This window comes from Tenrec ecaudatus, chromosome 7 (assembly GCF_050624435.1).
Source record: "Tenrec ecaudatus isolate mTenEca1 chromosome 7, mTenEca1.hap1, whole genome shotgun sequence".
Taxonomy (NCBI): Eukaryota; Metazoa; Chordata; class Mammalia; order Afrosoricida; family Tenrecidae; genus Tenrec; species Tenrec ecaudatus.
The window spans coordinates 164,858,952-165,144,895 of NC_134536.1; the positions used below are offsets into that span (position 1 = coordinate 164,858,952).

A 285,944-nucleotide genomic window follows, 5' to 3' on the forward strand; every position below is an offset into this window, starting at 1 on the left:
CCTTCCTTCCTTCCTTCCTGCTGAGGAGCACTGGTGGTGCTGTGGGTTAGGAACTGGGCTGCTCACCAAAACGTCAGCAGTTCAAATCCACCGGACAGACAATCTCTGGAGAAAGAGGAGGCCATCTGCTTCCATGGAAACACAGAAAGGCTGTGGAGCATCTCCACCCTGCCCTGCCGGGTCCCCAGGAGTCCGCAGCAGGGTGTGCCCTTCTCTTCCTGCTGCATCTGGGGGTGAGATGGCTGGCGCGGTGGCAGCCCTCTTGCATCCCGAGGTCTTGCATCGCGCGGTCTCGCATCGCGCGGTGCCCTGGGATGGAGGCAATAGGAGGAAGAGCCTGGATCCCTGAGGGCCGAATTGCTGCTTCAACCTGCAGGACTATCTTATTCGAAACTTCCCCCTGAGGTGGAAACGCACTTTGGTCTCACTTAACACACAAACACTTTGTGTCTCTATGTGCACCTGTGGGGGAGTGGGTTTTGCGCATTGTGCTGCTAACTGCAAGATCAGCAGTTCAAAGCCACCAGGTGCTCCATGGGAGAGAGACAAGGCTTACAGGGGCAGTTCTACCCTGTCCATACAGGGGGTCACTGTGAGTCAGAATCGACTCAGTGACAGTGAGTTTCCTGCTCCCGAATCTAGCCTTAGCGAATTCACCTCCACATATGACTCTCATCATTCACTTGATAGGAGAGTCCAAGGGTCAATGGGGCACTGGAGGGGTTTGGAGAAGCAGGTACTGGAGATCTGGGGGTAGGTCTTGGGGACACAGATAAGATGTGGCCTTCTCTGAGCAGCAGGGTGAGTGCCACAGCCGAGGTGCGCACCAGGTGTAAAGGGAGAGTCCAGGAATTGACCTTGAGCTGAGTTTTAGAGGATGCGCAGGGTGGTGCCGGACAGAAAGGAGCGCTCCAGGAGGAGGCAGGGCAGCAGGTTCAGGGAGCAGCAAGATGCTCTGCAGCTGGAAGGGGCAGGGTAGGAGCCGGGAGCGGGAGCGGGGCTGCGTGCAGCAAGATGAGAAATGGGGCGGGAGTGGGGAAGGGAGTAAGACCGGGACCTCCTAGGACCTTGCTCCCAGAAGACACGGGGCTTCCATCCCACCACAACAGGAGCTACCAGGGGGGCCTCAGGGGCAAAATTACAGGGGCACACTTCAGATGATGTCCCTAGTGTGCTAGACAAGGTCGTTGGAAGGCGGGAAGAGGATGTCATCCTGGGTGCAGGTGGTCACCTGAGAGGTTGAGGGCAGTGCTATTGAGGGGGAATGGGCCTGGCAGTCCTTAAGGTCTGGGGCCAGCACTGGTGCTGGTGCCACTCTGCTGGGGCATCAGGGAAACTGGGCTGGCTGTAGCTGCATCTCTGCCTGCCCCTTCTCTGTGTCAGGCTCTGGGCAGGGATATGGAGACAGACAGCGGCCAGTCCCTGCCTCAGGACACTCTGCCCAGAGAACAGGACAGGTGAAGGAGCCAGGGGCCAATAACAGTGTACCTTGGCCCAAATGTGGTCACATTATTCGTTTAGACGTTTGGACTTTTGTTTGAAAGCCCCATCCATACCTGCCGTCCCTGAGCCCCTTACAGAAAGCCCCCTCACCAAAGTGACCCCAAAAGGATACCCCATCTGAGATGCACCCACCACCCACCCCCCAGTCTGTCCATTACCTGTCCCCGCCTGCCGCTCAGGACAGTATCCTCCGCTTGGGCCATGGAAGCAGCCACAGAGATGGGAGTGGGTCCTCCTGGCTTTTCTCATGTCCAGCTGCCCTAGTCCCCCCACAGTGCAGGTGGTTCAGCATCCAGCCTCCACCATCCTCTCCCACCCACAAGGCTCGACCCCAGTCTGGGCAGAAGGGAGAGGTGGGGCAGGAGCAGTGGCTGAGGAGTGGCCCCAAGACAAGGGTGCCGGTGGGGAGCTGTGCTGCTGGAGTTCAGGAGGTGCCGGGAAGGGGGGAGAGGTAGCCCCAGGCATTGTGGGTTTGCAGTGGGGAGCCACTGAGAGTTCTTCAGGCCCACCCCCCTCCCCAGGGCCCCACCCCAGAACTTCCCACTGCAGCCCCTCCCACCTGAGGCAGCAGCCCCATCCAGTTCTAGAACCTCCCACTAGCCTCTCTGTTCCCACAGCCAATGAGAGCTCACCCAGTAACCCCAGGACCATGGCTATGTTAGTTTCCTCGGGTGGGAAATGCCTCGGTCCTTGGCTTTGCATGAGAGAGAATTCACACCGAAGCCTAGGTTGTGATCCAAGTGGGTTTTCATAAAGGATAGAAGAAGCTTATTATAGTAACTGAACACCAGCACCCTCAAGGCACCGCACACCCATGTGGTGGCCTGAGGCCAGAGAGAGAGAGAGAGAGAGAGAGAGAGATCTCAGCCAGCTTCAAGGGACAGCTGGAAAAGAGCGAGGTGGTCTCCAAGTTCCAGCCTTTGGGGGCCTTCTGCTGGGAGGTATGGTTGACAGTACTGGTGGCCCCATTGGTTGAATTAAGCCCACCTGGCCTAGATTGGGGCCCACCCAGGAGTACTGGCTTCCTGGCTCAGGGCCTGAATTGGCGCATTCCCTTTAGCCTGTATCAACTTCCAACTTCCTGTAGGGGGCCCCTAAGCATGGAGAGGAACAACCCCCTATCCAGCTACCTTGCAGGTATGCCCCGTCCTCTGAGGGCAGACGGGGAGTACTCAGCATCTTAGCGGGCTGAGCCGGGCATAGGAGGGAGTGTATGTGCACATGTGACTCTCCCAGACCAGCTTGCCGACATCGAGTCCATGCCGGCGCAGAGCAACCCTGTAAGACGGGGAGACATGCCCCTGTGGGTGGGGAGACATGCCCCTGTGGGTAGGGAGACATGCCCCTGTGGGTTTCCGAGACGGGAACTTTTGATGGGAGCAGAAAGCCCTGTCTTTCTCCCATTGAGCGACTGGGGGTTTCAATCCAGTGGCCTTGCTGTTAGCAGCCCAGCAGGCACTACGCCACAGGCTCCTTAGACAGATGGTTCTCAGGGGTGGGGGTGGGGGGCTGCAATATGCAGGGATATTGAGTCTTCCCCACCATCTCGCTGCCTCTTGAATCCCAAGAAGAGAGTCCTTGTCCCTCGGGGCTCCCACTGCCGCCCCCTCCCACCACCACTGCCCAGTCCTTGGCTGCAACCCTAATGTCACTTTTGCAGATCTGCCCACTGGACTGCCCTGTACCCGAGGGTGGTCACAAATCTGACCTCTCAATTGGCCCCGGGGAGCGCAGCACCTGGTGCACAGTAGGTGCTCAAGAAAAGCCTGCTGGACGCGGCACATGCTTTGCAGCCACACCAGTGAGTGTGTGGGTCTGGATGCCTCTGGTGTGCACACGCAAGCATGCGTGATGCCCAGGGTGGGCTGGGCTGGGTCCCACCACGCTCCCGGGTGTTCCAGGCAGGGCCAGGAGGAGGGGCAGGGTCGTCCGACGGGCCACTTCTATGTGGTCTTTCTAGCCATGGTCTAGTAACGCCCACGAAAAATTGGGGTGAGGCTATGCAAAGAAGGTGCTGGTGGCCCACCAAAGGGATTGGCCAGCTTGCTGCTGATGCAAATAAGGTAAATGCTATCTTTGTGGGCGTGGAACCCTCCTGAGAGGAATTGTCAGTTTCTGCCATTCTGCTTGATTTTAAACGAGGCATCGTTTTAAATTTCCAAAAGGTGGACACTGAGTGGGGGAGTGGCTACCACCAAGGAGAGACAGGAGCAGAATGAGTGCTTCAGGCCTGAGGCCCCTGTGCTGGGAACCTCCTAGACCCATGAGCTCGGGAGCTGCGACACTAGAGACAGCAAGGAGGCCAGTCAGGGACAGAACAAGAGAGCCCGGTGGGGGGGGGGGCTTTGAGCAGGTGGCTTTGGGCACAGTGATATTTACTGGCAGTGCTAAAGAGCTTCATAGTACTTACTTGTCAGAGCAGGGAAGAAGCTGGGCCAACACAAGAGGCCCAAGGGGCTGGGGACCATGGCTGAGAAAAAGCCGTCCCAAGAGAACTGCACCCGGAGTCCCGTCTGATCCTGAATTGTAATCTGTAAGCCCCGCACCTGCGAGTGCTTTCTGAGAGTTCTGTGTGGCCACTGCAAAGAATCATCAAACCCAGCCACAGAAGTCCAGAGTCCTGCGGGAGGGGCGGCATGTCCGAACTGGTACAAGGGTTGGCGCGGGGAGCTCCGTGGTCTGGTGTCCACTTCAGGGCCTCAGCCTAAGGTGGGGGCGGGAGGCAGGTGGTGGCCCCCTCGCCTCTGGTGAAACCACAGGAGGGAGAGGCTTCCGCTGCATTTTCCATTGGCTCGGCCTGGGCGCTCCTTCCAGATCTGTTTGCATGACAGGTGTTGGCAGTTTATCTAAGTGCGATAATGAACAGAATGGGGGGTGCTAATTCCCTCTCCCTTTATTGAATCCGCCCATCCTTCACAGCCTCAGGGGGGCCCTGAGAGGGGGTGATTAAAAGACACTTCTGCTCACTAGTTATTGCCAATTAACAGACTCCAATATAAACAATTAATAAAGCCTCCATGGGAGGTGGGAAGAAAGGATTCCATCCCCTTGCTTGGACAAGCTCGGGGCGCTGGGCCTCGGGGCCCAGCCACACAAATGGGCCTGCCTTGGGGGCAGATGCCTGTCTTGGCAGACCAATGGCAGGGAAGAGAGCAGGCTGTGGGCTTCAAACTGAGGTCCTCCAAGTCCACCCCACTGACGCCAGTGGGGACATGGACCCTGGGAAGAGTGGGCCCCCTGCATAAGTGTCTGTGAACCCCATGGTCTGTGCTCTTCTTCCCCCGTCTGTCTGTCTCCTTGGGCCGCCACTGACTCAGCCTATTTACACCTGAGCAGCCATCACCAGTGTCCGTGTCCCTAAGGACAAACAGAGGGACTCCGTCTCTTGCTGGGCAGCCCTACCCTCTCCCTGTGGCCCCTGTAACCAGCTTGTCCTGGGTGAAAGATGCCCTCCCCCCTGCTTGGGGAGGGTACGGCCTCTTAAGGTAAGGTGACCAGACGTCCCGCTTTTGGGGGGCTGCTAACAGGTCCCAGATGCCCGGCAAGCTGATGGCAGGAAGCTCTGAAACCAAACTGAACGAGAAGTGGAGACACTCACGGGCCGGGGGGCGGGGGAGGCTGGGGGGGGGGGTCAAGGAACTTGCGCGTGTTCCCTCCACCACCGCCCTCAGCCAAGGAGCAGCGGGCTCCGTCCATCCATCCGTCTGTCTGTCCGTCCCAGGTCGGCCACTTACACTCCACAAAGGTCTCGGAAGGACTGGCGAGTGGGTTTTCCAGTGACAGATGCCATGACAGAATGCCACCCAGAGGGTGCCGTGGGAGACCGGAAGCGCACCATCTCAATCCGAGAGGCTAGAAGTGCTGATTCCGTCCGAGGGCCCCGAGGGAGCGCCTTGGGCAGGCCTCCTGCCCAGCTTCTAGCAGCTCCAGGCTGGCCATGGTTAGCAGCATGACCCTGACCCCCTCTCCTCACCACCATGCACCTCAGTCAGTCCGTCCACGAGCATTTAGGGAGCATCTTTTTCTTGTTTTTTCCCTCTGACTAATTTGGCGACTTTAATTGTTAGGAAAATCAGAGTTCTCTCCACGCCTAATTTGGATGTTCCCTTTCTAAAAGCAAAGACCAGAACTGTGCGGCAGGACCCTGCAGGAAGCCCAGGAGTCTCCGTAGGGCTCTTCCACCCATGTTCCTTTGAAGAATGGAGGCCTCCCGTGCCTCAAATGTTTTAGGGTATTCTGGTACCACGACATGGCTCCTCATGAAGCTTGAAGCGTACCTGAAAGTTCGGACACCCGACAACATGGGGTGTCTAAACAGCAAACTGAAGCAATTACCTTGTGAGAAGTGCGGGTGATACGTGATGCCGGGCCCTGGCTCCTCACCAGATGGTACAGCCCGTCTGAGCCCCCGTGAAGGAGTTCCCCTTCCGCAGAGTTCGAGGACGTTGGCTCCCTGCATGACTGCTAGCTGAGCAGCAGGGGGCTGGGGGGACATCCAGGGGGCACAGGAGGGATGCTGCCAGCAGTGGCCTGGCTCTGATCTGGCACCTGCGTCATCCCCTCCTTCCACCAGCACTGTCGAACCAGGTGGGGAGACGGGTCCAACTGGGTAGTATGCCGGGGGGGCGGGGGTCAGTGGAACCTAAGGCTCCCCCTGCCACGGCCTGGGCCAGGGGTAGATACAGGTTGGCGCCAGGAACTGCCGCTGACATGTGGGGACTGGAGAGCCCCTGGGTGCACAGAGCTCAGGCAGGCGGAGCTTCAATAGAGGTGCCAGGCCGGGTCCACTGGAGCCCCGGAGGCTGCCCTGGCTGGGTGGGCTGCGTTGGATACTGGCCTTGGCTGTTCGTGGTGGCTGCAGGTCCCCGTTCGGCTCGGCAGCTCGGAGGGTTATTTTTTTCAACCTCTTCCTGTTGGAGCCGCGTCCATGTCACCAGGAGCATCTTCTATGGGCCAGTGCTTCCTGGTTTGCTATCATAAGCCGCCTAGTCTGGCCGCTGCCTTTGGACATGTCCCCAGGGAGACGATGTGTGGTGCTTTGAGTTGCCAAGGATGCTCCCAAGCCCCCTGGGAAAGGGGAGTCCATAGCGGCCTTCCTGTGTCAATCGAGCAGGTACAAAACCTCCTGAGGGATCCCCAGCGCTGGCAGAGCAGTGTCAGTGGAGGCAGGGAGGGGCTGTGAAAGGCAACCATGACTGATGTGACAGAGAGATCATGCGCCTACAGCCAAGAGGCGGCGCTCCCAGGTGGGGGGAGGAGATGGAACTATTGCTCCCCGTTCCCTGGGGGCCCCCAGCTCTGCCTCGCGCTCCTTGCCTTCCCTCGCGCTCAGCGCTCAGGACGAACTGCCCAGAGCCATCTGCTCCTTGGCGAGACCCCGGGTGACGCAGACAGCTTTAACGGGCTCAGTCACCATCCAGAAGGTCGGAGGTCAGAGTTCAGCCAGAGCGCCTGGGAAGCAAGACCTGGGAGTCAACTTCAAAGAAAAGAAAATCTTGTGGAAACGGCAAGCCCATCCTCGGGGACACAGTTTTACTTTGACGCGCCCCCGTGCTGTCTGTCGACATGGATCAGCATGCCCTCAGCAGCAAGTGGTAAAATGTGCGTGAGAGGTGTGTGTGTGTGTGTGTGTGTGTGTGTGTGTGCATGTGTGTGCATGCGTGTCTGGTCAGCCCACTCGGCAGGACATGAGCATACATTCATGCATGCCTCTGTGCCTTACTGAATACTTTCAACCCATCAGAAATCCTGCTGCCTCTCACCCACATGCGAGCAGTCCCCCACTCACCGGTGCTGCCTCCACTGGCCCCTGCCCCCCATCCCTGGTCTGTTCTCCACATGCAGCCAGAGAGCCCTCAGAACATCAGGCAACCCCCCTCCTCTGGCCTCCAAGGTCCTGCGGCTCCTTGTTACTCCACAACAAGCATGAACTCTTGGGCCCAGGTGCCCACGGGTGCCCTCCCTCTGCCCCTGCCCCCTCTTCCTCTGTTCTCACTGCATCTTACCGCCCCCCCACACACACACACACAGGCACACATAGTTCAGGGTTATTTCCTGCTTGCTCCTGCTGCCAGGGAAGACCCGGGGTCTACGGGTCCGCTGAGGATCCCCAGACAGAATCCAGGGGTCCACGAGTGTGGGTGGGGAAGCTCACTCGTCTCTGCTTCAGCTTCTCCTTGAAACCTGGCGCTGCCTCTCACTGCGCGTGTGGCCAGCAAACCAGATGACACCGACCGCCGTCGATCGCCTCGCACTCTCGGCGTGCCGGGGTGAGGTCCCATCCCAGGGACGAGCTGCAGCACCCATAGTGTCAGTGACTGGTTGGGGAGGTGTCGGTGGCCAGGCCTTTCTTCCAAGGTGCCTCCGGGTAGGTTTGAACCTCCAGCCCTGGGGGAAGCCGTCAGACGCTTTCACAGCGCTTGTGACTTCGTCACCGAGAGAAAGAACGGAGAGCTGCCTGTTCCATTAGTCATTAATTGCAGCAGGGACCTGGAGATATCATCTGTACTCGACACTACTTCAAGATTATGGCTGTTTTATTAGACCCTCTGCCCGATCTTATTATTTAGTGCGTTAATAAAGAAGCACGTCTATTACTGCACCGCGATTTCTTCTTAATATTTTGATCGCTACATTTGGGTGTAATTGGTTTCCTTTGAACCTTATGAATTTCCACGTTGTGGAGTGGAGTCCCAGCTGAGAAGGGGCCCGTGGCGTGGCCACAGTGCAGAGCCCTCACTCCTGATTGCAGACTCCACGTGCAGAGGCGCTCCTTAGGGTGCCTGAAGGCGCCCAGAGCGTCTCCACGCATAGTGGGAAATCAGAGGGGCCTGTGGAGGAAGGCCCAGGAAAGGGAGGGAGGCGGACGAGGCAGACGGGAAACTGGATGGAAGAAGCTTGCAGAGAGGAGTCCAGCTCCGTCGAGAGCAGGGAGCCCCCAAACCCGGTTAGAAACAGGCTCTGTCGCCTCTCGGTGAGGAGCCGTGTGCGTGGTGAAGCCTGCCGGACACCAGACCTGCTTTGTGTAGTTGTTGGGAGACGTGATAGGTAAGGTTCACTGTGCCAACCTGGCCGATACACACATGTGGGGTTAATTGAAAGGCGGAGCGCTAAATGGCTTGGTGAGCTCGCCTTTTTAGTTCTGGGGTCTCTTGCTTTCTGATGGTCAGACCAGCTGCAGCTGCCTTAGCTAGTTCTCTGTCTCAGCTGGCAAGGCTCACTTCCTGTGAGACATCCCTGAGGAGAAGCTGCATGGACCTGCCTTGATGCAGCCCTGGGTGCTAAAGAAGCCACGTGGAGACCCCTGCCAGCGCTGAGATGCTTACGCGCTCACTGATTCGGCTTTCCTCCTGCAGTAGGCGTCATTGCACGTGTTTTGTGAGTTTGAGGAGGACTTTGTAGATCAGTGTCGGACATATGGGCTTGGACAGGACTGGGATGCGATGCTTTCTTGAGGTACACTGCCTTTTATATAAAACTCTCTCTTATATTCATACGAGTTTCTGTGGATTTGTTTCCCCGGTCTACCCAGACTGACACAGAGGGCAATAATGCACTTTGTGCCCAGACGGTGCCCATAAACTGGAGCACCTTTTGGTTAATGCCACGGCGTAGCGGGTTATGAAGAATTGGGCCACTGTGGTAGTTACATCACCTGGTGCCAACTCAAGACTATTAAGAGTGGAGGTGGAGTTTAGCCTGTCGATCAGGTGGCCGCAGCTTGATGACCTCAATTGGAAGCGCTAAGGAGATAAATAGCTCGCTGGACACGGGACACGGACACACTCCCTGCCAGACATTTCTGACGAGAAGCTACATGAAGCTACCCTTGTTGCGGCCAGAGCCCTGGAGCTGGAGAAGCCACGTGAGGACCCACGCCAGCTTCCACCACCACTGGAGCCACAAGACTTCCCACGCACTGGCCTGTGGTCTTCCTGCATTTGGTGTCATTGCATGTGTTACGTGAGTCTGAAGAGGAATTTAGACATATGGGCTAATATTGGACTCATGGACTTGATCTGGACTGGCCTGGGATGTTTTTTTAATGTACCACTTATAGTTGCGTATAAGTCAACCCCAATATAAGCCGAGGCACTTCGTCTTACCACAAAAAAAAACTGGGAAACTTATTGACTCGAGTATCAGCCTAGGGTGGGAAATGCAGCAGTGACTGGTAAATTTAAAAATAGATACCAATGAAACTACATTAATTGAGGCATCAGTAGGTTAAATGTTTTTGAGTATTTATATCACAGAAAAACAGTAAATTAGCTCTGTAAGTGGAAAAGAGGGTCAACAAAAACAAAATGGTATCAGCAATAACTTTAAGAGTACACAAACCTTAGCTCAGCCAGCAACCAAGCTAAAAAAACACAAGCGTTGGCATCCTTCAGACCTGGATGCCTCCTCACCTGTGTGTCCAAACAGAGCTGCAGCTGCAGCTGGTGTGAGGTGGTCAGCAAAGACATTGTCATCCTCACTGAGTTGATGATACATGTCTTGAAGGCGCGTTGCACCATGTCCTCTGGAATCTCTTCCCACGCATCATGAGCCCACTTTGCTATCAATTCTATGTCGGGCTTTATCAGATTTCCAACATTTGTCAGTCAGGCTTGACCAGATGACATCCGTTCATGCCACATCTTTCACACAGAGTCTTTGAAAGTTTATTTAAACACACATCTAGGGGCTGCAATACAGATGTAAGCCCACCTGGAATAACGGCCAAAGTCATAAGCATAGTCAACACTGGGTCCAGATAGGGGTTAATAAGAAAATAAAAAATAAAATCTAGCAGACTAAGTACTGTGAATAAACGTACTGTATATCCAAGCCCAGAGATATACTGGTACATGTGTTTGACCATGCTTGGGTGGAGCAAGGGGTGTGACCAAGCACGGGTAAGACTGTAAAGCAGGGGTCCTCAAACTACGGCTCTCGGGTCACTTGCAGCCCACCAAGGACCTTTATCCTGCCCGCCGGGTGTTTTTGTCCTGTTTTGTTTTTATTTCAAAATAAGATATGTGCAGCGTGCATAGGAATTTGTTCATAGTTTTTTTTAACTTTAGTCTGACCCTCCAACGGGTCTGAGGGACAGTGAATGGGCCCCCTGTTTTTGAAGTTTGAGGACCCCTGTTGTAAAGGCTCTGACAAGGACGGGGTGCGCCCCAGGGACCAGCACATGGAAGCATCAGGTTCTCGCCCAGTACAGCAAGGACAACACAGAGGCTGCCGGTGATACCTGATACCTGCAGTCATCAGACCACCCACAGAGGCTGCAGGCGTCTGCAGATGAGTGGGAGAGACCAGAGAACACCACACTGCACTGGAGAACAGGTGAGTGGGGACCTCACTCAAGTATAAGCCGAGGGGGGGGCTTTTATAGCATTAAAGATGTGCTGGAAAATTCGACTTATACACAAGTATATACAGTATGATTACTCTTTTATATAAGACTCTTTTTTTGTAATAGAGATGAAAGAGATTTTTATTTGGTTTGTTTTTAATGTATTCTAGGTAGTATATCCTTATCAGATATATGGTTTGCAAATATTTTTATTTTCTGTAGGGTATCTTTTCATTTTCTTGATAGGACTCTCTTGAAAGATAGGCACAACTGTTTTACATTTTGATGAAGTCTAATTCATCTATTTCTTTTCTGTTGTTGCTTGTACTACTTGGTATATAGGTAGTTCCTATGTTGTTTTTTTTAAACATTTTATTAGGGGCTCATACAACTCTTATCACAATCCATACATATACATACATCAATTGTATAAAGCACATATGTACATTCTTTGCCCTAATCATTTTCTTTTTTTTTTTTTTAACATTTTTTAGGGGCTCATACAACTCTTATCACACTCCATACATATACATACATCAATTGTATAAAGCACATCCGTACATTCTTTGCCCTAATCATTTTCAAAGCATTTGCTCTCCACTTAAGCCCTTTGCATCAGGTCCTCTTTTTTTTTTCCCTCCCTCCCCGCTCCTCCCTCCCTCATGAACCCTTGATAATTTATAGATTGTTATTTTGTTATATCTTGCCCTATCCGGAGTCTCCCTTCCTGCCCCCTTCTCTGCCGTCCCTCTCCCAGGGAGGAGGTCACATGTAGATCCTTGTAATCAGTTCCCTCTTTCCAACCCACTAACCCTCCACTCTCCCAACATCGCCCCTCACACCCCTGGTCCTGAAGGTATCATCTACTCTGGATTCCCTGTGCCTCCAGCTCCCATATGCACCAGTGTACAATCTCTGCCCCATCCTGTCTTGCAAGGTAGAATTCGGATCATGGTAGTTGGGGGGAGGAAGCATCCAGGATCTGGGGTTAAGCTGTGTTCTTCATCGGTACTACATCGCACCCTGACTGACCCATCTCCTCTCCTAAACCCCTCTATGAGGGGATTAGACTCTTTCTTATACACATATGAGTGTCTCTGAATTTGTTTCTCCAGTCCACCCAGACTAACAGCCATTAACTGCAAGGTCAGTAGTTCAAGCCCACCAGCTGCTCTGAGGGAGGCAAAGCAGGGTTGTAGCTCCCTGCAATGGTCTTCAGCCTGGGAAACCCACAGGGGCAGTCCCACCCTGTCAGGCTGCCCTAAGGGGTGGAGGCGCTACATGGTCATGAATCAGATGGTGGCTTCTGTAGCTCTGGGCTTTTGTGCCTGGGTCTGTCTGCCCCTCAGCCAGGAAGGTGAGGAATCCACAGAGCTCACAGATGCCCGGGTGCCTCCCTTTCCTATTGCATGTATACCCCTAGCTCACCCTACTTCCTGTCACCCAAGATTGTATGAGCCGGAGTCAATAAATCCGGTCTTGTTCCAGTCATCATGGAAGGAGGAGAGTCTCTCCTGCTTCGTCTTGTCTGATGTCTCGTGAATTTACCCCTCAGTAACACAACCACCACTTGGGCCCCTTCGGTGTGAGGAGGCCACCCCCCACACACACACACAAACATAAAACCTTTAGGACGGGCTGAGTAAGACGACGTGGTGTCTGCTCCAACAGAGTAAGATTGATGCTGAAGCTATCAGAGGGGACACGTCTCTGTCCCCCAAGAGGGGACAGAATGGATCTGGGGGCTCTGCAGTGATGCTGGAAATAGCAAAAAAAAAAACCCCAAGCTTCCATCGAGTCAATTCCACCCGGGAGCACCCCATGTAGCAGTGTGCAGAGCCATCAATGGCTGGTTCTCTGAAGCAGACCGTCAGGTCTTGCCTCAGGGAACTGAGCTGGTAGCACGGGGCGGGAGGCAAGCCTGGGTGGTAGGGTGCTTATGGGGCAGGGGAATGGGGGGGAGACTGGAGCCAGGAAAAGCCAGCGGGTGGCCTGTGGGGACCACAGTGGTGGGCCAAGGGCTTAGCAGAGAGACATTGGAAGAGGAAGCTGTCCGAATGGGGCCCAGCTAGCCACAGAGCACGTTTGCCCACTTGGAAGCTGAAGGTCTCGGGGCAGTCAGGATCAGAGGGGCACCGGAAGATGCTGGGGGGAGGCAGGGCTGTGCCCCCCACCCCACTCACCTGCCTGCCCAGCCAGGCCCACCCTCTTCCTCCAGGCCACCTAGTGCAACTGACATTCGGATTGGACCTGCACAGTCCTTCTCCCGGGCCAGAGCAAGGGCGCGGGCAAGCGGGTGCAGAGCGTGTGGACAGTAGAAGGGTCTGAGAACTGGATTTACCTGGAGGTGTGTAGCAGAGAGAGGAGCGGGCGAGGGTGGCATCTTGCCCCTTTCTGTGGCTCTGTGTATGTGTACAGGAACCCTGGTGATGCAGCCGTTACGCGCTGGGCTGCGATCCACATGGTCGGCAGTTCGAAACCACCAGCAGCTCCTCAGGAGACAGACTGGGCTTTCTACTCCCACCAACTGTTACAGCCTGGGAAACTCACAGGGGGTCACTCAGTCAGCACTGACCCGACAGCAGCAGGTTTGGTTTTAGTTGTTGGTGCTTGTGCATACATGTATGTACACATGAGTGCTGTTTGTGCATGAACCTGCATGTGTGTGTACTTGAGGTATGGGTTCAGATGGTTCGAGCACATGGGGGTGCCTGCATGCATGCAGAAGCACGGACAGTGTGTGTGTTTGCATGTGCACGTGGTCTGTGTGGGTGCACATGTGTGCAGCGCATGCCCCTGTGTGTACACACGTGTGTTCAGGAGAGCTCTGCAGTGGGCGAGCACCAGGGGGTGGGAGGATCCTCCCTGCTCCCTCCCGGCACCCCCACTGAAGCTGGCAGGGGGGTGAGGAGGAGGTGCAGGGAGGAGAGGCCACCAGGGAGCCTTCATCTCCCAAAGGTGCCACCAGCAGCAGGGGAGGAAGGAAGGAGCACCTTATTTAAATGCAAATGACTGAAATACAACGTTCTTTATTAAAATGCAAATAGCACTTCAGTCTCTGACACCTCCCAAGTGCAAAGCCTTGGAATACAGGGAGGAATCAAAGCCTAAGGACCTCCCCCCTCTCCCCACCACCCCCATCCTACCCCTACCCCACCCCTGCCCAGAACGGTGGGAGGTCCCAAGGAAAGGGGGGAGCTCAAGCGGAGGTGGGCCCCAGGCGGGCTTTGAATAAGGAGCCCGGTGCCCATGCTGCCTCCAGGGATTCTGGGAAAAAGAAGTGGGAGCCAGGGCCCTAAGGGACTCAGCCTGAAGCTCCCACAGGTCATCTGGGGCCTGCTTTGGGCTCCGCTGGGTCACCAGGCTAGGTGGGTTCCCAAGAAGGTGGGGCTCCGGCTCAGTGGGGGGCCCTCCAGTGCAGGATCCTCAGCCATTGCCTGCTTGCCTGGATTGTTAAACTGGTTGTCTCTTCGGAGGTCAGGCTTCGCTGCTGGTGGCCACAGCGCTGGGGTTGGCCTCCAACAGCCTCCAACCCAAGCTCAGACCCCAGCAAGGCCCCTCTTCATCCCAATGGCCCGGGCTGCCAGGCACCCTGATCCCCAAGCTGCTCCCCGGTCCTCTGGGGGAAAGGGGTACCTCTTTCTTCACCCATAGCCACACATGCTCAGCCAAGCAGCCTCAGACCCGGGACTGCTTTTTCTCATTTGCCCATAGAGGGCGCCTTGTCCATGCTTGCACTGAGATGCTGTAGGGTGGGGAGACCCCTGAGGCCCCCCAGCTCCTTTCTTCCGCCCCTCAGGTGCATCTTGATCCCTGCGCCCTCCTCCCTGCTTCCGGGGTCTCCAGTTCTCTATACTGTGCTGCTTCCTCCTCTTCCTGCCTCCGTTTCCCACTCTCATCCCACCCCTGTGCACCCCAAGCCCCTGACCTGACCCCAAACCCAGTAGCCCTGACCACAGACTGGCTTCCTGCCCTTGCCCCGTAGGATCCATGGCAGGTTCAGGCAGCCCAGGAAGGGTGAAGCCAGGCACGTGCAGATAGCCCGGGGTGGGGTGGAGGGCCCCCTGCTCCTTCCATCTGCCAAGCTCCTAATATAGGCAGCGGCAGCCACGAGCGGGGGAAGCAGGGGAAGCAGAAGGCGACTGGAGCTGGAGGGTGACAGGGCTGTGCTTCCTCCATAGAAATAGTTGCCGTCTGTCACTCGGGCGGGGCGGGCGGTTTCCTGGGGCGCTTGGGAAGTCACGGGCTCCGCAGGAGGGCCCTGCCAGTGCCCAGGAGACCTCGGTCCAGCCTGAGATGAAGGGCCAGGACTCAGGCTGAGGAGGCTGCGGTGGTTCACTTCTGGCCCCTCGCAGCCCGCATCTCAGCTAACCGCAGACACTCACGCCCCCAGCCAAGTAGAGCAGAACCTAAGCCCAGTGGAGGCCCCTGGGCAGGGACGCTTTCTCCACGCCACGGAGCCCTGGTGCTGGACTCAGCTCTGGGAGAGGGGTCCTGACACCAAGCCTGTAGTTCGCATCCTCACAGACCCTGGTGAGACACGAGGGGGTCTGGCCACGGTGAGACATGGGTGGGCTTGGCCACCGTGAGACATGGGCAAGTCTGGCCACATGAGAGACATGGGTGGGTCTGGCCACACTGGCCATCACATCTCCATGGAGCTCAGCCAGCTGTCCACTTCCCTGAGCTTCCCCTTTGTACCCACCACCCCAAACACCCCTTGCCCTGCCCCAAGTTCCAAGCCACTGGCTAGTGTTTCTGAATGCTGGCTGGGCTTGCTCAGACCCTGCCCGCTGAGATGCCCCTGGGCTGGCTGGAGCTGTAATTCCAACATCACACTGGGAGCTCTGGGAGGACCCGCTCGTCAGATCTCAGGCTGGACACTCTAGATATCAGCCTCCCTCACTAGACCGCTGGTTTCCTGGCATGAAGGGGGCCCTGTTGCTCTCCCTCCCGGGACGCCTCAAAGATTTCTGGCTCCAGAGACCGCGGGCTCTCTGGTGAGCAGCCCAGGGTGCTGCTGGGGAGGTCCTGAGGGGTGCGGGGAACCTCCCGTCCCTGATGAGTCCGATGACTAGTATGTGCAGCAGGCAAGGAGATGCAGGAGGCCCGGGCAGCTGCCTAAGGCCAGGGCTGCCCTCCTTCAGCCGCGGGAGACGAAGGGAGTCCACCTCACCTGGGTTCAAGTCACAGAAGGGGGTCTGGGAGGTCACCGGGCAGGTGAGGGAGAGACGGTCCCTTAGGCCCACCTTTCACGCCTGGTAGGGGCTGAACGAGGGGATGTCACAGGGCTGTGGTCCCCGGTTGGTGCAGAGCTGCCTCGCGGAGCGACAGAGAGGGCAGCCCGTGTTCCGTTCTCCCACCCACCCATCCGGGCGCCAGTGCCTCAGTGGGAGCAGAGAGGGACCCCCTTCACTGGGCCAGCCCCAGCCCTGCTGTGCATACTCCTAATACAATCTCCGTGTTGGAAAGTGTGGAAGCTGAGCCTTCAGAGCCCAAATCCCTAACCACACTGCCTCCGGGCCCAGGTACCCAGGGGCCAAACCCAACCTAATCCTACTGCCGGCAAGTCGGAGGGACCCTGTGGGACAGAGTCAAACTGCCCCGGCAGGGTTGCTGAGACTGTAGCTCTCCATTTGAGCAGATGGCCTCATCTTCCTCCTGTGAAGCAGCGAGTGGATTTGAACCACGGACTCTGCGGTTTGCAGCCTAAGGCTTACCTCAACCACCAAGTCAGCAGTTCAAAACCACCAGCTGCTCCCAGGGAGAAAAATGAGGCTTTTTCCTCCTGTAAAGAGTGCCAATCCTGGAAACCCACAGAGGCAGTTCTACCCTGTCCTACGGGGTGGCCATGAGTCAGCACTGACTCCCTGGCAGTGAGGTTGGGTTTTACTTTTTAAGTCATTCCTAAAATACAAAGAGAACCAGGTGGAGATGGTCATCTCCCTGCAGCTAGTCAGGAGTCCGAGGACCTGCGAGGGCAGGTGGGAGGTAAGGGGAGCGGGGGGACTGTGTGATCCTGGGGGCATCACTCACCTGGTGGAGCCTCCGTTTCCCCACCTGCTCCCCTCACCAGCCATGATGGAACCAGATGTTCGAGAGGTGAGAGGCGTTCTCCAGTGGCCAGGGTGACTCCCAATTTAGTCAAGCTAAATGCATCGTTTGCATCTGCTGAACAGGACTATTCTTTGCCCCGGCCGTCTGTGCAGCTGCACCCACCCCCCACAACACACACACACTTCCTGCAGAGCCTGTGTGCCCCTGGGCAGCCTGCCCTCCTCCGCAGCCTTGGCAAGGGGAGCCAAGTGGCGGCGGGTGCGCCTGCCAATGACTCAGCCTGCAGAACAAGCCCCAACATCTGGCTGCAGAGGGTACGGCTGACTCCTGAAGCGGTTCCTCCCGCACAAATATGTCCTTAATATTCAATTAGGATTTACCCACCACGAACAACAATTACACCATTGACTCTCAATGAAGTGCCTGCTTAATTAATTAACGCAGTATTGAACACGCTGGCGGCATTTCTCTGTGCACGCGAGAGTTAAAATAGCATAGCAGTGACACCCAGGCAGGCGGGAGGGCCCAGAGACCGAGTTTCCAGGCCGCAGACGTGAACCTGGGGCAGAGCATGCCCCACCCACAGAAGCATCTTCTGGGCGTTGGGAACCAGCCCCTGTACCCTCCCAGGCTGCTCCCTCCTCTGCAGAGGCTGAACCAAGTTTCCTTCCGGTCCTAAATGCGTGGATTCCGAGCCTCCATGTGTATTGACCCCTGCTCAGTAGCCAAAGCCTGAGCACTCCCTCCTTTCTCCACATGTCCCACCCTTGTGGAGCAGCTGCCTCAGCCAGCCACCCATCCTACCCCTCCACGGACCTCCATACCCTGATCTGGCGCCTGCAGCTCTCTCCTAGGGGTTCCTGTCCATCCCCCCAGTCCTCCATCGGCCCTCTGGGATCTGAATGCCCCCCTCTCTTTGCTCCCCGGTCCTCGGGGTCCGGTGAGGCCTGGCATAGAGCGCAGAGAGCCACGCTGCCCCTGGGCAATCTACTCAACCACTCCATGCCTCCGTTTCCCCACTCCTAGCATGAGGCTCCACCTCTTGTCTGTCCGTTTGTCTTGCCATGATGGCTTATGTGTGGCTGTGCTGCTGGGAGCTCTGTCTGTGGTATTTTGACATGAACAGGTTTCTGCAGAGCTCACAGACTGAGAAAGAGGAAGAGGTGGACCACCCCACCCAACCCCCCAACCTCATGAACAGCAGCAGGACATTACCAGGTACAGTGCCAGAAGAAGAGTCTGCTAGGCCAGAAGACACCCCAGCTATGACCGAGGAGGAGCTGACCCTCATGACACAGACAGAGTAAAGCTTCAGGATCTTCATTTGCTCATGGGCGTGACTCAAAATGAGAAGAGACAGCTGCAAACATCTACTGGTCATCGGAACTTGGACTGTACAGAGTAGGAACCGAGGCAGACTGGAAGCCATGAAAATCAAGTGGAACCCATTAAAGGTCGGTATGCTGGGCCTCAGTGAGCTGACACAGACTGGTGTTGGCCATGTGGCATCAGACGATCGTACGGTTTACTATGGCGGGAGGAACAGAGTCTAGAGGAACAGTGTCACGCTCAAGGTCAAAAAGGGCATCCCACGATCCATCTTGAAGCACAATGCTGCCTGGGATAGGATACCGATGTGAACGTTGGAGACAGAGAGGAAGGAACAAAGCCATGGCTCTGGCCACAGAGACCAAGCTGGAGATCACACGGCAGTATTTTGCAATGCCAACGACTTCTTCCAAACCCCCGTTTTCCAAAGTGCTAAGCGGGGACTCTACACGTGGTCTTCTTTGGATGGAACGCACAGAATTCACGTTGACTACATCTGTGGGAAGAGGCAAAGGAGCCGATCAAGATCCGCAGCCAGAAGTCAAGGATTGCAGCCTTCCATGCGACTCAATGTCGAGGCAACCAAACTTGTCACAACGGGAGCAGTAGATAGCACCGTGCTAAAAAGAGACAAGGTTGGCGTTGTTAAGGGCTTCCCAGCGCGCTGCCCCGGGTAAATCTGCTGCACAAGATCGTTCCCAAGCCTTGAAGAGCAAGGACGTCACTTTGAAGACTAAAGTGTGTCTGACTCGAGCCACGGCATGTTCCGTGGCCTCGTGGGCATGTGATAGCTGGACACGGACGAAGGACCACGGAAGAATGCCTGCATTTGAATCAGGATGCGGGCAGAGGCTCTAGAAAGGATCGTGGACGGCCACAAGAACAAGCCAATCTGTCTTGGAAGGAGTACAACCACAGCAAAGAAGAACAGCCAGAATGCTCCTGGGAAGCAAGGAGGGTGAGTCTTTGTCTCGCCTGCTGTGGACATGTTATCAGGCGAAGCCTGTCCCTGGAGGGGGCACCGTGCTTGGTAAAGTACAGGGAAGACCCTGGACAAGATAGGTGGTCACAGTGGCTGCAGCAATGGGCTCAGGCATAGCAAAGGTGGGGATGAGGAGCAGCAGTGTTTCATTCTCTCTCTCTCTCTCTCTCACACACACACACACACACACACACACACACCATGCACTCAGAACCGACCTGAAGGCACCTAACAATAACCACAATGGGAAGATACGAATCATAGCATCCGCGTAGATGAGTGACAAGCAGGTCCCATATTTCAGGTCCCAAACTGAGTAGCAGCTTTATTCTTCCCCCTCCACCCTCCGTTTGGGTCCAGGGGGGGGTGAGTGTCCCTGCTAAAGGACCCAGACTCTTTCCATCTTGTGACTCTGCCTTCCCCGGGGGTGGAGAGAGGCGGGGAGCTCTCCTTGTCTTCGTGGCCCCAGCTGGGTCTCCGTGGCTAGGGTCTCCTTAGGAGGGGAGAGAGCCCGGGGGGTGTGCAGCTGCCTCCCTGAAGACCCCCGACTGAAAGGGACAGGCATCATTTACCCAAATTCGATCAGTGAGAATGGACCATGGCCATACCTAGCTGCAAGGGAGTCTGGAGGAACGGGGTCAAGTCATGTGACCAGGAATAAGGATGCAGGGCTGTGGATGGAGGGGTGCAGCCCCTCCCACGGGCCCTCAGACGGTTGGAGGCTCAAGTGAGTTCAACATTATAAGGCCCGTTGTGACCGGGCCCGTGGCGAATACCCTAAACATAGCATGGATCATCGGCGTGTGTGTCCACACCGGGCCCTGTGGTTGCCAAGACTGACATAATACATTCCCTGTGCGAGGAAGGTGATATAGGTCAGAAATACCTGCAATGTACAGCCTAGGTGTGTGCAAGGAGAGAGAGAGTGAGGGGCAGGGAGGGCAACGGTGACCTAGACCTGGAACAAAGAGAACCCGGGGCTCGACTTTGCAGGGCCTGAGTACACAGGAAGGGCAGAACACCTGTGGAGACTGGGGAGCCGGCCTTCCTCCCAAGGGCGTTGGGAAGCTCTGGAGAGGTGGCACGGTGAAATGCCATGATCTGACTCACATGCAGAGTATGCTTCAGGTGCAAGAGGAGCAAACTGGCTCACACACCCTTTCCCACTCTGGCACGCGGCCTGCGCTGCAGGGCCTGGCTGGCTTAACATTACAGAAGCAGCTAAGTTCTGGGGTGGAAATGAGGCTCTCCCACAGGATGGTCGTTGCTCATGACCTGGGATGCACTGTGAGCCGGAGACCGTCTCGGTTTTCTGCTGGCCCGTGGGGAAGACGCTGAGATGTCCGACTCGGTGGTTCAGTGTCCGGCCCCCAGCTTCCTGGGAGCTTTGAGACAGTGGCACCCTCACCCCAGCTTCCAAAGCCTGGGTCTCACCTAAAGGGGTGTGTTCAGAAACTTATCGGCGCAATGGTAGCCTTTGGGTGCCCCACCTTAGTGCTCTGGCCAGAGGCAACAGCTCCCCTGGTGGGCCATTTCAGCAGTGCCCTTCACGCAGAGGCTCCTGCGTGGACTTGCTGCCAGGGAAGTGGTTTGTTATTATTTCCCGGGTTCGGACATTGCAGTGGACACAGAGAGTCAGCTGCTCTTTAGAGATATGTAGGAGAGTGGGGACTCTGAGGGAGGTTAGAGGGGTGCCCTCTGCTCCCTCCCCTTCCTCATTTCTACCGCCACCAACCTTTGCTCAAGCCACACCCACCCCCCTCCTCCCCGCTACCCAGAGGAGTTGGAAGCTACCCAGTTGAATGACCACTCTATCCCCCCAAAGCTCCAATTTAGAGTCTTTCTTAGCTGGCACCGTGACTGTGTGCAAGGGGACCAAACATCTCTCACACCCCACCAACCCCTCACTGTGGCAAGGGGTCGGCTGACAAAGTGAAACGCCACAGGCTGGATGACTAAGTGGTAGGTCAGGGGCGAGTTACAGAAGCTCAACCCAGCAGGTGTTAGCTTACAGACCCTGAGTGGGAGCTCATCCGTGAACAGTGGAAATTGTGAAGGGCTTTCTGATCCCACGCTACATTCCGACAACACGGGCAGGGAAAGGGTCGGGGAGGAGCTTCTTACTGTCTTAAAATAACACTCCTACATCAAGCCAGCTTCAACACCTCCACTATCATCACCCTGTTTACCTCTCCCAAGACTTCCTTCAGGTACGTCACAGTGAGCGCCACACACCTGCCACACCACGTGCCTCCTGTGATAGTTAGGTTTATTGTACCAACCTGGCCAGTAGAAACTACTGGGATAATGTGGTATTAATCAGGTAACGGTTTGATTACAGGGCAAAGAGATAAATGGCTCTGCAGGGCCCATCCCCATCCATCTCTCTTGCTCTCTGGTGATCTGATCAGTGTGCTGCTGCATTAGCTAGTTCTCTGCCTCCACCTGTGTGCTACACTACCTGTGGGACAAGTCACCCCACGGATCGTGTTGCTAGAGCTTGAGACTCCTTTGAGACCTGCTTCACCATGCTGCTGCTTTGGAAGTCTCTTGAGCCCAAGGCTGGTGGATCCTGTCACCTTGCATTGCTTGAGGTCTGCTTTGCTAAGCTCTTGAGCTACTGACTGTTGCTGACCCACCCTGATGTTTGCTGCCTGTGAGCAGACTCTGCCTGCCTTGCCTGAGGGAGGACTCTGCTGTCTGCTTCCTTGACCTTGGACCCAGCAGCCCATCTGAGTTGAAGGACTTCCAGTATATTAACTATTCCACAAAAGTGAGTTGAACTGAGCCCTCTGTACTCCTGTGTGGACTAATTAGCTGTTATGTTTCTTCTCAATGTATAAACCTATATATATTTATACAGAAATTATATATATATATACATATATATATATATAATATCATCGTGTCCTGGTTTTGTTTCTCTAGAGAACCTTGTCTAACACATCCCCCTTACCCAGAATCCTCCAATGGCTCCCTCTTGCCTGCACAAAGCCCTTCCCTATCCCCCTTGATCGCCTTGACAACCATTTAGCCTGCTCCTTCCTGATGGAACCTTGCTGCTCTAGCTAAATTGCTTTACAGCAACATGTCCCAAATACGCCCGTGGCAGTCATGCCTGGGAAGAAATCCTTTTGCCTCTCTATCCAGCACTTGCCTGAGTTCTGATGGTGTCCAAAGGCTGGGAAGCTTTGCAAAGCTGCCCTGCGGCCACTCTCGGCTGCCTACCCAGCAGACTTGCCCCTTTCTTTCAGAGTGGGAGCGTAGGAGAGGCCCCTCCCCCAGGCCGGCAGGTGATTGTCAAAGCTACTCATGAGAAGACCATTGTCGCCTTTGCACGGGATTGGGTTACAGGGGGCCACGTGACCCTGCTTGGGTCAGTGAGTCCTAAAGAGAAGCCCCCTGGGAGGATTCTGGGAAAGATTTGTGTCCCTAGTAAAGTGAGAGTCGGGTGCTAGAAGACCCTCCCTTCTCATTTGGATATTGTGGTGTGAGGATGTCATGTAGCAGCTCGCGTGTGACCTGAGAGGAAATGTAGCAGGCGCGCCGAGAACAGCAGAGTGAAAGAAGAGCCGACGTGATGTCCTCAGCCCTCGGAGCTGCTCTGGATATGGCTAGCCCTGACATCGGTTACGTGAGCTTGTGACCATCGGCAAGCTGCTCCAGCTTCCTTGCGTATAAAGCCGCCAGTCATAGTCCCTCTCCCATAGGGTTATGAGGATAAATGAGTGACTATTGGCGAAACCCTTAGAAATTGGCCTGGCCAGATTGGTGTTCAATAAATACAAACGCTTACTTATTGGTTAAGCCATTTTGAGTTAGCCTGTGTGTGTTACTTTTAGGGGGGAAAAAAAGCATCCTGATTGATACTCACGTGGTGTGCCCAAAAGTCTGCAGTTCTAAACCCTAACTGCTTAGCCTGCAGTACTAAATCCACTCAGGAATGGGCTGTCTTTGTTATGTTAATGGCGGGATGAGCCTGGGGTGTCCTGAGCCCTTCTCTTGTGAGATAAAAAGAGACTTAAAAAGTGGAAAGCCATCCACCATGGAAGGAGATGGGTACCAGGCCACATGAAGACCAAGACCGCCAAGTTCAGCACCATCCCCCAGAGCCAAGCCGGAGAAAGCCCAGCCCTGGACCCAGCACTCTGAATACATTCACATTTCTAACCCCTTAAAGGGCGAGAATGTGCCTTTTTGCAAGGTAAGGCCACCCATTGGTGGTATTCCTTCGTAGCATGCTCACTGCCATCCATGGAGTCGGTGCCGATTCACAGCACCCTTACAGTCCAGGGTAGGACTGCCTCTGTAAGTTTCTGAAGCCACAACCCTCTTTGGGTGTAGCAAGCCTCCTACTGCTCCCTCAGAGCGGGCTGCTGGTTTCAAACTAGGGGTCTTGTGGTTAGCAGCCCAACACGTAACCACTACGATACCAGGACTCCCTATAACACACTAAGCAACTAAAACCAAGTTTGCTACCAAACAGTGGGATACTGCGCTTAAAAAAAAACTAAACTAAAATGTGGACGTGGTCTGGGACGGGTAATGGGTGGAAACTGGAAGAGTGTTAGAGTGCTTCATAGTCAAGCCCTAGCTTGCCTTGCAGAGACTGTTGGTACAATTGCCGTGCCAGAGGCAACTCTGCTGAGGGTTTCGGAAGGAAGTGAGGAGAGCTGTGGAAAGAGTCCCCACTGCCTCAGAGACCACATAGGAGCCAGCCATAGAAATGTGGGCATGAGGTGGGAGGTGGGGGACAGGAAAGAGGGGTGTCAACCAGCCCAGGGACAAGAGAACAATGATCCAAAATCGATGGCGAGGAGGGCATAGGATGCCTGGTAGATCTTAATCAAGGGTAATGTAGCCAAGAGGAATGACTGAAACCTGAATGAAGGCCGACCATGATAGTGGGACAAGAGGAAAGTAAAAGGAAATAGAGGAAAGAACTAGGAGTCAAAGGAAATTTATATATTTATATATAATGATAGGGGAATAGATCTGTGTTCATATAGTTATATGTTAAGTATCAAGGTAGCAGACCGACACTAGGTCTCTACTCAAGTCCTCCCTCAATGCAAGAACACTTTGTTCTAATAACCCAGCATTCTGTGATGCTCACCTTCCCGACACAGTTGCTGAAGACAAAATGGGTACGTAAGCAAATGTGGTGAAGAAAGCTGATGGTGCCCCGCTATCAAAAGATATAGTGTTTGGGGTCTTAAAGCCTTAAAGATAAACAAGCAGCCATCTAGCTGAGAAGCAACAAAGCCCACATGGAAGAACACACCAGCCTGTGCGCTCATGAGGTACTAATGGGATCAGGTATCAGGCTTCAAAGACCCAGAACAAGATATCATGTCATTGTGAATCATATCATATCATTGTGGGAAATCATATCATTGTGGGAAATCATATCATTGTGGGAGTGCCGAGTAGAGACCCAAAGCCCATCTGTAGACAATTGGACGTCCCCTTACAGAAGGGTCACAAGGAAGAGATGAGCCAGTCAGGGTGCAATGTAGCCCCAATGAAACATACAAGCTTCCTCTAGTCCTGTAATGCTTCCTCCTCCCCACTATCATGATCCCAATCCTACCTTACAAATCAGGCTAGACCAGAGCATGTACATTGGTACCGATAAGAGCTTGAAACACAGGGAATCCAGGACAGATAAACCCCTCAGGACCAATCATGAAAGTAGTGATACCAGAAGGGGAAGGGGAAGGTGGAGGGCAAAAGGGAGAACTAATAACAATGATCTATATATAACCCCTCCCAGGGAACTGGACAACAGAAAAGTGGGTGAAGGGAGAGGTCGGACAGTGTAAGATATGACAAAATAATAATAATTTATAAATTATCAAGGGTTCATGAGGGAGGGAGGGTGGGAAGGATGGAAAATGAGCTGATACCAAGGGCTGAAGTAGAAAGCAAATGATTTGAGAAGGATGATGGCAAGAAATGTACAAATGTTCCTGACACAATGGATGGATGGATGGATTGTGTGTGATAAGAGCAGTTAGAGTTCCCAATAAAATGATTTAGAAAAAGAAAGAAATGAGGATATTAAATGTGCTTCTGGCGAGGCCTTGGAAGCAGGGTTGACCCTGTGATTGGCCGTGGAGGAAGCGCGGTGGATTTCACGCAGTGACAAAGAACTCGTCTGAAGTATGTCGTTCGGTGGAAGGTGAACTTGAACGTGATGGGCTGGGCTGTGGAGGCTCCAGGGTGAGATCTTAGCGCGGCCGTGTGGGTTCTCTTTGCTGCATGGGGCAACATGTGAGAGGAAAGAGACCAGTCAAAATAAAAACAGAACTCAAAGATTTGTGCAATCAGCCAGCACGTGTTTATCATTTTCACCGGGGATGTAGCGGCACAAATTTTTGGTAGAGAGCTTGAGCCTATGACTGGTGACTTGATGGTGTGGATGGTTGGGGACACCCACCCTTGGCTCTGCCAGCTGTCGCCCAGCAGAATCTTGGCTCAGATGGGCCAAACGGACACCTGCCTCACAGGGGAGCTGAGCTCTGGGGGAGGAGCTAAGCCAGATGGCCCCTCAGGTCCCCAGGAGTGGCAGGGACTGGTGTCCGTAGGTGGCTCGTGTGGTCAAGCCCTTGGCTACTAAGTAAAAGGCTGGTGCTTACAGACACACACACACACACACACACACACACACACACACACCTTCAGAAGGTCTCAGAAGAAAGGCATGGGCTTCTACTTCAAAGCAATCAGCCATTGCAATCCCCGCGGAGCCCTGTTCTGCTCTGATGCACATGGGTCAAGGTGAGCCTGAAATGTAGTCAATGGCAACTGCTTTGACTTTGTTTGTGGCGGGTGGGGAGTGGAGGACGGGTGGCAGGGAGAAGAGGCTCAGTGTGCCTCACTCTTAACCTCAAAACCATTTAAAAGCCATTTCCTTTAACTAGCCGTTGCCCTGCTGCCGTGACCCGGGTTAGTGATTAGTTACCCGTCCTCACCCTGGAGTGTGGGAATCATTCGTAGTCTCCCAGGGACACTGCCCCCCTCGTAAAGAACACAGCTCTGCTCCGACACCCCTAGGGTCACCAGGAGTCACAACCAGCTGGTGGTATTGGTCTGATGTGGTGTAGTGGGCGCTGGGCCTCTATACCCAGCTTCTCCGTGGGGGCCCAGGGGCTCCTTCCTCAGGCTCCAGGCTGGTGGTGACAGAGCACTCTGGGAAGTGCCTCCCAGGCAAAGGGAGCTGCCTCATCCTGACACTCCCCTTGGGGTCCATCGGTCCTCCCTGGGTGGGAGTGGGCTGAGACTCTGCAGCTTCAGACATGGCAAGCCACAGTGGGGGCCAGTACCCCCCGGGCAGCCCTTAACCAATGGCATCAGGAGTAGGTGGCTGATACTGCAGCCTTCCCTCCTTCTGAGGAGCCACTCACAGGTAGGTGCCTGCAACAGATTCCTCCCTGGCTCCCAGGGGGATTGAGCCCCAGTTGCCCATGGGGACAACCAGTCTAATCATTAATCAAACCCAAGCCTGCTGCCAGTGAGTCCATTCCAACACCCAGCGACCCTGTAGGGCAGAACTGCCCCATACAATGTCTTTAGGGAAGGAGCCCTGTTGGTGCCGCGGGTCAAGCACTGGACTGCAAACCACAGGGTCAGAGGTTCAAACCTACCAGTCACTCCTCGGGAGAAAGATGAGGCAGCCTGCTCCCACAAAGAGTTCCAGTCTCGGAAACCCTGTGGGCAGCTTCTCCCGGTCCTGTGAGGTCGCTATGAGTCAGAAGAGACTGCATGATTTGGGTCAAGTTGGGTTTCCTTTTGGCAGGACCCGAAAGCCGCATGGGGCGGTCAGCGGACACGTGACCATGGCCGCACCCATTAACTGGCATTTCCTCTTTTTTAGTCTAGCTCCTTCCAGTGCCTCATTTGTGTTTCCTGGGGCTACCCTCCCCGCACCAAGTCGTGTCACAGGCCCTGCTTTGGGATAGCCTGCAGAGTTCCTCTAGTTCCATAATGGGGGAGTTCCCCTCGGGGCCAAGGTCCCCTGCCCTAGCCTGCCTGTATTCCCGAAAATCTGCTCTCCAGCACCACCTCCTCCCGCACATTCACTCACGTGTACTCACTTCTGGGTCATTTCCACTTGAACAGGTCCTCCATGGGGAGGGAAAAGGGGCACCCCTCAACCCCACCCCCCCACCAGCTTCTGGAACATCTTCCTCACCTCTCAGGGGGGTTGGGAAAGGAAGACCACTCCCCACACCTCGAAACGGGCACTCTGCCGGTCTCCCTCTTGGGACATGGCTCAGCCTCCTCTGCCCAATCCTCCTCCTCCAGGTCAGAACTCCTCAGAGCTGGGTCCCCGCTGCCCCTCACCATGTACTCCCTCCCTGGGCTCGCCTCCTGCTGGCAGTGGCCAAGCAAGCCACACACCAGGGCTCCAACCACCTGCTTTAAATCTCCTCTGGGGCCTCTCACACTCACCGCCACGGAGCCACTGCTGACTCTGACCCCCGTGGGGTTCTGAGCCCCGAGTAGAAAGCCCAGCCTTTCTTCCTTGGAGCTGCCGGGGGTTTCAAGCTGCCCCCATGCAGATCACAGTCCAACCCGTAAGCACTGCACCCCCAGACCCCCATTGGATATCTCAGGCACATTCAACAAGCTACTAAGAGGCACTCAGAGGAGAGGCCTGTGGGGGGGTGGAGGGGAGAGTGTGAAGGTCATAGCATCGGAAAACTCTGTGACGTGCAGTTCTCCTCTGGACCACGTGGAGTCGCCACGAGTCAGCATCCAGCCCAGGACAACGGGTTTGGTTTTGCACTGGGAAGTCTCGCCAAAGCAAACGCACTGCCATCGCGAGAGTTCCCACGCAGGGATCCCACACGGCCATGCAGAGCCACCCTGTGAGTTCCCGAGACGTCACTCCGCGCGGCTAAAAAGCCGGTTTGAACTCTGCTCACCTCACAGTTAGCAGCCCAGAGTAGGACCACGACACCGCCACTTCAAGACCTCCAGGTTTCACGTGGTAAGTCTTGGTTGGATCTATCCGTTTGCCCCCTAACCCATCCCCACCAGGCCTAGTGCAAGGCACCTTCAATCAGCATAGCACCCTCGCCAGTGTCATTCAGGCTAACACTGATGCCCAGTTAAGTGTGAATTTCAGATAAACAGTGAATATTTTTTGGTATACGTGGGCCTCTAATATGGCATGGGACATAATTATTTATACTGAAAAGGAGACACTGATTGTTCATCTGAAATCTAAGTGTAACTGGGCAATCCATAGACTCTTATCTGGCAACCCAAATCCTAACGGATCCCCACCCTGAAGCCTCATGATCTTGTACAAATAAAATGTGCTAGTGAGTCTATGAAAAACATTAGCTATGCATATTATAATCCTTAGATCAACCACCAAAAGAGGGGGGGGAAAGACTTAAAAGGATGTACAGTAAAAACAAAACATGTTTCCGTTGCCCGGCGTTGCTGTAATACCGCAAGTGCCTGTCTGTAACACAGAGAAATTAATTGTTTCGCAGCGGAGGAGGCTGGAAGTGCAAACACGGGCTTACTGGCTCTCGGGGAAGGCTCTTTTTCTCAGCATCCATTCTCAGGGAAGAGCCTGTCATTTTTTTCCCCCATCATTTTACTGGGGGCTCTTACAGATATTATAACAATCCACAAGACAATTATATCAACTTGTACATGTGTTGCCATCATTATATTCAAAACATTGTCTCTCTGCTGGAGCCCTTTGATATCAGCTCCTCTTTTTTCTCCTCCCTCCCCTCCCCGTGTCTTTTCTACGTGTCTCTGTCTAGGTTCCTGGATGATCGTGTTATACCCACCATTTGTGCTTGTTTGCCGCGACGTCTCTCATATCCCCAACGAGATTAATGTGAGACAAACCCCACACTAACACTGCCTCGTTAATATGGCAAAAACCCCTCCCCCAATGGGCTTGGAACACAGGTATGGGTGGGTGTTTGGAGTTGGACAGCAGGGAGTGGGAGGCCTGGGATTTTCAGCATATTGGAGGAAGGTCCCGATTCAATGCATTCTAAACTCACTCCAAGCTACGGGATGTTACAAAATGGCCCCACCACAAGCAAGCAGGAAGAAGGAAACGGGAGCAGGGATCGTAGAGAGCATCACCACCACCAGCGACAAGCCAGAGATGGAATAACACGCTGGAGGCGCTAAACCCAAACACGGTCATAATACTCAGATCAGTCAAAGGGTCCTTTCTCGATTCAAGACACTGGATCTGTACATCTCAGCCTTCCACAAGAAACCTCTCAGCCACGCGGCGTCCCAGGCAAATGTTACCCAACATTTAAGGAGATAATGCCCTTCTCTTCCATGATGTAAAAAAGGAAGGGATGCCTTCCTAACTGATTGTATGAAGGTGCCATCACTGGATTCGGAAACACGACAAAGATAGTCCCAAACACTAACGATGAATGAACATGCATAAAAACACTCTGCTTACATGAGCCACTAAAATCTAGCAGTATGTAAAGTTGACAATATACCATGACACGTGGGGCTTGTTCAAGGAAGATCTAAGCATAGCGTGGTGGCAGTGTCTGCCTCTTCTGGCTTCCCAAGGGAGAAGGAGAGTCGGGCTCGGCGTCAACTCAAGGCCAATTCCTATGAGGCAGGTGTCGGACAAGCTCCACTCTGTCCATCACGGCAATGGCCACGCGGAGCACACAGACAAAAGTCATGATGTGGGGGATTACTGGGGAAGTTACCAGGTTACAATTCAGGATCAGAAATGCTCAGGACACAGTTCTTTAGTGAACAATGCCTTTCCTCGGCCATCCCGGCAGCCATGCCCCTCTCTGGCCCTTAGCCTCGAAGCCATGGCCTCAGTTAGGCCTCTTCCTTGCTCAGGCAAGTTCCGTGAGTACTGTTAAGAATGTTCAAATGGGCGCTCCAGCCTCAGCCCTAGCTCCATGTGGATCAAGCCCATCTGCCAACCGAGTAAGTGCCTGGAGGCAACCCACTCCTCAACAAGCACACCTTCTGCCTGAAGCTGTGGTGGGAATGGGGGGGTGCCAGCGCCTGACCACTAATCACAGGTTCAGTAAGCACAATTGTACGGTATATAGATAGATAGATAGATAGATAGATAGATAGATAGATAGATAGATAGATAGATAGATAGTCAAATAATGGAGTCAGACACATCTCATGGTAGCACGCTCACCTCTGGGATGGCTATGATCTTACCGGCCAGGTCCACGGCACAGTGTGGGCAGAGGCAAGGTGGGGCATAGACCCGGCAGGCAGGAGAGGAGAGGGGGAGCCAACGAGAGGTCAAGGAAGGGGCCGAGAGTGAGAGAGAAAGAGAGAGAGCCTCTCTATTGCTAACCCGGTCTATATACCTTTGGGGGAGTGCAAGCCCACTAATTACAGGTAAAGACACACGTCACAGGAAGGAATTGCACTATAGGTTATACAGCAATGAGAGGGGACGATCTAGGGATACATGTGACAAGATGGGCGGATCCTAGATTCACTGAGTGGGTTTGATCTGTTCTCTGGATCTCCACAGGAACCATTATCAGTAGGGTGTAACCCCCACCTATGGGAACCGAGCTAATGGTCCCAAGCCTTAGCCCATTGTCCCCAGCAGCAGGAAGCAGGCCCTACCATAGTAGTCTGGTGACTAACTGTCTTCAGGGAGGATGTCTGGAAGCATCTGACCTCTCCCCACATGAAACCCCTCTCAACTTTGTTCACGCCAAGGCCTGGGAGGCCCTCTGTCCTGCTTGGTGCTCTTGGTTCTGCTACCCGCACTCCTCTGCCAGTTCTGGTGCCACAGCCCCTCTTGGAACAAGGAGCTCACACACACGGGGACCTTGAGGTCCAAAGCACGGGTTCCACTCCTGCTCTTCTTTCTTGGTGGGAGTGAGAGGCTTGCTTCTCACTTACAAAGACTTCTGTGTTTGCAACACTTGTTGCAATGCTTCTGCGTTGCTCTGTGTTACTCTGTTACAAAGACTATGACTAAGAGAGACATATCAAGCAATTCACTGCATCCCAGAGGGCAAGACAGGTTCAGCTTTTCGAAATCAATGTAATCCATTCTATGAACAGACCAGAAGTAGAAACCCCACGCCATCTTATTCATTGATGCATCTGACCAAAAAAAAAATTCATCTGACAGACTTCGACATCCATTTATTATAACAACCGTCAGCAAACTAGAACTGGAAGGAGATGCCCTTCATCTTCAAAAGGGATGCACAAAACACCTACAGCTAACGGCGTCCTTGGTAATGGAGGACTGAATGTCTTCCTAGGGTCAGGAAGGCAAGATGGTCGGCTCTCCATACTCCTACCCAACACTGTACAGGAAGTCCGAGCCCAGGCAACGAGACGAGACGGGGAGAGGGAAGAGGGAAGGCACACAGATTCAAAAGGAAGAAATACACCGGCCCTTCCTTGCACATCGTGATCGCCTGTGTAGAAAATTAGGAAGACCACCGCTGGATCGATGCATTTGAATTATTGTGTTGGAAAAGAAGTCTGAAAGTGGTGTGGGCTACAAGGGAAATAAACAAATCTGTCTGGGAAGGAGTCCAGTCAGAATGCTCCTTAGAAGTGAGGGTGGGGGCACTGTCACACATACTTTGGAAAGAAAAGAAAAAAACAACAACCAAGCTCACTGCCCTTGAGTCAATTCCTACTGGTAGATGCCCTCTAGACCAGGTAGGACTGCCCTCGGTGGGTTCCCCAACAGTGGCTCTCCATGGGGGATGTTGCTGTGCCTGCTGACCCCGTGCGCAACAGAACGAAACGCGGCACGGTCCTGCGGCAGCCTCACACTCGGTCCTGTGCCTGAGCCCGCTGCTGCAGCCACTGTGTCGATCCATCTTGCCGAAGCCCTTCCCCTTTCCCATCATCCTTCCACGTTACCAAGCATGGTATCCTTATGGGAGGAGAAAGCCTCATCTTTCTCCTGCAGAGCGGCTGGCGGTTTCAAACTGCTAGCCTTGCAATTAGCAGCCCAACCCATCACCCAGTGTGTCACCAAGGCTCTAAGGTTTGACAGGCTCTGGAAAAGGGACATCATGCTTGTTAAAGGAGGTCAGTGGAAAAAGAGAAAGACCTTCCGACTGACGGACGGACGGACGGACACAGTGTGCAACAATGGGCTCAAACAATTGTGAGGATGGGACAGGGACAAGCAGGGCTTCATTCTGTTGGGCGCAGGGTCGCTACGAGTCCAAACTGACTGGATGGCACCTAACAATGAGGGGAGCGGGGGAGTTCTGAAATAAATGATTTCACAAGGCCTTCAGAATATCAGGTCAACATACAGAAATCAGCCCTATTTCTGCACAGAGACCTGGCTGGCGCAGGTCAGTGCTCCCCTGCAAACACACAGTCTGAGAGTCAAGTGCACCCAGGGGCTCTGCAGAAGAAAGGTCTGGCGATCAGATTAGCCACGGCAAGCCTCCCTGAGCACAGCTCCACTCCACGCACTGAGGCTGCGTGCAGGGGAATCGATTCAACAGCAACTTGGGCCGGCCGTGGTTAGTAATGCACACTGAGCAACTCAGGAATGTAAAATCCAGCACCCGTCCCAATCAGCCAACCACCCAACTTGCGTACACTTGGGGCTGGCAAGCTGGGCATGTCCTGACAACGTTAACGGTGGAGACGCTCATCCAGCGCTCCCACTCGTGGCTGATTACCCTAGAACATCAGAAACGTATCCACGCCAAGACCTCTACACGAAGGTTTACAGCTCGGCTCGTCACCACCCCACACTGGAGGTGACCCAACGTCCTTCGCTGGCTGAACGAAGAGAGCGACCACATACTGCCGTCGTGCAATGAGATGGTATGCAGGACCAAGCAGTTGGCCAAGGTAACCTTCGATGGGTCTCTAAATGTGTTACATGATCCCGAGTGAAGGCAGCCAGTCTCCGGTGGTGGTGCACTGTCGGATTGCATTTACAGGACATTCGAGGAAGGCAAGTCTCTGGCAGTGGAGAACAGGCCAGCAGTAGGCAGGAGTTCATGACATTGTAGACCAAACTCACTGCCATCGAGTTGATGCTGACTCACAGCGACCCTATAGAACAGGGCGGAACTGCCCCTGTGGGGTTCCAATCCTGTAACTCTTTTTTGTTGTTGTTGTTCAACTTTTAGCAGGTTTATTGACATATGGTTCACATACCATACAACTCAATGGTTTAAGCATCTGAAAAAAGAGTGTGCAGCCATCACCACAGTCCATTTTAGAACAACAACACAGAGACTTTAGTTTTGTGGGTGCCATGGGGAGAAATGACTTTGAGGGCAGGGCTAATGGGAAATTTTAAACAAAACTCAAGCACACATCTTCCCAAATCGCTGAAGCTTTTCAACAAGTGTATGAGACTGCTGCCCCACGTTAAACAAACAAGCCAGTTTTTAGATGCATCGGGCCTTTTGAGAAAGGCCGAGAAGCCCCCAACAATGAGTCACGAGAAGAAAGACGGTCAACCATGGCCAATAAAGAACCTGTGGCTGAAGTCCAGAAACTGGTGGACTATAACTCTGCGTGGGAGGAGAAAGCCTCATCTTTCCCCCGGGAAGCCACGGGTGGGTTCAAACAGCTGACCTTGTGGCTCACAGCTCATGTGAACCACTTCCCCGCCAGAGCTCCATGAAGGCACTGGGCAGGGCCGAGCCGGCGCATGTGGGCCTGGGAGTTGTTCGGCGTCTTGATGTTGGGGTGGTTGTACAAGCCTGCACTCTGCTCACGGAGCTGTGTGTGCCCCCTCTCCAGGGGACTTACTCCATGTTCATGGGTACATCTGGCTCTCTGTGTGTTATCTTTTGACTATGCCAATCCCCTGCTGAAACCTTTTCATGGCTTCCCAGTGGTCTTGAGCAAAAGGCAAACTCCTTCCAGGTTCTTTGAGAGGCACAGACAGGGGATATGCTCAGCTGCTCACCCTGAGGTTCTAGATCACCCAGAGGTTCTAGCTAACTCCAAAGTGCTAGCTCACTCAGTGGTTCTGACTCACCCAGAGGTAGGTACTAGCTGACTCAGAGGTTCTAGGTCATCCAGAGGTTCTAGATCACCCAGAGGTCTGACTCCGAGGTTTTAACTCACCCAGAGGTAGATTCTAGCTGACTCAAAGGTTCTAGCTCAGTTGGATGTGCTAGCTCATTCAGAGGTTCTAGCTCACTCAGAGGTTCTAGCTCGCCCAGAGGTGCCTTGAGAGAAGAGGAGCAGTCGCTGAAAATCCATGGAGCACAATTCTACCCGACACACGAGGGCACCATGCCCTGGAATCAGCTCAGGGGTACCAGCCTTGCTTGGGATTTCCCCTGGTTTCCTTTAAGATGCATGCAAAGGGTGGCGGCATGGTGGGTTACTCGTTGGGCTGCTAAGCACAAGGTCAGCAGTTCAAAACCACCAGTCACTCCTCAGGAGAAAGATAAAGCTTTCTACCCCCATAAAGAGTGACTGTCTCGGGAGCGAGCAACAGAACTGCATGTGCATGTACACATTGGATGGTGTAAGATATGACCGTAAATATAATCAATCAAAAAATAAATAAATAGTGGTTCCTGGGGGTAGGGTGGGAGAAGGAGGGGATAAAGGGGTGCTGGTGTCAGGGAGTTCTAGAAGAAAGAGAATGTTTTGAAATTGATCCTGGCAGCAGTTGTACAATAATGCTTGATGTGATTGAACGGGAATGTTAGGCCATCTGTAAGAGCTCTCAATAACATGATTTTAAGAAGGAGTGGCCATCCGAGACACCACAGGGCAGTTCTACACGGCTGGCCCGTGGGTCTGCCATGGGTCAGACCTGACTCGGAGGCCATGAGACTGGAGTCTCTCTCTGCAGCCTCAGGACCTCTGCACACTCCGCGTCCTTCCAGGTAGGCTTTCCTTCTGACTGGTGTTTCAGGGGTCATTGCCCCGTGCCCCAATCCCACTCGCCCCTCCGGTCCTCTGCCCCCACTGTCCGTGAACTCTCAGGGACCGTGAACTCTCAGAATCCGGATTCTGCAGCAACTGGCAGGGCAGGTGCAGGTCCCATCGCAGAGTGCAGAGGGCGGAGAACCTGCAGGTCCACATGAGCACCAGTCACACTCCTGCCACCTCAGTTGGGGGACACCGCCCTACCGCCCACCCCTCACAGCGGCCCCACCCTGGTCCCGGGCCAGAAGGCGCTGCCATTCATGTCCCCGCCCAGAGCGGGCTCCGGGGTCTGCTACGGAGGCGGGAAGCCGAGCCTGCTCTTTAGAAGCAATCTGGAAACCTTTTGATTTACTCCTTTGTGAGGAAAAGGGAAAACAGGGCTGCTTTCTCTTCCAATAATGCGCCGGGGCACCCGAGCACCCGGGAAATGGCAGGCTTGGGCGCAACAGGCAATTTGCTGGATTTCGGTGCGTGCTGTGCTGAGGCTGTTCCCCGCCAGCCAGCGGGGCCGGGAGCCAGAGTGGAGCTGCACTGGGGGACCTGGGGGCTGCAGGGGGGCCGCCCAAGTGAGCGGTATTGCGGGAGGGGGGGGAGGGGGGTGCTGTCAGCCGGTGGGGACCCTTCTTCATTCTGGTTCTATCATCCTCTCCTTCCCCTTCTAGAGGACCACACACATGCACCCCCTCCAGCCCGCCCCTTCCCACAGAGCAACCCTTCTGAGCCCCCGTCCACCCCCCTCCCCCCACCCCCCACCCCCGCCTAAGGCACAGGCCACTACAATGGTGCCAGAGGGGCTGCCCTCCTGTGGGAGGGGTGGGGAATGCCACCGTGGAAATCACATACACACACACACACACACACACACACACACACACACTCTCTCTCTCTCTCTCTCTCTCTCTCTCTCTCTCTCTCTCTCTCTCTCTCTCTCTCTCTCTCTGCAGACCCTGGGGGCTCCTTCCAAAGGTTTCTTCCATTTCCCGGGAGGGTTCGGGGTTCCTTCCCCTACAGAGCAGGGCTCTGGAAGAGGGGAGGGTAGGCTGCAAAGACTCGGGGGGGGGGCAGGCCTGAGTCCGGCAGGCTGGCAAGCCGAGTTCGGTGGAGAGTGGTGGAAAGGCTTTTGTCCATCCCTTGGGATCCCTCTCCTGCCAGGCTTCCTTCCTTGGGGAGCCTTCCGGGAGAATTTCGATTCCCCACTCCCTCTACCTACGAACACATCTCACGTCTTGTCCCCGCAGCTGCCCCCAGAGCCGTCTGCCCCTCTCTGGAAGAAAGGTGTCAGGTATGTGCCACCTCAGAGCCCTGGGGCGTTGTGTGTCCGATGGCATTCCCTGTGCCCACTGGGTCAGAAAAGAGGCTCTGAAAGGAGAGGTTCTCTCATTCTGAGTGGTCCGGCTGCAGCGTGCAAAGGTGACAAGTGACTTGTCAGGCCAGGTATTGAGCGGAGGCCGGAGGAGCAGCTGCTGGGGGCTCTGGGGGAATTCGGTCTGACGCAGAATTTGAACTACACTGAGCCTGTTTGACGCTGTGGGACGCAGCATGAGCCAGATGTCAGGGGCCAGGCCCTGGCCCCAAGGGAAAAGATGAGATGTGACTTCTTGGCCGTAGCCTCCCCCAAATCGTTTCCAGATCCATGGGCACTAAGGAGGTTCTCCAGAACACACACACACACACACACACATCTGGCTGAAAATCCATTTTCCATATAATCCTGACGATTTTTCAAAGAAGTATTAAAAGCCAATACATGCTAGCAATTACAGTGAACAACTTTTAACCCATTAGAAATCACCGAAACGGTTGTTTCCAATGGACCTAATCATTCCCTCGCAGCTGAATTAAATTGAAGAGTCTGGCAGGAGGGCTCATGGGTGGGGGGTGGGGGGGCATTCTTTCACTTGCAGTTACTTATCTGTATGAAGAAGCGACACCATGCGCCACAAACAACATGCAGACAAGCTGGGGAGTGAGCCTGCGGGTGGATGGAGCCCGGCTCCGCAGCCTTGCTCTCCTCCTACCTCACCTTAGCGTAATTGTTCTTTCTTATTCTAGTAGGAGGGTGGGCACGTGTGACCACACCAAGGACCTCACTACCAACACACAGGCCTCTTAGCAGTTGTACCCAGCATGATTCTACGGAGATGGCATCTGAGAAAAGAGCTTGGCTGTAGAAAAAGGCTGGGAGCCATGTGGCAGAAGGACGGAGGAAGCCACCCGGGCTCCTTCTAAGTGGGATGGGCAGGGGATTCAGGTGTCCAGCCCCCTGCTCGCCTTGAACACAGACCACAGCCTAGGTGAGCCTGCTCCTTGGCCCAAGGGGTCAGCTGACCACGGTGGACCCTTGACCCTGAGCCCCAGCAGCCGGGAGGGGTCTGGCCCCAACATTGAGAGTGTGGGGCTGAGCAGTGGGTGCCTGGAGCTTCCCTAGGAGGGAAGTCTGGGGCTGATGGGGAAGGTTATTCAATGGGGGCAGTTGCCTATAAGCCAGTGATTCTCAACCTTCCTCCTGCCGCGACCCTTTCATGCAGTTCCTCATGTGGAGGTGACCCCCCAACCATAACAGTATTTTCATTATTTCATTGCTGTCACTGTGCTACTGTTATGAATCAGGCAACCCCTGTGAAAGAGTCATTCAACCCCCAAAGGGGTCACGACCCACAGGTCGAGAACCACTACATATCAGCCAGCTTGGGACAGGCCAGAGACAAGTCCCTGGGCATGGCGAGCGGCTCTGCTGGGCTCCGGGGCAGGCAGCCAGGAGCGGCGGCAGCTTTGCTCCAGGGTCCTGATAAGGAGCCCCGGAGGCTACCATTGGCCTGAGAACCAACTTTGCTTGCCCAATCTCCCCCTGGGGTCTGCCAGGCCCAGCTGAAAGGGTGTCCAGAGACCACGAAGGCACCTATTCATCACCCTTCCAGCACATGTGACTGTGCTGCCTTCTGCCCAATCTCAACACCAAGAGCCCTCCTGGACCGACCGGCATGGGCCCCAAGTCCCCTGCTCCCAACAGCCCCAGGCACAGACCCCACAGAGCAAAGATCTGAGCGTCAAAATGCCAAGCTCCTCTCTGACCATGGGTTCCTCCTCTCTACCCTCGGCAACCCTGGGCTCCGGTCTGCCTCTGCTGTCGACCACGCGTGCCCTTGCCACAGAGCCTCTGCCCTCTGCCCAGAATTGCCTGCCTTCGAAGCTATGCGCACGGGCTCCTTCAGGTCTCCGCTCACGTGTCACCTCCCCAGACCGTCTCCTCTGACCACCCTGTGGGACGGGGTCACCTCTTCCCACCCCGCCACAGTCCACTCAGTCACACAGCGCCACGTCTGCCACGGGCAGCTTGTCCTTGTCTTCCCAAGGGCTTTGTTTCTCGACACGAGCGTGTCGGCTCCACACGGCAGCGGGATGCCCTCTCTGCCTGGTCTGCCCTGTTTACCGTGCCCCAGCCCCTAGCATCCAGTCAAATCAGTGCCGACCACTAGCCACCCAATAGGACAAAGCAGAGCTGCCCCATCGGTTCCTGAGGCTGTGGACCTTGATGGCAGCAGACAGCCTCAGCGGTCTCCGGAGCTGTGGCAGGTGGATTTGATCAGCCAGCCTTTCCACCCAGCGCTTAGACCCCTGCGACTCTGGGATTCCTCAGGCAGCTGCTTCAACAGGTGCTTCTGCGTTCTGGGGGGCGGGGTGACTTAGCAGCTGAAAGAAAGGGGGCGAGAGAGATGCAGTCAGAGCTCAGTACTATCCAAACTCACTGCCATTGCGTCCCGTCTTTAGGGAAGAGTAGAACCCCCCCCACACACACACACGCAGTGCATTCCCCAGACCCTCACTCTTTACGGGAGTAGAAAGCCCCATTTGTCTCCCTCGGAGAAGCTGGCGGTTTTGAACTGTTGACCTTGCAGTTAGCAGCCCAAAGAGTAACCACTACGCCACCCCACATCATTATCCAGTGGTCAGGGCTGCCTCTGGGCCCTGTGTGCTCAGAGCCCCGATGGGAAGCTCACCCCTCCCTGTTCCTTTATCGGCTTTGCTCACAAGGGCCCCTCTATAGCAGGGACCTGGGCCCAGCCTTCTCTGGACGTGATGGGACCTCCCAGCCCCCCACTGCCCCCACAACCACCTCTCCCCTAGGGAAGAACCAGATTGACCAGGCCACTCTCCACAGAAGAGGAGCCTGGTCCTGTCCAGGGCTCTGCGAGGGCTTCCTGGGGGAGGTGACCTCTTGGGCGGTGTGGAACAATGAGGAGGATTGGGCTGGGGACAAGTGTAACACGGGTGACCCCACAGGAGGGTGAGGCCAGAGCACAGGAGGCCATGGGGAGCTAACCCTTGGCCGGGTGAAGGGGAGCTTAGGGGGCTCAGCCTGGGTGCCCCACGTGTCCCAGGGCGATGGGCAGCGTGGGAGGCCAGGGCTGCTTCTAGGGGCTGACAAAATTTCGTTTTCTCCGCCCCCTCACCTCCTCTAGCTCAGCCATCCTTTCATGTGGGCTCCCCCTGCCGCAGCTCCCACGGCTAATCTCGTTTAGCACGGCAATTAAATTTTAAAGGCCCATCAGCAAGGTCTCTCACATGCCCGGTTCTTCCCAGATAGAATTATTTAATAGACCGGGTGGCAACTCTGTGGGCTCCGGCTGGGGCTGCAGACCCACCGAGGCAGAAAATTAATAAACACGGCAGCCGCCCCCGCTGCCCTCTGGAGGCTGAGCCCCGCCTGCCTCCACTCCCCATGTCCTGCCCACCGAGGGGCTGGCAGGGGCACTGGGGGCTGCTGGGAAGGGGCAGGAAGGCCGCAGGGGCCTGACAGGCCATGCTCAGGGTAGTGGGACCATCTGGAAACCCCGATCTGCCGCCATTCGCTGTGCAGGGTGAGACTTGTTACTTACCCTCTCTGGGCCTCGGGCCACTCATCCCTGTAACGGGGTCACGGTGAGACCCCCGGGAGGTGACGTATGTGAAGTGCTTGCGTGATAACCAGCCCATGGCAGGAGCTCGATAAACAAGCGCTCTTCCCGTCGTTCACAAATAACCAGAGTGTGTGTGGATGTCTCCACTGCTTGGCCGGCGGGCGCTGGGTGAGGGGAGGAGGGATCCACCAAGGCAGTCCCTGGCTCACAGGCCTGTGGGCTGGCTGCCTGAAACTTGCATTGGGAAGAGCAGCCCCGGCGCTTGGCATTCTGTGTAGGACTCTCACGCTCTGTGTGTTCTTGGGCAAGTCAGCCCCGTGGCCTCGGTTTCTTCATCTATAGAATGGGGCTTCGGGTCACCAACCTCACAGGGCGATCGTGAGGCTCAGGGAGGTGACACTGATGCAGGACTGTCACCAGGGTGTCACACGGAGGTGACAAGCCCGCCTCACCCACAGAGTGCCAGGGGGTCCCCGTGTGGGGTGAGCCCAAGAGAGAGGACCAGCTTGAGGACATAGAGGAGCACCAGGTAAGGATGAGGTCATACACTGGAGACGGGATAAGGAGCAGGTGAGGTCTGGGTCCCAGGCTTGTGTTTCTGAGCTGTGACCCTCTCTCAGCCTCCCTCCCCCCCACTTGGCTGGGATCCAGGCTCTCTCCCTCCTTGTGCAGGGCCTGTGCGGCTGCACCTGGGGACAAGGGGCCTTGAGGGCCATTCACCAGCGGCTCTGTGGAGCAGGGGTCTCCCATGATGTGCCCACTGCTGCTCCAGGTGCGAGGGACAAGCAGTCACCACACAAAGACCCTTGTCCCCCTGGCACCCAACCCCAAACCCAAACTCATTGCCTTCAAGTGACCCTAAAGGGCAGGGTAGAACAGCCCGAGTGAGCTTCCGAGACTGGAACTTTCTACAGGAGTAGAAAGGCCCGTCTTTCTCCCTCGGAGTGGTTGGTGGTTTCGAACTGCTGACCTTGCTGGCTTCTGAGGGGTAACGAGTGTAAGTGCACAGGCAGAAGCTGGTGATGGGGTGTGCTGGACCAGTGGGGCAAGGGAGTGTGGGAAGGGGTGAGAGTGTGGGTGTATTCTGAGGGTAGAACTGACCAGAGGCCAAGACCTCACCCCACGCTGTGCTCTGATGGGTGCCTAGAGCACTGCCCACCAGCCCCAACCTTTCTCCAGAGCCTGCCGCTTTCTGGAAACTACCCCATGGTCTTGCGGTGAATTTTCCACTGGGCATTTCTCATTCCCAGCCTGCCCACCCTGACCCAGGGCCCCCACCGCCCCCAGCTGTCTTGAAACTCATTTGTCTTCCCCCCTGTCTCCCAAGTCTGAGCCCTGTCGGAGGCGAGGGGATTAAATCCCAAGGCCAGCCCCCACCCCCGCCAGGAGCTGGCACTTCATTACCCGCCTGCCCAGCTGTCTGCGGCCATCGATCAGCCTGGCCCGGGTGACCCCGATCGATGGGCAGCATGTTATTTACTGGATTCTGTCCGGCGCCGGCCGGAGAGAGGAGAAAGAGGCCCGGTCAGAATGGCTGAGGCCCAGAGTCATTTTCTGCAGGGCTCCTTCTGAGGCCAGGACGACCAGGGAGCCACAGCAGCAGAGGGAGAAGGGGGTGGTGACAGGAGCCCTCCCTCTGGAAGCCAGGGGCTGGGCCCAGCCCTACACCCTGCTGCATGGCCTTCTCTGAGGTCTCTGCATGCAGCGGTCTGGAGTGGGATACGAGAGGGCAGCCAGGTGGACCCAACTCAGCCACCTACCTGCAGGGGCTGCCAGATAATGCAGATGGTGGGGGGGGGGGCTGGGCCTGTGCTGTGCGCTCCCCAGGTGGGCTGCCAGCCAGAGTGGCCTGCCCCGACTGAGCTCCACCACCCCCACTCCCGTCTGGCTGCAGCCATGGGCCCAGGGCTCCTCTCCAGCCCCTGTGCCAGGATTCGTCCCCAGCCCTGGGAAAGGTGGGGAGAGCTCCTGGGAAGTCCAGGACCCAGCCTCCCTCCAGTCCTCCTGAAAGACAATATTGCCGAGCTCCTCTGCAGCCCCCACCCCGCTCCTACCCCCAGCAGTGGCCAGCTCAGTCCTCCACGGTCCTCAGCTCTTACTTCCCCTCCCAGGATCACCCTTCCTGAAGAAACAAGTCCATCCTCCCCCTCGACCTGCTCCGGGGAAACTCAAACAGTACACGGAAGAGATGCTGCAGAACCGCATTTGTATGGGGAACCTGCCCGCGCTTGGAGGGCGGGTCGGGGCAATGGGACCACTCTGGGGGTGGTTGCAGCACATACACACACACACCCAGTTTTACACCCTGTGTACTACATGATGTCAAGTCCCTACCAGATCAGCCTGTGTTCCTGTCACCTTCTCCACGTTTCCTGAGCACCTACTGTGTTCACCGCGCCAGCAGGCCATGTGCACAGCGTCCTGGAAACAAACGGGGTTGGCAGCTAGGCCAGAGGGTTTTCTGACTGGTGGTGAATGGCGCGTCGTGCGGAGGCTGCTTGGAAGAGGTTGTGTTTGGGATGGAGTTCTTGAAAGAAGCAAAAGATGTTGAAAGGGGGCTTCAAGATTGTGTGGCGTCTCTGTCGCCCTGACCCCCACGACTCTGCCATAGCGCCTTTTGGGTTGGGGGGGGGGCAAGTCGATGAGCATCACACGAGAAAATAGGGTGCCTAAACAAAAGGGAATGAGGAGGTAGCAACGTAGAAGCAGTCATGAGAAGACAGATTTTTCAAAACAAACAAAAACAGTAAGGTGCTTGTGCCCAGAGTGGCTCTCTGTCCACGTGCCCACCCACACACGTGCCTTCTGGCCTCCCGTGCAGCTGGGGGCGTCCTTGGGCAGAGGGGCCAAGCCCGGATGTCCAGCTCAGGACTGACTGCTTCAGAGGCGAGAAAGAAACAAGCCACTGCAGTGCGGTCGGTCGGTCAAGAAGGCGCTCTGGTGGCACGGTGATTAAAGCGCTCCGCTACAAACCCAAAGGCCAGTGGTCCCAGCCTACCGGCTGCTCCGTGGGCCAGAGATGGCACAGTCTGCTTCCATGAGGACTGGGGCTTCCGAAATTCCTACAGTCACCAGGAGTCAGAGGCAACTTGACAGCAGTGGGGTGGGGTGGGGTGGGGTGGGGTGGGGTGGGTCCCTATCTGAAGCCACCCACCTTCCCAGCAGATTCCCGGTCAAGAGCCGCCCAGGGCATTGGAGAGCAGGAGGGTGGAGTATTTTCTAAGGTCCCTCAGGAGGAGAAGTGGAGGGGGGCAAGTGCAGAACACTGCACAGTGGCCAAGAGGGGGACGAGCTTTCCAAGGTCAGGGGCCACTGGTCACTCGAGGGGCGCGGTGAAGGCTGAAGGCAGAGTGCAGAGGAAGTGGAGAACAGGACCGTGGGGTCCTCACTGAGGACGGGGTCAGAGGGAGGAGAGAACGCGACTCGCTGGTCTCCGCATTGCATGGAATGTCTTCCTGTGGCTGCCCCCACCACAGAAGGCCTGCGTGCTCTGCCTGACTTGGTGTGGCTGGGCCAGCTCCACCTGAGGAGGTGATGGGCCTCCCACTGTGCCAAGGTCACGTGAAAGCTTTGAGTGACCTGGAGGCCATGACGTCTGCCAGCCTCGTGCCCAGGCTGGCGAGAGGCTCCTATGACTCAGTGATAAAGAGGCATTGGCTCCTCTCCCAAGGCGAAGAGGTTCTCCTCTCCCTCTTCCCACCACCCACTCGCTGTTTCCCTGTGCTCGGGCTGACTTCTTACCAGCATGTGGAATAGGCTCAGGGGAGGGAGTGCTGGGAGGGGGAGGAGGTCTCTGATTAAGGCCCTGTGTCAACTTGACTGGGCCAAGATCCACCGTGGTTTGGCACTGAAGACCCACTCATCCCCATGATGGGATCTCCTCAAGGATTTGGCCTGCTTGCAACATTAGCAGACACTGTGGAAAAGCTTGCTGTGGATCCTGGATCTCACTTGCCCACCTCTGGTTCTTCGAACTTCAGTCAGCAGCCTGCCATAGTGCCTGCTGGCCCTGGGAGTCACGGGCAGCCTGCCACCTGACCTGCCAGCCTTGGCTTTACCTGGCTGGTCTCACCTGCTAATCTTGGGTTCGTCAGCCCCTGCAGCCACTGGAATCATCCGACCCACAGACTTGGAACGTGCCTGCCTCTAGAGCAGCGGTTCTCAACCTGTGGGTCGCGACCCCTTTGGAGGGTGAATGACCCTTTCATAGGGGTCGCCCAACCCATACTGGTAGCAAAATGACAGTGATGTCATAGCAATGAAAATAATGTTATGGTTGGGGGGTCACCACCACATGAGGGACTGTATTAAAGGGTCTCAGCATGAGGAAAGTTGAGAACCACTGCCCTACAGCCATATGAGCCCTTTCTATTCTATAACCACCACCCCCCCCACACACACACACACCGTTAGAGAACCTAGCCCAAGACGAGGCCATGGGGTCTGGGGACAGAGGGGGCGGTAAGGACATAATCTCAGTAAATGACTCCTTTCCCAGTTCCAGCTGAGGACATCCCAAGGCTCTCTCTGCTGGGGTCAGAGGGAGAGGGTGACTAGGTATGATCCCAGGGGACCCATGTGGACAGAGGCCCTAAAGAGTTGAGAGGGTTGGGGGTCAGCAGGGTGGGGGGTGGTAGCGGTGCATATAAGTGCCAACCTTCCCCGTCCTCAGGGAAACAGCTCAAAGTATGGGTCTGCTGTGTGGTCTCCATCATCGTCTCATTTGGGTCTCCAAGAGGCCCTCAGGCACTTAGGGGATTTCTCATCCGGCTTCCTGAAACTGTGCCCACTTCCTCCTGGGACACCCCCACCCCACCCCCCTCGCCTGGCCAGGTGCAGCAGTCGCTCCACAGCCCACCTGGGTCGGCACCCACCTGGGTCAGCACCCAACACTCCGCTTGCTCCCATCCCCCATGGACTAAACTACCAGCTCTCAAATCTTCTCAAAAAGTTCCTTGTGTTGTCAGGCCCCTTTTACACGATTTTATGCGTTCTCTCATATTTATTGTTTCAGCCATTACTTTTGTGGCAAAATAAGCATACTATAAATTTTAAGGTGATTTTAAGTGTTCCCATAAATGCAGGAAGGACATCCCCAGTGGTGTGTGACCATCGTCACGATTTCCAGACTATTTCCATCATCCCAAAGAGACACTCTGTTCCCACTAAGCAATATGTCCCCAGTCCCCCCACTCCCACAGCCCTTGGAAACCTTTATTTCTACTTCCTGTCTCTATGGCCCAGTCTAGCCTAGACACCTCATCTAAGTGGGACCACATGTCATGTGTCCTTTGGGGTCTGCCTTGTTTCCCTTTGCAGAGTGTTTGTAACGTCCACCCATGTCCTAGAACCGTGCTCCTCTTTGTGACCGAGGGTCACTCCGTTGCGTGTCTAAGCCACACGGTCCCACAGATAAGGCATTTTATGAGCAATAACTCCTTCCTGAATATCAGTATTTCACGAGGAGAGGAGCGTGCTCTCAAGTGCTGGACTTAACAGTAGACAGTTGGAGTCCCGTATCTGTTTCTACCTTCATGAGACCGCCACACGCTATTTGGGTTAGAAGTGTTAGAGGACCTGCCCCCTCCCCCCAGACACATGGTGGAAAAAAGATGATGTTTGTAATAGCTTTTTCAGTTCCTGTGGGCAGTCATCTATGATACCACACCCAAACTCGACCAGGGGTAGCTGGTTTCCCATGATTCTGCAGTCTAGAATCTGAAACACTCTCAGCAAACGTTTCCCACTGTTACATCATGTGAAAGCCCAGTGGTCATGCCCATATATATCTGGGTCCTTTATCTGGGCACGACTCGACTCCATCAGCCATGGCCCGCGTGGAAACCAAAGTTTGGACGTATTGGGAAGCTGTCAGACTCAGAACAGCACATAAAAGTTTTCCCAAATCCAAAGTTATGCTTGAAAGTTCAGATTGCGTCATTACTAATAAATACATCCCCTCCTCACCGGGCAACACAATGAAGTTCCAAAGACCAGGTGATTGTGTGACCTCAGCCTTCTGATGAGCCGAGTTCCCATGCCCACCCCTCACTCACCACTCGCAGGCACCCCTGGCAAGAATCAGGGTGCATGTGGCAAGGTTGACCAGCCTTTCCCACGGCAGTGGCAGTGGCGGGGGTCGAGGTCAGGTGCTGTCCACTGCCTGTCTGGGGCTGGGACATCCACCATCCTCTACCTACTGTGTAACCCCCTTCTCTCTCCCTTCCTTTGAACCTCCCCCCAGTCAACCTCTCTGGCACCTCCAGACGATCACCAGGACTCCCCTGCCTACCTGCAACCTCAAATTCCCCCAGCCACCACAGTCCTGTGCCCTACACGGCTCCAACCAACCCCCCCCCCGGGTGTGGCGGGCATCCACCTGGGCCTCCAGTGGATTGTCCAGGGGGCCAGTGGAGGGCGCCCCACACCTAGCCGTGTGTGGGGAAGTATGGGTGTGGGTGGGTGGCCGGGGGACCCTGGGAGCCCTTCTGAGGGTCTCTCCAAAGTTGTCCTATGTGGGAACTCACGGATGATGAGACAGTGGAGGAGTGGGGGGGGGGGCTCTCAGTTGTTTTCTTTGAAGTGACAGGATAAATCCGCTCATTCTCAAGAAAAGATACATCAAATACACAAGCCTGAGAAGCCCTCATTTGTCTGCAGTTGGTGGTTTGGCTGTTTGTCAAGTCAGGATGGTATTCCAGGGAAGGGATGCTATTCCAGCTCACAACCCAATAGTGCAGGCGCTTCTGGGACAAGGGACGGGACACTGGAGAGATGAGCTCATCAAAGACGGGCGTCGGGAAGCCCGCGCTTTCTCTCTCTCGGCACATGCGTGCGGGGGAATGCAAAGGCTGCTGGGAGTACCACCTGATGCCACAGGCCAAGTGCTCAGCTGCCCATCGCCGAGGTTGCTAGTTCGAATCCATCCAGGACCTCCACGGGAGAAAAGCCGGCCCACCTGCTTCTGTGACGATTCCAAGAGGCAGACCACGCTCAACTCACCGCCATGGTGTCAATGCCGGCCGGGAGCAACCCTCTGGGACGGAGTAGAACTGCCCCTGCGCGTTTCTGAGACTGTGACTACTGATGGGCATAAAAAGATTCCCCACCACCACCACCACCCCCGTCTTTCTCCTGAGGAGCGGCTCGTCGTTTCGAATGGTAGACTTTGGGATGGCACCCCAACACATGACCACTGCCTCGTGGGGACAGCCCGACTCTGTCAGATGGGGCACTATGAGTGGAAACCCAGCGGTCAGCAGACCACAGCCTGAGAAGGCTACTCTGAACTGGGAGCCTCTAGGCAGCGGTTCTCAACCTGGGGGCGGGGGTCTCGACGCCCGCCCAATGCATAACAGTAGCAAAATGACAGTGATGAAGCAGCAACAAAAATAATTTTTTGGTTGGGGGGGTCACCACCACATGAGAAACTGTGAAAGGGTCGCAGCCTGAGGAAGGTTGAGGACCACTGCTCTGAAGGCAGCGATCTATATCACCCCATCCCTGTGTCCGTAGCCCGGAGGTGTGCCCAGAATAAGCCAGCTGGGCATGGCTCTGTACGTGCACTAGCCTAGCTCGGTTAACCCTCACCTCCCCAGAGGGGATGCTGTTCTCCCAGGCCCCATGTAACACCTGAGCAGACTGGGGGGCAGTCAGGTGCCTGCCCCCTGTTAAAACCACGTCCTCCTCCAGGGACAAAGCCGGGAAGTAATGACACTGCATTTCCCGTCATGCCTTCAGCTTCTACAAAGCCCCACCACGTGCGGTGGAACAACCCCAGGTGCCCTGTGAGACCCCAGCAGGCCTCCCGATCCCTACTTCACAGGAAAAGAAACAGAAGCTCTGAGAGGTGAAGAGCCTTCCCGGGACTTGAACCCGCATCTCCCAGGGTCCTAGCTATGAGGACCGCTGGATCAGCTGGGGAAAGGTCAGCAGGCTGTGCCCCCGCCCCCCCCCCCCCCCGTTATCACCTGGCCCCCAGTCCATCCCCTCCCTGGAAGTGTCTCCCCCCATGCTATCTCTCCCGCTCCTGGTCCATGCAGGGTGACAGCCCTGGGTTGGAATCATGCCTGACAGTGGCACTGGAGCAGGGACCCAGTCCTACAGCCTCAGCATTTCCCCCTGCAGGACCATGCTGGGCCTCACGTGGACGCTGCGGCTCCCCCAGACCCGCCGTGCATGCCAATCACCACCGGCAGTGGCGGCAGCTGACAGAATCGGTTAATACACGGATGCCCAGCCTCTGTTTGCCGAGGCCCCTCAAGGCCCCGCGCTCACTCTTTCCCTCCCAGAATCTCGGGAAAGTAAATAACCACCCTGAGCCGCTCCGGTGGGTAAACAGCCCAAGTTTGCTCTCCAAATTGCCACCCACCCCCACCACGGAAGGCTGCACCAGAGGAGGACTGACAGGTTTATCTGTAATTCATTTCCTTCCCCTCCATCCACTGCCGCCCCAGCCCACGGGCATGGCTGGGCCAGAGCAGGGCTCCTGGGGACTGGGGAAGGCTCCTCAGGGAGGGGTCCCTGCTCCAGCTAGCCCTAAGGCTGCAGGCCCAGAGGGTCAGGACCAGGGGTCCAGAAGGAGGAGCAGGCAGGCTTAGGAGCACAGACTAGAGCCAAGGGCTCGTCTGAAGACCAGCTCACGCAGAGGCTGGACCCCAGCACAGTTGCTGTGAGCTCAGGGCCAGGTCCCCAGGGCTGGCCCGCTCTCTGCAGTGCTCCTTCCTCGGTTCCAATGGCTTGTCACCTCAGCTTCTTCCTCCTTCTGTCCCATGCCACCAGCCAGGGTCTACACCTCCCCCTCTTCTCATCTTCAGGTTCCCTGTCCTCACCCCCGCCTGAAGGAGCCCCATTGACACCCCCTTTTCCCACCCCTGCATCCCTCGGGGTGTGTCCATCATCAGAGGCACCAACGGTTCCAATCAATTCTGCTTGAGCTGCCCCACGCCTGGGGAGGGTGGGGGGATCCAGTATAGACCACGGGGCCCACCCAGAGGAGCCCTGGAAACAGAGGCACGGAGGTAGAGAGGCGGAAGTCACCCGGTGACTGATGGAGAAAGGGCTTTGTCATGTCTCTACATCTCATGCACAGGGACATCCTCTCTCCTACTTGGCAGGTGTGGGAGGGGATGCCACGCAGCTGGGCGGGACCCCGGGCCTCCCCACAGCTCTGGGAAGGCCACAGAACCAGGACGACAGCAAGCTTGGAAGTAACCGGACCTGGAGATCGTTGGTCGTCCAAACTGTATGGCTTGGCAAGTGTCTGTCTGGCACCTCCACTCGCTTCACCTGTAGGGTGGGAACCCCGATCATCAGGAGGTTACCCCTTGAGGATCTGGGTTTTCTTTACATGGAGACACCATCTGGCTTGGAAAAGACACCAAACGTCAAGGATCACACCTTGCTCGGATCCGCCGAGAGACGAGCGGAGGCCTTGCACGGGGGAATCTGCCGTACCACACCTATTAGAGAGGTCGAGGAACAAGGTGTCACTTGCTGGTCCAGGCCGGGCTGTTTCCAGTCGCCTCACAGGCACGTGGACATGGGACACGGAGTAAGGGAGACCGAGGAATGTCGATACTTGAATTACAGCACTGGTCACGAGTACTGACAGGACCAAGGACTGCTAAAGGGACAAGCCTTGGACGAAGGACCGCCAGCCAGAATGCTCCTTGCAGGCCAGGATGGTGAGACCTCATCCCACTTACTTTTGACGTGTTGCCAGGAGAGACCAAAAGGTAAAGGGAGAAAGTAAACCAGATCCACGTCTGCCATCGAGTCGATGCCGCCTCATAGCCAGCCTGTGGCACAGGGTGGAACCGCCCTGTGATTTTCCGAGTTCCCCCCACCCCACCCCACCCCACCCCGGCGTGGAAAACCGTGTCTTTCTCTCAAGGGGCAGCTGAGGGCTTCCAACTGCAGGCCTTGCCGCTATCGGCCCAACTCGCATCCGCTCTGCCGCCTGAGCTCCGACCCTGGAAAGAGCAGCACCCTCGATGGAACAGGCGGGCGGGGGGTGGGGTGGGGGGGAAGATGAAGCCTTTTGACGAGATGGACAGGCACAACGCCTGCCCCCACGGGCTCAGACAGGACTATGGAGAGGAGGGGACAGTGTTTCGTTCCGTTGTGCAGAGGGTCCCTGTGGATGGCATGCACCAATTGTGTGGAAGCAAACATCCCCGCTCTGGAGAGACATGGGGAGAACATCTGTTACACAGCCCCAAAACCCCTGTGGTGAGTCGGTTCCCTCTCCGAGGGACCCTGCCGGGTCTCTGAAGGAGCTGCTCCACCGTTCCCAAGGCTGTAGCTCTTTACAGACGCAGACTGCCTAGGCTTTCTCCCGAGAAGTGGCCGGTCGAGTTCAAACCATCGACCTTTCGGGTAACTGTCACAGAGTGGGAAGCTCTAATTATTCTTCGTACCGTAACTGGGAATATTGCCAGTCTCCTGACAGCCCAGATTCAGGGGTCGTTTCTAAGAGATGCTTTTAGCAAACAGCCCGGGGGGCAGGGCTGGGGTTGGCGTGGGTTGGTGACAGCCAGGATCAGAGGCGTCGGTCTGATCCGGCGGCGAGAGAAGGAGCTGACGGCTGTAAGTGCTGGCAGCCTGAGCAGACTGAGTCCGAGCTTGAGTGGCATCAGACGCCCGCGAGGGGGCAGAGGGCCCGTCGATAGCCTGCTGCAGAGCCAGATAAAGAGGCGGCGCCTCCAAATCACCTGGACCCCGAGGGGGGCCCTGGAAGCCTGAGGAGGCTGTCTGGGGACAGACGTGTTGTGAGCTGATGCCCATGCACAAACGCAGGTCAGGGCCACCAGCCACCAGCTGAAATGCTGATGTCCACGTGGAAGGCTCTGCCCATTGGTATGGCCCAGTGCAGGTTGGAGGCAGATTTACCTCGGCCTGTGCCAAGGGGGTACCTGAGTCTCTAGTGCCCTGTGATCACATCATGTATGAGGCCCAGTATCTGGGCTTTGTGTCCCCTAAGTGTCGGGATCATACCATGATAGATACCAGGGTACGAGGGGCCAAGCCACCAGCCTGTGATGTTGACTGGTTTGGGCTTTCATGTGCAGAGACCCTCTAGTCCAGGGGTCCTCACACTTTTTAAACAGGGGGCCAGTTCACTGTCCCTCAGACCCATTGAAGGGCTGGACTATAGTTTAAAAAAAAACCTATGAACAAATTCCTATGCACACTGCACATATCTTATTTTGAAGTAAAAAAACAAACGGGGCAAAAACATCCAGCAGGCCAGATAAATGTCCTCGGAGGGCCGCATGTGGCCCGCGGGCCATAGTTTGAGGACACCTGGTCTAGCCTGCTTCAGCCACTAGCTGACCTGGGTCTCTGCCACAGGACACAAAGAGCCATGGTGGTATGGTGGTTATGTGTTGGGCTGCTAAGCACAAGGTCTGCAGTTTGAAACCAACAGCCTCTCCATGGGAGAAAGGCGAGGCTTTCTACTCCTATAAAGAGTTAGCCTAGGAAAACCTGTCTGAAAGGGTCGCCATGAGTCAGCATCCTCGACAGGAGTTCTTTTGAGCCGTGGGACACTAGCCAACTGCGGCAGCTCCACACGACAAGGCTGGGGCCAAGGCCGAGAAGGGCAGTGTGTTAGTCTGGGTACATTAGAGAAACAAATCCACAGAAATGCATATGTATGAGAGAGAGTTTTATATTAAGGGTAAGTGCACATCAAGAAAGCATCCCAACCTCGTGCTCCCCAAGCCCATTAGTCCATATGTTCAACACCAATCCACAAAGTCTTCCTCCATCTCACAAAATACATGCAATGATGCCAACCGCAGAAGGAAAGCTGATTCAGTGAACGTGTAAGCATCTCAGCACTGGCAGTGTTCTCCACACGGCTGCTCCAGCACCCAGGGCTGCATCAGGGTAAGTCCATGTGGCTTCTCCTTGGGGATGTCTCGCAGGAAGTGGGGCTTGCCAGCTGAAGCAAGGAACTGGCTAAGGCAGCTGCCCCCTGGTCCAACCATCAGAAAGCAAGAGAACCGAGAACTAGAAAGGCAAGGCTCACCGAGCCATTCAATCTCTCCACCCTTCAATTAGCCCCACATGTGTTTAATCAGCCAGGTTGGTACAATAAACTTGAACTATCTCAGGCAGGTAGAAACCACCTCGGCTGCTTCTTTTTATCGCTGATTCCATATTTTATCTTGGATTATGAAGTGACTTCTAGTGTAAAACACCTGCACCAAGGACAACATGAAAGGGTACAAAAATGTATTGTTGAGTAGAAATTCCACTTAATTAACAGATGTACCATGGAGTCGAAGTTCCACTTGATTAACAGAGACTGGTGGGTCCAACGAGGGCCCTGGTGATGTAGTGGTGACACGTTGCGCTGCTCACTGAAACCACCAGCCGCTCCGGGAAGGAGGACTGGGCTTCCGACTCCCATGAAGAGTTACAGTCCAGGAAGCTCCCAGGGGCGGTTCTACCCACTCCTGTAGGGCCACTGTGAGTCAGCATCAACTCAGCGGCGGTGAGTTGGGTTGGGATGGTACAAAGGCTACCGCAACTCGGGTGCTAACCAAAAGGCTCGAGGTTCAAGTCCACACAAGGCACTTTGGAAGAAAGCCATGGCCATCTACTTCTCCCACCCTCCACCCCATGAGTCCATAAACACTGCGTTTCTGGGAGAGAGCTCTACTTGGGACTCCACAAGCCACACAAGGGCAATCGATCCCTTGGACCGGTCACTGGGCTGTGGTTCAAACACGGCAGAGACGTAACTTTCTCATGTGAACATGTGGAGCAGGCGGCCCAGCCTGGAAGGGCGTTTCACCCCATGGAGTGGTCAGTGGCCCAGGCTCCGCCCAGCTCACTGGCCCTCAATCCCTGGCTGTGCCTCCAGGGAGAGATGGGGCAGCAGGAAGGAAGAAAGTAAGGCAATAAAGGGGGCAAAGGGCAAATCCGTTGTCATTTAAGGAGGATTTTAGAAGCTGCCACGTGATGCTTTGACTTGATACTGCATAGGCTGAGACGCAGTCACATAGCCGCACCAAGCCACAGGGGAGGCTGGGCAATGTGCTCTCCCTCTGGGCACCCGTGTGCCCCACGAAGCATCGCACCCCGGTGGACAAGGAGGAGCCTGGGAATTGGGGAGAGCAGTCTCTCCCAGACAGAAGATGTGCAGGGCTGGAGAGTGAAGGCTCTCAGGGGAACTCTCCGGCGTGATGGCAACGTCTGTATCTTGAGAGAGGTTGGATGACACAGGTATGCACACATTTTTCAAAGCTCATGGACTGATCTACTTAATATGGATGCATCTTACTTTGGGTAAATATTATCTCTAAACATCTCATGTCAAAGACCAGGAGGGAAGAAAAAAAAACCCTGTAAGCAAACACTGGACTCTAGTTAGTGGTGCACAGGCTGAAGTGTTGCAGGGTGAAGTATGCTTTCTTTGAAATTTTCTCCCCCCCAATGAGATGGACAGAGGGGTGCAGAAATGTGGGACAAGGTACATAGAGTGCATGGCAGAATCTTGTGGAATCTTAGGGATGCGTAAAGAAATATTCTCGGTGTAACCCTTCCAACTTCTCTGCAGGCTTGGAAACGTTGTCTAATAAAATGTTTGGGGAAGAAAGGTACCCTCTCCCCTCCCCCATCCTCTGACCTGGAAAATCCCGCTGGCAATTCCTGTGCCTTTCCCTAGCAACCGTCTGCTGCAGGAAGGAGCCGGAAGACCAGCGGCCCCTGTGTGCAGGGCAGAACTGCTCCATGGAGTTCAAGGCTGCGGCCATGCAGAAGTAGATGGGCAGGCTACGTTCTGAGGCACTGCTGGGTGGATTCGAACTGCCACCCTTTGGGTGAGCACCGACCATCTGCACCACCCAGGCGCTGCTGCACTAGGCTGGGCATGTGTAAACACACTCCTATCCAACTACCCACGTCTCTCCCAAACCTCAGCCTCCTCCCCGTACTGTTCAGGGCTAGACTAAGACAAACCCACCCCCAACCTCCCCACCCAGCACCACCACCCTCCTGGGACTGCTGCCTGCAACACAGTGAGGCAGAGCCAAGCAGGCTCAGTCAGGGACAGGGGCCGCAGGTCACCAGGATGGCGTGGCCATGCCGCCAGCATCCTGGGGAAGAAGCAGGGGGCAGGAGGCCCCTCAGGTGGGCCTTGTGGGGGAGGGACCAATCCCAGGAGCCCCGGCTTGAAGAAAGGGGTGCCTCTGGTGGCTAACAGAATGGTCAGTGGCTCAAACCCACACATGGGCTCCCAGGGAGAAAGGCTGCGGATCCGCTCCCATGAGCATTCCGGCTCAGAACGCCGGTGGCAGCCCGACTCTGCCCCAGTGGACTGCCCACGCCTAGCACCAAGGGGCGCTGGAGGGGGTGTGGGACGCTGGGGCTGGAGACACAGGCATCTTCTGCTGAGGAGGACGTGCCCGACTGCCTGATTCTCCCAGTGCCCTCCGTGGGGGTCCACGCAGCCTCCAGCACGGGTGCAGAGCCCTGCTGTGTTCCCATTGCTGAACGTGGTAGGCCAGTGAGGTGCCTGGCAACCCGGGCCAGGATTGATTCTTCACAGCGGGAGTGCCCAATGCGGCAGGCCAGCCCAGTCCAAGCCCAGCCCCTGCCTCCAGCCCGCCTGCTGCAGCCTCTGCAGTCTCCCCGGGCGCCCAAGCCACCCTGCAAGACTCAGCTCAACCCCGCCTCTGCCTGGAAGCCCTTCCTGAACCCCCTCCCTGTACTCCCATCCAATGGAGACCTGATTCTGTCCCCACCACATTTATCTCAGTGGGCTGCAAGTCCCCACTAAGGAGTCCCCAATACTGTAACCTCCACACGTGTAGAGAGAGGCCAGCCCAAGGAAGGCCGAAGCTCATTCTTCCTGCTGTTGAATGACCCCCACCAGCTAACCCATCTGCTCCACGTCCTGCCCACAGGTGCATCTAGTCTGAGAAGAGGGTTTTCCAGAGGCAAAGGTGGCCAGAGCGTTTTCCAAGGCTGGTTTTCTTCAGCGGTGCCCTTGGGCAGACTCGAACCTCCAACCTTTGGGTTAGCCAAGGATCACGCGACTCATTCCCATGGATCAGAAGCTCGCCCCGGTGAGCCCTCTTTGCTGGTGAGGCACTAAGTTCACAGAGAGCAATTCAGCCAGCCCATCACACAGGATGCCCCTGCTAAGGCAACATCCGGCCCCTCTGCTTCTTTAAAGCGAGGACGCTACTGCGGGGAGCAAGTACAGAAAGCCCTGGGGTGGGACACGTGGGTGAAACCCTGTTTCTAGACTGCAGAATGTGGAGGAGCAGACGTACAGACAGGACGTATCTAGAAGGATCGATGGCATCCTACTGCCCCATACCGTGCCTCTCAGCTTTTCCTTTACGTGACCAGAGGAAAGGGGCAGGGGTGTCTGAACTCTGCACGGAGGTTCTGGGGTTGCTTGTTACCGTGGCAGAGCCCAGCCTATCCCAACAACTACAGGCAGGAGCACAGCCACTGTCCCCATGATGCACAGAGACACAGGGCAGCATGCCCCACCTCACAGAGCCCACGAGTCAGTCATTACCAAGCACCTGGTGGAGGGGCAGATCAGCAGTTCAAACCACTAGCCACTCTGGGAGAAAGGTGGCCTTGGAGACCCCTGGGGCAGTTCTGCTCTGTCCTGTAGGGTCGCTATGAGTCAGCATCGACTGGGTGGCAGTGGGCGTGAGTCCAAGCAGCTACTGTCTGCACACGCATTCTAGGTTCGGAGAATCCAGTGGCCGACCAACGTGGACAAGCCCTGGCCACACAGAGGGCATCGCCTCCTGGGGGACAGCCAGACAGTAAGCCAAAGAATGGCCGAGAGATAGTCAAGTGTTTCCGGAGCACTTAGAGAGGAGAAGTGGGGGCAGAGGCACAGAGACTGTGTGTGTTCAAGATGAGGGGGTCAGAGGAGGTTCCCTCTGAGCAGCGAGGAGGAGAAGGGGGAGGAGAGCTGAATGTGCATCCGGGGGAAAAAGTGTTCCAGGCAGAAGGCCCTGAGGTCAGACTCTCAGTAGATCTCTCTGCCTCCAGTGGGAAGAACTAAGTTGGGTGTGGGGGGTGGAGGGGCCGGGCAGGGAGCAGGCGAATGGGACTGGGACCTCCTCTCTTTGAGCTCCCCTCCACCTGCAGCCTCAAGTCCCCCTCTGCCTGCCTAGCCCCATCCCCATTTAAAAGGTCACCCATGAAGCTGATGCATGCCCCCAAAACCAAACTCACTGCCATCGAGCAATGCTGACTCATAGCGGCCCTATAGGACAGGGTAGAACCGCCCCTGTGAGTTTCTGAGACTCTAACTATTGACGGGGGTAGAAAACCCTATCTTTCTCCTGAGGGGCAGCTGGTGGCTTCAGAATGCTGACATTACAGATCACAGGCCAGCTCTTAATTACCACACCACCAGGACTACCCTCTGGCTGCCAAGTGCTCTCTCCCAGTCGTGAGGGTGGGGGAGATGCACGGTGGGATGGGGGTGATGACCTGACAAGTTACTGCACTACGAGATGGGTGATGTCAATCTAGTGGTGACATGATCTAGGTGGCCCCTCCCCTCAACACTGTCCTGCCTGTCACCACTGGCACCCCCACTTCAGACCCTAGCTGTCATTCCCCCCACCCCAGAAAGAGATCCACCCCCACCCCAATGAAGACACTCCCTTCTACCCCTTCACTCCACCTTCTATCACCAACTGCCTTCCCCCAATCCCGGGGAGTCTCTGATACTGAGGGCTCTGCAGAGGGCTTGGAGGGTGAGGCCAAAATCCCAGTGAAGGATTGTAGGAGAGAAACCCAGAGGGACCCCTAACACTATGCCCACAGGAAGAGCAGGCCTCCAGGGCTGGAGGTTAACCCCGAGTCTGGGCGGCCAGACCACCACTTGGCTCTGAATCCCACTGTCCCACTAACCACCAACTGCCGGGCCTTGAGCAAGTTACTTCCTCAAGAGGAACTCTGGTGATGCAGTGGTCACACACTGGGCTGCTAACCTCAAGGTCAGCAGTTTGAAACCAGCCGCTTGGTGGGTGAAAGATGAGACTTTCTTCTCCCATAGAGTTACAGTCTCAGAAACCCACAGGGGCAGTTCTACTCTGTCCTATAGGGCTCATATGAGTTGTCATGGACTCAATGCCAGTGTGTTGAATTGAGTTGAGATTAGTTGAGGGGAGGGGAGAAGAGGTGAGTTGTTGAGTTGAGATGAGTTGAGTTAGAGGAGAAGAGTTGTTAGATAAGATGAGTTGAGATGAGTTGAGTTAAGCTGAGTTAGAAAAGATGAGATGAGTTGAGTTGAGTTAGATGAGTTGAGTTGTTGAGTTCAGGTGAGGTGAGGTGAGATGAGTTGAGTTGAGTTAGATGAGTTGAGTTGACTTGAGTTGACTTGAGTTGAGTTGTTGAGTTCAGGTGAGGTGAGGTGAGGTGAGGTGAGCTGAGTTGAGTTAGAGGAGAGGAGTTGAGTTAGATAAGATGAGTTGAGATGAGATGAGTTGAGTTGAGTTAGATGAGTTGACTTGAGTTGACTTGAGTTGAGTTGTTGAGTTCAGGTGAGGTGAGGTGAGGTGAGTTGAGTTGAGTTAGAGGAGAAGAGTTGAGTTAAATAAGATGAGTTGAGATGAGATGAGTTCAGTTGAGTTAGATGAGTTGAGTTGAGTTAGATGAGATGAGATGAGTTAGATGAGTCGAGTTGACATGAGATGAGATGAGTTGAATTAAGCTGAGTTAGATAAGATGAGATGAGTTGAATTGACTTGAATTGAGTTAGGTAAGATGAGTTGAATTGAGTTGAGATGAGTTGAGTTGAATTGCTGAATTCAGGTGAGGTGAGTTGAGTTGTTGAGTTCAGGTGACTAGACTTGAAGTACCTCTCAGAGTCTCTGGTGGTGCAGAAAGTTAGCACACTCAAGACTTCCAAGTCCTTGGAATAAAGGCCTGACCATCATCTCCAACCAAGGACTATGGGAACTTTCTGGAGCACAATTGTACTCTGACACTCTCAGGGACACCAGGGGTCAAGGGCAACTCCATGGCAACTGGTTTTGTAGTGGTGACTCTCGCCTGTCCCTGGGGATAATAAATATGGGGTAAACATGAAGATTGCATGGGGGACCACCTGTCATTTTCCTGTTACCTGGCGAATGCTATCAACGTGTTTTTTAAATAAAAGGGAAAGTGCTTAGTAAAGTGTATTTTAAAACCATCGTCTTCTGTGTAATTGTATTTAAAATGTTTAGTAGGAAAAGGGGCTGCCCCCTTTAAGAAGAATCTAGGGAGAAACTGCTTCTGTCAGCAGAAAGCGGTGATTAGGAAACAAAGCAGGAGTTGCCAGTGGTTTAATTAGTTCCTTTTAGCACTTAATGCGGAGCCCTGAAGCCTGCCAGTGTGGGAAGCCTGGCCAGCCTGGAAAGGGCCCCCACAGTCTGAGTTTGGGGGCACAGTTGGCAGTGGTCGCTGACAGCGTGGGCGTGGCAGTGGGCAACTCAGTACTCTTCCCAGGCAAGCAGGCTGACTGCAACAGGCAAAGTCCAGACCCTGTGGACCTGAATCTCAGCCTGCGGGTCTCTGAGCCCCAACAAGCCAGAGGCCTAGGAAGCCTCCCGTAGGCAGCCTGTGGGTGCCAGAGCCTGTAAGCTGTGTCCAAACACCAAGCTCACTGTCATCGATTCATGCTGACTCACGGCAACCCTACAGGGCAAAGTAGAACTCCTGTAAGCTGCTGAGACTATAACTCGTTATAGGAGTAGAAAGCCTCATCTTTCTCCCACCAAGTGGCCAGTGCTTTCGAACTGCTGACCTTGTGGTTAGCAGCCAAACTTGCATAGCCAACATATTGAGGGAATGAAACCCCACTTAAAATAAGAGGGAGCCCTGGTGGCATAGTGGCTTCTCAGAAATTCACGGGGGCAGTTCTACCTGATCGATGGGGTTACTGTGAGTCTGGATTTTTGCTTGCACATCAGCAAGTCGCATGGGCCAGCCCACTCTTGTCTATCCCAGTTTCTTAGGATGAGGTCACAATCCCATATAAGGTACTGTAACTGAATGCAGTTTCTGTTCTCCGGGGCCGTGGAGTCGGTTGCGACCCATAGCGACCACCCTGTACACAATAGAATGAACCACTGCCCGGTCCTGCACCATGCTCACAATTGTTCCCACGCCTGAGCCCATTGCTGCAGCCCTTGTGTCGATCCATCTCACGGAGGGCCTTCCTCTTTTTCACCATCCCCGACTTAACCAAACACGGTGTCCTGCTCCAGGGACTGGTCTCTCCGGACAACATGTCCCAAGTATAGAAGACAAAGTCTTGCCATCTTGGCCAGAACGTGGGAAAATTCGGCAACTGTAAAAGTTTTCTGAATGTGCAGTGACCAAAACTCAGTTCAAAAGCAAACGCACGGTGAATCCTAGGAGTTTCTGACAACTCTTGTCCAAGTGGCAAATTTCTCGGGCGCAAAGGGGGTCTCAGGTGGGAAGCGTGTAAGAAGGCCCGGCCCTACTTAAATGGTTGTGGTCACTGAGCTCTGCTGTCGTCAGGAGCTGTGGAGTCCATTGGACTCATTGTGCCCCGTGTGACGCAGTACCGCTGTAGCCTCCCCCGACCCCCAGCTCCCTCCAGGCAGTCAGCTTCATGGGGCAGGTCGCCAGCCTTTGGGTGACAGTGGAGCGCTTAACCATTTGTGCCACCAGGACGCCTTCTACCTCGGAGGACGCAGACTTCAGAAGTGGACTCCGGAAACCCCATGGAGGCCCAAGGGGGCCTTGGGAAATCGACTCCATAGCAACGGGCTTGGTTTGATTACTCAGAGGAAATGCTTCCTGGGCAGGAAGTTGGACCTGAGCCTGACCCTGTTCCATTCTATGTCTGCAATGAGGGGGTTCTGTCTCCCCGCAAGGACCAAACCAAACCCTGGGTACTATTTCACAACCGCAGACCAAGTGTCCTGTCGTGTGCATTCCACCTTCCCCGCAAACGGTATATCACGCTCACACCACACTCCCCGTTTCACAGATACCAAACCTGACACTGCCTGATGGTGCCTTCTTGTGGGTGTGGCCTTCTTATGAGGATTCTGGGAACCTCCTCTCTCTGCTTCACCTTCCTGGTGAAGAGCCACACTCAGAGCTAGAGGAGCCACGTAGCAACCTGAGCCTGCCCTGTGATGCTTCCACGGCCATTGGATCCATAAGACTTTTCACGCACCAGCCTGTGACCTTCCTGCATTCTGCATCATTGCACGTGGCTGCGTGAGTCTGAAGAGAGATTTATGGCTTTGTTTCGGACCTATGGGCTAATATCATTCTTATGGACTTGATCTGGACTGGGCTGGGCTGTTTTCTTGATATATAATTACTCTGATATAAAGCTCTTTCTTATACATATATACATGTCCTTGGATTTGTTCCTCTCGTCAATGCAGCCAACACACTGACAACCTATTCTATAATTTCTATGAAAATGCACATGCAAGGGACCTAAAATAGTGCAATCATGAACTCACTCCCTGCCAGGTGAGTCAACGCTGATCCCTAGCGACCCCTGTGGGTTCCTGAGAAGAGTATGGGTGTAGAAAGGCCAGTCTTTCTCCCTCAGAGCTGCCGCTGGTTTCAAACTGCCGACCATGTGAATCCCGGCCCAACGCGTACTCACTATACCACCGAGGTTTGAAAACTTCCCCAAAAGCTTTGGTAAGGACGATGTTGTCACTTAGTGCACAAACAGTCAAAGAGACTAGAGCAGCGGTTCTCAACCGGTGGGTCGTGACCCCTTTCACAGGGGTCGAACGACCCTTTCACAGGGGTCGTCCAATTCGTGACAGTAGCAAAATGACAGTGATGAAGTAGCAACGAAAATAATTTTTATGGTTGGAAGGGTCACCACAACAGGAGGGACTGTATTAAGGGGTCGCGGCGTTAGGAAGGCTGAGAACCACTGGACTAGAGAGACTCCACACATAAACTCGCACACATCTGGTCAGTGACAGACACCGCTGCAGTTCAATGGGAAAGGGATCCTGTTTTCAACAGATGGTGCAGGATCCATTGGGTCAATTAGATCACACGGGGTTGGGGCGGGGGCAGGAAGGAAGCTTGACTAGCACACCACCATCAACACAAGTCAATTCTAAGAGGATCACAGATCCCACCATAAAGGCAAAAAAATAAAGCTTCCCCCCCTCCCCACGCCTCCAGTGATTCTCAACCTCTCTTTAATACAGTTCCTCACATTGTGGTGAGAAATACCTCTGGCTGGGTATTAAGTTTGCCACAAAGATTAACCAAAGCCAGGCCAGAGAGAAGAAAAAGGGGGGGGGGGGTTATTCTGCGCTTCCCAGGAGCGATTCACAGACTCCAGCAGGGAGTCAGAGAACTGGTGCTTCTCAGGAGGGAGAGATGGGAAAGGGAGAGAAAGAGCCTGGAGCCCTGAACTCCTGGGCTAACGCCAGGGCCCCATTGGGGGACCAGAGAAGCCACTCTTATCTGTGGAGTTTTAAGCTGGTCAGGAGGGAGAGTGAAGCAATAAAGGGAGTGGGCAGAAACCGCAGGTGGGCACATAAAGAGGAAGGGGGAGGGTACTCAGCTTCAGGGGCTCTAAATGGGTCCCATTCTGAGGCAGGGTGGTCCTTTGACAGTTCAGTTTGGTGCCCAGGCAGATGGCTCATTGGTTTGGGGGCCCCTGGTCCCATGGGGCAGGCAGGCTCTTCCCCCTCTGTCTGGTGCCTGACCCAACATTACACTCGGTTCTTGGCTTCACACGAGAAAGAATTCACGCCGAAGCCTGGTTTGTGATCCTGGTGAGTTTTTATAAAGGACAGAAGAAGTTTCAGGTTTTACCGTCTCTGAACATAGGCAACTCACAGGACTGAGCACCCACACGTGGTAGCCTGAGGCCAGAGAGAGAGAGACCTTAACATGACAGAACGGAAGACCGAGAAGCAGTGGAGAAGGGGCGGTGGTCTCGAAGGCCTGGTCTTTAGGGCCTTAGGTTGGGAGGCAGCCGACGGTACTGGTTGACCCCATTGGCTGAATTAAGCCCACCTGGCCTAGTTTGGGCCAACCCAGGTGTACCGCCCATCTGGTGCAGGGGCCTGAATTTGGAGCATGCCCCTTAGCCATCCCTGCTTCTCACTACCTGCCAATAACATGGCCCTGCTGGATACTCACCTTCATGAAAGGATCATTGAAGATAAGGGTGCTCTGACAAAGTGTGGTGAAGAAAGCAGATGGTGCCCAGCTATCAATCGGAATAGTGTCTGGGTTCTTAAAGGCTTATATTAAAACAAGCAGCCGCCTAAGTGAGGCGTCCACTAAGTCCACACGGAAGAAGCACACCAATTTGTGTGTCATCCAAAGATGACGATTGAAAAGATCGAATATGGTGAAGGGAAATGTGTCAGAGCTAAAATTCTGAACACCCAATTTGTAGAAGGCAGTGGGAGCCCAACACCCATCTGCAGAGTATCTGCTCAGACTGAGCTGGTGGCAAATCCGCTCCAGCCTCAGGCAAGAGTCCGGAACAGCCTTGCTGTCGGGCCAAGGTCATTGTCATCTTGAATATGTCTAATCGAGCTCCATACTTGGCCAGAGGGCCTCCCTATCGAGCAGGCCTGAGTTAGTTCTGTGTGCAAGTCTTCCCTGGCTTTTGTAGTGCTCATGGGGGTCTTTTCTTTCTTGCTCATTATTTGTAGTGGGGTCTTTATATTATTATTTTCATGTTATCGTTACCCCCTTACTTTGAATTTGGTTTCCATTGTTCCCATTGGGTTTCCCGGTTTGTGACTCACGGGAGGAGTGAGACTATCAGGCGCAGTGTGAGAGTGGGTGATAGGGAGGGAAGGGGACTGTCAGAACTGGGACATGGAGATGGGATTGGGAAAGGAAGGCAGGAGGAGGCTAAACCTGGCTGCAATTGCACAACTCGCTCTAAAAGCGATTCAGCCACGAGGGGGCAAGTTCTAAACTGGATATGGGAATGATTGTGCCACTCTCCTTGATAGGGCCGAACGGTTAAATCATTGAAGTGTATGTGACGTAAATGACGTGCCCATAAAACTGTTTAGAAAAAATAAAAAGAGTTACAGTCTTGGAAACTCACAGGGGCAGGTCTGCCCTGTCGCACGGGGTCACTATGAATCAGCGTCAACTCAGTAGCAGTGAGGTTGGTCTGGGTTTGGGTTTGTACCGTGAAACCGTTTTCTAAGACTGAGGAGGGAACCTTTCCCTCCTTCTGAGGAGTGGCCGCTGACGGACCTCGTGGTTTTGAACCGCTGAACTCATGGTGAACCACCCACAGCACAGCCCACCAGGGCTCTTGGTGTGTGAGTACCAACATGGGAGGTATGTCTCCCCAGAGCTGCACAGAATCGAAAACCTAGGTCTCCGACGCTCCATGCAAGAGCCCTGGCTTCACCATGACTTTGCCCAGGAGGCACCAGTCTACCTACTGAAATCAAACACCCAAACTCAGTCGCCTTCAGTGGCTCCCAGCTGGAGGCCACCTTGTTTGTCAGCGGCTAGAAGCGCCCTGCGTCCTTTTATGGGCTGCAGTCTTTCGCGGTGGATCCCCGGCCAAGCTTCCGTTTCAGAGAGGACTGGAAAGCATTTGCGGTAGGCAGACACTTAGCACGGCCAGTGCGGGGAGGGCCATGAAGCCCACAAAGGGCTTGCCCAGACCGCGCAGATTGGCAAGGCAAAATTTGAACCAGGAGCGCCATGGGTGCCTTGGTCCTGTGGGCCAATCAATTCCTACAGCCAGCTTGCCACACGGGCATGGGTTGACCTTTATTAATAAGCCCACATGTCTCAGGAGCGTGTGCGGGAGGGAAGGGCTAGGGAGCTAACCTGGGCCTCTGTGCTGGAGGGCCAGGGCAGTGGGGTTGGGGGCGCACCGCTGGAGGTTTGTGGGAGCCAAAGGGAGACAGAGTGGAGCACACCACCCCCACAGGGCCCACCGGAGCCGAGTTGGGAGGGGCGGCTTTCTCGGTCTCCATGGCAACGCGGGGAGGGTGCAGCCACGGGAAAGGAGTGGAGGCCTCATCGCATTGATCGGGCTCCAGTCAGATTCAATCCCGAGTGAAAATGGATTTTTTAATGCGTCTGTTAGCTCCTTTGAAAACGCAAATTGGGTTCAGAAGAGGATGGAGGCCGCCATCAGAAAACAGAGGTGGGTCCCAGCATGGGGTGCCACCCCCCCACCCCACTCCCTCCCTGCCTGAGCTCAGCCTTAGGAAGGAAGAGGGCGGGGAGGGATTCCCAGCGCCATGGAGAGGAGGCTCCAACAGATGCTGACCTGGGCACCTGCAGGACAGCCAGTGTCTGTCAGGAGATAGTCCTGGAAGGCTTCCTGGAGGCGGCCAGATCCGGGATGGTCTGGGAAAGGGTCTATTTGGCAAATCCAGAATGTGCTGGTTAAAAGGTACTGCCCCGCAATCCTTTACCAGGATTGGGTTTGGAGCTGCTAACCACGAAGCCAGCAGTTCAAAGCCCCCCACCCCACCACCACCACCACGTGAGAAAGATAAAAGGCTTTCTACATCTGTAAAGAAACCGAGAGGCTCTCTGAGTGAGACTTGACTCAACGGCAGTAAGTTTGGTTTTACAATACACAGGATTCCTCACTGGGTCCCAACGATGTTCCCTGAGTAACTCTCCAGGCGGGCGTAACTGTGAACCCATTTTCTGGCTAAGGAAACTGAGGCTAAGGGGGTCATAGAAGGGAAGCTGGTCAGCAAGGTGGCTCAGGCAGGGCCTGGCTGACATTTCCAAGCCCTGCTCTATGAACCCCACCTTTCTGGGAAGGGAAGGGAGGCTGGAGTAGCCAGCCTGCATCCGAGTACTTGGGAGTCTGAAGTGCCAGGGGCCTGGGGTTGGGTGGTTAGAGGTGGGGTAAGATTGGCTGACCTCCAGACAGACTCAAGTAAGACTGGGAAGAGGGTGGAGAAGGGGGGGGGGTGGAAGAGAAAAGCAGAAGGGTGGGGGTCAAATTCACACTTGCTCCCCTTCTTTGTCATTCTGTCTGGATCCTCCTTTGCATATGTAAATGAGTCCATCCTCCCGCAATTACACAGTAATCAGGAGCAAATTACCTTCTTGCTGTTTACTTTCAGTGTCCTTAATTAATCCGGTTATTAGACGATTAATGAAGCTTGTTTGGTGAGAAATTCATAGCAAGACTGGAGAGAGAGGGTGTGTACAGGACCGACCAGGGGAGGGGTGCATGTATGGGGCAGGGTGGGGTGGGGTTGGGTTGGGGGTGGAAGGATGCTGTCCTTGTCTAGAATTAGAGGCAGCCCTTGGGTTGGTTGCCCCTCAACCCCTTCCCTTGTCAGCCCTTCTGCCATCCACATTTGGCTACACTCGCCCTAGCCCCTATGTACCTTCTGCCACCCCACAAGCTTTCTCTTATAGCTCACTACCGTCTCCAGGAAGCCTCTGTGGGTGGAGTCTCCTCCAGAGGCCTCTGAGGGCAGCAGCCTCAAGCAGAGCTATAAAGGTCAAGGAGCCAGGCCTTCTCAACACCCTCAGGGTCACTCAAGGTGCCCCAACTCCTGCATTCTCTGTGGGATTATGAAGAGACTCCCCTCCCCCTTTGTCTCCCCCAAAGACATGCCAAACATTAGAGGCTGTTTGCCAGCATATGGTGGGAGGTCAGATGCTTAGAAACATCCTCCCTGAAGGGAGTCAGTTGCCAGGGTTTACGCCCTACTGATAATGGTTTCTATGGAGATCCAGAGAACAGGTCAAACCTGCTCAGTGACATCCAAAGTTAGGCTGCCATCCTCAATCTCGGATCCGCCCATCTTGTCACATGGATACCCCCAATCCCTGCTCTTCCTATTGCATGTATGTCCCTAGATTGTCCCCCTCTCATTGCTGTATAAACTATAGTGCAACCCCTTCCTGTGACATATGTATTTACCTGTAATTAGTGGGCTTGCACTCCCCCCGAAGGTATATAGGCCTGGGTTAGCAATAAAGAACTTTCTTGGCCTCTCGTTGGCTCCGTCTCTTCTCCGGTCCTCTCTCCCGCTCCCTTTCCCCTGTCCTCCTTCCCCTCCCCCTCTCTCCTGCCCTCCAGTCTCCCATCTCCATGTGGACCATCAAGCGGGGCTGAGGTGAGCATGCTACCATGACATGTGGCTGACTCCATTATTTCAATCTCTCTTCTATCTCTCATGATCTCTAGGACTTTACTATAATATTTATATATTTCCACCTTACAATTGCGCCTATCGAACCCATGATTAGTTGGGGGGCTGGCCTTTCCCCCCACAATTCTCCATGTTAGCTGCCCTTCTAGACCAAGGCAGAAGTTACCTCCAACTGGCTGTAGTTCAGGTCTTTGTCCCAGCTTATCCTGTGTACACGCACACGTGCACACACGCACACACAGCTGTGAAGCTTGAGGCTTATTGTTGTGTTTATTTTACTGTTTTAACAATACATCTGCTCCCCCACTGGCTCATTTCTTCCAAAGGCTCCTTCCTCAAGCTAATTTCCGCGGATCCCAAGGATGATGTGTATGTCCCATGGATCCATTAATCTGACTTCTCTCTGAGTTCTTCTAAGAGTTTCTCTTTGGGTTCCTGCTGTCTCACTACAGGATGTCTCACTTCTAGATGTAGATTTCTTCTTGTTTACCCTGCTTAAAAATTTTTATGCTTCTTTCTAAATTGTCTTTTTGCCATTTTTTAGAAATACCTAACATATTTTCAAATACTGTTTTTTCCTATTTTTTTTTTAGTTCTCTCCTCTGAAATTCCAAGAAGATATCGATTAAATCTCTCATTCTATAGACCGTGTCCTTTGCTGTCTTAGTCATATCTGTCTCTCTGAGCTGCATGACAGATAATGATTTCTTCACATCTATTTTCTAGTTCAGTAACTTTCTCTTCAACTGTATCTAATCCGCTGTTTAATTTGTCCATTGAGTTTTAAATTTCAATATAATCATTTTAATTTCTGAGTCTCTTTGTTCATTTTCACATTTGCCTAGTTTGATAGCAGCTTTATTCCTTTAATTATCAAACACATTTTTTATTTGTTTGCTTGTTTGAAACTAGCTTATATATGTCAAAAGAATTTAAGCCCCCCAGAAGAATTTATTTCATAAGATGGCATTGAATCTGTAGCTCCGGGAGAGGGACATATCTGATCAGAGCACACGGGAGCAGATGAAGAGGGAGGAGGAGAGAGTGGAGCACAACCTGACCCACCAGGCCTTGAGGACCATGACCTCAATTAGAGCAGCCAGTCCACAGAGACGACCACATAGCCAGCCTCACTATGAGACATGATGCCCTCACTGACCCATGGCCCTACGGGGGACAACACCAGAGACATAGTGTGGGAAATACACCCATCTGATGCCGCCACACCAAGGGGTGCAACAGAACAGCAAGGGAATGGAGCGGCGAGGTCCCCAGGGAATGTCGAAGGTGGACTTGGGGCCAGGGCACAGTGTCCCAACAGACTGGACTGGAAAATACTCCTAAAGGCCAACAAACGATCCTTAAACTAACTACAAGCTTTTCTTTCTTGTTGTGTTGTGTTTTGTTTTGTTTTTGTCATTGGTTTGTTGTATATTGTTACTTAGTTTTGCTCTGTCTTGTTTTTGTGCATGTTATTATCCCCGCAGGTCTGTCTAAATAAGGTAGGCTGGATGAACAATCTGGAGGAGAAAACAATGGGACTGACAGTTCCAGGGGGACATGGGAGAGGGGGAGGGGGAGGGGAAGGAAAGGTAGTGGTGTTAACAACCCCAGGGACAAGGGAACAAGTGATCCAAATCAGTGGTGAGGAGGGTGTGGGAGGCCTGGTAGAGCATGATCAAGGGTAATGTAACCAAGATGAATTGCTGAAACTGGTGGGGACTGAGCATGATGGTGGGACAGGAGGAAGGTCAAGGGAAATAGAGGAAAGAGCTGGGAGGCAAAGGGCATTTATCTTGGTCTAGATAAAGACATGTACATATGCAAATATATGTATGTATGAGGATGGGGAAATAGATCTATGTGCATATATTTATAGGTTTAGTATTAAGGTAGCAGATGGACATTGGGCCTCCACTCAAGTACTCCCTCAATGCAAGAATAATTTCTTCTATTAAATTGGCATTCCATGATGCTCACCTTCTTGACACAACCGCTGAAGACAAAGAGGATGAATAAGCATATGTGGTGAAGAAAGCTGATGGTGCCCGGCTATCAAAAGGTATAGCGTCTGGGGTCTTAAAAGCTTGAAGGTAAACAAGCGGCCATCTAGCTCAGAAGCAACAAAGCCCACATGGAAGTAGCTCACTAGCCTGTGTGATCACGAGATGCGGAAGAGATCAGTTATCAGGCATCAAAGAAATAAAAATCACATCATTGTGTGCTCACCTCCATAATACGATCGCTGAAGACACATAGGTGCAATAAGCAAATGTGGCAAAGAAAGCGGATAGTGCCCGGCTATCAAAAGATACTGCGTCTGGAGTCTTAAAGGCTTGAAGGTAAACAAGTGGCCATCTAGCTCAGAAGCAACAAAGCCCACATGGAAGAAGCACACCAGCCTGTGCAATTACGGGGTGTCAAAGGGATCAGGTATCAGGCATCATCAGAACAAAAAATTTTACCATAGGGAATAAGGGGAGGAGTGTGGGGTGGAGACCCAAAGCCCATTTTTAGAACACTGGACATCCCCTGGCAGAAGGGTCACGGAGAGGAGAGGAGCCAGTCAGGGTGCAGTGTAGCAAGGATGAAAAATACAACTTTCCTCTAGTTCCTAAATGATTCCCCTCTCCCCCATCCCCACCTACTATCATGATCTGACTTCTCCCTTGCAAGTCTGGCTAGACGAGAGGATGTACACTGGTACAGATAGGAGCTGGAGGCACAGGGAATCCAGGGCGGATGATCCCTTCAGGACCAGTGGTATGAGTGGCGGGATACTGGGAGGGTGGAGGGAGGTGGGTTGGAAAGGAGGAACTGATAACAAGGATGTATATATAACCTCCTCCCTGGGGAATGGACAACAGAAAAGGGGGTGAAGGGAGACGTCGGACAGGGTAAGATATAACAAAATAATAATTTATAAATTATCAAGGGTTCATGAGGGAGGGGGAAGCGGGGAGGGAGGGGACAAAATGAGGAGCTGATGTCAGGGGCTTAAGTGGAGAGCAAATGTTTTGAGAATGAGGGCAATGAATGCACAAATGTGCTTTACACAATTGATGTATGTATGGATTGTGATAAGAGCTGTATGAGCCCCTAATAAAACAGTTTTTTTAAAGAATTTAAGTCTGTTTCAATTTACATCCCCCCCTTTCATAACCACTCAGACCAGTGTTTATCTCTGATGCGTAAGGAATTTGGAAGGCTTTTAAGGCTTGTGACCCTTCTCTTTTCTCTCCCTCTCTTTTAAATTTAATTTTATTCACCTTTTAGCATGCTCTTAAAATATGTATTACAGAGCCGATCATTTCAATGTCTGAAGTCATGAAGGTCCAATTCTGCCATCGATTGTGTCTGCTGATTCAGTCATAGCCTATCTATCGTTTTCTCCTGGGCTTTGGCTTAGCCGGGCTCCAGCCATGCAAATCCTATGTGGCTTGTTGAGAACTGGCTTTTCCTCCTGCTGGATGCCTAGGTGCCACCAGCAGGGGCCCACTGCGCACAGGTGGGCCCACTGCGCCAGGGCTATGGTTACAAGTTTGAGGACATGTTAGTCTACCTGGAAACCTAGAACACAGGTTGAAATAAACAAATGACAGATTATGGTTTCCCTTTACTGCTGAATGGGTTTGGTTTGGTTGCCCCCTCTATCTTTTCACACAAATGATGTCGCCCTGAAAGCATTTTTATCTCCATTAAAACACCTGCCAGTGTGGGCTCACATCCTGTCTCCTTCCTGCAGGCTCCTTAACCCCCAAGACACTACACCAGTGCTTCTCAACAGAGAACTTTATTGAGAGCATGCGCCTGGAGAACATCTGGTGGGGACAGGGGACACTTTTGGTTGTCACGGAAGGGAGTGTGGGGCTGTAGTTGGCATCTGGTGGGACCGAGACCAGGGACGCTCTTTGCCAGTGGACAGTCCACGAGAGAGCCCCATCCATAAGGAATTACCCGGCCCAAAGGTCAATAATGTTGCTACTGAGAAATCCTGCTCTGATCAGAGATGTATACATGGCCTGAGGTCTCCCCAAAAAACTTCACAGCCCCCTTCCATACAGGCTTCTAGCCCCCTTTTTATTTTTGACACCCTAAATCTTCCAGGAGTCCTGGTGGTACCGTGCAGTGGTTCTCAACCTTCCTCATGCCTTTCATACAGTTCCTCATGTGGTGGTGACCCCCTAACCATCAAATGATTTTTGCTGCTACATCATCACTGTCATTTTGCTACTGTTATGAATCGGGCGGCCCCTGTGAAAGGGTCCTTCGATCCCCAAAGGGGTCGCGACCCACAGGTTGAGAACCGCTGGAATAGTGGCTGCTCTTTGGGCTGTTAACCACAAGGTCAGCAGTTTGAAACCACCAGCTTCGAGGGAGAAAGATGGGCTTTCTACTCCCATAAAGGGTTACCCTTACAGACACTCACAGGGACAGTTGCGCCCTGCCCTGTGGGGTTGCTCTGAGTTGGAATTGACTTGATGGCGGTGAATTGTCTACTCCCGTAAAGAGTAACCGTCTCGGACACTCACAGGGGCCAGTTCGACCTTGTCCTGTAGGGTCGCTGTAAGGCAGCATCAACTCCATGGCAGTGAGGATGCCTTCCACCCTGGAAGAAATACTGCTCCTTAGAAGGGAGGATGGTGAGACTTTGTCCCACTTACTCTGGGCACGGCTGGGGCTGGTGTCACACCAGACTGTGTTTTATTCTGCTGTAGATAAGGTCACCATCAGTTGGGCCCCGGTCAACAGCACCCAGCTTAAATCAGAGCTTCAATTCTGAGCACCCCGGTTGGCATAGGGATGTGGGTGGCAGGGATAGCCCAGGGCCCCTGTGTAGATCGAACCTCCGTCGAATGCTTTCTGGTCATTAATGAAGGCTGTTGATAGCCTTGCCCGCGGGCCGAGTAAGAGACCACCTTCACCCCTCTCCAGGCAGCCAGGGAAGGGCAGCCTCTTAGGGGCCAGCCTGAGTGTGTCCTCGGTGGAGGCCACTGTCCTGGAGGTCACACAGTCATGTGTCATGCCCAGTCAGTCTCAGAAGGCCCTGGACCAATCTTGCAAGCCCTTCCATCTAACATAATGACCCTGTTCCCGCTCCTGTAGTCCCACCTAGAACTGTGATGTATTAATCTGCCACCAGTCATGAACCTGTGACAATTTCCCTTGGTCGGTGCCTCATTTTATTAGCATCCCGACTGGGAATCCTAGGGCACCAGTGGACCTTGAGCACCTGGCCTCCTTCAGCCAATCGCATGTCTGTGTCTTTGTGTTGACTTTGACCCTTTTAAGACTTAATACATGTTTTCCTTAAATTACACTTGAGATTAGAGTCTCTTCTCGCCCCTGTAGCGTGCTCGATACTTTCTCAGATTCATTCACTCGTTTGTTTTGGAAACACAGCTATGCCTTTGAACGAAATGCAGGTTCTATTTTATGGGGTGTGATGGGTGTCTTGCTGTAGGGACACGAGTTCACAAAGCTGGCTGTATTAGCTGGGTAGGTGCTCCTCCTGTGGCCTTGGGCCCACCCTCCCCACAGATAGCCAGGGCACCCCAGCACAGCCACGAGGATCGGGCAGGCTTTCTGTTTGCCCCCGTGACCTGAGTTTTCAATATGTTAGTGTCATATACAAATGGTTTCAACCGTTCCATAGCTCGCCTCACTGTCCACATCGAAGAGTGAGCCCCCAGAAGGAGCCCACTTCATTTGTGCCCGCTGGCCACCACTGGAAGCAGCAATGCTAGCGCCCCTGCCTGCGTCTGCCCCCCTCACCTCTGCTGGTTGCCTCTCCTCTCACAGTCGGAGCGGCCGTCTCTGCTTCGTCCCCTCTCCCCCTACCAGTGTGCACTCGAACCCCAAATTCCACGACTGAGCGTGGCCAAGCCGAGAGTGTGGTGACAGCTACACCTATCGTTCACAAACCCCCCAATCCCACCCTCTTTGGGATCCCTGCCCAATTCCCCCTGAGGCCCTGGAGGTGTGGTGGGTTACACGTTGGGGTGCCAACCACAGGGCCCACAGTTCAAAAGCACCAGCTGTTCTGAGGAAGAAAGGTCTGAAGGTGTCTGCTCCCAGCTGTGACCATGCACCTGGGACACCCGTGTGGCCTCTAACTGATGGGCTCTCTCATCTGAATGATGTGGCTCTGTCCTGCTGGAGACTGAATAAACGAGTCTCGGTACAGAAAGAATGAGCCATTGTCTCTGAAACCCACAGGGAAGCCCTACCCTGTCCTATTGGGCTGTTAGGTAACCACATAGGGAGCTGTCCCTCTCCATGCCACGGCGCCCCTACAGGACGCCCTCTCTCATTGCAGAGAATCAGGTGAGCCCAGGCAGCCATAAAGGCTAGAGGACCTGCTCCCAATTCAGGTTCCGAGGCAGGAAGGGGCGGTACACCTGGATTGTCCCCATCTAGGCCAGGTGGGCTTAATTCAGCCAATGGGGTCGACTGGTACCATGGATCACTCCTCCCAAAGGGCAGGGGTGCGGGGGGAGGGGGCATTGCAAACTGCAGCACCTGCATTGTGACTTGTGGTGACTTTACAGATTCCTCTGAGAACAAATGGGGGGGGGTCCCCACCTCCTCATGTGTAACTAAAAAGCCCGGGGGAAATAAAACCCTCCACCAAGAACCGAGTTCTCCACCTGGAGAAGCTCAAACTGCCAGCATCTCCCTGTTGGCTTTTCCCAGGGCAAGACAGGCACAAGACCAGTCTCCTCTCAGCAGTCACCAGAATGCCGAATTCATCCATCCATTCAATAGACTTCTTTAAGCCCCTCGGTGGTTGGCAGAGTGGTTACACATTGTGCTAATCACAAGGTCAGCAGTTTGAAACCCCCAGCCGCTCTCAAGGTCAAAGATGAGGCTCCCTGCCCCCCTAATGAGTTACAACCCCAGAGACCCACAGGGGCAGTTCTACCCTGTCCCATAGGTCACTGTGAGTTGGCCTAGACTCCGTGTCAAAGAGTTTGGATTGTGGTTTGGGGAAGTTCAAACAACTTGAAAGGTTGGCAGTTGAACCCACCAGCAGTGCCGTGGAAGAAAGGCCTAGAGATGTGTTTCCATGGAGATTTCAGCCAAGAAAGCCCTTATGGGGCCGTACCGCTCTGTAACACTCGGAGTCACCCTGAGTCAGAACTGACCCCAGGGCAGCGTGTGTGAGCCTCACGCATCCTCCATGGGTTTCCCAGAAACCCGTGGGCGGTGCCAGCCGTGTCCTTGGCTGTGTGTGAGCGTAACTTCTAAAGCGCTTGGTTTGTGGAGGCGTTCCGTCCACGGTGGGGGGCACTGGCTCCATTTTGCATTCAGACTCCCCATCTGAGTTCCTTCTGATCACTCAACCAGCAATGTGCCCAGGATGACTGTGGGGAATCGGGGAGTAGGCGTGACCTCAGGAAGAGTGTGCTGGAAAGCAGACTGCGACCCCCGGGCGAGCCCCACACCAAACTCCCTGCAACCGAGTCAGTTCCAGTCACGGTGGCCCTGTGGGGTTCCGAGACTGTAACTCTTTCTGGGAGTGTTAGGGTGTCTGGCTTGCTCCGTGACGCGAAAGAATTCACGGGCAGAAGCGCATGTGTAATGCAAGTGACTTTTACGAGGAAAAGGGAAGTTTCAGGATCACAATCCCAAAAGTACATGCCGTTGCAGGAAAGCGGACGAGGAGGCGCAGAGAACAGCTCAGGAGTTCACGGCGGAACGTGAAAAGCCACGCGGAAAGAACACAGGAACCGGAGCACAAAGCAAGGAAATCCCAGGGGCCACGAGGGAGCTCGGGGTCTCGGGGCCTGAATGGCACACTGGGGAGATGCCACCCTCGCCCTGCCAGGCATACCTGAGAGATAAGAGAGGGCAAAGCGGGCATTGGCCAGCCCACTTTGTGTTTTCATCTCCTCCAGCTGGTGAAGCGTCATTGAGGGTATTGGCTGATCTTATTGGCTGAGTTTAATCCCACCTGTGTGATGTCATCATGTGTCTAGGTGTGGCCAAGCTTAGCTGCACCTGTGCTTGGGGGTGGGGTCCTAGTCTGCCCAGGCTCGGTTTGGATTTTTACATACGTGTCTAATTAGTGTGCCTGATTTCTTCCCAACCCCTTTGCTGTGACCCTATGTAGGCCTTGGGGAGACGCCACTTAACCCCTATTTTGGTTAGCAGGCGTAGAAAGCTTCACCTGTCCCCTGCAGAGCGGCTGGTGGTCTCAAACTGCTGATCTCGTGGTTAGCAGCCCAACGACTCATCACTCTGTGACTAAGGAACCTGGGAAAGCCCAGGGAGAGGCCACTTTGCATTCAGTCTTACACAAAGAACCCGGGAGCTGGTCCTGGTCTTGTCTTCAATGATTTGCTGAGAAGTGCTGTGTTGATCTTGCTGGAGCTCAAATGTGGGATCCTGGTGACTATGAATCAGGGCCACCTGGTCACAAGTCATACCCTAACCACCAGGTCACCAGGGGGGTCAAAGCCCCAAAACAAATCGCGTAAGCTTTTGAAATGTCTAATTGTGTACCTAGCCCAACCGTGGTCCTCACCCAGCTCCCGTAGTTCCACCGGCAACAGTGATGGAGTGACTTGCCACCAATCGTGATTTTGAGATACTTCCCTGAGTTTTGCAGCATCTATAATTAGCCCCACTGAGCCCACTGGGGACTTTATTGGTGGTGCTGTGGGTCAGGTATTGGACTGCTAACCACAGCGTCAGCAGCTCAAACCCACCCCACCAGTTTCCCCACGGGAGTAAGATGAGACCACCTGTTCCTCTCGGAGCCCTGGCGGGGTAGAGGTTACGAGTTGGGCTTCGATCCCCATGGTCGGCAGTTCAAAACCACCAGTAGCTCCTCGGGAGAAAGATGAGGCTGTCTACACCTGTAAGCGGTGATCGTCTCGGAAACCACAGGGAGTGGGTACGAGTCAGCGTGGACTTGCTGGCCGTGAGTCGGGATTGACTCCAGGGCAACGACTGTGATTTGGGCGGAGGTTTTGGTAATGTTGTCATGCTGGTGGGCTTCCTTGTTCTGAGCTGATTCTGTGTTGTGTCTGTGTCCTACTTAAGACTTAATAACATGGTCTTGAACCCAAGTTCTTTTACTTAATGTAGTTAGAATAACTCTCCTTACAAAATGCAGTTAGCCTAAGGTACTTTATCGAGTGTAGTCTCGGGCATTTTTATAACTCACAACATTGCTCAAAAGCAGACAAGTTAGAGGTAGCTGCCTGCTGCCTAAAGGGGCCGGATGATGCCAAGAGTCTTCTCTTATTTACCTGATTGTTAGTGATTAAAAGCCCATATGTTAAGTATTAAGATAGCAGACGGACTTTGGGCCTCTACTCAAGGCCTCCCTAAACACAAGAACACTTTCTTCTAATAACCTGACACTCTTTGGTACCTTCCCGACACGATCACTGAAGACAAAATGGGCACATAATTAAATGTGGTGAAGAAAGTAGATGGTGCTTGGCTATCAAATGATATAGCATCTGGAGTCTTAAAGGCTTGAAGATAGACAAGCAGCCATCTAGCAGGGAAGCAAAGAAGCCCGCATGGAAGAAGCACACCAGCCTGTGTGATCATGAGGTGTCGATGGAATCAGGTATCAAAAGATCCAAAACAATTATATCAATATGAAGGATGGGGGTAGGAGTGGAGACCCAAAACCCATCTGTAGATGATTGGACGTCCCCCCACAGAGGGGTCACAAGGAAGGGACAATTCAACCAGGGTGCAGGGTCGCACCTACAAAACACACATCATTCCTCTAGTTTCTGAATGCTTCCTCCCCCCACTACCCTGACCCAGTTCTACCTTACAAATCCGGCTAGACCGGAGGACACACAGTGATACAGATAAGAGCTCTCGGCACATGGCATTCAGGACAGATAAACCCTCAGGAACAGTAGTGGGAGTAGTGGTAGCATGAGGGGAGGGCGATGGAGGGAACTGGGGCGTGGGGGAGTGGGAGAAAGGGGGAACCCACCACAAGGTTGGCTATATAGCCCCCTCCCCCCATGGGGATGAATAACAGAAATGTGGGTGAGGGGAGACATCAGACAGTGTAAGACAGGAAATAGCAACAATAATATATAATTGATCAAGGACTCACGAGGCTGGGAGGGAGGGGGAAACAGAGGAGCTGATACCAAGGGCTAAAGGAGAAAGAAAATGTTTTGGAAATGTTGATGGCAACATAGGAACAAGTGTACTTCCTCCCACTGAATGATGGATTGTCATAAGATTCGTAAGAGCCTCCCAGTAAAATGATTCATAAGAAAATAAAAGCTAGGCCCTCCTACCTGGGTCGTCAGCAGAGACCTCCTAAGACCCAGCTGTTTCCCACGGTTACCAGGAAACCCAAGTTGATGCAAGCATCTACCTGTGATTCCCCAGGGTGCGCATTCCAAGACCAAAGGTGTATATTCTCTGTGGATTCTGATTTCCAGAGAGGGACTAACGCCACCGTGTACTCTGCTCTGCGGTCATTTGCTCACTGGTATCAAACCCTCACTGCCGCCCGGTCGCTCTCTACTCACAGCGCACAGGGGAGAACCGCCCCTGTGTGTTCAGAGCCCATGAGTCACTACGGGAGCAGAGAACCTTATCTTTCTCCCCTGGAGCCACTGGTGGTTTCAAACTGCTGACCTCATGGTTAGCAGCCCAACCTGTAGCCCGTCATGTCTCCAGGGCTCCTCCGCGCTGGTGTACTGGATAAGTCAAAACTTCTCCTCCTTCCATGACTGGGTGTGAGTCAACTGGCTGCACCAATCCAGGGTAACAGACCTGCATTTCGGGGGGCAGTCTCTACTGGGCTATGCTGGGATTTGAGGTCTCCCCCCATAGCTGCTGACTGCAAGGTGGAGAGTTGATAGCACCCAGAGATGGAGATCCGAGAGCCAAGCCCCTGGCCGCGCAGCGGGACGTTCCCCTGAGACATCGGTTACATGGTTACATGGTGTCAGGCTGGAGTGAGGAGGTCTATGGGGGAGATGAAACAGGTCTGTGGCTAGAGTGACAGTGGGGGGCTGTTGGGGGGCTGGCCAGAGAAGTTAGGGGGAATTGAGAGAACCACATCAGACTAAGGGGAAGAACAAGCCACCTGTGGAAGGAACATTGACTCCAGGGTCCCACAGAGCGTGGGGGGGCACAGGCAGCTGCAGGGAGAAAGGGGGGGGAGGAAGTGACACCGGCCCTGAGCAGAAGCCTGAGGCTTGGCACAAGGGTGACGGAACCTGGCGAGTGTTGAGCGGGAATATGGAGGACTCGAGTTTCTGTGTCCACGGGACCCTCTGGCCACCACTCAAGAGAACTGGCCGGCCGAGCAGGAACTGGCTAAGATGGTGGTGGTTCGTACCAGGTAGGGACAGCAAGGGGACCAGCTGTGACCTGCGACCAAGAGGCGGAACCTGCACACACCTGACTCACAGGAACCTGAGCGCTTCTGAGGCTGCAACTCAGTGGGAGCAGACAGCCTCATCTTTTTCCCTCGCGGCACCGGGTGGTTTTGACCAGAGCCCATCCCAGGACACTGCCAGGTCCCCCAGCACTGAGGTAGAGGCCCCTGGCATTTCTGGGGAGTGGGAGGGTCAGTGGGGAAGACAGATGCATTCGGGAGTCTAATGGAGAGACCCTAGGGTAAGCATAGTCGGAGAAGAAAATGAATCCATGCTCTGAGCCCCGCCCGCCCCCCTCACACCCCATTATTTGGTTTTCCATCCTTCTTACAAACGAGTTACCTATTGGAAACATGTCTGTCCCCTCTGCTCCCTCTTGACCACAGGCTCCTTGGGACAAGGAGTACCGGCCATCTTTCCCGCACATATCCCATGAAATAGCTTGTCCCAGCCTGAAGCAGAGCCTTGGCTCAACCTCACCGACGTCTCATCCTGCAGGGATCAGGGATCGGCTCCTGCAAGAGGGGTTCAGGGCCTTCCCTGAGCTCCTGGTACAGGTCCCTGCTCTCCACTTCCCTACCAGCTCATAATTACTTGTTCCAGTCAGCTGCTCCGTGTTTTCAGTAGCTAGCCGTGAACTTGGCACTCAGCTGTGCTGGGAAAACACGTGAATGGAGAAATGAAGGCGACCCAGAAGCTCATGGCTGGGATCTTGGGCAGTGTGGAGTGGAAGCTCAGGGCACAGACGGAAACCAGACTGCCGGGGTTCAAACCCCAACCCCGCCTGTTGCTGGCGGCATGCCCTTGAGCAAGTTATTGAACCTCTCTGAGCCTCGGTGTCTCCATCTCGAAAATGGGGACAATAATAGTACTTTTCTCACAGGGTTGTTGAAATGATGAAATGCTTCCTTACAGAACAGTGCCTGCCACAGCGGGCCCTTTGTGAGCCCTCGCTACTATGTGTGTTAGTCTGGCAGACTAGAGAAACAAATCCAGGGAGAGTCACATATGTAGAGGAAAGCACTTTGTATCAAGGATTAATTGTATATTAAAAAAAATTCCAACCTGGCTCAGATCAAGTCCAATGTTAGCCCATATGTCTGATACTAATCCATAAATTCTTCTTTAGACTCACGCAGCACATGCAATGATGCCGAACGCAGGAAGATCACAGGCCAGTGGGTAGAAGGTCTTGTGGATCCAGTGGCAGTGGAAGCATCTCAACACTGGCGTGGGTCTCCACATGTCTCCTCCAGCTCTCTGGGTGTCTCAGCACCAGGAAAGGGAAGGCAGAGAGAATGGGTCTGGCCTCCTGTGAGCTACTTATCTCCATTGGGCCTCCAAACGAGGTCATCAAGCTGCAACCTGATTGACAAGCTAGACTCCACCCCTTCGCTCAGGTTGGCAGGAGATGATGTAACTGCCACACCATGTTTTTAAAAAGTCCTCACTGCTGTGGAATCAGTTGATTCCTAGTGACCCCATAGGATTGAGTAGAACTGCCCCCCACTGGGTTTCTGAGACTGTACAGCCTCACCTTTCTCCCTCAGAGCAGCTGGTGGACTCGAACTGCTGACCTTGAGGTTAGCAGCCCAACTCGTAACCCACTACGCCACCAGGTGGCTAGACTTCACAGAGCAGAGAGGAGAAGGGAGCACAGAGCTCTGCAGAGGCCCCGCCCAGGTACTCAGCTGGACACCAGTGCTCCGCCAGCCCCAGGCAGGGGGCGACCTATGGGTGGGGAGAATGCACTACTGGACAGTCAGCGCTGACTCGGGGCGACTCCGTGTGTTACAGACTAGACCTGCTCCGCGGCCTTGTCGGGGCTGTGACCTTTACAGAAGCAGCATCCGCCCTGTCTTCCTCAGCAACCCTGGGTGGGTTCAAACCAGCAACCTTTGGTTAGTAGCCAACCGCACACTGCTCGTGCCCCCACCCCCGGGGACTTTTCCTGCGTGCGGTTGTGGTTAGGCTCCGACACCCGAAGGTCCAGCAGAATGTGTCACCCTCACAATTGTCATGTTTGAGCCTACTGTAGCCACCGTGTCCATCTCGCTCGGCAGAGTCGTCCTCTGCTCTTCTGTTTCACTGAGGGTGATGTGCGGTCCCTGCTGGGGGCGGATGACACAACCCGGCTCGCGGCGAGTGAGGAGGACGTGAAGCACTTGCTGATAAAGATCAAGGACTGCAGCCTTCGGGACACATTTCGATTCCGTGTAAAAAAGCCTAACTCCTCACTATAGGTAAGATCGTGATAAACAGAGAAAAGGTTGACGGGGTTGGGGATTTCGCTGGGCTTGGATCCACAGTCAGTACTCTTGGAAGCCGCCGTCAAGAGATCAAAAGACACATCACATTAGGTCAATCTGTGCACAAGACTTCTTTAGCGTGCTGAAAAGCAAGCATGTGGTATCAGGCATCATCAGAACAAAACATCTTATCATAGTGAATGAGAGGGGGTAGTGCAAAGTGCAGACCCAAAGCCCATTTAGCCAGTCAGGGTATGATGTAGCAACGATGAAAAATATAACTTTCCTCTAGTTCCTAAATGCTTCCTCTCCCCCTCCCCCCACCCCACTATCATGATCCCAATTCTACCTTGCAAATCTGGCTAGACCAGAGGATGTACACTGGTGCAGATAGGAACTGGAATCACAGGGAATCCAGGAAGGATGGTACCTTCAGGACCAGTGGTGTGAGTGGTGATACTGGGAGGGTCGAGGGAGGGTGGGGTGGAAAGGGGAAATCAACTACAAGGATCTACATGTGACCTCCTCCCTGGGGGACGGACAACAGAAAAGTGAGTGAAGGGAGATGTTGGACAGGGAAAGATATGACAAAATAGTAATTTATAAATTATCAAGGGCTCATGAGGGAAGGGACAGTGGGGAGGGAGGGGACATAATGAGGAACTGATGCCAGGGGCTTAGGTGGAGAGCAAATGTTTTGAGAATGATGAGGGCAATGAATGCACAAATGTGCTTTCCACAATTGATGTATGCATGGATTGTGATAAGAGTTCTGAGCCCCCAATAAAATGATTTAAAAAAAAAGAAAAGAAAATGTCCTAAAACCGATTGTATTGCTCATTGTAAAACTCTTCTTAATATGATTGAACTTTTGAGTTGTATGATATGTGAATTACATGCCAATTAAACTGTTAAAGAAAAGCAAGGATGTCACTTGGAGGACAAAGGTGTGTCGCACCCGAACCCTGGTCTTCTCCATGACCTTAGCATGTCCGCCTTCCACCGAGCATGGAATGCGGAAGACGGAAGAAGCATCGCTGCGTTTGAATGCAGGTGCTAGAGGGGAAGATTGAACGTACCCCGGACCGCTAAGAGGACAAACCCATCTGTCTTGGAAGAAGTACGGCCAGCGTGCTCCTTAGAGGCCAGGTGAGCGACACTTCGTCTTGTAACCTTTGGACATGTCGTCAGGAGAGACCAGTCCCTGGAGAAGGATGCCAGGTTTGCCAAAGTGGAGGGACAGTGGAAAAGAGGAAGGCCCGCCGTGAGGTGGACAGACACAGGGACCATTGCGAGGCTGGTGCAGGAGCCAGCCGTGTTCCAATGTCTCCGCATAGTGACCGTGAAGGACTGGGTACAATTTGTCCTTGGGGGTTTCCAAGAATGTTACTCTTCAGGAGAGTAGAAAGCCTCCGCGTTCCCCCACAGAGCCACCGGTGGGTTCAAACTGCCGACTCTGCACTTAGCGGTCCAGGGCGTACACCAGAGCCTCACCAGGGCGCCTTCAAGGACATTGATGGGGATCTGGAAAGATGGAGCGCCCAACGAAGTCCGACGTACAAATGTCTTACTTACAAAACCACTCCCAAGCACAGCGAGACGCAGGAAAACACGAACCGTACTTAAGGAGAAGCAAACCATCAGCTGAAACCAACCAGAAATGACACAGATGACAGAATGAGGTGACAAGGACATCCAAGCAGCTATTACAGCCAGGCTCCATATGTTCAAGAAGCTGGGGGGGGGGGGGGACGCGTTGCCTAGACACCCAGGAGGTAGAAAACAGACCCCATCAGACTTCTGGCGACGAAACCTGCAACATGCAGATGTAAAAACATAAATAAGTAAGCGTCCACGGATGGCAGCCGGGACACTGCGGAAGGAACGCTGGTGAACTTGAAGCCATGCCGGGTGCAAGTCCTGGGGGAGAGGGGCGGGGCCGGAAGAGCAGGAGCACAGCGCCCGTGCATTCCTGGGCAAAAGCAGGACGTGGCGTGGAAGTTCCCAGAGGAGAAAGGGCAGAAGGGAAGATAGACTCCTGGCAGGAAGCATCATGGGTCAAGGAAAGACTCCAGCTCCAGGGCAGAAGCTGAACATGTCCTCAGAGATCCGGGATGTTGAGCCCACCCAGGACAAAAAACACACAGCGACAACCACACCAACCAGCTTGGCACCAAATTGCTCAAAAAGAGTGATGTAGAAAAAACCTTCAACGCAGCCGGGCGGGGGTGGGAGGGGGACACACGTTAAATTCAAAGAAGACACGGATGCTGGCAGCGGTCCCCTCCGGAGCATCCCTGATTAAAAGGCAGGGGAGTGGCATCTTGGAATCAAGACGAGTGGGAGAGGAGTGGGGACGCCGTGACAGGGACCCAGAGGAGAGAGGTGGCTGAAGGCATGAAGCCGGGGGTGGCCGTGGGGTTGGAGGAGAGAAAATCGATGGAGCTTAGCCACTGAGGAGAGGTGGGAGGAGGCGCCGGTTCCGATGGCTGCCGACCACCAAAGTGAGGAACACGGAGTCCCAGAGGAGGACCAGATTTAGGGGGAGCGCCGGGCTTCCTCGTGGACACCCTGCACTGCACATGGAGGGACCATGCAGAGGTTTGCAGGCTGGGCGGGATGGATAAGCTGGGCACTCACCCGACGGCATCTTAAGACAGGAAAAGCTGTAACGTTGTCACAAGTAAGCCCTGGAGTCTCCGCAGGGGAGGATGACAGACGTCGGTGTCTAATTCACACGGAGTTTGTCACTGCTGGCCCGGCTTCTCGTCCATCCAATGATTTGGGAGCCCAGGCGCCCTCCCTCTCTTGTGACCCCATCATGGGGCTCCCAAGGTCAGCCCAGCAGGAGAAGAGGGGCAAGGAGGGGGTCCACCAGCGGCCTCCGTCCAGGGTGACTTGCATCAGCTCTTGACCGCCCAGAAGTAGTCACAAGACCCACCGCCAAGCTCAACTGCAAGGGAGTCTGGGTAGTGGACGGGAGGGCATGAGCTCTTTGGAAAGCACTGAGGAGGCGAGCTTACCTGAATGAGCCCTGGAAGGGCTGAAGGGGGAGCCAAAGTGAGCTCCCCGGGCACAGGGCTAGAGCCCCCAGAGGAGGCGCAGCAGCTGGGGAGGGCGCTGGAGAAAAGCCACAAAACGCAGAGGAAGGAAAGGCGGGGTGAAGGAGACTCAGGGGAAGGGAGTGGGGCTCGTGTTGTCTCCCGGTCGCCCACGTGCTTACAGTGATTGTGTTGTTAGTCGTTTTTACCTCCGGGCCTGGAAGGATGTCTGCTTCCGAGTGAAGCCAAGAGGTGCGGCAGATCCTGCTGCAGGACCAAAGCCAGGGCTCTAACAGGGCCCTCAGCCGGTCTCCTGCACGTGCCGGTGCCCAGGACGGCACCTGGCCCAGCTGCTCCCACATGGGTGGGGTGAGCTGGCCAGTTCCTTCCCTCCAAGCTCCGATGCCCGTGGGCTTCAGGCAGGTTCTGCAGGTTATGGGTCCTTGCCAAACTTGACTTTGGAAGGGCAACCCAGTAGAGGGGTGGTGGAGCAGGTCTTTCCAGGGCCTGCCAGCTCAGGACAAGCCTCGGCCTCTCTGGGGCCATGTCCTCTCAAGAAAGTGTGTGTGTGTGTGTGTGTGTGTGTGTGTGTGTGTGTGTGTTTTGAGGGGGTGGCAGTGGATGGCCCCTGTGTGTGTGTGTGTGTGTGTTTTGAGGGGGTGGCAGTGGATGGCCCCTGTGTGTGTGTGTGTGTGTGTTGAGGGGTGGCAGTGGATGGCCCCTGTGTGTGTGTGTGTGTGTGTGTGTGTGTTTTGAGGGGGTGGCAGTGGATGGCCCGTGTGTGTGTGTGTTTTGAGGGGGTGGCAGTGGATGGCCCCTGTGTGTGTGTGTGTGTGTGTGTGTGTGTGTGTGGAGGGGTGGCAGTGGATGGCCCCTGTGTGTGTGTGTGTGTGTGTGTTTTGAGGGGGTGGCAGTGGATGGCCCCTGTGTGTGTGTGTGTTTTGAGGGGTGGCAGTGGATGGCCCCTGGAGGCCTTTGTCCCATTAGGATGGAATGCAGGGTACAGGCCTGGCCATCCTTTCCCCGACTTTCCCCTCTGCTCAGTCCAAACAGCTCCACCATCCCCACCACCTTTCCCTGCTCCAGGACATTAACAAAGTCACAACCAGGAAGCCAGGGCCGGGAAGCTGAAGGAAGGGCCTTGCTTTGCATATTTAAGCTCCTCCCCCTGGGCTTATTGTGTGCCGTTGCCATAGCGATCGGCCCCCAAAGACTCATCTCTGCTGTCCTCTCCTCTTTCTGTACTGCTGGAATGCGGGCAGGCGGCTTACCCGTCTCTGTGGGCTCACAGCCCCCACCCCTGTTTTAAGGAGGAAGAAACGGAGGCCCAGAGAGGGAAAGCAACCTGCCCAAAGGCACACAGCAAGATGGTGACAGAGCCCGTGATAGCTACATAATGGGTTGTCAATTTGAGACTTATGAGTGAAGGGGTGGGGGTTACCTGTCAATCAGGTTGCACTTGATGACCTCATTTGGAAGCGCTAAGGAGATTAACAGCTCTCTGGAGGTGGGACGCTCGCTCACTCCCAGCGAGACATTTCGGACAAGAAGCCACATGAAGCTTTCCTGATGCAGCCAGAGCCCTGGGAGCTGGAGAAGCCATGTGGAGACCCACACCAGCGCTGAGATGCTTACAACACCACTGGATCTACAAGACTTCCCACCCACTGGCCTGTGATCTTCCTGTATTCAACATCCTTGCATGTGTTTCATGAGTCTGCAGAGGACTTTATAGATTGCTATCAGATGTGCGGGCTAATATCGGACTGATGGACTTGATCTGGACTGGGCTGGGATGTTTTCTCAATATCCACTCGCTCTTGCATATAAAGCTTTTTCTTATACACATATGAGTGTCTATGGATTGGTTTCTCTAGTCTACCCGGACTAACACAGAGCCTTACTCAGAATCCGGGTATCTGGATTCCCGTTCCAGTGTCCCTATTATGGGAAGGGTCAAGGGGGTCCATTCCCTACTTAATGACCAGCCATATCTGTGCCCTTCTCGGGCCTCTAGGAAGAACCTTGGGACACTGCCCATAAAACATAGGCCACTGGGCAATGAGGGGGTGTTACTGCTAAATCCATGGTCACTCACTCACTCATTCTGACTCATAGTGACCCTATAGGACAGGGCTGAGAGCCCCTGTGAGGTTCGGAGACTATGACTCGCTAAGAGAGTAGAAAGCTTCCTCTTTTCCCCCTTGGAGCAGCGGGTAGTTTCAAACAGCGGGCCTTGTGGTTAGCGGCGCATGCGCAGCCGCTCTGTCACCGATCTCCAAGACCTGGAGATCCCCAGCAGAAATCCCAGCCATTAAAAAAACCCTCTGGAGGGAGCGCAGTTCTACTCTGACCCGCAGGGGTCGCCTCAAGTCAGCATCGCCGCCACGGCCACTGGTGTGGTCTGGGGCCGATGTCTCCACTCCAGCCTCCACCCCTGGTTCGTTCCATCAGCGGTATTTCTCACAGGCCTGTTTTTACAGCGGCTGTGGCAGGCTCCGAGGATGGAGCTGTGATCAAACTGGAAAACCCTGCCGTGGTGGGACTGGCAGCATCGTAGACAAGTGGCCATGAACGTGAGCTGTCCGGCTGAGAATAGCCGCAGTCTCCCGGTGATTGAGGCTGCTAACCAAAGGGTTAGCCGTTCAAACCCACCAGTCTCTCCATGGGAGAGAGCTGCGGCGGCGGCTTCTGTAAGCCCCCTGGGCAGTTCTCCTATGCCCGGTCAGGTCATCGTGAGTGCCAGGGGAAGGATGGCAAGGACCTGGCTGCTTTGGGGCTGAGAGGCAATATATAGCATGAGGTCAGCTTGCTGCCTGAATTTCTGGCGGAAAGAGCCACATCTGGATGAGGATGAGGACCGAGGGCTATTGCTGCAGATGTCAAATGGCTCCTGGCTAAATGCAGAGAACACCAGAAAGGTGTTTGCATTGGGAAGAATGGGAATTCCAGAACGCTTCCTTGTGCTCAGGCACAGCCTGGACACAGACTAAGAGCAGAACAAAGCCTGCTGTGTAGTTTAAAATCAGGAAATGGAAAGGGAGGAGGAGCCAACAAACCCAGGGACAAGGGAACAACAAGAGATCTAAAATTGATGGTGAAGAGGGCATAGAATGCCTGATGGGGTTTGATCAAGTGCAGCGTAGCGTAGAGAAAGTACTGAGAGCCAAATGAAGGTCAAACATGATCATGGGACAGGAAGAAAGTAAAAAGAAATAGAGGAAAGAACTAGGAGGCAAAAGACATTTATAGAAGTATAAATATAGGCATGCATATATGTAAATATATTAATATATAATGATAGGGATATAGGTCTATGTACATACATTTATATGTTAAGTAGTAAGGTAGCAGAAGGACATTGGGTCTCTACTCAAGTACTCCCTCAACGCAAGAACACTTTGTTCTAATAACCTGGCATTTTGTGATGCTCACCTTCCTGACACAATCACTGAAGACACAATGGGTGCATTAGCAAATGTGGTGAAGAAAGCTGATGATGCCTGGCTATTAAAAGATCTTGGGTCTTTAAGGCTTGAAATTAAACAAGCGGCCATCTAGCAGGGAAGCAAATAAGCCTGTGTGATCACGAGGTGTTGACGGGATCAGGTATCAGGCATCAGAAGATCCAAAACAAACAAAATTACCGATGCAAGTGGTGGATTCCAGAGTGGAGACCCAACACCCATCTATAGACGATTGGACATGTCCTCACAGAGGGGTCACAGGGAGGAACGTGCCATCCAGGGTGCAGCGGACAACATTCCTCTAGTTCTTTAATGCTTCCCCCCACACACACTATCAAGACCCCAATTCTACCTTACAAATCCGGCTAGACCAGAGCATGTACACCGGTACAGATCAGAGCTCTAGACACACGGAATCCAGGACAGATGAACCCCTCAGGAACAATCATGGGCGTACTGGTATCATGAGGGTAGGGGGGAGGTGAGGGGAGAAGGAGGAGAAATGGGGAACCGACTGTAATGATCAACATCTTAATCTCCCCCCACCCAGGGGGGATGAACAAAAGAAACATGGGTGAAAGGAGACAGCAGACAGTGTAATATATGAAAATAATAATAATTTATCATTTGTGGGGTAGAGAGGGAGAACCAACTATAAGGATCTACATGTGACCTCCTCCCTGGGGGACTGACAACAGAAAAGTGGGTGAAGGGAGACGTCGGACAGTGTAAGATATGACAAAATAATCATTTATAAATTATCAAGGGTTCATGAGGGAGGGGGAAGAGAGGGAAAAATGAGGAGCTGATGCCAGGGGCTTCAGTGGAGAGCAAATGTTTTCAGAATCATGAGCAAATGTTTCAGAATGTACAAATGTGCTTTACACAACTGGTGTATGTATGGATTGTGACAAGAGTTGTATAAGCCCCTAATAAAATGATTTAAAAATAGAACTAGAAAAAAAATCATAATTTGTCACAAGTCCATGAGGGTGGGAGATGGGGGAGGGGGAAGAAGAGCTGATACCAAGGGCTCAAGCAAAAAGGAAATGTTTTGAAAATGATGATGGCAACCTATGTACAAATGTGTTTATACAATGGTACAATGGATGTACAGATTGTTATAAGAGCTGTAAAAGCCCCCAATAAAGTGATTTATTAATAACAAAAAATAAAACCAGAAAAGGGTGTATCCTTCAGGCATTAGCTACGCAGGCAGCCTGCTGAGCAGACAGGCTGGGGAGCCGGACTCGAGAAGAAGAATTCAGCATCAGCACTGGAGAAAGGCTGATCAGCAACTTGCGCCACGCAGACACCACAGCCTGGCTTGCGGAAAGCCAAGAGCATCTGAAGTCCTTACTGATGAAGATCAAGGACAACGACGGCGTGGATCGCACCTCGACAGGGAGAAGACAGACCCTCGCGCTGGCCCACACAGCGACATCACGGTGAAGTGGAGGAAGCTCTGAGATTGTCAGGGTCTCATTTTACTGGGATCCAGGACAAACCCCCATGAAAGCTGTAGGCCACAAAATGAAAGGACACGTCGCGCGGGGCCAACCTAGCTCCAACGCCCTGTTGAAAATGCCAACGAGCCACGGGGTCCCTCCGAGGACTGAGGCGGGCCTGACGCAAGCGGGGTCTTTTTGTTCGCCTCCTTTGCGTGCGGAAGCCCAACGAGGCAGAGCAGGGAGTCGCCGGCATGGTGTGTGTGAGGATACAGACTAGTCCGCCAAGTTCAAGACGAACACGGCAATCTGCCTCGGGGTGGGGGTGGGGGGAACGACAGCTTAGAAGACAACTTAGAAGCAAGGATAGAAAAACATCCTCTCTCACACACCTTGGGCATCTTATCTTACCAGGAGGGCCGGCCCTGGAGAAGGACATCGGTGCTCAAGAGGAGGACCCTCCAGGGGCTGGACAGGCGCCGTGGCTACAGCGGGCTCACACGTGGCTGTGACGGTGAGGTTGGCACAGGACCAGGTCGCGTTTCACGATCCCCACGAGCCATACCAACTCGGCAGCACCTACCCCTGGATTATTCTGAGACAAACTGAGGCTGGTTTTGTGAAGAAAGTGGTCAGAAGAGGAAGCCCCGGCCGCCCACCCCCAATCTGAAAGGGGTCTCCCATGGTGTTCAAACGCAGGCCGACACATAGTGACCCTGTAGGGTGGAGTGGGGGAAGTCTCCCTGAGCGTTCCAACACTGTAACTCCTGGCAGGAGTGGAAAGCCTCCTCTTTATCCTGCCGGCCAGCTGGTGGTTTCAAACCACTGACCTAACAGCAGCCCAGCGAGGAACCACGACACCATCAGCGCTCCAAAGGAGGGAAATGCCTACAGGGCAGGCCCTGGACTTTAAGTCGGACCAGAGGGGTGACTGCATGTGGAAGTAGTTCAGCAGATGAAGTGGGCAAAGCCGGGCCTGACTGGCCAACCCCCACGTCCTGCCCCCACCCCCACCCCCACCCCACCTCTCTGTTTTCTTTCCCTCGCTTTTCTCCCCTCACTAGCAATAAAAACATAATTGTGGGGCTTTATAAAATAAAAAAAGTAAAATAAAAAGGCAAATTATGGTGACACGCTTTAATTATCTGCCGAGCAATGGCGGGCTGAGTTACACAGACAGGGCCTTGGAGGGGACCTAAAAATAAAGTAAGAAGCCTCATTAGATGCTAATTGCCGCTTTTGCCAACTGAAGTGTGATTTGGGAGCCTTGTACCACTTCTTGGTGCTAGGTTGTCTTTTTTTTGGAGGGGGGTAGTGGAGACGATGGAGGCCTGGCCCCAGGATGCTCCGCCAGCCAGGGCTTTGCTCTCTGGAACCCCCCCAGGATAGCCCAGTGCAGGCAGGAGGGCAGAGGGAATCCAAAGGGGCCAGGGCGAGTGACCCGGTGTCCCCACTCCCTGTTCAACAGCAGGTGGAGCCCAGGCTGGGAAAAGGGGGCAGGAGGACCTCGGAGAGTATCACCGAAAGGTGGTCTGTGGCCCGTTCCTGGGGGCAGCGGGCAACCATGGCACCTTCTAGAAGCTCCACATCTTCCACGCTGGGCTCCTCCCTGTGCCTCTCGCCCCAGGTCCTGAGGAACACAGCCCTGGCATTAGAACTCAGAACAGGGCCAGATTAGCTGGACCGGACCCAGACCTGAGGCCACAAAGGAGCCCCTGTGCCCTGCTGACCTGGCAGCTCAGTGACTTCCTGTTCCGGACAGGTAGCAGCAACCTGACCAGGTGGGACCCAGTTCTGGGTTGAACTCTGAGTTTAAGACTGGCCCAGCTCTTGGCCAGTATTAGCTTGGCGTGGAGAATCTCAGGGTCTGGGGCCACTCCTGTCTTGCTGGGCTGGGGCTTGACCTAGGGGGCCTTCTAGATGAATGAACAGGCACGGGGGCTGCTAGAGAGACTGGTGCGCCTTGGTTGTCCAGGGCCGTCCTTGCATGAGCTCTGAGAGTCCTGAGTATGCGTCCCCAAGACCAAGCCCGCTGCTAACGGTTCCATTCCAGCTCACAGAACCCCACAGAGCAGAGGGGAGCCGCTCCTTCGGTTTCCGAGACTGTAAATCTTTACGGCCTCATCTCTCTCCCAAGGAGCAGCAGGTGGGTTTGAACAGTTAGCAGCCTGGTGCTTAACTCACTGTGCCATCAGGGCCCTTTCCGGAGTCGCAGGACTCCCCTAAATCCCTGGCAAGCCAAGGCCTGGCCTCCTACCCCCCCCCAAGCGCCCCCTCCTCAACCCAGTCAAGCACAGTGGCCTTTCAACGTGTTGTGGATTCCCGGTATGCAGCAGCTCTCACCCCCACAGCTTCTGCGGCAGGACCCCAGGTGAGCAGCAGGACCCCAGGTGAGCGTTGATGACACGTTCCCAAGGAGCCCTGGTGGCACTGTGGGTTACACACCGCATGGCTGAACACAATGTCGATGATTCAAACCCACCAGCCAGTTCTCAGGAGAAAGACGAGGCTGTGTGTGCTCCCCGGCAGAATTACAGTCTCAGACCCCAGATGAGCCATTGTGAGCCGGAATCAGGGCAGTGGCAGTGGGTTTGGGAACTCAGGTACCCAGGTTTGCTGCTTGGTCTGGGTCATGGCCAGGCTTGGAGAACGACTGCGTTAGAGACAGGGCTATGAGGCCAGAGACGTTTGATTACCACTAATTCATCGGGCCGGTGGGACTCTCGGTGGGACCCGGTGGGGAGCTTTTAAACACGCCTTTCTACCCACCCACTTTGAATGGGGTCCAGTGGGTCTGGGAAGGGACCCAGGCAGCTGTGTGCTCTCAAAGGCCTGGAGTTAGTTTGGAAGTGATTACTTTGCACCGTGTGTGAGGGGCTGAGACCCTGGGGAGCTGCTCAGAATCCCCTCTGGGCTTCCTGCTGTGAGGCCAGGTGGCGGGGGGGGGGGGGGGGGCAGCCAGCCCAGAGCCTGGCAGCTCCTAGGGCTCTTCCACAGATGCCAGGTCTCTGGGAGTCCCTAGAACAAAACCCTCATCTTGCTGAACCTGCAGACCTGGAGTGCCTACCCTCTGCCCGCGTGCTCGCCATGGAACCCCAGAAGGACCCCTGCCTTTCCGACCCACTTGTCCAGGGAGCAGGTCCTGCCTGGGCTGCTGTGGGGCCCTCCGCCCTGTCAGGGCCTTGTAGATGGAAAGGGGGAGCCAGTCGGCCTCCCAAATGTCTCAGGAGCCTACACACCTCCCTCAGGGCATCACCTGCATCCTCAGCCGCCCACTGCCCACCCAAGGCTTCCTTCTCAGAGTCCCCTGCAGGGTGGACTCTGCACCTCTCACTCTCATCCCAGTTTGCTGAGTTCTGATATGCTCCTTCAGCCTCTCCAATCCTGACCTCAACCCCTACCCCCCAGAGTAGGGATAGCCGCCCCCTTACCCTCTCCCGAGTGTTGAAGGGAGCAGAAGGGGCAGCACCCCTGATAAGGTTCATTCACTTGCCCCAATGCAGGTACAGTGGTGCCTGGGAAAGTCCTGGGCTCAGCATCAAATCTTAGGGGGCCAGGCCAGGGCTTCTAGCCTCAGACTACAGAGAAATCCTCAATATCCCCAAGACAGGGCCAGGCCGGAGAAGGGGCCACGTAGGCAGGTGGGGACAACCCAGGGGGTGTCACCCATGGGGAGAGCTGGCCACACGCCCCTCCCACATTAACCTACACACACATACATGTCCCCTTCCACATTAACTTACACACGGCCCTCCCACGTTAACCTACAAGCACACACCCTGTCCAAGCAGTATAAGTGAGGGACCCCCCTGCCCCTCATTTCCTACTGGAGTATTTATTGACCAGATACTAGGTGCCATGCGTTTCCCACAGTCTCTCCCAGACCCCCCGGGACACGAGTGTGTCTGAGACCTTGGCCTCACAAGTCGGGGTGGGCTTTCCAGGGACACCCACCTCCGGCAGAGTTCAAAGCTCCCCAATCCAGGCCCAGCATGGCAGTGGGTGGTACCAGGCCTAGGGCGGGCCATAAGAGGGGGGCCCCCCCACATGCAGCCTGGGCTCCGGCTGCTGTGGCCTCATTGTGTCTCGGGTGCTATAATCTCCCCTTGGCAGAGAGCAGCCCCTCTGTGGCTCCCCACCTCCCTGTCTGCCGAGAGGTCCGCCACCAGCACCGCTCCCACACTGGCCACCAGCTGGCTTGCAAGGAGGTGTGACGTGGACTCAAGCTAAAGGGACTGGCAACCTGACAGGCATCTACCACCCCCCCAACCCCCACCCAAACACACACACCCGGGCTGACCCATGCAGCTCCAGAATAGACACACGCCTCTGACACCTGGGACTAAGAGACAAGAGAAGCAGGCAGGAGGCTGTGGGTACTGGTGCCCCAGAAAGCCACATTCTCATGAGAAGGGGCTGGAAGGAGCTGAGAGGGTACAAGTGGGAACGTTCTGGTTTCTGAAAGGGGCCATGCCCCTGTGCCTGCCCCACCCCCCACAGGACCCACAGCACCTCCTCTCATCCCCAGCCCTGTGCCCCCACCCCCCAGCTCCTCCTCCCCTCCTGCCTCACCCGAGCCTGGGACCCTCAGTTGGCGAGGAGCCAGGGTGCAAAACCAGGTGTTTATTTTTATTAGAAATGTCCTTGGTATAAAAACAATCATGCATGACACATCGTCATCAATAACCATCACCAGACACCCAGGCACTGAACTCCGTGTCGCCGGCGGGAGGGGCAGGCGGGCAGGCGGGCAGCACAGACAGGGACAGGGGGCAGGCGGGCAGGCTGTGGGCCCCAGGGACACACATTGAGGCCATCGGGAGGACGCGGCACTTGGCAACACACTCGAGACTCGTTTTTGTTTTGGCGTGTGTGCGTGTGTGTATGTGTGTGTGTGCGTGCGTGCGTGCTTGTGTGTGTGTGTTTGCTGTGTTTTGCTCTTTGCTCTTTTGCGGCATGGACGGTTTGGTGACTTACGACGGGGAGAGTCAAAGAAGGCAGGGCGGGGGCAGAGGAGGACAAGAAAGAAAAACACAAGACCAGGAGAGACACGGGGGGGAGGGGGGGGCACGCCAGAAAGCACAGAGCCCCGGGGACGGAGAGCGGGGGAGGAGGGGGCAAGAGTCAGAAAGAAAGGCGGCTGAGCAAAGGGACGGAGAGACAGCGGGGGGGGGGGGGGCGGGGGGGGGCGAAGGTGACTCACAGAGATGAGAGGAAGTAGAAGCAGGGGGAGTGACAGTCACCATGGAACAGATGAGAACAGGGGGTAGGGACACCAGCACTAGGCCCACACACCTGAGCCCCTGGGGTTTGGGGTGGGGCAGGCAATGGCCCCAGACCAGGCTCTAGGTGGGGAGGGGCCCGAGTCACCCAGCCCCTCATTCTCTTTCTGCCTCCCCCTTCCAGTTTTCCCAGGCTGCCCAGCAGTGACTGCTGGGGGCTCTGCTGTCCTCAGCACCAAGCCACGTCCGTGGGCACCCACGGGCAGGCAGGATGGCGGCGGCGGCAGCGGCGGCGGCGGCGGGGCCCTTGGGCTTGGCCTTGGCCCAATGCACCATCCACAAGGGTCTCGGGTCCTTCCGCTGCTCAGGCCGGCGGCCTCGCTAGATTGCATGGTTGGTGTAGGAGACATAGGTCTGTTTGGTGGCCAGAGCTGGAAGGAAAGAGACAAGGGGTACCCTGAATCAGAGGTGGCTTTTCAGGAACCCCTTCTACACAGGCACTGCTCTGCACCAGTGCCTCCCTTAGCTGCCCCCCACCCCCGCCTGCCCATCCTCCCCCTCCCCGTGGTACCTACCCAACCTCCCTGGCAGGCACACCTCCTGCTGGCAGCTCAGGCCGCAGGCACACCATTCCCACGTCCGCATCTTAGCTTGTGTGGCACTGCCTGCCTGGAGCCCCCAGCCCCTCCCGTGGTTTCCCAGCTGTGAGACACTGAGCCCGCCTACAGGCAGTTCCACAGCTGGTGATGACGTCCACACCCGTGGGCAGCATGAGTGTCCACCCCTTGACTCCCCTACCCCCACCCTGCTGGGCTCCGACTTCACGCCAGCTGGGGGCGGAGGCCACATCTTATCTGACAAGTCCATGCAACTCAGACTGACTGTGCACCCAGTGGTGGAGGCTACAATCAAAGAAAACACGGATTCCACCCACGGTGCCTTGCAAGAAGGTCCTGGGGGCTACTTCCCCAAACTGGCCACCGAAACCCCACTGCAGCTAGTGTGTGCTGACACAGCGGGGCACCACGAAGGGGTCAACTCCACAGCACTGGTGACGAGATGAGGAACTGAGGGCAGATGGGGCGGAATCCAACCAGGCCTCCATTCTGTCCCCTGACCCCATGCCGTGTCCTGCCTCGCCAGGGTTTAGGGCCTTCTGGCTGGGTCTCTCTCGGTGGCAATAATGCTGCCCAGTGTGGGGGCTGCCTGGCCAGTGCTGGGGGAGGCGGCGGCGGGGCGGGGAAGCACAATGCCCATTGGTGCAATCACACTGCTGGGACCCACTGTTCACCCACGGGCCAGCCGGGGCGCTTGTCCAGAGAAGAGTGCACCGGGGCAGCGGTGTGGTGGGCCTCAAGCAGTCCCCGGCAAGGCTCTCTCAGGATTGCTGGACATGTCCCCTACCGCATGAGATTGCTATCATAAAGGAGAAAGTAGAAAGAAAAACATGGATTTCGTGCCTAAAGCCCCAGGCTTTGAAGGACATGTGGAAGCCAGGGAGAGCAGGGAAGTGGGAGGGGCAAACAGTGTCATCTCAAAATATGATCAAAGGTTTAAAAAGGAGACACAATAATAATAATTTATAAATCCTCAAGGGTTCGTGGGGGAGGGGGAGCCAGGAGGGAGGGGAAGAAATGAGGAGCTGATACCAAGGGCTCAAGTAAAAAGCAAATGTTTTGAGAATGATGAGGGAAACAAATGTACAAAAGTGCTTGACACCATGGATGGATGTGAGGGTCGTGATAAGAGTTGTACAAGCCCCCAATAAAATGACTTAATAATTTTTTAATTTTTTTAAAAGGATTACATTTCCCAGCTTCCCTTGCAGCTGAGTGTAGACAGGCCATGTGGTTCTGTCCTCACTCATAAGTGTGAGTGGAAGGTGGTGGGCAGCTTCCTGGCCACTGGCCTGTTCCCCCTCCCGTTCCCACCCACAGGCAGAGCAGACCTGGGCTCAATCTGTCCCAACCATCAGCACCAGGACAACTGTCTGGGAGTTGGTAGAGCAACAAGATGGGGGGAAACAGGGTCTCCAGCTGCTGCCCAGTCTCCGTGTACTATTAAGTCAGAGAGACTCGGTCTTATTTAAGCCACTCTATCCTGGGGCCTCTCTGTCATAACATCACCCGCAGCCCGTGAATGCAGGCAGGATTTCAGTGCCCGGCTATCAGAGGGACCTTTGTGAGCAGAGGATACAGAGGTGGCACAGGCTCAGAATTCACCAGAGCTTAAGGAAGACCTAAGTGTGGCGTGGGCAGCCTTGCGTGTGCCAGAGAGCTCTCTGGCAGCAAAAATATTCCACCAGAGCCTGGGCATGGGCAGGGGAAGCGGCAGAGAAGCTTTAAGCTGGCCACATGTCCATGGAAAGAAATGGTGCTTGGACATCCCAGGCAAGTCTAGAAACACGGTTCATGAAGAATCCCCAGGGTGACCCTAATGTGACCAGTTCCTCTCCGGGGTGACCGAGAGATGCGTGGGATGGGTCAGTAGGCATGGGGTAGCATCCACGATGTTGTCTGGGGTGCACTCAGAAAAAGGAGCTGGGCAGCTGGAGGCTGAAGGCTGGGTTCCTCCCCCCCTCCCCCCACCCTCCGGGATGGCAGAAGGTTCTAGAAGGGAGGTGGGAGGACAAGCAGAGAATACGCTGGAGGCAGGAGCCTGGGTTCTAGTTGCAATGAGGTCTCCAGATCCACCTGTGACCTCAGCCAGGTGCCCCTTTCCTCTCCAGAGCCTCCGTTTCCCTGCCTGGAATGCAAGGGGGACGTCCTTTCTGCCCTCCCCTCCTTCTCCTGACAGGCTGGCCACCCACTGTCGGACAAAGAGCAGAGCAGCAGCGGCTGGCTCTGCAAATCTCTCCCCCGCAGGTGAGGCTGGTGAGAATCAAATCCCCAGAGCTCCATCGCCCGCTGGGTGAACTGATAAAACTGTGTTTCCAAACCCGAGATGCCTGCCAGAGGCTCCTGGCTCAGAGGTGAGGGAGAACAGTAAATCCCTACTGAGTGCCAAGACAGAGCAGAGCGGGAGCCTGAGGCAGGGCCCCGGGGCCAGCAGCCGGGCTGGGGAAGCCCGCAGGGAGGGGCCTTTCCCGGAAAAGTCAAGTCCAGAACTGAGCTTTCAACCACCAGCACGGGACCCCGGAGCCCTTCGACCAACACCACAGTCTCACTCTCTGGATGGTGGAACTATGAAGCGCCCACAGCCTCAGTTTCTTCATCTGTAAAACAGGGTTGCCAACAAGCCCTGATTGCCTCTTGGGCAAAGGACAGATGAGAAGGCACTTTAACCCCTGCCAAACACTGGGCAACGTAACAAGGACAGTGAGGAGCCACACTCCAGGGGATCCCCAGTACTCCTGAGAGGAGGAGTGCAGCGTGGAGGGCCCTGAACTCCCCCTGCCTCCCCCCCCCCCACACACACACGCCTGTTGCTGACACAGGCCCCACAGGCCCTGGCTGCTGGCTGTCAGTCTCGCCGCCTCAGATAACAATTAGCAGGGCAGCAGCAGGCGCAAGCTGACAGCCCCCATTTGTCGCCCCACTGTCTCCGAGCCCAATCTGCCTGCAATCGAGCCCCTGAATTATTTATTCTGTTGTTTATTTAAAGATACGTGGCCTTCCCGTGACAGAGTGAAAAATGTCCCTGCTCCACCAGTGACACCTCCCCACCCCTCCCGCTCACACGCCTCAGCCCGCTTGTCCCCAGAATTAATCACCCACAGCCCGCCCGGCGTCTCCGTGCCCTTGCTGTCACCGCACTGAGAGACAGTGGGACAGGGGGCGCTGGCCTTTGACCTTCGCTGGGGCAGGGGACTGGCTCTCCATTCTCCCTGCAGGGCACCAGGGTCTCCCCTCACCATGGCTCCTTGTCTGACCGGGAGGGGAACTGGCCCCTCTCCCAGGTGACTGGTCAAGCAGAAGCAGAGGGGATGGGTGTCAGCACCGAATTCTCGATGGAGGTCACTGCTCCTATAGGCCACTCTGGCCTGTTCCAGAACGGAGCAGGTCCCCTCTGGGGTCAGAGTGAGTCCCAGCTAGATGCTGTGCTCCAGAGGAAGGGAGGGCCCAGCTCTGAGGTGGGCGCTGTGGCCTGCTTTGAAGGCCTGGGACACAGGAAGGGCCAGTCTCAGGAGCAGGAAACAGGGGCCAGGGCAGGAGTTCCTGCAGGGGGGTAGTGGGGGGGGAGGCCTGGGGCTTCCTTGGGGTTCAGGGACACCTGTGTGGACACAGAAGGTCTGCAGTGGAGAGTCCTGTGGGGACACTCAGCGTAGACAGCCTGGGACACTTGAGGTAGGTGTGACACTATCTATGGGGAGAGGGGAAGCTAGGAAATCAGGGGTCAGGGGTGGGGGGCATACACAGGGTCTCCAGGGGTTCCAGGCAGAGGAAGGAGTGTGAGAAGATGGGTATAATGCTCACCACACAGGAGGGGCCCCTCAGAGACCAGGGTCACAGGAACAACAGTGTGCAGGGTACAGACGCCGGCCGGCCACCCCACTGCTGTGTGACTCAGGAGGCCTGGTTCCCCTGGCCCTTCCCAGAGTTGCCCGGCATGTTGGGGGCGCTCTGGGAGGTGCAAAGCCTTATTTGGATCTGCTCTGGGCCTTCCTGCAGTCTAGCTTTGATCCTTCCTGCTGCTGTTGCAACTGTTTGCACCTGGCTTTCCTCCCTGGCATTCCTCAGAGAGAGAATGAATGCCCACTGACCGCCCACTCCACACTCCAGCCAAGTCTAAAACCCTGGGAGGGGAAGAATCTCCTCCAATGGAGGGCTCCCAGACTGTCGGGGTGCGGGAGGCCATAAGGAGCTGCTGTTTAAGCCATGTGGGCCATTGACTGAGCACCCAGGGGAGAATCCACAGCCTGCAGTGGAGTCAGGTGGCCAGGGACCCCTGGGGTCAATGCAGGCCCAGAGGTCCCCCTCTCTCCCCTCCCAAGCAGCTGGAAGAGAGGCCCAAGGATGCCCCCTCCTTCCACCCTCCCCGCCCCCACCCGAGGCAGAGGCAGCCAGAGCAGAGGAACACAGCAGAGGTCAGCCCTTCATCGGCCACCTGCTGGCCGTGTGACTGCTGCAGCCTCCATGCCCTCGCTGCCTCACTCAGATGCCACCCACGCTGCCCTTCCACAGTGGCTGTGAGGGTGACAAAGGCAGGCGCAGAGTAGGTCTGGCACACAGGAAAGGACCACCACCATTCAAGGACACATCCCTCACATTCTCTGCCTGTCCCTCCGGACCTTGCCAACCACCCCGCCCTCATCCTGCACCCTCTCAACCGCAGGCTCACCTCTGAAAGCCCCTCTGGACAGCCGTCCCACTTGCCCTCTCACTTCTCATTCTGGCCTGGCCTCCCCCACGGTTCCCGGCTCTCAGGGCCCTGCTAGGGGCAGCTAGACCAACAGCCAAGCCGGACTGGCAGGGCTGGGCTGGCACTGGGGCCCCTCCTCCCAGTGAACAGGGCCACTCTCTGAATACCCCCTCTTTCCACAGGGACTTAAAGAGACAGGCAGAGACCTGGACCCCAAGGTCATTGATTCCAGCTGATGGCCAGAGACCTTACTGAGCAGCGTAGACCTGCCCCATGGATTCCCCAGTTAGGATGTTACGGAAGCAGACTGCCCCTCTTTCTCCCATGGAGCAGATAGTGGGTTTGAACCTGTGGTTTTCTGGTCAGTCACTGAGTGCTTCACCACTGTCCACACCTTGTTGACCCCTGCGTGGAGTCACGATCCGAGGCGGTCACTCCTTGTAGGAGTAGGAAGAAGCCCCATCTTTCTCCTGAGGAGCCGCTGGTGGACTCAGACGGTCAACCTTGGGGTTAGCGCCCAGCACGTGACCAACTGCACCGCCAGACCTCCAGTGGGCCACGAGGGCTGGCCAATCCCAGAGTCTCACCCACCAGGGATAGGGATGTCTGGAAGCGCATGGCAAGGCAGGGTGGGGACAGGGACTAGAAGCGGGACACAAGGCAGGGTGCTATCTGGTACCTCCGGGTTAAATCTGACCTCCCATCTGGCCATCGCCACTGGCCTCAGGGTTCCGTCAATGGTCCCTTTTCCTCCTCCAGGAGGCTAGAGTGGTATGTTAGCACCTGGAAGGACGGCAGGGTCCGTGCCCCATCAGCCTCCATGGGGGACGGGGCTGGCGGGAGGGGTGGGGCTGGCTGGCGGGAGGGGCGGGCCAGGAGCTCACCTGGAGGCTCGAGGTTCTCGCAGAGCTCCGACTTGGCCTCCCCGTTGGGCCGGAAGCTGCCCTTCTGCGTGAACTTGTTGGACATGGTGGCGGCGGTGACGACGGCTTTGAGACTTCGCTTGCGCTTGGGCACGTTCTGCTCCGGGTGGAAGAGGATGATGTAGACCTTGGGCAGGTACAGCATCCCCAGGGACACCGAGGCGCTCAGACTCACCGAGACCGTCAGCGTGGTCGTCTGGATGTACAGCTGGGGGCAGGCGGGGGTGGGTGGGGGTGGCGTCAGAGCGGGCTATGCCCGCGCCTCCGGGGCCCTGACCCCATCCAGCTAGCTCCCACCTGGAGGGAGGCAGACACTGCAGGGACAGACCCGGGGACACCGCCCTGTGCCCCGCTGGCTTCAACTATGAAGGAAAGGGGTCAAATCCTGGCTCTGCCCCCTCTGGCCGTGTGGGCTCGGACGAGTCACATCCTGGTGCCGCAGTTTCCTCCTGGATCACACCGACATAACCATTCTGGTACTTTCCTCCCGGGGCAGGTGTGATGATTCAAAGACTGAGCTGACAGGTCACACCAAAAAAAAACAAACTTGCGGCTATTGGGTCCTCTCTGTCTCATGGAACACTCTAGGGTCGAGTAGAACTGCCCTGGGGTTTTGAGACTCACTCTTTGTGGGAGTAGAAAGCCCCGTCTTTCTCCTGGGCAGCGGCTGGTGGTTTCAAACTGCAGACCTTGAGGTTAGCAGGCCAATGTGTAACTACTAGGCCACCAGCGTCTAAAACCCTGCCTGGTGCACACTAAGTGCACGTGTCTGTGGTTACGATATACTACTACTTGGAGGAGGCAACCCTCGGGGCCACCACTGTCCGGTTCCAAGACTCTGCACTGGACTGGGAAGGCCTGAGTCTCCCCCAATGGCAATGGCATCTGGCCCCCTGGGCCTGGCCCCTGCTCTGTGGCTGCCACCCCTACGTGTCCCCTGTGCTGAACAGATCAGTGACACTTATGCCATGGCCACGCCCAGCAAGGTCCACAGCGGCGGCAGAGTCAAAGCTCATTTCACACCCACCTGCCAGGACTAACAGTGACGGATGTTTAATAAAACGGACGCCCATTAATCCGGATGTCAGCTAATACATTCTTCAATAGTGGGCCTTCCAGGCAGGGCCCCTTGGGGACTCCCTCTGGACTCCTCCCTCTCTCCAGCTCCTCCCGGGGCTCAGCTGCCTCTCTGGTATCCCTGGACCAGGCTGGAACCAGGGGAGACCAAGTCTGTGCCCCTTATTCAGGGTCCTTGGAGACAGGAATTTTCTCCCTCATCCCCACCCCATCTCTGTTTCTGGGCTTGCCTCCCAACATGCACCCCGAGGGCCTGGTTTAGGCGCCACCTCCTCCAGGAAGCCCCCTCTGACCCCTAGCTCTCTCCAGTCCTCCATCGCCCCTTCGTTGCTTTCACCCAGCCCAGCCGTGGCGCGTGGCCTGCACTTGCTCCCTGAAGTCACAAGGGCCAGATTTCTCGCTCTACTGCCCCTGCTGTCACCTGTCCCCTCCATAAAGGCCCCATGGCCCTGGGTCTCCTACCTGTGGGAGAGGAGCCGGAGAAGCTCCATGGTCTGGGAGGAGAAGGGCAGAGAGTGATCGGAAACTGTGTGACCCTGCAGGGGGAGTCCTGCAGGGGGAGTCTTGCAGGGTCCTCTGTGGGCCTCGGTTTCCTCTTCAGCGCAATGGGACAGCAGCACCTACCTCACCAAAACCATGATATCTCTCCTAGCCCAAACTGGGGGTCCAAGTGGAACTTGCAGGCGGGAGAGGTGGGGGAGAGCGGCATGGGGACGCACAGAGACAGCCATGCTGTTCACAAGCCAACATGCTGGCAGCCCTCGGAGCGCCCCCTCCAGCCTGGGGAGACCCAGATCAAGCAGGGCTCCGCGGGGAGGGAGGCTGGGGGCATGGGAAGTTGTTTCATTTGCCACCATCCAGGGACACAGCACAAACTCAGGGGACACTGGAGCCTGTTGCCCAGGTTTCTCAGAGAGGCAGTCCCCAGAACTCACACATAGCCACCCTCATGCCAGGGGTGCAGAGCAGCCCCCAGACGTCAGGACGGCCAGGCCAGGCCCAGGATGTGAGCCGTGGCAGGGCGGAGGTGGGAAGACAAGCCCCAGATATCCTCGTAGCACACTGGACGGTGCAAAAGTGACCTGGGCTTGTTATCTGCACCCCCCCCCCCAGATTCAGAGCCCCTGGGGTCAGGGCTGTGTCTCCCTCATTCAATTGAAATTCCCTGAGGACGGGGGTGCCCGTCTCCTCACACTGGGGGTTCCTGGGTAGAGAGGTGGTATTTCCAGGGCAGAGACCTATCATTCCCATCTTGATGCAAGTGGGACAGGAGTGGGGGGGGCAGAGATAGGGACCCCTCTCTCTGGGAAGCGCTAGTCCTGCTGCAGACCCAGCCCTGTGGTCGGGGCTGGGTGCCCAGATGGGAGGTTCCACTCTGGACAATACTCCCCTCAGCAAGCTATAGGGCCCGGGCATTTGCACATTTGCACCACGGTCATGAAAGTCTTGGGATGGCTGAGCAAGAGGCCTGGCTTGTTCCCTTTGCACTGGGCCCTGCCAGTTATATAGCCAGCCCGAGCCCAGCGCACCATGGTGCTCTGCTCAGTCTCCCTGGGCAGCCCAATGGGCCCTTTCTGCAAACAGACATTGACAGAGCAAGGCACGGAGATCAAATGTGCACAAAGCTGTTGGGGTTCCCCTTCCCAGCCCACCCAGGATGTTGGGGGAACATAGCTGCTGGGTTTGGAAGGCTAGGGAATCGAGGCTGGTGTGCAATGCTTATCTGCTCCTTGGTCCACCAGAGCTAATGAACGACCTGGGAGGTGCAGGCCAGCCCTGTGGGCAGCAGACGCCAGCCTGATGGTCCGTGTGCCCACCCCATCTCGGAGGCCTACTCTTGGCTAGGGGACTGCTTCTGGGGCGCTCATGCACAGCAGCGCCTGTTAGCGCTGATCACAGAAGCACTGGCCTTCCAGAAATGTGAACCCAGATCTAAACGGGGGGCTTAATGGCCAGCGGAGTCAGGCTGGGATTCCAGCTGCCCTCCCCTTCCCCCACTTTCCAGCTTGGGGGGGGGGGTACCCGAGAGTCACCCATTCCTGCTCCCTTCCTGGCTCGGGCCCTGCTCCACCACCCGCAGCTGTGAAGAAGCCTCCTTTAAGGGTTCCTACTAGTCATGAGCCCTCAGAGGGGAAGGCGTGGTCAGAACTGGGTATGGGGCCAAACCCGAGCTGGCCAAAAGGTGCAGAAAGGAGCCGCTGTCCACATCAAGGTGAGTCTCCCCATGGGGCCAGGATGAAAGAGGCCTGGGAGGGGTCACTGTGTGCTCTGCCCACGCCAACCTGACACAGGGATGCTGGGGTCCCTAGAATCCAAATGGGCCAGCCCGGGACCGCCTCCCACAGCTGGCCAGCCTCCCACCACAGCCTGCCCTGCCTGGCTGAGCAGTAACCCCACACCGTGGAGAAGCCCTGCTCTAGGCAGCTCAAGGCAATGCCACAGGGCTGCGGTGTTAAGCCCTGGGAATACGGGCTAATGCCAGTAAATCCAGCTGCCTGCTCACCGGAGCGGCACAGACAGCTTCACTGTGCGGCAGCACCTGCCCCTGGGGATGCACTTAGCAAGCACACACACGTGCATGCGCGCACACATCTGCACGCCTATCTGCCTCATTTACACATCCGCCTGAACTCACAGCTGCACACCCACCGCTGGTCCACACACACACATACACACACACACACACCTGCACATACCAGCACCTAAACTCACACATCGTACACATATGCGCACTTGGGCCTGCACACTTGCACATACACCAGCAGCCCTGAGCCCTGGCACACTGGCCAGCCCATCCCTGCTCCAACTGCAGCATGCACACACACGGTGCAGGGGGAGGAGGGCTTCCACGAGTTCCTGGAAAATGGAATTGAAAGGCAGCGGGGTTTCCCCAAGAACCTTTTGAAGCCTCCTTGTACACACACGGTCTTCCCACCCACCACAGCCTGCAGGACATGTAGGCTTCCATACACACACCACAATCCTCACAGCCCTTCCCACTCCATCTGCACCCCGCCCCGCCCCCAGCAAGCAGCTTGCACCTGCAGTGTGACCTGGCAAGGGAACCTTCACACCGCCCTGGGCTGCCCCAGCCTGGAAGGAGCCTGCTGGTATGGGCCTGCAGGGACTTCCAGGCTCATTGGTCCCCTCCTTCCTCATGCAGAGAAGGACAAGGGGATGACTCAGGTCACGTGGCCATCTTATGCCCCCCCACAGGGAGGAGTACTGTGCTCTGTGGCCCAGAGAAAGCCCCCACCCCTCTCAGAAGAGATCTCCCCAGAGGTTCTTTTCAGGGCTGAGGGAGGCCTCCCAGAGACAGGGAGCTCAGGATGGTTGGTCCCCTTGAAGATTGAGTTGGGGGAAGGGGTAGGGGTTGGGCTCAGCATCCAGAGTTGTAAGGATATGATACCTGAGTCTGGCAGGGGCCCTATGGGGAATGACATGCTGACAAGCAACAGGGGATTGTGGGAAGGGGAATCCAGGAGACCTAACATCCATGCTGCCCTCCTTCCAGTCTTGTACCTCGCTTCTCCCTGAGGAGGGGCCTGCTGGAACGATGGAGGGTCACCTCTCAGGTTTCCTGGAGTGTGGCTGGCTCCCCCACTGGCTCTGTGGGCCCCCTGGGCAATAAGGGGCATGGAAGCCCTGCCCGTAGCTGCCCTCAGCAAGCTGGGGGCCTTGTGGAGACAGGAGACATGGCTCCCAAGGGTGGTGGCTTAGGCCCAAGTGTGTAGGGTGGCAGTACCCTCGGATCTCACGCTCTTTCTTCACTGCCAGCCCCCAGCTCTGCATATTGGAGCCCCTTGGCCCTCAGGGTCACTGATGCAGGCATGCCACGGGCCTCCCCCGGCCACACCTGAGAGCTCCAGTGAGCAGGACAGAGGTTCTGCCCTGGAGGAAGGCTGGGGAAGAAAGGGCCGGACAATTGCGGTATCAGAGCTGCAAGGGGGCAGGGTTGCAGAGGGGCAGCCTGGGGAGCACAGCGGGATGCTCTTAAGGGCCAGGGTCAAGTTCAGTTGTGCCACCTCCTGGCTGTGCAAACTGGGGCAAGTTCCTCCAGCTCTCTGTGCCTGCCTGACCTCCTTTATGAATGGGGGTAGTAATTCTCACGGGGCCACTGGGGGGACTGGTGGTCACTGGGTAAAATGTCTGGCACATTCAGGTACCCCACCAGTGACCCCCTCGCAGAAAACCTAGCCTCCCTCAGGGCAGGCGCCCAGTCTCAAGGATTCCAATGCCACCCAGCACTGACCACTCCCACCATCCATCTCTAGCACGGCCTCCCCTCTGAGTCCCAGTCCCAACCCAAGTCCCACCGCTGACTCAGCCTCGCCCCGTGGATGGGCGATAGGTCCCCACGCTTAGCGTGCCCAGAGGCCCTCCTGCCCTCTCCGCTGGGCCCTCCCACTGAGCTCCCCCGTCTCAGGGCACAAAATGCCTGCCTGCTATGCTCAGGCCACAAACCATGGTGTCACCCTCAGCATCAGAGACCCAGCCTGCTCCACCTCCACCTCCAAACCCAGCAGGGACCATCTGGCCTCACCCCTGCTGCCCAGGTGACTGTCCCTGGCCCTGCCCTCCTCGGAGTTCCACCCAGGATCTCTTCCCACCTAGAGCAGACCATCCTGTCTGCTCAGAACCCCACAGTCAGCCCCTACCACCCAATCCTACACCATCTCCTGGTCACCTCTCTGACTCCACCTCCCCAGCCTCCACGGGGCGTTGTTCGACTGCGGAATCGCAGGGAGCACTGCAGGGCACAGATCATCGCCTCCATGGCTAAGGAGGAAACGGAGGCTGGGGCGGCCAGTGGGCTTGAACCAGGTCCCAGGGGAGATGTGGGGCCGGGACCAGGAGCCGCTGTCATCAGTGACTCCCGAGTTCAAGATCAAGGCCCCCAGGTGGCCCAGGCAGTGCTGGTGAAGGGGTGTGGGGAGAGTCTACGAGACCCCGGGAGACAGACCCTCTGAATCATCTAGTGATGGGTGGGGGAGGGAGGCCCTCCAGTGGCACAGCCAGAGCCCAGACTCCCTGGCTTTGGGGGGCAGGCTGAGGCTGGAGAGAGGGGGGCCCTGAGTGTGAACCGGATGGAAGATGGGGCTCGAGACGGAGGAAGGAGAATGAAGGAGGGCCCAACAGCCAGGGAACAGAGGAGAGGAGGAGTCAGGAAGGGGGACAAACGGGACAGGGCAGGCCAGAGGGAAGGAATGAGGGAGGGAGGGGAGGGGAGGATGAGACAGAGAAGACAGGAAGGGGAGGGGGGAGGTGCAATTAAGAGACAGTGGGAAGAGGCGGAGAGGGCATTTCTGGAGCAGGGTGAGAGCCGGCCTGTTCCGCCCCCCCCCCCCCGCCCCCCGGATGGACCTGCCCATTCCCTCTCGGCCACGCCCCAGCCCCCACCCCTCACCTTGTCGGCCGACTGTGAGGTGCCGAAGAAGATGGGGATGAAGGCCAGCCAGACGATGCAGGTGGTGTACATAGTGAAGCCGATGGGCTTGGCCTCGTTGAAGGTCTCGGGCACGCCGCGCGTCTTGATGGCGTAGACGGTGCACGTGACCATGAGCAGCATGCTGTAGCCCAGCAGGCAGATGAGCGACAGGTCCGAGATGTCGCACTTGAGCACGCCCCTGGCGAAGCGGGGGTCGAGCGTCCGCTGGTCCTGGAAGTCCACCACCGAGTGGGAGGGGTCCACCACGAACCACACGCAGATGCCCAGCAGCTGCAGGGAGATGAGGCTGAAGGTGATGGCCAGCTGCGAGGCCGGGCTGATGAAGCGCGGGGCGCTGACCGACCGCTTGCCCTGCTCGAAGATGCGGTAGATGCGGTTGGTCTTGGTGAGCAGGGCGGCGTAGCTGACGCTCATGCCCAGCCCCAGGAAGATGCGACGCAGCGAGCAGGTGCCCAGGTCGGGCTCGGCGATCATCAGGAAGGTGGTGGCGTAGCATAGGAAGATGCCGGCCAGCAGCACATAGCTCAGCTCCCGGCCCGAGGCCTTGACAATGGGCGTGTCATTGTAGCGCACGAAGGTGGCCACCACGAAGAGCGTGGCGGCGATGCCCATCACGGCCAGGAAGAGGGGCAGCACGGCCCAGGGCGAGTCCCACTCGAGCTTGATGATAGGGATGGGCCGGCAGCCCGTGCGGTTCTCTGTGGGCCGCATGTCGTAAGGGCACGTCTTGCAGGTGTACCGGTCTGCCTGGTACTGGTAGCCGGTGCAGGGCTCGCAGTGCCAGCAGCAGGGCATGCCCTTCACTGTCTTCTTCCGCTCGCCTGGCTGGCAGGGCAGGCTGCAGATGGAGCGAGGCAGCTGCTGCCCATTCCCCGGCCAGTGCATCCGCTCTATCTGGCAACGACAGCACCAGCCTCAGGACACACCCCCCAGCACCAGCGCCCGCACCCCCAGCACCGGGTGAGGGAGCTGGGCCTCACCAGAACTTGCCAAATTGGACAGCCAGATCGAAATAAGCTTCCCTGCCCAAATCAGGCCTATGGGGAGTCCCCACCCAATGGGACACTCTCCAACCCGGCCCCACAGAGCCAGCGGGCAGCTCCAGCTGTGCTCCACCCAGGGGTCTCCAGGGGCTTGGTGGAAATGCAAACTGTTGGCAGCACTCCAGACCTGCAGCTCCGGCATCTGCATCCTTAACAAGGCCTTCCCCTCCCCTCCCCCTGCCCCTCAGGGGATCTGCGTGCACCCTGGAGAAGTGCCATGTGTCACGCGTTGTATGGGCTGGCTCAGCCTCCCCCATGCAGCATGGGGAGTTGGGTCCAGCCTAGAGCCACAAGCAAAGCTCCCGTCCAAGGACACTTAGTATGTTCCTCTTGTTCCCTAGAGGTTCGTCCAGTTGATGTCTGACTCCTCGAAGCCTCAGGTGTTACCGGGTGCCACCACCGACAGGGTTTCCTCCCCGGTATGTCATCCCTATAGGCACGGATCACCATCTTTCACCCACTGAGACACCCATGGGTTTGAATCACCAGCCTTACAGTCAGCAGCTAAGCACTGAACCACTGGGGTGCTTTAATGAGGGCCGGGGGGTTAGCCTTTCCTTACACCTTGCTTCAAATGCGTGCTAGTCACAGCTGCATGTCTCTGACGACACCACGACTGTGAGCAAAGCAGCCAGGGGGTCGCTGTCAGGCCCTGCCGTACACGGACCACAACATCTGCAGGCAGTGGGCAAACGGAGTCTGGCTGCACTCGGGAGCCTTATCCAAAGAGTCTTCTCTGAACAGGGGAGCTCTTGGGGAGCGAGCTGAGTCAAGAGCAGCAGGACGGGTTGGGCTGGGGCCATGTGTGGGCTGCGTGTGGCAGCCTCACTCCCGGAGAAAACATAACCAGTTGGTTCAGGGCGACCATCTATAAGGAGTGACCACACTCAAACGGGAACTGACCGCCATCGAGTCAATTCTGACTCATAGCGACCTAGAGGACCCCAGCCTAGTGGTTATGGAGACTGTCGCTCTTTCTGGGAGTAGAATCTTGCCTTATACCGGAGAAGCAGCTGGTGGTTTGGAACTGCCAACCTCGGCAGCTCAGCATGTAACCCACCACCACCAGGACTAGAAAAATCTCTGATCCCAGTGGAAAAAGGACCCGTGGGGATAGAATTAATGCACCGGGCTGCTGGCCAAAATGTTGCAGGTTCAAGTCCACCCAGAGGCACCTCAAGAAAGGCCTGGCTGTCTACTTTCAAAAAAAAACAGCCAATGAAAATCCTGGAGAGCCGGGAGTAGAACTGGGCACGCAGTCACCGGGAGCTAGAATCCACTGGACAGCTTCCGGGAGAAGAGCAGTAAATGTAGTTCTGCCGATCACAGTGGGTCCCCGGTGAACTGACTGTGTGCCTTTGAACTAGAGACCAGATGCCTTGGAGTCTTTGTTCCCCACCCCCACCCCCACCCCACGAGAGTGGGCATGGAAGCCATGGGGTCCCTTAGGGAGTGACTTCCATCTGGAAGTGGCATGGCATTCATCCTTTGCAGTCCGTCCTCCATTGATGGTGTGAAGCCCAGATTCACGCACCTGCCTGCTCACTGAGAATACCTGCAGCACTTTCGCACACGCACAGGACGGGGTGATGAAAATATCCCAGCAGGGAGCAGGCAAGGGGGGCTCCACGCCCACTGCTTGCATGTACACGGGGCACCCCTATCACCGACAGCAAGATGCGACTGGATTTCCTGCTAGAACCACAGGCCCGTGCAGACGAGGGCTTTGACGTGTTTTGTTTTGTTTTCCTGTGTCACCAGCGAGTTTGCACCCCTAGGCATGTCAGACACATACTCAGGAACCTATAAAGAAATGCCTGTGCCCAAGCAGTGAGGGCCAGGGCACTGGCGATGAGAGGGCCCCTCTCAGTCCAGCTGGTGAGGCCTTTCCCTCAGACCCCAGGGCCTGGCCGGCTCTGTGCCTCCCACTTCCCAGCCCAGAATGAGCTGCTCACGAAACAGGTGTGAACAGGTAAGGCGCCTCACCTTCTCCCATCAACTCAACACGCCTGGGCTTTCTAGGGGAGGGGGCAATGGAGGACCAGGAGAGCACGGGGGGTGGGGGGGCTCGGTCAGGATGGGACAAAGGGTCACTGAGAAGGTTTGCTGGGTTATTGAAGGTTATTGGAGAGGAGACGCTCGAGGGAGGGGTCCGAGACTCCCTAACAATGCCTCAACAGTGGCTGGTACCCAGCAGGTGCGTCACAGGTGCTACAGGCGGCTGCTGACCTGCCCCACGGCCTGGCCCAGGCTGGCAGGTCCTTGGCATCCACACACTTTGCCAGGTGCTCGGCCTTGCCGGCCTCCTCTCAGTAGTCCCAGGGCATCAATGCAGGAGCCAGCACCTCTGACCCTGTCCCACTCGGTGGCTTTAAGGGCACTCTCTGCCTCCCTGGGGCTGGTTTCCTCAAACAGTTCTCTTGACATTAAAGACTGCTGCTCTAAAGGAGTTCTTGGGCTTCAGGGACTCCTCGCTGGGAGAGACAATCACCCCAGAAGCCTGCCCCGTGACATACCCTCCTAGGCCAGGCCCCCAGAAGCCTGCCCCTTGACATACCCTCCTCCCAGGCCAGGCCCCTGAGTCTTTCAATCCATTTAAGAAATCATTCGGGGCCCACTCTGATCACTCCCTCGGCCCTGCAAGGTAGGGGCCAAGGCCACAGGGTAGCTCCCTGGGGAGTGAGCCACTGACCCCTCCCCTCCCCAAACACGGCTGAGTGGGAAGTCAGCCCCTACACCCCTGGGACAGTATGTGAACAGGAGAGAGTGGCTAGAGGGGCCCAGAAGCCTTATACCATCGTGGGGGGGGAAACGGGGGGGAGTGTCCCTGTCACCTGTAAGGTTTGAGGGATGAAGGAATTACTCTGAAAGCATCTCCTGCCCTCGAGCCAAGGTCGGAACTTCCATTTGGCCTGTGGCCTTTCCCTGTAAGATTCTGTCCAGGGCCAAATGCAGCCTTTCCCTCCCCCCTCCACCCCTACCAAGCCTTGTGGCCACTTTCCTGCTACCTGAGAGTGTGGGCAGCAGGCAGGCTAGAAGTCCAGCCTGAGGGGAGGGGACCGCAGAGGCCCAGCCTGCCCTGTTCTCCCCGACCTTTTGGGGGGAGTGATTCTGGCACCTTTTTTGGGGGTGATTCTGCCACCTAGGCCCCGTGAGGGGCCCAGGGAAGGAAGCCGCACTTGATGAGCTGGAGGCCAGGGCTTGGAGCTAACAGAGGGTGCCTCCTCCGGTGCCCCTCCCCGAACTGGGGTGTCCTGAGTGATCCCCATTCCCTGCGGCCGCCAACCCTGCCGACAGACACTTACTCTGAGGTGCAGGTGGTCAGTCCACGTACCGATGACCTTGTACTCGGCGGAGCCATTGCGCAGCTGGTACTGGTAGATGTCGTAGCGCCCGGGGGCATCTCCGTTCTCATTGAAGGTCACGGGGTTCCCTGCGATGCCTGTGGGAGCCGTCACACTCAGTGCCCCGGCTGAGCCTCCGCCTCGGTGGCAGGGAGGATCCAGGGGGTCCTCCAGTCTCGCTCCAGCTGCACTATCTCCTCGGAGGCCCCCACCCCTTGGGACCCTTGGGGAGACTCACCAGCCCTGCCCCGCCCCCCCAGGGGATCAGGGCAGTGGCTGCCGAGGCCCGCACCTGAGAAGTTGACATTGCGGATGTATCTGAGCAGCTGTGTGCCGTCCACGGGATCCATCCGCGGGCAGAGTCCCACGCGGCCCGGGCACAGGTCGCGATGCATGGCGTGCAGCGCATGGCCCATGGCGTACACGGCGTCAATCACAAACTGCACCTTCCCCTCTTGCTCGTACGCCGAGTCCTGCCCAATGCGTTCTCGGTCTGCAGCGGAACACCCAGGGTGGGCGCGCCCGTGAGACCAACTGCTTGGGGGTGCACCAACTTCACAGAGGATGCATGGAGGGGGCAATGGACCCAGAGTGACCCCCTGGCGCCCAGCCGTGAACCCCCGTGTCTCTTGACGCCTGTCCAGTGCTTTCTCCATCCCCCAGGTGTCAGCTCTGTGGAGGCTGCAGGAATGATGGGAGCGTCCCTGGGGCCCGCCTGCAAAAAGCCCAGACACCAATCTCCCTGGGAAGGTTGCTGGCCGGACCTCGCCCCAGCCTGGCCTGGGCCATCACAAGTCAGAAGGCCCCTCCCACAAGCCAGGAAAGGGCCTGGAAGGGGGCCCTGTAGGCAAGGAAGGGGGTGGGGCACCAAACAACTCACCTGCAGACAGCCTGCCCCACCCTAGAGAGCCACTGAGACCCAGAGGTGGTGAAAGGCCAGGGTTTCAGGGCTGTGATTTTTACACACAGGCTGCCAGGCCTTTCTGCCTGGTGCCTCTGCGGGACTTTGAGCCACCAAACTTTGGATGAGGGATCAGGGCTTCAACTGTTTGGGCCACCCAGGGACTCTACCTCCCTGCTAGAGGGCAAGTTCTACACCTTGCCAAGGTAATTTCCCAGAGGGCAGCAGGGTGCCCAGCCAAAGAGGGCCAGGAACCTGCAGCATCTGGTGTTATGTCACTGTGCCCACCTCCTGCCTTGGACCCCTTAAAAGCAGGCACAGTACAGGGACCACACTGCTTCTCACTGTGGTCTGCACACCACCCCCCAAAAAAAAAAACACCCTGGTCCCCTCACAGCAGGAAGTACAGGGCATAGGGAAGCCAGACTGTGGCACCTGTCACCCTTAGGCTGGGCAGGACCCTCCTCATCTTTAGCATGGCTCAGGTAGGTCCCACAGAGTGGGGTGCGGGTCTTAGAAGTCAGCATCACAGTGCTGGGGTGGTGGGACAAGAGGGGTCCTCTGCTCTGATCCTGTCATTTTACAGGTGAGAGTATAGCAGCCCAGAGGGGGACACTGGCCTGCCCAGAGGACTCAGCATCAGGCCAGATGTCTTTTGAGACATGAGAACCCACCCCTGCCTGTTTCAGACTGCACCTGACCTTGTCCCGGTACTTTTAGCCAAGGAGTGGAAGCTGTCCCCTGCCCATCCCAGAGCCCCAATGGAGCTGGTGGCAAGCCCTCCTTCCCTGCTTGGGCCACAGAGATTCTTTCACCAAAGGCAGAACCTGGTCCCAGGAACCCTTGAGTGAGAGATCAAGAGACACTGACTGGACACTCTAATTGGGCAGTTTGGGGTAGGTAGCCAGTTGAGTGGGCTCTGGGCACCATCGGGCCCAGGAAGGTAGAGTCCACTGTGCAGCCGAGGGGCTGGAGATGGGCAAGGAGGGTCAGCCAAGGGTTCTGCTGCCAACTCCCACCGCAAGGTGTTGGTCTGGATTGGAATTCCAGCTCCACCAGCCATCTAACCATGTGACCTTGACCCTGTCACCGGTCTCTCAGTCTCCAGCTTTCTTGTCTAGAATGAAAATAGTGAGGATAGGCATCTTTCAGGTGTTTATGAGGGTTACTGGGTGAATATTCACAACAAGAGGAACCATGGTGGCCTGGTGGTTACACGTTGGGCAACTAACCACAAGGTCAGCAGTTCAAAACCACCAGCTGCTCCTCAGGAGAAAGACGAGGCTTTCTGCTTCCATGAAGAGTGACAGTCTTAGAAACCCACAGGGACAGTTTTACCCACCCTGTAGGAACACTATGAGTCGGAATCGACTCAATGGCAGTTTGTTTATTTGTTTGATTGTTTTTGGTATTCGCAGGGTTAATAGGTTGATATGGGAGTCCTGGGAGAGGGGAGCAGCAAATGACTAAAGCATGTGCTCAGGGGTGAACCAAAAGTTTGGGAGTTCAATCCACTGAAGAGTCAGACCTGGTGGTTTATTTCCTCCCCAAAACTCAGCCACTGAAAACCTCATGGTCCTCAGACACACGTGGGTCACCATGGGCCTGAGTGGACTGGTTGACACCTGGTTTGAGTTTTCACAGCAAGACCGGCACTTGCTGAGTGCTACATTCCTATCAAATGGCTGCTAACACCCGGGGTGCGTGGTGATTACCAGTTGGACTGCCAACCCTAAGGTCAGCAGTTTGAAACCACCAACCAGCTCCGAGGGAGAAAGACATGGCTTTCTACCCCCGTAAAGAACTACAGTTTCGGAAACCCACTGGGGCAGTTCTACCCCGTCCTACGGGTCGCTATCAGTCAGAATGGACTGGATGGTCATGAGTTTGGAGGTTAAAGGCCCAGGCACAAAGAGGTGGGAACCCAGAAGCTTCCAGCAGAGCTTTCTAAGCCATGGCGCAGAGACTAGATGCGCAGAACAGGCAAAGGCTCCATCTTCGCCACCCTGCCGACCAGTCTTTGGCCACTGATCACAAGCACAGAGCCCAGGAGAAGGGATCTCTCTCCGAGGGAGGCTCTGGCTCAGGACCACGTGTCCTCACTGGAGCCACGGAGCCGCCTGTGCGTGTGCTCTGGAGTGCGGGCAGGGCTGCCGCAGCCAGTGCACAGGGACGTCTGTGGGAAAGGCGGGCAAGCGACCCCCCAGCACCTCCACTCCGGGCTGTTAGAGTGCCATTGGATCACTACCATAGACGTCTCAACACGACTTCCTCTTCCTGACCTCTGTCTCCAGACGAGTCCCACTGACACACGGGAAACCCGGCGCTCAGAGGGTGGCTCACAAAGGACCCCAGTTACCCAGGAAGCTGTGAGGCCTGAAGCGAGCCTTACACACACACACACACACACACACACACTCAAAGCCACGCCCTCAGGCCTGGCCCAGGGACTTTCCACCACCCCACATAGGTAGCAATAGTGACAGGGCCATAGCACCCTCAGGTGGGGCTGGGGGTCCCGAGGACACGACTCTGCCCTGGGCGTCTGATGGAGGAGCAGCTGTGCCCGTAACCGAGCCCCTTGGGTGCTCGGTGAAGTCCCAGAGCCGGGTCTGGTATCCCCGAGCCTCGGCAGTCAGGCGTTTCTCGCCCCCACAGCACTGGGAGACGGGCATGGCTGTCCTCGTGCACAGAGGGCAGCGGGGGTTGCCAGGGCATTAGTGACCCAGCCAGAGCCTTACAGGGGTGCTGGCACCTAGCAGGTAGTCACACCTGTGGGTTGACCACGTGCTGGTGAGCAGCACGGGTGGTACTGGTGCCCAACTCGCCAGGGGCTTCCCTGAACTGCCCCGCCCTCCAGCGCCCCTCTAGTCCCAAACCTGCCTCCTCCTCCCTTTTGCCCAGCAAGAACTAACCACAAGGTGAGCAGTTCAACCCCCAACAGCCACTCCCCGAGCGGGGAGAAATGAGGCTGTCTTTCCCATGTGTTTACCGTCCTCGGAAACCCTGTGCTGAGTCGTTGTGAGCTAGAATCAACTCAGTGGCAGTGGGTGCATTGTTTGGGGGTCTAGAGGAGGTAGGTGGCAGGGTGAGGAGGCGTCAAAATACCCCGTCAGGGTGGGCAGGGCCCCCGGGCTCAGGCTGGGCCACCTCGGAGCAGAGAGGAAGCTAGACAGGCATTCCCGGGAGCTACTGGAGGAGATAAATTCCAGACACAGGGTGGCGTTGACAGCAGCAACGGTTTGAAGATGTCCTAATTGTGTCCCAGGGCACAGGGAGGCAGAGATGCGTTTGGCTCGGCCACGGGTGACAGCCAGCCGGGGAGCCATGGGGAGATTTTCTCCGTCAGAACCCCGCAGCTGTGGTTACTACAGTGACTACAGCCTTTGTCTGCAGGTTGTAAATTGTAATTGAAATGAGTTTTCAAGGTTGAAATCATCAGAGTTCCTCCTTGCCTCCCGCCTCACCTCTCCACAACTCACCCCGCCCAGCGGCAATCTTCCCAGGTCTAAACATATGGTACGGTACGGTGCTTGGTCTTCAAGGGCTCCCCCCCTCCCTCATGGGAGGGGGCACAAAAGCAGCCACATCTGCACTTACGTAATTGCACGCCTACACCTGCGCTGTAGCAAGCACACAACACTGCATGCATTTACACACATCTACACACAAGGAGCCCTACGGCTCGTATGGCACTAGGACATCAACATTGGACAGCTAACCTCAAGGTTGGGGGTTCAAACCCACCAGCTGCTCTGAGGGAGAATGAGGCTAGCTCCTCCCATAAACATTTAGTGATGGAAACCCTACACAGTCAACTGGATGGCAGTGGGTTTGATTTACACAAAGATACACGCTCAAACTATCTATAAACCCAGGATACATATGCACATGGAACCATGGTGCCATAGGGCTTACGTGTTGGGCTGTTAACCACAAGGTCAGCAGTTCAAAACCACCTGCTGCTGCATGGGAGAAAGACAAGGTTTTCTACTCCAGTAAAGAGTTACAGTCTCAGAAACTCAAGGAGACATTTCTGTCCCATAGGGTCACTGTGAGTCTGAATCAACTCAATGGCAATGAGTTTGGAGTTACACACACACACAGAGAGAGAGAGAGAGTTATTGGGGGTTATCACACCAAGAATAGCGTTCCCAGAGCAGAAAAGTGCCCCACAGGCTTAATCTAGGCCTCGGAGATTCTCCTGGGGAAACTCCTGGGTTGGTTCCAGCTGCTGGCAGCTGAGCATGTCACCATTGCCCAACGGGGCCCTTACACGTGACACACGGGGACTGCACAAAGTTTGGGGAAGAATGTTGTCACTGCATTTTCCATGTGCTCTCTGAAGCCCACTCAGGACAGCTGTCCACTGAACGTTACTCTTTCTTGGAGCTGTGAGCGGTCATTGAGCTCCTGGTGCCGAGCCGGACTGCGGGCAGCCTCTGCTGAGGCCGCCAGGCCAGGAATCTGCTGGCATCAGAAGAGGAGGGGTTTGGGATGAGGGCAGGTAGGACTGTGCTGCTGAGATGACAGCTGTGGGCAGGTGGGGGACTCCCAGGACCCCGGCTCCAGTCAGTTGCGGCAGAGGGTTCCTCCGGGGCCTTTGCTCCACTGGGATCTGAGGGGACAGTGGCGCTGAGAGTGGCAGCAGGCAGCGTCCTGGCCGACATGCACCCAGGTCATCAGTCCTGGGGTGGTTGTGTACCACTGAGCCGATTCCAGCTCAGGGTCACCCTGCAGGACAGAGTGGAACTGCCCGACGGGGTGTCTGGGTGGTCGTTCATGACAGACGCAGACTGCCGCACCTTCTCCCTCAGAGACGCTGGTGGGCTTGAACCACAGACTCTGGCAGGCATCCCAGCACTTTACTGCACCTGGGGGCCTTGTCATAATCAAGACTGGCGTGCGTGTCCCTGCGTGTGAGTGTGTGGGTGTACACTGACGTCTAGCACGCATCTAACTACACACAGGGAGTCTTGGTGGAGTAGCAGTGATACGTTGGGCTGTCAACCTCAGGGTCAGCAGTTCAAAACCACCAGGCACTCCGTGGGAGAAGGACATGGCTTTCTCCTCCCATAAAGAGCCACCGTCTCCGAGACCCACAGGAGCAGTTCTACCCTGTCCCGTAAGGTCGCTGGGCATCGACATTGACGTCAGTTCCCGGCAGGGAGTGTGGTTTGGGGACCTGCATGTGTAAAATACCTGTACTGGCACCCAACATGCAAACACACGCGGCAATTTTTACCCCTTGGGCACATTCCCAAGGAGCTGGACAAGATGTCGCAGGAAACCTCCCCCCCCCCCGCCATCCTGCCCCCCTCAGAGAGCCATCTGGTGCCTCCGGCAGACGAGGCATCTAGACAGAACTCCTGGCTCCCCCAAGAACCAGCTGATCACATGACCAGATCAAGTACCCCGTCTCCTTGAGCCTCAGCTTTCTCCAAAGTAAATCGGGAACAATGAGCCTTAGCTGGATGGGTCCGGGGGTCCCCAGGCTCAACTGCTAATCAAACATTTGGGGGCTAGAGGCACCTTGGGAAAGGCCTGATGATCTCTTCTTAACAACCAGCCATTGCCCCCTGGGGAGCCCAGTCCCGCTCTGACCGCTGGGGCTGTCAGGACTTGGGACTGACCTGACAGTCCACCTGTGGTTCGGCAGGTTGTGGAGGGGGTGGATGGCCTGCAGGTGTGGGAGACCCCGCAGGTGCCCGTCTTGTGTGTAGACATTATCAGGAGCCTCCTTCCTCCTCTCCCCCTGACACACTCCCGATGCCTAACTCCCTGTCCCCTGAGGTCTCAGCTCAGCTCAGTCTGCCCCTCCTCACTCCATCCTCTCCGAAGCCAGGCTGGAGGAGGCACTAGGCTCGCTCCCCTCCGCCCTACTGGAGGGCACATTCCACCAGGCCACAGTCAGCGCCCCACGGGAGTCATTCTTCTCCCTGGTGGCATGCGGGACCCCCTCCCCTGGACCCCCACTGGAAGGTGACCATCATACCCGGCACCTCCCTGAGACACTAGGTCTTTGAGACACTCCTTGAGTCCCGCTCCCCAGGTTGGACTCAACCACTCCCCAGAAATGTCCTGCATTCCCAGAAGTCCCGGGACAGGGCCTCCCTCTTCCAGCCCTCGCCTTTCCTGTCCGAAGTATTGCTAAGCAATGCATCCCCACCTCCTCCTCCCAAGTCTCTCCTCCCAAACTCAGCCTCAGCTCTAGGCTAGCTCCTGCCCCAGCCAGCACTGGGGGCAGAGGCTTCTGGGGGAGGGTAAATGATTGTGGCACCCTCCCTCATGGCCATCAAGTCGATTCTGACTCATAATGAGCCAGCATAAGCCTTACGGGAGCAGACAGTCTCGTCTTTCTCTGGAGGAGCAGCTGGTGGTTTCAAACTTGACCTTGCAGTTAGCAGCCCAATGAGTAACCATGGAAACCCTCTGGGGCAGTTCTACTCTATGACCCAAAGGAACCTACAAAAGCACCAACAACAAACACCCTTATGGAACTCGAGTCCCTGAAAGGCCGACCCCAGAATATGTCCCCTGATGTCCACAGAGCCAGTTTCGAGAAAAGCCAGGACCGGATGAGGCTGGCCGGACTGCCCTACTGGCTCGCTGGGTGAGTCTGGACAAGCAGCTCAGCAGCTCTGAGCTTCGGATCCCTCATCTGAAGGGCCCAGGGCCCCCAGAGAAGAATCATGCCTGTGGGCGCCTGATCCGCTCCCTCACTCTCAGCAGGCACCGGCTGGCTCTCCTGGATCAGAGAGGAGGGGGATGGCTCTGGGGGCCTGTGTCAAGCTGCCCATGCCCCCTCTAACAACGTCTCCCCCCCCATGGCTCCTCTCCTTTGCCCCCTCTCCCATCGCTCAGCCAGCATCTCCTCTGGCCACCTCCTCGCTCCAGCATCTATTGTTCCCCTCCCGGGTTAGACTGGGCCTGCCCCAGACATAGAAGCAGGCTGTGGTTCTGTCTGTTTTCAAAAACAAACCAAAGAAAGGCTTTCCCTGACCTCCCTTCTCTGGCAGTCAGCATCCCTGCCTCTGTTCTGGGCACAGCAACACTCCTCTCTGCCATCAACTCCGCTCCGGCTGTTTGGGCGCCGCTCCCAGGAGACGGCTCTCATTCAGGTCAGGGTGACCTTCACGAGGCAAGCCTCCCCCCACCCAGCCCCCCCGCTGAGTCACAGTCCAGGACCAGCAGGTGACAGTGCCCACCCCTCTCTGGCTCAGTTCCCCTCCTTTCTCCTGGCAGCTCCCCTGCGGCTTCCTCCTCTGTTGGGGCGCCATCTCTGACTGCTCCTCTCTAAGGAACCACACTCACTCCCTTGGCAATCCCTGCCAGTCCCCTCTAAGTACTGAGGATGCCCCCTCTACACGGTCCCCCAAACTGCTCTGAGCCCCAGCCCCTGCTCCACGCCTGACGGGTGTCTCACATGCCACGTTTCTTAACCCAGACCGCAGCCTGCCGCTGGGTGCCAGTCCCACCCGCCTCCTTGTAGTCATCTGATTTTCTCTCATCCAGCTGAGCCTCGTCACAAGGGGACTGGGGGTGTGGGGGGGTGGATGTGCACCAGCGGAGGGCAGGCCGCACCGGCTGACACTCTCAAAGAGTCTACAGACCGCTTGTGCAGGACTTCAGTAGAAACGTCTGATTTTTTAAAAATTGAAATGCCTTTGTTTCACAAAAACATTCTTTGTTGGCCCAGCTTAACCTGTATTGATATAGTACTCCCAAGGCTCAGACTCTAGACAATTGAAACTTCTCTTTTGGGTTTTTTTATTTCAGCCTTCTAAAGAGCTCCTGGGAGAGTTAGAGTCTGGGAAACCCACAGGGGCAGTTCCGCCCTGTCCTCGAGGGTCTCTGCGAGTCATCGGAATGCACTTGATGGCAGTGAGGTTTTGCCTTCTCTTGTCTTTTCATGAGCTCCTGCCAGAGCCGTCATTGTGACCCATTTACAATGATGCTTCCAATAAAGGGGTTCCGTCTGGATGCGATACAAGCCTGCACTGTGATTTTTCCTTGCGTGTTTTTATAACTGCTAATTTTGTAGTTCAAACCCACCAACCACACCTCGGGAGACAGATGAGGCTGTCCACTCCCGTAAAGAGTGACCATCTTGGAAACCCCCAGGGGGCAGTTCTACCATGTCCTGCAGGGTGGTGGAGAGTCTGAATCGCCTTGATGGCAGTGAGTTTGGGTTTTAAGGGTGTTTTCTGTTTGGTTTGGTTTGAATTTCTGAATGTTGTCGCCTGATGTTTTAACCGCGGCATTGTGGTAAGCAGTATTTGTAAACCTACACCAATAAATGAAGCAGGAACTACAGGAAAAGAAGGAGAAAAATAATATTCAAGGGCTTGCACTCAGAAATTCATCATGTTGTAATTCAATGTGGAAGGATTTCACAAAGCACCTCTGTTGCTCGTATTCATATACGCTACAAAATATTACCTGCAAGTAAATGTCAATGATAGGTGTCACCTGGTGTTTTATGATTAAAATTTATAATGAACATTAAAATTGATAATAAGCAAAGGTTCTGTATGGTCTGGAATGGGAGGAGGTCCCTGAGGGCAGGAGGGGGGTGACCCCCTGATGCTAGGTGACATCAACCCACTGGTCTTTCTTTCACCTTCTATAGCACCCTTACTACAAAATCTACACCCCACTGTAAAATCCTGTGAAGTATCAGCCTCTTTGTCACCTCCTTGGCCACCATCAGCTCCTCCAGGATTAGGCAGAGCCTCCTAACCGGTCTCCCACTTCGACCCTTGCCCTACACAGACTCCTCTCCAGGCAGCAGCCAGAGTGATCCTGTTAGAACATAAATCGGATCATATCAATCCTCTTTCAAAATCCGGTGGTGGCTTTTCTCACTCTGCAGAAAAGACCAAATCCTTACAAATTGACTAAAAGACCCCTGCGAGCTAACGCCCCTCCCACCTCTAAGACCTCAGCTCCTACCTGTTGCTCACTCGGCTTCCACCCAATGGCCTCCTCGCTCTTCCCCAGGTCTGCCAGGCACCAGCCCACCACAGGGTCTTTCCACATGCTGTGCCCTCTGTCCAGTGTTCTCTGCCTGGCTTACTCCCGACTGCCTTCAGCCCTCCCTTGTTAAAAGTACAACCCCCTAGCTTACCAGCGTATCCCAGCGGTTTCCCTCCTGGAAGCCTGGATCTGACCTCTGACCTCACTGTTCTGGTTCTGGCCACTCTGGAGGCTAGTGGCACAGACTGCCCTGGCCTCACCACCATCCATCACCTTGCTGGCAAGGTCACACTGCCTCCCACCTGCAGAGGGCGCTCCACTGGGCAGGTCTGAGTGCTCGCTAAGTCCCACCTGGGACCAGGCTCATGGTCAGCCTTTGGTAAATGCCAACCGATTTCCTGGTTGAACAGTGGAAAGTGGCATGCAGGGGAAAGTCTAGCGCCCCTCTGGCCCTGTGTGGACGATGGTCTGAACAAATATAAGTGCCCCTAATGGGTGGCATAGCCCGGCACACACTAAAAACCAAACCCACTGCCATCGAGCCAGCTCCAGCGACTAGTGGTCCAGGTTTCTGAGGCTGCAAATCTTTACAGGAACAGACAGCCTCACGTTTCTCCCTCGGAGCAGCTGGTGGGTGTGAACCGCCAACCTTGCAAATTAGCAATCTGACGCCTACCTGACAATGCCACCAGAGGTCCCTGGCATACAGTCCCTGCCATCTGGCTGATCCCAACTCATATCGCCCTATATGGCAGGGTAGAACTGCCCCTGTGGGGCCCAAGACAGAGACTCTTCACCGGAGCAGACCGCCTCACCTTTCCCCTGTGGTTTCCATACTGTTGACCCTGCCAGTGGCGGCCCAGGCCCACCTACTCTGGCTATGGGTCTTCCCTTGTTTCCCCAAGGGAGGGGCTTCCTAAGGGCTCCTCCAGGGATGTGGCAGGGAGTATCCTTCAAAGCCCAAGACAGGGCAGACAGGGTCCTGGAACTGGGACATCAGAGGGCATCTCCCTGCCAGAGGCCTTGGTCTGAAATCCCAGCTTTTCCACGTGGGCCCTGAAGATGACATGTAAAATGCCAGGCTCGAGATCGACATGCAGCACGTACTGCATGCATGCCTGCCTGCCGGTCCCGTCCTGTCTCTCCCGTGTGCCTGCTGTCCTCACAGGCCCATGACGCCCACAGCAGTGAGGCGGGCCCTCCGGCTGCGTCTGATGGGTCTGACTGCAGGCTACCAAGACGGCTGCACGAGGGGCTCTGGTGCAGAGCTCCGTCCAGGGTGCAAAGCACGCCCCACCGCCTCCATGGGTGCATAGCAGGCTCCTTTACTTACCTCCCCTGAGCCTCTGTTTTCCCATCTGTAAATGGTCCACACTCCCCATGCATGACTCCTTGTCGATCCCCTCAGGGCTTCATTCTAAGGTGACCTTTCTGGGCCAGCCACTCCATAGCCAGCAGTCCCTCCTCCCAACACACACACACACACACACACACACACACACACACACACCCTGCTTTTCTCTACTGCACGGTTCCTTTCCTGCAGTCCACTTATTTGTCTTGTTTACTGTGTCTTCCCATTAGAAGGAAAATCCCAGAGACCTGTGATCTCTCCGCTTCACCCACTGCGCTTAGAACCAGGCACGGAACCTCGGGGTACATGAAGAGGGGGCCCAGAGGGAGGGATTAACCTGGTCTCTGTAAGGCACGGGGTGGGCGGGGGGTACCCTTCCTGGTGTGCCGGCCAGCTCCAGTACCGCTCCGCAGGCATGACCTGGAGCCTTGCAGGTGAAGCCCAAGGCGGTTAGGGACCAAGGCATCCCTGCCAGGGTCCCAGGAGTCCGTCTGGGGGCAGTAAACATCACTGCGACTCTGCCTCCCAAGGTACCAGAGTGGTTTCCAAGATGACTTCCCACCAAACGCCTCTCAATAAGGCCCCAGAATGGACCTGGACCCACCCCTCAGACCTTGCCCTCCCTTAAGGCCCCGCCCCCAGCCTCCTAGCACCCCCTCCAGGCGCCGGCCCCCCTCTTGCTTTTGCAGCCCCTCACACTCGGGCCCCTTGAGGATGTGATCTTTTGGGAGCAGAAAGCCAGGTCCTTTCTGCCGTGAAATTGTTGGGCAGGATGAAACAGCCTACACCTTTTATTTAGCCCTTACTCTGCTCTTTCTAGCTTCACCCCTACACCCCCAGCCCCTTAAGGTGCCAACCTTCTGGCCTAATCCCCTAGGGGCCCCACCCATCAGGCCCCGCCCATCCACGCGCATGCTCACTGGTGCACTTCTTGACGTGGCTGCCCTTCTTGAGCGCGTGGCGGCTCAGCTTGCAGTGGAAATTGTCCTCCCAGAACTCCGCAAACCAGATGTTGCGCCGGTTGTTGTCCAGCGTGCGGCTGGTGAAGTAGCGGTCGAAGCCTGGCGGAAGATGAGTACAGACGGCTGGGCCTCGGCCCCCGCCCCCCTCCCCAGCACACACCCCCGTCCATTTTCTGAACCTGGGCTCCAGCAGCCAAAAACAGGCCCCCACAGTGGGTCGTTGTATTTCATTCCAAATGAAAAGAGCTGTCTTGCGTCCCAGGGGAACATGTGTCATCCAAAAAATGGTTGCTTTTCAGAAAGAGTAGTTTGCTGCTGAGGATGTACTCTTAACCACCCAGCAACGGTTCCGGTGGGTGTTCTTGGGGAGGGAGCCACCCTAGGGTCCTGAGCTTAGGGCAGGGCCTCATGGCCAGAGGCTAGTGGGGGCTGCCCAAACCTGGGCTCTGCGCTCTGGTTCTGGCGAGGAGACTGGGCCAGAGAGGCTAGGGAATCGCATCTTCCTCTTCGAGGGCAGAATTTACCCACCAGGGCACAGACTTGGCCCATGTGCTCCGCAGGACTCCCCAGCCCTGCTCTCAGCAGAACAGGCTGTCCCCCAGGCCTGCTGGCAGGTGGAAGACCCGCTTCCTCCTCCCTTGTGCCCGACTGAACCAGCAACTATTCCGTGCCGTCGGCACAAATGACTGAGATGCCCAGGCAGGGCCGGTGGGACTGGTGAGCTCTCGGTACAAAGCAAAACCAAACCCCCTGCCTCAAGCTGATTCTCACTGGCAGTCACCCTACAGGCGGGCTAGAATTGTCCCCGTGGGTTTCTGAGACTGTGAAGTTTCCCGGGAGCAGAGAGCCTCATCTTTCTCCTGTGGAGCAGCTGGTGGTTTCGAACTGCTGACCTCCAACTTAGCAGCCCCACTCATAACCAATCGGCCACCAGGGCTCCTTCACAGAGTCCAAGTCGGGGTAACGTGACCATCCCCCAGAGCTGCAGAGAGCAAGGCCGGCGCTGGGTGGGGCATTAGTCAAGGGCTGGTGCTTGGATGCGCTGTTGACACTGTCACCACCATCCAGTCAATCCTGAGACACCCTGTAGGCCAAGGTGGAACCGCCCCTGTGGGCTTCCAAGGCTGAAACCCATGACGGGAATAGAAAGTGTTCTCTTTCTCCCTCGGAACAGCTAGTGGTTTCGAACCGCCAGTCTCAAAGTTTAGCCATAGAACGTGTGAACACTACATCCCCAGGGTCCCCCCACTACACCTCCAGGGGCTCAGAAAACCCTTGGCCCTGGAGTCTCTCCTATGGGCTCCGGGATGTTAGACAGCACCAGCGTCTTCTCTCGGCTCCTCGCCAGCTGGCACCACCCAAATGCCTCCAGATGTTGCCGAAGAATGTACCCTGGAAGGCCAAGTCTCCCCCAGTTGAGAACCCTGCCAGAAGGGCTTCTCTGAGGTACAGAGAGAAAGGGGAGTTGCTAAGCAGGACCTGATGGAGTCCTGGTTGTGCGGTGGGTTAGACAATGGGCTGGCTGCTGGCCTCAAGGCTGGAGACTCAAATCCATCAGCCACATCTCAGGAGAAAGGGGAGGCTGTTTGTTCCCGAAAAGACTTACAGTCTTGGAAACCCCGTGGAGCAGTTCCACCCTGGCAGAGGTCGCTGTGTGTTGCAGTGGACCCAGTCAGTGACTGGGTTGCAGTGAGGCTGGGGTTTGTGTAAGCAAGACCTGGGTTCAAATTCACTGCCATCCTTTCACATTGCGCCCCCCGACCCTCACCCCCGTGTCTCTGGAGGTGCTGGGGAGCCCCTTTGCAATGTCTATAAGAGGCCTGGTGTCAGGCAGTGTAAGACATGGCAAAATAATAATAGTTTATAAATTATCAAGGGTTCATGGGAGGGAAGGGGAAAAATGAGCTGATACCAAGGGCTCCAGTAGAAAGCAAATGTTTTGAGAAGGATGATGGCAACACATGTACAAATGTGCTTGACACAGTGGATGGATGTACGGATTGTGATAAGAGTTGTACGATCCAGATAGGGCAAGATATGACAAAATAACAATGTATAAATTACCAAGGGCACATGAGGGAGGGGGGAGCGGGGAGGGAGGGGGAGAAAAAAAAAGAGGACTGGATGCAAAGGGCTTAAGTGGAGAGCAAATGCTTTGAGAATGATTGGGGCAGGGAATGTGCGAATGTGCTTTATACAATTGATGCATGTATATGTATGGATTGTGATAAGAGTTGTATGAGCCCCTAATAAAATGTTTTTTTTAAAAAAAGAGTTGTACGAGCCCCCAAGAAAGTGATTTAAAAAAAAAAAAGAGGCCTGGCATTTGTGGACACCAGTAAGCCACAGCCAGTGCGATGTGGCTTGTGGCCTAAAGGGGCCATGTGGAAACTTCCACCGCCTGCACCCCATCCACCCAGGAGTGAGCAGACAATGCTAGTACGTGGCCTTGAGCGAGCCCCTCTGTTTCCCGGCCTCGTTCTCTCCCCGTCCAGCCCCAGCAGCTGGGGTCCAGGAAGCAGGGAGAAGGCAGGGGTAGAGAAGGCCCCGGGAGCCTCCCTGGGGGTGAGGACAGCCAGGTCCCTGCCAAACCAGGCCACTAGTCAGAACTACCTGCCTTGCTCCCATACAGTCCCCATCCGAGTCTGCTTCTGCTCCAAGTGACCAGGGGTCCTCCTGAGAAAAAGGGGTATAGGGCAGGACAAGGCCAACCCCAAGCCCATCTGAGGGACTCCCTGTCCATGCTGACCCTTCAGGGAGGCTGCTAGCCACTGCACAGCCTGATGGCGGCTCCCAGCAGGGCTCCGGGCAGACTGAGTCTTCTACCCTCTTCTGCCCCCAGTGGGAGAAGCCTGGCAAGTGAGCCTCCCTCGCACACTCCCACAGGCAGCACAGCTGCAAAGGGCTTCGAAGGGCTGGATCTGGATTGGACCCCTGCCTCCCAGCCCATCCCTCAAAGCAGAAAAGTGGTGGGCCTACAAGGAGGGAGGGAAGGACGGAGGGAGCGCTGTGGGAAGGTGAAGAGCCAGAGAGAAGGGATAGCGCCTGCCAGGAATGACAGCGCCCGCAGAGCAGCGGGGCGGTGGGGCGAGGGCAGCGGGCCCTCCATGGCCTACCTCTCACAGACATCCGCTTGGGGAGGATGGTGACAGCACCCTCGGCCACCTCCTCCAGGCGCAGCACCGGTGCGATCTTGGAGCCCCAGCTGTCCGAGCCCATCCAGAAGAAGTGGCCTGTCTGGTTGGCTTTTCGAGCGGCCTCCAGCACGCGCCTGTGGGCACACACACCAGCCCAGCCGTGTCTGTCCATACCCCCCACCCTGCCTGCACCCCAACTGCCCAGCCCACACTGTCCCCTTCACAGCCCATGGCTGCCGTGCCGTGGCCCACAGCCATTCGGAACCCATGCCGGTACTTCCAAACCAATGGTGCCCACACTGGCCCACAGCCCCATGGGGGCCTCACATCTGCCTGCAAGTTCAGTGCTTTCCCCATGTCTGCCCAGTCCCTGTTCCCGGGGCCACAACTACCCCATGTTGGACTGGGGCCCCAGAACCATGTCTGCCCAGTCCCTGTCTCCTCAGGCTCCCACCAGCTCAGCCCACCTCCGCAGCCCTGAGCAACGTGCACCCACAGTCCTGTGCACCTTCACCTCTCCGCCCTCAGCCCCTGCCAGGTCCCTGCCGCCAGTGCCCGCTCACCCACCCTTCTGTGCCACAAGTCCTATTCCTTCTCAGAGCTGCTCCCCACACCCTACAGGACCCCAGGCCAGCCCAGGACCCCAGGGCCCAGCACAGAGCCCGCAGGAGCGCTCAACCAGCACTGACTAATGTCCAAAGGACATTCCCTTGGACTTAGGGGATGAGTACATTCCCTCCACCCCTGCTCCTTCTACAAGGAAAGATGAGCGCACAGTGGAGGCAAGTGACTTGCCCCGGGTCACACAGCGAGGGACAGGCAGGCAGAAGCAGGGCCCGCCAGCCCCGTCCCACCAGAGAGCATTAGGAGAAGATACCAGGGCCTAGAGCAGTGGTTCTCAACCTTCCTCATGCCGCAGCCCTTTAATACAGCTCCTCATGTTGGTGGTGACCCCAAAACCATAAAATTGTTTTCGTTGCTAATTCATCACTGTCATTTGCTACTGTGATGAATCAGGCGACCGCTGTGAAAGGGTCGTTTGACCCCCAATGGGGTCTCTACCCACAGGTTGAGAACAGCTGGTCTAGAGGTAGACAGCTGAGGCAGGAAGGCTTCCAGAAGAAACCAATGGCCCCAGGCCCCCAAGCTGTGGCTGGGCCACTCTGAGCTAGGCTTGCTGTCTAGCATGGACGACCCCCTTCCTCTTCCCCCATCCACCAGCTGCTGACACTCCCTGGACCCCTTCACCTGCTGCACCCCGCCCCTCCACAGGTCACCACTCCCACATCTCTATTAACACCCGGCTGCATCCGGCCAGCCCGATGACCAGGGCACCCAGCCCACCATCCCTGCAAAGCCACCTGGGTCTATTTTTACTTCTATTTGTTTCTGAAAATGCACGCGGATTTCCAGAAATGACCCCCGCTCCTCCCTCGCACTCCTCCTGCAGCCTGCTTAGAGAGTCCAGCCCAGGACCCCCCACACCCTTGCCTCTTCTCTGGGATGAGGGCCCCAACACTGCACCCCAGACTCTGGGCCTGGGAGCACCACGTCCTTCCCCCATGGAGCCTCCGCCACCCCCACCCCACCCCCACCTCTGTCTGAGGGCATGGGAGAGTGTTCTCATGCTCACTGGGCAGGGTGGGAAAATGGGGGTTCAGAGAGGGTTAGTGGCTTGCTCCAGGTCACACTGCTACTATGAGACCCAGCCCAGGTCTTCTGACCCCAGCCCTGGCCTCATGCCATCGGCTCACCTGCTTTGGGCAGAGGGAGAGGCTGTCTATATTCAGTTTCTCAGAGGTCCTGGGGGATGGAAATCACCACGCCCCTCCCTCAGGCTCCCCATGTCCCACCCCAAACTGTCAGTCCTTTCTGAGCTCCCGCCCACCTTCCCTCACTGTCCCTACCCACCTTCCCTCACTGCTCCTACCCAGAAATCTTTGGGGCATGGGGGGCATCCCGGGCTCCTCCCTCACCCTCACCCTCGCCACCCCACCCCTAACCCATCAGTCACCACGGCTGTGTCCACCTTCTCAGTCGTGCCCCTTTGTACAACCCCTCGTCCTCCCTCACCATCTCTTGCCTCACGTGGTCTGTCTCAGAGTCTGGCTCCCTGCCTCGCACCCCGCCCACCCCTCCATCATCTGCCCTTCACTCAGCTGAGGGCATGTAGAGCGCACAGTGCCCCTGGGGAGCCTGGCCCACAGCTGCTCGAAGCCGGGAAGCCTGTGGATACCGTTAGGGAAAGCTGGAGACCTTGACACTGATGAAGAATAATGGCTGAATGGAAGCTGGCCCTCGAGAGCAATAGGCCAGGGCCAGGGACATATCTAGGTGGGGTACGGGGACCGGTAATGTCAGGCTTTGGACATTAGCCAGGGCCTGAGACTGGGGTCTATGGTAAAGAACAAATGCTCAGAATGGACCATCGCCTGCCCCGGGCCCTGGATGACCGGTAGGCAGTGGAACAGCCAGTCAGAATCCAAGGACTCCATAGGGCTCCCAGGAGCCCTGCTGCTGCAGTGCATGCTGGGCCCCTGAGCAGGAAGTCAGCAGTTCAAGCCCACTAGCCTCTCTGAGAGAGAAAGATGAGGCTGTCTGCTCCCATAAAGATTTATCGTCATGGAAAACATACAGAGCTAGTGGACGCTGTCCTGGACGGTCCTGGCTCGTCAGAGTCTACTTGGCGGCAGCAGGTTTGGTTTGAGTTTGGGGTGTGTGAGGCTTACAGGGATCAGCAGCTGACTCTCTGCTCAGGTCGAAAGATGTCAGAGGGCTCTGAGAACTTCGCTTCCCTGGCCTTTGGCTGGGCTCTGAGAACTTCGCCTCCCTGGCCTTTGGCTGCCCAAGACACCCTGGTTACAAGGGTCCCTCTTAGTGATCAGCTAGAACTCACCCCTGCCCACATCCAGGGCCCTGGCAACATGCCAAGGGAGAGCCATTCACGAGTGAAGAACCTGCCTATGGTCGAGGCTATTGGGAAGGAGGGCCGCATCAGAGCCCATGTCTTCTAGCCTGTGGTAGAATCTGTTGTCAATCTGAGACTTAAGAGTGAAAGGGTGGAGGTTAGCCTGTCAATCAGATCGCAGCTTGATGACCTCATTTGGTGGCACTGAAGCAATAAATAGCTCCCTGTGGGACATTCCTGTTGACAAGAGACATGAAGCTAGGCTGATGGCAGCCAGAGCCCTGGAGCTGGAGGAGCCACATGGAGACCCACGTCAGCGCTAAGAAGCTTCCACCACCACTGGATCCACAAGACTTTCCACCCACTGGCCTGTGATCTTCCTGCATTCGGCGGCATTGTATGTGCTGTGTGAGTCTGAAGAGGAATTTACAGACTGGTACTGGACATATGGGCTAATATTGGACTTATGGACTTGATCTGGACTGGGCTGGGGTGTTTTCTTAATGTATAATTACTCTTTAGGTAAAGCTATTTCCTATACGTATATAAGTGTCTATGGATTTGCTCCTCTAGCCTACCCAGACTAACACATAGCCCAAGCCCATGCCCGTAGCTGCCGCCTTGCCGCTCCCCATGAAGGCATTGTGCTTATTCCGGCTGTGGAGTGAAGGCAGGAGACAGGGAGAAGCGACAGGAGGTGCCCCATTAACAGGGGGTAGCGTTGCCCCAGCCTGAAGGGACTCTCATCCCACATAGTCACCAAACTGGCCCCTCTGGATCCCAAGGTGGGATCGGCTGGTCCAGGGAAGTCTCCAATGACCGAGGCTTATGCCACACTCGGTACCCACCCCCCTCAGCCCCTCCCCCAGCCCCGTGGCCACTGCCTGCCCTCACCTGATGTCATCCTCGTTGGCGAAGATGATAACCGCTCTGGCATTCGAGGTCTCCAAGAGGCGCCTGATGATCTTGTCAAACTCCCCGGACTTGGGCTCCCGGGGGATCTTCACCGACTGGGCGATGCACACGCCCCCTGTGGGAAAGGCACCCATCAGCCAGGGCAGTGGGGACTGCAGGCTCGCTCGGGCTCGCTCTCTCCCCCCAGAGAGAGCCACAGTGCAAAATGTAGCTCCGCCAGGCACCAGACACATTTCTGACGCAGGCCCAAGGTGAGCTGCTGCCTATGGAGGGCCCCGCAGAGCTCGCTGCAGCCAGGTGGTGCGGGTATAAATGTGGGCTCCGCTGCTGACTGCTGTGTGACCTGGGGCCAGGGACTGACCCTCTCTGTGCCTCAACTACATCATCTGTTAAGCGGAGGCAATGCCCTCACCTTCAACGAGTTGTCATGACAAGTCAGTTCGATGGGCAGTCAGGCACCCTGAGTGCCGGGCACTGATCTTTACCCACCAGGGACTCGGCCCTGGGGCACTTTCCAGCCTCACTCCCCAGGCCCGGCCTGTCCCTCCTGCAGCTTTTCAGGATCTCAGCAGGGGCGCGGTAGTGTTGCCAGCTGTGAGGTGCGTTCTTGCCCTGATGGACGCTGGATGTGGAAATCCTGGGGTGCGCACGATGTTAAGGAGCCCTGGTGGCACTGAGGGGTGGGCATTGGGTGGCTGACGCAAGGTCTGAGGTTCAAACCCACCAGCTGCACCTTAGGAGAAAGGGGAGACTGTGTGCGTTTGTAAAGCTTCTCCGTCTCGGACCCGCTAAGAAGCAGTTCTCCTCTGTCCTTTAGGCTGCTGAGTCAGAATCAACGTGGCCACAGCGGGTGGTCACCCACAGTGGGTGTGGCCACAGGAACTAATTACATCGTCACTGCAACGCGCCGTCTCGCCATTCTCAACGCACGCACTGAGTTTTAACTTGACAAGCCTGTGTGGCTCAATTTCAAACCTAGATCGTGCAAGCTAGGTTTGAGCGCCTGCCCATCACATACGATTGTGCAAAACCTGGGCAAACCGCGTCCTGTCGCTGGACCTTCGTGCCCCTGTGCAAAGAAGAGAACGCGGGGCAGCAGCGTGCCGTGCTGCCTGCACGGGCAGAGATCATGCCGGTGAACTGGCAAGCACGCAACCGAGACTTCATTAACGTGAAATGAAATGAATGAATAAAAGCAAGGGAGTCCAGGCATACAAACACAACATCTGGCACCCGGTAAGCGCTCGAGAGTGTTGGTTATTTTTATCGTAACCCCCTCAGAAGGAAAGCACACTGCCCGCCCTGGGCTGTTAGTGGCCTCTTCCCGCCCCACACCACCCAGCCTGGGAAGAGGGGGTGTGCAGGGCTGCCCCCTGGTGCCCAGCTCTGCAAACCGGCTCTGGCGAGCACCCAGCCCTCCCCAGGCCCCTTCCCAAGCTCTCCAGGTCCCAGCATGCACCAGGACAGTGACACTCCAGCCTCCCTACCTCCTTCTTCCTGATCAGATTCCCAGCTGGAAGCCCGATTCTCACAGCCGGGCTTCTGTGTGGCACAGGCTGGAAGCTCTGGGGGACTCTGGGGAGAGTCCTTGGGAGGCTCAAATCACCCCTACTTCTCTGACTCATCTTTAGCACGTCCTTCCCTGCTGAATTCTGGGGAAGGGGACCGAGACCAGGACCTGCCTGCCTCATGAGCTCATCCCCTGCAAAAAGCCCACCTCTACCCTACGCACCCACCCACCCACCCACAGGCTGCAGAAGCCATCCAAAGAGCCTCTTTGAAATCAGCTTTGATGAGACCTCCCCAATCAGCCAGCGGCTCCCCCTCTTCACACCCACCCCAATATGTCACCCATCCCATGTCGGCTTCAGCCCACCCCCTGGGTACCAGCCTGGCCTGTCCCTCGCTGGCCCCTCTTCAGTCTGCCCAGTTCCCAGTCCACCAAGTGGGAACCCAGCCAGGAGCGATTGGAGGGTGGGGTCCGGGTCTGTGCCCTGAGCTCAGGCCCTCGCTCTGCCACAAACTCACAGAGTGACCTCCAGCACGGTGCGTCTCGTGGCTTGCCTCAGTTTCCCCATCTGTACTAGGGGAAGAAACTACCCCGTGATGTGGTGCCGCAGAAATGCCCGGCGTGCGGTCCAGGGATTTGCTCGTTCGATCCTCATCGTCCGTGAGACAGATCCTACTTGCACCCCCACCTCGTAGGTGGGAAACTGAGGCAAACGGAAGAGAGCACAGGCCTGAAGCTGCACGGCCAAGGCAGAGTGAAGCCAGGGTTCAAACCCCAGCTGGGAGGCTGGAAGCACAGGGGACCATCACATCACTGTGCGCTCCCTGTGGCCGGGGCACAGCCTCAGGGGTATCTCTCGAGGGGCTGGGCAGCTGGGCCAGGCCACCTGTGTGTTGCCATCTCCCTTGAAGTCATGGTGCCAAAGCATTTTCAGGCAGCTGCTTCCGCCATCGGCTGCATTTGAGGAATGCCAAAGAGTGGGACCCTTGGGACCCCGGGCACCCAGGCTAGGGTTTATGGGAAAGTGTGCAGGGTTGCCCTTCACGCAGACAAACCCTCCGGGGTGGCATGGCACCTTCTTCCCGGCCCACTGGGTCCTGAACAAGGGCCTGTGGGGACCCAGTCAACGTCATGTCAGCCACTTTGGCGGGCCACCTGCTGTCACCCCTGGACACACCATGGCCCCTCAGGCCAGTGAGTGGGCCTTGGCTTAAGGAGGGACAGATGCCCCACCCCACAGTCCCCAGGGGAAAGGGTCAGCGCCCGGCCTCACTCCAGTGTTAGGAAAGGTGGGTCGGGGGCCCACTGACCTCAAGGCAAAGAGGTGCAACTAAGCATTGGGCAGAGTCTAGGCGGGCAGGAGGCTCACGGAGGCAGGGGATGAAGCACTTCCAGTGTAATGAGCTCCACCATCCAGCAGGATTGTGTCACACCTCCTGCTGGGCCCAGGAACACACTCACACGTACACACACAGCCCCCTCGTTCCCTGCAGCAGGCAAAGCAGCCACCGCCCTCTCTGTGTCCCAGCCCAGACCACCTCCCACCCCTCAATCCCTGCCATGTCCATCCAGACGGGCCTAACCCTGGCAGTCCCACCTAAGACACCCAAGAAGAGCCAAGCCCTGGAGGAGGGCGTGGGCACCTGAGGGTCCCGGGGAAGGGATAGGAGGGACAGAGGCAACAGAGGCAGGCTTCCTGGGCAGGGTGTCCAGTTTCTAGTTGCAAGCAGGAGAGCTGGCAGAAGCCAGCCTGCACCCAGAGCCCTGGCCATGCCATAATGGTGGCTGGGCAGGCCCTCAGCTCCCAGCGAACCTCTCCATATGGTTCCTTTCCCGTCAGAAAGTGGGCCAATTGCAACATTTCTCCCCAATCTGGGGAGACAGATGGACACGAGGAGGAGCCTGGAGGGGGGGTAAGGATGAGCCACCTGGCTTCAGGAGGAAGGAGGGAGGGCCAGGGGCAGGGAGCAGGCCAGTGGGGGGGGGGCATGTGGAGGGAGGCAGGGGAGGGAAGTTAATTGTTCTGGAAGAGGGTGACACTGTTCGGTTAAGTAATATTTACGGGTGATGCTCCCTCTAAGAGGCCCCACTGGGCACCCAGGGATGTATGATGAGCCTTGTTTGCCGGTAGCAGGAGGAGGTAACCACCGCCCTGTCAGCAGAAGTCTCAGTGAGTCACAGGGACCAGAGAGGCAGCCCTGGGCTGAGCAGGGTTTGGACCCTGGGGAAAGGGGAGGGGAGGGGGCCAGTGGGAGGCGGGGCTGCAGGGGGCTTTGGAAGGCAAGTATGTGTGGCTTAGTATGTGGAGTGTTTGTGGGGGTCTATGGAAGCTGGTTAGTGGGGTCTGCACATTGCACAAGAGTCCTTCATGAGAGGAAGGTCTCGCCCGCCACTCCACCAAGCTGCAGATGAGAGGACGGAGCCTCCCAGGGAGACTGAGGCACAGTCTGGTTTGAAGCCAGGCTGTCGGGCTCTCGCCGCCGCCTCACGACCCAGGCCACCTGGGGGAGCAACCAGGTAGTGGAGTCAGGGAACAAGTGGGGCCTGTGACCACAGCACCTGCCACTGGGGAGCAGCCTGTCTCCTGATGCCTCCACGGTCTCATCTCACTGCTGAGGGCCGCCACCCCACCACACAGACACCCCGTGCTGGTCACTCCGGCCCCCTGAGACCTCCATCTCCACTGCCTCACACTCCTCGGAGCCAGCTGCTAACGCCTCCAGCTGTAAACATAAGGAAATGGAGGCCCCCAGGTGTGGGCTGCAGGCTGGGACTGTGCCCAAAGGCTCTCTCGGATGGCCCAGGCCACTGACCGTCACCTCCTGCAGCTTCCTTTCCTCCGCAAACCGTGACTCGGCAGCAGGCCCCAAAAGGGCAGGAGCCTCTCCTGCAGCCCCCACTGTGTGAGTGGGCCGGGGCACGCACTTGAACACAGGTGCACACACAGCACCTCCCACCCCACCCCCAGTCTCTCATCTAACAAAATAAGAGTCCCAGTATCCACGTGGATAATGAACAAAAGTCCCCATGCTCCTCCCGGACGAGCCCACGCCCTATCTCTGGGCGGAGATGGAGCTTATAGGCCCAGAAGCAGAGAAGGGGCAGAAAGGAATCTGGGATTCCTGTCCCATAGGCCCTGGGCCCTCCCCGGGCCCCCACAGTGAGCCCCTCACACCTCAGTTTCACAGGCCTGGCCACACTGGCTCTGCCGCCCTGGCCAATCTGGGAGGCCAGGCAGGGAGCCACAGCCCTTTGCCAAGAACATCTGAGACAGCCAGGCTGGAGGGACCGCAGAGGCCTCGGGGCCAAAACTGAGCTCAGCAAGCCAGAGCAGGGCTGCGCCTGGCCCGGCATCACCCAGCAGCAGGCTGCATCCCTCCAGATGAGCCGGCCAGCCCATGGCAGCCCCTGCTCTGTCAGGGCAAGCAGAGCAGGGGCAGCGCTGCCTAGCCCTGCAGGGAGGATGGTGGCCTCGCTCCTGGCTCCCAGCAGCCATGCCCAGGAGTCCACGTAAGCCCTCACCCGCCCAGATGTGGGTTCCCAGCTCCTCCCCCAGCTGTGGCACCCATCTGAGCCTGCCCAGCTGCAGAACATCCCCTCCACTCTGTGCCATCCCACCTGCCAACTGACCTGCCTATGGTCCCATCCCTCAGCCCCTGCCCCCACCCCCACCCCCACCCCTGCAACAAGAAAGTGGGACATGGACCGCACACAGATAAGCTGCCGCCCAGCATGCCCAGGAGGGGTGGGTGCACCGCCTCTTCTGCATCCACTGGGCTGCCCCTCGCCTCACAGCCCTCTGGCCCCTGTGATGCACCCCCAGGACAGAGTCTTCCTCGGCCAGCCATCCTTTGCTGCAGTTCAGACGCTTGAGCCACACCCCACACTCCCCTTCCAGGCACCCGCCCTGCTGTGAACCTGACACAGAGGCTCCACTTCCAAAGCCTGACCTGGGTTCCCTGTCCCACAGTGTGGTTTCTGTGCCCTCAACTCAACCCACAAGGTGGCATCTCTTTAACAAAAGCACCGGGAAGGTAAAGTGGGGAAATGGCAATGCTTTGTGGGTAACTGTTCCCGGTGGTCCCCAGGCCCAGCTGAGATGTCTGTGTCAGCGCCGGCCGCCAACACCCAGAGAAGTAACTCGTATCGACCCCCAACCCCCATCCTGGACTACCCTCTACCAGAACCTTCTACTCACGGCCCAGCTTGATTCCAACTCACAGTGACCACCCCATACAGGGTGTCCAAGACCGTGGGTCCTTATGGGAGCAGACAGCTTCCTCTTTCTTCCAAAGAGCGACTGGTGAATTTGAACTGCAGACCTGGTGGTTAGCAGCCCCAGGGCTCCTTACAGAATCCTTAGCAGTGCCTATGATCGAGCTCAGCTGTAGAATAAGATGTGAGGGATCTAGTTATGCAGATGCTGCATAGACGTACTGTTTCTTAGACTGTCTGAACCAAGTGGAACTCACCTCCGTGGAGCCAAGGCCGACTCATGGCGACCCTGCAGGGCAGGGCAGAACTGCCCCTGTGGGTTTCCAAGACTACCTTTTCATGGGAAAGCCTCATCTTTCCCCCAAAGAGCCTCTGGTGGCTTCAAAGTGCTGGCCTTGTGGCTAGCAGTTGTGAAGGGGTGTTAATCAGGCCTGTCAGCCTGTCAATCAGGCCATAGCTTGATGGCCTCATTTGGAGGCACTAAGGAGATAGATAGCTCATTGGAGGCAGGAAGCACGCTTACTCCCTGCGAGACATTCTTATTGAGAAGACACATGGAGCTATGCTAGAGTCCTGGAGCTGGAGGTAACACATGGAGACCCCCTGCCACCACAAAGATGTCTCCGCCACCACTGGATCCACAAGACTTCCCACCCACGGACCTGTGACCTTCCTGCCCTCAGTGTCATGGCTTGTGTCTCGTGAATCTGTAGAGGAATTTATTGATTGGTATCGGACATGTGGGCTAATATCGGACTGATGGACTTGATCTAGACTGAGCTGGGATGTTTTCTCAATAGTCAATAATTGCACATGTTTATAAAGCTCTTTCTTATACACATATGCGTCTCCATGGATTTGTTTCTCTAGTCTACCCAGATTAACACGGCAGCCCATTGCCACCAGGGCCCCTTCAGATTATAGGAACACTAACAACTAAATTGTTGTGCAAATCTTTCCACATTAAACTATCACATTATTAGTTCCATTAGTAACTGAACAGAACCCTTTCCCCCTTCCGTTTATTTTCATTGCCATTTCATTCTCAAAAAAGTTATTGAGTTAAGGTTCACAATCAGGCCGGAAGACACCAGGCATTTGGCAAAACTTCCTTTTAAAAACACGGGCACACTCACACACGTTCACACACACTCACACACTCACACACGCTCACGGCCATTGAGTCGATTCGGACTCATGGGGACCCTCCAGGACAGAACTGCCTCTGTGCCTTTCCAAGACGGTCACTCTTTAAAGGGAGTAGAAAGCCTCCTCTCTCTCCAGAGGAGCGGCTGGTGGTTTCAAACTGCTGGCCTTGCGGTTCGCAGCCCGACTCAGCACACTATGCCACCAGGGCCCCCTCAAGCACGGGCAGCGGCAACCACAACAACCGCATGTGCGTGTCATGTGAGTCCACGCATCAGTGTCACTGAGCGGTAACTACAGCGCTGCCCAGCGCTCAGGAGAAGACCGGCACAGAGCGCTACCTTTGCAGGTGTACTCAGACCTGTAAGCTGGGCCTCCGAAAAATGGTTCTTGTGGTTATAACAAGTAATGGAATTTTTTTTTATTCAAAAGAATAGCTATCTGCTGTAACAGCACGCCAACATTGTACAGACAGTCATTCTAGGGTCACCTCACCCCCTGACAATGCCTCTGGGTACAGTGTGCACCCCAAGCCTCCCCAAGGTTGGCACCACCTAGGGCCGGCTCAGTCTGTGTGCTCAGTCATTCAGTCACTTGAAAGTGCCCTGCTGGGCCCCCAGCTGCCCTTGGCTCTTAACAGCTGGTAGGGAGCACCCTCCAGCTCTCTGCTGCTGCCCCCACAGCAACAGGTCAGGTCCACAAGCGGGGTGTGGTTTTACACAGTGGGGTGCAGCCCGGAGGGGGACACCAGCACTGCTGCCCTGCGGAGATTCAAGAAACTGTGAAAACACTTTGCACTTTGTGGCTTCCACCCTGAAGCAATGCTGGCAGGAAGTGGCTGGTTCTGTCCTGCACTGCCCGGGGGTTCTGTGCTGCCTCATTGTTACCCAGCACCCCTGTGGAGCAGGGAGGGGTGGAGCAGTGGTGGGACTGAGGCTCTAAGGGACAATCAGGGACGGCCACCCTGATGCACCCCAGAGCGCACACTGTGCCCAGGACTCTCCCCACCCACCCCTCTCCCCATAGGCTGGCTCTCCCCACCCCACTCCTCTAATAGCGTCCTCCCACCACTGTCCTGTGGGTCCCCGAATCCTGTCATAAGGGCAGATGTGGGGGTGAGGGGGGGCTTCTCCTCCTGTGTGCTAAGCGCAGGCATCCTTGGTTCCTTCTGCTAGCCTCTTCCTCCATTCCTTAGCTTGCACATATGACTGCCTGGAGGGCCACTGGCCGCCCGGGGCCAGCTCTGGCCCCCACAGGAAGAGGCAGTCAGCCTCCAGCAGTGGGGAGTAGCAGAAAACAGGGAGAGGCTGGGCTGCCACAGGGTTTCCCACCCCCTGTCTCACGACCCAGCTTCGGGGGGGGGCGGTGTGGGGCAGCGGCTGGATAGCTCAGTAACACAGGTCTCAGGCAGCCGGACCTGGGCTCCAGGAGGCAGGGAAAGTCCAAGACCCACTGCGCCCAGCTCCCAGCCAAACAAGGGTTCCAGGAGGCTGGAGAGGCTGGGAGAGCCGGGACTCCTCCCCTCTCTTTCTTTCAGGGCTCTTTTTTTTTTAATCCTTTGAAATGTAAAAAGGGAGGGGGGAAAACAATGAAAAGACAAACCCTAGGAAATCAAGTGGAAATTTTTACATTACAGGCAAAATGTGAAACAGCAAATTGCAGCAGAGAGAGAAATGGGGACCTTAGTTACACAGCCCAAGGGGTGGGGTCCCTGGTTCCCCAGGCTCTAGGAAGGGGGAGTGGGTATAGGGGATAGGATGGAGGTTGGGGATTACCCATGAGCCTTTCCAGTCTCTCTCTCTCCTCTCTCTCTCTCTCTCTCTCTCTCTCTCTCTCTCTCTCTCTCTCTCTCTCTCTCTCTCTCTCTGTGTCTCTGGCTTCTTTTCCTGTGGTCCTGCCCTGGTAGCACTTGGGTTGCTCACCATAAGGTTGGCAGTTCAAACCCACCGGGGATCCTGGAGAAGGATGAGGTGCTCAGCTCCCATATAGATTTACAGACTCAGAAACTCTATACAGGGTCCCCATGAATCGAAATCAACTTAACGGCAGTGGGCTGGGTTGGGTTTTTGAGTCGCACCCCAATAGCCAGGCCCCCCAGCCCTCTCAGGAAAGGAGCCAAAGTTACTCAGAGGGGGTCGGTGACTAAGCAGGTGGATGGCTGCCACCCTGGACACTGAGCCCTTCCCTGTATAAACGGAGCTGCAATTGGCAGGGGCCTGGGCAGGGGGCAGGGGCAGCCCTGAGGCCCAGGTTGCTCTGAGGTAGAGAGGACATCCAGCCCTGAGCTGTCACCCTTTTGCAGGACAACTGCCCCCTGAGTGAGCAGGGACATAAGAGTGGGTGACAGGTGGGCCCAGAGCTGACTCCCACCAGCTCTGCTTGTAGCTGGGGTTAGGCTTCCCCCAGACCCGAGGCCTCCAGACATCCAGTCTCCCTCCACTTCAGCTTCTCTTACGTCCACCTCTCACGCTGGTCCCCCACCCCCACCCTAGGAGGGCGCTGGCCCTTTGCATAGGCTGCTCCCACATCCAGGAGTGCCACGCCTTGGGTTGCTTAGGAGACTGCTGGCCGCCCCATCCCAGGCCTTCCCTTGCTGAGCTGCAGTTAGCTTGTGGGTGTCTGCTTCCTCTGTGGGAGCCACACATCCTGACCCAGCCACACCCTGAGCCTGTTCCACACGGACGGACAGGTGACCTCCATGTGCTGGGTGAGTGACGTCTCACTGGGACCAAGGGGGGCAGCTTGGGGAGCCAAGGTGGCACCTGCTCAAACACTTCTACCTAGTCTGGGAGGCTCTGTGACCCCACAGCTCCCTGGGAGCTCCCCTCTGAGCCACCATCTTGCTACATGGAGGGCCACCTCTGTGCACAGGTATGGAGCGCCTCCTGGGTGCCAGACGCTGGACCAGAGACACGCATTGATGTGCGCCCACCCAGACCTCTCTTCTAGGTCTACCTCCTGTGGGACTTTAATTTCTCCACCTAGACACAAAGTCTTCACCGTCAGTGCTCGGGACATGCGCGTGCAAAAGGGCGGATAGATGCAGAGAAGTTGAAAACAGCCATGCAGGCACCAGCCCCCAGGGCATGAAGACAGCCGGGCCAGTAGAGGAGGACAGAGGGGGGCATGGACCATCCACCCTCTGTAGCTGGTGGAGGGCAGTGGGGGCCACTGAGGAGACTGGATGAGAACCAGAAAGGCCTCAGTTGGCATGCCAGCTACCCCACCTCCTGCCCGTGTGACTTTCGAGAATTTATTTAGCCTCTCTGGGCTCCAGCCTTTGCACCTGTAAAATCAAGGGAAGGAGAAGGGGTTAAATAGCCCCAAACAAGCAGTCATCGAAGTGAGGCTTCAGCTAAGTCCACTCAGAAGAAGCACCCCACCAGCCTGTGTGACCCAAGGAGTGTCAATAATAAAATCCAAAACTAAAGAAGGGAACGGTACTCAAGCTTGAATGCTGAACACCCCGTTTTGAGAGGGCTGTGGACGACCCTGAAAGCCCAAAACTCATATGCAGAGACCCCTGTGGATGAAGCCTGCAGTGAACCCCCTGTGACTAATCCTATAGAGATCTACCCCCCCCCCCACCTCTGAAAGTTTGTAAGCCAACCAGTTCATGCCTTTATTCCCCCATGTGGGATATCCAATTTCTATACTGCCCATTTATATCAACCCAGTGCTCTGAGGAAACGACCCGATTCTTTGACGTGAAGAATCTTCATTCCACTTAGAACCTTGTGAAAGCCTCATCCACGAGCAAAGTCAAATCAGGAGAGACCATCCATGAAGTCAGCAGCAATATGCATTCTGATCAGCTCAATAGGGGCTGCCTCTCTTACCCTCACCAGGGTGGCCATTGGTTGCCTTGCCTTAGACCATGGCCCCTTCACAAGTACTCAACCATCCTAGCCCCCTCGTGCTAGGTCATGAACTTCAGACCCGTCAACCGGCTCTCGTCTTCTCCTCTAGTTCCTGTGAACCAGGTCCACGGGTGTCTGTGGCCAGACTCAACCCGGCTCTTTATTGCTGCATCTCTGCCACTTCCACTCAACAAGAAGATCCAGGTGGTTGGCTAGCAAGCATCTCAGCCTGCTCACAGGCTACCTTAAACATTCAGTCCCAGAGAGGAGTTTTCTTCATGGTGCCAGATTTTTTCCAGCTTCTGACAAAGACCACCAGAGTTCAAACTTCAAATCCAAATGGTTCCTTTTTCTTAATCTTCAATCTGTCAAGCTTGCCCCTAGGCAAGTCTCTTGGAATGCAAATGGCCTGAGTACTTCAAACCACTGGGCGGGGCTCTTCTTTTCAGACTTCCCGGCTGCTGTGTCCTAAACCCACCTAATGAGCCAATTAATGGCTCAAGGCAAGTGGGCTTACAAGCTCTATTCCATACTTCCCCAAAATCATTTTATACATCCTTATATCTACAATAATAAGCACAAGAAATCAGTATAAACGACATAGAATCAGATATCAAACTCAATTCTTAAAACAATCAAGTTCAATCCTTATTTTGCTTATCTAAATCCTTATCTAAACTATTCTATTGATACAAAAATATGGGATTAGGTCTCTGAAGGCACCAAACCAGAGCCAGGCTTTCTGTCAGTCAGTTTGACCGTCTGTTGGCCATTTTCCTTAAGCAGCATGGTTTCTGAGAAATTCAAATGGCGATTTCTACTCCTGGGCTCAACGTATACATGAACAACATCCATTTTTGCCATTTCATACAGGAATAGCCAAAGACAGCATCCAAATAAAAAAACCAAAGCTTTAACTTCTCATATTGTTTCCAGAAAACAGCCCAGTAAACTGCATGGACATATCTGACTTCTGGCTAGCCAGAGAAGAAACACCACCAAGCGGCAGAAATCAAACAAACATCTACTCTCCATCTTTATGATTTGTTTCTCTATACCCCGCTCCTGGTACCATAATGTGTGAGTCTGGGTAGACTAGAGAAACAAATCCATGGACACACATATGTGGATAAGAAAGAGATTTATGTACAAGAGCAACTGAACATGGAGAAAACATCCCAGCCCAGTCCAGATCACGTCCATAAGTCCGATATTAGCCCATATTTCCGATATCAATCTATAAAGTCCTCTTAAGACTCATGAAACACATGCAATGACGCCAATGCAGATCACAGGCCAGTGGGTAGAAAGTCTTTGGATCCAGTGTCACTGGAAACATCGCAGCACTGGCAGGGGTCTCTCTGTGGCTCCTCCGGTTTCCGAGGTCTGGTTGCATCCCTGTGCTTGTCTTCTGCAATGTCTCCCAGGGAGCAGCAGGGCGGGGGGTGTCTTCTGCCTCCAAGGAGGAAGTACCAGATTTCCCAGAAATCTCAGAAGGCCAGGCCCCCACAGAAGGCTCATTGACAGCCCAACACTTAACCACTAGCCCACAGGGGTGGCACATCCACCCCTACACTTAATCCGTAAAGTGACGCCCGGTTAGGTGTCTACCGCACCTGGCTATCAGACACTGGACAATGTAGAGGGGATGACTGCAGATTACGTTAAAAGGTGACACCTTGTCAATTGAATTCCCTTTGACCCCATGTAAATTTGTCCCAGTTTAAAATATTTTCTGGGTTGTTTGTTTTTTTCATTTGAAGTTTTTCTGTTTTATTCCATCGGTGTTGTTGATTTTTTTTGTTCTTGCCTGTTTCTCTGTACGTGACGTCCAGACTAGGTAAAGCCACAGAGACGGTCACTGGATTGGTGGTTTGAGGGGCCAGGGTGGTATGGCAGAGGAGGTTGGGCGAAACGAAGAACTAATCAGGACCAGGGAGAAGAAAATGCTCTAAAATGAACTGTGATGATTGTGGAGCTCTTTAACGTGATTGGACGATCAGCGTGTCTGATACGTGAATTCTGTAGCCAACAAAGTGTTGGAAATAAAAAGAACCTTTTAGGGTTGGTGTGAGGTCAGATGTGGTGCCGTTTATAAGAGGCTGGGTCTGCCTACTGAGGGCGGGTGCTCAGACAGCAGGGAGGAGCCTGAGCGCATTCCCCGGTGACCAGAACATCAGACTCAACTGTGGCCTGCCCTGTGGAGCAGGGTGCCAGGTAGAGCCCTGAGCCACAGCTCGGGGGCCCTGAACTGTCCCAGCAGGCCACACGTCCTTTCTTTCCAGAACATGGACCCCTGGTCCCCTCCACACAGTGACACACACCCTCACAATATCACACAGAACACCCCACCATGACCTCACAGGCACACGACCCCACCCAAGACCCGCAACCCGCCCACTGCACAGACGAACCCAACCATGACCTCACAGCCTCACAGGTACAGGTCGGGAACCCGGTCACGCACACAGGCATTCAGTGACAAAACCCGCCCCTCACACAGGCTGATGCAGCAAGCACACACGGCATCTCACACACTACAGACATGGGCACAGGGGCCATGTGAGACCCCACCAATCACCCATCAGCACCCACATGTAACCTCAAACAATAACACAGCCACCTATAGCCCCACGGCCACACATAACCCCACACAGCCTCGTACACACCACACCCAACACAGTCCCCGTGCCCAGCCATGCCCATCGCTCTCCATCAGGCACAGCCATATGCACCAACACGGAGGGTTCAGGCTCTGCAGCCCACCCCATCCCCCACCTCTCAGACCTCACAAGCCCCCTGCAGGCCCTTCCTCTCACTGAGAAGGAGCTCCTGCTGAGTTGTCAATGGGTGACTGGTTCCAGTTTGCCTGGAACCCTTGGGCACTCAGGCTCAGCAGGAGAGGCTCCCTGCAGCCCCGTCATCCTCAGGGTCTGGGGTGCGTAACACCTAGGAGCCTCAGGCTGGGGCACACATGGGCACCCACCCACCTTCCCCTTTGCTGGGGGCCAGAGCAGGTAGGTTACAGCTGGGCTGCCAGTCGCAAGGTCAGTGGTTTGAAACCACTCCATGGGAGAAAGACTAGCCCCGTCTTTCTCCCAAGAAGCAGCTGGTGGTTTCGAACCACTGACGTTGAGGATCGCAGCCCAAGGCTGTGGGTCGGCATGGACCCAACAGCAGTAGGCAGTCAAGAGCTATAGCTTCGGAACCCCGCAGGGCAATTCCACCCTGTCTGTAGGGTCCCTTTGAGTCGGGGCCCACCCGATGGCTGTGAGCTAGGGGGTTTGCTGTCAGTTTTGTGATGATGGGGGAGCCTGGTGGGCTGGCCGGGGAGCACCGGGGATGCAAACTTCCCCGTCTTTCCCCTGAAACCTGTACACCCCACCATCAGTTCCTCCATTCATACCCAGCCCTGGCCCTTCAGAGAGGACACAGCTGGGCTGGATTTGTAGGGGGAGGGCAACATGGTACAGAGAAGGGGATACGGGCACAGAGAGCTGGCCTGGTGTTATCTGCAGGCTGAGTCTGAGGCACAGACAGAAGCAAGTGCCTAACTTTCGTGCCTACCCAGAACCTCCATTTCCACCTCTATAAATTAGGGATGGCAGTGCCCCCCTCCACCAGCCAGACCAGGCTGGCTGTGGTGCCCAGGAAGGTATCTGGGGAGAGGGGGGCTGTCGGCTGGAGCCTGGGGAGCCTCACGCAGAGCCTCTGGGGGAAGGCGCTGTCTCAGCCCCAGGCCACTGGGCAGCAGTGCTGTTCGGAGCTGCATTATTCATGGGCCTGCTCTGAGCAGAGGGAAATTTGCTGAGTGATCGACCTAATATCTTAGCACAAATCCATTTAGGCAAAACACCTTTGAAGCGAGAAAGAAGGGAAGGGGGAAAAAATCCCAGAAAAGAGAGGTGGAAGGGGTTGAGAGGTAGGTGGTGGCTGGAGGGAACTGAGGGAACAGGGCACCCAGAGACAGCTGGCTCCTGGCCCTCCCTAGGCACCCCCAAACTCCGGCCTGAGCCTGGCCCACCTATGGCCCCTGCCTCACTTGCTGTGGCCAGCAGCTGCACTGAGGGAGCCCTACCATGGCTCGGGTGAGGTCCAGACAAGAAGGGGGGCTCTGTGCAAGACTCGCAGGCAAGTCAGGGGCAGCTGCACCCACATAGTAGTGCATGTTCCTGCCACCTGCCTCCCCAGTTCTCTATGGGCTCCCCCACCTGCCCCACTCTAGCCCTGAGGGGTCAAGTCCCAGAACTGGGCAAGCAAGACTCTCCCAAGCCCCCCCCCCCCATCCCACAAAACCATTCCCATCCACCAATACATCACAGGCTCCCTTACCCTCGTGGGTGGGGGGTCTCCAGTGCTGGTCCTTCTGCTAGAAATGCCCTTCCCTCTCCTCTATCTGCCCAGCCTCCCCAACACAAAGCATCCCAGGCCCCTCCCCTGGGGAGCCCACAGCACAACCCCACCCCCCACCCCCAGCTGGCTGCCCCCCAGTGCCCTGTGCTGCGTCCAGATTCCTAATCCTTCTGCTTCTGGGCAGGAGGGCAGGAGAGCAGGAGCCAGGCCCCTGGGCTCCAATCCCAGCTCAGCAGCTCCCTTGCCAGGTGAGTCCGGACAGGGGGCTTCACCGCCGTGGGCCCCGTCTCATGGTCGCTGCATGTGACGGGGGAGGTGACACGGGCCTATCGTGGTTTGGAGCACTCTGCAGAGGCTGCACTTTTATAAATGGTAGGCTTGAACAAGGCCGTTTTCCCACAGCATGTCCTCATTCCGCGCTCCTGTTTGGCGAGTCTCACAATATTTCAAACTCCTTCACGGTGGCCCTGCACCCTTAATAGACTACAGAGCCGGCTGAGCATAACTTTTAGATGCACCGGGAAAACGACCCATTCGTGGGACTCGCCTGACGGCAAGATTGGATTTTTCACGGGCACTGGAACAAAACCTGCACTCTCTCCAAGGTACGCCGGGAACGTGCAACGGCAATACCGTGCTGGGCTCCCTCAATCGGAGCTCGCTGTTGGTGGCTGCCAACCACAAGGTCAGCAGTTCAAAACCCCAGGTCCCTTCAAGGGAAAAGACCAACAGCCTCATAAACCCACAGGGGCAGCTCTACCCTGTCCTGCAGGGTTATTCTGAGTCAGAGCCCTAGTCACATACTGGGTTATGAGTTAGGCTGCCGGCCACAAGGTCAGCAGTTCGAAACCACCAGCCGTTCTGCGGGAGGAAAACGAAGCTATAAATAAAGATTTTACAGCCTCGGAACCCACAGGGGCAGCTCTCTGCGCACCGACGGGTTCACTGTGAGTGGAGCCATGGCAATGGCAGTGAGGGAGTGATTTTACCTGTTTCCTCCATCAGCCCTCTCATTATTAACCCCAGGGTTCCACAGAGTGCTGGCGCACAGTAGGTGCTCAGTCAATACTGACACTGAGCTAATTTCCAGCCGGGATCGCTACCCCATGCCTCAGGCCGGCATCCTGAGATGGAGCCTAGTGCAGGGGCCAGCAAGCCAGGAGAAGGTGACCCCAGCGCAGGCGGTCTGCCAGGGCAGAGCCGGGTTAGGGGGCAGCAGCTGGACCTGCGGTTTGGCCAGAGAGGAGCAGGCCGCTCCAGGCCGGGATGAAATATTTAGGAGCCCGCATCCCCAGGAAGTGGAAACTGCCAAGCAAAATGGAGATGTAATTACCCAGGCAGGCCAAGCAAGCCTCCCCGTGGCAGCAGGTTCAGGTCTTCCACCACCACCACCACACACACACACCCCATCACAATAGCACCACCACAAGCAGACACTGGGTAATGAAGTCCTCCGGGACCCCTCTCCAGAAACAGCCCTTCCCCCTCCTCTTCAGGCCAAGCGCTAGGCTCTCGCCATCCAAGCAGACCCTGGCGGAGCAGCCAGAAAGACAAAGAACCCAGCCGTCCTTCGCCCTAGCCGGAAAACAGGACTACTGACCTACACTTGCAGGGGGGTGGCAGATGGGGTCTTGGCCCGACGTGGTGGGTGTGAGCATGTTCATGCTCTGGGATGGGTGGACAACGGCCACCAGACGCAACAGCAGCAGTGGACAGCCTAGCCAGGTCATGGGGCTGCCTGGGGCTTGGGTGACAGGAGCAGCACATGGCGAGGGCCCGCCACGCCTCCCGCCGTCCCCACAGGGGTAGACCAGTGCCCCCTCCACTCCCTCTCCTAGCACTCCCTCCCACTCCTCTCCTCTCCTTGAGGCCCCAAGCTTGGGGATTTAGCCAGATCTGGGGGTGACCAGGACCGGCAGGGAGGAGAAGGGGTCTGCCAAGCTTCTATCATGGGAGCAACGTTGAGTGGGCACTAGGAGGTTTTGCGGGCAAAGGGGCGGCTATGGGGCTGGGCTGCCCCATTGGTCCTGCAAGTGGGAGTTGGGGGGGTGCGTGATCCCACCTTGTGGCTCTCAACAGGCATTTGGGGTAGGACACCTGTCCACAGTGTGGGGCTGGCTGTCCCAGGTCATAGCATCACTTGAGTACCAAATGCCAGTTGCGTCACAAGTCCATAGGAGAACTCAGAATGCCCCCTAGGCAGAGTGGGACCGACAAGCATGAGGAGTTCTTCCTGATGCACACACGGGTCCTGAGGGTAGCTGTGGCTTCCTCACGGCTCTCACAGGCTGGGCCCGTGCTCCCTCCTGGTACAGGTTCAACCTCACCTGGCAGTGGCCAGGTGACTCCTCGGCCCAAACTCCTGTCACTCCATCTCTCCAGCCCTGCTGGATAAGCCCCACTGCTACCTGCTCATGCCTCTCCCTTACACCTTCAGTGCACTCGCCCCCTCAAAGGTCAACCGGGAGGACCTGCAGGGCTGACCCTGCCCCCTCCCCACCTCATCGTCCATCACTCCGCACCCCCAAAGGTGAGGGAGCCCTTCCCTGCAGACTCGTGCTCAGAGATGGCTTCTGTCTGATGCCCAATTCCCCTTCCCAGACTTCTGCTTCTGTGAGTCCGCCCCTGTCCACTCCTGGTGTCCCCTGTGGCCTTCTCTACACATTTCTAAACAAGCTGCCTCGGGCCCACCGGCTCTGCACCCCAGGGAGACAGCCAGGCTCACTGTGAGCACACTGCCAGAACCCAGGGTTCCTTCTGCTGCAATACTCTCTCGAGAGTCCAGCAGCAGACTGGACTGGGGCACCTCACCCTCGGGCAGCCGGCGTCCCTCTGTGAACCAGACCAAGCACGCTGAGAGAGAACAAACAGGGCACGTGAAGGAAGAGCTCAGCTACTGAGCCCTACAAATACACCGCCCTGCCCCACAGTGCCTCACGTTCGTGAAGTGCCCCCCACTTGAATAATTTGTGGGCATTCCTCTCAATCCGCTGGGCATTACGACCATTTCACAGATAAAAGCATGGAGTCCCACAAATCAAAACCCAGTCCCAGCTGCCTCCATCTTTCCGTGCCCCATTCCAACCTGCCTGCGCCTCTCTCTCTCTCTCTCTCTCTCTCTCTCTCTCTCTCTCTCTCTCTCTCTCTCTCTCTCTCTCCTGGCGCCCTGCCCCCATTTCTGGGCAGACCTGGCAAGTGTCCCTGTTTGTCAAAGGCATGGGCAGGGGGCTCTGTGAGTGCATACTGGGCCTGTGACACCCCCTCCCTTTTGCCTCCACCGCCCCCGATGTGGTCTCCTCGCTTCATCTCCTTCCACCCTCACCCTCCCTCCTCTCTCGCTTGTCACTTTGTGTGTGTCCCCCCCAAACCGCCTCCTTCCAAGGCCTCCCTTGGGCCCCAAGTTGTCTGAAAGACGGTCGTTAGCTTTCCTTCTGGCTCATTAAAAATGAGAATTTGCATAGAATATCCATATGATCGTTCTGTTTGGAGCAAAATGGGGCATGGGGATAATGCACCGTGTGAGGGGGGGGAGAAGAGAAGACAGTCACAGCGGGGGCGGGGAACCCCCACCTGGGTTGGGGAGGCCGGGGGTCCAAGAGATGCTCACCCTCGAGCCCGCAGCTCACATGCTGTTCCTTGTCACCGAAGACTTTCAAACAGCCAACTCACCTGTTTTGGTCATTCTTCCAATAGCAGCCAAGTCCAAGCCTTAAAAATAACTCACCAGGGTGGGGGGGGGCTCCCATCACTCCCACTTGACCCCCAGGGACACTGAGGGTCAGCAAGGAGCAGGAACTTGTTTGGGGACACAGGCAAGTCCACAGTAAGCCTGGGGCCAGCGGCCCACCCCTCCATGCTACTCTCTCAGGAAAGCCCCTACCACCCCCTCCAACTCTCAGGAGAAAACCCCAATGAGGATGCAGGCATCCTACCCCTCCCGGAGCCAGTTCCCACCACCCCTCAAGGCCTCTCCACCTCATCACGGCCCACGCTGGCCTCCCCTCCCTGCAGCAGCCCTGCAGCCAGAGATGCTGCATGCTTTGGAAACAACTGCCTCCAACCCTCTCCTCCCAGCTCTACAAATGGTTCAGGAGGATTCGTAGCAGAGTCCAGAGAGAAGAACATTTGGTTGCAAAATAGATGGATAACCTAGAGAAGCGGAGGGGCCTGCACTCTGCAGAGAAACGTTCTGCTCAGCGTCCAGGGATTCAATGCCCAGGACCTGTTGGGGGAACTGACCCAGTCTGCTAATGTGTCCCTGAATGGCGGGTCTCATGACCGGTGCTGCTGTCCGTGGTGCTGAACGTGGGCGCGCTGGGCCTGGCCCTTCAAAACCTCCAGGTAACCTGGAAACAAGTTGTGACCTCAAACTTCAAGACACCCCAAACCCATCCTTCCTGACACTACCAGCTGGTGCTCCATGCTACCATCAGACCTCATCCCGACAACCGCAGTGGATTCTTCACTGAGGTTCCTGCCCCCAACCCACGCCCCCTACCCCCAATATACTGCACACACAACAGGCAGGCCCCACCACAGGGTCTCTGCCCATGCTTCCCCCTCAGCCTGGGGCCTTCTTCCAGAGTTCTGCACTCTGGGCTCTGCCCCAGCGTCAGCCTTGCATCAAGGCCTTGCCTTATCCAAGTGTGAAGTGCCTCTCTAACCACCTGCAGGGAGCCCTAGGAACGTAACGGGCTGCATGCTGAGCTGCTAACCACGAGGTCAGAGGCTCAAGCCTCCAGCCACTCTGCAGGTAGGAGGAGGCTTTCTACTCCCGTAAGTGTGCACAGCCACAGAGCCCCTGGGGCAGCTCTGCCCTGTGCTCTAGAGCCCCTACACTCGGTGTGGATCAGTTGGCAGTGCCCGTGACTCTTACCCACACTTCTCCCATCTCACACACAGCTCCATTCCCTCAGCCTCCATCTGAAATCGCATGATAGACAGATACATTCACTTGTTCACTGTAACTGCCTCCAGCCCCTTGATTCTCCAGCTGCCTACGCATTTCCGGGGTTCTGGTTCAATGCCCAGCCCACAGTAGGTGCTCAAATTTTATTCTGCATCAACAAAGAAAACGAGAGGAATGGGCTAAAGAGTTGTACCCATGTGCCTGCCCTTGTCAGCCATGTCCTGACAGGGCAGCTCTTAGACCATGAGAGATGAGTACCAGGGAATGTGGCCCTCCCACCTGCAGGACCTGGCACAGCCACATTTACACGGGGACTCTCACAGGGACACAAGCAGGCAAGCAGGTGTCACCCAGTCCTCCCTGCTGCCCTCCTCCTCCTCCCCTCCTCTTCCCTGTCTCAACTCTTGCCTCTTTCCTTGCTTTTGTTGCTTCTGCATTTCTTTCTCCACCTCCTCTCTCTCTCTCTCTCTCTCTCTCTCTCTCTCTCTCTCTCTCTCTCTCTCTCTCTCTCTCTCGCATGCACACACACACACACACACACACACACATACACTTCCCTGCAAATACCAGGATCTTAAAGGAGCCCTGGTGGCATAATAATTATGCATTGGGTTACAATCCACAAGGTGAGCAGTTCAAAACCAGGATTGGCTCCTCTGGAGAAAGACAGGGCTTTCTACTCCTGTCAAGAGTGACCATCTCTCAACAGACCCATAGTAATAGAAGAAATAGACAAGGTTATCAAGGGATTACCAAGAAATAAATCACTTGGACCAGATGGCTTCACAGGAGAATTCTACCAAGCAATTAGGGAAGAACTAACACCAATCCTACACAAATTCTTCCAGAACATAGAAAAAGATGGCAAACTCCCGAACTCCTTCTATGAAGCTAGTATAACTCTGATGCCAAAACCGGGCAAGGATCCCACAAGAATCGAGAACTACAGACCAATATCCCTCATGAACATCAATGCAAAAAAATATTGGCCAATAGAATACAGAAGTACATAAAACAAATAATTCACCATGACCAAGTGGGATTCATACCAGGGATGCAGAGATGGTTCAACATACTAAAGACCATTAGCATCATTTGCCACATTGACATGAAAAACTATAAGAAACACATGATAATATCAATAAACGCAGAAAAAGCATTCGACAACATCCAACACCAATTCGTGTTTAAGACACTTGAGAAGATAGAAACGGAAGGAAAATTCCTCAAGATAATACAAGCTATATATGAAAAACCAACAGCCAACATGGTGGTCAATGGAGAAAAGACTAACACAATCCCACTCAAAAAGGGGACCAGACAAGGATGCCCCTTGTCCCCATTCTTATTTAATATCGTGCTGGAGGTTTTAGCTAACAACATAAGGCAAAGAAAAGACATCAAGGTATTTGTCTGGGGGAAGGAAGAGGTGAAACTATTGCTATTTGCAGATGATATGATTTTATATACAGAAAATCCCAAAAACTCCACAAGGGGAGTACTGGAAGCAATAGAGGAGTTTGGCAGAGTGGCAGGATACAAGATCAACAAACGGAAGTCTATTGAACTGTTATACGCATCGAATAAGATCACAGAAGAGGAGATCAAGAAGGAGGTACCCTTCACAATAGCTAAGCACAAATTGAAATATCTAGGGGTACACCTGACTGAAAGAAAAAGAAGATCTATATAAGAAAACTATAGAACACTATTACAAGAAATCAAGAGTGACCTCAACAAATGGAAGGATATCCCATGCTCATGGATTAGAAGACTCAATGTAGTAAAGATGTCAGTTCTGCCAAGGCACGATATAAATTTAATGTAATCACGATACAATTACCCTCATCTTTCTTCAAGGAAATGTAGAAACTGATTACCAACTTCATATGGAGAGTGAAGAAGCCCAAATTAACAAAGAACTCCTCAAGAAGAAGGACACAGTGGGAGGGCGTGCTTTACCTGACTTTAGGACATACTATACAGCCACAGTTGTCAAAACTGCATGGTACTGGTACTATGACAGATACTTAGACCAATGAAAAAGAACTGAAAACCCAGAAATAAAATCATCAGCATACAGACAACTGATCTTTGATAAGGGCCCCAAAAATATCCAATGGGAAGCAGATGCCCTCTTCAACAAGCGGTGCTGGAAAAAATGGATAGTTATCTGCAAAAAAATGAAATAAGACGCTTATCTCACTCCATGCATAAGAATAAACTCAAGGTGGATCACAGTCCTTGAAGTTAAACCCCAAACTATTAGGGTCATCAATGGGGGAATTGGGACCAACTTGAGGACTTTGGCGCAGGGAACACACAGGCTATCAGAAATAGGGAAGCCACAAACACAGAGGAGGCACAAATCAACAAATGGGATATACTGAAGATAAAACACTTGTGTACATCTAAAGAATTCACCAAGAGAGTAATAAGAGAGTCCACAGACTGGGAAAACATCTTTAGCAATGACATATCAGACAAAGGCCTTATTACTAAAAGCTACAGTACTCTGCTAGCTTCCAAAAATAAAAAAACCAATAGCCCACTTGAAAGGTGGGCAAAGGACTTGAACAGAAGTTTCACAGGGGCAGAAATCCGAATGGCCAACAAACATATGAGAAAATGTTCCCGATCTTTAGCCATAAGAGAAATGCAAATTAAAACAACAATGAGGTACCACCTGACACCCTCAAAGGTAGCCCAATTCAAAAAATCAGAAAGCAACAAGCGTTGGAGGGGCTGTGGGGAGACAGGAACTCTCATCCACTGCTGGTGGGACTGTAAGTACGTACAGCCACTATGGAAATCAATCTGGCGATACCTAAAACAGATGGAAATAGAGTTACCATATGACCCAGCAATCCCCCTACTGGGCATATACCCAGAAGAGGCAAGAAACAAACCAAGACCAGACATCTGTGCTCCAATGTTCATTGCGGCACAGTTCACAATTGCAAGGAGTTGGAAGCAACCCAAATTTCCATCAACTGATGATTGGATTAAAAAACTGTGGTATATACATACAATGGAATACTACGCATCACTAAAAAGCAGTGATGAACGTATGAGGCACATAGCGGCATGGGAAGAACTGGAGGAAATCATGCTAAGCGAGGTAAGTCAGGCACAAAAGGACAAGTACAACATGAGTCCGCTGAGGTAAGAATTTAAAATTTTTTTAAAAAAGCAAAAGTGGCATAGGGAAAAAAGCTACTGTATATAAACATTTTAGGGGTGAAGACGGTGTAGTATGGAAGAGACCAGACCAAAACCAGAGATGTACATGGTAGACAATGGTGGAGGAGGTGGGGAAAGGAAAACAAAAGGATAAATACAAGGAAGAAAAGGGTAGTGGGGTCATGGGGCATTAATCCACCCAAGGGGAGGGTATTGTTTATATCTCCACGGGGAAAGTGGGACCAGACTTCAACCCAGTGTCGCAAGGTGTGAATGCAATATCCCGGCATGGAGGAGGGAACCAGTGGAGAGGTCTGGGAGGCTGGCCCCAGAACCATAAATTAAGTGGATTCCTGCCCCTCCCCCGAAAAGAATTTGTTTCAAAGGATGACATTGACTCTGCAGCTCTGGGAGATGGACATATCTGATCAGAGCACACGGGAGCAGATGAAGGGGCAGGAGGAGAGAGTGGAGCACAGCCTGGCCCACCAGGCCGTGATGATGATGTTCCTGAGTAGAGCAGCCAGTCCACAGAGAGAACAACATGGCTGGCCCTACTATGAGACATGATGCCCCTCAGTGACTAAGGGCGATACAGGGGACAGCACCGGAGACACAGTGTGGGAATTGCACCTGACCTGATCCCACCACACCGAGGCAAATCACTGGGGGAGTGCAGCGGAACAGCAAGGGAATGGAGTGGCAAGGTCCCCAGGGAATGCTGAAAGTGGACTTTGGGGCCAGGGCGTGGTGCCCCAACAGACTGGACTGGAAAACGCTCCTAAGGGCCAGCAAACGATCCCTGAACTAACTACAAGCTTTTCTCTTGTGAACTGTTTTGTTCTGTTCTTTGTCAGTGGTTTGTTTTTGTTGTTTTGTTGTCTGGTTGTATACTGTTGCTTTGTTTTCCTCTGTCTTGTTTTCGTGCATGTTAGTGACTCCACAGGTCTGTCTGAATAGGACAGGCTGGATGAACTATCTGGAGGAAAAACAATGGGACCGACAGTTCCGGGGGGACTTGGAGTGGGGGGGTAGGGGGGGTAAGGGAGTGGTGTTAACAAACCCAGGGACAAGGGGAAAACATGGGACCCCAAATGGTAGAGAAGGGGGAGTGGCAGGCCTGGTGGGAAATGATCAAGGGTAAGGTTGCTTAGAGAAGAGGTATACTCTAGCCCAGGTTGCGATGAAGCATGGTAGTAGGGCAGGAGGAAGGTCAAGGGAGATGGAGGAAAGAGCTAGGAGTCAAAGGGCATTCATGGAGGTCTAGACAAAGACATGTACATGCAAATATATATAGGAGGATGGGGAAATAGATCTATGTGTCTATATTTATAGGTCAAGTATTAAGGTAGCGGAAGGACCTTGGGCCTCTACTCAAACACTCCCTCAATGCATGAATACCTTCTTTTATTAAATTGGAACTCTATGATGCTCACTCTCCCGACACAACGGCTGGAGCCAAAGTGGGTGAACAAGTAAATGTGGTGAAGAAAGCTGATGGTGCCCGGCTATCAAAAGAGATAGTGACTGGGGTCTTAAAGGCTTGAAGATAAACAAGTGGCCATCTAGCTCAGAAGCAACAAAGTCCACATGGAAGAACACACCAGCCTGTGTGATTGAGTGGTTCCAAAGGGATCAGTTACCAGGCATCAAAGAACAAAAAATCATATCATTGACTGCACACCTCCATGATAGGATCGCTGAAGACAAATGGGTGCATAAGCAAATGTGGTGAAGAAAGCTGATGGTGCCCGGCTATCAAAAGAGATAGTGTCTGGGGTCCTAAAAGCTTGAAGGTGAACAAGCGGCCATCTAGCTCAGAAGCAAAAAAGCCCACATGGAAGAAGCACACCGACCAGTGCGATCATGAGGTGCCAAGGGACCAGGTATAAGGCATCATGCAAAAAAAAAAAAAAAACGATATAAGTGTGTGTATGTATGTGTATATATGTGTATATGTATATATATATATATATATATATACCATATTAAATGAAGGGGGAAGTGCAGAGTGGAGACCCAAGGCCCAAGTGTCGGCCAATGGAGATCCCCTCATAGAGGCGTTTAGGAGAGGAGATGGGTTAATTAGGGTGCGAGGTAGTACCGATGAAGAACACAGCTTTCCCCCACATCCTGGATGCTTCCTCCCCCCAACTACCATGATCCGAATTCTACCTTGCAGGCCTGGATAGGACAGAGGCTGTACACTGGTACATATGAGGGCTGGAGGTACAGGGAATCCAGGGTGGATGATACCTTCAGGACCAAGGGTGTGAGGGACGATGCTGGGAGAGTGGAGGGTGAGTGGGTTGGAAAGAGGGAACTGATGACAGGGATCCACAAGTGACCTCTTCCCTGGGAGAGGGACAGCAGAGAAGGGGGGAAGGGAGACTCCAGATAGGGCAAGATATGACAAAATAACGATGTATAAATTACCAAGGGCACATGAGGGAGGGGGGAAAGGGGAGGGAGGGGGGAAAAAAAAAAGAGGACCTGATGCAAGGGGCTTAAGTGGAGAGCAAATGCCTTGAGAATGATTGGGGCAGGGAATGTATGGATGTGCTTTATACAATTGATGTATGTATATGTATGAACTGTGATAAGAATTGTATGAGCCCCTAATAAATTGTTAAAATTAATTTAAAAAATAAAAGTAAAATATATATATATATATATATATATATATATATATATATATATATATATATATATATATATATAAACCTAAAAAAAGAAATAGGGAAGGACACAAACAGAGGAGGCACAAACTGACAAATGGGATATACTGAAGATAAAACACTTGTGTACATCGAAAGAATTCACCAAGAGAGTAATAAGAGCGCTCATTGACTGGGAAAACATCTTTAGCAATGACACATCAGACAAAGGTCTTATTGCTAAAGTCTACAATACTCTGCTAGCTTCCAAAAAGGAAAAAAAAAAAAAAACTAATTTCCCACCGAGGAGGTGGGAAAAGGACCTGAACAGAAGTTTCACAGGGGCAGAAATCCAAATGGCCAACAAACATATGAGAAAATGTGCCTGATCTTTAGCCGTAAGAGAAATGAAAATTAAAACAACAATGAGGTACCACCTAACACCCTCAAAGATACCCCAATTCAAAAAATCAGAAAGCAACAAGCGTTGGAGGGGCTGTGGGGAGACAGGAACTCTCATCCACTGCTGGTGGGACTGTAAGTATGTACAGCCACTATGGAAATCAATCTGGTGATACCTAAAACAGATGGAAATCGAGTTACTATACGACCCAGCAATCCCCCTACTGGGCATATACCCAGAAGAGGCAAGAAACAAACCAAGACCAGACATCTGTGCTCCAATGTTCATTGCGGCACAGTTCACAATTACAAGGAGTTGGAAGCAACCCAAATTTCCATCAACTGACGATTGGATTAAAAAACTGTGGTATATACATACAATGGAGTACTACACATCCCTAAAAGGCAGTGATGAATGTATGAAGCACATCACTGCAAGCGAAGTAAGCCCATCACAAAAGGACAAGTACAACATGAGTCTACTGAGGTAAGCTTTAAATAAAAATGCAAAAGGGACATAGGGAAAAAGCTACTGTATACAAACATTCCTGGGGTGAGGACCAGGTAGTATGGCAGGGACCAAATCCAGGGATACATATGGTAGCCAAAAAGGAGAGGGGGGAAGGATAAAATTTTTTTTAAGAAATGGATAGTCAGGGCACTAACCCACCCAAAGGGAGGGTCTTGTTTATATCTCCACAGGGAAAAAGGGACCAGACTTCAACCCAATGCTCCAAGATGTGAATGCAACATGCCGGCACTGAGTAGGGAACCAGTGGAGAGGTCTGAGGAGCCGGCCCCAATCCCAAATACGTGGACACCTGCCCCTCCCCCAGAAGAGTTTATTTCAGAGGACAGCACTGAATCTGCAGCTCTAGGAGAGGGACATGTCTGATCAGAGCTTACGGGAGCAAATGAAGAGGGAGGAGGAGAGAGTGAAGGCCCACCAAGCCGTGAGGATGATATTCCTGCTCAGAGCAGCCAGTGCACAGAGAGGACCATATGGCCGGCCCCACTATGAGACACGACATCCCTCACTGACCCATAGCCCTACAGGAGACAACACTGGAGACACAGTGTGGGAATTGCATCCGATCTGATCCCACCACACCGAGGCAAAACACTAAGGGCATGCAAAAGAACAGCAAGGGGAACAGAGCAACGAAGTCCCCAGGGAATACCAAAAATAGACTTTGGGGCCAAGTCTTGACACCCCAACAGACCCGGCTGGAAACACTTCTAAAGGCCAACAGTCCTTGAACTAACTACAAGTTTTTCTTTCTTGTTGTGTTTTGTTTTGTTTGTCATTGACTTCTTGTTGTTGTTTTGTTGTATATTGTTGCTTGGTTTTGCTCTGTCTTGTTTTTGTGCATGTTATCATCTCTTCAGGTCTGTCTAAATAAGATAGGCTGGATGAACAATCTGGAGGAGAAAACAACAGGACCGACAGTTCTGGGGAGACATGGGAGAGAGGAAGGTGTGGGGAAAGGAAGTGGTGTTAACAAACCCAGGGACAAGGAAACAACAAGTGATCCAAATCGGTGGGGAGGAGGGTGTAGGAGGCCTGGTAGGGCATGACCAAGGGTAATGTAACTGAGAAGAATGACTGAAACCCTAATGAAGGCTGAGCATGATAGTGGGACAGAGGAAAATAAAAGGAAAGAGAGGAAAGAGCTAGGAGGCAAAGGGCATTTATAGAGGTCTAAACAAAGGCACGTACATATGTAAATATTTGCGTATATTTTACATATGTAAATATGTAAGTTTTTATGTGTGTAAGACAATAATAAAAACATGTGCATATATGTATAGATTTAGTATTAAGGTAGCAGATGGGCATTGGGCCTTCACTCAAGTACTCCCTCAATGCAAGAATACTTTCTTCTATTAAATTGGCAATCTATGATGCTCACCTTCCCGACACAATCACTGAAGACAAAGTGGGTAAATAAGCAGATGTGGTGAAGAAAGCTGATGGTGCCCGGCTATCAAAAGATATAGCATCTGGGGTCTTAAAAGCTTGAAGGTAAACAAGCGGCCATCTAGCTCAGAAGCAACAAAGCCCACATGGGAGAAGCACACCAGCCTGTGCGATCACAAGGTGTCGAAGGGATCAGTTATCAGGCATCATCAGAACAAAGAATCATATCATTGTGAATAAGGGGGAGTGCAGAGTGGAGACCCAAACCCATCTGTTGGCAATTGGACATTCCCTTACAGAATGGTCGCGGGGAGCAGACAAGTCAGTCAGAGTGCAGTGTAGCAACGATGAAACATACAACTTTCCTCTAGTTCCTAAATGCTTCCCCCCACCACCACCACCCGCTACCACCACTATCATGATCCCAATTCTACCTTACAAATCTCGCTAAACCAGAGGATGTACACTGGTACAGATAGGAATTGGAAACAGAAGGAATCCAGGGCAGATGATCCCTTCAGGACCAGTGGTGAGAATGGTGATACCAGGAGGGTAGAGGGAGGGTGGGGTGGAAAAGGGGAACTGATTACAAGGATCTACATATAACCTCCCCCTGGGGGACGGACAACAGAAAAGTGGGTGAAGGGAGACATCGGACTGTGCAAGATAACAATTTATAAATAACAATTTATAACTTATCAAGGGTTCGTGAGGGAGGGTAGGTGGGGAGGGAGGGGGAAAATGAGGAGCTGATGCCAGGGGCTTAAGTGGAGAGCAAACGTTTTGAGAATGATGAGGGCAATGAATGTATAACTAGCTTTACACGATTGATGTCTGTGTGTGTTGCGATAAGAGTTGTATGAGCCCCTAATAAAATGATTTTTTTAAAGAGTGACCATGGCAGAAGCTCACAGGGCAGTTCTCCCCAGTCCTGTAGACTCGTCACGAGTTGGCATCGACTCCATGGCCATGCTCTTTGAGTTGACAAGTCTCCGACCCCCCAGAAGAGCGAGTTCCCCTCCAACACCCTGTCGCCATCTCAGGAGCCCCTCCTCCTCCATCCCAGCCCTGAGGAAGAGACTCTGCCTCCACTGGGGGGAGGCCCCCCTGAGTCCCCCCAGGGAAGGGCAGGTGAAAGGAATCGACTATCTCCTTTACAAGCAAGCTCCTCACCCCTCTCTCCCTGTAGCTCCAGAACAAAGCTGTGCGGCAGTGCCGCAGCCTGCTGACAAGCTGTGAGGCCCTGGGCAGGCCCTCCAGCCGTCTCTTCTGTGGAACAGAGGCAATTCTCAGGGCTGCTGTGCAGGGGTCAGGGACTGACAGCCTTGTTATGCCGCCAAAGAAACCCTGTCTTTAAAATGTGCATTAAAGCTAAAGGAAGCTCAGAGGTCTTCACACAGGCCAGGCTAGGCTGGCTGAAGGGCAGGCAAAACCTCAAAAGTGCTGGGTAAAGGTAGGAGGTGGGGGAAGGCAAACATGGCCACCGGGCTTCCAGTGGGAAGGGGGGGGTCTGACATGAGCAAGCCCTCCCCCAAGTCCAACAAAGAAGGCACACAATTCACATTTTCCAGGGGAAGAGTTGGAGCCTCAGGGGGAAGTGACTAGCCCAGGGTCAGAGCAGCTGCTGGCCTCTGCCCAGGTCAGGTGGAACAGGAAGCCCCCTGGAGAAGGTCACCTGAAGCAGAGACAGGGGGGCAATGACAGGTTCACAGGGTCCTCCAAGAGCCACAGAGCTTGGGGGGGCGGGGGCTGCCCTCAATTTAGCCACATCTCTAAGAAGCTCAGAGTGAGTGCAGGGGACACTGAGAGCCCCCACCCCAGACAGAAGAGAAGGCTGATGCCCACGGTCAGCAGACAGGTAAAGAGGGTTTCCTGGAGGTCAAGGGCCAAAGCCCAGCCCAGCGGAGGTGGGGGAGTTGCTGGGCAGGTCAGTGGCCTTCATGAGTTGGATGAGGGCAAGAAACTAAAAGGGATGGCCAGTCCTGGGGGACAGAACCTCCAAGCAAAGGGGCTCAGGTAGGGAGGAAGAGGATCAAAGAAGAGGGCGTTCAGAACAGGTGTAGAGAGTTGCCCAAAGGATAAGAAGAGGAGTGTGTCCGTCTGGGTGCTTTAGAGAAACAAATCCACAGAAACTCATATGTATAAGAGAGAGTGTTACATAAAGAGTAAGTGCGCATCAAGAAAACATCCTAACCCAGTGCTGCCCAAACCCACATGTCCAACATTAATTAGCCCAAATGTCCAACACCAATCCACAAAGTCCTCCATCTCACAAAACACACTCAATGATGCCAACTGCAGGAGGAAAGCCGAGTCAGTAAACGTGTAAGCATCTCAGTGCTGGCAGGGGTCTCCACACAGCTGCTCCAGCACCCAGGGCTGCATCAGGGTAGGTCCATGTGGCTTCTCCTTGGGGATGTCTTGCAGGAAGTGAGCCTTGCCAGCTGAAGCAGGAAACTGGCTAAGGCAGCTGCACCCTGGTCCGACCATCACAAAGCAAGAGACCAGAGATCCAGAAAGGCGAGCCTCACCGAGCTATTTATCACTCCGTCCTTCAATTAATCCCACATGTGTTTATCAGCCAGGTTGGCACAATAAACTTTAACTAACAGAAGAAGCCAGGTAAGAAGCAGAGGGGCTGGGGAGACAGGCTGATGTATTGGAAGGAGCCCTCCGGGCTCAGGACTGGCCCAGAACAAGAGGCACACAGGAGCCCAGGGGCCAAGGCACCTCATCTGTGGTCACCACCCCTCCGTCGTCCACGTTACTGATGCTGGACAGGTTTCAGCAGAGCGTCCAGACTGAAACAGACAGGGGAAGGCCCTGCATCTGCTTCTGAAATCAGTCAGTGGACATGCTGCGGATCGCGCACCGTGTGCGCATCTTCCCTACACACTGGGCTGGCCCGAGTTCATGACAGCGAACAAAGCCCGGCACTGTGCTGGGGGCTGCCCTAGCAGTGACTCCCTGAAGCCCCACCTCAAGCTCCCAGGGGAGTGCTGGAATCATAGCCATTCACCACGGTGGAAACTGAGGCACAGCGGGCGTCAGGGACTGCTCACGGTGTAGGGACAGAGCCAGGATCTGAACTCAGCCATCGGACCCAGCGTCTGGCCTCTCCACCTCTCTGTGCCACGGGGAGGGAAGGGCAGTATTCCAAAGGCCAGCGAAGGCGAGTTTCCTTAATCCCCCCAAAAAATCTTCAAACGTGGTCTACAAAGGAGGCTAAAGGAAGCAAGCTCCTCCCATCAAAAGGAAAGTCACTGCCATGGCAGCCGTTCCAGAGTCACAGCGAGCGACCCTACAGAACAGAGGAGAGCTGCCCGTGGGTTTCCAAGACTCTAACTCTTCACGGGAGTGGAAAGCTCTCTCTGGTGGATTCGAACTAATGACCTTGCAGTCCAACAGAGCATCACTATGCCACGAGGGCTCCCTCGGGAGCAAACAGCTCAGCCAAAAGAACTGAGCGTGGACCGTCCTCTCCCGTCTGCCGTCCCGTCCTGTTACAGGCGACGTGGGGCCGAGGGAGCCGGGAACAGGCTGCATTCTCAGCAGCAGAGCCCGAGGACACCAGCCCTGGAGACTCACAGAACCGAGAGGTGTCAGTGCCCTGCCACAGGCCGGCGTGGCAGGGAAATGGGAGCGGACAGGCGAAGTCCCCAGGCGCCCGAGCAAGCGCGAGGCTTCATCGTTACAAAGAGATGGAGATTGAGCAGACAATCAACAAGCAGTCACTCAGTGCCAACACCTTGCCAATCCCACGCTGCCAGAGAAAGCTAGCGGGCTGTGATGGGATTCCTGAGCCTTTGGGAACTGACCTCAGAGGGCATGTGTGTATATAGGGGGTGGGGCGGGAAGGCGAAAATGTGATATCAATCTCAGGCCGGCCAGGTTGATAGGCTGAGCAGGTAGGTGAACTGGTATCCGCCCCCCATGGGGTCCCAGGACCCCTTAACCTTGGAGGTTGGTAATCCGGACACAGGAGCCTCTGCCCATGGAAACGAAGCTTGGCGTCAGGCACTGTGGGATGTGATCAAAAGCTGGAGGTGACCTGGGGCACCCCAACTACAGCAGTGACAGAGCAGTCCCGAGGCCCCCAGGAGGACAGTGACGTGCCCTGTGCGCAGAGCTGAGCACCTGCTCAGTCATTTATTCTTTTGCTCCTACTGCAAACATGCCCGGAGGCCCCACTGTGTGCAAACCCCAACAGGGTCACCAGGGTGGAGAGGCTGCAGTGGGAAGAGACGAGGAAGAAAAGCCTGAGTATCCACTTCTGAAAACGGGCCAGTGAAAATTCAATGAACCGCAGCAGAACACTGTCCAACTCGTTTGCTTCAGACCCAACATCAGGAGGGACAAAGTCAGTGCCCACAGAGGACGTGGTGTTTGGTCGAGTAGAGGCCAGCTAGTGCAAGGGAGGCTCTCGGTGCCACAGGTGGACAAGAGTCACAGTGATAGGCTCGAGGGCGCCAGCAGTCAGGGGGCTGACACCGGACCAGGCACCGTTTCATTCTGTTGTACGTAAGGTCACCCGCCATGAGGAGGAGTCAGCTTGACATCAGCCAGCCTATCTCTCCATCTACCTACCTATGTCCCCATCTCTCCATCTACCTACCTATGTCCCCATCTCTCCATCTACCTACCTACCTACCTATGTCCCCATCTTTCCATATACCTACCTACCTATACCTACCTACCTATCTCTGCATCTCTCCATCTACCTACCTACCTACCTACCTATGTCCCCATCTCTCCATCTACCTACCTACCTATGTCCCCATCTCTCTATCTACCTACCTATGTCCCCATCTCTCCATCTACCTACCTACCTATGTCCCCATTTTTCCACCTATCTATGTTGGATTGGGGAAGGGAACGCGAGCTCACCTTGGGCACATGGAAGAATTACGACCAGTTGAGATGCAAAAGTGGCAAAAGGAGTTTATTTGTTAGCTCAAGCTAGGGCTTCCCTCCCTCCACTGCCCGGCGCAGCGGGGACCCAGCATCCAAAGGAGATCAGCCCCGAGTTCTTTGTTCCCTGGGCTTTTAGGGGACCAGGGGCAGTCCAGTGTTGCTGTTCTTTAAACTTATTGGAGAAAACTTCTGGCATCAGCATTGCCTAGTGGTGGTTGGTGAGCAGTTTTGCGCGTATTCTCTTGACTGGCCAATCGAGGGGGGCGGTCGCTGCACCCTACTGGTCAGTCTGGGACAGGTGATGCCTTCTCTGACAGAATTACCTCAGTGTCCAGGAATCTGAAATTAGAGCTTAAGCCTACCCCAACGTTGGTTTTATACAGCCTGTCATGGTGCTGGTGCCGGCAGTTGTAAACCAGGACCCCACACCTACCTACCTATGGCCCCATCCCTCCATATACCTACCTACCTACCTATCTCCTACTTCTCCATCTACCTACCTACCTCTGCATCTCTCATATCTACCTGTGGCGACTGGGAGGGTGAGTGCTCTGAACCGAGCTGGAACCTCCCCTCTGTGACGTCTAGGAGCTCTGGTCAAGGGGCAGGACAAAGGGGCGATTTTACAGTAGCATGGGGTAGGATGTGATTGGGGCCATCCATGCAGGTGGTGAGTCCAGGTGGTGACCCCTCCCCTCAAAGCTGAGCAACTCTGTTGGGGAGGTGGGTGAGGGGCCTTGGCACTGGGCCTCGATGGGCAGAGAGGAGCCTGCGGGCCCTGAGCCAGCAGGACCAGCAGAAGGTGGCATGTATTCTCCCTCAGTCCAACAGACTCCCCTCCAAGAGCTAAATAAGTACAAAAATGCAAAGACGGGGCACCGGTCCCCTCGACCTCCGACTGCGCCTGACCCACGGCCAACAGGACCGTGCCAGGCCCCTTCCCGGGTCCCATCTGCCTGCTTACACCTCCCTCTGCTCCAGCGATCTCAGTGCCCCCCTGGCCAGCTCTTTCCTTCCTGTTGGATTTATCAAAAAGCCCCTCTGCCAAGCCAAGCCGAGCAGGGTGCCGGGGCACCCAGGGGCAGGCCCAGGGGCTGTCTTCTTCACAAGGGGCCAGGTAAGATAAGCCCCTAAAGCTCCTAAAGCCACGAGGAGGTGGTGTTTGGAGGGCTGGCGTTCCCCCCCCCCAACCCTGGCCCTAGGGTGGGCAGCCCCTTGGCTGGAGCCCCGGGTCAGGCAGTGCAGCCAGAAGAGGCAGGGTGGGACCCCACAGCTCCCCCAAGTCCTCTCATCCCTAAGGAGCCCCGGTGGCCCAGCGGCTATGCAGCGCAGCTGCTGACTGAAAGGTCCGTGGTTAGAACTTATCCGCTGCTCACAAGAGAACGGTGTGGCAGCCCGCTCACATCAAGATTACGGCCATGGAACCCCTATGAAACCAGAGCCCCAAGCTCACTGCCATCAATTGGGTCGATTCCAACTCATCGCCAGCCCGTGAGGCAGGGCAGAGCTACCCTTCTGGGTTTCCGGGACTAACGCTTCAAGGGAGTCGAAGGCCTGTCTGTCTGTCTCCAGCCGAGCTGCCGGTGGTTTCAAGCTGCTGGCTCTGTGGTTAGCAGTTCAACTACCCTCCAGGGCTCCTTGGAAGCCCTCGCCGTGGTTCTCCATGGTCCTGTGGGGCCCCTATGAGTTGGCTTCACTCAGAAGCACTGGATTTGGTTTGGTTTTTAAACTCACACCCCTGCCTCCTGCCTGGGGGAAAGGATACATGGCCTCAGTAAGCGGGTATCAGTGGCGCAGTCAGGGAGCTCAGAGTGTGGAGACTGGGGTCCGACCCTAACCCCAGTGGGCTGAGCTGTCTGCAGTTTGGTGTTGGGGAGGAGGAATGGGATGGGTTTTGTGATCACTCATCCATTCTACAAACATTTCTTACCGTGTACTGTGGGCCAGGGGCTGGGCTGAGTCGGGAGATGCAGCCCGAGGCAAACAAAGCCCTGGTGGGCCAGAGGCCCAGGTTTGCTGGTCAACCCCAAGCCCGCTGCCATCCAGGCCATTCCAACAGAGGGTGGCCCAGCACAGAGGAGAGCTGCCCCCAGGCCTCGAAGGCTGTCCACCTCTGCAGAAGCACACAGCCTCCTCTTTCTCTGCAGGGCCTCCCGGTGGGTTCACACTACTGACCCTCTGGTTGGTAGCCACGTGCTTAACCACGGTGTCAGCAGGGATCCAGAGATAGTGGGGCACAGGGAGGCTGCACCGTGGGTGGGGCCCAGTGGGCTTCTGGGAAAGACCATTCCCACTGGAGGGACAGCCAGTGCAATGGCCCTGAGGTTAGCCGGTGCCTGGCCATTCTTGAGCAACAGCCAGGAAGGTGGGGGAGGGCGGCTGCCGCAGAGAGAATGGGAGGTGGGGTGAATGGAAGGTTGGGGAGGTGCTGGAAGGGAAGGGGAGGGGCAGAAGCAGAGGGGGCACTTTTAAGCTGGACTTCTGGATCCTGGGATCCCCCAGAAGTGTGAGTAGTGCCTGTCCCTCCAGGGGACACAGCTCTTAGAGTGGGCCAAGCTCTTCCCTCGTCCCTTCAGAGGCCCCAGGAGAGGGGTGCCCCAGGAGGGCCAAGCAGGCCAAGCCCCAGGGAGGTCGCCCAGCCCAGCCAGCTGGAGGCAGGAACCCTGGACGCATGCCTCCTTGGCTCCCAGTGGCTGCCCATGCCCAAACTCCAGACTCACTGCCATTGAGTCCCTGCCGACTCAGAGAGAGAGGCCCTACAGGGCAGCGTAGAACTGCCCCGTGGGTTTCCCAGAATGTCACGCTCTATGAAAGTAGAAAGCCTCATCTATCTCCCGAGGAGCAGCTGGGGGACCGGAGCCATGGAGATGCCCTGCCCTGGGAGCTGGAGTTGGAGTACGGAGTAGGAACAGCTTGGCTCCCTCTGCCTCCAGAATAGCAGCAGAGGGGATGGGGGGCCGGGGAGAAGTCACACCTCCACAGAGCAGGTTCTAGAGACCCAGAGCCCCCTCCTGCCACCCCCAGGGAGGTATTTGTCCCCATCTTGTAGCCCAGGCTCCAATGTGTCCCGGAGGGCTTGCTCACTGAGAAGCCCAGGGCCAAACTCCCGGAGTGACCCCATGGAGGGGGCCCTGCCAGGAGCTGCCCTGTGTCCTCCCTGCACCCTGCCCCTGGCGGTACAGCTCAGCGCTGGGAGACCACCTGCTGGAGTCAAAGCCTGCCCCTGCGGGTTCCAACCATGTAACCTGGGGCAGAGACCACCTCTCGGTGTGGGGAGGATAGTAAATGCTTGCTGGAGGTGTCTGGGCGTCGAAGTGAGCTAGTGCAGGCAAAGCTGGCAGAACTGATCCCCGTCCTCCAAATTCCGCCAGCAGTCCCAGCTGATGGGCATGCACATCCTGTCTCCCTGCCACGGGAGCACTGGACTCTGAGATGTGACTGCAGGCACGCCCCTTGCCATCCCTAAGCTTGGGTTCTCACCTGTGAACTGGCAGCATCACTAGTGCAGGTAAATGGGGGTGCACGTAGCCTCCTGGGCGTGGAAAGGTCGTGGGGATGCCAAGGTTGATGCTCCAGACCCCATGCCCTGAGCGCCCCCGGGGCGGTGGGTGGGTGGCGGTGGAGGGTGGCAGCACTGACTCACGGGTTATGTCCGGGGCCCAGGCGGGCCTGCTCTGCACGTCTAATCCCAAGTCAGTCGCCGCAGGAGCCGGCTGCAGCCGCAGGCATGAGCGCACACAGGACTGACCACAGACGCACACCCATGTACGCACACACAGACGCCCCTACGGAGGCCTGCTAGGCACACTCCCGCAAACACACGTGCACGTCTGTACTGACCACCTTTAGAACTTGCACGGAGTCCCCTCTGCATCAGACCAGATGGCCTGTAAGGACTGGAGGGCGCCCCTCCCCACCTCTGCAGTGCCCAACTCTCCTCCGAGCGCCGGGAGCACACCTCAGTCTGACACCCATTTCACAGATGAGAAGATTGAAACCCGAGAGAAGGAGGGGGTCTTTCCCTTGTCCGTCTGCTGGAGCCTGACCTCTTAGCATCTCCCTGATGTGACCACTGAGCTGGGGGGAGGAGGCAAACGGAGTAGAGGGGCTTTGGGTCCATGTCCCCTGATGTGACCACTGAGCTGGGGGGAGGAGCAAACGGAGTAGAGGGGCTTTAGGTCCATGTCCTGGCTCTGAGACCTCTCTGTGTGATCCTAGGCAAAACACTTAACCTCTCAGAACCTCAGCTACAAACAGACAAAGATACTGACCCCCCCCCCCCCCGAAGTGTGTCACCAGGAGAAGTGGTAGTGTGCGAAGCCGGCCTACCCTTGGACAGGGCCCAGTCAAGGGTCACGGGTCTGTCCAGGGCATAAACCACACACCCCTGAGAGAAGGGGGCTGCTGTGGGCCAGGCTGGGGGACACAGTGCCTTTAACCCTATACCAAGGACCCCGTCTGTATAGAGCCATGCTGGGCGCTTGGCTTGACAGGCTCTAACCTTCTGTGAGCCTCGGGGTCCTGCTCTAAGAAGTAGGGGGCCAGTCTGAAGCCTAACCTGCCTCGCTGGGTCCCTCCGGGGATCTCACGCTGCAGTGACTCTCCACCCACTGACTATTACAAAGTCCCCCTCAGACACGCCGGTGGGGTCAGCTATTGTGATGGGTCTGCAACCTAAGTTCAATTGCTCTGAATACAACTATGTCCCCAGTGTGCCTCGCAATGACAAGGGGCCTGTGAAATGCCCCATGGTGCTCAGCACGGACTTTGCACCCATTGCCAACACCCCCAAGCACCTAAGTGGTGCAAGTCCTGGCCACAAACAGCCCCAGGAGTGACTGTCCCCCCCAGTGGGTAAGAGACTGCCTCCACTCTAGGTTAGCGCCATGACTCATTTTCAACATCAGTTTGGCTAAGCTGTGGTTCCCAGTGGTTTGGCCCAATACTAGACGAGTTGCTGATCGGTGAAACAAGTTAATGTAATGTGACGTAAGCACATTCCGCAACGCCGGGAATCCCTCCATCCATGGAAGAGGGCGTCTCCTCAGGGTGAGTTCTCTCTTCGGGGGGCGTAAGTCAGTGTTCTGGCAGAATGCAAGCCCGCCCTCTCTCTGCGCTGTGTCCTGTCCGTCACCGAAGCTATGCCTCTGGAGACACAAGCCTACAGAAGTCGCCAGTGGGCCAGGCTGACCATGAATTTTGGACTTGACTGACTTCATCCCTTCAAATAAATGTCCATCCTTCTGTCCTCTCACAGCCCCCGCCTGTATGAGCACAGCTCTACAGAACTCTAAGGCATTCAGGAATGATCGGGGAGGATGCTGGGTGGGCTTCCCTCCTGAAGGACTGCACTGGGATCCAGACCCAGCATCCTCTGGTCCTGGCTGCACCTCATCCTTGGGACAGCGGCTCTTGGCCTCTATGGCCTTCAGTATTCTCATCCATGAAATGGGCACAGGATGATGCTTGTCAGGGCCTGGGGCCTGGCCCCCAGAAATGCCCACGACTTGCCAGCTGAGGTTCCTGCCGTGGCTCGCACCTCCACCCACTCCCCTGAGGCACTCACAGATGATTTAGACTTCAGAGGGCAAATCAACACAAAAGATGGCCAAAGACATCTTTAATCTTCCGCGGGGATTAGGCTACAAGGTATAGAGGCCTTTTTCTACCGGCCACTCAATTTTGATTTCAATTTGGCCAGCTGGAGCCCGGCTTTCTCTCCCCTTCTCTCTTCACCGCCTAAAGACGTTCTCTCCAAATCAAATTTCATTCCGCGGGCCGGGCAGGGAGGCCTAGCTAGCTGCCCATGCAGGGGGGGAGGCCCAGCCAGGGCCTCGGGGAGCTGCTTCACACTGGTGCCTGGTGGCAGAGGGGTCTGCCCCACACTCCCCAGGAGGCCCAGCAGGGTGAGAGGCCCTCGGCCACAGGGGAGGGGGCTCAGGGGGTGGGGTATCCCTGGGTGACTGTACATGCCTTCGTGAAGGTCTCCAGGGAGACGTCCTCATTCTAACCACCCAGCTTCTGAGTAGGTGCCTGGTTTTTTAAAAAATCAGACAATAGAGACATCATTTCAGCCAAGAAAGCAAAGCCAAGACCCCACCCCAAGTGTGGCCCCTCTGTTCTTTCCACCTTAGCTGGTGTCCCTTGGTGTGTGTGTGTGTGTGTGTGTGTGTGTGTGTGTGTGTCCCAGCCCTTGCACAGGGTCTGACCTCGGTGGGTCCCCATTAACCAGTGGCCATCGGGCTCACGTGAACCTTGAGCTCTCGGCCTAGAGCTGAACTCCGTAAGGCTGCTGGTGTCTCTGAAGCAGATCACCAGGCCTTTCTTCTGAGGCACCTCTGGGTGGACACCAGCAGCCCACCATTTGGATTAGTACCCGAGCAAGGTGCACCACCCCTGACTCCCCCTCGGGCAGGTCTCGGTTAAGATGGGGGCAGGACTAGACAAGAATGCAAAAGCACTTAAGGCTTGGGACCTGGAGCCTGGATGCCTAGGTTCAAATCCCTTCACCACCCCTAACTTGCCTTGTGACCAGATGCCGGTTATCTGGCCTCAGTTTGCTCCCCTCTAAAATGGGTGCAGAGCAGTGCCTGCCCCCAAAGAGCCAGGAAAATCCCAGGGGACACCAGTGAGTAAGGAGCTGGGAGTGGTGCAGGTACCCAGTAAACTCCACTCGGAGTCCCAGCTGATTCGGCAGTCTTACATAAGCACTGGGGCTTGAGCCTGCCCCTTAAGCAGGCACTGAACACAGCCGAAGTGGGGTTCTGGCTCCTTGGTCCCTTGGCTTGCCTCATCCCTTCCCGTCCAGTCCTGCCATGGTGGCGGCAGCTGTGGGCAGCCTATTTGGAGAAGGGGTCTCCAGAGATGGAGGGAGGAGGGGGTCGTGGAGCTAGCCTGGAAGGGAAGGGGAGCTATGGCTGTGGGGTCACCCAAGACCCAAGGGTGCTGCCTCCTACGGCCCTAGGGTGGAGGATTGAGTTCCCATCTCCCCTGCGTCCCTCTCCTAGGCCTGCTTGCCCAGCTCCGCCCATCCCCATCCATCAGTGCTGCCCCACTTCCTGCCTCCCTGCCGCCCCTCCACCCAGCTGCAGGAACCCAAGCAGCTTGGCTGTACAATTAAAGGGGCTTATCTGAGATTTATAGCAGGATTATGCCCGCAGGGTGTTACCAAGCCAGCCTCTGGACACGATGTGGTCCTTAGAAGAAGCAATTAGAGTCCTGGGGCTATGCGGGTATAAATATACAGCCACACAAGGTCGAGGGCACCTCGGAGCTATTTAGAGAGAGGGCCCAGGGAGATGCCAGGGGCTAGGCAGAGGGCCCCTCTCTACAGGGAAGTGAGGCGAAGGGCCAGGAGGCAAAGGGCCCCCTGCCTCCCCCAGGGCCCCCCACAAGGACTTCAAGGAGGCTGCATGCAGCCTCCCTCCATCTGTCTCACAGCCCGGGTCGGGCTCAGCGAGCCCTCCTCTTAGCAAGCTTGTTACTGGGTAACACAGAGTCGGTTCCGACCCATGGCGACCCCAGGTACAAGAGAAGGAAGCGCCCGCATGGTCCGGCCAGTCCTTATGTGGCCGCTGCCCGGTGCCACCCATCCTGTGGAGGGTCTCCCTCTTCTCCACTGCCCCTCCACTTTACCAAGCAAGAGGCCCTTCTCCAGGGCCCGGTAGCTCCTGACAGTAGGTCCAAAGTTGGTCAGACAAAGTCTCGCCATCCTTGCTGCGAAGGAGCACTCTGGTCCTGCTTCAGTCAGGACAGTGTTGACAAGGACAGGTCCCTGGGGTTCAACTGAGGATGCCCCAGCCCCAGGGTCTGCTGTTGCCCCACCTGGACCCCAGGCCTGCCCCTAAGAACAGGCCCCTCCACGGCCCGGGCCCCAGCGCCCTGCTCAACAGCGAGCCCTTGCGGCTGAGCCCGGAACCCGTGGTGCCAGGTATGCGAGCACTCCTCTTACCGTGCGGTGCTAAAGCTGCCTAAAAGCTTTATCAGGAGCGTGTGCGTCTGCACAGCCACAGGGAATACGGTGCACTTAACGGGGAGTGATGCCGTGTGGTACGTGGGGGCGACTTTAGGACAGCAAATGGCTTCCCCAGAGTTCCCCAGGGCCAGCCCCACCAGGAACGCCCTACTTCCCAGAGGACCACCGGGCTTAGCCCCACCGCCCCACCCAGCTCAGGCAGCTGCGCTGTAGGGTTTTCTAAATCCCACTCTCTCAATCCCTTGCCCGATAACACCAGCCCTTAGAACCTGGCTGGCTGGTTACAGCCCCCTCGGGCAACCCGGCTCCATCCCACCTCCCTGTCCCACTGCCCCCCACACCAGGAAGGTGGGCAGCCCCTTCATGGGCATGGCCCTGTGCAACTGACAAAAGCCATGCCACCTGCCACCCACAGGAGGCTCTCTGATACCCTAAGAAGGCACCTCGAGGCCCCCAGGCCCACAAATCAAGAAGGGAAACAGCCCAGGGCTGGCAGCACCCACCTCAGGGCCTGGTGGTGGCTCCCGGACAGGACTCAGTCCACGGGGCGGTGTCACAAAGCCCACCAGGGACAAACCCAAGCCCCAGGCCCCAGCCCCAGCCCGCAGGCGGGCACCCAACTCACCGTCCTCACGGGACTTCTGGGTGAAGGCCTCCACGCCGCTCTCGCCATAGCTGCCCTCGGAGGCAAGCGTGGACACGTAGTTCCACTTGAGGGCCCGGACGATGTCTACCATGGCCTGGGCCTGGTACGTGTCCGAGGGCACCACTCGGGAGAAGAAGTCATAGCGGCTGTTGTCACTCAGGTCGGGGGCTGTGGAGGCGTAGCTGATCTGGGGGATCTGGGAGGAGAGGGAGAGGGCTCTGATGGGGTGGGCTGGCACCCCCATTCTGCACAGCCATGCCCCTGCACATAGACCTCCCTCCTGTCCCCAACCCCCTCCCCACTCCCCCATTGTACTGCTTCCTCTCACACTTGCTAAGGAGGAAAGTACAGCCCGAGAGGATGGGCAGGGACCCCCCAGGTGTTCTCTCTGCCCCTTGCCCACCCTGTACCCAGCACAGTCAGGCTGGCAGCAGCACCAGGTGTTCCTCCTCTAGGAAGTCTCCCTGCCAGTTCAGCCTGTAAAAGTCCCTGGAAGACCCCAGCAATGCACACACGTACACGCACACCCACATGGACACACGCACACCCACCTCTACTGAGTGCCTCCATTTACACAAAGTACCTGGGAATAGGAAAGGGGTGGGACCCCCAGAGGTCACGTGTTCCATCCCCTGTTCCAGGTAACCCTCCTTGTCAGCACTAATTGGCCCCTGTCCCACAGCTCCCCCTGTGCATAGACTCCCTTCTCCCCTCCAACTCACAGAGGCAAAGCCCAGGTTTAAACAGGCTGCCCACCCGGCCCCCACCCCACCCTGACAGAGTGAGTAAGGCCACTTGGAAGCCCCTTCTCTCCTCAGCCTGGAGAGATAAGGGCCAGAGACAGAGGGCTAACTGGGCCTCCCAACCACTAAGCAACAGAGCAGACCCCAGACTTCAATCCCCAAGCCCCCAGCCCCAGCGATCGCATCAAGAACACCTTCTGCCTGCAGCCCCTGCCTCCTGTACTTGAGACCGAAGCACCCACCAAGCACCTAGATGAAAAACATGAACCGCCCCCCTCCCTGCCCATGCTCCCCACCTGCCATGCTCCCTGAGTCCCTTAAGATTTATGGCAAAACTGGTCTCCAGTAAGAGACCATGAACATACGCATAACAGAAATTAGAAGAAAACAAATAACCCCAGGTGTAATAGAAATGTTTTCAAGAGCAAGATGCTATTTGTGAAAAGTTGCATGCTAATATAGATATATATAAGAAAAACCTAGTCAGATTATTTTAAAAGTCCAAAATGTCACATTTGAGACAGGAAACCCATAAGGCGATTTCATTCATGAAATAAGTATGAGAAAAGGAAAACTCAGAATGAATGTAAGCTAAGCTTCAAAAGCAAACAAACCAGGGTGACTGCCTAAAGGGGACCTTGAGTACAGGCGTGGGAACAGCACTGGGGCTGCTTGCGGGGAGGGCGGGGTTCAAACCCCGGGGTAGAAAGACGACGCTGCGGGAAATCCACCAAAGATGTGCCGGCTCGGGTCCACTCTGAGGTCGCTATGAGCTGGGACCAACCCGGTGGCCGTGAGGTTTTCCATTTTTCAGGGGAAACACTCCCCCTTGCCAGGGACCAGTTCTAGGGGCTGCGGGGCTCAGCCTCCCTTGAGGAGGCTGCCTGCCACAGAGCCTGGCTCCCAGGGATGCCCTCCCTACTGGGCTGTGGCTGACCCGCTCCAGGAAAGGCTCTCGTCGCCAGGGCCTGTGTGGAAGGGGTGCAGGGAGAGCGTGGACTGGGTGTTTGGATTATGGGGAGCCCCCTTGTTTTATAAAATGGCACACAGGCCGCTGTACCCAGTGGCGTCTCTTGGAATCGCACAAGTTTGGAGACAAGCGACAGGACACCTGGTGCGAGCCAGACTCGCTCAGCCTGCCTGGTTTTCCCGAGTCTCGAAAGTGCCTGGCTGTGGCAGGGTGCAGTCTTAGCCTGTTCTGCTCTCTGTCACTCGAAGCTGACTCACAGCGACCCAACAGCACCGGGTAGAACCGCCCTGTGGGTTTCGGAGACTGGAACCCTTTCCGGTGGGAGGAAGCCTCGTCTTTCCGCCGGGAGCACGGGGGGTTTCACACTGCTGACCTGGCTGTGAGTAGCCCCACCAGCAGCCAGCGGGGCTCCATCCACTCTATGAATGGACGACATTTGGGTTTTCCTTCTCGGATAGGTTTCCACCTTACACAGACTCTGGCTTTCGTAGGTTTTCCTGTGCACGTCTATAAAAAGGGGGACAGGTTACAGAAGCTATGGCCTGTGGCAAACTGAAAACCGGGACGAGAGAGTACGCGGGCAAACTCAACATTCACAGGCGTCTGGGAGGACGAGCCTCCTGTGCTTATTCACATTCGCGGGCTGGAGATGTGTCCCACTCACATTCTCCTAAGTAAAAGTTATGCCCTTCAATGACTACCCCCCCCACCTGATAATAATGGCAAGTTTCAGGCGCTGTCTGCAAGCACATGGTCACTGACTGTACACTTGGAGGCCATCTGCTGGAACGTTGTCAGCCATCTAAGGCAATCAGACGATTGTCTGTCCCACCCTAAGTAGGGCCCTCTCCCTCTGATAAGGGTCATAGATGGTTCCCCTAGAGAAGGGCTCCAAGACACCGAAGGTCAAGCCAACTCAGAGACCAAGGCTAGGCTGCCATCTTTACGCTAGAACCTGTCCATCTTGTTACATTTGTGCCTTCCTGCCCCATGTGTGCTCCAGTGTCTCCCCTTCCTACTGCATGCACACCCCTGGCTCGTCCCTCTCCTGTCACACGTATGCCTACTGAACAGCCCCTTCCGGTGACGTGTGTGGTTACCTGTAATCACGCCCTTAAGTATATATGGGCCTTGGCCAGAAATAAAGGGAGACTTTTCCTGCCCTGTCTGCCCGCGCTGTGTGCGGATCTGGCTGGTGAGATCACGGCCGTCCAGGAGGTGAGCGTGCTACCATGCCATGAGTCTGACTCCTTCATTTTACTCTCTCTCCCATCGCTGTTACTCTCTATGACTTTACTATAATCTTTATATATCATAACCGTACAGTTGTGCCTATAGGACCCGCGCTATAGTTGTGAGTGGCCACATTAAAGGAGAGTTGTGGTAGGGTTGAATGCAGTGGTGGGATTCAGCCAGTTGGCACCAGTTAGGCCAACAAATACCTAAGTCTTTGTCGAGTTCATCACACCAGTAGTGAAAATGGCACTTGTTGCCAGCGTTCTCTCTAAGGTAGGCAGCTGGCTGGGCAGCCGCCCAATGTGGTCGTCACAGACTTACATTCCTAGCTCTTCATAACGCTCACCTGAGCAACAGCATCTTCTAAGTGCCTGTCGTAATGGTCATTTTGTCCAGAGGCATACAAACATCATGCACCAACCATAAGGCTTTTGGCGGGACAGTCCCGATTTTAACTATTTTCCCCACTTCCTGCAGCGTTTTTAAAAAGTCCCGATTTTGGGAAAGAATGCACAAGCTAGGGTATATGGTTTTTGGCTGCCATGTGGCTATTTCGCCAGGATATGAGTTTTATCGATGGTGTCCCACTTTACCAATGCTAAAATCTGCTAGTGGTGAAGAAATGGAAGAAGTCTACCAACGTTTCCATCTGGAATTGACCGGACACGAAATGAGGATGCAGCGATAATTATTGGCGACCGTGATAATTATTGGTGACAGTGATAATTGTTGGCAATAAAGGCAAAAGTTTCCAACCAAGAGAAAGAAATGGTACTTGGAAAAGATGGTCATGGTGACAGAAACGAAAGTAGGATTTTGCAAGACTGACAACTTGTTCGTAGCAAATACCTTTTTCCAACTACACAAAAAGTGACTATACACATGGACATCCTCAGATGGAACACACAGAAATCAAGAGAAGCTGAGTACCAGCAGCTAAAACCAGGCCTGGAGTCAACCGTGGAACAGACCATCGATTGCCCGACTGTAAATTCAGATGGAAGATGGAGAAAATTGAAATGAGTCCGCAAAAAGCCAAAATACAACCTGAGGCTATCCCACCTGGATTTGGAAAACCTCTCCAGAACAGATTTACTGCACTGAACATCAATGCCAGAAGACACGGTGAGCTGTGGGAGGCCATCAAGACCATCCTTCATGAAGGAAGCAAGAGGTCACAAAAAAGACAGGAAGAAAGAAAAGGTCAACGTGGGTGTCGGAAGAGACTCTGAAACGTGCTCTTAATCATAGAGTAGCCGGGGCACATGGAAGAAAGGAGGCAGTCGCAGCTGAACAGAGAATTCCCCAAAGGGCAGCTCAGGAAGACCAAGTAAAACATTATAATGAAAAGTGCAAAGAACTAGAGTTAGAAACCCAAAACGGAAGCACAAGCTCAGCATAGCTTAAACCGAAAGCACTCAAGACAAACGCCAAGCCTTGAGTTGCAACACTGAAAGATTCTGCAGGCAAAATATTGGAAGATGCAGGAAAAAAGCCAAAGAAAATGCAAAGAATCCACAGTCCCTGGACCCAAAAGAACTGGCCAATATTCTACCACTTCAGGAGGTGCACTGAGAACATTAGCCAAAAACGAGTCGGCAGGAATGGATGGCATGCCCATGGCAATGCTTCAATAAGCTCACGGAACACTGGAAGCAGTCACCTGTCTAGGTTAGGAAATTTGCAAAGCAGCTACTTGGCCAACTGACTGGAAGAGCTCCTTATTTGCATCCATTCCAAAGAAAGGCGACCCCACAGAATGCTCAAATTCTAGAACAGGATCCCTGATATCACACGCAAGTAAGATTTCACTGGAAATCAGCCAACAACAGTAGGAGCACTACATTGACAGGGAGCTGACAGAGGTTCGGGCACGATGCAAAAGGGGAAGTGGATCAAGGGATAGCATTGCTGATGTCAAATGGATTTGGGCTGAAAGCAGAGACTGCCAGGAAGGTGCTGTGGTAGTTACATAATTTCATGTTGACTTGGAGATATATGAAAGTGGAGGGGTGGAGGAAAGCCTGTTAATCAGGTCTCAGTCTGACGGTGACTCCTTGTGGGGATGGTCCTCTCCTAAGGAGGGGCCCTGGGAACCTCTCTCTGTCTTCACCTTCCTGCTGGCGGACCCTGGTTGCTGCCAGAGTCCTGGAGATGCTTCCACCGCCACTGGATCCACACAACCTTGCAGCCACCGGCCTGCGATCTTCCTGCGTTCTGCATGTGGCTGTGTGAGTCTGAAGTGGGACTTATGAACTAGTGTCAGACTTATGGACTTGAATTGGACTGGGCTGGGATGTTTCCCTGATATACAATTGCTTCTTGATATAAAGCTCTTTCTTACAAATATATGAGTGCCGCTGGATTTGTTTACTTGTGTTTTCTTGGCTATGCCAAGGCATTTGGCTGTGTGGACCATCACCAGCTAGGAATGAGAATCTCAGGACACTTCATTATGCTCTTGTGGAAGCTGTATGTGGATCGAGAGGCAATTATGCAAACGGAACAAGGGGCTGCTGCCTGGTTTACAATCAGGCAAGGTGTGCGCCACGGTTGCATCTTCTCACAATGCTCATTCACTCTGTATGCTGAGCCAACAACCCGAGCAGCTGGCTTATGTGAAGAAGAATGTGGCATCCGGACTGGAGGAAGGCTTCTTTAACAGCCTACAACACGCAGATGGCACCGCCTTCCTTGCTGAACGCGAGGAGGACTTGAAGCCCTGGCTGCTGCAGATCAAAGACTGCAGGCTTCGGTGTGGATGACAAGTCCATGTGAAGGAGACCCAGATCCTCACCACTGGACCAATAGGTAACACCACATAAACAGAGCAAAGATTAAAGTTGTCAGGCTCAGGGAAACAACAGTCAGGAGATCAAACAACGTATCGCATTGGGTAAATCTGCCGCGTAAGAACACTTTAAAGGGTTGAAAATCAAGGACGTCACTTTGAGGACTAAGGCGCACCGGACCCGAGCCACGGGACCTTCAGCTGCCTCGTGTGCATGTGGAAGTTGGACACTGCATACAAAAAGCCCAAGGAAGAATCGATGCATTTGAATTGTGGTGCTCGCGAAGAATTTTTAAAGTACCCTGGACCGCTAAAAGGACAAACCAATCTGTCTTGGAAGAAGTACGGCCAGAGTGCTGCTTAGAGGCAGGACGGTGAGACCTCATCTCACGCACTTTGGGCATGTTGTCAGGAGAGACCCGTCCCAGGAAAGGGACGTGATGCTTGATTATAAAACAGAGAGGCAGCGAGAACGAGGAAGACCCTAGATGAGATGGATCGACGTAATGGCTACAACAGTGGGCTCGGACACAGGAACGATGCTGAGGATGGTGCAGTGTCTGGTTCTGTTTGGTTCTTTATGGCACCTAATGACGAGGACAACAACTAGATAGATAGATAGATAGATAATTGATAGATAGATGATAGATAATAGATAGATAGATAGATAGATAGATAGATAGATAGATAATTGATAGATGATAGATAGATAGATAATTGATATATAGATGATAGATAATAGATAGATAGATAGATAGATAGATAGATAGATAGATAGATAGATAGATAGATAATTGATATATAGATGATAGATAATAGATAGATAGATAGATAGATAGATAGATAGATAGATAGATAGATAGATAGATAGATAGATAGATAGATAGAGGTAGATAAAGTACCCACAAACAGAATCCAGAACCCTCCACCCCTCAGTAAGCCAAGCCCCACTGAGTCTATCAGCAGCCTTCAGAGCTAAGCAGGTCCCAGAAGTGGGGCCTAGGCATCTCTGGTTCATGCCATGTGCCCTCCTTCTTGCAGGGTGGAGGCTGTCATAGGTTCCAGAAAACCAAGAGTCTCCCCTGCCGGCTGCCCCGACTCCTGATTCCTTTCTCCTTCATAGTAACGAGGAGCCCTGGATTTGTGGGCAGGAGGGGGCAGCCAGTGGAGGGAGATCCCAAGCGGAGGTTCAAGAGCTGGTCTGCTGAGACCCTGCCCTCTCCAAGCCTCAGCTTCCTTAGCTGCCAAACAAGGGTGCGAGGCGCCTCTGGGGAACTGGGCACAGAGCGCGCTCCGCACAGGTAGGAAGCAATCAGAAAGGCCAGCCCTGCCCTGCCCTGCTCTCCTGCCCTGCCCTGCCACCAGCAGTCCCTGGGGAAATTCTCAGCTGTCCTCCCGCCACTCGCCTCTGGCTGTGCTCAGCTTGTTTGTCCCTCAGGACTGACCCTCTCGGTCTCCACCCCCACCCTGGGTTCTCCCGATCCTGGTGGCATGTTTGTCACTGTGTTTTGTGGAGACGTCTCAGCAGAATGTCAACAGGAGCTCCCCCCTCCTTCCGCCTGGAGTGGGGGGTGGGGCCGGGGATGCCGTGGGCAGGGCAGCCGCTGCACTGCCGTGCCTGCATCTGAGCAGGTGACTGTGACAGCCTGGTCCTCGTGGGCCTGTGCCTTCTCAGTGCTCACTGTCTCCATTAGCATTCTCCTCGGAGAGCCTGCCTCTCCTCTCCCAGCAGTCGCAGCAAGAGGGGAGGGAGGCAGCGGAACCCAGCACAAGGCCAGCGCCCCCACCGCCGCCTCCTCCCTCCTTCCCACTGCCCCATCCTCCTACCTCCCGGCAGACTGAGTGCCTACTGTGTGCTGGGCACCGTTGTACAGAGTCATGCCCTCGGGCGGCGGCAGTCCTCCAGGAGCCTGGATGCCAGCAGCCCCTGATCAACCGCAGGGGCTGACTCTCTGTCCTCCTGCCTGGCTCCTCAGCTGCCCACTGAGCCAGGGCCCATCTGCCCACATCCAATCCTCCCTCACCCCCACCCCAGCCCCCACATCGGGAACCAGCCCAGCAGAAATGGTTGGATCGGTGTATTTGGATTATGGAGTCTGTCCCTCCCTATTGGTACTGTCTCCCATCGAGAGCTGACTAAGGTTTGACTGAAAACTGAGCCATGGAGGTGAATTTGCAGACTTGAAGGGTGACGAGGGGGGTCCACCAGTCTATCCCACCAGTCAGGCTGGTCATTGTTCCACCTCGGCTCTCCTAACATGAGCCCTGACAAAGCAGATGCGATGTAGTGTGATGTGGTGGCCAGGCACCTTCTACTTCCTGTGGTCTCAGGAGCCTGGAGACGGATGTCCATGTGGTCCCTGGTCCACTGGGCTAAACCGTTCATTCGGTGCATGTTGTGCTGCGTCTATTTCCACCCAAAACAGAACCAGCTCCAACGCTGCCTCCTCCAGGCAGTCCTCGGAGCCCTCAGCCTCCAGAGAGCCCATTCAGATCTCACACATTGCCAGGCTGTTGCCAGGGCACCAAGCACGTGCTCCCGGGTCTCACAATTCTCCGTCTGATGGTCAAGTCAACAGGCCCTCCAAGCCCCTGCTCCGTGCTGGACAAAGGAACCTGGGGAGGGACAGGCAGGAACTGGACTCTTCCCGCCCGCCAATACTGTCAATGCCCACAACACCCCGGGAGGAGCAGTGGACAACACAGAAGGGGCTCCTGCCCCCTCAGGCAGGTGGCAGGTGGTATGCAGCGGAGCACCTTAGGGTGGCTCTGAGCCTGGCACCCAGTAAGGCCTCACGCTTACAGAAGGGGGTGGGGGTGACAGCCAGGGAGCCTGCCTGAGTCAGTCAATCTCTCTGACTTCCACAGTGACAAGGAGGGGCAGGCCACGTGGGGAAGACGGAAGCCGTTTCCGGGCTTGAGGAACAACGGAGATAGATGCCAGGGGAGTGTGTGTGTGTGTGTGTGTGTGTGTGTGTGTGTGTGTGTGTGTGCGTGCGCGCGCGCGCGCGCGCACGTGCTGCAGCCAGCGCCCCGAGTACACACACATGTGTGCGGCACTTTCATTCACTTGCCCCTCCTACAAAGTCACTGAGCGACGACTCAGCCCTGGTCCAAGGGCTCACTGCCAGAGAGCAGGGCCTGGCCAGACCCCCAGGGGACTGCGGCAGCATGGCCAGGGAAAGAGTACACCAGAGCATTCCTGAGGGTCACAGGGCCCAGGAGGAGAAAGGCAACGAGAGGAGGCTCACTCGTGTGTGAGCCAGGGGCCCAAGGCAGCCTCTGCGATACAGCGGTGTCTGAGTCAGGACCCCAAGCAGGCAAGGGCACTGAGTGAGACAGGGCATCTCAAGAGAAGGGTGTAGGCCATGCAAGAGCACTGGCAGGCACGCACAGGCGCGGATGTGTGGACACGTGTGGGTGTGCGTGTGTCTGTGCATGGGTGGGGTGCCGTGTGGGTGCGTGCACTCTGCGGGCGAGTGCAGACACATGTGCAGTGGTGGGCATGAGAGCCTTCCACAAGGATGAGCCTGTACGTGTATGTGCATGAGGATGTGCGTGCACATGTGTGTGCAGAGCCTGAATCTGTTCTCCAGCTGCCCTGAGCCAAAGCCAGCAGCCCCCATGTAGCAGACTCAGGCATGCGGACCCTGGCTTGCACACAGGCGATGCCCCTGGCTTCCAGATCAGCAAAAGCTGAGAACCCCCTGAGAGTGTCCAGTCAACACCCGCACTATAGGGTGAAAGTAGGGCAGGCCGGGAGGAAGAAGACCTCTTCAGGGTGTCAGTGCACCCATCCGGGGGCACAGCCCCCCGTGGCTCTGACGCTGGAGGTGCATTCGGGCTGCAGTCAGGGTCAAGCCAAATGGCCAGTGGCCAGACGTTCAGTGAAAAACCACTAGTGTTTGAACAAACGCCCCTCCGCACCCACCCTCCCCTAGTCCCCAGCTCACACCGCAGCTTCCAGCTCTGACTCTGAAGCCAGCCTGCCCGAGCCCGAGCCTGTGCCACGGGCCAACCATGTGGCCGTGGGCGAGCCAGGGACCCCTGAGCCCCCGCTTGCTCCACTATGAAGCTGCCACCGTATGGTCAGAGAGGATTGCAGCCGGGGGTGTGTGCCAAGGGCGGACGGCGGGACCAGAGGTGCGGCAAATGCTCCCCATCACTACTGGGAGGGAGCAGAGCTTGGGCCAGTGCACCCCTTTGCAGATGAAGGGAGTGAGATCAGCATGCCCTCTGAATCCCACAGAGCCAAAGACATGAGAAGCAGGTGCGGGCTGAGCAGCCCTGCCTCCCTGTCCAGTGTCCCCCAGCCAGCACTGTCCCCTCCCCCGCCCCCGCTGACTCTTCTCTTTCTGTCCGTCCCGCCACCCCCTGCACAGGCAGCCAGGCCACGGCAGCCACCGAGTGAAGCTTGGATCCCGCAGCCGCCTCTGGCCGCCAGCCCAGCCCAGGCCAGGGCCCAAGCAGAGGGCAGGACCCTGAGGCCGCCAGGTCACACCCCAGGGCACTGGGGGCTGCATGGGCTGACGCAACCCCCAGGGGTTGGCTGCCCACTCTCGCCCTTCTGATCCTGCTGCTCCGGGCTCTCAGCAGCAACTGTTTGCTTCCAGATGAAAGGCGGAAGGCTTTCAGGGACATGAAAGCGCCGGCGGCCGGGAAGGTGGCTCAGAGAAAGCAGAAGACGGGGAAAGGGCCACTCGGCACAGGACCTACCTGTGCCGCCAGCCAAGGTGGCCGGGGGGCACTGCCCCAGCCCTGACACCCCTCCCTACCGGAAGCCACATACCCCCCATCCACCGCGCCTAGAGGAGCCTGGGCTGCAGGATGACCTGCCCAAGGGGCCAGAATTGCTGCCGTCGGGGCTGCCAGCCCCTCTCGCCATGCTCCGGAAGGCCCCGAGGGGCAGGTGCGTATCCCTTGAGACCTGACACCTGAGACACTGCCAGGCACGGGCACCCAGGTTTAAATGAATTCCCTTCCGAGAACTCAGCGAGTGAGGAATCCGCCATGCTGCCCACCCAGGAGGAGGCTGCCGAAGGGACATCAGAGAGGGGAGGGCAGAGGCAAGGGCAAACAGAAAGGCAGATGCCTGGGTGGGGCTGGGCTGGCAACAGAAGGCCCTGCCTGGCCAGGCGAGAAAGGCAGCAGCCCTGTGGCGGAAGCTGGGGGGGCGAGGGGAGGAGAGACTGCTGGCCTGAATGGGACAGGGCCTAGAGAGCAGTAGGGAGGTGGCGGCCCTCTACAGTGATGTCCCCTGAACCAGGACAAGCAGCTTGGACGTACAGGGCTGGGGCCGGGGGCACACAGCGGGAGAAAGGGCATCTGGGACCAATGGTGTGTGCGGGGTGAGAAGACCAACAGTCCGGGTGATTCCTTTTCTGGGCCTGGGTCAGCGCAGGAGCTGTGGAGACAGGGATTGAGATGGGGCACGGGAGAGGGGCAGGGGGGAGAGATGTGTGGTTGGTGAGGTGCCTGAGGAGCATCAGCGGGGGAGGCCCAGAGACAGGTGGGCCCACAGGTCTGAAGCCGGAAGGCTGGGGTATATGGAAATTGGGGCACCGAAGTGTCTCAGAAGCTGGTAGCCACTGACGCCATGGGCTCGCCCGGGAGGTATGAGGCCGTGAGGAAGGGATTTGTGGGAGAGCTGGGGAGACACAGGGCTGACAGTGGAGCAGGAGGGGGAAGGCCTTCCTCTCGTGGTCTGCCTCTCTGGCCTTCCTTTTACCCTGCAGAGCAGGTTCTACAAAGCCCTGTCCATCGCCTCACTGGCCCAAAGTCCAGAGAGGGTAAGGAACTTGCCTCAGGTCACACAGCTGGTGTGTGGCCAAGCCAGGATTTGAATCCAGAACTATCATGTCAAACCTCAGTCTCCCGCTTACATGGATGGGTCTGCACACAGTCTGCACAGACACACTCACGCACATGCACGCACGTGTGCAGGGCCTGGTAACGATAGGGACATATACTCTGGTTCCTAGGAGGGGCCGCCCACGTCTCTTTCCAGGCAGGGTCCTCGGGCAGCAGCGGGCTGAGCTCGCCCTGCCCCCTCCCACGCTCTGCACCATCTCCGCCCACTCCGGGCTGTCACACCGTGGGCTGAAATGGCCCATCTGTCTCCAACACAAAGGACCGGGCAGAGGTGGCGGCCAGGGACCCCAGAGGGTTGTGTAAATGGCTCTGCTTTGAGCAACAGCTAATTTCTAAACATAATTATTAATTTCATGCTTATCGTATGCAAACCTCTGTCTCCCAAACGAGATGAAATTGATTTAATTAGAAATTCCATCGCCAAGCCTTTTGGATCCAAGCTTTTAATTAGGATCGCCAACCCCACCCGAGCCTGCCAGGAATGGGACCACAGGCCCTGACTCCTCTCCATGGGGCCTCAGGGACAGCAGGGACAGATAGCCACCTCTACCTGTGCCTTGTCCCCACAGCATGACCCCTTGGTCACAGCACATTGTGGGGATACAGCGGAGGATGATGCGCTCACACCTCCTTGCAGGCTGACGAGCTGCGGTTTAAGGGGGACCGAGGCAGACAGCGACACCCCTCCTTTCCCCCACTCCGCCCCTCTACCACATTCGCATAGCAGACCTTCCTTGGAGAGCCCCTGCCAGGTGCCCATAAAATGCCCTTTACGGCTCCACTCGGGGACTCTGTAAAACTCACCTGCACCACTTGGCATTTCGCAGAGCATTTCTTTGTAATGCTCTTGGACCTCATCTCCCCCCAGCCCTCCACTGGCCGCCTCAGGGCCTGGCCCCGGCTGTTCCCTCTGCCCGGAGACTCTCCCCCTGACCTGCATGTGGCTTGCTTGCTCCCCGCCTCGTACAAATCTTTGCTCGGACTGAGCCTTCTGGAGACCACTCCCATGTCCACTCTTCCTTCCAGCACCTTCCCACCCTCTACCCTCTCTATCGGCCTCTTAGTCCAGCATCTGTTGGTCTCCCCTTGAGTTCAGGGGCTTGGTGGCATTCTCAGTGTGTCTCTAGGCGCTGGGCACAGGGGCGACCCTCATCCCCTCCCCACGACCAACCTGTGGCCAAGCTCCGCAGCAAGGGAACATCCAGGCAGGGGAGGGAACTGCTACGCAGAGCCACGTGGGAGGCCTTGCCCGGGCCAGGGTGGGTCAGCAGTCGAGTTATGCTCCTCTTGTGGCCTGACAGTTCCCCTAGAGGAGAGGGTGGCACTGCCCTCTGGGTTGGTGGCCACCCCACAGCAGTGTCTCAGCACATGCACGTGCAAAAGGCCAGTCCCAGGAGGCCAAGAGACCCTCCCTCTGGGGGGGCCCTCACCTCCTGGGATCTGCCACATCCCACCCTCCCCATATGCTACCGACACCCCCAGAAAGTCATGTTCGGGGCCGCCCGTGCCCGTCTCTATCTCCCCCTCTCCTGGGCCTCCCCATCGCTGATCAGACAGGCAGGCGGACACTCAGATTAATTTCCAGGCCTGTTCTGAATTATGTTTTCTGGGAGAGATCCAGACAGACGCAGGCCACAGAGCTTTGAACAAATATTCCCCCAGAAAGTGCTTTATTCGGCCCCTTGTCTCGCCTTTTTAAACATTATCTGTTTCCTTAGGAGCCAGGGAGGAAAAAAGGTAGAGGTGGGGTGATAAGGCGGAGGCTGGAGAAGAATATAAGGCAAGGGGTGGAGAGTAGGGAGCCGCTGACAAAGGGGGCTGGCCTCTGCTGCAGGCTCCGAGGAATTACCGCAGATAAGAGGCCAGGCCGGGGAGCAGGCGGGCGAGTAGGCGGGCGAGTGGGTGGGCGGGGTGCGGCTCCGGCAGGGGCGAGAGCAAACAAGATCCTCAAATCAGCACTTGTCCTATTTCATAAGCGAAATGTAGATCAATAAATTACACTCACTTTTGCAGGTTCTACATGCTGACTCTGTAACCTTGTCGAGCGTGATTCATGGGGGCCGGGGAGGGCAAGTGGTGCCCAGAGAGCTCAGCAGGAAGAGCCAGGGCCAGGGCCTAGGGAAGCCCCATGGGAGGGTCACTTACCTACAACCCCTTAACTCAAGGTCCAAGTCACCAGAGGGAAGAAGCAGCCTGTCTCAACTTTTGCCCACTGTTGGGCAACTCAGGCCACTGTGGCCTGAGCTTCCGGTCTGTCAGAGGGCACCCCAGGTCCCCTGGGCCACGTGGGAGAAGGGACTTTGAGGAAGCCCGAAAAGAAGCAAATGCCCACGGTATTGGTAGCCACGGGTCCATCAGGCTTCGGAGTCCTGGGGTGGCAAGATGGGTCTGCATTTGACTACTAATTGAAAGATTGATTCAGATCCCCCTAAAGCCCCTCAGAAGAAAGATCTGGCAACCTGTTTCTGAACGGTCCAGCCTTGAAAGCCCGATGGAGTACAGTTCACGGGGTCACCGTCCACCCGGATGGACAGGCACAGGTCTGGTTACTGGGGCTTGTATGGTGTTGCTGTTCCTGTCTTTAGCGATTGTGATACGTCTCTCGCAGACGCTGGGAGCGGCCGGCACACACCCTCATTCATGCTCCCCATGGGCCCGTGAGATCGGAAACACTATCCCCAAGGAGCAGATGAGAGTCTGTGGCTCAGAGAAGCTGAGGAACGTGTCCAAGGTCACCCAGCACGGGGCTGGGAGTCACCCCCAGGCTTATGGGATGCATCTGAGTGCTGCTTCCAAGGGGCAGAGAGAGGTGGGGACTCGCCGGGACTGGCTGCACTACCCAAAGGGCCAAACTGAGGCCAGCCCTGGGGGCCAGGGCTGGGCCAGGGCCACATACCCCGGAGAGCTGGGCAGGGGTGACCACAGACAAATGACCACTCACATGGCGGCAGCACTAATATCAGGACGACCAATTGGTGTCTGGTGAGCACCTACTAAGCACTCCATAGGAACACAATCCCATAGAGCAAATGCTGCTGACTGCCGCTATCTTTCCCATCAGACCCCACAGCAAGAAGCAACCCTGCTTTTGAGCCAGCTCAAAAGCTTTTGAGCCACCTGCCTCGTGCCCCCAGCCTCGCGCCCCGGGCCCCCACCAATCCTGCCCCTAGAAGGCAGCAGCAACGGGGTCTTTTTTATAGGCCTATCCCCACCCCATCTACTGGACACACCAAAATACTGTCTCTGAGCCTCAGTTTCCTCATCTGTCCAATGGGAACATGGCAATCCCAGCCTCTTGCTCACAAGAGTCAGTCTCTTTCACAAGCAACGCGTGAGGCAGAAGCAGTGACCAAGGGCCCCCCAGAGTGTGGCGCCCCGGACATCTGTAATTACCCCCAGTGTGGAGATGACCAGCTCACGCACCCAGAGCGCCAGCAGTGGGGAATGGCCAGGCTAAGAACAAATTAACCACGCCGTCTGCCCATTGCTCCCCAAGTCAAGTTAATGTGCTGTGCCGTGTGTAATATATTGCGCTATATTAATATAATATGATATAATGGGATGTATTAACATTATTGAACACATGAGCCGATAAAAGTCACATCACCATCACTCCGCGTAATTTATATCACAGCCCGGGCCAGGGCCAAGCTGGCAGCCCCAGGCTGGCAGGGAGAAATCCATGAGAAGGGGGCAGGGAGGCCAGCACCCTGAGGTCTGGGTGGAGGAGGGGAGCCAAAGCTCTGCTCAGAAGGAAGTCGCCAAGCACTGAACTGTTTGTGCCACCTAGGGACTCCTCTCACAGCTTCAGAGACCTGGTGGGGCTCCCTGGACTGCAGGTGCACATCACACTGCCTGCTCCCCCGGCCCACCCAATGGGTGTCTCCACTCAGCACATTCAAACAGGGGTCCCAAGGCCCCCTGCTCCTCCGTCAAGTCATGGCACCAGCATTCTCCTGACTCACTTCTCTTTCTCTCCCGCCAAGTGGCTGTGTTTTTCAGCAAAGAGTTGCTGACGTGAGTCAGGGGTTTGAGTCCACCTGCAAGTGACTCAGAAGAAAGGCCTGGCAACCGACTTCTGAAAGAGCTGCCATTAGGCAGCTACTTGTTTGGTTGGGTTGGGTTTGGTTGGGTTGGGTTGGTTGGTTTGGGTTAGTTGGTTTAGATTGGTTGGGTTAGTTAGTTTGGGTTAGTTGGTTTGGGTTGGTTGGTTTGGGTTGGGTTGGGTTGGGTAGTTTGGGTTGGGTTGGGTTGGGCTGGGTTGGTTGGTTTGGGTTGGTTGGTTTGGGTTGGTTGGGTTGGGTTGGTTGGTTTGGGTTAGTTGGTTTGGGTTGGTTGGTTTGAGTTGGTTGGTTTGGGTTGGTTGGTTTGAGTTGGGTTGGTTTGGGTTGGTTGATTTGGGTTGGGTTGACTCTACCTTGAGAACAGATCCAGGATCCATCCTGAGTCATCTCCACCTCAAACACGCTGGTCCAAGGCTCCAGTCTACGGCCTTCAGATGCCACTGCCTCCTTATTGGGTTCCCACGATTAGAGCCTCACACACACACACACACACACCCCACACCACCCCCCACACACACACAGCCCACACACACACACACACACACACACAGCCCCCACACACACACATAATTCTCTGAATGGCCTCCTCCCAACCCTCACTGCCTCTGCTCTGACCACTACAGCCTCCCAGCTGCCCTTCCCAACACCCCACCCCAGGCCCCTTGCACTGGCTGTCCCCAGGTCACCACCTCTTTTAGTCACTCCTGATCCGCTGCCTGCCTTGCTGCCGGAATGTCAGCTTCATGGGGGTGGGGGATCATGGCCGCCGCTGGGACGTAGGACAGAGCCTGGTGCCTGAGCCCGCACTTTGAGGGCGCATCACAGACGAGGGGTGAGTGGATGGAGACCAGAGCAGCCGTCTGCTTTTGCTTGATTCTCAGAGATAGCTTCCTCTACAAGCAAGAGCCTCCCCTTCTGAAGAACCACTCCCTGAGCTCCCTGCTCTGCAGGCCGTGCCGCCGCCCAGCCACCCTACAGCACAGGGTGGAGCTGCCCCTGGGGTCTCCACCCTTACTGTCACTCTTTACCGGTGTGGAAAGCCTCCTCTTTCTCCCGCAGAGCGGATGGTGGTTTCAAACTGCTGACCTTGCCGTCAGCAACCCCGCTCATTACCCATGATGCCACAGGGCTCCTTCTTCTAAAGAAGAGTCTGAAAACCACTGGCCTGGCCCAGAGGAGGAAACCCGGGAACAACGTGGCCAAGCACAGCGATTCAGCTGGGACCACAGGGTGAGCCAGCCACTACATGGTCCCAGAGTTTCTCCCTGCCTTGTCCCACCCCAGACCCCTAGCCCAGCACCCTGGGAAGCCCTGGGCACATGGGGCTGAGGAGCACCACCACCACCAGTCAGCAGGGGCGCCTTCACGTGGAAGAGCAAACCAAGGGGGCTTTCCCTAATGCCTTTTACACACACACACACACACACACACACACCATCACGGTCCTTTAGGACCCATCTCCTGAAGAGCACCGCAGGAAGGGGGCCTGCTGCAGGGACACTGGAGTGACCTGCCTTCCCCCAGAGTTCCCTCTTGGGAGTTTGCTATGGAAATCTGTCAGCCTACAATGGATGGCGGCTGAGCCCTGGGCACCTCATCACACACCCACTCAAACCATTCATGGAGCACCCACCGGGCGCCCTGCGCCAGGCTGGCCCTGGATGACCCCCAGCAAACCCAGCAGATGAGCCCCCTCTCAGAGCAGTGGGAGCTGCCTTCTCCCACCCAACACTCACACCAACAAACAGAGTTGCCAACTGAGAACTGCCCCTGGGAGCCTTCTCCGGCTCCCCCTGCCCCTTCCTGAACCTTCTCCGGGGAAACCGCCCTTTGAAAATGTCCTTATCCTCCTGCCGCAGGTTCTCCCGGGATGTGATGAGTGCCTGGGAGGGCCAGGAGCCCACCCTCCAATGGAGCCCAGGGTCTGACGGGCCCCGAGGAGCCAGGGATCCCCACGGCCACCCTAAGAGCTGCCCAGGCCAGGTGGACAGCCCGGATAATCCAGTGTCCTGTTTGAGATCGTCAGCGGATAGGGAGGGGGCCGGGGGCAGGGTGGCAAAAACACCACAGCGCGTGCCTGCAGCGAGTCCTCCCAGGACCATCAGAGACTTGGGGCGAGTCTGCCCCAGGTCAAAGGGCATATGTAGGAGGCATGTGGGGAGTCTCACACACATGCCTTCACACTCAAGCACATTCCAGTGTGCAGCCACACACAGTCCACGCCCCTTCAGTGCACGTGCACACAGAAAAAGACATCTGGGTCACACACATGTACACAAACCCCTAGACAGCACACACACATGCAGGGACAGGCTACCCTGGACCTGTGTCCACACATGTGCTCAGCCCACATGTACAAGAAGACCCTCTCCACGTCACAAACACACACACACACCCAGTGACTCCGGTCATAGGGATCCCCACTGCATGCGCACACACACATCACTGGTACAGGTGGCCATGTACAAGAGGGCTGAGGGCATTGGGCCCCACGTCCTCTCAGTGGGTGGTCCAGGGACCACTCTGGATGCCAACTCCACTCCCTCACTCACCATGTGCCTGCCACGGGCCGCTCCACAGGTGCAGGGCAGACAGACCCAGCAGACGCCTCCCAGTCTGGGAGAGGTGGACACACAGGGGCTGCGGGGCCTTTATGGAGGGAATGCCATGCCAGAATTGGGATGAAGGGGCTTCTGGAGGGATTTCTTGACACCCCCCACCACCACCACCCCACACTCCAGAGACCACCTGCATGACCCCAAAGGAGGTCTTAGTCCCTAAATCCAGCCTGGCAGCTGGAGCTGCCGGAAGGCGGGGTCCTAGCTGGCCGCACTTGCAGGTCTTCTCCCTTGGAATACTTCTGGGTGGGGGAGAGGGGCTTCGGTAAGCACCTAAGGGCTCAAATCCTGCACCGGCTCACCAGCGGGGTAGCCAGCACGATTGGGGCATGGCAGGGAGTGCCCCATCCAGGGCCCACCTGCTCTCCCATACTTCAAAGATACAAGGACCTGCAGCAGGAAGAGATCCTGAAGCCGGAACAGCTCCCCTTCCCAAAGTAAACCCCCAACCAGTTGCGGTCAAGTCTATGTGACCCTAGTGGACCACCCACAGGGGGTGCTTCTGACAGAACTGAGCGGCAGGCTTCTCAGTGCTGGCACCTTTGGGAGAAGCAGGTCGCCAGCACTTTCTTCTGAGGAGCCTTTGGATTCAAACCATCCACACTATGTTCAACCAGTTGCACCCCGAGGACCCCGTGTTGTCTCCCCCCATGCCCCGCCAGTTACCCCCGCATAGCTGCACTGGAAAGTGGGGGCAGGATGGCGCTCTTCGAGCCCGGCTGCAGCCCGGGGAGGGGAGAGCAGTGCTGGTAATTTGTTTTAATAATCCTGCTGAACTGGGAGAAAATGAACAAATGAGAAACCAGCTCGAAATTAATCAAACTTCTCCCTGTCCATCCCCCCACCTTCCATCTTAATGAAGGTTATTTATCCAACGAGCGATAAAACACGGAATTAAATTAAACAGCCCCTTTCTTTCCTCCTCCCGCCCGCCCTGGGGCTGGCGTCTCCCCACTTATAGCTCTATAAGCTGCGCAGGGCAGACCCAGCAGACCCGAGATTCCCCGGCGCCAATCACAGGGGCTTCCCCAGGAGGAGCCCCTCAATTAGCGGGCTCAGCTTGGGGCTCTCTCCCAACCCTCTGGCAAAATTCTGCACAGCAGTTCGCTCAACCGCCCCTCCCCCCGAGAGATGGGATGGAGGGCACGCTTGTGGCTTCCGGCGATGCCCAGGCTGGGAGCCCACCAGTTTTCTTTGAAGCCAAAAGAAGGGTCTGGGTATGGAAGACAAGGGGGTGCATGAGTACCTCTCAAAGTGAGGACAAGTTGGTACCCACAACAGTGCCAGCTGGAAATGCTAAGCTGGTCCCAGGCCCAGCCTCTCGGTAGGAAGCGGGTGGGCATGGGCCCAGAAAATTCTGAGAAGCCACCTGGAGCCGAGCCCCAAGTCAGTCCCAGCCGACTTGCCCACCACCTGACCCTCCTTGCCACAATCTCTGTTCTCCGGACCACATCTGGTGGTCCAAATCCTACATGACGCTGGGGGGCACTTCCCAGAACACCCCATGTTTGCCAGCCCTGTGGTCCCATCGAGGGCATGGTTAAAGTTCTATCTCTGTCATACAAACACCTCCCGCCGCCTCCAGGAAGCACCAGGCATGCCCCCCCCCCGTCTGCACTGACCTCCCGCTCTGAGCCCCCATCGGCCCTTGCCCACCCCTCCTCCGGCCCCAACTGAGCCGTGACGTGTCACACCTGCCCCTTCTGGAAGGACCCAGGCTCAGCCATGATGGCAAGCCCTCCCATGCCCCCCGCCAGTTCTGTCCAGGGTCTTGCAATCACTCCTCACTTGGAACTCCATCACCAGTTGCTGAGTCAAGTGGAACCGTTCAAACACAACCCAGGGAGAGTGCCCATTACACGGGGCCTTTCCTTCAGGTCACAGGCCTTTGGGGCTGGTCAGAAGACAAACAGGCCTTTAAGTGGCACTTAAGTTGAAGGACATCGGCGCAGCTGGCCCCGAACTCCGCTCACCTCTCCTCGGGGGACGCCTGGAAGGAACCCGATTCACCAGGGTGGAGGGGTGGCCAGGGCCCTGCTAAAAGGCAATGCCCTGGCTCCAGTCCAGCCGCCAGCCCATAATAGCACCTGCTGGCCCACCCAGCAGCTTGTGTGTGGGGGAGCCGGCGTGTGGCCACCCCTGTGGGCGAGGACAGCAGGCACAACACAGCCACCGCTGAATTATTTATTCCGTACATTGTTCGCGCAGGAGAGAGAGCAACCATGTCTCCAGGCTTCAATTAAAACATCGAGGCACCGCACCGTCTGCCCGGCCACATGCCCCACTCCCACCCAGACTGGCAGGGAGCTGCGCCCGGGGCGGAGGGGGGGTGGCGCGGGCACTGCAGTGCCGGTTTCAGGATCTCAGACAGCAGTCCTGCCCGTTTCCTTTGGAGTGGGCAGTGAACTTCAACCCGAGGGCTCTTGGTGGCGTCAGCAAGGGAGGTCCCGGGGATGGGGCCCATACCAGGTGACATCATATGACTGACCATAAAGTGTGTGTGCTGTGTTTTTTTATCAAAACATCCCTATAGCGTGTGATAACAAGAAAAACATCTGTGGTATCAACATATACACCTGCAAGGCTCAAACTCTGTGCCAACTTGTGTTTTGAACCTTCTGACCTGGCGTGGTTGGTCAGTACGGTCATCGCTACGCAGTTGCAACGATGCTTCAAAGCCAGTGGGTTTGTCTGCTCCTCACACCCGACCAGCACACACCGTGGCACCCCCGGCCGCCGACGCTTTTATAGTCGCTGCTTTTTGTCAAATTTTCTGGTGTTTCGGCAACGATACTGTGGTAAAGACCATGGGGGAACCTCAAGTGAACAAAGTAGAAAATTAAAAGAAAAGGAGGGGAAAACAGAATTCCAATCAAAAAGATGTTACAAAACGCTCTGTCGTTTGTCGCCCTGCCACCCTAGCCGACTACCGCACTTAAGTGACTTGCAACTGTCCTCATCTGCGATGATCCCCTGGTGGCACCATTGGGTAAGTGTCAGGCTGCTAGCCACAAGGTCAGCTATTTAAACCCACCAGCTGCCGTGCAGGAGAAAGACGAAACCTGGAGTGCCTAAGACCCTAGAGGAGGGTCACTCTGAATCAGAATCAACTCAGTGGGAGTGGGTCTGGAATCTATTATTAAAATTGATAGGAAGCTTTACTAAGGATTCTGTGTGGCTTGGTACAAGAAGGGGTAAAGGGGGCGGGGGGAACAACACCATGAGTGATACCAATTCTACTGACACCACTGCTCACGACGACCATTTAGGAAACCAGGGGATGGGTACAGCCATGTGACCTTCCCATAACTGCTCTGAGACACACCTGGCTGGATCGGGGCCTAACTCCAACCCTCAGCCAGCTCCTACTTCTCCTGAAAGCAGCCTACACATTGTGGCTGGGAGGCAGGAGCTCAAGGTTTCACCCCACCTGTTCTCTAGGTTCCTGGTAGGGGGGCTCTGGGCCCACCCCCACCCCCTCTGAGGACTCCCTTCCTCGCACTCATAAAACTCAAAGGAAGGTAGCCAGGCTGTGATCTCAATCGTGAAGGACTTTTTTTTTAATCCGGTTCGATGTTGACTAGGCCAACAGAGAGCTGTAACTAGAAGTGGGTTTCTGCAGCCTCTCCACCCGTACCCCAATCCAGAAACTCCAGATTCTGGGGCACAGATTCAGAAGAAAGAGAGAGCTGACAGATCCTTCAGGAGCTGGCTGGGTCACAAGCTAACTGGGTCACCCACAAGATTTAATTCAACAACCCCCAGAGTGGAATATGAGACCGAGCGAAATCCAAGTGGGCGAACCATGAAAAGAGCAAGGAATTCCAAACACATGCCGCCTGGAGCTGTGGAGGGGGTACCGCCTTCAGTCGGGAACAGGCAGCTCCGCGGGCCAGGCCATCCTCTGGAAGAGCCTCGGTCCTTTCACCTGCAAGATGGGCCGGTGAGACTGCCTTCCTGGCCCGTGACTTACAATAGCTAACCCACGAGAGCGTTCGAGCATGGTGCCGGGTACTTTGTTCACTCGGCCGCTTTACTGAGCATCTGTTCTGTGCCAGGCACTGGTGCTGCAGCCGTGAAGGAGCCAGGCGACAGGCACGGTCCTGCCCTGGCAGAACCCACACTCGGGGACCAGAGTTGCTCTTCACTGGGACGGCACAAGAGGCGGCAGTGGGGCTTGAAGGTCAGGTGAGATTTCCAAAGAAAAACAATGGTGAGATGGGACACTCCCTCAGAGGGAACGTTTCACAGTACCTCTTAAAATGAGTCACACACGTCGCCTACAAGGTATAGCTATTCATTGCCTATGTATGTATGCATAAACCTGTGTGCTCATGAGGGAGTGCGAAGAGTTGGTGGGAAATGGAATTAAAGGATACCCAGAATTCAAGGGGTCATTTATGACATAATTCGTTTCTCTCGTCCAGAGCAAAAGAGAAAGAAGAAAGTCAAATACGCAAAGAAGAGACGTGTCTACGGGATGAATACTCTACATGAGCCATGACCTCATCTACCCAGAGGCCGGAAGGACAGGATGGTGCCCGGCCGTCGTTGCTGACTGTTCGGTCAAGGGCACACGAGATAGGTCCTGATAGAACAAGAGGAAATGGGGACAGAACTTCAATGAATGTTTTTAAAATCCAGGCTGAATGGATCAGTTGAGATTAGAGGATTCCCCAAGACTGTTGCCCTGGGATAATCTTTAAACCTTGAACCAAAACGCTGCCTGAAGGTCACCTTCTTGCTAAATAATGGCTAGGTTCATGAGATAAAGACTGTTACCCAGGAGTACTGTGTCTCTTTTAAAAATCATCTGTATGGAGTCAACAGTCAGCAAGCATTTTAAAACAAAGGTGAGAGGATAAAGGGCCAGGGAAGCTAGATTAACGGAGATGGAACAGCCAGAACAGACATCGCAAGGATTTCCGTGCATTCAAGAGACTGTAACCAAGGACAGGGAACAATCCGTGCAGAAACCGCTGAGTGGGGACTCAGCCTGCTGTGGAAGCCTTCGCCCAATACACAAAATGGGATTCTACAGAAAAAAACGATCAGAGAATGTTCCCACAGCCCAGCGGTAATGCGTTGGGCTGCGATTCACATGGTCAGTGGTTCGAGAGCACCAGCAGCAAGTCAGGAGACATCGTGGGCTTCCCTCTCCCATCCACAGTGACGGTCTTCAAAAACCACGGGGGTTGCTGTGAGTCAGCACTGGCTCCATGGCAGAGAGTCTGGAGTTGGGGATGGACATGGATACGGATAGATATATGTCGTCAAGAGAATAAACACTTATGTCCACTACAGGACATCGAACAAATGCTCCGGGCAGCTTTCGTCATAACAGGCAGCACTGGGCTCAGTCCCAATGGCCATCAGCACCAGAACTGGCAAATAAATGACGACGTGGCCGAAGCGTAACGCGAGGGGAAGAGCAAACGCCGCTACGCCCAGCCGCATGGGTGCGTCTCACAGACGCGGGAGAGAAAGGAGCCAGACATGAAAGACATACTGTCTGACTCCGTCCGACCCTGTGAAGTTCAAGATCGGGGGAAGCTAATCTACCCTGTTAGAAGGCCGGCTACTGATTATCCTGGGGGGAGAACTGGGAGGGGCTCCGGGGAACTTTCTGGGGAAGTTTTCTCTGTCTTTTCTTTAATAACCGACCGACAGCTTTTCTCTTAAAACACTGGCACAACAGAAAAAAGAAGAGTCGAAATGAGCTGATTCCAGGAACCCAAGTGGAAGACGAATTTTGAGAATGACCAGGGCAACGAATGTATGCTTTTACTCAATTGATATATGTATGGATTGTGATAAGAGTTGTATGAGTCCCAATAAAATGATTTATTAAAAAAAGAATTTGTCCAATGGGAGGGAAAAAAAAAAAGAAGAGTCACTTGGGTCAGGAGGGGGCATGGCTGGGAAACTCACTGTGGATACAATGGGCTATGCAAATCCATACTGTATGCTTTTCTCTGGATAGGCCTGACTCCACGAACGAAAGGGAAATCGTGTGCATTTGCTCATTTCTTAAAGAGAGAGCCAGGCCCCAGCCTTACAGCCCCTCCACACTCCTGACTCATCTGGGCTCCCGGTCGGAGCGGTTATAAAAGGGGAAAGTGCAACGTTTAAAGTAACTGAAATTCTGTTGTGGCGTTTCCACTAGCTCCACACAAACAAACCGAAAAAGCCACGGGCGCAAAGGCACACAGGGCTTATTTTTATCGCAGATAATGCCTAGCAGTTGACAGGCCCGCAGCTCATTTACAAACCGTGGAATGAAGACCAGCATGACCGGCGACAGTTGAGAGACTGGGGAAGGTCTCTGCATTTCCCCGCGGGGTGGAGTTTTGATGCCTGGTTTTGGATGACAGGGAAGGAGACTGATGAAGTTCTCTGGGAATCTCAGATATACATATATTTATTTAATTGTACTTATTTCACGAGTAATGTTCTCTATCTACCTTGATGGTCATAGAGGTTGCTATAAAACCATTAAGCAGGACCCTGAAATTGTGTGCTTGACTGCGTATTGTGTACAAGTTGGAGCTTTGAAGACTTGGAGGCTAGGAAAGGGGACAGTCCTCTTCAGGGACAGAGGGAACAGTGGCAGCAGACAGCAGATACTGGCAGACTGGAAGTTGGGACACTTTCTGCGTGGCCCGAGGGAGCTGGAACAGAGCACGGCAGGGGTGGAGGAAGGGACTGGAGAGATGAGACAGGAGAGGCGGGCTAGGTCAGACCCCAAAGGGCCCTGCCAACCTCATGGCCCCAGAGACTTCTGTCCCCTTCCTCAGGCCCCTCCTGTCACACACCAGACCTGTCCAGACCTAAAGGGACAAGTGAGGTCCTCTCTCTTCCCTGCCCACCTGGCCCCCTGCCCACCCAGTTACCACACTCCAGTCACAGCCCTGGGCTTGGTGCCCTGAGACTTCGGGAACCTCACACTGAGCAGGAACAGAGTGATAGTCACAGTCCCTGGGGTCCCAGGCTGCAGTTCAGCCAAGCACTTCTCTCCAGGCCCCCACATCCCACGCCCACAGCACCACCTAAGACACCTAGCTCTGCCGCCTACACGCCACCTGCCACGCCCACCTCCCCACCACGCTGTCATGTCTGCGGCTCCTCAGGAGAGATAGCCCATGGGAGATGCACAGGCAAGGCCCAGGACGCAGCACCCAAACCTCCAGCTGCTCCAGGTCCCACAGACGAGACGCAGTGAAGAAAGATGACAGGGGGCCGAGCCGGGTGGCTGCGTATGCTCGCAACTGCAGTCCGGGATCACAGGCTGGCTGCAGAATCGGATCGATGTCCTGCTGGCCACTGTGTAGACTGCACAGAAGAAAGGCTGGAAGGAAGTGCCCAGATGCGTCGAGGGTGTCGGCCGGTGCTGGGCGGAATGAGCAGCTTTGATTTGCTTTTCTGTCTGCTTCCAGATCCACAGCAAACAGGATGGCTTGGATCAGCACACCAGTGGGCGGTGTCAGGGGCCATCCGTCCACGCTCAGACACAACTTGATGGGGGATGGGAGGACGGGTGGGGGGGGGGGCGCTCCAGTTTGACAGCCTGCAGCACTCACCCACGGGCTTCTGCACGCAGATTTGCTGGGCTCGAAGGTCTCGCTCATGATTTCGAGGTGCATGGAGTGGGCGGGCCAGGGACCCTGATTCCAACCCCGACTCTGCTGACAGCCAGCTGAGCTGTCTCCCACTGCTTGATGTCTCTTGGCTTCACTGTGCTCAGCTGGACAGCAGGGCACCTACCTTGAATATTAGGAGCCCTGCTGGTGCTTCTGGGTAAGTTTTGGACCTCTCATCACAAGGTCGGCAGTTCAAACCCATGTGAGAAAGACGGGCTGTCTGCACCCATGAAGGTTCAGACACTAGACAGGATCGATGCAAATGAGTGGAGATCAACTTGACGGCAGTGGGTCTGGTAGAGGACCAGCTGCCACGTGTAGGCTAGGGTTGTAGAGTTGATGGAGGATGGCTGAACAAGACTGCCGGTGGTGCCGTGAATTACTGAACTCTAGTCCTGGGAGAAAGAGGGGGCTTACAGTCTTGGAAACTCACAGGGGCAGTTCTGCCCCGTCCTGCGGGGTGGCTCTGAGCGAGCATCAACGCGATGGCAGTGAGTTTGGTTTGGGGTCTGAGCGGTAGCCTTTATAATTCCCACGAAAAGACTGGGTGCGGCTACGCAAACGAGGTGCTTGTGGCTCACCGAGGGGATTGGATAGCTTGTTAATAATGTAAATAAGGTGCGTGGCAGCCTTGTGAACATGAAACCATGCAAATAAGGCTTGCACGGGTGCCGGTCAAGAGTGCCCGTCAGTTTTGCCATCCTATGAGGCTTACCATGAGTCATCCCAGAGGTGGACACTGAGGTGATTGACCAAGAAGAAGCAGGAGTGAAAGCAATTCCCCTGGGCCGGCGACTCCTGCACTAGGAACTTCCTAGACCCACTGAGGATAGGGAGAGACGGAGAAGCAGCAGCAGCAGAACCAGCAGCGCCTCCAGAGATGGCCTAGTGGCCTTCCGGGCCATTGGACAACAGAGCTGTGTTCCTTGGAGTCAGGGCTTACTTGTGGAGTGGGATGCCTCCAGGCTCTTATTGGCAGAGCTAAAGATCTTTACAACACTTTCCCTGGCGGGCCAGAGGCTGAGCCAGCCCAAGAGGACCAAGGGACCAAAAGCCCAAAGCCAGAGAAGTATGGCTGCAAGAAAAGGCTACCGTGATGGAAGAACTGTACCCTGAGCCTGTCTTGATCCTGAACTGTACCCTGTGGTTGTGGTAGGAGTCGCTCGCCCACAATGCGTACAGACCCCAGAACAGCAGCACAAAGCACTGCCTGGCCCCACACCACCCTCACAATTATGTTTCAGCCCATTGTTGCAGTCACCGTGTCAAACCATCTCATCGGGCGTCTCCGTCTTTTTCAGTGACCCTCCACCAGGCGGGATGTCTTTTCCAAGGGACCGGGTGGCTCTCCTGATAACGCGTCCAAATCGTGCTTCTAATGAACAGTCTGGCTGTACTTCTTCCGAGACGTCTTGCTTCCCTAGCAGAGCCCATCCCCGGGAGTACCGTGCATGAGCGCTGGGTGGCCATGACCACGAGCCCTGGAGCCCAGCAGAGCGGCAGAGTGACACAGGAGCACGACTGGTGTCCGAATCGGTAAGGAAGGTTGGAGAGGACGTGAGTCTGACTGCTACTTCGCAGGAACGAACCGCAAGCAGAGGCTGCTGATGGTGGTTCTACGCCCTTTGCGAAGCCCAAGATCAGATGCCCTCCCACGTGGCGTTTTAATCCTTATTAAGGGTATTAAGAAACACGTAAGATTATTAGGAACATCATAAACTGTGAACCACTGTGATTGGATCGCTGACTTGCTGTTCTAGTTCCTCACCAAGCCCGACGGCACCATGACTGCTTCTAAGAAATGCTCAGAAGCCGCCTACACTAGGCACCTGAAAGCCCCCCAAACCATGGACCACGCTGCTTGCTGATGCCAAAGGTGTACGTAGGAGTCCTCGTGGCTCTGTCGAGTTAAGCATCGGACTATTAATCATAAGGTCAGTCGTTCAAACCCACCAGTTACCCTGCGGGGGAACTATGTGGCTGTCTGTCCCCGTCAAGATTTAGTCTCTGAAACACTGAGGAGGGCAGTTCACTGTGAGTTGGAATCAATGTGACGGCAGTGGGTCAGGTTTGGTTTCAGGTACAGACACAATTTTTTTTAATTGAACTGGAAACCAAAGAACCGCTTAGGGGAAAAGCCACCTTTTGTTCCGTAGTCAAAGGTAAAGCCTGCAATCAGTCCTCCGTAAACACTTGCCAAACGATGGAGCCCCGATGCCCATCTGCAGACAACTGGGGGTCACAGGGAGGAGATGAGCCAGTCAGGGGGCGGTATAGCACCGAGGAAACACACAACTGTCCTCTAGCTCTTTGGTGCTTCCTTCCCCCCACTATCATGACCCCAATTCTACCTTACAAATCGGATGAGACCAGAGCATGCACACTGCTGCAGCGCAGAGCCCGCAACACAGGGAATCCAGGATAGATAAACCTCTCTGGACCAACAAGGAGAGTAGAGATACCAGGAGGATTAGGGGAAGGTGGGGGGAGAAAGGGGGAATCGATCACAAGGTTTAACCTAGAACTCCCTCCCAGGGGGACAAATAATGGAAAAGTGGGTGAGGGGCGATTGAGGACCATGTAAGATATGAGAAAAATAATCTATACTTATCAAGGGTTCATAGGGGAGGGCGGGCAGGGAAGGGAGGGGTAAGAAATGGGGAGCTGATATCAGGGGCTCAAGTGGGGAGAGAATGCTTGGAAAAGGATGATGGCGGCACATGTGCAAAGGTGCTTGACACACTGCAGGAATGTATGGATTGTGATCAGAGATGTAAGAGCCCCCAATAATAGTTCTTTTTTTGTTTGCCAAACAAACAAACCTCTACAGGCTAAAGCAAAGCCCGCTCAATTGATCCCTCCTGAAATCGGGAAATAGATGCCCATTGCTGAAAGCGGAACCTGCCCCCTGATTCCCATGAGGCCTGGCTTCTTTCAGGCTCAGAGGTTGGTTGTGCTCTTATTTGAATTTTCCTATTGATACTTCTTTGTTCAAAAGAAGGCGAGAGAGAAATGCTTTTACCTCATCGCTCCAGATTCTGTGGACACCCGCAAAAGAAGTCGATGACAGAGTGGCTGACCTCAGGATCAAGCCCTCTCCCTCCCTCTCTCTCGGGGACCACAGAAGGGCACACACGTAGTGACCGGCACTGACTATTGACCGTCGGAGCCCAGAGGTCGGTGAAACTGACAGGGAGCTTTGCAGCTCGCCCTGAAGAACAGGGAGAGTTTGATGAACAAAGGGAAATTAACCTCTGAAGTACAGAGGCTGTTTGCCAGTTGACAGGCCTTCCCCACGCTCGTCCCGAGCTTGTCTCCCTGTGCACCTGGGGGTGGAAGAGACGAGACAGCGGCTTCCTTTAGACCCAAGGCAGTGCTGAAACCAAAAGCAAAAATAACAGTTTCAAACACCTCCCTTTAAAAAAAAAATGAGTTTCTAGGGCCTCCAAGGAAGAAAGAAACTGGAAAGCCCCCTCCTCACCACGCTCAAAGGTCACTGGGTAAAACTGGGGCTGGGTGCATTTTATAGGCCGGAACACGGCCGAGCAGGCAGTTTGCGTGCTTTGGCCATGACCCATGCTGGTGAGGAAGGAACGAGGCTGTCCGCACAGAGGGTGAGGGCATAAACCCATTGGGGCAAGAAGGACAGGCTGCGGAGACCTGCAGTTGGCACCTCCTCCTCGGGTGCCAGGGGGTGGGGGGGGGCGAAGGGCCAGCCCCACTCTGTCCCCCTAGCTCCTCCCTGTGAACCTACACTCAGGGCAGGGGTGGCATCCAAAAGGTAGCCAAGGGTGCGTGTGGAAGTGCTTCTTGTGATCAATCACAGCCTGAGAACGAAGGACTGGAGGGGGGGTGGGGGGCAGGACAGCCAGTGCTGGACACACACACACAACCGCCACTCCAGGCATGGATGTAGAGCCAGCTCTTCAAGCTTCCCGCTACCCACACAAATGAAGGCCCTGCTCCTGCCACCCTGCTCAGAGACCTGGCCCTGAACTTGAAGGGGCCCTGGGTCTTGCTCACTCTGCTCTCCATCACCCACTGCGTGAGGCGACTCAGAAACCAGGGTAGCATGGGTGAGGGAGGCTCCCTCGGGTCTACCCTGGGCACTATGGGCAGCACCAGCAGGATCAGCGGTGCCCCCCTTGCCAGGAGGGAGCGACCACCTCCAGCACAATTCCAAATGCACTGTGCCTGGGCCTAGCCTCCTGCCTGCGGGAATTCCCCTGCCCACAGCAATGTGCCAACCGTCACCAGACACCACGCAGGGTCCAGCAGGAGGCTGGGAACCGGGCATACGCAGGCCTGCAGCGGGAAGCTGCCTCACACGCTGGCTGAGGGGACTACCCCAAGATCAAGTGCGGGCGGAAAGGGGAGCTCACGAGGGGCCTCGGCAGCAGATTCCAGGCCTCTGGAGCTGTGCAGCCCGCAGCCTGGCCTCCAGGCCTACGGGCTCCTTGAAAGGCACTCGGGCAGGGGGAAAGGTGGGTGGCAGCGCTGCTGGAGCTGGGCACAGCCTTCGGTGCCTGGAGCCATGCAAATGCACCATGCATTGAAAGAATAAGCACTTCCCAGAATGCCATGCCTGCCGGGCGTCGGACTCCTGGGACCACCAGCATCAGGGCTCAATGGGGGGGGGGTACCTTTGAAAGACGTCCTGTCTGCTCCCCACCTGTCTCGGTGCCTCACACAGGGCTGAGAGAAGTCTCCCTGCCTGGCAGTGGCGGAGGAGAGGAGGGGGCCTGACCCCAGCACCCACCCTCCCCGCACAGGGCAGAGCGGCCCAGACCCAGGTGGTGGGAGGAGGCAGGTGAGGAGGCTGCCTTCCCCTCCTCAGGTTTGCTGTCCTCCCCTAATTGATTTTGCATGTGTGTCACCAGGATGGATGCGTTAGGGCCAGCTTAGAAAACCACTTAAGCAATTTAAAATAATCAAAGTACTTAGAAGGCACTTAACATTTCCTCACACTTCAGGCTTCCCCTAAATCCCCTTCCAGCTGTAACCTGAGGCCTCCTTGTCAGGAGTCAGCTGGGGGGGGGCGGGGGGGGGAAGCCACCTGTGAGGGCCCCACCTCAGGCCCTGTAACCCAGCCCCCAGCCTCCAGGAGCCAGGACCCCTGAGTCAGGCTCCCAAAGAGTCCCTCCCTCACTCTCGCCTCCAGGTCGTGCACGCTGCCTCCTCTGCCTGCCCTCCCATGCCAGCCAGCACCGTCCTCAACCCGGCTAATCCTGGCCTGGCCACTGAATGGGCACCTTGCTTGCTTCCTCCTCCTGGACACCTTTCCTGACCGCCCCCTCCTCAGGCAGGGTTAGAGGATGCAGGGGTCTTATGCAGACCCCTAGCCCAGCCTTCACCCCAGCACATGAGATCACTGCTCATGTTATGCCTCAAAGGGAGACTCCAGGGCAGTCCTAAAGCCCGACGCTGCTGCATCGGTCTGCACAGAGCCGGGGTCGCATGCATTCGCGCTTGGCCTCTGCAATAACGCCAGCACCTAGCCAGGCTGCAGCAAGCTGGAAATCTCCCGGATCCCCAAGTCACCAGGCCCCCAACAGCATCAGCGATCAATGTCTACCCGAGTGTGTGGGTCCGCACAGGTGAGGACATAGGTATGCACAGAGTGAAGGATCTCAGTGTCCGTGTGAGTGCAGGCATGTATGTTCCTAAAGACACAATTACAAGTGCTTCTCACGCATAGCCAAGCACCGTGCGATACTGGTTTCTGCATTTAAGGCCTCTCATGGCAGGACTCCTGTATGGCGGTGAGGTGGGTAACATGCAGGCTCTTAAAGGTTTGTGAGCAACCAGCTAAGACAGCGGTTCTCAACCTTGGGTCGCGACCCCTTTGGGGGTCGAACGACCCTTTCACAGGGGTCGCCCGATTCATAACGGTAACAGAATTATACGTAAGAAGTAGCAACGAAAATAATTTTATGGTTGGAGGGGGTCACCGCAACATGAGAAACTGTGTTAAAGGGTCGCGGCGTTAGGAAGGTTGAGAACCACTGGTCTAAGACATAACTATTGGTCTCTACTCGTCAGGGGTAAAAGAGAAGGTAAGCACATCTCGGAGCAGAAACAAGTCTACCGGACTAGTCTACGAGTCTACTGAGACCTGCGTCCTGAGACACTTTCACCTTGACCCAGAATCATCCCCTGAGGTCACTTTTTAGCAAAATAACAGAGTGACTCACAAAATAAAGGAATTGGCCCACACACGTGATGCTCTATGCCCACATGGAAGAAGCACACCAGCCTATGTGATCGAAGGACCGTAAATAATAAACTCCCAGAGCAGAGGAGGAAACGGTCTGAGAGCGCCTAGTTTGCACCAGGCTAGGGTGACTGACAGTGGAAGCCAAAAAAATGCATTCACAGGGCCTCCACCTGGATGAAGCCTCTGGAGAACCCCTCGGACCATTGACCAGGGATGTGACAGACAGTGTGTAATGGAACGTGAACTAGCGCCGGCATGGTTGGGTTCAAACTTAACCCCTTCTCTCTCTTGAGCCACTTTCAATGTGTTCTAGTGTTTAGTATTTTCTGCTTCTTTTCGATCGAGGTTTTTCTCTTATTGTTATATTGTTGTTGGAATTTTGTCAGGGGTTTGTTTGTCCGGTGTGCTTTTCTTTATATAAAATCCAGGGTAGGTGAATCTACAGAGATAGTAACTGGATTCATCATTTCTTGGGCTGATGGGGGTGGGGGAGAAGGCTGGGGGAAGTGGGGAGTTAATGAGTACAAGAACGAAGGCGCTGTTCTAAAATTGAGTGCGGTGATGGCTGCATAACTCTTTAATATGTTTAAAGCACTGAGTTGTAGGATGTGTGGATTGTATGTCGGTAAAACTGTTTAAAAAATGCTTTAATCATCTCTGTGAGACCAAAGGGGTAACAATCAGACTGAAGCGAAGACAAGAACGTTAGGGGGCAGGGAAAGGAGAGGGCTGGGAAGAGAACCAGCAGGCCGCAGGGAGAGAGGGCTCACGCTGTGGAAAGGTTCACGAAGTTTGGTCCCAACCAGCGGCCAGACCCACTGCCATCGAGCCGACTCCGACCCACAGTGACCCCACACAAGGCTTCTGAGGCTGCAAATTCTGACTGGAGCTGACAGCCTCATCTTTCGCCCATGGAGCGAGTGGTGGGTTTGAACCACTGATCTTGCCGCGAGTAACCCGATATCTAACCCCCAGCTCCACAAGGGCTCCTTAAGCAATTTGTTTAGAAATTATCAAATGGGAAACTAATGTGCGGTGTAAACGTTCACTGAAAATAGAAGAATTGCTTTGTTTTAAATGCCAGGTTCCCACTGCCGGCACCGCTAGCAGGGTCCCAGAAAGGTGAGGACTAACATAGCTGGGATCCTCGCTTTTAGCCTCATTCCTGGTTTGCAGATAAGGCCACCCTGGCTCAGAGGGACGGCTTCTGGGCTGAACTCATGCGGTCCCTTCAAAGGCAGGGCCCAGAAACCTCTGGGGAGCCTGAAAAGCAGGCACACATACACCCTCAAGAGTCTCTCTTAGCAAGCTGGCTTGGGCCCAAGAACCTTGGGGAAAATCTGGATTTTAACAACAGTTCTGGGGAATTCCAGTGCCAAGGCAGATTTGGAAATCAATTCCCCTGCGCAGAGCAGGGAGAGCAACAGGCAATATGGGGGCAAGTTCAGGATGCTCGCTCCCAAGAAGCCTGCCATTCCACTCCCAGGCTTGGCCTTGGAGAGAACTCTCCGGGAGCGCTCGGATGCGTCCGTGACAGTCTGAGCTCAGCATTGGCCATCAGACCGGGAGAGAGCCCAGGCACCCCCACCACAGGAGAGGGACTCTATAAATGCAGAGGCAGAGCCGGGGCGGGGAGTACTATACAGCCAAGAAAATGAGCAAGTTAGACCACACAACAACAAGGTAATGTGCAAAACCCCATGCCATCTCATTTCCATCAAACTTTAACCGAGAAAAACAAACCAGGGTATTATTTATGAATACAAGCAAGGGGGCTTAGAAAAACTCCTGGGGAAATGGGATTGAAAGACGAGGCACCAGCCTGAGACCAGAAGATCTAGACAGTGCCCAGTTGTTCTGAGAAGGATCCCTTTAGGCCAGTGGTTCTCAACCAGTGGGCACGGCCCCTTTGGGGGGGTCAAAGGACCCTTTCACCGCAGTCGCCCAATTAATAACAGTAACAAAAATGACAGTGATGAAGTAGCAACAAAAATAATTTTATGTTGGGGGGGTCACCACCACATGAGGAGCTGTGTTAAATGGTCGCGGCATGAGGAAGGTTGAGAACCACTGCGTTAGGAGATGCTGGATAGAGTGGGAGAAAACGGTGTAACAGACCCAAACCCGTAAAGGAGACGAGGCTTACGGGTCCCATACAGACGGGTGGGATCCCTGGGACATAGTCACCCTGCTGGTCTGCGACTGAACCTACCTCCCGATTAGGATAATCAGCCATTGGAGCAAAAGGGCAGCATGCCCCACGAGGTCAAGTTCAAATGGCAGAGGGAGGGATGGAGACAGGAGACACGGGAGGGGGGGGAGAGAGGAATTTGAGCTGAGTGAGAACAGCACAATGGAGGAGGTGAATTGTGGATGAATTGTCAAATATGAGACGGACCATCTGCCCTAGATGCTCCCAGCGGTCACAATAAAAAGGGGCTTTGAACACATCGAGTTGTTGTTGTTGAAGACCATGCAGTTTCTCCACGAACTTCGTGAAGCCGCCCTCTCATGCATGTCTGTATGCATGATGGGCACATCTGTAGGCACGTGCACAACCGCCAACCACGCGCTGTCACCCAGCCACCTGCGATGCCCATGGTACAGAGCAGAACTGCCCCGGGCATCTCTGGATGGGGAGCACAGCGCCAGGCCTTTCTCCAGAGGTGCCTCTGGGTGGGTTCAACTCCCCAGTCTCAGGGGCAAGCCACCGGCACCCCCCAAGAACCTGGTGCAGGTGCGGTCATACACGTTTGTTTTGTTTTGTTTTGTTTTGTTTGGTAAAGTGCTCAGAAGTTTAAAAACACACATACAAGCTAGATCAAAGGTTGCCTCTGAAAATGACGAGCTGATACCAGGGGCTCAAGTCAAAAGCAAATGATTTGAGAATGTTGAGGGTAACAAGTGTACACATGTGCTTGACACAATGGATGGATGGATGGATGGATGGATGGATGGATGGATGGATGGATGGATTGTGATAGGAGTTGTACGAGCCCCCGATAAAATGATTTGGAAAAACAGAGTTACAGTGTTGGAAATCCACAAGGGCAGTTCTACCCAGCCCTGTAGGGTCACTGTGAGTCAGAATTGACTCAATGGAGTGAGTTTGGCGTCTGGGGATATGAGGATGTGTGTGGATATCTAGTAGAGAACTTCAAAAGGCTCCTGGGAAGATCCCATTACCTTTTATTTTTCAATCATTTTATCAGGGGCTCGTACAACTCTTATCACAATCCGTGCATCCATCCATTGTGCCAAGCGCATTTGTACATGTGTTGCCCTCATCCTTCTCAAAACATTTGCTTTCTACTTGAGCCCTTGGTATCAGTTCTTCATTGTTCCCCATTATCTTTTAATACCCTTTCCCATGCATTTCTTACAGAGTGTGTGAGTGGGTGTAGGTGTGGGTGTAAGTGTGTGATGAGTGTGTGTGTGGGGTGAGTGTGCGTGTGTGCTCTAAATCTAAAGAAGGAACCCCTCCACGCCAGTCAGACCCACACTGAAGACCCCATTAGCCATCAGTCAAGGGAAGGGCTCTTTTGTGTGGAGGCCCATGTGTACCCCACTTCCTGCTGAGGGTTCCTCTCAGGAGGGGACCCTTGAAGCCCACCCACACATACAACCCAAATCTGGACCTCAAAGTCACTCCCCTGGCTGGTACCTCAAGCATGTCCTCTGTGGTTGCTCTGGGCGGGGAGGGGGGAAGGGGGGGGGTCCCTGGATTCCTGGACAGCTTCCTGGGAATACAAGGCAGGGGGCAGCTCTGGAAGAGGCTGTGCTGAGCGGACTGTCCCACTCCACTCCCGCCCCCAAGGCCCTGCCAGAGGTTAATGTTCGGCCTCCCCACAAACCACAGCCCCAGAGGACAGAGGATGAGATAAGTGCTGGCAGCCTGACCCTAGACACCAGAGGACCCATTAGGAGCCCCCTCCACTCTGGCTCTGGCGGGGAGGGGGGAGGGCCCATGCTCAGCAGGTTTCCTCCCTCCAGGAGAAGGCAGCCTTAATGGTTTGAAATTCCCCCGGGCAGGGACGGTGGGGGGGTTGGGGTGGGGAGAGATCCTGGAGAGCAGGAGCAGCTTAGGGAGGGGGTGCAGGGCTGAGCAGAGCACATCCCTGGGGCGCCTCTCTGTACAGCCCTGGGTTCCCTGAATGTGGAAATGAAAGGAGGGGGCAGAGGGGAGGGAGAAGTCAACCCACCTCGGCGCCCCCTCCCACACAACACACAGTCACCACTGTAGCTCCAGCACCTGCCTGCTCCAACACTACACCAGCCACTTGTCAGGGTCCCATTTGAGACTCAACCACCACCAACCAAACTGGACACTCAAACTCACAGGGGGGTAAGTGACCCGCCCAAGGCCGCACAGCCAGTGTGAGGCAGCCGCAGGGTCCGGCAGGACTGGAACCAGCCCAGTGGTGCCTGAGGCCAGGGTCTTCCTGAGGGGAGTGTGGGGGTGTGGGGGGGGTGGCTACTGGTGGCTCCCTGAGTTGAGGGAGGAAGAAGGTGTGAGTGGGCGGGGTGCCCACCAGGAAGTGCTTGCTCGGCACTGGGCTGCCCAGGGCCAGGTTCAAGGTGTGAGCCCGGTGGATAGACAGGTGGATGCCAGCAGGTGGGTGCCAGAGAGAGCACAGGGCTGAGGTGCTGCTGGCAAGGAACCGGTGAGTGAGCAGCCTTCTGTCTCCCATCCTCAGCTCCAGGACCCTCAGCAGGGGACTGCCCCAAGTCTCCTCCTCCCCAAGCAAAGAGAGGCCTGAAGGAAGAGCCCTGGGAGAGGCGAGTGTGGTGGGAAGAGAGGGTGGGAGAGGAAGGTGAGAGAGGCAAGCAGAGAGCTGGAGGTCCAGAGCTCCTACAGAAGGGTGAGGCTGAGGGGTCTGCACCCACCCACCGGCCCAGGCCCAGATCGCTCCCAAGCACTTTCTGCGGCAGCCTGGGAGCCAGCAGCAAGGCCCAGGCCCTCCGGAGCGGGCCTGGGCAAGCTGAAAGGTCAAATGGAATGTAAATTAGAATTTGCCTCCTTTTCATCTCTAACACATCTAGGTCATAAAAAATTGTCCTTTTAATACACTGGGAGATTTTTGGTTGTTATTTTTTTTCTTTTGTTGCTTTGTTTTGTTCTGTCTTGTTTTTGTGTATATTATTATCTCTGCAAGTCTATCTAGGTCAAATAGGCGGGATAAACAATCCGGAGGAGAAAACAACTGACTGATGATTCCCTGGGGACATGGGAGGGGGAGGTAGGGGGAAGGAAGTGGTGTTAACAAACCCAGGGACAAGGGAACAACAAGTGATCCAAATCGGTGATGAGGAGGGTGTAAGAGTCCTGGCAGGGCTTGATCAAGGACAATGTAACCGAGAGGAATTACTGAAACCCAAATGAAGGCTGAACATGATAGTGGGACTGGAGGAAAGTAAAAGGAAATAGAGGAAAGAACTAGGAGGCAAAGGGCATTTATAGAGGTCTAAATACAGGCATTTACATATGTAAATATATTTTATATGATGGTGGGAAAATAGATGTATGTTCATACATTTATAGGCTTAGTATTAGGGTAACAGATGGACATTGGGCCTCCCCTCAAGTACTCCCTAGATGCAAGAATACTTTGTTCTATTAACCTGGCATTCCATGATGCTCACCTTCCTGACACAATCGCTGAAGACAAAGGGGGTGAATAAGCAAATGTGGTGAAGAAAGCTGATGGTGCCCAGCTATCAACAGATACAGCATCTAGGGTCTTAAAGGCTTAAAGGTAAACAAGTGGCCATCTAGCTCAGAAGCAACAAAACCCACATGGAAGAAGCACACCAGCCTGTGTGATCATGCAGTGTTAAAGGTATCAGGTATCAGGCATCAGAGAACAAAAAATCATATCATTGTGAATGAGGGGGAGTGTGGAATGGGGACCCAAAGCCCATCTGTAGGCAACTGGGCATCCCCTTACAGAAGGTCGTGGGGAGGAGACGAGCCAGTGAGGGTACAGTGTAGCAACGATGAAACATACAACTTTCCTCTAGTTTTCAAATGCTTCCTCCCCACGCCCCAAACCCCACTACCATGATCCCAAGTCTACCTTACAAATTCAGCTAGACCAGAGGATGTACACTGGTACAGACAGGAACCGGAAACACAGGGAATCCAGAAAAGATGATCCCTTCAGGACCAGTGCTGAGAATGGTGAAACTGGGAGGGTGGGGTAGAAAGGGGGGAACTGATTACAAGGATCTACATATAACCTCCTCCCTGTGGGATGGACAACAGAAAGGTGGGTGAAGGGAGATGTCAGATAGTGTAAGACATGACAAAATACTTATTTACAAATTATCAAGGGTTTGTGAGGGAGAGGGTTCAGGGAAGGAGGGGTACAAATGAGGAGCTGACACCAAGGACTCAAGTAGATAGCAAATATTTGAGAATGATGAGGGCAACAAATGTACAAATGTGCTTGACACAATGGATGGATGGACGGATTGTGATAAGAGTTGTATGAGCCCCCAATAAAATGGGTTTTTTAAATAAATGAATAAATTGGGAGGAAAATAAAAAACACATCACTCATTTGGGCGTGAGGTGGGCAGGGAGGGGTTAATCTTTCTGAATGATGTCCGCCCCACCCCCACCTGGCCCCACCTGGGTGCAGCAACCTGTCACTCAGTCCAACACCTGGCCCCCAGGCCTGCAGCTCCCCTGCAGGTCTGTTTCTGGGCCATGGGATGATGAGAGTGCTTCTGCCCATGAACTTGGGGATCAAAGGCATGCAGGCAGACCCTACCCACCCAGGATCGGGTCAGGGGCACCTGTGAGATTCGCCCCATCAGCTCCCATGGAAAGTCTGGCAGAGAGAACTAGCTGGCTGGTCAGGGCAGTGTAGCACTGCACAACAGGGGGGCCAGCCTGCTATCTGGCTGGAGCTCCGCACTCCTTCCGCAGAAGTAGGGGTGCCACCCTGGAAAGCAGGCTGGTGGGTCCTCAAGAAAGTTGATCCTAGAGCCGCCACCTGCCCCCGCAATCCCAATCCTAGTAAATACCCCAACACCCGAACACACGCTGGCCCTACACCCCAGTGTTCACTGTTCACAAGAACTGCATACGGACATGACTCAAAGGTCCATCAGATTGCCTGGGTGCGCCAAAGGTGGACACACCCGCTGGGACGCCACTGGACCAGAGACACACCGAGTGACAGATGTACTGTAGGCACCCACGTCCATTGACAGAACCCCAAGATTACTCAAAGGGAGCAAGGGTGGGAGGGTGGGAATGAGGACCCTGTGCTGCAATTTCCAGAAGCCATGGGACACTTCCCACAAGGGTATGGAAATGGTGACACAGCTTGGGGTGTGTAAACAAAATCTTTCAAAGGTAAGCGTCCATCTGTAGGCTTAGTGATGGTTTTGTGCATATTTGCATCGCAGTAAAAACTGGGGTGGGGGTGGGGGCAGAGAGGGGTGTGGGGAACAGAACTATCTAACCCAATGTCTGCATTTCCCAGATCCACAGCCGCAAATCCCCTCCCCTCCACCCCACCCCTGTCATAGTCCCTTGCAGAGCCACACCCAGATGGCCGCACTGCCCCAGCCCTCCAAAAGTAACCCCGCTGTACCCCACAACAGACTGCCTCTCGAGGTGTGGGGTATGGGAAGGGAAGGTCTCCCAGGGGCCAGGACCATCCCACTGTCAAGTGCCCCGTCCTGCTGCCAACTCGGCCCTTCAGGGCTCAGACCATACCCACAGCCCCTCCCTGCAAGACATTACCCCCCCAAACTGGGTGCGCTGTCAGCGGGAGAGAACAAGCAACTCTGAGCCCCCACTGTGTGCCCACCGCACACCTGCTCCCCCACCCCTTGTTCTCATCTGCTCTCTCTCTCTCTCTCTCTCTCTCTCTCTCTCTCTCTCTCTCTCTCTCTCTCTCTCTCTGTCAGCATACTCTGAACCACGCCTCACTCATGGTTCTGCCCATTTTACAGACCAGAGAAGCAAGTTCTTTTTCCCCGCCCCCACCCCTACCCGCTTTGCACAAGGTCACCCTTTCACTCCCACTCTGACTTGCGCAGAAGGGTCCAGCCTGACGAGTATAACCAGGCACCCCTGCCTCATCCTTCCCTCCCTCCCCCCTGGGTGCCCTGCTCCTGCCCTGTGGGAGGGGGTGGAAGCAGCTGTGGGCAGGCCTTTGCTGAGCTCCCTGCTTCCGGAAGGGCCCTGTGAGCAGAGACCATGCTGCTGCTGCTGCAGTACATGCTCCCTCACCTGGGAGCCCGGGGCCCAGCCAGACCAATTAACCCTGATGTCCAGGGTGTGTAAAGTGTGTGTGTGTGTGTGTGTGTGTGTGTGTGTGTGTGTGTCCCGGTGCCCAGCACAGAGTAGCTACTGAGTGCAGAGCTATTGAGTGAATGAGAGTAGATTGTAAATGGACAACCCCAAATCTACCTGTGCAAAAGAGAGTCAAACCGGGGGCTCCCAGTCAGAGGCTTAGCACCCATCCCAGCCCCTCACAATGCCAGGGACCCCATCAGCCCTACCTGGGCTCCAGGATCCCCTGCCTCCACCCCTCGCATCCCCAGAGCCCCAAAGGCCTCCACACCCTTTGTTAGGCTGTGCCACAAGGAGCCCTGGGCCAGTGCTGGAATCCCACCTGCTTCTACTCCAACACCTCCTGGAAGCAGGTTCCCACCTTCAGGTGCACCTTGGAGGAAACAGGCCTGAAGGCTGCATGGAGGAGGGGTGTCTCCAGAGACACCAGATCTGCCTGGGGCATCTATCTGCACAAGCCAGACAGTCCCCAACTGCTCTCCTTCCCAAACTCTCAAATGCCCATCAACGCTTGCTTGGGTAAAGCCAGCGGCCCCACTAAGGGCTTAGCATTCCTTATGGCTGCTGCCAGGTGAGTTCGACAGATGAGCCAACTGAGGCCTGGAGAAGCTGTAGACACCAGGCCCAGTCTGAACTGTAATGGCCAAGAGATAGGGCAGCAGTGATGAAGAGATGGATTCAGGCAGAGAGCCTGCGTTGGGGTCCCGGCTCCACCACTCACTAGCTATGTGGCCTTGGGCAAGTTGCTGAGCCTCCCTGTGCCTCAGCACCCCATCTGGAAAATGGGGCGATCATTGCACAACTCCACCAGGAAGGAGCCGTGAGGGTTAAGCTATTCACACAAAGCCTGGGACAGAACGAAAAGCCAGACTCACTGCTGCCCAGTCAATTCCGAGTCACAGCGAGTCGTGCCGTCGGGGCAGAGGAAAACTGCTCCATTGGGTCTCTGAGAAGATGCATCCTGTGTATACCAGAGAAGCAGCCTCATCTTTCTCCCACAGAGCAGGTGGTGAGTTTGAACACCCAACCTGGTAGTTAGCAGCCCAACACTAAGCCCTCTGTGATACAGTGCTCTTGGGTACAGGGCAAGTGTAATATAAAGGGGGGGGGGTTTCTCTCTCTCTCTCTCTCTCTCTCTCTCACACACACACACACACACACACACAGCAGGACATTTACTGAGCAAGCCCTGCTGGGACCAAGGTCTCTGGCGGTCCTGACAGGTGCACAAGAGACCCTTTCACAGGGAGCAGAGCTTTTCAGAGGGAAGCAGGGAGGGCGCACACCCAGGTGGCCCTGGGCACGGGGGGCACTGGCTTGACTCAGTGGGCCCACCCACCAGCCCCCTCATGACCCGGAGCTCACACAGGGATGGAATGACAGCCCCCAGACCGTGGCTGCCCTGCACGTATGGTAGTTTCTGATGGTATGTGTGGTGAGGGGGGGATGCGGGGGTGCTGCAGACATCTCACTCCCACCCGCCTCCCACCAGGAGTCCATTCATCCAAGATTTCCCCAGGCCACCGCCACAGGTAGGGAGCAGCGGCGAGTCCTATAAACCAGCAAACCGGTGGCCGTTGGGTCCACTCGGCCCCTGGTGCCCCTGCCCCACAGCGGTCCCTGGCTGATCTTCTGGAAGCCGACTTCCAGGCCTTTCCTCTGAGGCACCTCTGGCCGGACTCGAACCTCCGGCTTGACGGTGAGCTGTCAAATGTATTCATTTGTCTGTCAGGGCGGGTGACAGGCGGAGCACCGAGTCGACAGCGTCTGGCCTCCCCCATTCTGGGGCTGTGAGCACGTGACCCTCCTCTAAGAAAGCTTCACTGTGGACGCGCGGCGTCTTTGTTCACATCACTGCCCTGCCATGAAACACTAGTTGGTTTTGGATTCCCCCCGAGCTAATGAGAAACATAAAGACCATTACGTAGCTCATGGGCTGTACAGACACAGGCAGTGGCCCGATTTGGCTCATGCATCGATGGGGGAGAGCAAGCAAGCTAACAGACAAACAAACCAGTGTCCGTGGATGCAAACTGCGACAGCAGCTGCGTGCACGGGAGAGCGGGTAGTGAGATGGAGTCACGGAAGGCAGGGAGCACCGTAAGCCCAGGCCGTGAGGGGTTAGGGCTCACTGAGACGGCAGCTCCGGCTCCGTGAGGAGTAGAGGGAGGACATCCAGACACGGGAGGCTCCAGCTCGCCTGTGTGTGTGTGTCCGTCTGCCTGTCTGTCCTGGCTTTCTCTACCTCTGACTCTGTGTATGTGTGTGTATTTGTCTATCTCTGGCTCTCTCTAGCTTTGACTCTATGTCTCTGTGTATATGTGTTTGTGTCCCAATCTGTCTGTCTCTGGCTTTCTCTACCTCTGACTCTGTGTGTGTGTGTGTGTGTGTGTGTGTGTGTGTGTGTGTCCGTCTGCCTGTCTGTCCTGGCTCTCTCTACCTCTGACTCTGTGTGTGTGTGTGTGTGTGTGTGTGTGTGTGTGTCCGTCTGCCTGTCTGTCCTGGCTCTCTCTACCTCTGACTCTGTGTGTGTGTGTGTGTGTGTGTGTGTCTATTTGTCTGTCTGGCTCTGGCTCTCTCTAGCTCTGATTCTATGTCTCTGTGTATGTGTGTCCCCGTCTGTCTGTCTGTCTCTGGCTTTCTCTAGCTCTGACTCTTTCTCTGTGTGGGTGTGTCTGTCTGGCTGTTTCTCTCTCTCTCTGACTCCCTCTCTCACTGCCACTGAGTCGATGCTACCGTTGATGCTGACTCAACACAACCCTACCGGAGGCTGTGAGTTTCTGAGACTGTCACTCTTTATGGGAGTCGAAAGCCTCGTCTTCCTCCCACAGAGCGGCCAGGGGGTTCGAGTTGCTGTCCTTGAGGTTAGCAGCCCAATGGGTGAGCACCATCTGCCAGGGCTCCTGTGACAGAGGAGGCAGCAGGTGCAAAGGCCCTGTGGGTGAGTGTGTGGGTGTCAGGTAAGTAGCATGGTGTCTCTGAGGAAGGTAAAGGCAGCAGTCCTGCTATTGCCAGGTGTACCCTAGAGAGACGAGGGGGGACGGGGTCACAGAGCAGCGCGGGGCCTCTGTGAGGCAAGGAGTTGTTTTCATCGAAAAGGAAGCCCTGGCGAGGTTCAGGCAGAGATGTGAAATGTCAGCATGTGAGGGTGAGGCCATCAGGACCCCGGGTGTCAGTTGGAGGGTGGGACCTTCGTGGGGTTCCAGGTATCCGGGTAGAGAGGGTGTCACGGGGTCACTACAGATACACTTGGAACCCCTACACAAAGCCCGCGAGGTTTGCCAACAGGTCGCATGGCAGGTGGGAGAGGGAGAGGTGGTCAAAAGGGCGCCCCAGTTTGGGGTCTGGGTTTCTGGAAAGATGGGCCTGCTCAGGTAGACGGGAGAATGTGGGGGGCTGAAGGCTGGGCTCTGAAGTGCCCCTGGCTGTACTGTGAGAAACTTACAACCACCTCCCCAACAAAGAAAGCCCTGGGTCATCTAAGCCCAGAACGTTTCCCCAGGAGCCTCCGGCACTGAGCAGCAGCAGCAGAGGAGAGCACCAGGCAGGCAACCGCGTTTCTCTAGAAACAGGGTGCCTGCCTAGGGCCTGCTGGCTGGTGCCCCTCTGTCCTTCCTCCTGCCTGTCCCACGCCCCTTCCTGAGCCCCGCTGTTGTGGCCGTTGGAAAGCTCCCATTACCTGGGAGCAGGTTGGCTGTGCCATCTCCACACGCTGAGCACGGAGCTCGGGGCAGCAGGGCATCGACGCCCAGCAGATGGTAAGGGCCACTCCAGGGGCAGCCACAAAGGTCACCGTCTGTCACCGCCAGCCCGCTCCAGCCCCTTCTACCTCAGTGAAGGCTCCTGCTGACACACAGCCCAGCGCCAGGCTGTGTCATGACATTTCCTGTGGGCTGACTGTGTGCCAGGCACCGTGTGAGGCCCTTTCCAGGCAGTCACACTCAGTTCTCACACCTCCCTCAGGGGGTTAAGATCATGATCACCCAAATATCTTCCAAGAGGAAACGGAGGCAAAGAGCCCCTAAAGTGTCGACTCCCCTTTTCTGAGCTCCGGTTTTCTTGAGCAAAGTGCTCACGAGGCTGCATGCAATGATTGCCCGGTCGCTCTGGAAATAGTGGTGACACACTGGGCTGCGAACCACAAGGTCAGCAGCTTGAAACCACCAGCTGCTTTGCAGCACAAAGACGAGGCTTTCTACTCCCACAAAGAGCTACAGTCTCCCAAACCCACAGAGGCAGCTCTCCCCTGTTCTACAAGGTCGCGATGAGTCAGGATCGCCTGGAGAGCAGTGACTGGTTTGGGGTTTTGTTTCTCTGAGCACTGGTAACGGAGTGATGACCACAAGGCCAGCTACTGGAAGCTTCCAGTTACTCAGAGAAAGACAAGGCTCTCTGCTTCTATTACGGGGTTTCTGTCTCAGAAACTCATGGGAGAAGGTGGACCCTGTCACTGATTTGGCATAGATGCGATGGCAGTGAGTTTCTGAACCCTTACTAGCCCAAGACTTAGAAACTGCTGCCTTCCAGAGCCTTCGGGAAGGTTCTTCCCAGCCCACCCCACTCCCAACACACCCCTCCTCTGAATAACAGCTGTTCTCATACAACAAGGGAAAGATCTTATGGGCTCGTTCAGACTCTGGTGTACATGACTGATTTGGAGAGTGGGGGTGGGGGTAGGTTTCACACCAGTGGAGAAGGGATTCAAGCCCAGGTCTGACTGGCTCCAGAACTAGAGCACCGCCCAGGCCATGCCCTCTGGGTTTGGGATTCGCTCCAGGTTTTCCGCACAACCCTGTCCTGGGAGAATGGAGTCAATATGAGGGAGGATGGGGGCGGAGCGACAAAGCCAGAATACAAGCCATTAGATGCAAGAATTCCAGGGTTGGGGCTTCTGGTCCACTTCTCACCCAGTTCTGAACAGACAGTCTGCAAGGGGTCTCACTTGGGATCCACAGCTGTAGACCCCGGAGCTGGTCCTTTCCAGACTGCCAGCTCCTGGGTTCCCCTCAAACGGTGGCCCTGAATGCATCCCTTCTCCAGGCAGACCACCCTAGAGCCCCCAAACCCAGAGCTCCTCTCAGAGCCACCCCTTGAAGGAAGGAAGGCTACACTGCCCGCCCGTGGTGCCAAATTCCCAGCAGGCCCCATGACGCGCCTAGTCAGGGAGCAAGGAGAGGGGCTGGGGCCACTCAGGTGCCCTTTGAAACAGACACCTGCCAGCCCAGGCCCCTCAGGCCAGCGGGCAGGCCTCCTTCCTGAGGCCCCGATGGGCCTTCTTCACCCGCTCCTTCCAGAGGCTCCCGCTCCTGACCTCCTCCTCCCCAGAGTTCACTCCTGCTGCCTCGGTAATGGCTTCTCAGTTTCTCACCCAGCCTCTCATCCCTTCCCGTTAATTATTGAGGAGCCCTCTAGTCCTTAGTCTGGAACATGAAGGCTGGGAACAGGGGGCCGGGGATCACAGACCACAGCTGTCTGCCTCCCTCTGGTTCTCCCCTCAGCTCCACCTCCCACCATGCCCTCCGCCCCAACCCCTCTCTCTGCTCTCTGTGTGCACCCACACCCACCCCACCCCCAAGATCCACTCCCTGCTCCTTGGCTCTGACAAGCACTGACAGAGGAGGGAGGAGGGAGGCATCGACCACTTGTCCCCCAGTCCTCTCAACCCCCGGAGCGGGCGGTGCAGAAGTCACAGCATCTAACATGCCCGTTTTTCCAAGAAGTGCTTTAAGCGCTCCCCTAACCTCTGCTGTGTGCCAAGCCACGGGCTCTCCGCCCCTGTGAGCCTCTCTGCCTGCCCACGAAGTGGACTTCACTGCCCTCTTGGAGAAGGGGCCGGGCGGAGACCAAAGCCCAAGGGCCAGGCTGGGCTGATTCATCTTCATTCTAAAACACCCAGTCACAAAGTTGCTTTACAGCAAGCTCAGCTAGGGAAAAGGCAGTCGGCCCATGCACTGGTCACCCTTGGGGAGAGGCGGATTGCATGATTAGGAGTCCTGGGCTTACTGTGCCGCTGGCCAGCTCCAACTGCCTGGCCTCCCAGGCCTGGACCAGGCAGACGGAAGTGATGACTCAGCGGCCCGCCCCGCCCCGCCCCCCATCATCACTAGGCCCTGGCCTGGGTGGACCAGCCCTGGGGCCCCCTGCTCTCCCTACCCCTTCTCCACTCCTCACTGGAAATGAAGCAAGCTGGCTAAGAGGACCTCCCAGACTGTGCCCCGCCCCCCCACCAGCCTGCACCCTCAGTGGGCACAGCAGGGGCGCACTCCCCTTCCGTCAGAGCCACATTCTGATGCTGCTTCCTCCAGAGGGAGCGCTGCCCTTCGTTTCGAGACAAAACCAACTCCAAGAAGAGGCCCGTCCAGCAAGCACGAGTGAGCACCTGGACGGATGCGGGGCGGCGCTCCCCCAGGCCTGAGAAGCCCAGGCCCAAGCTAGAAGCTGTGACTCACCCACCTAGCCTCCGCTCTGCCCCACCCCACCTCAGCCCAGCTTCCTCTCCTCCCACCACCTGCCTGACCTCTCACCCCAGAACGCCTCCGCCGTGCCTGCACCGCACCTCAACCCAGAGCCCCACCTCCACAAGCCGGCAAAGGCTGGTGCATCTGGGAGTTAGGCTCAAGGTTGCAGAAGGGTCCAGGTGAGGGATACCCAGCTTCCAATGCTCCTAGTCTGCATGGGGCCGAACAGCCCAGAGAATTTCAAGAGAGGTTGGACAGCTCCACAAATGACATGTAAGGGAAAGGGGGGCGGGGGAGGAGCCTACCTCGGCATCGCTCCTCTCTTTTCTCTCTCTCTTCTGTCTGTTTCACAGACACACACACACACACACACACACACACTCCCACAGAGCAAACAAGGCAGACTCGGAGAGAGGAGCGGGCACATAATTATTGGTAAAATGCTTGTAATGTTTTTCTCTCTACCCAGTAGCTTTCAGTTGTTTTAGCAGCTTAGCGAAGCACTTGGCTCCAATTGAATTGCAAATCAGCAGCTCTTGCCCCGGGAAGAGAGGAAGGGAGGCGGCGACGGGGAGGGGGCAGGGAAAGATTCCAGAAGGGAAGGGAGGAAGGTGTGCCGGAAGGAGGAGACCTAGAGAGGGTAGCTTGGCTGGGGCTCCAAAAACAGGACTGCCTGCCCCCTTGGGGCCTGCTCTTCCATCGCCACACATCCACGCCCAGCAGGTTCAGCCTGCGCCCAAACACCCCGGGATGCAGTTTCTAACCGTGACCTTATTAATGGTGGGATGGGATGGCCACGTGGAGCTTCCTGCGCACCCAAAAGAACACCATGTCTCCCTCGGCAATTGCATGATCGCAAACCTTGTCAAGACAAATACCTCTCTCCCCAGTTATCTCCTACGTTCACACGCCCTTTCTATTGCTCTGTATTTTCATCTGGCTGTCGGCCTACCTTGTGATGTGTGTCCATCTGCCTGTCTCCCCTGCTGTTCTCCAGCACGCTGTTCTCCAGACAGCACTGCTGTCTCCCCTGAGTCACCAGGCGAGGCCTGGGCTGCATCGCGGAGCCCCCGGCGACAGGTGCTGTTTCAGCACCGCGGCCAGCGACGCCGAGCTGGGGCCCGCCCCCACACCTCCCCTCCGTGGAGTTCAAGTTCGACCCCCGGGGCGGCGCTGCTGGTGGGCGAAACCTCACTGCCAGGAGTCCTCGTCCTGTGGGTGGACGGCCGCGCCACGGCGGCGGCCAATGGGCAAGGCCACTCACCTTGAAGAGTCGAAGTATGTTGGCCACCATGATGGAGACGGAGCTTCCGGACGCACCGATGACGCCCACCACCCGCTCCGGCTTGGTGATGATGGGGGGGCCGCCGCTGCCGCAACGGACCTCCGTGCCGTCCTTCTCGATGAGCGCCTGCACAAAGGTCAGCGACTGCTCCAGGGCGTGGGTGTCCCTGGAGCAGGTGTCCAGGATGCGGGCGCCCAGCGTGATGTTGGGCAGCAGGTCCGGGTCGTTGTTGATGCGGTCCAGAGCGAAGAGCATGGCCTCCAGGCGGTGGACGCCCTTCTCCTTCTTGAGCTCGCCGCAGGCCTTGCCCTCGGAGCCGCGGCCGTGCACGGGGAAGAGGCCGCCCAGCGTGATGTCCCCGTCTATCCGGATGGAGTTCATGTGCGGGTGGCCCTTGGGCTTCCCCAGGGAGGAAGGCACCCAGGGGCCGTAAAGGCTGAGGAGCAGCCAGAGGGGCAGCCGGGCCCGCCACCAGCCGCAGCCTCTCTTTGCAGGCATCTCCGAGATCCCTAGAGACCCATGAACAGCCTGGGCAGGGAGGCAGCCAGGCAGCCAGGGCAGCTTCAGCAGCGAGGGCAGGCAGGGTGGACCATGCTGGCGGGTTTGTCCCGCTTCTCCTTGCAGGGCAGTGCTCAGAGGCCTGCACAGTCCATGGCCAAGGGCAGCGGGGAGGGACTGGGGGGGTCGGGGGGCAGCCGAGCTCTGGTCTCTATCCCCACGTCAGGCAGGCCAGCTTTCAGAAGATGACCGTGGAAAGACGATGAACTCCTAGACTTCCATAGCTTGTCATCAAGGAGAAAACAGCTCCAGTCCTCTCCTCCTACCAACCTTAGAGGTGGGGGGTGAGAGAGAGATAGAGGGAGAGAGTATCAAACAGAAGCCCAGAGAAGACATTAGTCATTCTGATCTCTCATCAGAAGCCGGAGAGAGGCCGAGGCTGAGGGTTATCTCCAAAGATTCCACAAAGCCCCTACACTTGCTTTCCTCCCGGCTGCTGCTCAACTCTGGTCTAAATGGGAACACTTCAGGCAGAAATTAGGTCACGTTTGAAGACGTCTTCAGGCCGGCATCCACGGTCATCGAAAGCCCGCGCACCGGAGAGGACAGTCCCCAGGAAACAATCTCCAACTGGTTTAGCATTACAGGAGCATCACAGTGGGCCCCGAATCTCAGGTGAGGCACCTGAGACCTGAGCAGGAGTGCATGGGCCCACCGCCAGCCAGCAGCAGAACCCAGGTATCCCAGGGCCAGCGGGGACCAGCGCAGCTTTGGCGCTCAGAGATTGTGGGTGGGGACAGCAGAGGGGCCTTGCAAGGCAAAGACAGTCTGTAGGTGTGGTTTCCCCAGGAGGCTGGGCTACGAGCTGCTCCCTCTAAAAGCCAAAGAGCCACCCCCAACCCAACCCCTTCAAGCTGATGGTGCTGGGGGGCTGAGACCTCCCACTTACTTTCACATGACCCCCTCTGCTGCCCGGCTATCCCAGGCAGGCAGGCAGGGGGCAGATCCAGCATCTCCCCTACAAGCTCCGGCCTCCTAGACTCTTGCTAGTCCCCCTCCTCCTCCCTCTGCTTGTCTTTCCTTCCTCTCAATTCCTGGCTTGCTCCCCCCACACACACACCCCACTTCCTCCCTCTGAGAGTAGGGCTCAGGTTACTGCACATTATCATGATCATCGTCAGTGTTATTGTTATTGTGATTAAATATTTATCTGCCGGGGTAGGAGAGAGAACACCAGCTCTTCCTCATTCTCACTGCTAATTTGGGCTAATTTCCCCTGGGGGTTCCTGCCTTTCCCACCCACCTACCCCCACCCCCACCCCATGGCCTCCCTGCAGCCCCACTCCTCTCAGCCAAAATGGAGCAGGCCAAGAGGCTGAGTCAGGGCTTGGCTGTGAGGGGACCCATCCCAAGGCCTCCTTCCCCAGGGCTCTCAGAAATGAAGGCTGGCAAGCCACTGGCCTTGGGGCTTTTGTGCCTCCGTTTCCCCAGCCAGTTGACATAAAGGCTTGATTTGAGTTAGGATCCACCAGACCCGGTGCCATCAAGTCCAAGTTCTGTGCTGGTTTCAGAGCCGCCCCTGCCCACATGTGCGCCCTCCACAGAGGCGCTGGCCTCTGCCACTGAGTTCCTACAATAACAATGTACACCTCTGGACCCTCGCCCGCCTCCGCAAAGTGCTTCCTCCCCGGCCCCAAGCACCCGTCAGCGCCTCAGAGTCCAAGGATGTGGACCAGTAGCCCAGGGAAGGCACGTCATTCTCCAGAGTCACGCAGTTCCTTAAGATGGTAAGAGAGCCAGAAGGGGGGTGTCTCCTGGGCCCACCAGGACACCGCCCTCAGCCCTAAAGCATGGGGCCCAGGCTATGGGACAGACTTAGGAAGCTGAAGGAAGTGTCCTCCCCACTCATCCCTCCTAATGACGATGCTCACGTGCTGCCTGACTGCTGGAGCTCTATTAGAGTCCACCCCAGAGACAGCTCCGAAGAAAGGCCTGCCTCTGAAGTCAGCCATTCAGAAAGCCTGTGGGAGCCCACCCCTACTCTGACACGTGTGGGGTCACAGGTCGGGGCCAATCTGACGGCAGCTGGCTTTGGGCCTTCTCTCACCTCCCCACCAGTTTGGCCTGGGGACAAACGGATGGATGGTGGGTGGGTAGGGGTGATAGGGGCCACTGTGGGACAGGAAAGTCAGAGACTATGGGTGACGTCACGCCCCTCCCAAAGCCTCCATTTCAGTCTGTAAAATGACAGGTGAGAGTCTGGGGGCCCTGCATAGGACATGTGGGGGTGCTTGAAGGCATTTTAATTGGTCACATGACATGGGGGAGCCACCTCCCTGTCGTGTCTCGGTAGAGGTCAAGGATGCTGGGAAACCTGTCTGTCTGCCCCGGAGAAATGGAGAGATGGCTACCTGCTTGTTCTAGAAGCCTGCCTTCCGTTTGTTTCTCCTGTGGTCCCCTCGCCCCTGGGAGGTGTGTGGCACTCTTAGGCGGACCTCAAAGCTCAGGAAGCTGGGGCCCATAGCACCTGGGTGACAGAGAGCCTGGAGAGTGCAGCCGGTGCAGGCTGGGCTGCCAGTAACCCCAGACCATGTCTGAGCCAGAGCAGAGTCTCTCCGGCCCTGCCCTGTTCTAACATCCTACTAGCGAGTTCATGGTTGGCTTCTGTGAAACTGCAAATGGAGAGGTTGTTTGGGGGGGTTATTTTTGGCATTGAGACAGCTCTGCGCACAGCCCTGCTCAGCTTCCAGAACCTTCGAAGGGGTCCTGCACTGAGTTCTCCCTGAGGTCTGGCACCTCTGGGCTGAGAAGGTGAGTGTGCATATCCAGGGCACAAGGCCCGTGTGGAGGAGGCGATCTCATGGAGGAGGACCCTGAGGGATTCAGAAGGAGAGCCTCCTGGGGGGGCCCAGGCCCACCCAAGCTGGTCAGGCACCATCTGAGGCCCAGTTCCTGGTGCCAGGGTTCCCCCCCACCTCAGTCCTACCAGGCCTGCCTTTTCTGAACTTCTCCAAAGAGCTACGCTGGGCCAGCCCCGCTCTCCCTTCACTGGTGAAAAGGGAAAAGCCCAAGAGTGAAAGGAGACCCCCCCCCAGTGGCAGGGGTCCAGCCTCCTTCCTGCTCCCTGGAGGCCACATCTGCTGGAGCAGGAAGCAGGGGGTGGGGGGCTTTTCTCAAAACTCCTTCCCCTGATGTGAATTATATGCCAATAACTGTTTTTAAAAACTCGTTCTAAGATAAAATAATAATTATTTATAAATTACCAAGGGTTCAGGGGGCGGGAGGAGCAGGGAGGGAGGGGAAAAATGAGGAGCTGATACCAAGGGCTCAAGTAGAAAGCAGGTGTTTTGAGAATGATGATGGCAACATACGTATGACTGTGCTGGGCACAAATGATGTATGTACGGATTGTGAATTGTTGTATGAGCCCCTAATAAAATGATTTTTAAAAAACTCATTCTATATGCACAAATATGCTTGATACAGTTGGTGTATGGATTGTTATAAGAGCCCCTAATAAATTGGTCTTTAAAAAAGAAAAACAAAAAATTCCTTCCCCAGCCCTCAGACCCGCTCTCCCCCCCCCCCGCCACCTAAATTCCAAAATGCTCAGGAAAGCACAACCCTGGAGTACAGGGTCCTGGGAGCTGAGTCCTTCCTCAGATGAGATCACCAGGAAGGCCCATCAGACCTGGCCCCTTTTCCTTCCACCCTTCCCCTGCTGGCCCCGGTGCTCTCTCCCTGCCTGCTCCTCTGCTTCTCTGGCCTTGGCTTGGGGAGACCCCAGGAGCGAGACTAGAGAGCAGCGCTTGGGGTGGGGAGACTCAGTCATCGCCACACAGCAAGTCCACTGGCCAATAGGGTTTTCCAGAACATTCTTTTCGATGAGAAGATGTGTATATGTGGGAAAGAGCAGTTAGCAGATAAGCCCTTCCCCGCCCAAGCCTCACCACTCCCAAGAGACCTGAGATGAGATTTTACTGAGGGCCCCCCCTGCCAGACATCTCAGCTGAGGGCTCCAGTCTGCCTCAGGGTCCCTGCCCAGTGCTAACAACCCGTGGGACCGCAGGGATTTCCGTCCCTCCCTCTGCAGCCAGCACCTGGGCCAGAGAGCCGCACACCACCAGCAAACTCAGGGAGCCTCTGATTTGCTAAGTCCCAGATGAATGTCACACTGCCTCTTTTATCTCCCTGAGAGGCCAGGAGACTGGACAAAAGCTTAACCAAAAGCAGGAGATGGAAGGACCCTGTCGTTTGTATCCAGGGGGCCCAGCCATGGCCAGAGCTGATGTCATCTGGGTCATTTCTCTCAGGAGAGAGGCTTGGGGATTTGCAGCCCCGGGCCCCACAGGTCAGCATCAGGGATCATGAGGAGAGCCCCAGAGACCACCAGCACCAGAGGCCCTGGAGTCAGGCCCCCAGCCCCTGCCTCCCCGGCCCTGTGCTGTCAGCGCCCCCTGCGCACAGGCCACTGGAGGGGCCATCTGCCAAGCCCACGCCCACCTGGTCCATGTTGCCCTCCAGCAGGCATTTTTCCCCCATTCACTTTTGCCTCCACTGGGCCCAGCCCAGCCCAGGTGCTCGAGAGCACAGGGAGAATTATGAATGATGTTTTGAAGCTCCGAGCTGCTTAGAAGGCTCATCGCCCACATGCCAACATCTCCACGGAAGGGAGGGGCCGCCGATCCACTCCCTGAAAAGGAAAGGTGAGCCTTTGCTGTGAGCGCAGGCGCCCAAGACAGCAGGCAGGGCTTCCCTGAGCCTGTGGGCCTGAAGAGCTGGGCTGCAGGCCCACCTCCAGGACCCTCTCCCTGCCCTCCAGGGACGCCACCAGACAACAGACGCCTCGTTCCATCCCACTGCTCCAACCCTAGCGCCCAGCATGCCAGGTCCCCCCTGTGTCTCTCCCCCCACCCACCTGCCCGTCAGCTGGTCAGGTTGCAGCCAGCTGTGACCTTATGCCACCGCTATTCCAAACACCAGAGTGGTCATCCACACGGGGTGGGTTTCGGCAGTGTTTCCAGACGAAGACGACTAAGACAGTGGCGATCTTCCAAGATCAACCCACAGATATCTTATGGATGCAGAAAAGACTTCCTCGTCCGCACCGGATCCAGGTGTTTCTGGAGCTGTGGAGGCTGGTGGAACCTCTGAAAGTATGGCCCTAGGACGATCTTTAAACCTTAAACCCCAAAAAACAAAACAAAAAACCCTTAAACCCCAAAAAACAAAAAATAACCTTAAACCCCCAAAAAAACCTTAAACCCCAAAAAAACAAAAAAACCTTAAACCCAAAACTTCCCTTGAAGAGAGCGATGGTGCATTGGTGGGGATTAAAATAAATGAGTTGAAACAAAATGTGCATCAATTGTTGACTGTAAAATTGTTGATCTGCTCCGTTACCCTTCTCCTAATTCACAATAAAAGTGTGGGTGTGTGTATATACATATATATTATCTATATAATATCCTCCAAAGTCTTTTCAAAACCAAACAATAGTTTAGCTTAACTAGTTAAGAATGCCAGCCTTGAGCCTTTCGCTCTTTTAAGAGCGTTACTACCTGGGGTCCAATTAGCAAGTGCACTGGAAAGCTGAGATGGGAAATGTATGGGACAGTGGGCTTATGCTAATGAGGGCAAGAATGGGGGTGTACATACTCGCAGAGCATCAGCACCGCCAGTCACATGTAGAGACCGAATGTTCTGCTTGTGTATTCTCAACGAACACAAAAATAGAATAAGAGATTTAAAAACAAAACATAATGATGCCCTGATGGGTTACAGCAGGACCGACCAACCTTCCTGCCCTGGAGATATCATTAAATGGCCAACCACTCAATTCTGACTCAGAGTGGCCCTGTGGGTTTCCGAAACCGTTTAGGGGAGGACAAGTCTCATCTTTCCCCCTCGGAGGGCTTGGCGGTCTCGAACTGCTGACCCTGCAGATGGCAGCCCCGCGTGTAAGCACTGTGCCACCAGGAGAGATGAGCTACTGGAGGAGTGTGGTGGCGTGGAGGGCCTTGGTAAGATGGACTGACACGACAGTCACAGCAGTGGGCTGCCTGCTGGTGACCGTGCGGCTGATGCAGGGCCAGGCCAGGGCTCGTGCTGTTGTAGAGTCAGCTCCGAGGCAACGGTCCACCATGGAGCCTCCTGGGGAAAGGAGGGTGAGGGATTGTCTCCCTCAGGCTCCGGCAACACACCCCCTCTCTCCCCACCTTGGGGGAGCCGGTCATCATCACACTGATAGCTCTGCCACTCCCACCCAGCACAGCGCCTGGTGAGCAATGCTCCCCCATCCTGTTGACCACACAGGAATGAACGATGCCATGTATTGTTACTGGGCCCTTCCGGGTACTGCATTTCTGCATCCCAGTGGGCAGTTGGTCAGCACACTAGGGCACAGGTTTGTGATATGCGGAGGCATCGTGGAAGTTCTGACCCATCTGGCAAGCTCTCGTGCACCCAGAGGGCAGCCCTGCTCCAGCGGGCACTCACCCAGCACACCACATTCTAAGAGTGGGGAGGCGGCTATAGTGGGGGTCTGGTCCCCAAAAACCTTTCACCAGTCCGGATCTGGGACTCTTCTGAGTTTAGAGACCCCGGAGTCCACTTTGCAAGCCCTCCCTCCCCATGCTGACCAAACAAGGGTCTGGTTCGGAGTCGGAGGTGAGGGGCCTGTGGTCACAGGAGCAATGCTTGGAAGGAGAGGAGGTGGGTGGCAGAGGAACAGCAGGCGGGGCCAGAAGAAGGAAGGAAGGAGGGAGGAAGAGTCCCTGCAGGTTAATGCCTTCGGACTAGGGCAGAGAAACCAGTGCGTACCTGCCCTTCCTCCCTCTGGTTCTCCTCAGGGCCCTGCCTGAAGCTCACCCTTCAGGATGCACTGGGCCTCCCCTGCGGATGGCCTTCCTCCAGGATTAATGCCACACAGCCAGGAAATGCCTCCTGCATGGTATGACGCTGAAGGCCCGCCCTCACAGCACAGAAGGCGGCAGACAGTTCCGCCCTCCCCTCGGGAACCACATTGCCCGGTCCAAGCCTCAGAACATGGAAAAGGCTCAGTTTGTGACCAGACAAAGCCCACCCTGGCCCAGAGGCAGCCGCCTCCACCGGGGCCCTGGAAAGAGGGGCCGCCACCCCCTTGCACTGCCTTCTTACAACTTTCACAGTTGCGCTGTCAGCCATAGGTGGTGATGACACCTTCCACCATGGCCAGTCGGTCAGCAGATGTGTGCTGCGGGCCCCTTGTGCTCTGGGCAGCGGAGCACCACAGGCCATGAAGCAGGCACAGTGCCTGCCCTCTGGGGCAGACATCCCCGTGGGAGGGCTATAAGCCGGAGACCATCTAGTGAGCTCCACCTCCTGGGAACCCAGAGAATTGCCCCATCGGGCCGCCAAGATAGTCATCTTTACGGAGCAGACTGCCCCACCTCATCCTTCTCCCATACAACCCCTCGTGGGTTCAAACCACCACCTTGGGTTAACAGCTGAGCGCTTCAGTCACTGTACCATCAGGGCTCCCCAGGAGGATACTGGACAGGCAATAAATATATGTGCTACTTCAGGGAGCCGAGGAGCTATAGAAAACGCATATAAGGAAAGGGGATCACAAGTGACCCCCCAAGGGGCTCCTTAAAAGTAGGCCCAAAAAGTTTCCTGGTGGAGCGGCCTTTTAAGCAGCGGTTTTCCAAAAGGGAAGGCCTGAGTTGTGTGGCACTCTGGAGGAACAGCATGTGCAAAGGCCCTGTGGTGGTCGTGTACATTGTAGTCACTGTTCCAGAAGGCCAGTGGGACTGGAGACCAATGGGAAGGGAGACACAGGAGTTGGTGACAGAGACCAAGGCCAAGCAGGGCCTCGTGGGCTGCCCATGCACGGTCTGGAAGGGGGAAGCTACTGGAGGGATATGAGCACAACAGGCAGGCACGCATGACACTCGAAGCCTGAGACCCAGGAGGGCAGCTAAGGCCACAGCTGCCCACACCAGCTGGAGGGTGAGGCCAGCACATCTCATAGCCCTGACACTCCCCAGTCCAGCCCAGGAACTGCCCAGCCCCTGCCTCCTTCCGCTCTCAGAGCCGGTATGCCAGCCCAGCCTTAGCCAGTTCTCCAACCACCTGACCCCACCTCCAAGTAGAACTGCCCCCCCCCACCCGCCATCCGCCTCTCCTGGCCACTCTCACTCCCCACCCTCCACCCCACATGTCACCTCCATGTTGCTTTCCAGTGCAGGATCCAAGTGATCAATGTCTTGTTTGCAGCTGCTGTGATTGTGATTGTGGGCCTCGCCACAAACTGGGCTTCTTCCTCTCCTCTCCTCCTTCCTGTCCTCAGCTCCTCAACCCAGAGCTGCAGGCCCCAGCATGACCTGGAATGGGGGGGCCATGGCCTCAGCCAATCAGCATAGCCCCTCTACCGTGGTGTGCAGCCTTGAACACAGACAGGAGGCCAGGTGCAGACACATGGGGGTAGAGTTGGGGGCACATGGGACAAGTCATCTCCCACCGGAAGCTTACACATCCAGGCTGAAGCCCCAATCTTGATTTCTCTATTTAAACCAAGATAAAAATGGAGACTAACGACAGTGTCTTTGCTAGAAGTTCTGACCCCAATAAGAAAACAGGTCCAGAGACTGGTTTCTGTCCCAAAGAAAGGGGCCCAGCTGGGGGCACCAAGCCAGCCAAACTCCCCGGTCCTTGCCTTCGTCCCCACTGATGGGAGACCAGTGCCTTCCCAGGGAGAACGGGAGGCTTGCCCAGACACCACCACCACCAGCTCGTCTGCCTGGCTTGGACCGAGATGGTATAGGCTGTCATTACGGGCTAGCATTTCCCAATGACGGCAGATCATATCCACCTTAATTGAATGGTATCCAGATAATGTCATTATGCACTGCATTCCCCAATTTATTTAATATACGTGCATACACATATACTTATTCCTCACAGCTGCTACAGATTGCTAAATGGTGAGGCTAATAATAAAACATTTCAACGGCAGTCATTGGCTTTAATTTAAAGGGGGATTTTTACTATCCTGTGGCGCCGTCTATGCAAGGAGCAAAGAGGGATGTGGACAGAACGCAACAGCCCCTCGGGCCTGCTGGGGAGGAGGCGGGCTACTCAAGCTGAGAGGGGGGCTGGCTGCTGGTCCACTTCCTCTTTCTTAGCCAGGTTCCTCTCTGTACCCAAAATGAGGGGCGAGGGGATCGAGGCAGGAGTCCCAAAGCTTGTGACTCCAGGACTGGTGGAAAGGAGGAAGCCAGTTGGGAAGAGGAGCTGATAGGGCTCTGGCTGGGCTGGGAGGCTGCAGGGGGAGCAGGACTGGAGAGGCAGAGAAGAGGACAGAGGGAAGCTGAAAGGGAGAGAGAGCTTCTGGGGGCAGGCATGCAGCGCTCTGCAAGGGCTGAAGGCGGTGCAAGCTCTAAGTTAATTGTCGACAGTCCCCAGTTATAGGGCAGACTGACGTGAAAGCAAGTCCCCTCTGCTCTTTCCAGGACCCAACACCAGGCTGGGTAGGAGGGTGAAGGCTGGTGTTCACTGCTCCGAGTCCAGCTGCCCACCAGGATAGGCCACTCAGCCACTTCTCTCAAGTCGGCCTGGGCAGCCCCAGCGAGGGGGCTGGAGCCCAGATGCCAGCGGCCCCCACGCCTTCTCCAGGCAGCAAAGGCAGCTGCCACTCTGCAGAAGTGAGATAACCTTTGAGCCAGCAGCCGGCAGGCCCAGCTGCCCGGGCTGCCAGCAAGGCCAACCCACTGGAAAGCTGGGTTCTAGGCCAAGCCGAGGAGGACAGCAGGGGTGGGCAGATGTCTTGGGGTGGGTGGTAATTAGGGGCTTCAGGCTTGTCTCAGGGGAGAGGGTGTGTCTATCAGCTGTAATTATAAACCCCAGAAGGCAGCAGTCCTGTCTTCTCCTGCCAGCTGTCCCCTGGCTGCCTGTGGCCTGGGTATGGCAGTGCCCTGGAGGCTGGGGACCCCAGAGGAAGTGGGTGGGAGCTGCAGAGGCCTCCCAGACCAGGACCCCCAGCCCTGGCTAGCACACTACTCACTCCTAGTCTCCTGGGGCTCGCTCACCTTCCACCAGCTGCCTGCTGCTGTGCTAGGCTGGGCGCTCCCTCCTGGAGACATCTAACAGAAAGGAGGGGGGTGGGCGAAGGAAAGGGGCGGGAAGGAAGGAGGAGCAGCCTCTGCCTGAGCCTGAGCCTACCCAGAGCTAGGCCACAGGGGCCCAGAAAGCAGCTCAAACCTGGCATGCCCCCGCCTCCCACTCCACCTGCTCAGCCCCTGTTCTGAGGGATGCCACAGGCTCCTCTCCAACTCACCTCTCTCCGGAAAGGGCCTGCACACCCACCAATGTGGCGCAGTCCCTTGGGATAAGCATCGCCCACCCCCTTCCCCTCTGTTCACTCCTAAATGCCTCTTACAGGAGCAGGGCACCCTGGGGATGGACCAAGGTCTCAGAGGGGGGCTACCTCTGTCCCAGCGTTGCAGGGCCAAGAAAGTGTGTGGCGAAAGCGTCCAAAGTGAGGGACGGGGTGAACACGGCGGTCATCCACCCACAGGTGAGCTAGCATGCCTGTCCCAGGCCTGAAGAGGGGCTCAGGGCACCACTGTCAAATGCCACCCCACCGCACCCCCTCTGAGGGCTGAGGGGCCCGAAGAGCTGAGAAGAGCCCTGACTGCCACCCTCCACTAGTCAAGTCCCTCTTCTCTGGCGGCAGTGCTGGTCCCTTAGCCCATGGGTAACCACATGCAGGAGCCCTGGACTCCCCTGCGGGAACTCTGTCGGCCACCCCCTCCCCCAGGACCTCAGGGAAGGCCCTTGGGCAGCCCTCACTCCAGTGGATGCCCTCCCACTACACCTAAGGCCGCCAGAGGCTGCAGCCGGCTCTAAGGGCCTGAGCACGTAGGCCCAGGGCCCGAGGTCCCCATTCTCTGTAGATTCAAGGGGAAGGTGGGGCAGGCCCAGGGCACTTCCTAGGGAGAAGGAGGAGTTAAAACCTTCTTTCCTTCAAGTAGGGACTGGCCCCCCCAGCGCCACTGCTGAAGGTGGGGTAGCCTGGTGTGCCAATTTGGAGTGGGGTTCCCTCCCGACCTCAGTCCCCATTCTCACCCCTGCATAGGCTGTGGGGACCCCAACACACACACACACACACACACACACACACACACACACACACACACACACTTCCACCACACCGGCTCCGGTGATGAGAGCTTTCTGTCAGGCTGACCAAGGGGCGGACAGACTAACCGCTGCCCCAGTGGACACGTGGCTTCGGACACCCAGCTAGGCAAGTCCAGCAGGATCGGAGTCCCACAAAGCTGGCTTCTCCCGCGCCGGAGCGCACGGTCAGTAACGTGGGGGGAACAGGGAGCAAATCTCCTCCTCCAAAAACGACCGAAAGTCGGAAGGGGGGGTGTCACTCGTGGCCTGGGGGCAGGGGGCGCTCGCACACCCGGGCCTCCGGGCTCCGGGCCGCCGCCACGCCACTGCCACCCCATCAGCCCAAACAGCTTCTCTGCCCTGGTGCGGGGGCGCCGCTCGCAATCCGGGCCGCCACCTCCCGGCCCCGCCCCCGCACGGGGAGGGGGCGTCCCCAGCCTCCGGGCGCCGGGGAAGCCCGACCCCAGAGGGGACCCCCACATCATACACACGCGCGAACATACATGCGCGCGCGCGAACACACACACACGCACACACACACACACTCGGCCGGTCCCGCCCCGCCCAGCAGCCGCGCACCGCCGCAGGCTCACCAGGGTCCCCGGCGGCTCCGTCCAGAATGTCCAGAAAGAACCCTACCCTGAGGCCCCCGGGAGACCCCAGGCCCCAGGCTGCCGCCCCAGCCTACCGGGTCGTGGGCAAGAGGGCGCCTGGCTCCGGCCGCGGCGAAGCCCGAGCTGGGGCGGGCACAGGAGCGGGACGCGGTGCCCGGGAAAGGAGCCGAGGCGCGCGAGGCTGGCGCTGTCCCCGGCCAGGAGACAGCGAGAAGGGGTGCAAATTGCGCCCCGCGCCCCCGCTCGCCTTGCTGTTCCGCAAAGGGGACTCGCTGGTGCCTCCGCCCCCAAACGGGGGGCTGGCACGACCCCTCTAACCGGTGAAACCAGACAGGAACCCCATCCACGGGGGCACTTTTCCTCGGGCCCTCAAACGAGCCCCGCTCCCAGGTCCCCCTCCAGAGTCCCGGGCGCCGGCCCTACCCGCAAGGGGAGACCCTAGACCCAGTGCCGTGCCCTCCGGTCCCGAGGGCTGCAGTCCTCCGGCCCTCCTCCGAGCAGCCCCGAGTGCGGAGCCACCTCCCCGACCCCCGCGGTCTCCGCCGCAGCCCGCGCCCCAGAGGCCGGGGCACGGTCCTCTCGGCCGTCCCCAGCGGGCCACAACTCACCGCGCGCCGGCGAGATCTGAGCCGCGGCGAGGGGTCCGCTGCGCGCCCGCCGAGCCCCGGGGTGCAGAGAGGCGGCGGCCGGTGGCCGGGAGGCTCGGTTCTCGCGGTGCCGGGAGCCCGGGCCGCGGCGGCGGCGCTGACGCTGCGGACCGAGCGGGGTGCAGAGCCGCCCGGAGTCCCGGACGCAGCGGGAATGAGCTGGCGGCCGCCGGGAGGGAGCTGCCGCCAAGCGCACGGCGTTCGGCGGCTGCTGCTCCCAGCGGCTCCGGCGCAAGCGAGCAAAGGAGCCGGGACTCGGCGGCCAGCCCTGCTCGGTGGCCGCGGAGCCCAGCGTCCGAGCCGGAGGCAGCGGGCGAGAAGGCTGCGGGGAGCCGGGTCCGGTGAGGGCTGGGTGTGGAAGGGAACGGAGCGGGAGCCGCCGAGCGAGCGCAGCCGGCCGAGGTGCTGGCGCCCGGCGGCGCCGCGGTAGCGGTAGCGGCAGCAGCAGCCAGGGGAAAAAAAATGAGCGAGCGAGAGAGCGCGCTGGAGAGCGAGCGAGCGAGAGACAGGGTGAGCGAGGCAGACGCGGCGAAGGCAAGCTGCGGGAGGGGGCGGGAGCGCCGGGGAGCGCCGGGGGGTGAGGGGGCCCGCAGCCGCTCGGCCCCGGCGCCCACAGCCGCTGCCGCACCCCGGAGCCTCGAGCCCAGCCCGGCAAGTTTGCTCTGCAAGTGCGGGCTGTGGGCGCGGCGCTTTCGCCGGCCTTTTAAAGCGAGAGCACCTGGACGCACCCCAACCCCCTCTCACCCCGCACCTCCACCTCCCGAGGCCAGGGCTGCGGAGCTCCCCGCCGCCCTGCACTCACACTGAGCCCCGACCTCCATCAGCGCTCCCTCCCACCACGTCCCACCTGCTCCCTCCTCCCGGAACCCCCCTTCTCCCCTCCGAGTGCGGGCCAGAGCAGAGACTCAGACAAGGAACCCCGGCGGGCACCCCTGCTGGCCCCAGAGGTCGAATGTCAGGGAACTCAGCCTGGAGGACAACAGCAACGCCTGGAGACTCCACTCAGAGGGGCGCGCCACTCCCCACCTCCCTGCGTCAACAGAGCCCCCACCTGGCAGAGTCGCTTCACACACGTCCCCCCCCACCACCCCCCCGCGCGCCAGTCCCCCGTGGAATGTTCATTCGTACACTCTTCTACCCTTGATGGGCGCATTCCACCCACAAGGGAAACTGAGGCCTGCTGAGGCTGTACAGCTTGCCTCTGGTCGCACAGGGTGTGAGGCTGAGAGCCTTTCCTGGGCACTCCAGCACCAACACCACCCCCTGTGGCTGGCCTGGGGGTCTCCCTCCAGCACTGGCTGGCTGAGTGTAACAGGTGGTCTGGCATAGACCTAGGGGTGAATCCCTCCACCAGGGAGAAGCAGGAGCCCCAGCTTGGCTTCAGAGGGGCTGCAAAAAAAGGTGGGGGGGGCATTGTGTTGGACTTGGAAACAAACAGGAGAGGGAGGGCGCCACGCAGTCCTTTTAGGATGCCAGCGCATCTCGTCCCAGACTGCAGAAGTGGTTTCAATTAGAGCTGTGACGTGTGACTGTCCTTGTCCCAGGGAGGGCACACAGCACAGTGCCAGGAAGCTGGGGGGAGAGGCTGGTCAGTGGCCTTGGTTCTCCTGGCTGGGCTGTGAAGCGCCACCCTGTGCTTGGCTGTAGGCAGGCCTGGGGGAGCTCAGTCCCTCACCACCTGACCCCTAGTCTCCACAGGTAATTTCCTTCTAAGTCGGGAGAGTGGCTGACAGTCAGAAGATAGCAGGGATTCTCTCTATCTCTGTCTGTCTGTCTGTCTCTCTCTCTCTCTCACACACACACACAAACACACCTCTATCCTCCCTTACTCTGTGCCCCTTACCCAGTGTCCATGCCCCTTCCTGCAAGGCCTGCTCAGGCTCCACCTCCTCTAGAACCCCAGACTCTGTCAGGCCAGAATCACATCTTATTCGTCGTCGGTCATCCAGTGCCTGGCACGGCGCCTGGTCCACAGTGGGAGCTCAATGAATAAAGGTTGACAAAGGTTGGCTGTCACATGCAATGGCCCCGAATACATGGCTTCTCCACCCAATCAGACTGAATCCTCTGATGGAAAGACCTAGATTGTCCATTCACTCATTCATGCCTTCTTTATTCCCCCAGCAGGGGCTATTCCCAGCCGGGTGGATACACAAAACACTGGACACGATCTTGACTTGCCCTTGAGGAGTGCGCCCCGCGGCCATGGCAGACCTTAACACCATGCATTGTATAGAAATGTCCGCTACGGGCCTGAAAGCTCCCGCTGCCCAGCATGTCTGCCCAGCCGAGTGTGCGCTGCTCTGTGCCTGAAAGCAAACAAACTCAAGGCACTGGCCAGGAAGCTGCGCCCTTGGGAACCACCTGCCCATGTTCTAATCAGAAGCTGCGCTTTACGCCCAGAGCATCCCAGCCAAACCCCTCCATGGCCTGTCAAACCAAGACCAGTATGCTGACCAAGGGCCAGTCCTGACGGTGCAGACAGCTCAACAATCAACTACTCATCAGAAGATAGTCGATCAAACTTCCGAAGAGGAAGTCTGGTGATCTTTGTCCAGAAGAACCCAGCCTGGAAATCCTTTTCTGTTCTCTCCGGCACACGGGTGGCAGGGGGTGATAGGCTAACACCACCGCAGAAAACTCAACTCCAACCTCACTGCCGCCTAATGAATCCCAAGGCACAGCAGCCTGTAGGACAGATGACTCCGTGGGCTTCTGAGACGGTAACTTCAGTAAGCAGAAAGCCTCAGCTCTCTCCTAACGGGCCACTGGTGGTTTCGAACTGCCGGCCTTGCAGTGACCAGTCCAACATGTGGCCCGCCATCCCACCTCGACTCCGTACAGAAGGGAACAGAGAGGCTCCGATTCGGCCTACACGGGGCTTGAAAGGGACACACCCCCTCCAAGATGGTCTCCCTTGGGGGCCCCTGTTCCTGGTTCCCTCGAAGGTACCACGTGAACTGGCAACAATAGCCACCTGCCCAGGCGGCCACGAGCAGGAAGGGAAACGATGTTGATGCTGCATCTGGTCCTGCATGTAGGTGGAGTAGTGGTTATGCACTGGGCTGATAACCTCAAGGTCAGCAGTTTGACACCACGAGCGTCTCTGTGGGAGAAAGACAAGGCTTTCCACTCCCGTGAAGATCTCGTCTCAGACACCCCTACGCGTAGTTCCACCCCCGTCCACTCGATGGCAGTGAGTGAGTGAAATGGGAGTCATGGCCATTGTTAACAGCACCAACATCATTCTCAATCTTCTCTCTAGAATAAGTGAGTGAGTGAATGAATGAAAGGACTCATTACACTGAAAATAACTTGGACCACGGTTGACCAAGCGCTGTAACGAACCCAGCCGCTCTCCCTGCCCCCTGGCCCTAATTATCCCCACCCCCCGCCCCCCAACAGCTGTGCCGCAGAAGGCTGGGCAGACTATATTTTTCAGGGGTTAAAAAAAGAAACACGGTTGGCTGACAGATGGCTGAGTGTGGACTTGTCCAGTCTGAAGGTTCCCAGCCTGAGGCCCAGCACTGCCAGCCCGCCACCCTGGGCCTGAACGGTGGGCTGCAGGCGGCTTTCAGATTAGTCCCCTCTCTTCTCTCTCTTACTCTTTCTTTCGAGGCTGGGCTGTGCCTCACTTAATTTGACACACACACACAGACACCGATAAGTACACACAACACACATACACAGAGACACACAGACTCACACCCCTAAATACACAGTGACTCCGATACACGTACCAACACAAGCTCACCCAGAGACTCACTCAGATACACACACATTCACACACACACACACACACACACACACACAGGCTCACACCACAAACAGCTCTGTAGACACACCGACCTGGCGCACACCGACCTAGTGCACACAGACCTGGTGTGCCCGCACACAGACATGCCGTGCACCTGCCCTGGGGAGCAGGAGGGGGGTGTCCCGTGGTGCCAGGAAGCCCAGTGATGGTAGCGAGCCTCAAGGAGTCACGAAGCAAGGACCAAGATCTAGACCAGCTGGTCCAAGGACCTGAATTCCAAATGCCTTCTTCAGCAAGCTGCCCTCTTCAGTGGTGTCTTCTGACTGGGGGGAGGGGGGTGGGCCAGGGGGTGGATCAGGAGCGGAGGAGTGGAGGAACCTGGAAGCCAAGACAGCTGTTGCCAAGTGCTGTTGCTAAGAACTGTGTGACCTTGGTGAAGTCATTAGCCTCCCTGAGCCTTGGTGTCCCCAGCAGGGAGACAAGGGCTGGGCTGAAGCTCTCCCTAAGATGCTGGGATTGGGGGTGGAGAAGGCAGGGCGATCATTCAAGTCCATGCGGCCCTGCATCAGTTCGCAGGCACAGTGTGCATCAGCTCACCCAGGGGTGAGGAGACAATCTCAGAACAGAGGGGAGGAGGGAAAGAGGCAGAAGGTCCTAGAGGTAATAAAAGTACAAAGCCTTATGCCTGTGCTTCAAGCCTCTGTGAGCTGGAAGTCCTTACTGAAGTCTGGCCTCCCTCCGTCCTGCTGCAACAGAGTCTTTCTTCCTGCTCCTATTCGGGCCTTCTCAGGTGAGGAAAAACAAATTGTCCTTGTGCCCCTGCCCACCCACTGCACTGGCAGCTCACACCCACCAGGCCGCTTCTGTGCCTTCTCCCCCGTTCCAAACAAACCCGAATGTGCGAGGGCAATTGTCTGTGAAAACTCTGAGCTTCCGCATTTGCTGGAATCGATCACAGTGGACTGGAACGTGCAGGGTGAAGAGCCTGGCAGGCCTGGAGCACGTGACAGATGGCTGCCGTGCCCAGCTGACCCAGTCACTGCCCCAACCTGTCTGATGGGTTCCAATTTTGGTTTCCCCCAAACAGGGCCATTAGCTGGGAATGTCTCTGATGGGGAGTTTGTTTAAACAATAACTGTCCCCTGGCAGGACATTCGCAGGATGAAGAGCAGACCGCCAGGCCAGGAGGAGGCGAGGTCCTCTGGCTCCCTTGGGAGCCATCAGTCACTCCACCCTGCACCGGGAGCCTTGTGCCTGCCGGGGAGTCCAAGGCTGAGGGCCCCTGGGGTGGGGGGAGGGGTGTTCAGAATCCTGAGTAGATCATTCCAACTCTGTCACCTCCACCCTCTCTTTTGGCCTCTGGAATTCTGTCTTCCATGGGTCCAGGTCAGGGACAGGTGAGAGGCACCCTCCTGACATCCCTGCGGGTCCCTGGGCCCATGTAAGGCCCCTGGATGGACTACTAGCTGGAAGGCTGGCTGTGCGGCCCCACCAGGCCTCGGTACGGCTAAAGAAAAGGCTGGAGATGTGCTTCGACAAAGATCACAGGCAAGAAAGCCCAGTGGAGCCTTTCTCCTTGGCGGGCGGCAGGTGGGGTCTCCATGGGTCAGAATCCACTCACCGGCAACCGGTGTGACTTTGGGAATTTAAGCCAGCAGGAGTCCAAGTGCCAGGCACACTTTCACACACACACACCCCGCCCCCCGCCCCTGACCCCATCCCCAGAACTGCCTCAAGCCCTTGGCTTGGAGTGATGAGTTGCGCAAGGCCCCAATTCCCTCTGCTGGATTCCCAAATCCAACATGCTCTGAAAACCAAAGTTTGTATGTTTCCACAGCAAAATCTGACGGGAAAGCTATCCATCGTGGTCGCTCTGGCTCGTGCTCGCTCTCCGTGGAAAATGCTTTGCTTTTTGTTGCAAAACTGGGATGTATTTGTGTTCCAGGCTTGCGTCAGACCCATTTGCGTCATATCATCTTTCTAAATTCAAAAAACACACAATGCGGCTCTCAAGGTCTGTGCAGGGCTCCTGGGCCTGTAATCATGCCCTGTGACCCAAGGGCTTTCCAGGCCGCAGGACATTGATACCCACAGCCTCTGAGCACCCTGGCCCCACAGGTGGACAGCAGGAAGAACTGGATCTACTGGTAATCCAGCCTGCTGAGCTCCAGTGTCAGGGACCAGGTGCCTAAGCCTGAGGGATTCAGAACAAAGGACCTTTGGCCTGAAGTCCTGCTGCAGAAGCTCCCACCCCGTAAGATCAAAGATGCAAGGCAAAGAGTTAAAGGCTGGAATGAACTGGGGTCTCCATCCTCTAGCCTGCACAGAAGTCGAGGCAGCTGGGAAGGAGGGGATGGTCACCACTCGAGCAGGGAAGGCAATCAGAGACACATAGCCCCACCTGTCTGCGGGCCTCGGCTTTCCCATCTGTAGAGTGGAATCCTGGCTTCTTTCACCTGCCTGCTTCCTCAGGAGAACACCTGGCCGGGGCTCACAGACCTGAGTCGCTGCTCCTCTGCTTCCATGTCGCCACCTACAGGGCAGAAGAGGGAGAGGATGTGAGGAAGGAAAAGAAGGGGACGCAGGCTCCTGGGTGGGAGCCAAGGGAAGCCGGCATGAAATCCCTCCTGCCCCGTGGCACAGGGGGCTGCTCACTCAGGGACTGAGAGGGACTGAGGGTGGGGCAGAACGTGGCGACAAGGAGTCACTCTGGGGATTGAGCCTTTGTGCCCGTGACTCATCACCAACTGTCCACTGTCTTGAGCCCCGAGGGGCAGCCCCCTCTTGCATAGAAGTAGGGGAGTCCAGGGATCTGATGCGGCAAAACAGAAATACCACAGCGGGGGGTGGGAGGTAGCTTTACCAAACAGAAATGCCCTTCTTCACTGTGGGGGAGGCTAGAGGCTCGTAAGCAGGGTGCTGGCTCTTGGAGAGGGTGGTTTTTTCTGCGACGGCTCTGGAAGAGGATCCTTGTCTTCCTTCAGCAGCTGGGGGCCGGGATTCCCTGGGAGATCGACACATGACCTGGCACCCATCTTCCCCCGGACATAAGAGGCTCTCAGCACGGGGAACCCAGGTCCAAAGGATGTGCTCTGCTCCCAGCATTTCTTTCTTGGTGGGGAATAGGTCCCTCTGATCTCTGTGTGATTGTCTAATCTCCTTTATAGCTTTGAGATTGACTCAAAGCCCAACCTAATCCTGTGGATGGCCTCCTGCCTCATTAACATAACCACCTCTAATCTGGCCTCATTCCCGCCATAGAAGCTAAGGTTTACAGCACATAGGATACTGAGATTCACAATCAGGGCAAGTTGACATATATTTGGGGGGACACACAATTCAACCCATAACAAGAGGCTTCCAGGACAAGATGACATTTGAACATTTAATTAAATCTTGAAAGATGCATAGCATTTAGAAGGGCAGAGAGCCCCGGGCAGGGGGAACGGGGCACAGAGGCAGACTGTGGGGGACTAGACCCTGCATAGGGCTGGGTGATGGTGCCCGTTACTGGGATGAATGAATGGCCCATCTTGAAAGGACGACCCTTCCTCTTCCTTCACCTTTTCCCCAGTTTTTCGTTCTCTCTTTCCTTGAAGTCTCAGGATTTTCCAGTCTCTTTGCAGTTTAAAACTACTTACCATCCATCCCTCTGTCCACATGTCGGGGGCTGTCAGCTAGGAGCCAGATGTCATCAGAATGGACATCACAAGCCCGGATGTCAAAACACAATTAACATTCAAAAGCCCCGCCTACCCTTTGACCTGCTCCTTGGCTGAGTGGCAGGGCTCTGGATGCCAGGGGAGCAGTCAGGTGACAGGCCCAGGAGGAGATGGCAGTGGGCTGGCCCCTGAGAGGAGGTCTGCAGGGGGCAGGGGGAAGGAGCCTGTTCCCCCAGCAAAGCCTTTGCCTTGCTGAACTGCTCCCGTTGTGCCTGCCTCAAGCGCCCCTGCCCTCCCCTCCCCACCCACAAGCTCATGCCCATACATCCTGGATGGCCCCACCGGCCACACACGCTGTCCATGTGTCCACACCCCTCCTGTGCTTGGAGCCTCCGTGTCGTGTCCTGAGCTGTGGAGCATGGGTCCTGCGCTACCCGGCACTGCAGGGCGCTCCAGGGAGGAGAGGAAGGGGCATGAGCCGCACCTGTGAAGGGTTCTTCAGAACTAGAGCCTAGTTAAAGCTGGGCTCAGGCTCGGCTCGCCGCCTCTGGGCTCCAGGCCCTGTGTGGGCCACAGCCTGACTGGGCTGCTGTCTGATGGATAACTGGACCATGCAGGGCCCTCCTCGCCACACACTCAGCAACCTGGGCACAGCCTGGGAGGAAGGCCCGGCTCTCTCTCCCTTCCGGAGGCAGATTCAGGCTGCAGACCAGACAGAAAGATGGAAGGGACTCCCAGGAGCCTCAAGGCATAGTGATCCCAATCCTGTGATTGGGATCCTGCTACCTCCAGAGCCTGGGAAGTTGGGCTGACCCGGAAGTAATCCTGGCACAGGGACAGAGGGGTTAGGGCCAGGTGGGGGGTGGGGGTGAGGGTGTCGCAGCTGTTCCACCACCCCCCCCCACACACACCCCATGGCCCCAGGGAAACTTAGCTCTCTCTAGGCCTAGTCATTTATACAACCATCCCTTGCCCTCGTCTCCCCCGCCCCCCACTCAGCTTTCTCTCTCTTCCTGTACCCGCCTCCTCTTGGACCAACCCATCACGCAGACCCCACAAAAGGACAAAGCCGTGCTGGGGAGGAAAGCCCACACCCGCCAGCTCCCACCCTCGTGGGCTGCATGTTAATGGCGTTTGATTGGATCGGATGTGCTTTTAATTCCCTCCTGGGACATCAGAAGGAGGAGGGTGGGAAAGAATCTTTAATTCATCAAACTGAAATATTAATAGAACTCCAACCAGCTGGCGTGGGGTGTTAGGCCCCATAACGGAAGCCAGGGGCCGCAGGAGTAAGGTGGGAGATGGCTGGAGGGCTGAGGAGGGGACCCAGAAAGGTGAAGCCTATGGTGCCTCTAGGTGGGGGGTGGTGATGCCTGCAAGGTGCTTGCCAGGTGGCCTCCTGTGTGCAGGTGAGTGCACCCAGTCCCCTCGGCAGCCCGGGAGTGAGGCACAGCTGTACTTCCATTGTACAGATGGAGGAGCTGAGGCACAAGACAGAGCCCAAGGGAGCCCAGCAAGCCAGCAAGACGCCACAGCCTGGGCAGTGTGACCCTAGAGTCTCTTACCCCCTCCCACGTGGACTTCACCCTGGAGAAGGGAGCCCACTCCTGGGAAGCACGCAGCACCCCCAGGGCTTCACACCCCTTGACCCAAGCACCCAGCTCCACCCCCAAACTCCCCAACCCCAGAAAAATCTGCACAAATTCCCAGAGAGGCACAGGGACTAGGCCAGGACCACACAACCATGGAGTCACAGAGCTCAGGCTCTGCCCAGAACTTAGCTCTGAGCGCCCCTATTCCCCCTATTCCGGTGCCTGGGAGGGAAGTACTGGAAAGCAGCATGGGCCTGGCCCCACCCACTTCCCCTGATGACCGGGGATTCACTTCTGAGGCAGAGAGGTCCCCCACGTACAGCAGAGATCAGGGCTGATGGTGGCACGGTGGGTGTGAGTGGGGGCGAACAGGGGCACCGGAGTAGAAGCCAGGACCATGAAAGACGGTGACTGGCGAGGCTAGCTAGCACCAGGCCCAGCTCCCACAGGACAGCTCCCGGTGCTGACCGTGGCCTGAGCTCTGTGGTTTGCATCCCGCCCTGGTCACGACGCTCCCCGCCTCCAGAACCCAGGCAGACCTCTCTGGCTGTTTCTTCGTGGATAAGAAGGGAACAGACCCCTCCCTGAACCCCCGTTCTCCCGCTCACCTGTGTCACCCAAAAGCCCCGGAGTGAGTGGTGGCAGTTTTCATAAAGCAGCAGCAAGAGAGCGGGAGGGATGTGGATGGGGGTGAGCCTGCACCCCGACCCCATTCTCTGGCCCTGCAGACAGGTGACCCCACTGACTGGGAAGACCCCCTGGCTGGCCTCCTCACTGGTCCTCACAACAGCCAAGCAGCTGAGAGAGCTGGTCACCCCGCGGCTCGGGGACCTCAGCGCGCCGGGCGCCATCGCGGGCCAGCAGCACCGCTCGGTGGCCGAGCGCGCTCACTGCACGCGCCTCCCAGGCCCGGGCGGGTCTGCAGGCGGCCCGGATACAGGAGAACTACCGGGACTGAAAAGGTTGTTTTTCACCTGAGCAGAATCTGGGGAGAGGCAACGGGGGCGGAGTGGGGCCTATTTCAGGGCTGTTTCCCAGCTGGGCCGCCGCCTCCTCCCGGATTCGTGAGCAGCCGGCTCACCTGCTCTGACGCGGGGAGGGGAGCGGCTGGCTCCCCCAATGACCCCTGGATACACAGGGGCTCCGCCTAAACCTAGGGGAGGAGGCGGAGGCGAGGGATGACCCCGTAGCTCATGGGCGGGGGCGTGGGGGGGGGGCCGAGGCGAGGCGGGTAAGTGGGGAGTGGTTGCCACAATCCGTGGGGAGCAGCAGGGGAGCGCCGAGGAGGGCCCTGATGCTTCAAACCCGCTCCAGGTTCTCTCTGTCTCCACCAGGGCCAACCTTAATCAGACTGATATATATATCACTGGTGTGGACTCAAGCTCTGGTGCCCCCAGTGGCTGCCTCCCTCTGCCCTCTTCCAGGCTCCCGAAGGCAGTTTAGGGTGAGGACTACACCCCTCGTGGCTGGGCATGGTAACCATCAGCCCGTTTTCCACAGCATGGGCTGAGTTGGAAGAGGTGAGCCCGCTTACCCAATGACTCTCCAAGCCTCCAAGATCTAACCTCCATCTGCACCAATATAGGTGGATTTCCCAAAGGTAATACTGAAGAAAAGAAGGCGGTCCCAACTGCACATGCGGTATGCCTCTGCCGCCGCTCCATCTGACAACATACAAAAAGAACGCAACGGGCCCGCCATTAAGGAAGTCAGACTCTCGGCTACCCTTGAGAAGGCCAAGGACCACAAGAAGAGGCCTCTGAGAGCTCACCTCGGTGCCGATGACCCGCTGCGCATGCTCCGCGGAGACCCAGCCAATGACACCCTTGAGATGCATGCACTTCTCTGTCAGTGGAGTTGGCATCGGTCACCAGAAACCTGAAGCTGTCCACCCCCCAGCAATGTCCTGTGGGCCTCAAGGTGACTTCCACCAGGGTTCCAAAGCCCCTCCCTCCAACTCTCCCCCCTCCTGGCCCCGAGAGCCAGCCCCAGACAGGTGGCAGGCAGCTGGATTCTTGAGTTACAAGCAACTGAACGCTGGCCAATTTAAGGAAAAATCTAAAAATATTAAAAATAACAGCAACCAACTTGCCAACATCCATGTGACTTTCAGATGTCACCACTAGCTCGCCCAACAGACAGATGCTGGACTCCAGCATCCATGAAAACATAGGCCTGAAAATCCCGGTCTCCCCATGCACCCTCCCAACACGGGACATAGTAACAAGGAACGCAAATAAAGGCGCACCCCCTGCCTTAGGCCCCTGGCTGCTTGACTTGTGGACCTGGAGGGACATTGGAAGACAGGCCTTGGTGATGCTATGCAGCATTCTGCTCTGCAAGCACCCGCGGGGGTCGCCGGGAGTTGGAATTGACTCAAGGGCCACCCCAAAACCAAACTCCCTGCCAGCGAGTCATCTCCAACTCATAGTGACCCTGGAGGACCAGGTAGAACTGCCCCTGTGGGTTTCTGAGACTGTCACTCTCGATGGGAGTAAGGAGTCTCATCTTTCGTTGTTCGTGGGGCTGTTGGCTTCAAACGGCTGACCTTGTGGTTAGCAGCCCAAGGCACAGCCACTAGACCATCAGGGCTTGACTCGAGGGCAGCTGTCTTAATTATCTAGTGCTGCTATAACCAAGAAAGGCACGTATGTGTGGCTTTAGCAAATGTGACAGTTAGAGTCTGTATCAACTAGGTGGTGTGGCACATGTGAAGCTATCCTCGCTCAAGTGAAAGACAAGTGACTGCATCTGGCCCCGCCCACAACTGAGAAGGGGGCGGGCGCAACACCTGGAGAGGGGTCTCTCGATTTGGGAGGTGATACATCCCTCCTTTGAGTGGGCTATTCGGCCTCTAGACCAAGGGATTCCAAAAGCGGCCAGCACTGAGTGGGACCCAGAACAAGAGAGGGCCATCCAACAGGTTCCGGCTGCCACTTGGACCACGTGATCCGGTGGTATCCGTGGCAGACAGCGATGCAGGCCGGAGTATGGGCAACCCCCTCAAGGGAATTGCAGTGCTGACACTTAGGATTCGGAAGCAAAGCTCTGCCATCCTCTGCAGACAACCGCTCACTCCCTTTTGAAAAACAGCTTTGGGCCTGTTACTGGACTTTAGTGGAGACTGAACGCCTCCCCATGGGCCACCAAGTCACCATGCGGCCTGAGCTGCCCATCATGAACTGGATGTTGTGTGACCCACAGAGCCAGCACGTTGGACATGCATGGTGGCACTCCATCCTTAAATGGAAGTGGTATGTTGGAGACCGGGCGAAGGCAGGACCTGAAGGTACAAGCAAGCTACATAAAGAAGTGGCCCAAATGCCGGTGGTCTCCACTCCTGTCATGTAGCATCTTTCTCCCACTCTGCACCTGTGGCCTCGTGACCGACTGGCTGAGGCACAGGAGACTCGCGCTTCGTTAGCTGCTGGTTCTGCACAGTACACGGGTACCGCTCGAAACTGGACAGCAGCAGCACCACACCTCCTTCCTGGGACCTCCCTGAAGGACCGTGGTGAAGGGAAGTCCTCCCAGTGGACAGAGCTCTGGACAGTGCACCTGGTCGTTCAGTTTGTCTGGAAGGAGAAATGGCCATGTGTAGGACCGTGTTCATGGGCTGTGGTCAGTGGCTCGACTAGAAGGTCAGAGCATGAGAGGGAAATTAGTGACACGGAGGGCGGGTAGGGAAGAGGTATGTGGCTAGATCTCTTTAAGCAACCAAAAAAGGAGCGGGGAGACATATGTGTTTCATGTGAATGCTCACTAAAAGGTTACCTCTGCAGAGGAGGACTTTGACAGTCAAGTAGATGGAAGGACACATTAGGTAGAAACCCAGCATATCCGCTCCTCCGCCGCTGCTGTCCTTGACCACTGGGTGCAGGAACAAAGTGGCCATGGTGGCAGGGATAGAGATTGTGCGTGGGCTCAGCAACATGGACTTCCACTCACCAAGGCTGACTTGGTTACAGCCACTGCTGAGCGCCCCATCTGCCAGCAGCAGAAGCCAACACTGAGTCCAAGATACGGGACCATTCCTCGGGGGGACCGACCAACCCCCTGGTGGCAGGTTGACTACATAGGACCACTTCCTTCATGGAAAGGGTAGCCTCTGGATATATATGTGCTTTCCCCACATGCACTGATTCTGCCAAAACTACTTACAGAATGTTGCATCCAACAACATGGCGCCCTGCACAGCATCATCTCAGACCAAGGGATTCACTGCGCATGAAATGCAGTGCGGCTGTGGGCACACGCTCATGAAATGCACTGGTCCTGCCGAGAACAATGGAATGGACTTCTAAAGACATAATTACAGCACGAGCTTAGTGGAAACACCTTGCAAAGCTGGGGCAATGTTCTCCAAGAGGCTGTGTCTGCTCTAGACAAGTCTCCAATATATGATGCTGTTTCTCCAGTAGCCAGAACCCCCAGGTCTATTGGCGCCCAACTCACTATGCCTCCTATCAACCCACCCACCCCATTTTTGCTTCCTGTCCCTGAAACCCTCTGCCCTTCGGGTCTGGAGGTCTTCGTTCCAAAGAAGGCAATACTGCTCCCCTGGAGAAATGGCACTGATTCCATTGAAGAGGAAGTTAAGAGTGTGTCCTGCCCCCTGTGGGTTCCTCGTGCCTCAGGATCAACAGGCACAGACGGGCATCACTCTACTGAGTGGCGTGACTGATCCTGATTACCAAGGGCACGGGGTTAGTGTTACATAATGGAGGTAAAGAAGAATGTGTCTGGAATCTAGGAGATTCTTTAGACCATCTCTTAGGACTACCATGCCCTATGATTAAAGTCAATGGTCAACTACAGCACCCCAATTCTGACATGACTACGAAGAGCTCAGACGCTTCAGGAATGAAAGTTTGGGTTATCCCACCAACTGAAGAACCACTATCAGTCAAGGTTCTCGCTGAGGGCAAAGGAAATACTGAATAGGTAGTAAAAGAAGGTATTTCTAAATACCAGCTACAGCCATGTGACCAGCTGCAGAAACAAGGGTTGTAATTATTATTAATAATTCCTATGTATATATATGCACCAAATATTTTTGTTTTGTTCACTTATAAAACATAAGATGAAAATGGGGTTAGTGTGTTTTCGGTTGTGTAAGTGTTGGTTGCGTTAGGCGCAAGAATGATTTCCTTATTGTGTTTGTTTGGAGATTGTGTATGGCTAAAGGGTTGTGTGCAGGCAACAAGTTGACAAGGGGTGGCCTGTGATGGTTAGAGTCGATGTCAGCTGGACACTCTGGGTGAGAGTAGGGGTAGGGTCTGATGACACCTCCTGGGGGTGTGGCCTTTTGTATAAGAGAGAGATCCTAAGCAGCACAGAGCTCTCTCTTGCCCCTCCACCTTCTGCTGCAGCTGGATCCTACATCTGGTTTGTCTATGTCCTGTTACATCACCTGCTGATCCCAAGAGCAGTCAGCAGACTACTGACGGCGAACTCATTTGACTGACCTCTGCACCCACTAGCCTGCACCACCCCGCCCTCCTTACTTCATCATCCTGCCTCCTGTTCATCACGTACATAGCTACATGAGGCAGGAGAAGCCTGACTTTAACCGAAGTCGAATTACCTACTTCTTCAACTGTATATGCCATCTCCTGATACAAATCTCTCTACGTACAAACACATGCAAGCGTCACCGATTTTGCTCTAGAGAATCCAACCTAACACAGAAAACATATTTATTTTCTCACCATTTAGGAGGCTGGAAGTCCAAATGGAGGCCAACAGGGAAGGTTTTCTCTCTTCCTCCCTCCCTCCCTCCCTCCCTCCAGGAGGCTCCTATCTCCTTCCAACCATTTCAAGTGCAGCATCCCTAGGAGAACTCCCTGTGTCTTGTCATCAAAACACAAAGGGTCTAGGAGATTCTAAGCACAGGAACTCCAAGCTCCACTCCCAGCTCCTTTCTTGTTGGTCCTAAGTTCCCACCTGCTCTGTTTACTTCTCCCTCCTTTTATCTCTTGCTAGATAAAAGGTGATGCAGGTCACACCTCGGGGACCTCCTCTCAGGAAGGAGGCTGCATCTCACCCTAATCCCCTTACCACTGATTGGCTAAGCAATCCTGTTGTGTTGTTGTTGTTGTTGTTGTTGTTGTTAGGTGCTATTGAGTTGCCTCTGACCCCTAGCGACCCCATGCACAACAGAATGAAACACTGCCCAGGCCTGCGCCATCCTCACAATTGTTCCTGTGCCCGAGCCCACTGCTGTCAACCCATTTCGCTGAGGACCTTCTTGTTCAGTGCCTTGCCACTTTAGCAACCAGGACGTCCTCCAGGCACTAGTTGCTCCAGTCCAAATCATGTAAGGTGAAGTCTTGCCAGCCTTGCTTCTAAGGAGCATTCTGGCCGTACTTCTTCCAATGCAGTTCGGTTTGTCCTTTTAGCAGTCCATGGTACTTTAAATACTCGTCGCCAGCGCCACACTTCAAATGCACCATTTCTCCTACAGTCTCCGCTAGTCGCTGTCCAACTCTCTCATGCATTTGAGGCAATGGAGAACACCGTGGCTTGGATCAGGCGCACCTTAGTCCCCAAAGTAACAACCTCGGTCTTCAAGACTCTAAAGGGTCTTGTGCAGCAGATTGACCTCATGCAGTATGTCTTTTGATCTCCTGATTGCTGCTTCTGTGAGCCTTGATTGTGAACACAAGCAAGATAAAGTCCTTCACAAATTTGACCCTTTCTCCATTTATCATGATGTTACCTATTGGTCCAGTTGTGAGGATTTGGGTCTTCTTGATCCATACTGAAGGCTGCCATCCTTGATCTTCATCAACGAGTACATCAATCCATTTAATTTTCAGCAAGCAAGATTGTGTCATCTACATCTCACAGGGAGCTAATAAGCCTTCTTCCAATCCTGATGCCACATTCTTCTTCGTATACTAATCCAGCTTTTCTGATGATTTGCTCAGATACGGATTAAAGGAGTATGCAGAGAGGACACACCAACACACGCCTTTCCTGTTTTCAAACCATACAGTATCCCTGTTCTTTTCGGGATCCGTGTACAAGTGCCTCATGGGCACGATGAAGTGTTCTGGAATTCCCCTTCTTCTCAAGGTCATCCACAGTGTATTATGGATCTCCGTCAAATGCCTGTGCACAGTCCACGAAACACAAGAAAACATGTTTCTGGTATCCACTGCTTTGAGCCCAGGTCCATCTGATAGCACCTCTTATTCCACGCCCTCTTCTGAATCCAGCCAGAACTTGACAGTCAATGTACTGATGCAAAACCGTGGTTGAAAGGTCTTTGGTCAAATGTTACTTGTGTGCAGTATAGGTTATATGGTTCTATAGTTTGGAAAAGATCCATATGTTTGCCCTTGCCAAAGAAAGGCAAGCCAACAGAATGCTCAGTCGATGGGCCCAGAAGCTGCCTTCCCAGTTTTCTGGCGCCGATGAGAGAGCGCTTCCAACGCTTCTTCAGCTTGCTGAGCGGTTTCAATGGGTATCTCATCCATTTCTGAAGCCAGGGGGATGATTAGATCATTTCATAACTGCCACATCACTGGAATTTGTGGTCTTAACAAGTTGACACACATTTGGGAAGGCACAATTGAATCCATGACACCAACTAATAACAATAACAGCGCTCTGCCTTCCACATAGCCAGGAGACGTCCATCAACAAGTTAGTGTGGAAATAAACATCTGCAAATAACAGCGCCAGGCCTTGAATCCATAGAGTGGAGGATCAGGCAGACACTGCGAGGGAAGAAGAAGAGAATAGCAAGGGAGTTATAAATAAAATTACCTCCAGAGAGAGAAAGGACTCCTGCCCGGAATAGGAAGAGACTAACAAAAGCCTTGGGACCTAGAGGATCAAAGCGCGCTCCCCCAGAAACTGGAAGAAGGGGCTTGCACAGGGCCAGCGCGTTGGTCTTGGGACAGCATTGGGGGAGGCAGCTTGGAAGAAGAACTGCCCTTTGGAGCAGGGGAGATGGAAGTGAACGGTCAACGTTAGCAATGCTGCCCAAACAGGAAGAATCACCAAATCAAAGAGCAAACAGCTCCTTCCGGATACAAGCTGTCTTCAGTTTTGTTTTAAACTGCACTTCATTCCACCAAGAGAAGAAAGGGCTCTTCAGTTCAGCAACCTGGAACAGCACTCAGGCCTCCCACTCCCAGCTGTGAATGCCTGCTTTTGTTGATCAAGGGAAACAGAAGATGTTGCTGTATGTCTGAGGCAAAAGCACCGGGAGCTCTGATGATGTCGTGGTTAGGCATTGGGCTGCCAGCCTCAGGGTTGGCAGTTCAAAGCCATCAGCAGCCCCATGGGAGACAGGGCTTTCTGCTCTGGGGGGAAAGCAGACGTTATCTAGGGAAATATACTCTTGAAAAATGGAATATTTTATAGCTGATAAAAAACATTTCTGCTGCTGAAAACTCCATGCTCCCTCAGCCTCCCCACCTCACCTCACAAAGCACCAATAAGCAAAGGAAAACTATGACACAGAACTCCAACCCAAATGAACTACTCTTAAACAAACACAGCTATTCCAAACACACGAAACCAGCAGCCTTACACACCAAACAGAAACGTACCCAAAGAGAGTGATGCAGGACATGAGAGTCAACGAAACTTGGGAAACAAATTAGGGAAAAGTCAAAACGCATCTCAAAAGTGAAGCTTAAAGAGATCAATCAATTCAACTGGAAAGATGATCAAAAGGAATTGATGAATAAAACGTGCTAAGAGGAAAAATTAGGTCAATTTTAAAAGTTTAAAACTGTCATAGAAAGGGAGAGTGGGGGAGGGAGGGGAAAAAAAGAGGAGCCGATACCAAAGGCTCAAGTAGAAAGAAATTGTTTTGGAAATGTTGGTAACAACATATGTACAAGTGTGCTTAATACGATTAAATGCTGGATTGTTACAATGTTTGCAACAGCCCCTCAATAAAATGATTAATTAAAATAAATAAATAAGATAGTGCAGGACATGAAAAAAATAATAATTTGTAAATTATCAAGGGTTCATGAGGCAGGAGGTTAAAGAGGGGGCAAAAATGAAGAGCTGATACCAAGGGCTCATGTAGAAAGAAAATGCTTTGAAAACGATGATGGCAACAAATGCAGAAATGTGCTTGAGCCAATAGATGTATGTATGGATTGTGATAAGAGTTGTACGAGCCCCCAATAAAATGATTTTTTTAACTAACTAAATAAATAATTTAAAAAATCATTTTATTGGGGGCTCGTACAACTCTTATCACAACCCATACATACATCAATTGTGCAAAGCACACCTATACATTCGTTGCCCTCATCAACATTCGTTGCCTGGGTTCCTGGAATCAGCTCCTCCTTTTCCTTTTTTCCCTCCCCCTCCCTCCCTGCTCCCCCCATAAATAATTTTAAAATGTGTCATAGAGAAAGAAATTGCTAAAGAAGACAGGCAAAATGATCCACTATATATGTAATTGCAATCCCTGAAAAAGAAAAAAAAAAACGAGTATCAAACGAAATCATAATCCTCCCCAGAAAAAAAGTGGGTGGGGGAGAATACTAAAAATAAACAACCTGAAGACTTCCTTAGGTATTTAGGGGAAAAAAATTACGTGGCGTGACCAATGCTGAGGCAAAGCTTAGTAGAACCTAGGAACAAGGTTTCTTGATTCGGGTTCACGAGAGGGACAAGACCCATGAAGCGCGGACAGGAACACGAGGATAAAGCAAAAAATAGGACGGAGAGAGCCTAGAAACAAAATCGAATGCTTATTCAACAAAACTATCAAAACGTGAAGCTACTGCTTTTGGGCATACGCTTCCGTCTACATCTGTGTGCTTCCCAACACCTTCCCTGAAGAAGTGGCCTGCTTCTATTTACACCTGCGGCGGTAGGGCCCGGGAGAGAGCCCAGGTGAGGATGTGGACTGAGCATGTGCAGAAGCCGTTCGCTCTCGTGGGACTACATTTCCCAGAAGCCCTCGCCACTCCCGGCCGAATGTCCCCTTCTGCGCCAATATTGAAAAGCCCGTTTTTTGTTTTTCTCATGGGCTGCGAGAGAGTCCACCGGAGAGCTAGTCATGTTGGCTGGTAAGGTGATTTCTCGCACCCGAGAGATTCTGAATAAAATTCTATATGCCAGAACCACATTCTGTGCCTCCCAAAGTAATTTTTTTGGTGGGGCGGGGGGGGGGGGGGGGGGGGGGGGGGAGCAAGAACCTGAATCTCCAAGCTCTGGTAACACTCCCCAATGTAAAAAGAGCAGGCGGTAGTGGGGAGATGAGTCAGTCAGGGTTCAGTGTAGCAACAATGAAACTCAAAACCTTCCTCTAGTTCTTGAACGCTTCCTCCCCTCCCAAGTATCATGACCCCAATTCTACCTTGCGGACCTGGTTAGACCAGAGGATACACAGCGGTGGAGCAGGGATCTGGAAACACAGGGAATCTAGGACGGATGAACCCCTCAGGACCAGCGGTGGGAGTGGCGACACCGGCAGGAAGTGAGTGTAGAAAGGGAGAACAGATCTTGGGGATCTATGTGTACCCTCCTCTCTGGGAGATGGGCAATGGGAAGGTGGGTGAGGAGGGGAGACGCTGGACAGTGTAAGATAAGATAAAGTAATTATTTATAAACTATTAAGGGTGCAGGGGGAAGGAGAGAGCAGGGGGGGAGGGAAAAAAAGGAAAACGAGCAGATTCCAGGAACCCAAGTGGAAGGCGAATTTTGAGAATGACAAGGGCAACGAATGTATAAGGGTGCTTTACTCAATTGATGTATGTATGGATTGTGATAAGAGTTGTATGAGCCCCAATAAAAAGATTTATTAAATTTTTTAAAATGAGCAGACACATTGTTGTCATAGGAAAAAAATATCATGGTGTAATGTAACCTTCCTGGCCTTTTTCACACCCATACTGTTTTCCATTTTCTTAAACTTCAGAATATCCCCCGTGGTTGCCCTGTATCCTTCCAGAAAATTCTACCAAGACCAAGGCAGTCTGCTGTCATTTTACAGGACACCTGTACTCCAAAAATATCATCGTGATACCCACACACCTCGAGGGAATGGGCCACGGTGCCAGACGGCTCTGGACCACGGTCACCTGGCATGATGGGGTCACCAAGACAATCCTCTCCAGTCTACTCTGTGAGTGGCTTGTGAGCAGGTGCAACGGCTGCTAGCTCCCTGTCTGCGGGGGCGAGGAACGCTGAAAACAGAGAGCTGTGTGGAAATAATTAGTCCAATGGGCCGGTGGACCATGCAAACACACGAGTCTCCCCCACCCTGAGACCAGGTGAACTAGTGGTGCGAGGCTACTGAATTAGAGCTTACCTTCTAGGCACTAAGATTGCAGGGGGCTACGTGTTCGACGAAGCCCCAAAGCCATTTCCTGAGTCTCCACATGTGGATTCAGACTCCACTGAATTCTTTCTGACCATGTCGTGGCCATCTATGAATAGCCCTGCCCTCAGGCACCGTGCATTGGGAAGCGGACCACTCCCACTCCCAGAGTCAGTCCAGGAAGGAGCTGCCTAGCCCGTCAAGCTGGCCTGCGCATGCCTTGAATGGAACTAAGAGGGCTTGGGTCCGCATGGCTGGATTCCTCTCCTGACTGCTTAGGTAGGAGAGCCCCAGCACCAATCCTGTGAGTTTTTCTAGCTAGTAAAATGTCCAAAGCCCAATCATGGCCCCTCTCTCCCTTCTGTCCACCGGCCTCTAGCTGCGATGCCCTGATCGCCCACTCACCATGCTTGTGTGATAGTTTCCCTTGTACTCCCATGTCCTAGTTAAGCCGCTGTGTCTTGGACCCCATGATGGCTTTGTGTCCGCAGTCTCCCTCTTCAGATGAATTATCTTTGTCTCGTCTTGGTCCTGTTTAAGACTTAATAAATGTATCTCTATGAATTATATTTAAAATTGGGGGTCCCTTTCACCCCCTACAACACCATCTCTACCAATCACTCTGAAAATGATCACATTAAAGAGAGAAAAAAAAGCCCAAGTGGAAGGTGAATTATGAGAATGACAAGTGCAACGAATGTATAAGGGTGCTTTGCTCAATTGATGTATGTGCAGACTGTGATAAGAGCCTTATGAGCCCCAATAAAAAGATTTTTTTAAAAGAGAGAGAAAAAAAGGAGGAAAATGTGGAACAAAATCCCAAATCATAAAAAAAGACCAGACTGGCTGGCTGGATAGAGACTGGAGGAAACCTCCCAGACTCTGACCCTCAGTCACTCTCCAGGTCTGGAGCTGAGTTCATTTCCTGGTGGGAATAATCAGGCATCTACGGAGACAAGGGCAGCATTTGCCAAGGACAAGGTACAATGAATGAGGAGAGAGAGAAGGCGGAAGGGAACAGGAAGGCCAGGGAGGAAGTGGGTAAGTGAAGGCTCCAATGGAGGGGGCGGCAAGGGATGCGCTGGAACAAAATGCGTAAGAACTGTTGCCTGTGAGACTGATGACTTGCTAGGTAAACCGTCACCAGACTCACACCGAAGTAAAACGATCAAACGGCACTGTCCACGCTCCAGAAAGGCAGAGGAAGTGTCCCACCACACTAATAACCATGTCAGTTCAAGGCGATACGTAGCCCTTGGTTGTCTCGGCGATTTTCTTTCCCAGAGAGAAATAGCATTTTAAAAGACCCTATTAGAACAAAGTTAAGCACACACTGTTTTAGATAATAGTATTTATTAATTTTATTGGGTTTTACAGGAGTTTAAAGGCATAGCCCCCGAAGTCTTAGGTAAGGGACAAGGTCCAGTTCAGGTAAGGACAATATCTTTGTCCTGAATCTGCATTCGCTGATTGCTTGACCAGTCAAATAGGGTAGGCGTGATGCCGCGCCAGTGCTTAGGACAAAACCTGAAGACCCTGCTGCTTCTACTTCCTGCCTCTTGGGATCCCTGCTCTTGGGGTCAAGCTGTGAGGAAGTCCAGGCCACACGGAGAGCTCATGGAGAGGTGTTCCGGCCCACAGCCCTGGCTGGGATCCCAGCCAACAGCCAATTTCAACTTCCAGACATGTCAGTGAAGAAAACTTTGCAGTGACTCCAGCCCCAGCCACCATCTTAAATGTATTTCTCATGAGTAATCCTGGGGGTGGGAGTCGTAGGGTGGGGGGGCAATCAGCTTAGCCTAGTTAACCTACACAAACATGAGGGGTAATAATGACATCATCATGGCTATTATTTCCAGCCAGTAAAATCTAAGGTGACTCATTATTTCATCATAAATAATCAGATAGTGTGCTAATGACATTGAGGTGATGTAAGAGGATGCCCTTCTTCTCAGGAGAATTTGCAAAAGGGCTTCGTGTGTGTGTGTGTGTGTGTGTGTGTAGAAAGCAAGCACATGTGGCAAAATATTGCCAAACAGCGAGTCTAGGCGAAGGGGATACGAGAGTTTGTTGTTCTATCGTTTCAACTTCAGACATGTTTCAAAGAAAAGTGATAGAGGCAGGATTTATTGACTTTTCAAGGTTTTTTAATTGGGAGGTTGACTAATCAAAAGTCAGGAAGGGCAGAACAAGAAGAAACGGGCTTCGGGGATCCCCAGCTTTGGGGCTCTGATTTGGGAGAGGCTGAACCTGAACTATCGTGTGTGTGTGTGTGTGTGTGTGTGCAAAAGCTCCAAAGTCCCAGGTAAGAGTTTCATTGGTCTGATCTAGATAATAAGCCCACCCATTTCTGTTAGTCCAGTCAGACTGTAGGGAAGTGAGAAGAGGCACTTTCCAAAAGAAAATCAGGAGACAATCGCCTGAAGATGGACGAAACCACAGATGTTCCTCCCACAAGAACTCAGAGAGCTTCTGAGGTCCACTTCTTGCCGATAACCACACTTGGAAGGACCTGACCACTTCTGGCCCATGGTGATGACCCCATGTGTCAGGGAGTGGAACAGCTCTACTGAATTTTCTTGGCTGTAATCTCTATGGAAGCACATCACCAGATACCACTGAGTGGAATCGAACCACTGACCTTTAGGTTAGTAACAGAGCACAAACCATTGTCATCCAGGAAACTTTCCTCGATGTCAGTTTCCAAAAATCTCAGGGAAGGGGTTCATTGCCCTGTCTTAGATCCACATAGCTCTGGTGAGGCACCCTGGTGATGTAGCACTCACAAGTTGAGCTGCTAACTGCCAGGTCAGCAGTTCAAGAACACCAGCCTCTCCATGGGGAAAAGACAGGGCTTTTAGTCCCAGAAGCCCACAGGCCGTTCTACCCTGCCCATAGGGTCGCTATGAGTAGGCATCGACTCGATGGCAGTGAATTCAGGATTTTTTGCTAGAATGGAAGGTGACTCTGAGAGGGGCAGGGTACTGACCTGTTGTAGTGTTAGTGTTGTAAGCCAGAAAGCTACGTTTGGGTCAGACTGAGCAAAGCAGTGATGGAAGTTTCCCTAGAGCAGCGGTTCTCAACCTGTAGGTTGTGACTCCTTTGGGGGTCGAATGACTCTTTCATAGGGGTCACCTAAGACCGTCAGAAAACACATATTTCCAATGGTCTTAGGAATCAAGACACTGCTCCTCTATCCATCTCCAGGCGGGTCCAACCACACGCAGATATGCCCACATACAAGTACACAGAGTGATGACATCATTGCACTAACCCCATCACATACACCCCATACAAATACAGGTGTACGTGACAAGGTTGGCGCCATAATGTACTTATATGGACCAGTCACACATGTGTAGAAAGCTGCTACTGTGTAGAAAGCAGCTGCTGTGTTGAAAGCAGCTACTGTGTTGAAAGCAGCAGTATTGGAGGTAAATCGGACATTCATAAATTACAACTACAGGGTAAATGTAAAATCATGTACTGTGAAATCATTAACTACTGATATATATATAATGGAAACTTAATCTGGAATCTGATCTGTCTTTTTACATTCAGCTGCCAGTTGATGTGAATACTGGCCCCTTGTGATAGTAACAGGTATGTAAAAAAAAAAACGACACAGAAAAGTAAATCATAGGAAACTTTAATGAACTGCATTGACGGAACTATGTCATGTATCATCTTTTGAATTATTAAAGCTATTGTTATATATTATTTTCACTAGCAGACCATCCCATGACAATGGATCGTGTAGAGAAGAACATTAAGAAATACAGTGAGGATTTTTTTTACAGTATGGTTTTACATCAATAATTACAGCAGGAATTGAGAAACTGCAATGTGTTATTTATTGTGAAGTTCTATCAGCTGAACAAACTAAAATGCCATTTTGATAGCAAGCATCCAAGCTTTGCTGGCAAGGATACCAACTCTTTTAGAAGCAAAGCTGATGGACTCAAGAAAGCCAGAAGTGACCCTGGTGGCAAGTACCACAAACAAAATGCAGCAGCCGTTGAAGCTTCATATTTGGTGGCGCTCAGAATCGCCAGAGCTATGAAACCTCACACCACTGCTGAGGATTTACTATTGCCAGCAGCCAAAGACATTGTTTGAGTTAGGATTGGGGACGAATTTCTTACAAAAGAGAGTGCACTTTCCTTATTTAAAGACACTTTCTGCGGAAGAACAGATGACATGTGTGCTGATATTCTTGACCAGGTAATCCAGGAAATTAAATCTGCTCCACTTCCAATATTTAGCTTCCAGCTTGATGAATCTACAGACATTCTGAACTGCTCACAGTTACTGGTTTACGTGAGGTATATTAATGATGGCGACTTTAAAGATGAGTTTCCTGTTTGCAAAACACTTGAAACAACTACTCCTGCATGTGATGTATTTGACACAGTTGGTTCATTTCTGAAAGAGCATAAGATCTCTTGGGGAAAAGTTTGTGGTGTTTGCACAGATGGGGCTCCAGCTATGCTAGGATGTCGATCTAGATTTCAACGTTTGATACTGAATGAGTCACCAATAGTCATCGGAACTCACTGTATGATTCATTGGGACATATTAGCAATGAAGACGCTGCCACAAGAGTTACAGGAAGTGATGAAAAGCGTCATAAGTTCTGTCAGTTTTGTAAAGGTGAGCACTTTAGACAGTTGACTGTTTTCGCAACTGTGCAATGAGTGGAGGCACTGAATAATGCTCTGCTATTTCACACTGACGTGAGATGGTTGTCAGGAGAAAAAGTTTTAAAATGTGTTTTTGAGCTTCGTGCTCAACTCAAAACGTTTTTAGTCAGAAAGCAAGACTGCAGTTCGAAGCACTTTTCAGCATTAAAAGTGAACTGCAGAAAATAGCTTACTTGGTTGACATCTTTGCCATCTTGAATGAGTTAAATGTATCACTGCAAGGACCAAATGCAGCATGCATCGATTGGTCTGAAAAGACCTGATCATTCCAAGTGAAACTTCAGCTTTGGGGGGAAAAAGTGGATGAAAATAAAATTTACATGCTGCCTACCTTATCTGCTTTCGACCGTGACATTGAACCAGACAAAAGGATTACGATGATAATTTCTGTGAAAGAACACTTGCATACGCTTGGAGACAAAATTTCATTGTACTTTCCAAATCTACCTGACACCCATTTTCACTTGCCAGAAGCCCATTCACAGTCAAACCTGAAGATGTTCCTGAGACAGCACAAGAGGAGTTCATTGAACTTACTAACAGCAATACAGCGAGAACTGATTTCTCTACAATGCCAGTTACAAAGTTCTGGATCAAGTGTTTGCAGTCATGTCCTGTTCTGTGTGAGACTGTGTTTCACCTTCTTCCATTTCCAACAGCATATCTTGGTGAAACAGGGTTTTCCAGCTTATTGGTTATCAAGCCTAAATACAGAAGCAGGCTTGAGGAAGATGATCTTCGTTGTGCTCTTACAAAGACTGCCCCGAGAATTTCTGATCTGGTGAGAAAGAAGCTATCTCAACCTTCACACTGAGGTTGGCATTTTACGCATACTGTCGCAACATGTAGCCGTGTAGTTTACTGTTGTTATATTAACACTCTTACCCATGCTACACCATGCTTCAAGATAACATTTCATTAATTTTTAATTAGAAATAAATCTTTCACAATGTATAATAATTTTTGTGAAAGATATTGTTTATATCTTATAACATATTGTTTTGTAATTAATCACTATGCTTTCGTTATGTTCAATTTGTAATGATGAAAATACATTCTGCATATCAGATAATTACATCATGACTCATAACAGCAACAAAATGTCAGTTGTGAAGTAGCAACGAAAACAACTTAATGGTCGGGGTCACCACCACATGAGGGACTGCGTCAAAGGGCGGCAGCATTAGGAAGGCTGAGAACCGCTGGTACAGTCAGCTCCGTTATTCCTGGCAAGGACGCCGCTTCCCTTCAAGGCCACTCATCCCCTGAGACTTGCTGGTACCGCTCACCCCCAGGCCTAGCTGGTCTCTCCAGGCAGAAAAAAAAATGAAGAGACACCCCAGAGTATAGACTGTACCTATAACTGGTTCCCGAGATACGGTGCAACGCAGAAAGGCTCTGCTATGAAACCGTTTCCTTCTGTCCACTCCTGTGGCTCTGCAGTGACGTTCACACATGAAAGAGCTCAGTCCTCTCTCTCGCTCACACACACACACACACACACACACACACACGGGGTACAGCAAGTGTCCACCGCCACTTTGCTCGTGGCTGCCATCGTGTGCACACCAGCAAGGGGCGGGCACATAGTATGGAACACCAACATGAGAAAATACAGCATGGCAACCGGACGAACGAGCCGCAGCCCCGAGCCACAGCCGAAAGGGACCGCGGGGACAACACTGGATGACAGAGTCGGACTCAGGAGAATGCGTGCCGTCCAAGTTCACCTGCAAAAAGTTCTAAAGGAAGCAGAGGTCTTTTAATGCCAGAGCGAATGACCCCCGACTCGTGGGGACCCCACCGGTCACAGTGGAACTGCGTTCCGTAGTTCTCGGAGGACTTTCAAATGTTTTCCGTCGGTCACCAGGCCTTTCTGCGGAGGCACCTCCAGGTGGTCTGGAACCTCCCAATCTCCTAGTTAACTGTTTCCACCAACAGAGGCTCAATTGCATAGACATGACTTCGACAGACCTAAATAAGACTTTAAAATATATATTTTTTAATTTATTTTTTTAATCACAGACTTGACTAACGTAAGTCAGGAATAGTCACTGGGGCACAATCATAATTATTCTGTCCATTTTGGTCTCAGTCCCTTTTTTTCTGTGTACGTGTTACGTCTTATCATTGTTCTACAGTTAAAGCAAAACTGGGAGCGCTGAGCCCTCCCAGGCCCACACTGAAGGAGCCGATGTTTAAAACGCATGTCAGGAGATGGAACGCCGTCTCAGGCGAGTCTGAGCTGCAGAGGGAGGAAAGTGAGCAAATCACATGGTAGCACGTGGGGAGATCCAAACATACCAAGCGACAACCACAAGGTGTAATCAAAGGGGTAAGCAAGAAAGAGCAGACCTAACATGCCGGACACCAAGGAAACCAAGCACACTGACCCTCGGGAAGGGATCCCTGAAGCTAAGTGAGCTGGAGAAACCAGATGGTGCCAGGCTAGCAAGAAGAATCCCATCCAGGCTCTTAAAAGCTTGGTGTCAGCTAAGCCCGCAGGGAAGAACCACAGCAGCCTGTGTTACCAAGGATGGTAAATAACACAAGATCCGAGATCAGAGGAGGGAAATGTACTTCGATTCTTATCACGCGCTTTGCAGAAGGGCGTGGACAACAGTGAAAGCCCAAAATTCATTTGCAGAGACCTCCTTGGGGAACACACCTCCACTGATTCATGGAATTCCCTGGGACCCTGTGACCAAGGATGTGAAAAGGCCCTGCCCTCAGGCAGAGTACACCAGTGAGTGAATTAACACAGATACAGTGGGCTAAAATGTAACATCTTACCATTGGTTGTCCCTTTTAGCCCATTTGTTTGATCATTTGTTTTCCCATGTTTTCATTGGTTCCGTTCTTTTTATTATTATTATTTTCAGCTTGAAAAGGGAGGGAACCAATGTACCAATATCAGGGAACAAGTTGTCCAAAGATTATTAAATGAGAACCTAATTTGCTATATAAACTTTCACTGAAAACATACTGAAAAAATTTTTAAACATTGTATTAGGGGCTCATACAACTCTTATCACAATCCATACATATACATACATCAATTGTATAAAGCACATCCGTACATTTTCAAAGCATTTGCTCTCCACTTAAGCCCTTTGCATCAGGTCCTCTTTTTTCCTTCCCTCCCCACTCCCCCAACATACTGAAATTTTTTAAAAACACAAGTCCACCAAGTCAGGCAGGAAAAGGTAGCGGGCTTCGAAGCAGGCCGAGGCTTGAAACTAGTCGTTTAGCTTCATGAACAACAAACATCTGCCTGGCTCACCGTGTCCTGTATAAACGCGATCGATAGGCAATCACCTCGACAACAGCAACTCGAGAAATGGGAAGGAAACTTGGGGGGCAGCGGTTATGTTAACAGAGGAGGTAAGAAGGCTGCCCAGACTGAGGAACGAGATCAAGGCCACTCCATCGGACCCAGAGAAACGATGAATCAGTGCCAGATCTGCTGTGTATCTGCCCCATCAAAAATGACACAGAAGCAGATCATTCACCTGTACGTGCATTGAGCTCCTTCCTGAGGGGCGTCACTTTGTGGACAGATGACCTGGACATCTATTGAGCTTCCGATGCAGCCTTACATTTCTCGGACGGCCCCCAAAAGACCTATAGATAATTTAAAACTGGGCATCAGGGACACCGCCCCCCCCCCCCCACAAAAAAAAAATCCCAAAGAACAAAATCTCAGTCCGTGCAAAAAAGGTAAGATGCCTGAAGAAGGGAGCATAAAATTGGAAATTAAATGGTGGAATCGAGTCATTAAAAATTGAGGTTTCAGAACGACAGCCGTCTTCACAATAGCCAACAACTGGGAACCCCCTGGATCACCATCTCCAGATGTCTGGGTAAACGAATACCGCACAGTCATGCCGCTGAGAATCCAAGTCCTGGCGCAAGCCCCAGCACCTGAGGCACCATGCTGAGTCAGATGAGGCCGCCACCCCAGAGCAAATGTGGCAGGGTCACAATCACATGCAATCGAGACCCAACCGGTCCCTCAGAACGGCTTCGTGCTTGGGAGAGAGCTGGTGGAAAAGTGGGAGACCCCAAGAAGGGGAACCGACACGGGGGCTGCAAACACGGGCTCCAAAGCCAACACTGCCAACCGCGCGGCCATCAAGCGATGCCGGCTCATAGCGCCCAGCGAGGCCCGGGGAGACCTGCCCCTGTGAGTCTCCGAGGCTGCGACTCATCACGGGGACAGGAAGTCTGTATGTCTCCCGCACAGCGGCTGGTGGTATCCAACTGCGGACCTGATGGGTAGCAGCCCCACGTGTAGCCATTGTGCCACAGGCGCAAACGTGGCAAACACCTGTGGGGATGGCGCAGAACCAAGCGGTACTTTGTTCTCTTGTACACAGGGTCGCTATGGGTCAGAACAGAGTCAGGGACCCAGCGACAACGGAGGGGGAAGGGAGGAGAGAGCGCTGGCTTGGGGCGCAGTGGTTTGTATGACATGCTGGCTCTCGACGATGTCGCTGCATTGTACTTGCAAACAATGATGACGCCATGCAGTGCTCGCTGCGGGGGCACGTACACCAGAATCGGAAAGACACAGGGAAGGTCAGCAGGACCACTGCCCCAGGGGACACGGACACTCGAGAAGCGTTCCATATTTTAAAAAGCTGACTTAGGGAAAAAATTAAAAATTAATTCTTTTTAAGCTGAGTTAGTAACTGTTTTGATGTATATTTTTGGTGATGATAAAATAGATACTTTCACCATTCTGATGCGAATTAGGGGAGCCGGAGTGGAGACCTATAGCCCATCTGTAGACAATTGGACATCCCCTCACAGAAGGGTCACAAGAAATGGATGAGCCAGCCAGGGTGCAGTATAGCACCGACAAAACACACATCATTCCTCTAGTTCTTTAATGCTTCCTCCCCCCACCCCCACCCTGGACTATCACGACCCAGTTCTATCTTACAAATCTGGAGGGACCAAAGCATGTCCACTGGTACAGATAACAGCTCTCCACATACAGAATCCAGGACAGATAAACTCCTTGGAACCAATAATGAGAGTAGCAATATCAGGAGAGTAGCAGGTAAGGTAGGGGAAGAAGGGGGGAGAAGGGGGAACCAATCGCAATGATTGACATGTAACCTCCTCCCCAGAGAATGAACAACAGAAATGTGGGTGAAGGAAAAGTAATTTATAAATTATCAAGAGTTCTTGGGGAGGAGACGAGCCGGTCAGGGAGCGATGTAGCAATGATGAAAAAATACAGCTTTCCTCTAGTTCCTAAATGCTTCCTCCTCCCCCCCCCCCCACTATCATGATCCCAATTCTACCTTGCAAGTCTGGCTAGACCAGAGGATGTACACTGGTACAGATAGGAACTGGGAACACAGGGAATCCAGGACAGATGATCCCTTCAGGACCAGTGGTGTGAGTGGCAATACTGGGAGGGTAGAGGGAGGGTGGGTTGAAAAGGGGGGACCAATTACAAGGATCTACATGTGATCTCCTCCTTGGGGGACAGACAACAGAAAAGTGGGTGAAGGGAGATGTCTGACAGAGCAAGATATGACAAAATAGTAATTTATAAATTATCAAAACTTCATGAGGGAGGAAGGAGTGGGGAGGGAGGGGAAAAATGAGGAGTTGATGCCAGGGGCTTAAGTGAAGAGCAAACATTTTGAGAATGATGAGGGCAATGAATGTACAAATGTGCTTTACACAATTGACATATGTGTGGATTGTGATAAGAGTTGTATGAGCCCCTAATAAAACGATTTTAAAAATTATCAAGGGTTCGCAAGGAGGGTGGAGGAGGGAGCGGAGGAAAAAGAGGAGCTGATACCAAAGGCTCAAGCAGGAAGAAAGTGTTTTGAAATGTTGATGGCAACATATGTACAAATGTGCTTGATACAATTGATGTATGGATTGTTGTAAAAGCAGTAAGAGCCCCCCCAAAATGATTTATTAACAACAACAACAAAATAGATACTTTCAATTTTTGAAAAATGTAAATTGATTAAACCCATAGATTTTTTTTTAACCCCATTAGTGTTAGTCTGGGTGGACTAGAGAAACAAATCCAGGGAGACACTCATCTGTGGGTAAGAGAGCACTAACTGCATAACAAAGAGCAATTGTACATTGAGAAACATCCCAGCCCAGTCCAGATCAAGTCCATAAGTCTGACATTAGCCCATATGTCCGATACCAGTCTATAAATTCCTCTGCAGACTCATGCAGTCACGCAATAATGCCAAATGCAGAAAGATCACGGGCCAGTGGGTGGGGAGCCTTGTGGATCCAGTGGCGGTGGAAGCATCTCAGTGCTGGCCTGGGCCTCCACGTGGCTCCTCCAGCTCCAGGGCTCTGGCTCCATCAGCTTGGCTCCCCACGTGTCTTGTCAGCAGAAAGATTGTGCTTCTGGCCTCCTGGGAGGAAGATAGGCACTCCCAGAATCCTCAGGAGGAGGCCATGCCCATGCAGAGGCCTCGTAGGCTATGACCTGATTGACAGGCTAGACTCCACCCCTCCGCCAGTTGACAGGAGATTATGTAACTGCCACACCATTACAGACTATTTACAAAAGACACACTTGAAGTATAAGAGACAGAAAGCTTGGAAAAGGATGGGGGAAAGACATGGCAGGCAAGCATTAGCCTCTCCACACATTCGTTCACACACACACAGAGAGAGCACTTAGCATACGCTTATTAATATCCGACAAGATCAGCCTTCAGACAAAAAGCGGCGTTGGGGACAGAGGGAGTTGTTACATAAGGATGACAGTCAGAGCTGAGGAAAGCCTGTACCAGCTCTCTGACCACTAATGGGATAGCCCCCAAGTGCACGGAGCGACAAAGGGGCAGAATCGCGGGAAGGAGCGAAAAACCCCATCAGCACAGGGCAACGCTTCGACACAGCCAGTCCAATTTATTAATGAATCAAGAACCCCCCAAAAGGCCCCAACGACCGAGAGGATGTAAGCGGCAAAACTGACAAACTTCTTCATCTAAGCGACGTGTGCAAGCGTCTGCACCGAACCATGAGAGAATATGTATTGTTCTAAAATGTTATTTATTTATTTACATTTAAAAGCTTTTTAATTATTTAAATTTTGTTTTAGCAGGACATTATTTAGGATATGAAATTTTTATAGTTCCCTTCTAAAATTTAAAAAACACACACACACAAAACTTCACTGCCTCAAGTGGAGAGCAAATGCTTTGAGAATGATGAGGGCAATGAATGTACAGATGTGCTTTACACAGCTGATGTGTGTATGGATTGTGATAAGAGTTGTATGAGCCCCTAATAAAATATTTAAAAATAAAAAACTTCACTTCCATCGAGCCTTTTCCAATGCACAGGAAGCCTATAAGGCAGAAGAGAACTGTTCTGATGGCATCCAGCAATTAAAAACAAAAGCTTAGAAAATAAGGAAGGCCGAGGACCCACCAGCCACTGGAGGGCGATGCCCGCTCCTGGGAAGACCCTGGAAACCTCAGGAGCGGCCCCAGGGGTGACTGTGAGGCAGAATTGGCTCCCTGACAGGCAGTCTACTACGGCAGTCGCTGATCCCCACCCCCCGCACCCCCGTGGCTCTTGAGCCCTTGCCAAATTTCAACGGAACCGTGATGTCCGTGTACAACATTGACAGGACTTTGAAGATTTCCTATGAAGAAAAGGGTTTTAAAGGTTGAAAATTAGCACAACAACGGCCCGACTGGCCGGTTGGAAGAGCAACTGAATCAACCTGCGGAAAGCAGCAGGCAGGAAATAACAAGCTGAGAGAGGAAGCAGCATATGAGGGACGATCAATAAGGTCACCGTCGATTCCGCAAGAAGACCTATTAAACTGGCAAGCCTCTAATGAGAGGGACGAGAGGCAGACAGACAGACAGACAGACAGAGGTTGTAAATCAATCATTTTAGGGACGCGAACGAAACCTTACTGCTGATGCCACCCAGTTTAAGGGGTGAGTGAGTTAGGCCACTAGCCTGTGCCCCAGATGCGGGGGAGCCTAGGGGAGAGTGCTTCTGCCCCCTACCTTAGAGACAGGGCTCTGCACACTTAGGAAGGGTTGGTGTCGGCACAGGCATGACCGGGCCACTGACGTCACTGTTCTTCCTTGTCAGAGAGTCGGCCACGCCTGGAGACCTCGCTCAAAATGTCACCCGGTCCTGAGCCAGCGTCGTCACCTGTGGGGTGTCTGAGTCCGTGTCTGTAAGTAACTACTGTGTGGATCCATCTCCCCGGGGTTCCCCCTGCTGTCACCACCCTCTGTCTAACCAAACGCCTTCTCCTTTTCCTAGTGACGGATCCAAACACCATCTCCTTTTCCTAGTGACGGATCTCTTCTGAGGCGGTGTCCAAAGTAAGGGAGCCGAGCCCAGAGCCTGAGTTTTGATCCAGTCAAGCGCTGGGAAGGGGCTGAGCAGTTTACCTCACCTGCCAGCTAACAAGTTAGCCCGCCACCATCCCACAAGATTCCTGCTCCGCCACCCCGCCACCATTCCACGAGATTCCTGCTCCGACACAAGAGCCTTCATTGCTCAAGGCAAGAGTTCCGCATTCCAGTCAGTTCCCCTTGCCCACGGTCCCAAGGGATCACGGGAAGCCCCCCAGGCAGGTACTGAACCCATGCTGGGTTTGCATCTCTGCAAGTCTCCAATGCAAGGCAGGGTGGAGATGGACCTGGGCCTGGGACACTGAGCGGTGTGGCCAGTCTCTGAGGATAAGTCCAAGCCCATGAAAGGCTTCTCAGAAGAATAGTGCACAGCAGATGCCCACCAACGGCAGCTCTGGGTGAGGAAACCCGTTTCCCACGTGCCAATGTAACAAAGGGGAACCAACTGGCAGTTACTGAGTTTCATGCCAGAGAGACAGGGAAATACTCAAAGTCAATTTTAAGTTTCTTTTGAAAAAGACAGAGATGGGACATCTCCAGCCTGAATATTTAGAAGTAACTCATACCACAGGTTCACAAGATATATATATATATATAGTTATACATATTAATCTTGCTTTATATATATCAAGATTTTTTTAATTATATGAGAGGCAAAATTGGAATAAATAAAAATAAAGGCAAGAAAGGCCAAGTAAAAAAAAAAAAGAAAGGCAAAGTGCATCCAAAATATGGATTGGGCTCCGAGTTCCCTGGTGGCCAACACAAAGGACAGCTACACTGTCACAGGACATAACACATCAGATGATTATCCAGAAGAAACCCGGCTGGTCCTGCCCTTACATGAAAGAGTGATTTCTTCCCTGGGATCTGCAAGAGAGCGCCATGCTTCACAAAGAAGGCAGCCAGCAAACACATACATCTTCACCACCATTAGCCACGAGGGAGATGCAAACCAGAACAATGAGCTATCATCTAGCCCCGATAATAATCGCGAAGCTCAGTAAGGCAGAAACAACCGAGACTGGCGAGAGTGTGGAGAGAGTGGGATGGATGGGAGGGCAGCCCTGTGGAAAATGGGAGGCTGCCTTGAAAAGGTGGAGGCGGGAATGGCATTGGGTGCAGTTATCCTATTGCTGGTTGTACAGGCTGGAAGAAAAACAGCCATGTGTGGCCATCGACACAGGCAACCCTGTTCTCAACAGCGAAGAAAGGGAAACGGCCAGCAGCATCATACCAATGTGAACGGGAGGGGGCGCAGAGTGGAGACCCCAAACCCCATCTGTAGACAATTGGACGTCCCCTTACAGAGGGGTCACAAGGAAGAGACAAGCCAGCCAGGGTGCAGCACAGCACCGATGAAACATACAACTTTCCTCTAACTCTTTAATGCTTCCTCCCCCCACTATCATGACCCCAATTCTACCTCACTAATCTGGCTAGACCAGAGGTGTACACTACTACAGATAAGAGCCCGCAACGCAAGGAATCCAGGACAGATAAACTCCTCAGAACCAACAATGAGAATAGAGATACTAGGAGGGGAAGGGGAAGATGGGGGGAGAAAGGGGGAATCAATCACAAGGATTGACATATAACCCCCTCCCAGGGGGACAAACAACAGAAAAGTGGGTGAAGGAAGACAGCAGACGGTGTAAGATATGAAAATAATAATTTATAAATTATCAAGGGTTCAGGAGGGATGGAGGGAAACATGAGGAGCTGATACCAAGGGCTCAAGTAGAAAGAAAATGCTTTGAAAATGATGATGGCAACATATGTGCAAATGTGCTCGACACAATGGATGAATGTATGGATTGTGATAAGAGCTGTAAGAGCCCCCAATAAAAGTATCCAATCAAAAAAAGAAAAGAAAGGGAAATGGCCTAAGCGCCCATCCATGAATGAACGGCTAGACTAAGGCGCGTGCGCACAAGGGAACGCAAAGCAACATTGAGGAATAAACAAGAAACACCTCGGAACGTGCCAACCTCGCGCGACACGGTTATGTCTGAGCCCAGTGTTGCAGCCACGACGTCAGTCCAGCCCATCAAGGGTCCTCCTGCCTTCCATTTCGCCAAGCATGACGCGCTCTGCAGGGACTGGTCTCTGCTGACAACGTGACCAGAGCACGCGAGATGAGTCTCGCCAGCCTTGCCCTCAAGGAGCATCCCGGCGGCACTTCTTCCAAGACACATTTGTTTGTCCTTTTGGCAGTTCCTGGTACTTTTTATTCTTTAATCATTTTATTCGGAGCTCATACAACTTTTTTAAAAATCATTTTATTGGGAGCTCGTACGACTCTTATCACACCCATCCATCCATCCATTGTGTCAAGCACATTTGTACATTTGTTGCCATCATCCTTCTCAAAACATTTTCTTTCTACTTGAGCCCTTGGTATGCTTCTCATTTTGTCCCCTCCCTCCCTCACCACCCCTCACTCATGAACCCTTGATGATTTATAAATTATTATTATTTCATGTCTTACACTGACGATGTCTCCCTTCACCCACTTTTCTATTGTCCGCCCCCAGGGAGGGGATTCTATGTAGATCATTGTGATTGGTTCCCCTTCTCCCTCACCTTCCCCTTCCCCTCCTGGTATCTCTACTCTCATCATTGGTCCTCAGGGGCTTATCTGTCCTGGATTCCCTGTGTTTCCAGCTCTTATCAGTGTACCTGCTCTGGTCTAGTCAGATTTGTAAGTAGAATTGGGGTCATGACAGTGGGGATGAGGAAGCATTAAAGAACTAGAGCAGTGGTTCTCAACCTTTCTAATGCCGCGACCCTTTCATACAGTTCCTATATTGTGGTGACCCCAACCATAAAATTATTTTCATTGCTATTTCATAACTGTAATTTTGCTGCTGTTATGAATCGTCATGTTAAATATCTGATATGGAGGGTGTATTTTCATTGTTATAAATTGAACATAATTAAAGCATAGTGATTAATCACAAAAAATATGTAATTTATAGTGTTAAATATTTTTTTCTAATTAAAAATCAGTGAAATGTTGTCTTGAAGCATGGTGCAGCATGGGTAACAGTCTTCACGCTGGGTACTCGTATGTGGGCGTATCTGCATGTGGGCGGACCCTCCTGGAGACGGATAGAGGAGCGGTGTCTCGGTTCCTAAGACCATCGGAAATATGTGTTTTCTGATGGTCTCTTAAGGGACCCCTGTGAAAGGGTCATTTGACCCCCCCAAAGGGGTTGCAATCCACAGGTTGAGAACCGCCAAACTAGAGGAAGGTTGTATTTTTCTCTTTTTTGTTCTCTTTTTTTAAATCATTTAAAAAAATTTTTTAATCATTTTACTAGGGGTTCATACAACGCTTATCACAATCATCAATCACAAGCAATCACAATACATCAATTGTGTGAAGCACACTTGTACATTCATTGTCCTCATCATTCTCAAAACATTTGCTCTCCACCTAAGCCCCTGACATCAGCTCCTCATTTTCCCCTCCCTCCCCATACTCCCCTCCCTCATGAACTCTTGATAATTTATAAATTATTATTTTGTCATATCTTGCCCTGTCCGACGTCTCCCTTCACCCACTTTTCTTTTGTCTGTCCCCCAGGGAGGAGGTCACATGTAGATCCTTGTAATCGGTTCCCCTTTTCCAACCCTCCCTCCCTCTACCCTCCCAGTATCGCCACTCACACCCCTGGTCCTGAAGGGATCATCTATCCTGGATTCCCTGTTTCCAGTCCCTATCTGTACCAGTGTACATCCTGTGGTCTAGCCAGATTTGTAAGGTGGAATTGGGATCATGATAATGGGTGGGGAGGAAGCATTTAGGAACTAGAGGAAAGTTGTATTTTTCAATGGTGCTATACTGTACCCTGACTGGCTGGTCTCCTCCCACGACCCTTCTGTAAGGGAATGTCCAATTGTCTACAGATGGGCTTTGGGTCTCCACTCCACACTCCCTTCATTCACAATGATAAGATTTTTTTTATGTCTGATACCTGATCCTATCAACACCACATGATCACACAGGCTGGTATGCTTCTTCCATGTGCACTTTGTTGCTTCTCAGCTAGATTGCCGCTTGTTTACCTTCAAGACTTTAGGACACTATATCTTTTGATAGCCAGGCATCATCAGCTTTCTTCCCCACATTTGCTGATGCACCCACTTTGTCCTCAGCAATCCAATCATGTCAGGAAGGTGAGCATCATGGAATGCCAAGTTATTAGAACAAAGTGTTCTTGCATTGAGGGAGTACTTCAATAGAGGCCTAATGTCCATCTACTACCTTAATACTAAAACTATAAATATATATACATAGATCTATTTCCCCATCATCATATATAAATATATTTACTTACGTACATGCCTGTATTTGACCTCTAATAAATGTCCTTTGCCTCCTAGTTCTTTCCTCTATTTTCTTTTACTTTCCTCTTGTCCCACTATCATGTTCAGCCTTCATTTGGGTTTCAGTCATTCCTCTCAGTTACATTGCCCTTGATCAAGCCCTATCGGACATCCTACACTCTGCTCGCTATCGATTTTAGATCACTTGTTGCTCCCTTTTCTCTGGGTTTATTAATACCCACTTCCTTTTCCCCTCCTCCCCCTCTCCCATGTCCCCCTGGAACTGTTGGTCCCATTGTTTTCTCCTCCAGATTGTTTATCCAGCCTATCTTATCTAGATAGACTTGCTGAGATAATAATAAGCACAAAAACAAGACAGCAAAACAAAGCAACAAAAGAAAACAAAACAACAATAATAATGACACACAAAAAAGAAAAGCCTATAAATAATTCAAAGTCTGTTGACCTTTAGGAGTGTTTTCTGGTGGAATCTAATGGGGTGCCAAGCCCTGGCCTCAGAGTCTACTTTTGGTACCCCCTCGGGACTTCCTTGCTTTGCTCCCCTTGCTGTTCTATTGACACCCTTAGTGTTTTGTTCCAATATGGTGGGGAAAGATCAGGAACAATTCCTTCACTGTGTATCCAGTGTGGTCCCCTGTAGGGCTATGGGTCAGTGAGGGATGTCGTGTCTCATGGTGGGACCGTCCCTATGGTCCTCTCTGTGCATTGGCTGCTGTGAGCGGGGATATCGTCCTCGGGGTTTGGTGGGCAGGATGTGCTCCACTCTCTCTCCCTCCCTGTTCATTTGCCCCCGTGTGCTCTGATCAGACAAGTCCCTCTCCCTGAGCTGCAGATTCAGTGCTGTCCTCCCGTGGTTCTTTCTATATTTTTCAGCAGCACCATAATGCAACTGCATCAATTCTTCTTCAGTCTACCTTATTCAGTATTCAATTTTTACATGCACCTGAGGTGATTGAAAAGACCATGGCTTGGGTCAGGCACACCTTAGTCCTCCAAATAACACCCTTGCCCATCAAAACATTAACGCAAGCTCGTGCAGCAAATGTACACAATGCAACCTGTCGTTTGATTTCTGGACTGCTGCTTCCTTGAGCGTTGATTGTGGATCCAAGCACAATGACGTCTCTGACAGCTTCCATCTTTGTTCTGTTTATCATGATGTTGGATAGTGGCCCAGTCGCGAGGAATTGGGTTTTCTTTACATTGAGTTGTAATCCATCATGAAGGCTATGGATCTTCATCAGAAAATGTTTGAACCCAGACAACATAGGTAAATGCTATTTGCGTGCACATCCTGCATCATCAACATAACAAACATGTATCTGCACGTGGACACATAGGCAGACTGGCAAGATAAGCAGGTCTCGCTCCCGGATCGGCTCCTGTGCCATCTCCAGCCGTCTACTGGTCCTGCTGCTGCCATCTCTCCGCTCACCATCTGCGTCATCCCCAGTGCGGCAGCTCTTCTCCCTACAGCTGTCTTTGAGGTTCATAACTCCACCAGCAGTCTCTTCAGAACAAACTCGGCATTCACGAGGCTTAAAAAACCCCAGACTCACAGGCATCAAGTCAACCCTGACATATCGGGACAGGACAGGACACAGCAGATCTGCCTCTGTGGGTTCCTGAGGCTGTAACTCTTGACGGGAGCAGAAAGCCTCGTCTCTCTCCTGCAGAGGAGCTGGTGGTTTTGAACCGCTAACTTTGCAGATAGCAGCGAATGGCTCTTCTTTTAGATACCTTAAAACTCTTCTAACCTCTGCACACCCATGACCATATTCCTCAAACCTGCCAGGCATCCACATTTGAGAAATCTCTGTTAGAGCAGCATCCTACTCCTGGTACCAAATTCTGCCTTGGTGATCAAGTGCCCCTCTGATCATGACAGTAAGTTTGGTTTGTTGAGAGTTTGAACGCCAGGAGGAATTCTTATCCCCTAGCCCTGCCTCAGAGTAACTTGGTGGGTTAGGCATTGGACTGTTAACCTCAAGGTGGGCAGTTCAAACCCAGCAGCTGCTCCACAGGAGAAAGAAGAGACTGCTCCTGTGGCAGTTACATAATTTCACGTCAAGTTGAAGGTACATAAACATGTAAGGGTGGTAGGCATTCAACCTGTCAAACAGCTCACAGTCTGGTGGTGACTCTTGGTGGAGTGATTTTCTCAGGAGGAGAAAACTCCGGCATCGCCACTCACACCACTGGTCCTGAAGGGATCATCTTCCCTGGACTCCCTGTGTTATACAACATTTGAAAAAGTGATTTAACCAGGGAAGCTATGATATGTGAATATTAGATGAAGGAAACAACTAAATAAAAGAAACCCGACACTTGAGCAAGGGTTACCGTGGGTGAAGGAGAAAGCGTTGTTGCTTAGGGGCATTGGGCTTATGTTAATGGTGGTGGAATCATTTGGAAAAGATTATCCGTCGTGGCGGTACAACATGAAGATTATAATTAATGGCACAATTATCCATGTAGACGTTGTGGCACCGGATAACGTTTTGTGGTGTATATTTTTGCCACAATTAGAAAAAAAAAATTACCGGAATCACCGTGGGCCCAAGAAGGAGGAACTGCTCTGGAATTGACTGGGGTGAGAGTGCTGCTGCGCGTCTTGAGATGATCCTAAGTGCAGCCTCGACAACCCTGTGGGACGGCGTCTGTTCGGCCCTGGCGGGTCAGCCTTACCTGGGCACGCACCTGGCCCTCCCGGAGACAAAGGAGCCCACGGAGCCTCGCCCGAGCCCGGCTTCAGAGCCGCGCGGCCACGCCGCCCGCCGCCGCGAGGGGGCGCCAGAGGACCGCGCGGCCCGCAACCGCGTCCCATCCGGGCCCTTCCGGCCCTTCCGGCCCCCGAGACCCGCACCCTCCGCCGCGCCGCCCACCGGCGTCACGTGGCTCCGCTTTGCCGAGGAGCAGGCGGGCACGGGGGGCACCGGTGGAGCGAGCCTGAGGCGCACTGGAGCTTTGTACCCCGAGTCCTGGAAGGGCACCCTCCCGCCGCCCCTCCCCCATCCGCTGAGGCCCACCTGCCGTCGCTGGGCCTGCGGACGGCGGCGCACCTGCCCTCGCTGACGTTTGAATGGGAGAGGAGGACGGAGAAGCTGGAGGGAAATCGCAGAGAAGCCACCGCCATCCCCACAGCACCTCCCGTGCCCAGCCCGGACCGGTCAATACTGTTCATCTCTCCTCCGGGGACACCCCTGTCACCCTCGCCTTTCTGGGAGCAAAGCCTGCGGGCGCTCCCCGCCTTGCCCGAGGCGCACAGCTCGTGACATTTGAACCCCACATCTGCCAGGGCCACACGCCTACCCAGGCCTCCCCCTCCACCCCTGCCACCTGGACTCTTCAGAACGGACAGCACACACGCTAACCATTGCACTTCATCGGAAACCAGTGGGCACCTGGGTTATGACTGGCCTGAAACCCACCTCCTACGAGAGAAGGACCTTGCACCTGAGTCACCTCTTGTTTGGGGAGGTGTAGGGTTTCCACTTCTTCAGACAGGCCCTTTGACCAGTTAAGGGGCATACTACCACATGGTGTTTCCGCTCTGACTCCTAGTTGGTAGCAAGTGGAGTGGCCTTTGTCTCAGGCACCCACCCAAGATACAACCATCGGTGTCTGTTTACTGGCGCGGCAGCGGAAGGGGAGTTGGGAACAGGAGATTTGGGGAGCAATTTTACAACACTGCTTGACGTGATTGCACTGTGGAGAGGGATGATATGTGGATTAGCTTCTAATGAAATGACTTGGAGAGAAAAGAAAAAGAAAAAAAAACGGAAATGTGAGTAATATGTGAACAACTGTCTCCTGTGCCAGAGACCAGAAGAACTGCATGGTGGTCGGCTGCCGTGAGGAACAGTTGTGATCGAAGAGTCTGTAGAAGAATCCTGATTAAAGGGGGGAATGCAGAACAGACATTCAAATGCTCCTGGAATCCAGACTTTCTGGAGCCAGAGGACTGGATGAACCCCCAAAACGATTGCCTTAAAATAACCTTTAAACCTAGGAGCCCTGGTGGCACAGTGGTTACAAACTGGGCTTTGATCTACAAGGCTGGAAGTTTGAAACCACCAGTCACTCCATGGAAAAAAGATGAAGCTTTCTAAACCTTAACCCAAAGATGGCCTTTAAGTCTTCTTTACACCAACTGTTTCATTCATCATTAATAAAGACTAGCCGGCCTGAGCACTCTGCTCTTTTCAAGGACAACCTGGGGTCAAAGAGGCTCCAGCGGCTCCAGTGGATGTGTACAGCGTCGTCGGAGGGACCCCTTCCCACTATGGATGTAACTCCCTGCCTGCATCCCATTGGCCAAGACCTGGTAGCTGACTGGGGAGGAATGATTTGGAGATGAAGGGGAGGCTGGTTGAAGAACTTAAAGGATGAAAATAAATAAATAAATGAATGAATGAATGAATGAATGAATGAATGAATGAATGAATGAATAAATAAATAAATAAATAAAACTTAAGGATGTAATCATCACTGAACATCTAGAAATTGCTGACTTGGGTGTGCCCTGTTGTGTATATTTTCAACAACATCGAAAATTTACTGAAGAAAAACCAGCTGCTCAACTCCATTTGGATTTTAAAACCTACATTACAAAAACGAATCCACTACCTTTCTTTGTATTCTGATAGTTGTTTGTTTGTTTTTCCTTCCCCTCCTGGGATGATTAATGCCTGTGACATTTACTAAAAGAAAAATGTCGCTGCATTTTTACCGGTCATGGCTACTCGTTGGTCCTTCATTATTAATAGTCACAATTACTGCTGAAAATTCTGATCAGTGCAAACAATGTTGTCACATCGAAGCGGTTGTTTAAGCACAAGCCTCTCTAAGATCTTAAGTTTAGATCTCCTGGCGCTCCACTGCAGTCAGGGAAGGCTTCCCCAAGGAAGTGGCATCGCACTGGAGGCTTGAGGGTGGCCCAGAAAAGTGGGAGAGCACCCGCAAAGGGCCTGAGTCAAGGAGAAGTTTGGCTATCAGAGAAATGCTCCCATGGGGTCCTGGCACAGCACCTCCGATGGAGGCAGGGGATTCCAATGGGATTGGAGTGAATGTGAGACAAAAGAAAACAGCGGCTTAAGCCAGATCCTGGGTTTTGTTTGTTGGCCATAACAGAGCTTAGAGGCAGGTGGCCCAGGGGCACTGTGGCCCCTGCCTGCATCCATCTCCTCGCTGCACTTTCTTGTTCCCTCCGCCTCCACATCGGCTTTCTTGGACGAGCCAGGGTGGCTGCCTCAGGGCCAGCCATCCTGCCACACACAGGCTGGTTAGCAGGAAGAAGGCAGAGGCAGAGGGAGGTACCCTTCCCACTCAGCACGGAACCCTCTGGCCAAAACTTGGCTCTGTGACCCCACCCCGCTGTAAGAAAGTAAAATGCTCAGAGTTGCTTCTGACCCAAGGCCGCCAACCTTTACCAGAGCACAAAACCTCCTTGTTCCCTCGCAGACCTGCTGTGGGTTTGAACTGCTGAGCTTTCGAATTGCAGCCTAACCCGTCACCCGCTATTCCGCCAGGGCGCTTCCCCAGCCGTGAGGGAGGCTGGGAAATGTCTTCATCTACTGGCCTGTGCCCAGCTGCAAATGGGCATTTCTCCTTGCCCAGAAGAGGGGCGGAGTAACGGAGGAAGGAGCGCTCCTTGTCTCTGCCACTCCAAAGGCCAAGGCCTCCCTCCCACTAGCAGCAAGGACAGGGGAGGTTTGAAGAACAGGCCACGAGCGCTCGTGGCGGCAGGCATTTCTGCTGGAGATAAGGGTGGACGGGGCCAGCAGAGGAGCAGGCCAGGCAAGAGTGGCAGGGAGGCGGCCTGGGCGTGGAAGGAGAGGTAGCGCAAGGCATCAAAGACGCTGAGGCTCCAGCCCGTTGCTGAGCCTGACAAAGATGGGAGAGAAGCCCATTTGGGGTGAGGTCGCCACAAGTTCCCTGGTGGAGGCGTCAGGGGCAGCTGGGTATAGAAGTGCACCTCGCAGAGAGCTCCGAGAGGTGGGTAGGAGTGTGGGGGCCACAGCGAGGCCAGGTGTCGGGAGAAGGAGAAGGAGCGCACAGGCAAGCAAGCAGGGCAGGGCTGAGTCCAGGGACTCACGGCCCTGCCAGGTCCCAGAGAGAAGCGCGAATGGGCAGCAGGAGGAGAGAGGAAGCCTAAGGAATGAGTGGTCGGAGAGGAGCCCCGGGCACCTCACGTTGAGACTTTCTTGGCCGGTGGCCTCCCCTGAGGCCACCTGAAGCAGAGGGGGACAGATCCTCAAACAGAAGTCCCCTGACCTGGGTTGTAGACCTGGTCCCCCCACTTCCCTTTTCGGGAGCTCAGTTCTTCATCTGTAAGAGGGGGAGCTGGCACCCCGCCCCACTGTGGCAGACGGCGTGGTGGCCTCTCTGACCCAGGATGGACAAGTATGGGACAGAAAGGAGGAAGCGGCCTTATTCCCCCCCCCCCTTGAAGAGTCCAGTCTGGGAAACTCACAGGGCCGGGGGCTGTTCGACTCTGCTCTATAGGATCGCGAAGAGTTGGGTGGTCGAGAGGCCAATGTCCATCCTCTCTTCTCCCATAAAAATGGACCTTCCCACCGAGTAGGTGGCCGTCTAGCTAAAAAGATTGCATTTCCCAGCGTCCTTTGCAGCAAGTGGTAGGTAGGTTCTGTTACCTGAGAGGAGCTCTGAGTTTCGGGAGCAGGAGTCTTTGATAACAGCAAGTCAGCAGCCCGTCCCTTTGGCCCAGAAGAAACGACCTACATCTCCCAAGGCTATTTGTGATCTACAGACCCAGGCCCCTGCCGACAGGTGCACGAACACACGAGAAAGGAAGGCGGGGTGCGGGGGGGCTGTCCCCCCATTGCAGCCATATTGGGTTACGAAGGAGCCTCTGGTGCACACGTGTCCACTGGGGCATGAGGACGAGGCATCGGCAGTTGAGAAGGGCTGCATTTCTTCCGCTGCACTGTGACCAGGAAGCTACACCTGGCTGACCGGCGGGAGGGAAAATCCGCCTGATGAGGAGAGAATACACTTCTCTCTGCGGAGGCCTGCCCCGTTCGGTCCTGGCAGCCTGCTAGCCTCCAGCCCACCTCCCTCCGTCCCGGACGCAGGGTGAGACCATCTGGTGTTTCTGCCCCGTGTGGGATCAATTGTCCTTTGCCGGGGCAGGTGGGGGGAAATAGCCTGATGGGAGGTTCTCTTCCCACAGAATTGTGCATAAATGGTACCTTGCCTATCTAGCAGCAAGGGATTGGACCAAGTGATTTCTTGGGGGATCCCTTCCAACACCAAGCTCTGTGGCAGTACAGCCCCCACTTCACCAAGGTCCTCCCTCCCCAGCACGGCTGCTCCTACATTCCCTGGGGACAGGGGCTGTATATGGGGGTAGAGGGAGTGGGCAGCCCAGCAGTGAGGCCCCCTAGGACAGCCCTGGGAGGGCTACACATTGGCAGGGGGTACAGACAGAGGCTCTGCAGGGGCTGTGACCTTGGGGCAGAGCTCAGAGCACAGTGGGGACCACCGGGGAGGGGCCGGTAATGTGGGGAGCTGAGGGCAGGGGGCGGGGGTGAAGGGAGGAGGAATGAGGCTGGTGACACACGGCAGCTTCCCGGTGTGGCTTGGCACTGTGGGTGACAGATGGCTCCTCAGATCAGTTCACCAGGACTAATGGCGGCTTCATCGCCCTCCCACAGAACACACTGGGTGCACACTTTAACAGGGCACTTTCTGCGAACACTGGCTTGTGAGCTAAACATGGTTCTAATAAGGAGATTTGGGGATTGGAGAATAAATGGATGGGGGGGGGTTCCAGAGACAGATGGGGATTTTTACCACCCTTTAAATTAAAGGGGAAAAAAGGGTTTCTCTCGATCCAGTTCAAAAGTTCCACTCCCTGCTGGCTGGCACGCAGGACATCATCACAGAGAGGGCAGGTGAGGGAGGGGACACCCTCCTGCTCTCAGGGGCCTGCCTCCAGGCGGCCTCCTAGGGCAGCCCCTTCCCCTGCGCCCCCCACTGCGGTAGCAGAAGGCCCCATCACCGTTCTACTGCACCCCAACTTAGGTGGACCCCGCATCCATGCAGACTGCCAGGCGTGCTCCCCACTCCCGCCCACCCAGGCTGAACCCCGTGGGATGCGGGCACAAGGAACTCAGGGAGCGTGCCCAGGGGCACAGGGTCCGGTGGAAGTGAGAGAAGTCGCTTCTGGGCGCTCACAGGGGGTAGTGTGTGGACAGGAGAGGGCTGGGCATCGGGTGTCCGGTTGGCCTGAGAGGCGGAGTTGCCACGGCTAGAGGGTGACGGACCCGAAGAGGCCAAGCTGTCCCTGGGGACCATCTCCTGTGGCCTTCAAGTCGATTCCAACCCACAGTGACCCTGATAGGGCAGGGCAGTACTGCCCCTCCAGAGTTCCCAACGCAGCCCCTCTACAAGGCAGCAGAAGCCTACTGCCGCCTCTGCGCTAGGGCCGCACTTAGCCAGAGCACCAGGACGCCTTGGCCTCGGGGAGGGTGGCACAGGTCAGCTGGCAAGACCAGTTGGAGGAAGGCTCTGGGTGGTCTCAGCTTCCTCACAGGCCAAGGGAAGCTCCTAGAGAATTCTGAGCTTTAGTCGAGTGGTTGTAATGTGTCTTTCTCCCTCAGCCCTTGCATCCCTGTAAGATGCATATGGGCATTCCCAGTTGTTGGCTGACGAGACGGCGGACGGATGGGCCACAAGGGACAAGTGGCAGAGCTGGGCTGTGCACCTCGGTCTCGCTGACCCTCTGCTCACCAGGGACTATATGTCATGAGCACTCCATGGAGACCGACCGTGTGCATCACAGACATCCGGCCTGGGCTAAACACTGTCTCCTCCCTCAGAATACGGACGGAAAGCCCAACTCCTGAGGAGCTACGTGGTCCTACAGGGATGCTAACAATCAGCATTGATTGGATGGCGGTAGGTTTTTTGTGGGTTTTTAAAATCATTTTATCAGGGGCTCTTCTCGTACAACTCATCACCATCATCCATCCATCCATCCATCCATTGTGTCAAGCACATTTGTACATTTGTTGCCATCATCATTCTCAAACCATTTGCTTTCTACTTGAGCCCTTGGTATCAGCTCCTCATTTTTTTCCCTCCCTCTTGGTCATTCGCCGACAGCTCCTGGCATGGGCAGGGCACACAACAAGAGGCCCAGGAACCAGAGGCAAGCTCCAGCTCCAGCAGGAGGCAAAGGGCCCAAGACACTCTGACTGTGCTTGGTTTCCCTAGGATACAAAAGGCCTTCTGCCAAGGAGGTGTGGTCCCAATTGAGAGGGTGCTCCATGCCCACCCTTAACCAGTAGTGTCCGGTTGACATAAGCCAAGGAGCTCTTTGGGGGGCTCATGGGGGAGACACAATCTATCCCACCTGTTGGAATTCCAATTCCTGGGGAAGTACCGTATAGACTCGCGTATAAGCCGACCCGAATATCAGCCGGGGCACCTGATTGTGCCACAAAAATGTGCTGAAAACTCGGCTTCTACATGAGGATATACAGTAATCCCTTTTGGGAATAGAGTTTTCTATGTTAATAAGGTCATATCCACAGAGGGAGTGCTTTACATCAAGTCCCTATTCGAGATGTAGGAGGAGCAGATTAGACATCGAGGGGAGCTGGCACAAATGAGGGCGTGCGAAGAGACCCTGAAAAGAACCCCAGACGCTGAGAGCAGAGGGAGGGCGTCCCCTAGAACCAGTGCCCTGAATCCAGACACTGAGCCCCCGAAGCTCTACAAGTGCACCATGCTGTTCAAACAGAACCAAACGCTAACCCTCCAAGCCCAGCTGGTTCTCACAACCAGCCTATAGGAAGGAGCGGAACTGCCCCACGGGGTTTTGTCCGACCTCTACGTCTTTACAGAAGCGGACTTTCTATGTGTTTGCTGAAGGAGCAGCTGGGAACTTCAAACCCCCAACCTCCGGGTTAGCAGTCAAGCCTTCACCTTCACCGCTGCTTTAAAAAACCTCACGGCCACCAGGTAGATGCTCTCCCACGTCGACCCTAGACGGCACCCTAGAGGTCGAACTGCCCTGTGGGAAGAGAACATTAAATTACCCCAAATGTCGCCCTCCTAAGAGATCACCCCTGTTTATTTTGGTATGATGTTTTCAATCTTCCTCCTACGTGTGTGTGTGTGTGTGTGTGTGATAGGTAATAGAGAGATGGATCAAGAAAGTGAACCCACCCAGGGCCATCGAGCGGAATGCAACTCACACGGAGTTTCCAAGGCTGTAGATCTTATGGGAGCAGACAGCCTCCTCTTTCCCCAGGGAGCAGCCGATGGGATTGAACCACCAACATGCACCTGCCGGCCCCACCAGAGCTCGCTAATGAACATAGCGGGGCGTTGATAGACGTAACTTTTGTGTGGATGTAAGTTTTCATGTGTCTAGAGTACGGATGGGGGGGCAGGGGGTGCTGGCTCGTCTGTAAGGACGTGCACACTTTCAGACATTTCTGCAGACCAGCTGGACTGTTTTCTAGCCTCATCAGAAATGCACGAGAATCCAGTCTCTGCATTCTCACCAACACTTGACATTGTCAACACTGTGTTTTTAGCCATAGTAACAGCTGACCGAAGTTCCTGAGTGGTACAAAGGGTTAACACGCTCAGCCACTAACTGAAAGGCTGGAAGTTTGAGTCTGGAGAAGAACAGCTTCCACTCTGTTCCCCAAAGGGCAGCCATTGACAAGTCCGTGGGCCCGTCCTACGGTGCCACTTCCAGAGTAGCCCGAGTCGAGTCGGCTCCGACTCAACAGTGACTGCATTGACTGGTGTGACGTGGTGTCTCACCGGAGTCTTCCGGTGTGCTCCCCGATGGCCAGTGAATGACGCTGAACATCGATGTCCCCTGGGGGTGGAGTCCAGTGTGGTGAATGACGTGAAATGAATTACATACAGCTCGTCTATCCATGTCTTATTAAGTCCTTCCAAATAATGAGACGGGAACATGCAAACAGAGTGGGGGAAACACTAACGGGAGGATCACTGGGCTTTGCCATCCCCCTGGATGTCATACGCCGGAGAGAACCAGCCCAGATGCAGGAACAGAAATTCCGATGGCCGTGGAGGAAGAAGAGCACCAATGGGGCCTGTGGGAGATTCCTGCCTGAAGCGGTAGAGGCCACAGCGCACCGACCAAGAGACAGTGCCAAGGAGACACTCAAGACAGAGCAGGCTTGTGGTCCTGACTTGGGCAATCACAAGTGTTGTCGCTGAGTTCTGTGTGGTCATTGCTACCGCTTCTAGAACCCAGCCAGAGAAGTGAAATGCTCTGGGAGGAACATTTGGTTGGGGTCCAAAGAGGGTAAAAGACCTCTTGCCTAGTGGCACGATATCCACAATGATGGATTCTAACATGCCACGAAGCAGAGTCAACTCAAGAGCAGTTATTTAGCGTTCATCTTTCCCGCCTCCCCCACCCCCACCCCCCACCAACTGACTGTGAAGTGAGTGAAGGGTAACAGAGCAGATCAGTTTTCCATTCAAAAATCCACACGTTTTGTTTCTTGTTATTGATTGCAACCCCCACAAGGTAACCTCACCTGTCTGTTTCCTCTTGTGTTCACTGTTGCCATGGCTCCTTCTGCTCCTTTGATCTCAAAAGGTTGATGACTCTAAGGTGTGTAGCTCCCTGGGGTCCCTGCTCTCCCTTAGAGAGCGCTCTGTTGTCTGGCTGACAATCGCTGTGGATATGTTCACTTCCAGACCTGAGGGATGATTGGCTGCTGAAATGTTGCATTTCTGTTGCCCCTTTTTAAGTTGGGTTGCTTATGGGGCTTTGACATTTTTCACTGTCTTTTGGATGATACAAGTGTTTCTTGACAAATATGTGACATGTAAAGATCTTCTACCAGTTGGAAACCTGTTCTTTTCCTTAAAAATCCCCTGCTCTGCCAAAGACACCGTTCGTTTTTCTGAGGTCGAATCCATTGAGCTTCTTTTCTTGTTTCCTTCTGTGGATTGTGTTTTCGGCGTCATGTTTAGAAACTTTGTCTAATCCCAGATCCCGCAGATCTCCTCCTGTGGTTCCTCCTGGGGGTTTGCATTTAGAGCTCAGCGTTTGTCTTGTTTTGCATGAAGTGTGGAGTTTGAGACTAGACTCATTGTTTTGCATGTGGCTGTCTGGTTGCCCCAACAGTGGTTTTTGAAGAGTGTATCCTTTCTTCATTGAGCTAGTTTTGCACCACGGTCAAAAGTCAATTGGCTATGAAACTTTTTTGGGGGGTGGGTGGGGGGTGCTACTAAACTTTAAACCAGAAATATCCCCTACCATCTTTTTCTGTTTTTGCTAATGTCTTCTTAAAACCAATCAGTGTGCTTTATACAATTGATGCATGTATATGTATGGATTGTGGTAAGAGTTGTATGAGTCCCTAATAAAATGTTAAAATAAATAAATAAATACATTGACCTACATGTTTCAGAATAAAGACTTCAAGTTTTACTTCAGAGTTTGTATAGTAAACTCAAAACAAAGGGAAAACAATCGTTTAACTTAACTAGTAAATGTCTGCCTTGAGTAGGATGCACTTTTAAGATCCTTCGTGCCTAGAATGTCAAACTAACAAAAGCAACTCAAAGCATCAGACTGGACCTTGGTGGGCGGTGAGTTCATGCTAATGGGGGAGGTATGACTCAGACAAGGTTGGGGAAGGGGTCGGGGAAGGGGGTGGGGAATGTGAAGCGTCTGATCAATATATCTGAATTATACATGTAGAAACCATTCAATTGGTGTCTTTTGCTGGGCATATTTTCAACAGCAAGATACATGTTAAAGTTTAAAAATCAATTGGCCACGGCACCGTCCTGAAACCACACCGGCAATCTACAAATAGAAGCATGGACAGACACCGCGGGCTGAACCAACGTGGGAGGGGGGGTGGGATTACCCCCAGGAATATAGATTTGACAGAAGGTATTTGTATGTGGATATTTGCCCCGGTGTGCTCCGGAATACTGGGCACATTCACAGAGATATTTGCAGTATATAATTATACACCTTGAGAGAATGAGTCACTGGGCCTGAGGACTCAGCCCCAGGGTCCCCAGAGACACGGTGGCTAATTGGCACAGACACAGGGTACTGTTCTCCAACCTGCTTTAGTGGGCGCCCACTGGAGTCTGACGCGCTTGAGAGCAAACAAACATCTGAAGTGTCCCTATTTGTCTTGCCCCTTCTGGAGGAGCGGTGGTAATGACGGAAATCAAAGGCACACTGAAAGGAGGAGTCTGATGGACGAATGGACCATGTAGACAAGAAGTAGACAGTGCCCAGCTGCCAGGAACACCTGCTTTAAAAGGGTAAAAGGGTTCTTGCATAAGGTGGGGAGGATGGGGAAAGAATTGTGGACAAAACTCAAAGTCATGAAAAAACAACAACAACAAAAAAGCCAGCCTTCCTGGTAAGATAGAGACTGGTAGACCCCTGATACTATGACCTTGGCCGCCCTTCAAGTCTAGAAATGAACTCATGCACAGCTCAATTTCCCATCAAGTAACAGACAGGTCTGTAAGGGGACAGTAACCCCAGGGAGGTGCACCCACCTGAGAATCGTCGGTGACTTGGGGGTGAAAGGGACAGCATTCGCCCAAAGGCAGAGTTCAGAAAGCTTAGGACAGGAGGAGGCGTGGAAACAGGACACACAAGGAGGGCCTGGGCTAAGTGCTGCTCCATCCTGGGGACGGCCATCCGTGACATGAAACAAAGGTGTCTGCTTGACTGAATCCAATCGATGCTGTGAACCTGGACCCAGTTCACAGCCAGTTGGGAAAACAAACCACGGCCATCGGCTGTAGTTGTGTGTGTGTCTCCTTCTTTAACCCCTCTGCTCTGATAATACCCCTCCCCCTTGATTCCCGTCACTCTAGTAAGCTTTAAAATCAAGTAGCGACTTTAGGCAAGATGGTGGACGAGCAGACACGCACGCTACACTGACCCTTACGAGAGAAGCCCGCCACAAAGGCATGAGAAACCAGCTGAAACATACACAGACACTAGCCTGGAGTTTAGGGACCTACTCCAGCCAACACATCAAAAACCACGCTAACAGCAGAGGACAAAACAGATGACTGGGGCCGTCTGAAAATGAGACATTTACACACAAATCAAAAGATTTCACCGCATAAGATTGACTGTCGTCATGACTGTACAACTCTTTTTAATGTGATTGAACTACTGAATTTATGATACGTGGGCTATAGGGTCATAAGACTATTTTTAAAGGTCTACTTCTAGTGGGAGGGGTGGGGGAAGATTTCACCACAGAGTGAAAAGAGAACCCGCAGACTGGGAACAATTTGGGGGCAATGACATTTCTTACAAGGGAGAACTCTCTCAAGTTTGTAGACAGCGCAACACCGCAACAAGAAAAAGGCACGAAATACGATTTTAAAATGGGTAGAGGCTATGGACAGAGATGGCACCAAAGAAGACACGCAGCTGCTTTCTAGACAGGTCAAACCCACTCATTGGGAATTGCTGCTTTCATAACCCTTGACTGTCAGACCAGTTTAAACCACTCTGACTTTTAGGAAAGACTTACGGACACCGTGTTGGCTAACCGAGGACAAAGAGAAGGCTTTCGGGTCCTGTCCAGAGTGGCTGTCTCAGAAACCCAGAGTCACTTCTACCCTGTCCTGGAGGGCCTCGAGTGCTGACCCAGTGGCTGTGTGTTTGTTTACTAACTGGAAGAAACCTGGGGGACTTTTTCACGTTTGCCGAAAAATAAGCCAGTGTGCAGCATTTGTTGCGATGGAGCCGTGGTTAGAGGCACCAGGAAGCCTGAGCAGGGGGATGGCGGGCGGCCTTGCCCAGAATTACCCTCGGCAGCAAACACGGAGCTTGGAGCTTCGCGCAGTGAACACTGTTACAAGGCTCTCTTCGGCTTCGTGCGTTACTTGCTATGTTTAGTCGGTTATTTGGGGGATCTAGGTACACTCAAAAATGTTTCTCCCACATACACGAGTGGCAATTGCTTCCCTTTTCACCGACAACAGCTTTTGTAGAAACTCTCCGCCTTGGCACCGCAGGGGAATCCTGTTTCTCTGCTGTCTTTCCGAGAATCCTTCCTGAAATGCCTGCCTGTATCAGTCCTGGAGAAAATCTTCCATGGCCCCTATTGGCTTCAGGACCCAGCTCATGCCCTGCCCAAGGGACGAGGAGTCCGACTTCCCACCAGCCCAAGGTCGATTCCCAGGAGGCAGAGGTCAGACATCCATCTCTCTGTCCTCCAAGTTCCTTTACCTTTCTCTGCCCTCCACCGTCCCTCCCCCTGCACTCTCGCTCTCGGCCCGGTTGGACAAGCCGTGGTGCGGGCCACATAGAATTCACAGACAAGACTCATGCAGTGAGGGCAGTTAGCAGGCTACACGTCAGGATCAGAAATGTTTAAGCGTACAGTTGCTTTGCCGCGGCAACCTCTCTTTCCCAGCTGTGCCGGCAGACACTCTCTCTCTGGTCTCGGCCTCCAACCACACTGCCTCTTGGCTTCCGCCCTGCTAAGGCAAGTGGTACAAAGCTCGGGCAGCACTGGTACACGGCAAGGGGCACTCCACTCTGCAAGGCCAGCCTCTTGCCCAAAGTCAGAATCCACCGGACGGCAGCAGGTTTGGGTTTTCCTGAATACCAAGCACGTCCTACCCCATGTGGTTCTCACCCTTCCCCACCGCGGTCAGGGTCCCGGTGGAAACGGAACCCAGACCAGACTTCAAGGCGTTCCGGAGGGTAGTGAGTTAAACAGTGGGCTACTGACTACAAGGTCAGGCTATGGACACCATACTCTTCAAGGGCAAAAGAGGATGCGTTCCACTCCAGTCCAGAAACTCCCAGGAGCAGCTCTACCCTGTCCTGCGGGGTGGGTCACGTCTGAGTGGGAATGACTTCATGGCGGTGAGGTCTGCAGAATTATGGTCTTGGCGGCCTAAGGGGAGGTGAGGCACTGAGGGTCCAGCAGTGGGAACTGCTCATGACTCCAAGGACTCTGGGCAGGTTCCCAGAGTCATGGGGTGCGGGGGTGGGGAACCTCACAGCTAAACCAGGGCAGGATCCAGAGAG

General features: G+C 54.8%; 1 protein-coding gene and 1 non-coding gene across 3 annotated transcripts; one reads left to right on the top strand and one right to left on the bottom strand.

Annotated features, from left to right (window-relative positions):
* Positions 1–92,978: 92,978 nt before the first annotated feature.
* Positions 92,979–219,674, bottom strand: GRM4 (glutamate metabotropic receptor 4). Of its 2 annotated transcripts, XM_075554187.1 has the most exons (10): positions 219,156–219,674; positions 170,949–171,165; positions 129,258–129,393; positions 125,435–125,589; positions 122,277–122,417; positions 110,415–110,615; positions 110,084–110,220; positions 105,694–106,629; positions 99,171–99,417; positions 92,979–93,416 (listed from the first exon to the last, which is right to left on the bottom strand). In XM_075554187.1, exons 1-10 carry the CDS (start codon positions 219,672–219,674, stop codon positions 93,367–93,369), a joined length of 2,739 nt encoding a protein of 912 aa, XP_075410302.1. In that variant the 3' UTR covers positions 92,979–93,366. The 2 variants fall into 2 exon arrangements, with proteins under 2 accessions (XP_075410302.1, XP_075410303.1); XM_075554188.1 differs by lacking the exon at positions 122,277–122,417.
* Positions 219,675–261,655: 41,981 nt separating this feature from the next.
* On the top strand, positions 261,656–261,761 carry LOC142453960 (U6 spliceosomal RNA). Its single transcript, XR_012785508.1, has one exon. It is a non-coding gene; the product is annotated as a U6 spliceosomal RNA (small nuclear RNA).
* The last annotated feature ends 24,183 nt before the right edge of the window (positions 261,762–285,944 follow it).

Bases quoted from the DNA above. Each gene is read 5' to 3' on its own strand.
- GRM4 (XM_075554187.1), bottom strand. From the start codon at position 219,674: ATGCCTGCAAAGAGAGGCTGCGGCTGGTGGCGGGCCCGGCTGCCCCTC. The intron at 125,590-129,257 runs GTGAGGGCAGGC...GTGTGCCCACAG, and splicing joins GCCAACGAGGATGACATCAG to GCGCGTGCTGGAGGCCGCTC. The intron at 93,417-99,170 runs GTGAGCTCCTGG...CTTTCCTTCCAG, and splicing joins CGAGAACCTCGAGCCTCCAG to CTCTGGCCACCAAACAGACC.